At 39.3% G+C, this 256,961-nt stretch overlaps 6 protein-coding genes and 2 long non-coding RNA genes across 14 annotated transcripts; 5 read left to right on the top strand and 3 right to left on the bottom strand.

Moving 5' to 3' along the window:
* Positions 1–22,797: 22,797 nt before the first annotated feature.
* On the bottom strand, positions 22,798–34,246 carry LOC138899659 (uncharacterized). Its single transcript, XM_070186338.1, has 4 exons — positions 34,046–34,246; positions 33,803–33,973; positions 33,431–33,715; positions 22,798–23,001 (listed from the first exon to the last, which is right to left on the bottom strand). The coding sequence occupies exons 1-4, from the start codon at positions 34,244–34,246 to the stop codon at positions 22,798–22,800; spliced, it is 861 nt and encodes a 286-aa protein (XP_070042439.1).
* Positions 34,247–49,285: 15,039 nt separating this feature from the next.
* On the top strand, positions 49,286–53,851 carry LOC104115436 (SKP1-like protein 1A). The gene is made up of 2 exons (XM_009626066.4): positions 49,286–49,821; positions 53,493–53,851. Exons 1-2 carry the CDS (start codon positions 49,534–49,536, stop codon positions 53,664–53,666), a joined length of 462 nt encoding a protein of 153 aa, XP_009624361.1. The 5' UTR covers positions 49,286–49,533; the 3' UTR covers positions 53,667–53,851.
* A 2,224-nt stretch (positions 53,852–56,075) lies between these two features.
* Positions 56,076–63,296, top strand: LOC104103487 (uncharacterized). Of its 3 annotated transcripts, XR_011411450.1 has the most exons (15): positions 56,076–56,481; positions 57,817–57,954; positions 58,188–58,269; positions 58,976–59,052; positions 59,344–59,444; positions 60,109–60,217; positions 60,562–60,678; positions 60,764–60,849; positions 60,989–61,055; positions 61,511–61,589; positions 61,856–61,947; positions 62,068–62,211; positions 62,328–62,393; positions 62,834–62,905; positions 62,997–63,296. XR_011411450.1 is itself a non-coding variant. In XM_070187229.1 (14 exons), the coding sequence occupies exons 1-13, from the start codon at positions 56,350–56,352 to the stop codon at positions 62,361–62,363; spliced, it is 1,260 nt and encodes a 419-aa protein (XP_070043330.1). In that variant the 5' UTR covers positions 56,076–56,349; the 3' UTR covers positions 62,364–62,393; positions 62,834–63,296. The 3 variants fall into 3 exon arrangements, 2 of the variants coding, with proteins under 2 accessions (XP_070043330.1, XP_070043331.1); XM_070187229.1 differs by having other exon boundaries at positions 62,834–63,296; XM_070187230.1 differs by lacking the exon at positions 56,076–56,481 and adding an exon at positions 56,509–57,734 and having other exon boundaries at positions 62,834–63,296.
* Positions 63,297–71,555: 8,259 nt separating this feature from the next.
* On the top strand, positions 71,556–253,063 carry LOC138900465 (uncharacterized). Its single transcript, XR_011411451.1, has 2 exons — positions 71,556–71,844; positions 252,983–253,063. It is a non-coding gene; the product is annotated as an uncharacterized lncRNA (long non-coding RNA).
* LOC104095955 (aquaporin PIP2-7-like) lies at positions 78,463–80,918 on the top strand. The gene is made up of 4 exons (XM_009602206.4): positions 78,463–78,934; positions 79,592–79,887; positions 80,064–80,204; positions 80,599–80,918. Exons 1-4 carry the CDS (start codon positions 78,478–78,480, stop codon positions 80,716–80,718), a joined length of 1,014 nt encoding a protein of 337 aa, XP_009600501.2. The 5' UTR covers positions 78,463–78,477; the 3' UTR covers positions 80,719–80,918.
* On the bottom strand, positions 83,012–89,763 carry LOC104095954 (uncharacterized). 3 transcript variants are annotated; one of them, XR_004506984.2, is made up of 8 exons: positions 89,616–89,763; positions 88,783–88,935; positions 87,128–87,330; positions 86,733–86,973; positions 84,241–84,377; positions 83,918–84,146; positions 83,359–83,466; positions 83,012–83,210 (listed from the first exon to the last, which is right to left on the bottom strand). XR_004506984.2 is itself a non-coding variant. In XM_009602205.4 (7 exons), exons 2-6 carry the CDS (start codon positions 88,904–88,906, stop codon positions 83,919–83,921), a joined length of 933 nt encoding a protein of 310 aa, XP_009600500.1. In that variant the 5' UTR covers positions 88,907–88,935; positions 89,616–89,763; the 3' UTR covers positions 83,012–83,466; position 83,918. The 3 variants fall into 3 exon arrangements, 2 of the variants coding, with proteins under 2 accessions (XP_009600500.1, XP_070043332.1); XM_009602205.4 differs by having other exon boundaries at positions 83,012–83,466; XM_070187231.1 differs by lacking the exons at positions 83,012–83,210; positions 83,359–83,466 and having other exon boundaries at positions 83,686–84,146.
* Positions 112,717–120,857, bottom strand: LOC104101374 (uncharacterized). Of its 2 annotated transcripts, XR_011411635.1 has the most exons (4): positions 120,791–120,857; positions 120,661–120,696; positions 117,679–117,757; positions 112,717–113,017 (listed from the first exon to the last, which is right to left on the bottom strand). It is a non-coding gene; the product is annotated as an uncharacterized lncRNA (long non-coding RNA). The 2 variants fall into 2 exon arrangements; XR_687460.3 differs by lacking the exons at positions 117,679–117,757; positions 120,661–120,696; positions 120,791–120,857 and adding an exon at positions 114,007–117,672.
* On the top strand, positions 237,133–241,651 carry LOC104091826 (probable protein phosphatase 2C 46). Of its 2 annotated transcripts, none has more exons than XM_009597254.4 (5): positions 237,133–237,348; positions 237,897–238,350; positions 238,889–239,256; positions 240,440–240,676; positions 241,028–241,651. In XM_009597254.4, the coding sequence occupies exons 2-5, from the start codon at positions 238,026–238,028 to the stop codon at positions 241,283–241,285; spliced, it is 1,188 nt and encodes a 395-aa protein (XP_009595549.1). In that variant the 5' UTR covers positions 237,133–237,348; positions 237,897–238,025; the 3' UTR covers positions 241,286–241,651. The 2 variants fall into 2 exon arrangements, with proteins under 2 accessions (XP_009595549.1, XP_009595550.1); XM_009597255.4 differs by lacking the exon at positions 237,133–237,348 and adding an exon at positions 237,367–237,743.
* Positions 253,064–256,961: the final 3,898 nt, after the last annotated feature.

Raw genomic sequence — 256,961 nt, 5'->3', positions numbered from 1 at the left:
CGATGTACATAATCGGTATCAGTCAAAGATCAGGGTCGAGGACGATCAATTGGGGATCCCTTCCGGTTCCGTTTATCCAAACAGGCCCGTCGACAGAACTCAAAGGGATATCGACAGAGAACCCCGGTCGAACAGAGATCAGTATCAACCATTCAACGCAGATCGTAGAAATAATAGCCCAAAACGCAATCCCATCCAAAATGATCGAAGGAACGATCGAAGACAGAGCTCTCGAGGGCTCATGAGCAAAAGTGGCTTCGATAAACATGTCGATCCCACAGAAGCACCACGATTATCAGAATACAACTTCAGCATCGATGCATCAGGTATTGTGTTAGCCATTGGGAGAATCAAAGATACTAGATGGCCCAGACCCCTACAAACCGATTCATCCCAAAGAAACCCCAATCAAATATGCAAATACTATGGTACACATGGTCATAGAACCGAAGACTGAAGACAACTAAGGGAGGAGGTGGCCCGTCTATTCAACGAGGGTCACCTTCGAGAATTCTTGAGCGACCGAGCTAAAAACCATTTTAGAGACAGGGATGCAAACAGGAAAAACGAGTAGGAAGAACCACAACACGTGATTCACATGATCGTTGATGGGGTCGATATTCCACAAGGGCCCATGTTCAAATGCACTAAAGTATCAATCACCAGAGAAAAACGAACTCGAGACTATGTGCCAGAAGGCATTTTATCATTCAATGATGAGGAAGTAGAAGGGATCTCACAACCCCACAATGATATTTTGGTAATCTCTATCATTATGAATAAAATTCAGGTTAAACATGTTTTAATTGATCTAGGAAGCTCGGCCAATATTATTTGATCGAGGGTCGTAGAGCAGCTCGGCCTACAAGATCAGATCGTACCCGCAACTCGAATTCTCAATAGCTTCAACATGGCGAGTGAAACAACAAAAGGTTAAATCATCCTACCAATAAATGTAGCCGGAACTATTCAAGAGACAAAGTTCCATGTCATCGAGGGCGATATGAGATACAACGCACTGCTCGGAAGACCCTGGATTCACAACATGAGGGCAGTCCCCTCAACCCTTCACCAAATACTGAAGTTCCCAACACCGGATGGGGTAAAAACGGTGTATGGGGAACAACATGCTTCCAAAGATATATTCGCGGTCGACGAAATAATACCGGTATCAGCGCTTTTATCAACAACGGGATCGGAGTCCAAAGGAAAACAGGAAGCTAAATAGCAACCACAGCCACCAGCCTCGACTCAGTCGGAGAAGCAGGTAACGAACAAGGATGATGACTACTGAACCCCTCGATCCTTCATAATCCCCGAGGATTCCGACGCCACCAAATCGATAGTCGAAGAGCTGGAGCAAGTCATACTGATCGAGCATCTATCCGATCGAAAGGTATACCTGGGTACGGGGTTAACCCCCGAGCTTAGGGAAAAACTCATTAAATTTCTTATCAATAATATGGATTGTTTTGCTTGGTCCTACCTAGATATGACAGGGATCCCACCAGAGATCACTACACATCGACTGAGCTTGGACCCGAAGTTCTGCCCGGTAAAACAAAAGAGAAGGCCCCAGTCCGAGGTAAAACATGCATTCATCAAGGACGAGGTAGCCAAACTTCTCAAAATAGGATCCATTCGGGAAGTAAAATTTCTCGAATGGTTAGCAAACGTAGTCGTAATCCCTAAAAAGGGAAATAAATTTAGAATGTGCGTAGACTATAAAGATTTAAACAAAGCATGTCCTAAAAACTTTTTTCCTCTGCCGAATATCGACCGCATGATCGATGTCACGGCCGGCCACGAGATCCTTAGTTTTCTCGATGCCTACTTCGGGTACAATCAAATACAAATGAACCCGGAGGATCAGGAAAAGACTTCGTTCATCACTAAGTACGACACCTATTATTATAATGTAATGCCGTTTGGACTAAAAAATGCTGGTGCCACTTATCAACGCTTAGTAAATCGAATGTTCGAAGAACAAATAGGTAAATCAATGGAGGTTTATAGTGACGATATGCTAGTTAAGTCCCTGCGAGCAGAGGACCATTTGGCACATTTGCAGGAGACCTTCGATATACTAAGGAAATACTACGTGAAACTCAACCCGAAGAAATGTGCTTTCAGGGTCGGCTCGGGCAAGTTCCTCGGCTTTATGGTATCAAATCGGGGTATCGAGTACAATAAACAAAACGGATTCACACACGTGATTCGTTTCAAAGATAATTTCATATTTTAATAATTAAAAGCGGATAGATAAAACATGGAAACTAATAAATCACAGTTTATCCAAAATTAATTCGAGCCAAATATAGTCAATAAAGTGACCGAGCTAGAACCGTGGGACTCAGGAAATACCTTACACCTTCTTCCCGGCCAACATAATTCCTTACCCGGACTTTATTTTCATACACCAATAATAATAGAGTCAAACCATCCTTTGACTAGGGATTCAAATAAAAGGTGATTTGGAACACCCAAAAAATAATTCTAAGCGGCGACTCTGTAAATAAAATAATCCTACTCAAATTTGTCACTTTAATTGAAAAAACTCTTTAACCCATAATAATCCATAATACATAACTTTTTGTGGGGTATAAAAGGGGTGTGACAGCTCTGGCGACTCTGCTGGGGACAACCAGAATTCGAGCTTGTACATGTTGACTTTTATTTGTTTTTATTAATTTTGTATATACTGTGATTTTTTTTTTGGGCCTAATATTCTACTTGTTTGTTTTTTATCGCTTTGATATTGTTGAACTGTATACTATAAATTATCTTTTCACGCACCCCCTCTGAGTTTTCTTGAAATTAAAATGGTGCATTTGCTTGATATAGCCCGCTTTCTTTGAGATAGCCGGGGTGCTTGCCACCCGGTGAAGGATTTTTAGTCACACATATTTTAGGCGGGGAGCACGATCAGTTAAGCTGGAAAGCAATGCTATCGGTACGCTGACCCTCCTCGGCTCGAGTTGTCCGCTCGAGTAACCCAGTCTAGGTACCTTCTCTATCAGGATTTAAACCTATAAGAACAAACATCATGTCGGATATCCCTGGTAAGTTTGCTTTATTTGCATCACATGCATTTGACTTAGCAGGGGTCGACGCAGGGGCCGAGTTTTGTTTTAGGACAAATACCTTGTTGAGATCATTATATCATGTTATGTGCTACTTGTTGCGTTATTTGGGAGACTTGCGTGTTGAGCGACTTTGGCATAAATCAGTTGAATGAACAAAAACAAATGATGTGGTCTAGTGCATATAGTTTTTAAAGATTAATTTTTATAAAAAAATTCAAAAAAAAGAAGAGAAAAATAGTTGTTTTGACCGAACTACGCGGGGCTGATTCTCACCGGATGTGAGATACGTAGGCAAACCTCATCGGTTCCGGCCCTAATTTACAAAAATCCAAAAATATTTTCATTTAATTCCTTCTTTAGAAGTCTTTCCTTAGAAAATCCCAAATAAAAAAAAATTAAAACAAAAAATATTTTCTTTCATTTTATATGTCTTTCATTCGAAAAAGAAAATCAAATAAAAATCTAAAAATATATTTTCTTTTCTTAACACATGTTGAATAGTCACGTCACCGACCCATCCCATTAGTTTTTTAGCATAATCATGATATGGGCGTAGTTCAGGTTTCTTGACCTCGTAACTACCTAAAAGCTGGCTGATCACCAACTGAGAGTCACCAGAGACTTGCAATTGCAACCGCTTCATTTCGACAGCTATTTCAAGCCCAAGTATTAGTGCTTGATACTCATCAACGTTGTTAGAGCAGAGTTGCGTCAACGTAAAAGAGTAGGGCAGAACTTCACCTTGAGAAGTGAAAAATACTACACCGGCACCAGCTCCTCCGCGATTTACAGCACCATCAAAGTACATCTTCCGTGGAGGTTGAACTTCAATGACCATTGCGTCCTCATCAGGTAGTTCGTCAGTTAGCTCCTAATCATCAGGTATAAGGTGATCTGCCAAGAAGTCCGCTAATGTTTGTCCTTTTATAGCCTTTTGAGGGATGTACACAATTTCAAATTGTTGAAACTGGAGGTACCACCTTGCTAGTTGATTACTAAGGACAGGTTTTGACATCACAAACTTGATGGGATTTGCTCTAGAAACCAAACGAACGACATGAGCTTGAAAGTAGTGCTTCAACTTTTGGATTGAGAAGACTAGCGCGAAACATAACTTTTCAATTGGGGAATAATTCAGCTCATTTGGTGTCATCATCCTGCTCAAGTAGTAAAGGGAGTTTTCTTTCCTTTCACTATTTTCTTGGGCCAACAGCGCTCCAACGGACCTTTCTTGTGCTGAAATATACAATATCAGCGGCTTTCTAAGTATAGGGGCTGCCAAAACTGGAGGCTTTATCAAGTAAGTTTTGATACTTTCAAAGTCATTGCTACAAGCTTGGTCCCACTTGAAAGGAACGCCTTTCTTCATGAGGAGACTGAATAGTTGTCACCTCTAAGCTAGGTTCGAGATGAATCTCCTAAGGTATGCTAGCTTTCCTTGCAGACTTTTTAATTCACGAATATCCCGAGGCTCAGGCATTTTCAAAATTGCATCTACTTTGGCTTGATCAATTTCGATCCCTCGATGCTGGACAATGAAACCAAGGAACTTTCCATAAGTAACTCTAAAGGCACATTTCAATGGATTCATCCTAAGTTGGTACCTCCGGAGCAACTCAAACACCATTCTCAAGTCCTTCAAGTGGTCGCTCTTCTTTCTTGATTTTACCACCAAGTCGTCAACATATCATTCGATATTCTTGTGGAGAAGGTCATCAAAGATATTCTGCATAGCTCTTTGGTAAGTAGCACATGCGTTCTTCAAGCCAAAAGGCATTACCTTGTAGCAATAAATACCCTTTGGGGTACGGAATGCAGTAAGCTCTTCATCTTTTGGTGCCATGCAAATTTGGTTATAGCCCGATGAACCGTCCATGAAAGACATTGCCTCATAACCAGTAGTAGCATCGATCATCAGCTATGGAATAGGAAGTGGAAATCCATCTTTCGGACACGCATTGTTGAGATCCCTGAAGTCAACGCACACTCGAATCTGGCCATTTTTCTTCCTTACAGGGACAATACTTGAAACCCATGTTGGGTATTTAACTTCACGAATAAAACGAGCTTCGATGAGTTTGTTAACTTCACTTTCAATCAAGGGAACCAAGTCCGTCCTAAAGTGCTTTTGAGCTTGCTTAACAAGACGAGCGTCATTCTTGACTACAAGGTGATGGACTGCTACTTTAGGGTCCAAGCCAGGCATCTCTCTGTAACTCCAAGCAAAGACATCTTTAAACTCCTTGAGTAACTCCATATAAGTGCTTTCTTCATCGGCTGTTAGTAAAGCACTTAGATAAGTGGGCCTCGGTTCTTCTTCAGTGCTGAGGTTTACTTCTTTCAAAGCGTCCATTGTTGTAAAGTTTTTACCCCTTCTTCAAGTTCAGGCGGAGCATCCTTTACATCTTCTCTTCTTGAGGGTCCCCATCGTTGAAGGATATATGGTAACACGGTGAAACATCCTCCATTGAAGATGGAACACCATTCTCGCCTTGTACGATAATATGATACGAAGAACCCACACTTTCTTCATCTTCATCACGTTCTTTAGTGAAGACCACAGTGTATGGATTCACCTTCAGTACCTCATCACACAAAACCATGACTTTTGTTTATCGCTTCATTCTAGAAGGAACCAGACTTTGGAAATCCTTAGAGATCTTCTGAATTTTGGACGAAGCGGGTGTTCTTGTATTTCGATAATTTCTATGGAACTTAATCCCTTTATTTGATGGACCCAATCTCTCAAATACGGAAGTTCTCACAGTTGATTTTTCAAGTCGATCAAAGACAGAAGGCCTGTTAGAAGCGGCAGATTCGTCTTTTACAGTGATATAATTGCTGCTCGCCCTTCTTATGGAGATGCGCACTGGTGACGGTTACTTGTATCCCAAACCTTCACCTGGTTGCCTCATCGCAGTTTCTGATGGGAGCTTCCCTAACTTTGACGGCTCATTGGGATTGTATCCAACTTTTGCAAATAGGCTATAAGCGATAGGATCAGAACCTTCATCTGTTTGCTTTTTAGGGAGTGCCACATTCTACAAACGATTTTGGGCCACAAACCCTGCAAGTGGCTTTGAGGACAACTTTGCTGCCTCAATTCGTTTTACCGGAAGAGTTAACTCCTTTAGCATGTTAGTTTGGAGATTAGATGATTCACCTTTACCTTTCTTCCTTTTAGGGACATATTGAAGCACATGTGTGATGATCCAGACGGTCGTTTTGAGAGTAATAGCCCTGATCCCCTATTTACTGCTTCTCTCATATCTATTTCTGATATTGTGACTTTCTGGGAGGTTTCGTTTTGGTTTTTGGAGTGTTTTGGGGCACTTAATCCCTAAATGGAGGTTTAAGCCTTAGGATTTGGACCGTAGTCGGAACTGTATGAAGACGACTCCGAAATGGAATTCTGTCGATTTCGTTAGCTCCATTAGGTGATTTTGGACTTAGGAGCATGTCCAAATTGTGTTTTGGAGGTCCGTAGCTTATTTAGGCTTGAAATGGCGAACGTCGAATTTTTGGAGATTTTGATCGGTAGTAGACTTTTTGATATCGGCGTCGGATTCTGATTCTGGAAGTTGAAGTAGGTCCGTAATATTGAATATGACTTGTGTGAAAAATTTGGAGTCAATCGGATGTGGTTTGGTTGGTTTCGGCATCGGTTTTCGAATTTAGAAGTTTCAAGTTCTTTAAGTTTGAATCGAAGGATAATTTGTGATTTTAGTGTTGTTTGATGTGGTTTGAGGGCTTGACTAAGTTTGTATGGTATTTTAGGATTGGTTGGTATGTTTGGTTGAGGTCCCGGGGGCCTCGGGTGAGTTTCCAGTGGTTAACGGACTTAGAATGGAAGTTGAGAAATTTCTGAAGTTTGGACTTTTGCTGGTATGATTGCACCTGCGAGGGTATTAGCCGCTGGTGCGAGGCCGCATGTGCGAAAGGTTGAGCGCAAGTACGGAAGGGGTGGAGATCAGCAGAGGTCGCAGGTGCGATGGTTTCTCCGCACCTGCGATAGCGCAGATGCAGGCCAGTAGTCGTAGAAGTGGAGGCAACCTAAGTTTATTCGTTTTCGTAGGTGCGCCCATATTTTTGCACTAGCGGGCGCGCAGGTGCGAGCCCAGGCTCCGCAGGTGCGGAAATGCCTGGGCAGTGTTTAAAACCGAAGGGCTTCGTGATTTTTGTCATTTTTTTGACTTTGCAAATTCGGTTTAGGGCGATTTTTGAGAGCATTTTCGAGGCATTTCTTGAGCTAAGTCCCTTGTGCTTATTTTTGATCAATAATCTTGCTTCCCTATTTGTTTTTCCACCTAGTTAGTGTGTATTTAAGGTGGAATTTGGGAGTTTGAGGCTAGGGATTTGAAAAGTTTGATTTGTGGATTTGAAGGACCATTTGGTGTCGGATTTTAGTAAATTTGATATGGTTAGACTCGTGAGTGAATGGGCTTTCAATTTTTGTGACTTTTACCTGATTTCGAGACGTGAGCCCGGGTCGACTTTTTAGGATGAATTTCGGAATTTTTGTTAAAGTATTTCATTAATTAGATGAGTCTATTATGGTTGTATTTATGATATGTAATTGCTTTTGGATAGATTTGGGTCATTCAGAGCCGGATATTCGTGGGAAAGGCATTGTGACCGATTGATTGAGCTTGGTTCGAGATAAGTGGCTTGCCTAACTTTGTGTGGGGGAAATTCCCTTAAAATTTGGAACTATTGTGATATGTGAGCGCCGTGTACGTGAGGTGATGAGTACGTACACGGGCTAGTGTGGAAAAAAACTCGATTTTCTTACTTAGCAGCAACCTGTTTTCCTTTTATTTTGAGTTATACCATTTTAATGAGTATTAATCTATTTTCATTCTTAATTGAGTTATTCCAGTATATATAGCTATCCTGTTTAGTCTAATACAGCATATCTACATGTCTTAACTGCTTATGTGAACTCTGTGCAGCATGCTTAGTGAATTTTCTGCTTCTTCCTTGACTAGTACTTAGTCTAAATTATAAGATTTTGTGATGTAGTTATATTTCTATTGTTTGCGCTGCATATATACGTTGGGACTATGGAATGGTATTCCGAGAGATCCCCCTGTACTGCATATTTACTTTGGGACTACGGAACGATATTTCGGGAGATCCCCCTGTACTGCATATTTACTTTGGGACTACGAAATGGTATTCCGGGAGATCCCTCTGTCTTGCATATTTACTTTGGGACTACGGAATGGTATTCCGGGAGATCCCCCTGCACAATTACGTTTAGGACTATGAGACGGTATCTCGGGAGATCCCCTGTTGTATTTCTGTGTGTTGAGCTATTACCTTCTATAAACTCTTTCTTGTTAAATTTCAATCTTTATTTTACTGCGATATTTCATTTTTGCCTTTCTTTATTATCATATTCCAGTAGGGCCCGGACCTGACCTCGTCACTACTCTACCGAGGTTAGGCTTGGTACTTACTGGGTACCAATTGTGGTGTACTCATGCTACTCTTCTGCACATGTTTTGTGTGCAGATCCTGGTACTTCTTATCAGCCCCGCTACTAGATGGGAGTGCTTGCTATTGTACGGAGACTTCAAGGTATATCTGCCGCGTCCGCAGACCTCGGAGTTCCCCTCTATTCCCTCTTATGTCATTTACCTTCCTTACTTCTGTTATTAGACTCTGGTGTATAGAGATACTAGTTTTCTTCTATAGTTTGTGACTTTTGATGTTCCGAGATTTGGGATTACTATGTATTTTGAACAGTTAGTTGTTTAATTCATGTTTTCATTTCATTATTCTGCAAATGTTAGGCTTACTTATCCATAGATACTAGGTGTCATCACGATGTCATACGGAGAGGAAATTGGGTCGTGACAAGTTGGTATCAGAGCTCTAGGTTCATAGGTGTCGTAAGTCACAAGCCGGTTTATTAGAGTCTCGCGGATTGGTACAGAGACATATGTACTTATCTTCGGGAGGCTATGGAACTATTAGAAAATTTTCACTACTTTGATTCCTTGTCGTGCGAAAATTGTTGACTTCAAAAATTCTAAACTTTTGTATTCTATTCTCTCACAGATGGTGAAGACACATACAAGCGGATCTGATGACCAGGCACTCGCGCCCCCTGCTAGAGTCGCGAGAGGCCGGGGTCAGGGTAGAGGCCGAAGACGTCCACATGGTGCAGCCAGAGCACCTGCACGTGCTGCTACAGAGGAGCCCCCAGTAGCTCCAGCTGGAGGGCAGACACCTGAGGTACCTGTTCCTACAGCAGCCCTGCAGGAGACTCTAGCCCAGTTTCTGAGCATGTTCAGCACCTTAACTCAGGCTGGTTTGATTCCACTTGCTCCTACCACATCTCAGGATGGGGGAGGAGCACAGACTCCCGTTGCCGGTACTCCAGAGCAGCGGGTTCAGGTCGACCAGGTTCCAGAGATTGTACCAATGCAGCCGGTAGCTCCAGCTCAGCCCGAGGTTAGGGCAACAGTTTCTGAGGTGGAGCAGCTCAAACTTGAGAGGTACAAGAAGTACCACCCATCTACCTTCAACGGATTGGCTACAGATGATGCGCAGGGTTTTCTGGAGGAGTGTCTTCGTATTCTCTGTACTATGGGCGTAGCGAAGACGAGCGGGGTTTCTTTTACTATATTCCAGCTTAAAGGAGCAACCTATCAGTGGTGGCGTGCTTATGAGTTGAGTAGTCCGGCTGAGGCAGCTTCACTTACATGGACTCAGTTCTCGGACATGTTTTTGTGAGAGTATGTCCCTCATAGCCTCAGGGACTCATGGCGCGCGGAGTTTGAGCAGTTGTGCCAGGGTGCTATGACTGTGTCAGAGTATGCAGTTTGCTTCAGTGATTTGGCCCGACATGCACCGGCCTTGTTTGCCACAGTTCGAGAGAGAGTTCGACGGTTTATTAAGGGACTCAACCCCAGCATCCAGATTAGTATGGCCAGGGAGTTGGAGATGGATATTTCTTATCAGCAGGTTGTGAGTATCACCAAAAGATTGGAGGGCATGCTTGCCCGGGATAGAGAGGAGAGGGAGGCCAAGAGGTCTCGAGAGACTGGTTCTTATTCTGGTGCTCGTGCCCCAGCAGCTCGCCATGGTAGGGGTTATGTGAGTCGCACCGTCCATTCAACTCTTCCAGCTGCCAGTGCTATTCCGGTCCCTTCTAGGCCCCAGGAGCCTTATTATGCACCGCCAGTATCTAGTGTGCCTCCTGCATGGGGTGTTCCTAGCGGCCAGTCCAGCAGATCTGGCCAGAGCCAGTCACAGCAGCCACGCCCTCCCAGAGCTTGTTTTGAGTGTGGAGACACTCGCCATATGGTGAGGGATTGCCCCAGATTTAGGAGGGGTGCACCTCCACATACTTTTCAGCCACAGCGTGCCCCACCGGGTCCTTAGGCCATGATTACAGCACCAGCTACCACCCCACCTGCTCAGCCAGCTCGAGGTCGAGGTCGGGGAGGTAGAAGTCGCCCTAGAGAGGGAGGCTAGGCCAGATATTATACCATTCCTGCTCGTACAGAGGCAGTTGCTTCTGATTCTGTCATTATAGGTATTGTTCCAGTCTGTCATAGAGATGCATCAGTATTATTTGACCCAGACTCTACATATTCTTATGTGTCCTCTTATTTTGCCCCGTATTTGGGCGTATCGCGGGATTCTTTGAGTTCCCCTGTTTATGTGTCTACTCCTGTGGGAGATTCTCTTGTTGTGGACCACGTGTATCAGTCGTTTTTGATTGCTCTTAGTGGTTTTGAGACCAGAGTCGACTTATTATTGCTCAGCATGGTAGATTTTGATGTTATCTTGGGCATGGACTGGTTGTCGCCCCATTATGCTATTCTTGATTGTCACGCCAAAACCGTGACACTGGCTATTCCAGGATTACCACGGTTAGAGTGGAGAGGTACCTTAGAGTATACTCCCAGCAGAGTTATTTCATTTCTTAAAGCTCGGCGAATGGTTGCGAAGGGGTGTGACACGTATCTAGCTTATGTGAGAGATGTCAGTATTGATACCCCTATAGTTGAGCCAGTTCCAGTAGCGAGGGACTTTCCAGATGTGTTTCCAACTGATCTTCCGGGCATGCCTCCCGGCAGAGATATTGATTTTGGCATTGATTTGTTGCCGGGCAATCAGCCTATCTCTATTCCTCCATATCGTATGGCTCCTCCTGAATTGAAGGAGTTGAAGGAGCAGTTACAGGAATTGATTGATAAGGGCTTCATTTAGCCCAGTGTGTCACCTTGGGCTGCTCCTGTCTTATTTGTGAAGAAGAATGATAGTTCTATGTGAATGTGTATTGATTATCGCCAGTTGAACAAAGTCACAGTGAAGAACATGTATCCATTACCTCGTATTAATGACTTATTTGATCAGTTACAGGGTGCCAGAGTGTTTTTCAAGATTTATTTACGTTTCGGCTATCATTAGTTGAAGATTCGGGAGCCAGATATCCCGAAGACTGCCTTCCAGACTCGGTATGGTCACTACGAGTTCCTTGTGATGTCTTTTGGGCTGACCAATGCCCCGACAGCTTTTATGCACTTGATGCACAGTGTGTTCCGGCCTTATCTTCACTCATTCATCATTGTGTTTATTGACGACATTCTGGTATACTCCTGGAGTCGGGAGGATCATGAGCAGCACTTGAGGACTATGCTTCAGACCTTAAGAGAAAAGTAGTTATATGCAAAATTTTCAAAGTGTGAGTTTTGGCTAGACTCAGTGGCATTCTTGGGTCATATAGTATCGAGTGAGGGGGTCCAGGTGGATCCGAAAAAGATTGAAGCAGTGCAGAGTTGGCCCAGACCGTCCTCAGCTACGGAGATCCGGAGTTTTCTTGGTTCGGTGGGATAATACCGTCTATTTGTAGAGGGTTTCTCATCTATTTTAGCACCTATGACCAAGCTGACCCAGAAGGGTGCTCCGTTCAGGTGGACAGAGGAATGTGAGGAGAGCTTTCAGAAGCTCAAGACAGCTTTGACTACAGCCCCAGTATTGGTATTGCCTACAGGTTCGGGGTCTTATACTGTATATTGTGATGCCTCGCGGATTGGTCTCGGCGCGGTATTGATGCAGGACGGTAGGGTGATTGCCTACGCGTCCAGACAACTGAAGGTGCATGAAAAGAACTATCATGTCCACGACCTTGAGTTAGCAACTATTGTTCATGCCTTGAAGATTTGGCGACATTATTTGTACGGTGTTCCATGTGAGATTTACACCGATCACCGAAGTTTGCAGTATCTGTTCAAGCAGAAGGATCTTAATTTGAGTCAGAGGAGGTGGTTGGAGCTTCTTAAGGATTATGATATTACCATTTTGTACCACCCTGGGAAGGCCAATGTGGTAGCCGATGCTTTGAGTCGCCGGGCAGAGAGTTTGGGGAGCTTAGCATATCTACCAGCAGTAGAGAAGCCCATGGCATTAGATGTTCAGGCCTTAGCCAGCCAGTTTGTGAGATTGGATATTTCTGAGCCGAGTCGAGTATTGGCTTGTGTGGTCTCTCGGTCTTCCCTTTATGATCGTATCAGGGAGCGTCAGTATGATGACCCCCATCTGCTTGTCCTTAAGGACACGGTCTAGCACGGTGATGCTAAGGAGGTCACTATTGGAGATGATGGTGCATTGAGGATGCAGGGTAGGCTATGCGTGCCTAATGTAGATAGTTTGCCTGAGTTGATTCTCCAGGAGGCTTACAGTTCACGGTACTCTATTAATCCGGGTGCTGCAAAGATGTATCAGAACTTGAAACAACATTTCTGGTGGAGGAGGATGAAGAAGGACATAGTAGAGTATGTAGCCCGATGTCTAAATTGCCAGCAGGTGAGGTATGAGCATCAGCGGCCAGGTGGGTTGTTTTAGAAGTTGGAGATTTCGGAATGTAAATGGGAGTGGATCACTATGGATTTTGTTGTTGGACTCCCACGGACTCAATGGAGGTTTGATGCAGTTTGGGTGATTATGGATAGGCTAACCAAGTCGGCTCATTTTATTCCTGTGATGACTACCTATTCTTCCGAGCAACTAGCTCGAATCTACATCTGTGAGATCGTCAGGCTTCATGGCGTACCAATATCTATCATCTCTGACTAGGGTACGCAGTTTACATCACTGTTTTGGAGAGCTGTACAACATGAGTTGGGTACTCGGGTTGAGTTGAGCATAATATTTCACCCTCAGACGGACGGACAGTCCGAGCGCACTATTCAGATACTGGAGGATATGCTCTGCGCTTGTGTGATAGATTTTGGGGGTGCTTGGGACTAGTTCTTGCCACTTGCGGAGTTTGCTTACAACAATAGTTATCAGTCCAGCATTCAGATGGAAACCATATGAGGCTATGTATGATAGGCGGTGTCGGTCCCCGGTGGGTTGGAGAGCGGGTCTTGCTCCGGATTTCGCCTATGAAGGGCGTTATGAGATTCGGAAAGAAGGGTAAGCTGAGCCCAAGGTTCATTGGTCCTTTTGAGGTGTTGCAGCATGTTGGGGAGGTTGCTTATGAGCTTGTCTTACCTCCCAGTCTAGCAGGAGTTCATTCGGTATTTCATGTTTCGATGCTCCAGAAGTATCACGGTGATCCGGCTCACGTATTGGATTTCAACTCAGTCCAATTGGACAAGGATCTATCTTATGTTGAAGAGCTAGTGACTATTTTAGACAGGCAGGTCAGAAAGCTAAGGTCAAAGAACATTGCTTCTGTGAAGGTTCAGTGGAGGGGACAGTCGGTCGAGAAGGAAACTTGGGAGACCAAGTAGGATATGCGTAGCCGTTATCCTCATCTTTTCACCACTTCAGGTATGTCTCTTTGCTCGTTTAAGGACGAACAACTGTTTTAAGAGGGGGAGGATGTAACGACCCGACCTGTCATTTTGAGACTAATAGCCCCGATCCCCTATTTACTGCTTCTCCCATATCTATTTCTGATATTGTGACTTGCCAGGAGGTTTCGTTTTGGTGTTTGGAGTGTTTTGGGACACTTAGTCCCTAAATGGAGGTTTAAGCCTTAGGATTTGGACCGTAGTCGGAACTGTGTGAAGACGACTCTGGAATGGAATTCGGTCAGTTCCGTTAGCTCCGTAGCTTATTTAGGCTTGAAATGGCGAACGTCGAATTTTTGGAGATTTTGACCGGTAGTAGACTTTTTGATATCGGGTCGGATTCTGATTCCGGAAGTTGGAGTAGGTCCGTAATGTTGAATATGACTTGTGTGTAGAATTTGGGGTCAATCGGATGTGGTTTGGTTAGTTTCGGCATCTATTGTCGAATTTAAAAGTTTCAAGTTCTTTAAGTTTGAATCGGAGGATGATTTGTGATTTTAGCGTTGTTTGATGTGGTTTGAGGGCTTGAGTAAGTTCGTATGGTGTTTTAGGATTGGTTGGTATGTTTGGTTGAGGTCCCGGGGGCCTCGGGTGAGTTTCGGGTGGTTAACGGACTTGGAATGGAAGTTGAGAAATTTCTGAAGTTTGGTCTTTTGCTGGTATGATCGCACCTGCTAGGGTATTAGTCGCAGGTTGAGCACAGGTGCGAAAGGGGTGGAGATCAGCAGAGGTCGCAGGTGCGATGGTTTCTCCGCACCTGCGATAGCGCAGATGCGGGCCAGTGGTCATAGAAGTGGAGGCAACCAAAGTTTATTCGTTTTCGTAGGTGCGCCCACATTTTTGCACCAGCGGGCGCGCAAGTGCGAGCCCAGGCTCCGCAGGTGCGGAAATGCCTGGGCAGTGTTTAAAACCGAAGGGCTTCGTAATTTTTGTCATTTTTTTGACTTTGCAAACTCGGTTTAGGGCGATTTTTGAGAGCATTTTCGAGGCATTTCTTGAGCTAAGTCCCTTGTGCTTATTTTTGATCAATAATCTTGCTTCCCCATTTGTTTTTCCACCTAGTTAGTGTGTATTTAAGGTGGAATTTGGGAGTTTTAGGCTAGGGATTTGAAAAGTTTGATTTGTGGATTTGAAGGACCATTTGGTGTCGAATTTTAGTAAATTTGATATGGTTAGACTCGTGAGTGAATGGGCTTTTGGATTTTGTGACTTTTACCCGATTTCGAGACGTGGGCCCAGGTCGACTTTTTAGGACGAATTTCGAAATTTTTGTTAAAGTATTGATTTCATTAATTAGATGAGTCTATTATGATTGTATTTATGATATGTAATTGCTTTTGGATAGATTTGGGCCATTCAGAGCCGAATATTCGTGGGAAAGGCATTGTGACCGATTGATAGAGCTTGGTTCGAGGTAAGTGGCTTGTCTAGCTTTGTGTGTGGGAAATCCCCTTTAAGATTTGGAACTATTGTGATATGTGAGCGTCGTGTACGTGAGGTGACGAGTACGTACACGGGCTAATTGTGGAAAAAAACCTGATTTTCTTACTGACAGCAACCTATTTTCCTTTTATTTTGAGTTATACCATTTTAATGAGTATTAATCTATTTTCATTCATAATTGAGTTATTCCAATATGTGTAGCTATCCTGTTTAGTCTAATACAGCATGTCTACGTGTCTTAACTGCTTATGTGAACTCTGTGCAGCATGCTTAGTGAATTTCCTGCTTCTTCCTTAACTGGTACTTAGTCTAAATCATAAGATTTTGTGATGTAGTTATATTTCTTTTGTTTGCGCTGCATATTTATGTTGGGACTACGGAATGGTATTCCGAGAGATCCCCGTGTACTGCATATTTTCTTTGGGACTATGGAACGGTATTCCGGGAGATCCCCATGTACTGCATATTTACTTTGGGACTACGAAACGGTATTCCGGGAGATACCCATGTCTTGCATATTTACTTTGGGACTACGGAATGGTATTCCGGGAGATCCCCCTGCACAATTACGTTTGGGACTCTGAGACGGTATCTCGGGAGATCCCCTGTTGTATTTCTGTGTGTTGAGCTATTACCTTCTATAAACTCTTTCTTATTAAATTTCAGTCTTTATTTTACTGCGATATTTCATTTTTGCCTTGCTTTATTATCATATTCCAGTAGGGGCCGGACCTGACCTCGTCACTACTCTACCGAGGTTAGGCTTGGCACTTACTGGGTACCGATTGTGGTGTACTCATGCTACTCTTCTACACATGTTTTGTGTGCAGATCCAGGTACTTCTTATCAGCCCCGCTACTAGATGGGAGTGCTTGCTGCTGTACGGAGACTTCAAGGTATATCTATGACATCCGCAGACCTCGAAGTCCCCCTCTATTCCCTCCTATGTCATTTACCTTCCTTACTTCTATTATTAGATTTTGGTGTATACACATACTAGTTTCTTTCTGTAGCTTGTGACTTTCGATGTTCCGGGTTTTGGGATTACTGTGTATTTTGAAAAGTTAGTTGTTTAATTCATGTTTTCATTTCATTATTCTGCAAATGTTAGGCTTACCTAGTCATAGAGACTAGGTGCCGTCACGACGTCATACGGAGGGGAAATTGGGTCGTGACAACATGACTTACTTTCTTGCCATAAGACGCAATATCCCCTCTACCAGTAATCACCTTAGCTCAGCTTTGGCTTTACCAGTAGTCACCTCAGCTCTTTTAGTTTTGGGCTCGTCATTCTTGCTTTTCATGCCATCATCAGCTTTTAGCTCCTTCACAATGCGGTTCTTTAAGTAGAACTTTGCATCGGTGAAGTGTGACTAAGCCTCAGTGAATGGCTCATCATCAGCAACTATCTTCTTCTCGACTTCACCCTCGTAGTATTTCAAATATTGATGGTAGGTAGATAAAATCACTTTATTCTCATGTATCCAAGGCCTTCTAAGCAAGACGTTGTATGAAGTCTTTGCATCGATCACATGCAGCCATGCACTTGATTGCATATCTTCAATGGTGATTCCCAACCTGATCGCACCTATGGCTCTTTTCCCCCCTTGGTTGAATCCTTGGATCATCACACGACTTTTCGAGAGTTCGTTCATGGGAATACCAAGTTCTTTCACAATGCGAATTGGCAAGATGTTCACTGAGGATCCTCCATCAACCAAAATTCGATTTACCCTTTCATCACGCACATAGCTAACCATATACAACGAGCGATTATGAAAAGTGTCATCTAGTATAAGGTCGTCATTTGTGAACGTAACGTTTTCCTCGCATGCGTTATCTTCTTGAGGGATAGACTCTATGACCTTTTCTAGAGATGGTGCCAACGGTAGGTCATCACTATTTTCTTCCCCTTTATCAGCATTGCAATAAAAGGCCTCAATACCATCACGGTAAATCTTCATGCGAAACCAACATGGCAAATAATCCTCCAAGGTCATTGGATGTCGTGGCTTTTGAGGGTGGTATACCTCAATTTTTGCTTTCCCCAAACGCCTAACTGGATTTTGTTTTCTTGGTCTTTTTACCATCATTTTTCTTATTGGTTGTTCTATTGATTCTTTTCGTGGGCTCCTTCTGTGGCGCCTACGACGAGTCACCAACGTCCAACCTTCATCATTGATCGTGTTCAACATTGTTGTTCTTGAATAATTCTTCATCTTTACTTTCTTTAAAACTACATAATTCATCTGGACCGAATGAGCCAAATATGATAGAGACTTGGTTTGCGCTTGCTTTCTCATCTTCAAGCACGATATTCTTTTCACGAGCCAAGTCCATAACTTTGTCCTTGAAAACAAATCACCTCTCCAAAGGGTGGCTCACAAGTCGATGATATTTGCAGGAATTTGGGTCATCAGTTTTCCCAGCTTCATTTGGCCGCTTCATCTCCGGAAGCTCAATGAGATTTAACTCGAGGAGTTCTTCAAAAATTGCTGGCACATCAGAATCCAGAAATGGGTACTCCTTCTCTTGCATTTCTTTTAGAGTCAACTTCCCACTTGGTTTATCTTGAAAAAAGTGGATTTCGTACTCTGCTTCTTGATCACCTTCGTTGTGAACTTCACAGGTGATGTGTTGACATTCATAGCTTCTTTATTTTCAGACCTGGGTACAAACTTGCTCCATTTCCTTACTTCTTGCTTGTCATTCCCTTTGCGAGGCTCATAGATAGGCATCCTTTCGTTTCCAGCGGAGGCCATACTTAACTCCATGCCGTGGGCACGAGTCGCGAGTTCTTCAAATGTGCTGGGCTTAATACCTTGCAAGATGTAGCGGAGTCCCCAATGCATGCCTTGGATGCACATCTCTATGCCAGAAGCTTCACTAAGCCTCTTTTTGAAATTGTGTCTTTCTGTGCGTAAATAAAATAATGAGCTATTCAAAGTTATTTTTGAAGCACATTTTCATTCCCTGTAGTGAATGAAGAAATACCACAACTCACCTCTGGAAGAGCTAGAATAACAGATGATATAAATATTATTTTTGTGACATAAAGATCATTGTCGCACGTACCTGTTATACGTAAAACATCGTGGATAATTTTATTAAGTATCATTCTAAGGCAAAATCATTCTTGTAGAATGCTTTCTACTACAACCACATTAATATATTATGGTTAGTTATTGAGTTCCCCGAAGGAAATAACAACTCGTGTATCTTTCCTTAAAAGATGCAATGACTATGTGGTTGTCATATTGATACAAAATATTCAGATGTTAATGATATTTCCCCTTGAATGAGATATTTGTCACAAAGTTAGTGGTAGAAATATTAAAATTCTTAATTTTCGTCATTTATAAATTTAGAATTAGTTTTATATTATTTATTTGATTATGATTTTCTCTCATGATACCATAAGTGTATGAGCAATATTTGATAGTACAAAATGTATCAACAACTCCTGAAGAGCTAATTGTTTGTCTAGAAGACACATGACACCAGTGGTGTCTGATAAATATTAGATTGCGGATAATAAAGGAAGGCTCTCGAAGAGCTTATATACAAATATGTTATTCATATTATATGATTATGGTCAAAACATATGTTGTAGTAAACCTAAAGTTTACTAATACAAATGGCTATCATATTGAGACTACAAATCATTGAAAGATTAAAAATCTTCATGTTTCCACAATCATATGGGGTAAATATGTGTGTGAGAAGTTACCCGCCTTATTCTTCAAAGTTGTACTATATCATGTATCACAGTAAACCAGAAGTTTACTAATGCAAAAGCAGTCACAGTAAATCAGAAGTTTTACTGAGGCAAAAGTAGCTACAGTAAATCAAAAATTCACTGATACAAAAGTAGCCACAGTAAATCAGAAGTTTACTAATGCAAACGTTTATGGCATAGTAAACCAGAAGTTTACTTAGAGATAGCACATGACATGATAAACTTGAAGTTTTCATTTGCCATTTTTAAATAAGCTATTTGAGAATTCAGATAAGCATATACTAAAGAACTAGAAGATTCTTCAAGAATTCTCTTGTGTTGCTTGTTCTCATAATAATTTGATTATACCAGCTAAAGTTGGGACTAAAATTCCTGAATTCTGAAATATATAAAAGGTGAATATGGGCTCATTCACCTATCATGTGAACCACTTATAGATGCATATATAAGATGGTTACATGTATGTTTATTGTCAACCTGCAGTTTGGCATTTGAAATTGTCTTTCTCAATTAAGAGTATAATTTTCAGATTATGAAATCAAGATAGTTCATCTTGATGATGCTGGTTTATATCTAAGCTAGTTTAGCATTGAATACCTCTTATTAATGGCTAAGCTATTGCTTATGAGAACAAAGCCCCATGTGTTGGTCTAAGATTTTCTAAATTGCATACAGCAGCACTTGTATGCATCAGACCAACAAAATATGATAAGTCCTCCCCTCACAATTGGTTTAGGATCAAAAACTAAATATTTTTATTATCTAATAACTTTTGATGTGTGGTATATGATTAGTTTCTCTACCGCAATGCACAAAGATATGTTTCCCAAAGAAGATTGGGGATATGAGTTAGTTTTTCTAACATTTGGGGGATGGAATAAAATAGCTGAAAAATATGCTATATGAATCGAATTATCATTAATATGATCCTCGCTTAGAAGATAATTCAAGTCAAATGCCAGAAGCATTTGTTGATCCAAAATTAAATATTATATTTCAGCTGCAAATGCTCCTATTAAAATTAAAGTCCCTGGAGGATAGAGTTTACTGTACGCATGAAGCGTGGTAGACCAATCGGTTCCAAAGGTAAAAATCCTTGAAAAGAATAGGAGCAAATGATCAAAATGATCATAATAAGGAGGAAATAAGCTCTGGAAGAGCCCACGACATAACATTTCATGAAACTCCAGAAAAAGTTCAGGTACTTGAAAATAAAGAAAGTGATGAGATCTCAACAAGTTATGTCGCTTGCGAACCGATATGAAATGATCGTCGACGATATATCTGATACAATATAGTGCACAATATTGTAAAAGATTGTGAGGATCAGACCAGCAGTCTAGACACTTGAAGATGTCATGCCATTTAGATACAAGTCATAACCTATATGACTCATTTGATTAAATCCATATGAAGATCCCTGAAGGATTTAAAATGCCTGAAGCATATAGTTCAAAGTCTCGAGAAATGTATTCAATCAGATTATAAAGATCTTTGTATGGTTTAAAGCAATCTGGGTGTATGTGGTATAATCGCCTTAGTAAATATTTACTGAAAGAGGGTTACATAAATGATGTTATTTATCCATGTATTTTTATTTAAAAAAAATGGCATCAGAATTTGTTATACTTGCTGTTTATGTTAATGACATAAATCTTGTTGGAACTCTAGAAGAGCTCCAAAAGGCAATTGAATATCTTAAGAAAGAATTTGAGAAGAAAGATCTTGGAAAGACAAAACTTTGTCCTGGTCTGCAAATTGAACATTTAGCAGACGAGATCTTTTATCTATCAATCTGCCTATACAGAAAGGGTCTTAAAACGCTTTTACATGGACAAAGCGCACCCATTGAGTACACCAATAATTGTTCGATCACTTGAAGTGAATAAGGACCCGTTCCGACCTCCAGAAGAGGATGAGGAACTCCTTGGTCCTAAAACACCCTATCTTAGTGCAATTGGTACACTTATGTATCTTGCTAATGCTACAAGGCCTGACATAGCATTTTCTGTTAATTTACTAACAAGATATAGCTCTTCTCCTACACTGAGACATTGGAATGGGATTAAACATATATTGGGATATTTAAAGGGAACTCTTGATATAGGTTTGTTTTATGCTAAAAAAGGTAGTGCAGATCTTGTTGGTTATGCAGATGCAGGTTATTTATATGATCCCCATAAAGCTAGATCTCAAATCGGGTACGTTTTTACATGTGGAGGTACTATCATATCATCGCGCTCCACAAAGCAATCTATTGTTGCTACTTCTTCAAATCATGCTGAGATAATAGCTATTCATGAAGCAAGTAGGGAATGCGTATGGTTGAGATCAGTGATTCATTTCATTCGAGAAAATGTGGTTTGGAATGTGATAAAAGATCCATAATTTTATATGAAGACAATGCTGCATGCATAGCCCAATGAAAGGGAGGATTTATAAAAGGAGATAGAACGAAGCACATTTCACCAAAAAAGGAGACTCAAATATTTGAAACAAAGTTTTTATCAGGGGGAATGAAATACGCACTGTACTCTTTTTTCCTTACTAAGATTTTTTTCCCATGGGGTTTTTTTTATAAAGTTTTTAATGAGGCAGCTAGCAATGCGTATTACTAAATATGTGTACTCTTTTTCCTTCACTAGAATTTTTTCCCACAGGGTTTTTTCCTATTAAGGTTTTAATGAGGCATATTATCTTTTAATGAACATCCAAGGGGGAGTGTTATGAAAATAATTATATTGTGGATGTTCATTTATTACTCCGCTATAGATAATCTTCCTGAAGAAGATTATTCATTTAGTACTCTGTTGAAGTTTATCTACAAGCAACTGATGCAGGCAGGTTGCAAGCAGCTCAATGAAATAATTTGCAACAGCTTCTTATTAAACAGGCAGGTTGCAAGCAGTTCATGCAGACAACTTACAAGCAGCTAAAGAAAAGCCTTGCAGCTGCTTCCTGAAAATAAATAGAGGAGTTTCAGTTCATTATATACATAACTTTAAAAGTTGAATAAAAATCAATCTCCCTCTATACTTGTCTTCAGTTTATTTCTTTTTATAGTCTTTATTTTATAACACGTTAAGTTAAGACTTGCATTCCTCTAATAATTGATAAAGGCGATAACTGGTTCACTCTTTCGTTGACGAGTATTTGTAAGTTCTATCATACTCATAGTACGTCTCGTGCTATAAAAGCGATTGAGGAACTCTTGCACTAGTTGATCCCAACTATCAATAGATCCAGCCTCGAGGTCTGTGTACCAGTCAAAAGTATTTCCTTTTAGTGAGCGGACAAACTGCTTGACGAGGTAATCTTTATAAGTCTCAACATTGTTGCACGTCTCAACGAAGTGCGCCACATATTGCTTTGGATTACCTTTACCATCAAATTGTTGAAACTTTGGAGGTTGATAGCCAGCAGGCATCTTCAACATATCGACCCTGGCAGTGTATGGCTTTGCATATGTAAGGGAGGACTTGGCAGCAACTTCATACTTGTTCTTAATGGTTCCTTCAATGAACTCCTTCAGTTGATCAATTGGAATCAGCCCTTCAGATAAGACAGGGATAGCCTTAGCGGATGTTACTTGTCTTGGGGGCGAATCACTCTCTCGAACTTCTGGGAGCTTGCCAGGTGCGTGGGTGGATTCTTCTTCCATCAAGATTCCCACCCTATCTGTTAGCTTGTCGATTCTAGCGTCTTGATTTTACATGCACTTGGTCAAGCCAGCGATTGCTTCCGTCAAGTTTTCCAACTGGTCCTCCACAGATGAATTGTTTGTCACCATGGCTTGCATGATTGTCGTGGAAGATGGAGAGTAGCATGGATTGTCACACATATCGATCCTCGATTGGCTCACGCTATGTGGTGTAAGTGGAGAGGATCCATCACTTGAAGCATCATCATTTTCCTTCACAACAAAGTGCTTGGATCTGGAGAGGTCAAGCAGAGCAAGAGTTTTCTGGATCTTTCCAGCAACATCGCTTCCTCCTTTGGGTGCGTTTGTGGAAGATCTTGCTCCTTTTGAGGATGAAGATCCGAAAACAGTGGTTGATGCGGACGACACTTGGGGTGCTTGTTGTCCTAACGAGCTTGCTTTGCTCCTCGTAACTGGTCCAAAGCTTCCAAAAGTAACATCGAGGATGCTTTCCACATCAGCATAGAACCTGGAATTAGCAGCTTTGGTGGAAGTTGAACTGGAGTTGATTTTCTTTGAAGCCATTTCAATGTTCTTGAACTTTGGTAATTGAAAAGTTGAGATGAGAGGTAGAGATTGTCCTACTGGGCGTGCCAGAATTTGTAGACAATAAATTTGTATCGAGAAAATAAATTCATACCGAAAAATATTACAACAATCGTAGTATTTGATTTCAAATAATTCGAGTGTACAATCTCTATGAATTCTCTGATTCTTCTTTTCAATAGTAAATAAATTCAAGGGCTTTTGAGGTTGAGCTTGAACCTATATTTGTTGTCACGAATGATGATCTTGAATTCAACTAGTACCAACTTTGATTTGAACTCGTACTCCTTGAATCTTGATTTGTTCTTCGTTCTTGAGCTTAAACTTGATTTGTTCTTCGTTCTTGAGCTTGAACTTGATTGCTTGAAGTTTGAAACTTATGGAGGAATTTGCAGCGTTTGATCCACGAGCTCTTTCTTGCTTCTTGTTATAACTTTTGGTGTCTTTTCTGGGTTATGAAGACCCCTATTTATAGTTGTGGGTGGGAAGAGTTATGATAAGAACAAACTCTTTCCGACCAATCAAATTGAAGTGTGACAAGGCCGCATTTGATTTGCCAGAACATGTCACTTGCACACGTGCCGCGGTTTCATTGGTCTTTTAATGTGACTTGGCATGCCTTGTCATTTTGACACGTAGCATGATCTTATTGACTCTTTCGTTTGACTTGGTGTGCCACGTCATTTGACACGTGGTACCAAACTGGGCCTTTAGGAACATGACACATTGGACTTAATGAAGTGGGCTCATCACTTCAGCCCAATTAAATGGGCTAACCCAATGGATTAAGAATTATTTGTTTAATCCATATATATTGGATTATATAATTAATTGAAGGGGAAAAAATATATTTAGCCAATATTTAAGAAATTTTTACAGAGTCCTAGCACTAATAAGTAATTAACAAATATGGCACTTAATTAACTACATTTCTAACACAACCCGATAATGCTGAAACAATCATTCCCACAACTTTCTCTCCAATTAATGCATTACCTGCTCTCATTAACTGCTTTTAACTCTAATTATTTTACTTATAATATATTCTTTAATAATACATTGTGTTGTATAATTATTGAATACATGATGAATAGTAATGTTATACATATATATATATATATATATATATATATATATATATATATATATATATATATATATATATATATATATATATATATATCTTTTCCTATTTTCGTTGGAAACTAATTCATTCCATAACGGATTTTATACTTTCCATATATGGATCTTTTTACTAGAAAAAAGAGTACTAGTACCTTTTTATATAACATAAACTCTAGCGAAAGTATACATCTTTATATTTTGAAAAAATAAAATACATATGTTTCATGAAAAATATAATGTATATTTGAGGTATACATATATATTATAAACAATATAATTTTATATAATTATTATGCCAGGGAGTACTTTCTTATTAAAAAGAACAAAGGTATATTATTACATTAGTATTTCTTGAAATATCATTATACTAGTTATATATAATGTTATACCTTAATACCATTATTATACATTGTATTTCTCTAAAAAAAATATTTTATGAGATATATATAATATTATAACTCAATAAAATTATACCATGTATATTAATACATTAGTATACAAAGAAAGCTGCTATATACACCTTATATTCAGTGAATTATTTTCTTCTTCTATTCCTTATCGATTTCAGAGGATGTAGCGATGGAATCAACAATCTTAATGAGTTTCACCTTATTCTTTGCTATGTAATTTGCAGTTTACGATAAGAAGGGAAGAGGAAAGAGTTTTGGGTAAGATTTTGCCTTACATGATGAGAGAAAGAACAAAAAGAGTGAGATTTTGGGTTCGGGGTGATGGAGAGATTAGTGGAGAAATAATCACTATAATTTTGAAAAATTGGTGGAATATGGGAGACTTTTAATCTCTAATACATCATCCCTTGAATTATGGGTCAGTTTTAAAAAATAAAGACTAATGGTAATGTATCAATTTTGAGATATGTTATATATGTAAATGAATGTGCTACATATTAAATAAAACAAAAGTAATATTGTTTATGTAAATATTTGCTTACTAATGGCTCTACAACGTAAAAATCTCTTAATAGAATTATATTAGCCCATAATATTGGTTGGGACCAATATATCTTGAATTTAAAATATAGTCCAAATTATTTTATCGATTTAGATTCGATAAAATTTAAATGCTTACACTTACTTCTATGAATGTTGGTTGAATGCAAATAGAAGTAACAACCTTCATGTATATAGTCGAAATAGATTTCGGTCTTCCTATGTTCGATCGAGTTCAAATGGTAGGAAATCGGAGTGGGATTTTGGGAGTGAGCTCCGAAGACAGTACTAACGAGCCTCGAGTCCAAAGGCTGCTCGAGGAGTCGGCTCGATAACCTTATCGAGCCCGTGACCAAATCGATCCGCAAGGCATTGCTTCGAGGTCGGAAATGCGCGACGCCCATCCCGAAGGTCGAACTCGAGCCAAGACCGAAGGGCTCGACCCAGTAACAAGTTCGAGCCAGTATCGAGCTCACAGACAAGAGTCGTTGCAACCGCACCAAGAGAGAGAATCTTGGCGGAAATCGAGGAAGAGACAAATCATCATGGGTCCTCCTCCACTATATGCTTTATTTTATTATTTTTTATTATAAATAAAGTAATGACCCTCTACTATAAAAGGGGGATCCTTGTAAGCTATGGACATACTGAATATACTGGAATAAAAGATATCTCCTTGTGCTTGTTTTACTTTATTTTATTCATTCTTTCTGTTCATTATTCCCATTTTCATAGTCAAGAATATTCGTATTGTTATCTCTCTATACGATTTGTATCAAAAGGTATGATGTATCCTTAGAACCATACATAAATTTAACGTTATTCGATTTTTCGGGTAAACAGTTTGGCGCCCACTGTGAGGCTAAGGATAACAGTGATTGTTTGACATAAATTTACAGTACACACCAGTTTACAACTTCAAATCAGCAATGGCTTTACGTATCGACCACGAAGCCGGCCTTCAAGATGAAACCAACAACTTGGGATCTGGGGGCGGAAGGCCATTTGACGATGGCACTGAGGCTCGAATCGAAGTACCCGAAATTCGAGCCGAAGTACCATTAGATGTCAATTCATGAATAGCTCTGGAGGCGAATCAGCGTTCCGAACCGGAAAAAAGCATTCAGGGCGGTACTCGATTCATAGCCCGAGATACCCATAACGCGGGGAAAATCGGAGCCAGCTTACGTATGATCTTCGAGATGCTACAAGCCCAACAAGTAGCGATAGCCCAGTTACAGAGCCAAACTCATATACAAAGCAGGCCGGATCCCAATCCGCTTTGAGAAATTACCCCCAGAACGGAGCCCGCCATAGTGAAAAAAACATTCAGGGCGGTACTCGATCCGTAGCCCGAGATACCCATAAATCGGGGAAAATTGGAGCCAGCTTACGTATGATCTTCGAGATGCTACAAGCCCAACAAGTAGCGATAACCCAGTTACAGAGCCAAACTCATATACAAAGCAGGTCAGATCCCAATCCGCTTCGAGAAATTACCCCCAGAACGGAGCCCGCCATAGTGAAATCAAATGAGTAAGAATCGGGGACCACTCCCGAAATTACTAAATTGCTCGAGGAACTCACAAAACGAGTCGAAGCAAACGACAAGAGAGTGGAAACATACAATGCCAGGGTCGTTCAAATCTCAGGGGCTCCACCAATGATAAAAGGGCTTGATTCGAAAAAATTCATACAAAAGCCTTTTCCCTCAAGTGCGGCCCTAAAACCAATCCCCAAAATATTCCGTATGCCTGAAATTCCCAAATATAACGGTACGACCGATCCTAACGAACACGTAACCTCTTACACATGTGCCATCAAAGGTAACGATTTGGAGGACGATGAGATCGAATCCGTATTGTTGAAAAAGTTCGGGGAGACCCTCTCGAAGGGAGCAATGATCTGGTATCACAATTTACCGCCAAATTCCATCTATTCTTTTGCCATGTTAGCAGATTCGTTCGTAAAGGCACATGTTGGTTCCATAAAGGTTGCAACAAGGAAATCGGACCTCTTCAAAGTAAAGCAAAGGAGTAATGAAATGCTGAGGGAATTCGTATCCCGATTTCAAATGGAACGCATGGAATTACCACCGGCCACAGATGATTGGGCTGTACAAGCTTTCACCCAATGGTTGAACGAGCTAAGTTCGACTGCATCACGTTGGCTGAAGCAAAATTTGATCGAGTATCCAGCAATAACTTGGGCAGATATACACAACCGCTATCAATCAAAAATTAGGGTCGAAGATGACCAGTTGGGAGCTCCGTATGGACCCGTGCATCAGAAAAGGACAGCTGCTAAAAACCAAAGGGAGATCGACAAAGAACAAAGGTTGAACAGAGACCGATATCAACCGTACGTCGCAGATCGGATGAACAACGGTTCAACACGCAATACAGTTCGGAACAATCAAAAGATTGATCGAGGGCAAAATTCTCGTGGACTTATGAGCAAGAGCGGCTTTGATAAATATACTGATCCTATAGAAGCACCTCGGTTATCAGAGTATAACTTCAGCGTTGGTGCATCTGCCATCGTGTCGGCTATCGGATGCATCAAAGACACCAAGTGGCCTTGACCCATGCAGATCGATCCTGCCCAAAGGAATCCCAATCAAATGTGCGAATATCATGGCACCCATGGTCACAGAACAGAAAATTGCAGGCAACTAAGAGAGGAAGTAGCCCGCTTATTTAACAAAGGGCACCTTCGAGAATTTTTGAGTGATAGGGCGAAGAACCTTTTTAAAAACAGGGATTTCGGCAAACAAAACGAGCAAGAAGAACCGCAGCACGTAATTCACATGATCATCGGCGGCGGCGATACCCCTCAGGGACCAATGCTTAAACGCACTAAAACATCGATTGTGAGGGAAAAGCGATCTCGGACTCAAGATTACGCACCCATAGGGACTTTGTCCTTCGATTATGAAGATGCATAAGGAGTCATCCAACCTCATAATGATGCACTAGTAATATCAGTACTCATGAATAAATTAAATTAAGCGTGTGTTAATCGATCCAGGTAGCTCGGCCAACATCATCAGATTGAAGGTCGTAGAACAGCTCGACCTGTAGGACCAGATCGTACCCGCAACTCTAGTTCTAAACGGATTCAATATGGCATGTGAAACCACCAAAGGCGAGATAATCCTACCAATAAACGTGGCCGGAACCATCCAGGAAATAAAGTTTTACGTGATCGAAGGCGACATGAGGTACAACGCCCTTTTCGGAAGGCCATGGATCCACAACATGAGAGTTGTACTTTCGACCCTACACCAGGTCCTCAAATTCCCAACATCGAGAGGTGTCAAAACAGTGTACAGGGAACAACCGGCCGCAAAATAAATGTTCGCCGTCGAGGAAGCGAAATCAATATCCTCGCCTTCGCCGATAAAGGGATCGGTCTTAGAAGGAGAACGGGACACCAAATAGCAATCATAGATGTTGGCTTCGACCCAGCCAAATAACCAGAAGATCGAAGAAGATGATGGTCAAAGGGTCCCTCGATCTTTCATGATTCCCGATGACTCCGACGCCACCAAATCAACAATTGAAGAACTAGAGCAAATCATACTAATCGAGCACTGGCCCGAACGAAAGGTATACTTGGGAACGGGGTAAAGCCCCGAACTCAGGAAGAAACTTGTTCAATTTCTTATCGATAACATTGATCATTTTGCCTGGTCCCACTTAGATATAACAGGGATCCCATTGGACATAACGATGCATCGGCTAAGCTTGGACCCTAGGTTCAGACCGGTGAAGCAGAAGAGAAGACCCCAGTCCGAGAAAAAGCACACATTCATAAAAACCGAGGTAACCAAACTTCTCAAAATAGGGTCCATTGGGGAGGTGAAATATCCCAAATGGTTAGCCAACATAGTTGTAGTGCCTAAAAAAGGGAACAAACTTAGAATGTGTGTGGACTATAAGGATTTGAACAAAGCATGCCCCAAAAATTCCTTTTCGCTTCCCAACATCGATCGCATGATCGATGCCATGGCCGGCCACGAGATCCTCACTTTTCTCGATGCCTATTCCGGGTATAATCAAATCCAAATGAACCGGGAGGACCAGGAAAAGACTTCATTTGTCACCAAATATGGAACATATTGTTATAATGTGATGCCCTTCGGGCTAAAAATGCAGGGGCTACTTACCAACGCCTAGTAAATAAAATGTTCGAAGAATAAATAGGTAAATTAATGGAAGTTTATATTGGCGACATGCTAGTTAAGTCCCTGCGCGCAGAGGACCATTTGACCCATTTGCAGGAAACGTTCGAGATTTTGAAAAAATACAACATGAAGCTCAACCCCAAAAAATGTGCTTTCGGGGTCGGTTCGGACAAGTTCCTCGGCTTCATGGTGTCAAACTGGGTAATAGAGATTAACCCCGATAAAATCAAGGCCATCGAAGACATCACCATCGTGGACAGCGTGAAAGCTGTACAAAGACTAGCGGGACGGATTGCAGCCTTAGGCCGATTCATTTTGAGATCATCAGATCGAAGTCACAAATTTTTCTCTCTACTCAAAAAGAAGAACAATTTCGCTTGGACCCTGGAATGCATACAAGCATTGGAGGAACTAAAACTATATCTATCGAGCCCACCACTACTTCACACTCCAAAAACGGACGAAAAACTTTGCTTGTACTTGGCAGTATCGGAAATCGCCGTAAGCAGTGTCCTAGTTCGAGAAGAGCAAGGTACGCAATTTCCCGTTTATTATATAAGTCGGACCTTAAGAGAAGCAGAAACTAGATATCCGCACTTAGAAAAATTGGCACTTGCACTGATAAGCGCCTCTAGAAAGTTAAGACGGTACTTTCAATGTCACCCCATATGCGTATTAACCACTTACCCGCTTCGTAATATTTTGCACAAGCCCGAACTATCAGGCCGATTGGCCAAATGGGCCGTCGAACTCAGTAGGTATGATATCGAATATCAACCCCGTACGGCCATCTAGTCTCAAATTTTAGCAGACTTCGTGGCCGATTTCACGCCAACCCTCGTACCCTAAGTCGAAAAAGAACTCCTGTTGAAATCGGGTACATCATCGGGAGTATGGATCCTTTTTACGGACGGGGCTTCGAACGTGAAGGGGTCCAGGCTGGGCATAGTTTTGAAACCACCCACGGGTAACACTATTAGGCAATCTATTAAAACTACCAGGTTAACTAACAATGAGGCCGAGTATGAAGCCATGATTGCAGATCTCGAGCTAGCTAAAAACTTGGGAGCAGAAGTCATTGAAGCCAAATGTGATTCTTTGCTGGTGGTGAGTCAAGTGAACAAAACATTAGAAGTTCGAGAAGGTAGAATGCAAAGGTATTTAGACAGACTACTTGTCACTTTGCACTATTTCAAACAATGGACTTTACGGCATGTTCCATGAGAACAAAACAATGAAGCCGATACACTTGCAAATTTGGGATCGTCGGTCGAGGAAGATGACTTGAGCTCAAGGACTGTCGTCCAACTCTTGAGATCGGTAATCGAAGGAGGTCACACCGAGATAAATTCTACAAGCTTAACCTGGGATTGGAGAAATAATTATATTGAATACTTAAAGAGCGGAAAGCTCCCATCGGACCCTAAAGACTCTAGGGCCCTACAACCTAAAGCTGCTCAATTCACGTTGGCTTCAGATGGAACGCTATATCGAAGGACATTCGATGGACCGCTGGGAGTATGCTTGGGTCCGGGAGGTACCGATTACATCCTACGGGAAGTGCACGAGGGCACTTATGGGAATCACTCTGGTGCCGATACATTAGTTCGAAAAATAATTAGAGCAGGGTATTATTGGACCGATATGGGCAAAAACGCGAAGGAATTTGTTCGTAAATGTGACAAATGTCAAAGGTTTGCGCCAATGATCCATCAACCCGGAGAGCAACTTCACTCAGTCCTATCCCCATGGCCGTTGATGAAATGGGGAATGGATATCGTCGGCCCTCTGCCATCGACCCCAGGTAAAGCCAATTTCATTTTATTTATGACTGACTATTTTTCTAAATGGGTTGAAGCACAGGCGTTCGAGAAAATAAGAGAGAAAGAAGTTATAGACTTTATTTTGGATCATATCGTATGCCGATTCGGGATACCCGCCGAAATAGTATGTGACAATGGGAAATAATTCGTTGGCAGCAAAGTAACAAAATTCCTCGAAGATCACAAAATAAGAAGGATACTATCAATACCATACCACCCCAGTAGGAACGGACAGGACGAATAAACGAACAAAACTATCATTCAAAACCTAAAGAAGAGGTTGAACGATGCTAAAGGAAAATAGAGAGAAATCCTGCCCGAAGTCCTTTGGGCGTATCGGACAACGTCAAAATCCAGTACGGGGGCGACCCCATTCTCCTTAGTATATGGGTCTGAAGCATTGATACTAGCCGAAGTCGGTGAACCTAGTACCAGATTTCGATTCACGATGGAAGAATCAAATAACGAGGCTATAAATACCAGCCTCGAATTATCGAACGAAAGACGAGAAGCTGCTCTCGTCCGATTGGCCGCCCAAAAGCATCGAATCGAAAGATATTATAATCGAAGAACCAAGCTCCGCCATTTCAAACCCGGAGACTTAGTGTTAAGAAAAGTCATCATCAATACCCGAAATCCAAACGAAGGAAAACTAGGACCAAATTGGGAAGGACCATATCAGGTTCTCAAGAACGTCGGAAAGGGATCGTACATGCTCGGCATTATAAACGGCAAACAGCTATCAAACAGTTGGAATGTGTCACATCTAAAATGATACTACCGCTAAGGTACGACCCTTCCATATTCATTTACATTTCAAAACTGACCCCTGCAGAAGTCCGAACAAGAGCTAAGATGGACCCTTCGCTTGAAAGCACGCGTTGCACTCTTTTTCCCTTAGACCAGTTTTATCCTATATGGGTTTTTCGGCAAAGTTTTTAATGAGGCAACCAATGATCGTACTGCACTTACAACAAGTATCCGAGGCCTCTGTACAATCGACCTCGAATACTGGGGGGCATTAGCCCTCAAATATATCAAGTTCTGATATAAGAAAGTTATTTCGCAACAACGGGGTTCCAGTAGGAAAAGTTATAAGAGCCAAAATGGTCAAAACGAACCATGCTCATGTAGTTGGCCCGAACCCAGACGCAAAACATGAACACATGTATATCCAAGAAAAATTCCTCTATTTTTGAGATTTATTATGCAATCAAAATTAAGATGAACTCGACCATTACGCCTATGGGCTACTTTTATTTCGAGTTCGAGCAAGCACTCACTTAACCTTTATGCCCACGGGCTACATTACTTCAAGTTTGAATCATTCACTCGATGACTAAACCTACGGGCTACTTTTATTTCGAGTTCGAGCAAGCACTCACTCGACCATTACGCCCACGGGCTACATTACTTCGAGTTCGAATCATTCACTCAATGACTAAAGCCTACGGGCTACTTTTATTTCGAGTTCAAGCGAGCACTCACTCGACTATTATGCCTACGGGTTATATTTCTTCGAGTTCGAATTATTGACTCAACTAGTAAGCCTAAGGGCTACGTCACTTCGAGTCTGAAAAAACAATCAATCATAGAGACTACGAAGTCCAAATTTGATTAAATTGTTAAGATCCTTGTGAAAACATTTGTAAGGCATGTATAAAGTCTTCATAAGTCGGCCAAGTTGTCTATATACAAAAATTTCTACATGATTGATTAAAAACGTAAAAAATTAAGAACTAAGCTTCCTGATCATCCTCAAGGGCTGCTTCTCTGTCAGGCTCTTCCCCGTCCTCGGATCCGCTCTTGCTACCGTCATCATCATCATAATCGCCATCAGAAGCCAAGGCTTCAGCTTCAGCTTCGAGCTCTTTAGCCTTTTTTATTTCTTTAGTAAGGTCGAAACCTCGAGCGTGTATCTCCTCGAGGGTCTCCCTCCGAGACCTACATTTAGCAAGTTCGGCAACCCAATGTGCTCGAGTGTCGGCAGTATCCGCTGCCTCTCGTGCCTCCATCTGAGTAGCCTCAGCATCAGCCCGATATATGGCAATGGACTTATCCACCAAGATTTTCGACGACTCAACCTCCGCCTTGGCCTCAGCAAACCGAGCTTCAAGCTCATCGATCCTCTTAGCTTGAGCCGAACCCTTTTGCTTGGCATTTTGAAGCTGAACATCGGCCGACAATAAGTTGGTCAAAATGGTCTCTTTTTTCGCAGTGAGGCGGTCGATAGTCTCCTTCCTCCGATTACATTCAGCTTTGATTTGATCAACTTCTTCCCGAAGTGACCCGATCTTTTCAACCTTTTGTTGCAGCTGAGACAAAGAAGGGTTAACTTCCACAGTTGAGTCAAACCCATACTTTAACAGAACGAGGCCCACCTGCTTATCGAGTTCGGCCTCTTCTTTACGAGCCTTAGCCAAATTCTCTTGGAGGCCCTTTATAGCTTTGTCCTTTTGGCTGCAAAGAAGCCGCAGGGCATCTCTCTCCCTCGAGACCTTCTGAAGCTCGACCTCACACTGGCTAAGGTCGACTCGAAACCTACTAATGGCCTGCAAAGTAGGGAAAGAACACAGGTCAAGTTCGGAAAAGAACAAAGAAACCAAGTATAGTAAAATCATTACCTGAGTAATGAAACGTTGGGCCTCTTCTAGTAGAAGAGAAGCGTCACCAATATCGAAAGCATCATTGACTCCAGTAAAGCAATTCCGAAAGGGATCCCCTACATTAGAGCCTTCGCCCATATCGGGGGTCTTCAATTCTCGAGCTTCCTTTAATGCCTCCTCAGAAAAGGTTAGAAGGGAAGGCAAATGACCTACTGTCATAGCCCCAAGCGAATCACTCGGGGCACTCCGATCAAGACTCTGGATCCCGGGGCCAACCCCGACCGGTACAGCCGCCATCGACTCAAGAGCTTTGGTGACCTTGATAGCACTCGCAGATCGGATCACAAAGCCGAGGCACTGCCTTCTTCTTCTTCTTCTTCTCTCAGTCGTTAGACCGAGTCAATCAAAAGAGCAATTGCCTTCCTCCTCAACCTTTGAGTTTTGGGTTTGGGGTCCTCTGACCGAGAGGCAGCTTTTCACTTCTTATGTTTCCCCGATTTCGGGACTGGGGACTTGGTTCCTTCTTCACCGCTCGAAGGCCTCAAAGCGGCATCCTTGGTTACACCTACATGAAAGGAAATCGGTAACTAATGGAGCACAAAGAACACTTTGAAGGAAACGAGAAGTAAAACCTTACCATGATTCTTGGCCTCCCATCTATCTTTTGCCAAATCACGCCAAGCGCGTTCGGCATAAGAGGAAGTCGAGGCTAACTTCTGAACCCAATCCTCGAGGTCGAGCACCGCTTGTGGCATCCAAGGGGCAGATGTATATCGGAGAAAGACATCATAAAAAATCGGGAAAAGATACAAAAAGCAACATCTTATGAGAACCACTTACGGTCGAAATTCCATTCCTCGGGGAATGACATCTTCTCTTTCGGAATAAGGTCACGGGTCCTCACTCGAATATAACAACCTATCCAACCCCGATCCTTGTCTTCATCGATGCTCGATATCAAAGCCTTCGATGCCCGACGATGAAGTCTGATTAGTCCTCGAAAGATTTGAGGCCGATACAATCGTATAAGGTGATTCATGAAAAAAACCAGCCACCCGGCTTTAATAGAGAAGAAGCGAAGTAGGATTACTATACGCCATAGAGAGGGATGAATTTGACCGAGGGTGACCTGATATCTTTTACAAAAATCAATGATCACCGGGTCGACGGGACCCAATGTGAAGGGATAAGTGTAAACACTTAAAAAACTCTCCACATGGGTGATGACGCTCTCTTCGGGGGATGGAATTTGCAACACAACCTCGGAACCCCAGTTGCAGTCTTTCCTAACTACCTCGAGATGACCCTCTGTTATAGAGCACATGTACATCGACACGTGCTCGCATCGACCCAGAACACAAGAAGGATTCTCAACCTTAAAATCGATCTTCAGAGTACATGGGCCAGGAACATAGTCATTGGTGGACGGCTCCACCGGTGCTTTGTCGCCGGACGACCGTGAAGAAGAAGCTTTCTCCTTCTGAGGTACAGTTTTTGAAGTTTTGGCCATTGATATGAGAGGAAGAAAGGCAAAGAAAAGTGAAAAATTGAAGACACCAAAACTCTGGTGTAGATGGCTCTGCAAGCGACGAGATAGAGAGAAAATATAAGAAAATTTGGAAGAGTGAATGCGAAAAAGTGGTAAATGTTAGATGGAAGGGTTATTTATAGGCTCGCATCATGACGGTCTAATATCAGAGGTGGCCGACCGCCATCTGACAAGCATTAAATACCTTGAAAGACTAAATCGATGGGACATCTATCACATACGTCATAATCGATCCATGATAAAACGTCAGCTTATAACCTGATCGAACCTTCGAAAATCATATCGATTCTCACCGCATCCTTCGTGAGAAACGAGGGGACTATCTGTATATGGTCGAAATAGATTTCGGTCTTCCTATGTTCGATCGAGTTCAAATGGTAGAAAATCGGAGTGAGATTTTGGGAGTGAGCTCCGAAGACAGTACTAACGAGCCTCGAGTCTGAAGGCTGCTCGAGGAGTCGGATCGATAACCTTATCGAGCCCGTGACCAAATCGATCCGCAAGGCATTGCTTCGAGGTCGGAAATACGCGACGCCCATCCCGAAGGTCGAACTCGAGCCAAGACCGAAGGGCTCGCCCCAGTAACGAGTTCGAGCCAGTATCGAGCTCACAGACAAGAGTCGTCGCAACCACACCAAGAGAGAGAATCTTGGCCGGAATCGAGGAAGAGACAAATCATCTTGGGTCCTCCGCTATATGCTTTATTTTATTATTTTTTGTTATAAATAAAGTAATGACCCTCTACTATAAAAGGGGATCCTTGTAAGCTATGGATATACTGAATACACTGGAATAAAAGATATTTCCTTATGCTTGTTTTACTTCATTTTATTCATTCTTTCTGTTCATTATTTCCATTTTCATAGTCAAGAATATTCGTATTGTTATCTCTCTATACAATTTGTATCAAAGGGTATCACGTATCCTTAGAACCATACATAAATTTAACGTATCCGATTTTTCGGGTAAACACTTCCTCAAACAACTTGCTCTTTATATATTTATTTCAATTTAAATTTATTTTTGTTGCGTGTTTACTTCTTATTTATTAAGAGATGCCTCTTTATTTAGACGGGATTCTATATATTACTTCTTCCCATTCTGCTTTAGATGGCATTTATTCAAAGTAAAATAAATTTTCTTTAGTTGTAATTTTACTAGATGTTTTTAATGGGTATAAAAGCTTTTTTATATATATAAATTTTATTTCTTTGTTTTTCTAACAATGTAAATATTATTTCAAACGTTTTGGAATTATATCTCACTGTCATTTTCAAGATCAAAACAACTTAACAAATAAGGACATACAAACATACAGTGGATCCTAAGATGGCCAAATAGAAGAATTAATTATTATGAGAAGTTTTAATTTTCTGAATGCATCACAATTCACAAAGGGTAATAAGAGTTGAACTTGCTTCATTTTTATCTCTTTATTTTGAACAGAGATAAAATAAAGTAGGCTTTAAACTCGACCCAACCCAACAGTGTTTGGCATACGTCCATTTCCCCATGAAGGAGAACGTTTAAGAAGAATTAACCCAAATAACCGTCCATCCAACCATTTAAATTAAAAATGCGCGATGGTGGTATAATATATACATAATTTATATATTATATATGTATAGTTATGTATAATCAATGTATACTGCTAGAAAAAGTAAATAATAAATATGATTGGCTATTTGTGTAAAGATCCCAACATTGAAGAGGTAACATATTGAAGCCCAATAGATGCAAAACAACTTAGTATTATCACTAAATTGAATGTTATATTAAGAAGCTTGTAATCTCTTACGTGTAAAAATTACGATTTATTGAGAAATTTGACATAAAACTAAAATTGTTTTGTAAAGAGCTACAAAATCAATTGATCAAGTGAGACATAGATCACCTGTATTAAAATGAAGAAATAATCTCTTATCACTTACAATTTGAATGGGAAAAAATGATCTTTACAACTCTCTTGGTGATAAATGCAATTGAGTCATTAGACTGTTGATCTATGTTGGAGATGAGAGTTTGCCAAACTTTACATATAACGAAACATTTTCCTATAGTTATACGGTGAACTTATTGAATTATATTTTATATATTTCATGTAATAATAGCAATTTTCCTCACTAAGGGGTTTTACCAAGATTCACAAACTGATTAATGAAGCAGCGCAAGGTCCAATTTGAAGTTATAGTATTATTGTGTGTTTACCCGAAAAATCGGATATAGTTGAATTTATAACTAGTTTTAAGGATATGTAATATAGCCTGACATAAATCGTACGATTTTTTGGCTATAGAAATGAGATATAAATTATTGAACTAGAGGAGTGAGTGTGTCAAGTAAAAAAGCTTAAGAAATTTATTCTTCAATAAATAGAAGTAGTCTATTCTTGCAATGTCCCCTTTGCTTACAAGGATTCTCCCCTCTTTATAGTAGGGGAATGTTACTTTATTTATAATAATAAAAAATACATAGTGGAGAACCCATGGTGAATTGTCTCTTCCTCAATTGCTGCCAAGATTCTCTCCCCTAGTGCAGTTGCAACGGCTCATGTCTGCGAGCTCGATACTGGCTCGAGCTCGATATTGGATCGAGCCCTCAGCCTTGAGTTCGAGTTCGACATTCGGAGTGAGTGTCAATCGGTTGGTGCATCTCCGACAACCTTCTTCTTGCCTTGCGGTTCGATTTGGTCATGGGCTCGATAATGATATCGAGTCGATTCCTCGATCGGTCTTGGAGCTCGAGGCTTGTATGTACTATCCTCGGAACTCGTCTCGAGCTCTCACTTCGATTGCTTACCATTCGAGCTCGAACAAACGTACGGAGGCCGAAATCTATTTTGACCGTATACAGATAGTCCCCTCATTTCTCAGGAAGAATGTGGTGAGAAGCGATATGATTTCCGACGGCTCGATCAGATTATAAGCTGACATTTTCACTGGGCTCGATCGTGACGTATGTGATAGTTGTCCCGTAGATTTAGTTTTTTAAGGTATTTAATGCACGTCAGACGGTGGTCGGCCATCGCTGATACTGAACCGCCACGGTATAAGCCTATAAATAGCCCTTCCATTTATCATTTACCACTTTTACATCTTCAATCTCCCAAATTTTCTTACTCTTTTTGCCTCTGTTTCGCTGCTTGTATAGCCACCTTCATCAGCGTTTGGCACCATTAACCTTTCATCTTCCTTCGCTTTCTTTCTCTTACATCAATGGCAAAAACTTCACAAACCGTACCTCAGAAGGAGAAAGCTTCCTCTTCACGGCCGTCCGGCGACAAGGCGCCGGTGGAGCCGTCTCCCCATGAGTACGTTCCTGGCCCGTGTACTCTGATGATCGATTTTAAGGTTGAAAATCCTTCGTTTGTTCCGAGTCGATGTGAGCATGTGTCGATGTACACGTGCTCGATAACAGAGGGCCATCTCGAGGCTGTGAGGAAAGACTACAACTGGGGTTCCGAGGTTGTGTTGCAAATTCCCTCTCCCGAAGAGAGCGGCATCACTCACGTAGAGGGGTTTTTAAGTATTTATACTTACCCCTTCACGTTGGGTCCCGTCAACCTAGTGATCATTGATTTTTGCAAAAGATATCGGGTCACCCTCGGTCAAATTCATCCTTCTCTATGGCATATAGTAACCTTACTTCGCTTCTTCTCCGATAAAGCCGGGGGACTGGATTTTACCCTAAACCACCTCATACGATTGTATCGGCCTCAAATCTTTCGAGGACTAATCAGGCTTCATCGTCGGGCATCGAAAGCTTTGATGTCGAGCATCGACGAAGACAAGGATCAGGGTTGGATGGGCCGTTATATTTGGGTGAGGACCCATAATCTCATTCCGGAAGAGAAGATGTCGCTCTCCAAGGAATGGAATTTCGACCGTAAGTGGTTTTCATAAGGCGTTGGTTTTCGTATCTTTCTCCGATTCTATCTGATATCTTTCTCCGATATACAGCTGCCCCTTGGATGCCACAAGTGGTACCCGACCTCGAGGATTGGGTTCGAAAGTTAGCCTCGATTTTCTCTTATGCCGAACACGCTTGGCGTGATTTGACAAAAAATAGATGGGAGGCCAAGAATCACGGTAAGGGTCACTTCTCGTGTTCTTCGAAATGTTTTTATACTCCATTCGTTACCAGTTTTCTTTCATGCAGGTGTAACCAAAGATGCCGTTTTGAGGCCTTCGAGTGGTGAAGAAGGAACCAAGTCCCCGGTCCCGGAACCGGGGAAAGATAAGAAGCGAAAAGCCGTCTCTCGGCCAGAGGACCCCAAGCCCAAAACTCGAAGGGTGAGGAGGAAGGCAAACGCTCTTTCGATGGACTCGGTCCAACGACTGAGAGAAGAAGAAGAAGATGATGATGATGATACCTCGGCTTTGGTGATCCGATCTGTGAAACCTATCGAGGTCGCCAGACCTTCTGAGCCGATGACAGCTATACCGGTCGGGGTCGGTTCCGGTACCCCGAGTCTCGATCAGAGCGTCCCGAGCTATTCGCTTGGGACTATGACAGTGGTTAATTTGCCTTCTCTTCTGACCTTTTCTGGGGAGGCGTTAAAGGAAGCTCGAGAATTAAAGACCCCCGATATGGGCGGAGGCTCAAGTGTAGGGGACCATTTTCTGGATTTCTTTACTGGAGTCGATGATGCCTCCGACATCAGTGACGCTTCTCTTCTCCTAGAAGAGGCCCAACCTTTTATTTCTCGGGTAATGATTTTACTGTGCTTGGTTTCTTCGTTCTTTTCTAAACTTGACTTGTGTTTTTTCCCTATTGTTCAGGCCATTAGCAGGTTTCGAGTCGACCTCAACCAGTGTGAGGCCGAGCTTCAGAAGGTCTCAGGGGAGAGAGATGCTCTGCGGCTTCTTTGCAACCAAAAGGACGAGGCTATAAAGGACCTCCAAGCAGATTTGGCTAAGGATCGTGAAGAAGAGGCCGAACTAGATAAGCAGGTGAGCATCGTTCTATTAGAGTATGGGTTTGACCCAATTGTGGATGCTAACCCTTCGTTGTCTCAGCTGCAGCAAAAGGTTGAAAAGATCGGGTTGCTTCGGGAAGAAGTCGATCAAATCAAGGCCGAATATAACCGGTGGAAGGAGACTATCGACCGCCTGGCTGCAGAAAAAGAAACCATCTTGGCCAAATTATTATCGGCCAAAGTTCAGCTTCGAAGCGTCAAGCAAAAGGGTTCGGCTCAGGCCAAAAAGATCGAGGAGCTTAAAACACGGCTTGCTGAGGCCAAGGCAGAGGTTGAGTCATCGAAAGTCATGGCAGACAAGTCCATTGTCGTGTATCAGGCTGATGCTAAGGCTGCTCAAAATGGAGGCAAGAAAGGCAGCGGATACTGCCGACACTCGAGCACATTGGGTTGCCGAACTTGCTAAGTGTCGGTCTCGGAGGGAGACCCTCGAGGAGATACATACTCGAGGTTTCGACCTTGCCGAAGAGATAAAAAGGGCTAAAGAGCTCGAAGCTGAAGCTGAAGCCTTGGCTTCTGATGACGATGATGACGATGATGATGAAGGTAGCAAGAGAGGGTCCAAAGACAGGGGGAGCCCAGTGGAGAAGAGACCTCTCTCGATAATAACCCAGAAGCTTAGCCCTTAGTTTCTTCTATGTTGCATTCATTTATGTAAACCATCCTTGTATATCTATACAAATATCTTTTTCTTTTACTGTCTTGCTTCGTGAAGATTTCATCCATGCCTTGCAGATGTTTTATGAGTATTTAGGTGATTTCATCGAATTCGGCCTTCGTAGCCTTTATGGTCGAGTGAGTGTTCGCTCGAGCTCAAAATAAAAGTAGCACACAGGCTTAGTGGTCGAGTGGGCGCTTGCCCGAACTCGAAAAATAAAAGTAGCCCACAGGTTTAGTAGTCGAGTGAACGTTTGAACTCGAAGCAAGATAGCCTTTAGGCTTTGATAAGTGAGTAAGTGATTGTTTCGAACTCGAACTCAAAGTATATTAGCCCGTAGACTTTTACGATCGAGTGAGTGATTACTCGGACTCGAAGTAAGATAGCCCTTAGGCTTTTAATAATTGAGCGAGTGATTGTTTCGAACTCGAACTCAGAATATCTTAGCCCGTAGGCTTTTTATGACCGAGTGAGTGATTGTTTCGAACTCGAACTCAGATAGCCTTTAGGCTTTAATTTGAGTGAGTGATTGTTTCGAACTCGAACTCAGAATATCTTAGCCCGTAGGCTTTTTGAGTGAGTGATTATTTCGAACTCGAACTCAGATAGCCTTTAGGCTTTAATTTGAGTGAGTGATTGTTTCGAACTCGAACTCGGAATATCTTATCCTGTAGGCTTTTTATGACCGAGTAAGTGATTGTTTCGAACTCAAACTCAGATAGCCTTTAGGCTTTAATTTGAATGAGTGATTGTTTCGAACTCGAACTCAGAATATCTTAGCCCATAGGCTTTTGATGATCGCTATAAAAATCCCTTTGATAGTGGTTGGCCTTTAAGCCTGTTTGAATCATGAAGCAGGAAAATCTTTTCAAAGTATGAGATATCTGAAAAAGTAGTTCTCCTTTATAAGTCATTACACATGTGTTTGTATCTTGTGCCAGAGTCCGAGCGAAACTACGTGGACATGGTTCGTTTTGACCATTTGGCCCTTACACTTTTCCTGATCGAGACCTTGTTTGTCATGAGTTTGATATGGTGCAACTTTCTTGTCCCGAACTTGATTTATTCGCTTGGTAGACCCCCAGTATCCGAGATTGATTATGAAGGAGCTTCAAATACTGTTGATTTGTCCCCGAGTAACACATAGTTGTTACCTCGTTAAAAACCTTGTCGGAAAAACCCATTTGGGATAAAAGCCGAACTTGAGGGAAAAAGAGTACAACGCGTGCTTTGAAACCAGAGGTCTTAATTTTTTTGTCTAATTCCTGTAATGCGTTAGTGTCGAGTGTACGTATGTAGACGATAGAGGAAAAAATCATACCTTAACAGTAATATCGTTTGAGAAGCGATATGTTCCAATTGTTTGGTAACGGTTTTCCATCCATTGTTGCAAGTTTATAAGACCCTTTCCCGACTATATCGAGGACTTGATAGGGTCCTTCCCAATTTGGGCCGAGCTTCCCTTCATTAGGATCTCGAGTGTTAACGGTGACATTCCTTAGGACCAAGTCCCTGGCCTTGAAATGGCGGAGGTTGGTTCTTCTGTTGTAGTACCTTTCGATTCGTTGTTTTTGTGCAGCCATTCGAACCAGTGCTGCCTCTCGTTTTTTATCTAATAATTCGAGGCTAGTATTCATTGCCTTGTAGTTCGATTCTTCCGATGTATATCAGAACCTTGCGCTTGGTTCCCCGACTTTGATCGGAATTAGAGCTTCAGATCCATATACTAGGGAAAATGGGGTTGCTCCTGTACTGGATTTAGATGTTGTCCGATATGCCCAAAGGACTTCGGGAAAAATTTCTCTCCACTTTCCTTTAGCTTCGTTCAATCTTTTCTTTATGTTTTGGATGATAATCTTGTTCGTTGATTCGGCCTGTCCGTTCCCGCTAGGATGATATGGTGTAGACAGTATTCTTTTTATTTTATGGTCTTCGAGGAATTTCGTCACTCTACTGCCGATAAACTATCTACCATTTTCGCATGTTATTTCTGTTGGTATCCCAAATCGACACACGATGTGGTCCCAGATAAAATCTATAACCTCTTTTTCTCTCACCTTTACGAACGCACGTGCTTCAACCCATTTAGAGAAATAGTCAGTCATAAACAGAATGAATTTAGCTTTACCTGGGGCCGATGGTAGGGGGCCGACGATATCCATTCCCCATTTCATGAATGGCCATGGAGAAATGACCGAATGAAGCTGCTCTCCGGGTTGGTGGATCATCAGTGCAAACCTTTGACATTTATCACATTTTCGAATGAACTCCTTAGTGTCCTTCTCCATCCTATCCCAGTAGTACCCTGCTCTGATGATTTTGCGAATTAATGGTTTGGCGCCGGAGTGGTTTCCACAAGTGCCTTCATGAACCTCTCGTAAAACATAATCGGTGTCTCCTGGTCCCAAACATACCACCAGTGGTCCGTCGAACGTCCTTCTGTATAATGTTCCATCTTCAACCAGCGTGAATCGAGCAGTCTTGGTTCGTAAAACCCTTGATTCTTTAGGATTCGATGGGAGTTTTTCGTTCTTTAAATATTCAATATACTTATTCCTCCAATCCAAGGTTAAGCTCGTGGAATATATTTCGGCATGTCCATACTCGATTATAGATTTCGAGAGTTGAACGACAGTCCCCGAGTCGATCTTATCTTCCTCGACCGACGATCCCAAATTTGCGAGTGCATCAGCCTCACAGTTTTGTTTTCGAGGCACATATTGTAGGGTCCATTCTTTGAAACGGTGTAGAGTTACCTGTAATTTTTCCAAATACCTTTGCATCCTATCTTCTCGAACCTCAAAAGTTTTGTTTACTTGGTTCAGTCACATTTGGCTTTAATGACTTCTGCTCCCAGGCTTTTAGCTAGCTCGAGACCTGCAATCATAGCCTCATACTCGGCCTCATTGTTAGTTAATCTAGTGGTTTTGATGGATTGTCTAATAATGCCACCTATGGGAGGTTTCAGGACGATGCCAAGCCCGGACCCCTTCACATTTGAAGCACCATCTATGTAGAGGGTCCAAACCTCCGACGACGTACCCGATTTTAACAAGAGTTCTTTTTCAGCTTCGGGTACGAGGGTTGGCATGAAATCGGCAACGAAGTTCGCTAAAATTTGGGATTTAGTGGTCGTACGGGGCTGATATTCGATATCATACCCACTGAGTTCGACGGCCCATTTGTCCAATCGACCCGATAGTTCGGGCTTGTGCAAAATATTATGAAGTGGGTAAGTGGTCAAAACGCATATGTGGTGACATTGAAAGTACGGTCTTAACTTTCTAGAGGCACTTATTAGTGCAAGTGCTAATTTCTCTAAGTGAGGGTTTCTAGCCTCTGCTTCCCCTAAGGTTCGACTTACATAATAAACAGGAAACTGTGTACCTTGCTCTTCTCGAATTAGGATGCCACTTAGCGCGATTTTCGATACCGTCAAGTATAAGTACAACTTCTCATCTGTCCTCGAAGCGTGAAGTAGTGGCGGGCTCGATAGGTACCACTTCAATTGTTCTAGTGCCTGTTGGCATTCCGGGGTCCAGGCGAAATCGTTCTTCCTTTTGAGTAGGGAGAAGAATTTGTGGCTTCGATCTGATGACCTCGAAATGAATCGGCCTAAGGTAGCTATCCGCCTGCTCAGCCTTTGCACTACTTTCACGCTATCCACAACGGTGATGTCTTCGATGGCCTTAATTTTGTCGGGGTTGATCTCGATTCTCCGATTCGATACCATAAAACCAAGGAACTTGCCCGATCCAACCCCGAAAGCACATTTCTCGGGGTTGAGCTTCATGTTATATTTCCTTAAGATCTTGAACGTTTCCTGCAAATGAGTCAAATGGTCCTCTGCATGCAGGGACTTAACTAGCATGTCATCAATGTAAACTTCCATTGACTTACCTATTTGTTCTTCGAACATTTTATTCACTAGGCGTTGGTAAGTAGCTCCTGCGTTTTTAGCCCGAATGGCATTATATTATAGCAATAGGTTCCGTACTTGGTGATAAATGAAGTTTTTTCCCGGTCCTCTAGGTTCATTCTAATTTGATTGTACCCGGAGTAGGCGTCGAGAAAAGTAAGGATCTCGTGGCCGGCTGTGGCATCGATCATGCGATCGATGCTAGGTAGTGGAAAAGAATCTTTGGGGCATGCTTTGTTTAGATCTTTATAATCTATGCACATTCTAAGTTTGTTCCCCTTTTTAGAGACTATAACTACGTTGGCTAACCACTCGGGATATTTTACCTCCTGAATTGATCCTATTTTGAGAAGTTTAGTTATCTCATCCTTTACAAATGCGTATTTTACCTCGGACTGTGGTCTTCTTTTTTACTTTACCGGTTTGAACCTAGGGTCCAAGCTCAGCTGGTGTGTCGTTATCGACGGTGGGATCCCTGCCATGTCTAAATGGGACCAAGCAAAATAGTCTATGTTATCAATAAGAAATCAAATGAGTTTTTCCCTGAGTTCGGAGGTCAATCCCGTTCCCAAGTATACCTTTTTATCGGACAGATATTCGGTTAATATGACCTGCTCCAGTTCTTCGATCGTAGATTTGGTAGCGTCGGAGTCGTCGAGGATGATGAAAGCTTGAGCTGTCAGAAACTCTTTCTTGTCATCCTCTATTTCCTGCTCCACTGGTTCGGTCGAGATTGGTGGCTGTGATTGCTATTTGGTTTCTTATCTATCTTTAGTGCTCGATCTTTTTGAGACCGATAGCGTTGGCATCGGTGTTACCTCATCAACCGCAAACATTTACTTCGTAGCATGTTGTTCCCCGTATACTGTTTTCACACCGTACGACGTAGGAAATTTCATTACTTGGTGGAGGGTCGAAGGCACTGCCTTCATATTGTGGATCAAAGGTCTTCCGAGTAGGGCATTGTATCTCATATCCCCTTCGATTACGTGGAATTTGGTATTTTGGATGGTTCCAACTACATTCACTGGTAGAGTAATCTCCCCTTTAGTCATTTCACTAGCCATATTGAAGACGTTCAAGACCCGAGCTGCGGGCACGACTTGATTCTGCAAACCGAGCTGCTCCACTACCAAAGATCGGATGATATTCATAGAGCTACTTGGATCCACTAAAACACGCTTAACTTGAGCTTTATTTAATAGGATAGAAATTACCAGAGCGTCGTTGTGAGGTTGAGAGATGCCCTTGGCTTCTTCAATTCCGAATGATAAAGTGTCGTTGGGTACATAACCTCGAGTTTATTTTTCCCCTGTGGCCGGTATCTTGCCGTACTTGAGCACGGGTCTCTACGGAGTATCGACCCCAACGATGAACATATGGATGATATGCAGAGGTTCCTCTTGTTTATCCTTTTTGCTGGCATCCCTTTCTCTGAAGTGATTCCTGGCTCGGTCGCTGAGGAACTCTCGAAGGTGGCCCTCATCAAATAGGAGGGCTACCTCTTCTCTTAATTGTCTGCAATCCTCGGTCCTGTGGCCATGCGTGCCATGATACTTGCACATCAAATTCGGGTTTCTTTGGGAAGGGTCAATTTACATGGGTCTGGGCCACCTAGTATCTTTGATTCTTCCGATCGCCGATACAATGCTCGATGCGTCGATGCTGAAATTGTACTTCGATAGTCGGGGTGCCTCTATGGGATCACCATATTTATCGAATCCACTCTTGCTCATAAGCCCCCGAGAATTTTGTCCTTGATTGTTCCGAGCGAAGTTGCGCGGCGAGCCATTGTTCATTTGATTTGTGGCATACGGTTGATATCGGTCTCTGTTCGATCTTTGTTCTCTGTCGATATCCCTCTGGTTTTTGATAGCTGCCCTGTTCTGGTGCATGGATCTGGAAGGCAACTGGTCGTCTTTGACCCTGATTTTTGACTGATATCGGTTGTGCACATCTGCCCAAGTCATTACTGGATACTCGATTAAATTTTGCTTCAGCCGACGTGATGCTATTGAACTTTGCTCATTCAACCCTAGGGTGAAAGCTTGGACGGCCCAGTCGTCTGTGACCGGTGGCAATTCCATGCGTTCTATTTGAAATCGGGACACGAACCCCCTCAGCATTCCATTACCGTTTTGCTTTATTTTGAAGAGGTCTGATTTCCTTGTTGCAACCTTTATGGCACCAGCATGCGCCTTTACAAAGGGTCCGCTAACATGGCAAAAGAATCAATGGAATTTAGGGGCAAATTATGATACCAAATCATCGCTCCCTTCGAGAGGGTCTCTCCGAATTTTTTCAATAACACGGATTCGATCTCATTGTATTTCAGATCGTTACCCTTGATGGCACACGTGTAAGAGGTGACGTGTTCGTTGGGATCGGTCGTACCGTTGTATTTGGGAATTTCGGGCATACAAAATTTTTTGGGGATTGGTTTTGGGGCTGCACTCGAGGGAAAAGACTTTTGGATGAATTTCTTCGAATCCAACCCTTTTATCATTGGTGGAGCTCCCGGGATCTGATCGACCCTGGAATTATATGTTTCTATTTTTTAATCGTTGGCTTTGACTCGTTTTGTGAGTTCCTCGAGCAATTTGGTAATTTTGGGAGTAGTCCCCGATTCTTACTCATTTGACTTCACTATGGCTGGCTCCGTTCTGTGGGTGATTTCCCGAAGCGGATCGGGCTCCGGCCTGCTTTGTACTTGAGTTTGGCTCTACAACTGAGCTATCGCTATTTGCTGGGCTTGTAACATCTCGAAGATCATCCGTAAGCTGACTCCGATCTCCTCCACATTATGGGCGTCTCGAGCTAAGGATCGAGTACCGCCCTGAATACTTTTTTCCGGTTCGGAACGTTGGTTCGCCTCAAGAGCCACTTGTGAATTGACGTCTAGTGGTACTTCGACTCGAGCTTTAGTGACATCGTTAAGTGGCCTTCCGGCCCTGGGTATCAAGTTGTTGGTTTCATCCTGAAGGCCGGCTTCATGGTCGATAGGTAAAGCCATGAATTGAGGGTTTGCCATTGCTGATTCAGAGTTGTAAACTGGTGCGTATTGCGGATTTGTATCAAACAACCACTGTTATCCTTAGACCCATGGTGGGTACCAAATTGTTTACCCGAAAAATCAGATACTGTTGAATTTATAAGTAGTTCTAAGGATATGTGATATAGCCTGACATAAATCGTACGTAGAAGTGGAAATGTTTGGATTCTTGGCTGTAAAAATGAGATATAAATTATTGAACTAGAAGAGTGAGTGTGTTGAGTAAAAAAACTTAAGAGATTTATTATTCAATAAATAGAAGTAGTCTGTTCTTATAATGTCCCCTCTGCTTACAAGGATTCCCCCTCTTTATAGTAGGGGGATGTTACTTTATTTATAATAATAATAAATACATAGTGGAGAACCCATGATAAATTGTCGCTTCCTCGATTCCTACCAAGATTCTCTCCTCTAGTGCGGTTTCAACGGCTTCTTCTTGCCTTGCGATTCGATTTGGTCATGGGCTCGATAATGATATCGAGCTGATTCCTCGATCGCTCTTGGAGCTCGAGGCTTGTATGTACTATCCTCGGAACTCGTCTCAAGCTCTCACTTCGATCGCTTACCATTCGAGCTCGAACAAACGTACGGAAGGCCAAAATCTATTTCGACCGTATACATTGTGCAAGTTCATAGTTGATTCTATTGCAACTTTTTGGTTACAAATTATTGAATTTGTGAGTTCAATAATCTAGTGATTTTATGTGATACAAAAATAACAATATACCCATTATATTTTCACAAATGGGGTTTGAGAAGAGTAGTATATATGCAGACCTTACCTTACATGGTGAAGATAGAGAAACTGTTTTTGGTATACCCTTGCCTCAATAAAAGCAAAATCACAGCAGTTATGACAATAATTTTATGTGATATTTAAGCAAAATTGAGTGATATTTTATTACAAAAATTAGTCTAGTAACTTTTTGTGATGCTTAAATAATTTTGAATTTTTTTTATTAAAATAATTTAGTAATTCCAGTACATTTTTGAGTCAGCAGGTTTGAAATATGTGGAATTTATTACATGTATATACATATATTAATTTGTTTTTTTGCATACCCTTTTTTTTTAAAAAGTGGTTTGCAAGTTGACCCTCATCACTTGGCAAATGGGATTGGGAATGGAGTAACATTTTAATCCCCCGAAAAAGGCTTCCCAAATCCCAATTTTATAATTTTCCCATTTCTCAATTATTCACGGATCTTAGCCTGACCCGTAAACCTTATATAAAAGGTGCCCCTATCATTAGCTGTAGCATTCTCTTTCTCTCGGCTCTATTCGCTTCGTCCGAGTGTTGTTAGGGATTGTAAATTCGTTTTCCAATTCACAATTCCTCTTTACTGAAAAATGAAGATGATCGTATTGAAGAGTTCCGACGGCGAAACCTTCGAGGTAGAAGAGTCAGTTGCCGTAGAGTCGCAGACAATCAAGCATATGATCGAAGACGACTGCGCCGACACCAGCATCCCTTTACCTAACGTGACGAGCAAGATCTTAGCTAAGGTGATTGAGTACTGCAAGCGCCACGTGGACGCCGCCTCTAAGACGGAAGATAAGTCCGTCGAGGACGATCTCAAGGCTTTCGATGCTGACTTTGTCAAAGTTGACCAGAGTACCCTCTTCGATCTCATCCTGGTCTGTATCTCTTTATTTTGATACTGCTGTTTATACTAATTTTTGAATTTCGTGAAGATTATTATGTGTATCTTACTTAATTCATCTAGGGTTCTGAGTAAGACCGTTAAATCCGTTGAATAGGTACTTATAAGTCATTTTAAATATGTATGAAGAAAGAGTTTTAAGTTATATGCACTGATGGTCACTTATTAGGTAATTACATGTAAATCTCTTGATAAACATTTATTAGTAATCTGATAAAATTGGTAACTAGCAGCTAAACTGCTATCAATAGTTTAATGTTCACTGATAGTGTAAAAAATCTTTATCACGGTCTTTAAAGAGGTTATCTGGAGATGTTTGGAGGCAAAAGGTATGCCGGTTTCCTGGTTTTGCGCTCAGCCCTTTCTTGTTTGCCCCGGCGATGGACGCACTAACACACCATATTCAAGGGGAGGTGCCATGGTGTATGTTATTTGCCGACGACATAGTTGTGATTGATGAGATGCGAGCCGGTGTTAACGAGAGGCTGGGGGTTTGGAGACAAACCCCTGTCTAAGGGTTTCAAGCTATAAGACGGCATACCTGGAGTGCAAGTTAGCGTTGAGCCGAGGGAAGCGGGCGTATATGTGAGGCATGAATCACAGGTCATCCCAAGTAGAGTTAGTTTCAAGTACTTTGGGTCGGTTATCCCGTGGGGAGGGGAGATCGACGAGGATGTCACACTCCGTATTGGGGTGCGGTAGATGAAGTGGAGGTAAGTATCCGGAGTCCTGTGTGAAAGAGAGTGCCACCGATACTCAAAGATAGGTTTTATAGAGCGGTGGTTAGACCGGCCATGATGTATGGGGTTGAGTGTTGGCCTTTTAAGAGCTCACGTATCGAGAAGATGAAAGTAGCAGAAATGAGGATGTTGAGGTGGATGTGCAGGCACACTAGGATGAATAAGATTAGGAATGATGATATTCGGGAGAAGGTGAGCGTGGCTCTCATTGATGACAAGATGTGGGAAGCGAGGCTCATATGGTTTGGGCACGTACATAGGAGAAGCCCAGATGTTCCGGTAAGGAGGTGTGAGCGACTGGCTTTGGAAGGCACGAGAAGAAGTAGATGGCGGCCTAAAAAGTATTGAGGATAGGTAATCGGTCAGGACATGGCGAGGCTTCAGATTTTCGAGGACATGACAGCGAGGCTTAGATAGTTCAGGCACGTACAGAGGAGAAGCCCAGATGCTCCGGTAAGAAGGTGTGAGCAGCTGGTTTTGGAAGGCACGAGTAGAGATATAGGACGTCATAAGAAGTATTGGGGAGAGGTGATCAGGAAGGACATGGCGAGGCTTCAGATTTCCGAGGACATGGCCCTTGATAGAAAGCTGTGGAGGTCGAGTATTAGGGTTGTAGGTTAGTAGGTAGTTGAGTCTTTTTCTACTTTGTACCTTTCGTTTTTTATAGTACCGGGTCTATTTAATGGATATCGCTTTTGCGTTTCATTTATTTTCTGATTTTTATGATGCTGTTATTATTCCTATGGTATCTGTTGGTGGTACTGATATTGTCTCTTTTCATCTTCTTGAGCCGAGGTTGTTTCCTCTACTCCCTCGGGGTAGGGGTAAGGTCTGCGTACACACCAACCTTCCCAAACCCCACCAGTAGGATTTTACTGGGTCGTCGTTGTTGTTGTCGTCAGTATATATAACTTAAATCCATGAAAAGTTTGTAGGGAAAGAGAACTATGTGGCTCCTCTAGTAATAGTTCCTTATAAATGAAAATTGTTGGAGTGTTATTTGGCTTGATTGTTTCCTTACTTTTTTGTTTGGGCCTTGTGGATTGGTAGTTGTGTAAACTATCAGTATTAGATTTGTGTCATCAGCTTTGCAATTTTTGATATTTTTGTTTATGTGTGGATTTATAGAAGTTTGTTAATGCACATTCATTATTTGCATAAATATTGGCACGAGATGATTTAAATGGAGTAACGTGGTCACTGAGGATTCATATAGCCGATTTCAAGCTGTTTGGGGCAGAGGCATATTTGTTGTTGTTGATGCACCTTCTACTTTTGGCTTCCATTGCCTGTGTTCTTGGCATTTATTTGCTGCAGGCTTAGCTTCTACTCTAGTCTGCACCTGTATAAGCTTCATGGGTAATATATATTGTATAAATATAATCAATCAACTATGCTTCAATCCCAAACTAGGCAAGGTCGTCTACATCATTCCGCCTTGGCATTTATTTGCTGCCTCAATTTTCATAGGGTGAGCTTCTACTCTAGTCTGCACCTGTATAAGCTTCATGGGTAATATGTATTGTATAAATATAATCAATCAGCTATGCTTCAATCCCAAACTAGGCAAGGTCATCTACATCATTCCGCCTTATTCAAGTCCATGACATTTCAATACGTAGTCACTCTGTTGCGGTATGCAACTAACTGCAGTTGGTTTTTAGGTGTTATTTGATGCGTTTGAACTAATGAAATAAATTTTGACCGCTTCTTTTGATAGTCTCTTATTTCTGGTAGTCTTCTTCTCCCTTTTTTCATGTTTGCTTAGTTAAAACTTAAAAGTGTATTATTATAGTGAATAATTTCCATGGCTCATTCTAAAACAATGGGTAAGAAGATATGCTTGTAAGTGTAAAGAAGATATGTTTGAGCCTTAGAGCCGGTTTGGTACTGATTATGAGGTGACGCGTACACCAGGCCCATATTGGGCTGAGTGTTACCATTTTGTGGCGACGCATGCACTTGGCCTCATTATTGGGCTAAGTGATTATAATAGGCGCTTGGGCAGGATCTGCTCTGCCGAAGGCTGTCATGCCAGCAATGGGCGCATGCATAGTGTTTTATATATGTGCTTGATGGCAGTAATGCCAGGCACCCGTATAGTGCTAAGTGTAAATACTATCGATGGATCCATTGTGATAGTGTTGATTTACGTGTATACTTGACATGTAGGCATAGAGATATACTGTCCTCATGCTAACTGGCAATTGACCTGCTTTATCCGTGTTGGGTTTTAAGCTGTTATACTTGAAAGCATGTCTAAATTCCTGAAATGAGAACGAGCTGTACTTGACATTATTGATTTACTGTTTCTACGGTTTATCCAGTATTTTCTGAACTGTTATCGGTTATTGGTACTGGCATTTGACTGTTCTGAGCTCGTATTTGTATAAATTAACTACCCAATATTCTTTTATTTAATATTCAGATTAAGAAATTTGGATGCTTAAGACTATAAGGATAAACTTGAAGCTAGATCCACTCGCGCGGACATGTCAGTGTCTACTAGTCTGTAATACCTGTAGAACTTGTAGTCATACTTAGTTTGTTACCTTTCAGGAAACAAGTGTTAGTTTGGACATTCCTGTAGCACGGTTTGTTTACATGTTTGATATCCCTCTCTGTTCCACTCCCTGAGTTCTTGCTTGCCTTTTGAATCCTGTTGACTGTTGAGTGGCTGACAATTTCTTTTATGTGTTTCCTTTTATATTGGTCTTACATTTCCTTTTAATTATTGCTATTATATTTGCTAGTTGATGAGTTACAAGGAGCATCCCATCTAATATCTAGTTCTCTCAACTTACCTGTATAGAGATTTGGGTATTACCTTTTTTTTGTTGAGTGCTTTTAGAGGTTAAGTTTACATTGCAGTTGCAGTAAATTGTTTGTTCTTATCTTTTTACAGGCTGCCAACTATTTGAACATAAAGAGCTTGCTTGATCTGACATGCCAGACAGTTGCAGACATGATCAAAGGGAAGACCCCGGAGGAGATCCGTAAGACATTCAACATTAAGAATGACTTCACTCCTGACGAAGAGGAAGAAGTCAGGAGAGAGAATGCCTGGGCCTTCGAGTGAATTCGAGTCTGTTAAGCGGCGTCAATATTCTGCTGATAGATTTGCAATATCTTAGTAGATGTTATAAACAATCTTTTATATTAGTAAATATGTGACTGTTGTTTCTCGGATCTTTGACTTTGTCAGTTGAAGGGAGACAGTTGAACCTCTTTTGCCTTTTATGCCATGGTTTCTTGTGTCCTAAATTGAAATTGAAGATAAAATCATGTTGGTAATTGATCTCCATTGTCCTTGAAGCCTAATGTGTCAGACAGACTCAGTTTGTGAGTTTGAGTGTGACTAAGAGATGGAGAAGTCCATTTTGGTGGCGATATGGTGATGGTTTTTGGCAAACATGTCCATAAGGAGAACAGACGAGGCTTGTCATGGATAGGAGTCACATACAATAAGTTTGAGCCTTATGTATTATTTGCGAGAATTTCTTTTCTCCGGCTGCACATTTTTACTTGGGTGTAGCGGGATTATTTGTTAGACTGTCTTCTCCGTTCCTATTATGTGACGGTTTCCATGATCGTTATGGATTCTGCTAGCAACATTACCCGGCTGTGGCAGGAGATTGGCTAGGTCTTATATTACTGTAGCCTTATTCAGTGACTATCTTCATGCCATTATGTCTCCATTTTCCTTCTACTTCAGCGGCCGTGATTGTTTAAGAATCAAGTAGCTTGATCACCACTATAGCTACTTAATGTATATGTGATGCATTCTTTCTTAAAAAGCTCAAAGCAACTCTCTTAAACAGGTCATAGATTTGATGAACCTATTCAAGTTCCCATGTTTTGTTTATCCTATTTCATCAGATCTGAAATGTAGGAGTATATGCTTTTTGATGAACATTCAAGTTCCCATGTGTTGTTTATCTTATTTCATCACATCTGAAATGTGATATGCTTCTAAAGGATGAAACTGATATAGACAGTTCCAAGTATCTTTTTCTTTTCCAATTTGGCCATCATCTGCTATAACTTGTGAGTTACAACTCTATTGTACATCAGTTGAGGCATCACTTTTTGCAGTGTTAATGTTTTTTGCTGGTTTCATTATCATATAGCGGTGCCACCGTATCTCGTTCTAAGGGGAATGCAAACATTCTACAAAGTAAAAGAGATTGAATAGGAAAAAGAAAATACCTTGCCAATCCTACTTTATATGACACTTCCCTTTTTAGCTTGTCCAAAAAAAGGAATAGTAACATATTTTTCTCTTGAAAATTACTTAATATTAGCATCTATATTTCATCCTTAATGACATGATCTGTTGGATATCAACTTGGTGGAAAAGTTAATATTTTAACAAGGAGAGAAAATAAAAAGACATTTAAAAAAAAAATATTTTGATATTTTGTATATATTTGATTTACCTGTCCATACATAATAGTATTATTGATGTGTCACAAACTAAAGAAAGAAAATGGAAAGGAAGAAGAAAAAATGACGCAAACCATGATAACCTTTCGGAAAAGAAATCCGTCCTTGTCCAGTGTAATGTACAAGAGTCAATTTGTTGGACTAGGAATTGTCTTTCAAAGCTATCAAATAAAATAAAATAAGTACAAATTATAATAGCATCTTTTTCTTTTTGTTCCTTTTGTGGAGACTTTTGTTTCAACAAACTAATAATAGGAGTAGAAGAAAGAACAAACCCAACTCATTAACTGGATTAGAATTTGTAACAATGACTGTCTGGTGAATGTTTTGCTTAAAAAGAAAGGTTAATCAATTTGTTTGGTTAGACTCGGGGAGTATACCGAAGTATAAAGTAATGGAAAGTTATTAAGGAGATTTTATAACCAATTACTCTCTGGCGTGTTGTCTAAACAGAATATTTAAGAAAGAAAGACTTTTCAAATGTATTATTTATTGTAAGTCGTAGATATTTATTTAATTATAAATTTATTTCATTAATGTTAAAATAAAAAATTTAAAATTAAATCATTTTCAGGAAGATGAGACAAGTTAGTACTCTCTCCGTCCCATTTGAACTATCGCTTAGCTCAAACAATTTATTCCAAAATAACTGTTACTTTAGGATTTCAAGATTAAATTTATTAATTATTTTCAACTATACCTTATTATTAAGGAGTTGTAGCTCTTTTCTTTCGTTATAAAGTAAGAGTAAGGTTTGCGTACACTTTACTCTCTCAGACTTTATTTGTGTGATTTCACTGGTTTGTTGGTGTTATTGTAGCAACTCTTTTTAATACTGCCCAATTTTTAAAAGTATTTAATAAGAATAGCTTAGTAAAGTATACCTTTGTATTTTTAAGTGGACGTGAAAAGAGTTAAAACGGGAGTATGAATTATTCGATGAAATTGAGGGAGAGAAATGAGTGAAAATGGACATTAAATGAAAAATGATTGGTCAAAATTAGAATATAAAGTGATGATTTTCACCAATGACAAGTCCCCACCCTCAAGTTCAAACGCATCAAACAAGCATAAACCATATGTCCCTTCTCTCTCTCTCTCTCTCTCTCTTCGTTTCTTCAACCAAACTCCAATCTGTTGTCAGTTGAGTTCGATCAAATCCATTATCCTTAATTTAAATTTTATACTATAGTATTATTTATACATACAACTCACAGCCTTAAAATCCTGAACCGTACCTTTGCGTCTCTAACACTAACAAAAGAGGTGCAGTTTCATATATACTTGGGGAAGTGGAGTGAGTTGGCAGCTAAAAAATGGCAGAAAATCAGCCATTATTACGAAGCGACGATAACGAAGTGGTGCGTGAAAGTGAAGGAACTGAAAGGAAAAGTACAGCTTCTGCTCGTGTTGTTTCTCTCGATGTTTTTAGAGGCCTTTGCGTTTTTGTAAGGACTTCTTTTTCTTTTCTTTTTTTACGTTTCTGGAACAGAGTTTGTTTAATTATGAGAGAACCTATTTAGATTAGGCCTAGAATAACCTTCAAATGTTTTTTTTTTACTTTACGAAGAGAGATAATCAATAAGCACTTGAACCAAATTCAAACTTGTCTTATAGTAGGAAGCTATGATATTGTAATTTATGCACTTTGAATTTGTGATAAAGCTGTCAACTCAAAATTCATTTTCCTTTCTAAAAAAACCCTTTTGGATATATTGATCTTGCGAATTTCATATGCATGTTATGATTTAGGCAGATTGAAAGATTTTCCTTCTTTTAACTTCTCGGGAATATCGGGGCCTGACGTTAGTTTAGTTCGTACCTTTGCTTTGTGTCTTTTTCCGCTTTATACGTTCTTATTGGCTGTCGAGAAAACTACTGAAAAAAAGAGACGTGAATTTTTAGTTTTGTTTTCCCTTGGCACTTCATTTTATCCCAAGTTGTTTAAGATTGAAAGAGTTAGCAACTACTAAATATGTTGAAGAGTGTGCTTAGTTTTCTTTCGGATACGAAGGCATGTGGGTATGCAGCTCTAGGAATGCTGTGGGGGGGTTATCATGTAGCACACAATTCCACTCGCTCAGTTCTCGATATTGAGCACGCGTAAGCAGTGAATTAGTGGAGTTTCGTTCTACATTGATTAAGTTAGCAGCCAGTGGGAGTAGAATACCATCGCATCAATGTACTTTCATGAGAGTCGAAGACAATACACTGCCAACAAGATGGAAAGTCCCCTGTTAAACTGCAAGTACTAATGTGCACTCATATTGGCCAAAGTTGAAGAGAAGAAAATGGTAGAGATATTTAGCATGGTGCTCATGAAAGCCATCACTTTATTAACGGAACATTTTGATTCCCTTTTCTATCTCATCCTCCCCTGGCTGTAGTTCACAAAAGGGTCAACTCAAGTATCTTATTTCGAAACAATCTCTCAAGTCGAACCTCGATACCACATTCTTAAAAAAGATATGGCCATCTCCCGAAATTCCCTAACCAATTCGTGCTTATAATGACACCACTTACTTGCAGGCATCCCTAAATGTGAATGGTATTCCAAGTGGTTTATGAAGATCTTGAACTACTCAACCCCGTACTTTAAGGTTTTGGATTGAATGTGTAGTGTCTTTAGCATTTTAACTAACCATACTCCACATCAGTGAGATCTTGTTGCACACGTTTAACGGATTTTCTATTTACAAGAGTAAGTTCTTCTCTTTTCCTTTTTCCTAGTAGAAATTTCTCCACTTCTCAACTTTTGACTTTAATTTGTTTGCTGCACTCAGCTTATGATGCTTGTGGATTATGCTGGTTCTGTTTTCCCAAGCATTGCTCATTCCCCGTGGAATGGTGTCCGCTTGGCAGACTTTGTAATGCCTTTCTTCCTCTTTGTTGTTGGAGTTTCCCTGGCAATTGTAAATAAGGTATCTATACTTTGATCTTCAGATAAAATCGTGGACATAAACCTTATCATTATTAAAATTATAGGCTTATGAATTATGACACATTGTTCCCGGAATTGCATGGGTGATATCCTATCCCCTGTGCTGGCAATATCCAGTTAACTAAATCATCTGAATAAGATCATATTATGCCTGTCATCAGGTGATTGTTTACCTTGGCACAGGCTGAACTTTTTCCTCTTTCGAAACTGCAGATAGTTGTAGACAGAACAAGGACAACCTTGAAAGTTGTGATTAGGACATTGAAACTATTTCTCCTTGGTGTTTTCCTGCAAGGTAATTTTGCTCACTGGAATTTGTAAAATGAATATTATAATTCACTACGAGTACAAGCCTGTATATGTCTTTCAAAATGGATCTTCCACTCTTCTTATATTATGGCAAATGAGTGCGTTCTAAATTTGTGGCACAACTAGATAAAATACTACTCCTGGTTCTAACAAGCAAAACGAAGCTCAATGATGACACGTTTTTTCTTCTTGAGAAATTGCCCCTTTAAAAGCCTTCCACGATGGACGTCAAACATCAAGTGAAAGAGAGATGCTTAATCGACAAGAATGTACATAATTAAAACATGTGACAACACACAGATACACATAATGTTACTGGGGCATAATTAGGCATCAGCTTGATGTTTTACATTCAAGTTAAGCCTGATGAGTAGACAATGTTCAGAGTGAAGATACTGTAGTTAAATTCCTGAGAGATAAAGCATCACCGGAAGAAAGTCAAAATTGAAGATTGTAGCCTTGTAGGTTACCAAGTAACATAACAGAAAACATTTTCTAATATATGCTTTTTCGCTAGAATTCAAATTGTTGGATTCTTTTTTACTTTACGCCTGGAGGGCTTTCCTGTTTTGCTCTTGATGACCTTTTCTATTGTCTTCTGATTTCGTTCGAAGCATGTCGTTTTCTTGTATGACATATCTATACTTGAATGCTGTTGGAGAATTACTAATTCCACGTTTGCTTCGTTTCAGGGGGTTACTTGCATGGGATAACTGGTTTGACCTATGGTGTAGATATCGAAAAAATGCGATGGATGGGAATCTTGCAGGTACAACTGATACTATGTTTACGACTATTCTGCCACTGTAGTATCAGATGAATAGAATAGCTACAAGAGAAGTACCGTTTCAGTTTCACTAGCATTGCCAGTCATGCTGATTCTCCGAGAGAAACGTCCTAACCTGGTTTCCCTGATCTTTATTAAGAGATCGTCATGTTTAGAAGCATTTCTAATCACTAGATGGTCAATAAATAGGCGCAGAATAAAGAACTTATGCATGTAACCCGTTCATATCAATTTCTGGTTCAGAATATTATACATTTCTTTTCATTTATCCAGAGGATAGCTGTTGGATATATTGTAGCAGCTTTGTGCGAGATATGGTTTCCATGTCAATGGATGAAAAGAGTCACCATTCTCAGCAATTATATTTGGCAATGGTAAGATGACTAAATCCCTGATTTTCAGGTGCATGTTTAGTCTGTAAAACTAATGTGGATAACTTTTTTGATTGTGCAATTGTTAGGAGTAATACATATATCTTCTGTTTCATCATCGTGAAGGTATTGCTTTGAAAACTGAAAAAATAGACCAAATATCTTAACAAATTGATTTTATATTCCTTTTGATAAATGGCATACATTTAGATAAACCAAGAGCTTTAACTATTCATATTGTGCTGAGAACAAAATCTTAGTAACAAGCAGATGACCACAACTTAATGGAACCATAAATACATCATATTATCATTACTAGGAACTTCATTTAACCATTATGAAAGAACCAACTTCTCATAAGTAGGGGATTGATCTCTTCTAAATTTGATAAACATCTGTGCTCGTTGCTGGTGGAAGTCAAACCCATGACATATTGGTACGAGGTCTCAACCTAACTATCTGGACCAGGCTCATTGGCTATTAACCAGTAGATTGAGCAGGCAAAACAGAAGAATTTTGTAAGTTTTAATTGGAAAACTAATATGAGTCCAACTGCAATGATATTGGCATATTCTTGTTAAAGATGTTCATATTTTGTAGTATTGTTGATTGTCCTATATGGTTATCTTTGTTTATAGTTTTATATAACATTTTACTTCATTTGTAGGGGTATCGTGTTCCTATTGTCTGCTATACATAGTGGGTTGTTATATGGTTTGTATGTACCTGATTGGCAATTCAGTGTGCCGCGGTCAACTGGCAGCAGCATTTATGAGGTTAGCAGCTGTTTGCTTTTCTTTTCCCCTTAATCTGAACTAGATTCTGGAAACAATTCCAGGGGCTCCAAGCAAAAACATTAAGAATTCAATAGGGTGTGATCAGTCGTTACTGCTTTGAGTGATAATAGTAATATTTCTCTACCTTTTATTCAGCATGTAAAGGACTTGCTCATAATCGAAAACTCTTTTCATCAGTTGTTATCCTATAGAAGCTTTAAAAATGACTATTACCAGTCATCACTGCTTTGTGTGTGATCAGTACTCTTCCCAATTGAGTTAGAGCACTTTTTCTATCAGTAATATATGTAATATAAGATGTTAACTTTTGGCGCCACTTTCAGGTAAAATGTTCTGTTAGAGGTGATTTTGGACCGGCATGTAATTCTGCTGGAATGATTGATCGCTATATTCTTGGAATGGATCACCTCTATGCAAAACCTGTATATAGAAATATGAAGGTAACTTTGTACTGGACTGCAAAGCTGGAACTCTTATATCCAGACCTCACAGTTAATCCCTCGTGACTAGTATTATTGTTCATAGGAATGCTATGGATCCAACAATACTAGAGCTTCCTCGACTATGCCTTCTTGGTGTCATGCCCCTTTTGATCCTGAAGGCATTTTGAGGTAACAAATCCATCATTATTCTTCACCCTTGGATTCTCTCATGAATTGTACTACTTATTTAGTAATATCATGTTCTTCATTTCATGAATTATCTACTTTGTTGCTTAACACCTTTTACCGTTGGTAATCTTTTTTGCAGTTCACTAACAGCTGCTGCTGCATGCATCATTGGACTCCAATACGGTCACATACTTGTTAAATTTCAGGTAAGCCATGTGGTAATGCTAGCTGACTGATTTACCTCTGTTAGGTGCTCTATTTTTTTGTCCCAAGCTTTGGAAATGTTAGGAAAGGTTATTTCAGGAGAAGTCGTGGAAATGCTTTAAGCTCTCAAGAAATGATTTTACTTTGTGTTGGTTCCGATTAGATGGCTTTATCAGTGAAATATATTGATCTACGTAAGTGCTGGTTTCCTAAAAGAGTTTTCTGGAAAGAAGTACTACAAGAGTTGTGTTAGATGATTATGCTTTTAGAATCTTATTGGTCCTGTGGTAATTGGTTATCACTAGTAAATTAGCTATATAGGAGAATATCATGATTTCAGAATGAAGGGAAATCTGTCACTACTGTTCGGTGGTGTATATTTAGCTACAGAGAATGATCCAGAGTACCTTAATGCCAGATATGTCACTGATAGATGTAATTTATATGACTGTTTCAGGATCATAAAGAACGGCTATGCAGTTGGTCCGTCCTCTCACTTGCACTTCTTGTAGTTGGTTTGTTCCTTGCTTTCATAGGTATGTCTTTCTTACTTTTAGATACTAATGCATAATCACCTGGACTATCATAGACAAACCAGAAACCTTTGGTTTCCAATTTACGATATATACTCTCTGTCTTTAACTTTACCATATTTTAGATCTCCCTTCCCTAAGAATATAAGATTAGTTCATGCTCTAGTTGTGCTGATTCCCTTAATCAATGTAGGAAATTATCAATTCGATTCAAGAAAAATATGATTCTAGTCACTATGAAATGTGAGATTAATTTCTTTTCCTTTCAGGCGTGCCATTAAACAAATCGTTATACACGATAAGTTATTTGCTGGTAACCTCAGCTGCTGCTGGAATCACATTCTGTTTGCTATATATGCTGGTAAGTTTTGAAAATAAAACCCTCTCTCCGGTATCTCTTTGGCTTAATATAATCATCACCTATTGCTATCATTCTGATTTAAAATTCATTTAACAGTCGTGTGAATCTTATGAACTTTAGGTGGACATTTATGGTTGGAGGCGCTTGATGTTTATTCTTGAGTGGATGGGAAAGCATTCTCTTAGTATCTTTATTCTCATAACATCAAATATAGCTGTGATTCTAATTCAAGGATTTTATTGGCGAGATCCACGTAATAACATTGTAAGTGTTGATTTAGTTCACCAATTTTCAAGGAGAAAAAGATCTATGCCCCTATTTTATTGATTTTTGTCTAGAAGAATAACGCAAGCCTGCTTTTGCTGAATTTTCTTGAATAGGTTCGTTGGCTTGTGACACAATTTGTACAGAAATGATATCCCGGCTTCATGAGTTCCCTCACACAAGTAAGGATATATTCCTTCTTATTAAGTTGGATCCACAGAAAGCATCAAGTGATTTATAAAACGGATAATAGACAATGCACGAAATATCTATTAGTTTCTATTATCTATCCAGTGCCTCGGCGTAGATACTAAAATAGAGTTACTATTCCAAAACAAAAACAAACAACCTGCTTCAAGATTGTCTCCACATCCGGATTGTTTATTACTAGTAATATCTACCAAAGAATGGCAAGCCACTCTTTGTTGACACAACTTAAATGTAGAGGTATATAATCTTACCTGCAAACTCACATAAATTCATGGGAAAATACATAAGTTGCTCTCTAAAGTTGTCCGGAGAAGTCATTTACACCTTAAATTTACGGATTACCTATTCTTGTTTAAAGTGAAGTTAGATCAATGATGGTTGCTGACACACAGTGGTGTCTCTGTATTAACAGGTTCCTTTCTCTGCACAATACATGTCAAAAAGTTCAAGAGCACACCAGTATTTGTGAAGTGATCAGATTCAGGTATCTGCATTATTGCTTGTACTAGTGACTCATTATTCAATGCTAGCAGTCATGGTTATTCAGGTGCTTCAACCTGGTCTCCATTTTCCAGTACTTGTACCTGTGACTTTTGTGTAGAAAGGATATTGATTGAGACTTCTCTAAGATACCCTGCTGCTGAGGTGATGAAGCAGTGCAGCAGCAAGCATCTATAACTGTACACAGTCACAGTGACAGAAATATTTTCTCCTGTAGTGATAAATGATGACAGATTTGTCCATTAGATAAGCAAATACTTCTTTGTCAGGAGCAGTTTCCTTGAAAACAATACTTGGCTTAAGCTTCTGACAGAAATGATGTAAGTAAAAGAAGCTAACTTATATCTATAATATAATACTGCTATTCTTATTAATGTTGATCAATGAAGACGCTGGTATTTGAGCCCCTGCTTTAAGACAAAAATTGATCATTCTTTGAATATGAAATAGAACTCTTTTCCTTGATAGCCTTCAGTTGTTGGTTATTGAAAGAGCACTCTCTAGAATATCCTATTTTTTCCACATTGAAAGAGCACTCTCTACGTTTCATATACGATTTATAACAAACCCCGACATGTCTGAAATTGAGGCTTAATAGTTTTTTTTTTTTTTTGGTAAGAGGGGAAACTCGCAGCCGCTTCAACCTCTGATGAGCACTTTGTGCGCATTGGGGAAACCTCCCCCTGGGTAATAGCCTGCAAACCACACAAGGGATGTAAACCGCACTAGGCAAATCATGTACGACATGCTCAACCCAGAAGGTATTGGGGGGGGGGGGGGGGGGGGGAATCGATCCTAGGTCATATGTATAGATGACCGCCCTCCAAACCAACTGGGCAACCCGAAGAATTTATTTAATAGTTATTGTTATTATATGTGTATGACCCACTTTTGATGCAATAAGTGAAGTTTGGTGCTTCTTGAGCAAGACTCTCTATTTCCACAAGGATATGGTGGTAAGGTCTGTATTCATACCACCCTCCCAAGATCCTACTATATGGGATTATACTGAATACTTCCTCCATTTTAATTTATGTGAATTCATTTGACCGGGCACGGAGTTTAAGAAAAGAGAGAACACTTTTGAACTTGTGGTGTAAAATGAGCCACATATATTTTGTGTGGCTATAAATCATTGTATAAAGGTAAATTGTTTCCAAATAAGGAAAGGGGTCATTCTTTTTGGCACAGACTAAAAAGGAAATAGGTTCACATAAATTGAAACAAAGGGAGTATGTTATTGTTATTGTTGAGTGCAGGGTGGGGCTGTCAAGTCCAGTGTCGGGCCAAGGGTAAGGCTGCTAAAGCAGCTGCTTTGGGCCTCATAATTTTTGGGGCCCCAAATTTTTCTAATAGGTTATATATTAATTTATTTTTAGAAGAATATTTAGTGCTTTAAATGAGAAAGTACAAATTTTCATAGTAGAAAAGTACGATTAAATTGTTGATCATTGAGAAAAAATATCTTTTTGGGAATCACTCTCTAGACCATAAATTGAGAAAGGATTCGATTATTAACTCATAACTCAAAAAAGGTTAAAACTTTAATGCCCTCCCACAACTTGTATATCTCAAGAGAAATTAAATGGATTAGATAAAATTATTAATAATTTTGCATATGAAAAACTAGAAATACAGAATTTAAATGAAATTATATATGATTTTTTTCTTTTATATAAAAAAAAGAGTATCTTGTTGAATTTTTGCTTTAGGCCTCTATATTTATTGAGCCGCCCCCGGTCAACTCTTGTGTTTTATTGAGGGAAAAAAGATTTGTTTGTTTTCATGTTCCTTTCCATTATTCCGTATACATTACACAGCGGGGCAAGTGGGCAGAAAGCCAGAAACATGCACCATCGCTTTTCAAGAATCAGAATGCCAGATATTCAGATACTCCAGATGGATAAGACAATGTCATACACTACATAATAGCTCCAAAAAGAAATTAAAAAACGAAACAAGTGACTCCAATTTCCTTATAAGGAAAATTGTTGATGCCGTTAACTAATTATATACAAAGCGGCTACCAGCCTTCCCTTACTTTGTTCAATCTCCCCCATTCTCCTACTATTACCACACGAAAAATTGAAAATTGTCTTGAATTGTTGTTTTATGGCCTTAAAACACCAAATAAGAGAAATGGTTATGGCAAAACAATGACTATTGTTCATTAGGTCGTTTCTGAAGAGACAACAAAATTTAGAAGATTTGGAGTTGTTGCCCTAATTCATGAAGATGACGTGGACATTAACACACGAATAATTAGAATCATCTTGAATTCTTGTTTTATAATCCTAAAACACCAAAAAACAAGGAACGATCATAGCGAAACAATGACTATTGTTCATTAGGTCGTTTCTGATAGACTAATAAAATTTTAGGCGATTCGAGGTTGGTCGCCCGAATTCATGAAGATAGCGTGGACATTATCACGCGAAAAATGGAAATCGTTTTGAATTCCTGTTTTATGACCCTAAAACACTAAAAATTGAGGAACGGTCATGGGAAAACAATGACTATTGTGCATAAGGTCATTTCTGATGGGCCCGCAAAATTTTTGGTGATTCGGGGTCGTTCACCCGAATTCATGAAGATGACATGGACATTAGCACATGAAAAATTAAAAATCGTCGTGAATTCTTATTTTGTGGCCTTAAAACGCCAAAAAATGAGGAACGGGCATAGCGAAGCAATGACTATTATTCATTAGGTCGTGATGAACCCACTGAATTTTAGGCGATTCGGGGCCAGTCGTCCGAATTCATTATGATGGTGTGGACACTAGCACACGTATAATTGGACATCGTCTTGAATTCCTGTTTTATGACCCTAAAGCGCCAAAATAAAGCGACCGTGCTAGAACTACGAGACTCGGGGAATGCCTTACACCTTCTCCCCGGTCAACAAAATTCCTTACCCGGGCTTTATTTTCGTACACCAATAATAATGGAGTCAAACCTTCCTTTGACTAGGTATTCAAATAAAAGGTGACTTGGAACACCCAAAAAATCAATTCTAAGTGGCGACTCTGTAAATAAAATAATCCCTACTCAAATTTGTCACTTTAATTGGAAAAACTCTTTAACACATAATAATCCATAATACATATCTTTTTGGGGGGGTATAAAAGGGGTGTGACAGCTCTGGCGACTCTGCTGGGGACAACCAGAATTCAAGCTTGTACATGTTGACGTTTATTTGGCTTTATTAATTTTGTATATACTGTGATTTTCTTTTTGGACCTAATGTGCTACTTGTTTGCTTTTTGTCGCTTTGATATTGTTGAACTGTACATTATAAATTGACTTTTCACGCACCCCCTCTGAGTTTTCTTGAAATTAAAATTGGGCATTTGCTTGACATAACCTGCTTTCTTTGAGATAGCCGAAATGCTTGCCATCCGGTGAAGGATTTTTTAGCCACACATATTTTAGGCGGGGAGCACTATCAGCTAAGCCGGAAAGCAATGCTACCGGTACGCTGACTCTCTTCGGCTCGAGTTGTCCGCTCGATTAAGCCAGTCTAGATACCTTCTCCATAAGGATTTAAACCTATAAGAACAAACATCATGTCGGATATCCCTAGTAGGTTTGCTTTATTTGCATCACGTGCATTTGACTTAGCAGGGGTCGGCGCATGGGCCGAGTTCTGTTTTAGGACAGGTGCCTTGTTGAGATCATTATGTCATGTTATGTGTTACTTGTTGCATTATTTGGGAGGCTTGCACGTTGAGCGACTTTAGCATAAATCAATTGAATGAACAAAAACAAATGATGTGGTCTAGTACATATGGTTTTTAAAGATTAATTTTTATTAAAAAATTAAAAAAAAAAGAAGAGAAAAATAGTTGTTTTGGCCGAACTACGCGGGGCTAATTCTCACCGGATGTGAGATACGTAGGCAAACCTCATCGGTTCCGGCCCCAATTTTTAAAAATTCAAAAATATTTTCATTTAATTCCTTCTTTAGATGTCTTTCCTTAGAAAATCCCAAATAAAAAAAAAATTAAAACCAAAAATATTTTCTTTCTTTTTAGAAGTCTTTCATTTGAAAAAGAAAATCAAATCAAAATCCAAAAATATATTTTTTTTCCTTCTTTAGAAGTCTTTTTTCGGATAAAATAAAATAAAAATCAAAATTCAAAAAAAAATATTTTCTTTCTTCTTTAGAAGTCTTTCTTTTAAAAATTCTAAAAAAAAAAAACATAAAAAGAAATATATTAAAAAAATTAAAATCCGAAAATATTTTCTTTACTCTTAAATAAATGTTTCTTTCAAAAATTTTCCTCCAAAAAGATAAAAATAAAAAACTCAAAACTCAAAAATATGTTGCTTTTTAGAAGTTTTCGTGGTTTGTTTAGTGTATGAGTAAAAAACATTAAGGAAAAAGGGTTAGTTTGTTTACTTTATTCTTGATCTTTCCTGAACTACGTAATGATCTGATTCATGCAGCGTCATGATACGTAGGCAATCTCCATCGGATTCGATCATAGCCATAAACAAATTGAGTGAAAAAATAAACCGAAAAAAAATTGAGTGAAAAAGAAAGAAAAGAGTGACAAAAAATAATAGAGAAAAACAAAGAGCGAAAAACAACAAAAAGAGAAAGAAAAAGAAAAAGAAATCAAGATATGAAAAAAAAATTCAAAAAAAAAAAGAAAAAGAAAAAGAAAAAAAGCCTCCTCAGATGGAATCAGTTCACCCATGTTGGTGAATCATATTCGAGCTTGTTTCAAAAGCTAATCAGGCTAGGTCTACTGCAGCCATTAGCCCCGAACCGGCCAAACCCTGAGTTCTTCTCGCACTGGGCTAATGCTAGATGTGAATACCACTCTGGAGCAGTGGGACATGATACGGAAGACTATTGGACTCTTAAGAGAGTAGTGGAAGACCTCATCGAGGCAAGGCAATAATGCTTAGGGATGAAGAGGCCCCTAATATGATGAATAATCCTCTGGCTACTCACTCCAATAGGCTAGTAGTCAGAATGATATGTGAAGATGAGGAATTTGATCCGACACTGAAGGCCATTGCAGCCATTGCCGAGACAGAAGAGAAGCCAAAAAATGGTCGCCAAGCCTGAAAGTCCCCCATCAGACGGGAGTTTCGTTAGCAAGTCTTGCTATCCTTTCTATGTTCGGATTATCTCAGGGTGTGATCCGGATGTTTTACTTTATTGTCTTACTTTCCAATGTAAACCCTTCTATCTTTAAAATTCAAAAGAAAACAAATAAAAAAATTAAAAATCAAATAAAATTAATATTTCGTTGTCTAAGAATGTCTCTTTTCTTAATTTTGTCACTTTTCTTATTCTTTTTTCAGTTCTCTTAATGCAGATTTTAATGACATGACATGCTTGCGGACTTCATGCCCAGATCCTAAAATGTTGTTAGACTTTGAAATAATGATTCAAGAGTCAGAATGCAATGAAGATATGTTTAAGAAAATAAAACAAAGAATCGGAACATCTAAAGGAAAATTGGCTCCAGATTGGAAAGATCCATCCATGGTAACCAGAGTACTGCCAAAAGAGAGCGGTGAAACATCGAAGGAAATGTCCCTGAAATAACTGTCAACGCAAGTACAGTCAAAAGGTACTATGCTTGATCCTCTATATAACATTAATGTTCTCCGGTTGGGATGAATAAGGCTTTCTTTCTCACTATCTAAATATTCAACCCTTTGCAAACCCTTTCAGTCAGATCCCTTTTTTTATTACCCTCTTTGGAACCTAAAAGTTATTATTGAAAAAAAATAAAATAAAAATGGAAAAAAAAAAGAGAAGAAGAAAAGACAAAACTAAAATGAAATGTAAAAAAGAGAGGAAAAAGAAAGAGTAAACAAAACAAAATAGAAGAAAAAGCAAAAGAAAAAGAATATAAAAAAATAAAGTTCCCTGAACTACGTTCGACTTGATTCCGAAAGGATACATATGCAACCTCTCTCTGGGGTTCAGCCACACCAAAATAAAAATCCACATTTCCAAAAAAAAAAATGAAACTGGGGCATATGTTACAATGGTTCGACAATGGTTTCGCCTTAAAGGTTTCAAAGTTGTAATTCATTCCAAATATTTTTTACCCAAATCCTTTTCAAGTCCTTCCGATCAATCAACGAGAATGTTCAAGAATTGGAGGATAGAGTTACTTGGATCTAATACAATCAAATGAGAGAAATAAAATAAGAGAGTCTTATTGATGAAAACCCTCACGGGTATCGTAGGGCGATGTCGAGCAGAGAAAATAAAAATAAGAGAGTCTTGTTAGTGAAAACCCGCAAAGGGCACTATAAGGCGATGGTGAGAAGAGAAATGAGAGAGGTCAGCTGTTGAAAACCCGCAAAGGGCATTAATGATCGAAAAGAGGATTTTCACAGCCATTGGCATCAACACAGTTCTGGGCAAGATTTCTCGGTTTCGATGCAAAAGTTATGATGAATTTCTGAAAGTCGGACGGTTTACACAGATCAGGCATCCAGTCCAAAAGGCATGTCATGTTCATTGAAGTTTGCATATACTCCAGATAAGTCCTTCTTTCCTTTCCTCGAAAGGGATACCTCTTGTCTAAATTCATTGTCCATTTGTTTGTTGTTCATTGAATCTCTTTTGGTCTAACTCTGTTCCAAAACTAAGGCGAGGAAGGGATGGCAAGACTAATTTACAGGGCTTTTGTTTGATACAAGCTAATATTCAAGAGGCACCCAACCTCAGCAAGGGCATCAAGTCAAACCCGACTAGCCATGGTAGCTCATGCTTTGAAATAAAAACTCTCGAAATGAGGAAATCAAATTGACAGTGCCTGCAAGGGCAAAATGAAGTTGAAAAGGTTAAGTCTCACGCGACCCAACCGTTATGTAAAAGTTTGAAAAGTCAAAGGCTCTCCTGGTCCATAAATGCAAGTGGTATTCACGAAACATCTAGTGATAGGTTGAAATTATCATCAAAAGAAGATGGGCACAAAGCCAAGCTGCCAAAGATATCAAGGCCACACACCGACCACCACTTTTAAAACTCACAAATTTTCTTTGTTTTGAAGCAGGAACAAAGCAGCGCAGAATGGCGATTCTCAAAGGACGAATATCACCAAAGGTAGGTCCCTCAAAATCTCCATTTTATTTTATTATTCAACATGCGTCACTACTGTCTATACCTGTCATTTTCATAGCTTAACCCAGGTAGAATCATTTCGCCTAGGGAGATCCAGCTCATAGTTCCGGGTAGAAGTACTCTTCGCTCAGGTTGTTTTACGTAGCTTAACCCATGTAGAATCTTTTTGCCTAGGGGGATCCAGCTCATAGTTCCGGGTAGAAGTACTCTTAGCTCAGGTTGTTTTACGTAGCTTAACCCAGGTAAAACCTTTTTGCCTAGGGGGATCCAGCTCATAGTTCCGGGTAGAAGTACTCTTCGCTCAGGTTGTTTTACGTAGCTTAACCCAGGTAGAACCTTTTCGCCTAGGGGATCCAGCTCATAGTTTCGGGTAGAAGTACTCTTCGCTCAGGTTGTTTTACGTAGCTTAACCCAGGTAGAACCTTTTCGCCTAGGGGGATCCAACTCATAGTTCCGGGTATAAGCACTCTTCGCTCAGGATATTTTACATAGCTTAACCCAGGTAGAATCTTTTCGCCTAGGGGGATCCACCTTATAATTCCGGGTAGAAGTACTCTTCGCTCAGGTTGTTTTACGTAGCTTAACCCAGATAGAATATTTTTGCTTAGGGGGATCCACCTCAAAGTTCCGGGTAGAAGTACTCTTCGCTCAGGTTGTTTTACGTAGCTTAACCCAGGTAGAATCTTTTTGCCTGGGGGGATCCGGTTCATAGTAGAAATACTCTTCGCCTAGGCTGATTTTCGTAGCTTAACCCAGGTAGAACCTTTTCACCTAGCGGGATCCAGCTCATAGTTCCGGGTAGAAGTACTCTTCACTCAGGTTGTTTTACGTAGCTTAACCCAAGTAGAACATTTTTGCCTAGGGGGATCCAGCTCATAGTTCCGGGTAGAAGTAGTCTTCGCTCAGGTTGTTTTACGTAGCTTAACCCAGGTAGAAACTTTTCGCTTGGAGGGATCCGGCTCATAATCCGGGTACAAGTACTTTTCGCCCAGGCTCGCTTTTCGCAGTTTAACCCAGGTAGAACCTTTTCGCCCAAGGGATTTATTTTCATTTCAGTAATATAGGGCACCAACCCTTGGTTACATTTCTTTTCCGTAATACAGGGTGTCATCCCCTGGTTACATTTCCTTTCAGTAATATAGGACGCCATCCCATGACTACATTCTTTTCAGTAACACAAAATACCAATCCCTGATTACATTCTTTTTCCGTAATACAGGGTATCAACCCATGGTTATATTTCCTTACCAATATCAGGGTACACCGATCCCTAGTCGCTTTTCCAATATAGGGTCTCCACTCCCTAGTTTCTTTCATTTTTAGATATAGGGTCTCCATTCCCTAGTCTCTATTTTTTTTCGGGGTACACCGTTCTCGACTTTTTATTGCTTTCAATAAAAAAGTAGTTTAGAATTTTGTTACAATAACTCACGAAATTTTTCTAGTGCAAACTGGGGTAGAAAAATTCTGTTCGTTTATTTGTTTTGGTATTTGAGTAGATTTTACCTAGAGGAACAGGGTTCGAGATGACCAAAAGAAGAAGCATCAATTCATAATAAAAGTAAAGAAAAAAATAGGTAAATCCAAAATGCAAAAGCAGTTGAAAAGATGTGAAATACTCAAGACATGACTAAAGCCACGAGCATTGAAGTCTTGTTTTGATTAGAAGAAGTTATAAAACAATGAACTAGCACCTACAGCTAGCGATCATCAAGGTTTAGATCAGAGTCTACATGAAGAACCAGTCAAGACTCAAGATCAAGTTTCAGAAGACTCATAGATAGGAATCTTGTAACTCATAGCTGATAGGCTTGTTTAGTTTTTTTTTTAATAATAGCAGGATCGCGGATCGGTGCCTCGACGGAACCTCACTCGATTCCTCAACTCATCATTCCACCATTCTCCTTGAAGTACACGTGACATGATTCCCCTATAACCCGGGATATGTAGGTTGTCCAAAATCAGGACTCGGTTACATCCTATCTTTTATTTCTTTTCATTTTGAATAATGGTTTGGTCAAAAATTAGTCACATGACTCACCTAGTCTTTGCCTGAAAACTCTTCATATTTCCAAGCAAAGAGGGGCAGTTGTGATCACCTAAGTTCTGACTATATTTGAATTTTTACCACCTTCTACTATGTTAATATTTTTAGAAATTTAATATATATATATATATATATATATATATATATATATATATATTAGCTTTGTTATATTTTTTATATATAGGTTAAGAATTAAAATAATTTAAAAGGTCAAATTATTACTATTAGTATTATTTTTATTTTTTATCTTTATTTTAAAATAAAATAAATTAAAAAAACCGAAAAAATAAAATATTTTTTTTTAATTTTTGGATGGGAATAAAATAATAGGAAACTTAAAAGTATGGAATAAAAAATTAAAAGTAAAAGTAGGTGAAAATTATTTTTAAAAAAAGGTAAAAGAAAGTGAAAAATAAAAAAAATAAATGTAAAAGAATGTGAAAATTTTAAAAAATAAAAAGTAAAAGAAAGATAAAATTAAAAAAATAAAAGTAAAGGTAGTTGAAATTTTGTTTTTTTTTTAAAATTTAAAAATAAGTGGAAATTAAAAAAAAGTAAAATAAGTGGAAAATTTAAAAAAAGAAAAGAAAAGTAAAATAAGTGCGAAATAAAAAAAAGTAAAAAAAGTGGAAATTTAAATATAATAAAAGTTAAAAATGGGAAATTAAAAAATAAACGTAAAGGAAAGTGGGGAATTATGTTTTTTTTAAAAAGAAGAAAAATGGGAAGTGAGAATTCTTTTTAATTAAAAAATAATAATAAAATAAAAAAATTTAAAAAATATATGAATAACTCCGAAATTATTTCTATAAATAGAAGAGAAATGTGAGGAGAAAAGGGAGGGAAAAAGGAGAGAGGAGGGAATTGAGAGAAAATATTTTACTTCTTCTACGTTAAGGAAATTTCTACTTGTGTCATTCTTTATTCGTCTTTCTTTCAAAAAATTCAGCAATTCATTGCCCAAAAACCAACATAAATTACTTCAAAATATCCCTTTCACACGCCAAACAATGGAGTCAATAGTCGAGGTCGAGAATTCCGTTGGAGCTCCGTTCACTAGCTTTGATGTTCTTCTTCGGTTATGCTTGTTCGACGTTCGTCTGAGTTATTGTACTTGTTATTGAAGACTCATTTAATTAGAAATTTTGCATTAAAGGTTTATTCTTTCCTATGTTCTTTTTATCTTATTTCATGTGATTTTATTTATTTGCCTTTAAATTTTATAAATAATAATGTAAATTGGTCCTTAAAAGTTATATGCTTAATTATGTTTCTGCAAATATGGTATTCAAACTTGCTTTAAAGTTGAGAAGATTTGGACCCTAATAAGTTTGGGATTCAATTGTTGGGTTATAGGGTATTGGTATATGATGGTTTATTTATTCAAATATCTAAAATCATACACTTCTTCCACAAGTAATTCTATAATTCATGACCTCACAATAATCTCAAAATTTAGGAAGAATAATGAATATAGTTAGAATGCTTTAGGCGCACTTTTAATTAGTTTATCGCGATTATGTATACGTTCGCATGACATAATTGTGATTTTCAAAATTAAAATCGAAGTATGTTTTCGCGCAACTTTGGTCAAAACAATCTTAATATAGTAAAATGTTATTAATTGTGTACACGTACGTGTGACATGATTTTGGCACAATAAACAAAACGGATTCAAACACGTGATTCGTTTCAAAGATAATTTCATATTTTAATAATTAAAAGCTGATAGATAAAGCATGGAAACCAATAAATCAGAGTTTATCCAAAATTAATTCGAGCCAAATGTAGTCAATAAAGCGACCGTGCTAGAACTACGGGACTCGGAGAATGCCTTACACCTTCTCCCCGGTCAACAGAATTCCTTACCCGGACTTTATTTTCGTATACCAATAATAATAGAGTCAAACCTTCCTTTGACTAGGGATTCAAATAAAAGATGACTTGGAACATCCAAAAAATCAATTATTAGTGGCGACTCTGTAAATAAAATAATCCCTACTCAAATTTGTCACTTTAATTAGAAAAACTCTTTAACATATAATAATCTATAATATATATCTTTTTGTGATATAAAAGGGATGTGATAATAAATAGCTAATTGATTAATATTAGTAATATTTTATGAATTGATACTTATAAATGGACATAACTGATATTTTCCCTCATTAAATTTAACTAGATGCAATAAGACGTGAACTTGAATTCATAGGACATAGAAATGGACATAGAAAGAATGTTAGTTAGAAGTATCTACTAGTGTGGTATATAGTGTTGGATAAAGTTGGAATTAGAACAAAGGGGATATCTAGTCTTGGTTCAAATTCTTATAGATTCAATAAAATAAGTATTTTTCATCTGCTTAATATTAAAATATAGAATTATTTGATTTTCAAAAAATGTTAATATTAATAATTACGGGTTGAACCAACGGTAAAATTGTCTATGTGTGACTTATAACTCAATATTTAAGTCGTAAAAACAATCACTAATACTTGTATTAAAGTAGACCGTCTTTTCTCGAATCCTGTGTGAACACGAAATACTCCGGGAAGCTACCAATATTAATGATCAAGATACGAAAACAAGCTGATGGGAACATCAAATGAACCAAATAACGTCGTGTCGTTTTCTTTTTAAGGCGAATGGTGGGGTGGGGCAGCGGCCACAAACTGCTTGCATTGAATATCTCTAATACCAGAAATAAAAAAAGAAACAAACTTTCCAAATTTCCACTCTGTTTTGTTCTCCAACGGTTAAAAGGAACCCTCTCAAAACGTCTAGCAAGTAGTAGCAGCAGCTTTCTTCAACGTCATTGTACACGTGTCAGTCTCTCACTGGTTTTTTCCAGTCCTTAAGCCAGCTCTAAGATCCATATAACAAATTTTGTATGGCTCCACAACATTCAATTTTAAGATAAGGGCAAAACAAAAGCAAACATGTTCTTCTTCCTATTTTCATTGTATTCGTAGCGAAATTCGACCAACTTATTCATGCTGCATAAGATTTAGTAACAAAGAAAAGCTCCGTAACAAGATTTTATCAATCTTCACAACTCGAACCCAAAATATGCAGTTAAATCAATCTGTCTCTCAAGGAAGTTCAACAGACTACTCTATCGCCCGGAATATATCACACTGTAAATAGGGACAAAAATAATTTTTTTGTTGTTGAATAACCTCAACATAAGAAAAGCTTATAGCGTAATAGTTGAGGGTTTTTTAGGTCATAGATTCAAATCATAGGTGTGATACTTTATCTACGCATTCTATTATGAATCTGTGACTCCGAAAAATTGTTAATTTTAGCATGAAGTATTATGCTTAATTAAGCTTCCAAATAATCATTAATAAGAAGCAAATTATCTACGAAATCAAATTTAAGAGACATAAAATGTTTGGCAAAAGGGATAAAAGGTTGGTGTGACAAAAGATAAGGAAATGAAGATTTGTGGGGTTGGCGAACACTAAAAGCCAGTTGTGTTTCACATGCTTCTTTTTGATAATGGACCTGTTTTTAATTATCTTTTAAAAAAGAAGGACCAATACCTAATTTATTTTTTATAAGGAAAGGACAAAAAGAAAAAGAAAAGTTCAGAATTTGCAGCATCCAAAGAATGTCTAACGGTACTTGGCTTAACCCTAACAAACAGAACATATAACTAAACTGACCCTAAAATTATAAACAAAATACAGTTTCGAGCCACACAAGAAATTGTTTGTTTTCATTTTACGATAAAGCTTCTTTTTCTTTTCTTTTTTGACCTCAAGTTGACTGACTGAATTTGTCATTGCTTAGTTAATTGTGCATTCAAGAAATCAATATTATTATATTATAAAAACTACAAATACAGCTCTTCCAATATGACGAGTTTTTTCAATTATAATAATGATGATTGATCAAAACACAGCAAACCACAAAAGAATAAATTAATAAATGTTTTCTTTTTTGGGTTACTACAATCAAATAATATTCCTTATGCTACAGAATTGAATTCTAGATAAGGACAGAAGATTTGCTATGTCCATACCACGTTTGTACAACTTAATAAAAATAAAAAGAAGTACTCGAACGATGAACAAAATAACGTTTCTCAACTGAAAAAGAAAAAAAGACAAAATAAGTAAAGGGATGCGCAAAATTTAAATTCCTTTGAAAAAAAAAAATTGATCATAAGGATGATAAAAGATCATTCCACTATCATGTAGTTTTTGGATCATTCCACTATCTTTTATTTTTATATTCTTTACTATTTTTTTGTTAATACGTTTTTTTTCGATATTTCTATCTTAACTTTTTTTTTTACTCTTGCATTTTTAAACCTGTTTTGAAAACGTTTTTCTTGAGTCGAGTGTTTATCGGAAACAACCATCTACTTCACAGCAAAATAAGGATAGACGGTGTATATTCTGTCCTCTCTAGATCTCACTTGTAGAAACACATTGAGTATATTATTGTCGTTGTTGTTATGGCCATCGGCCTCAAAGAAACCTATCCTTGGATAATATACTAAATTCGGTGGTATAATAATACAGTTTTAACTTTATATTTTGTAACATGAATATGAAAACTTACCAACCAGTAAAGTTTAAATGTTTTACAATAATGCTAATATTTAAAGAGACATTCTTGATTTTGGAGGAAGCCATTTTCGGTAGCAACGTGTAGTTTCGGACTAAAAATCATGAAATAAATCCTTACAAGTACTCAATTTATCACACTTAAGTTTTAAGCATGAAATCTTCGGTTCCAAAATTTGTAAATTACTTCAAGAACTCTATACCTTCTTTCGCTTTAAAAAGAAAATTTAGCAGTGGATTTTAAGTTTCAAATGAATTTGAGAGTTTAGCAACTCTTTGTTGTCATTTTTTAAATTAATACTCCATCTTGAGTAAATATCTATCAATTTTATTTCCAGATTTTAAACTAAGTATCGAGAAAAAGCCAAAAAGGTAAAATTTATTTATTTTATCAGTATTATTATTAGTAATTCCAGTAATCTTATTCTTCAGTTTTATTATTACTGTTGTCTCTTTTATTTTGGTTCTCTTTACTATTTTTGCCGGCAATATAGGAGTATTTTTCTTCTTCCGTATTTTCATCATAACTTTTTTACTTTTGTATTTTTCAAACCTGTTTAAAAAAAATTCCGATGGTCTATCCAAAAAAGGCCGCTCTACCTCATATAAGGTAGGTGTTGAGTCCCACGTCGACAATAAAGGGGATGAGTGGTCTCCTTATATGGACTTGAGCAATCTTCACCTCTTGAGCTATCGTTTTTGAGGTTGAGTTAGACACAAAATCCATTTATCATGGTATTAGAGCAGGACACAACCCGATTTTCCGATGTTGGGCCCCTATAATTATCCATGCTCCAGATGTCCAGTTTTGGGCGTGAGAGGGGGTGTCAAGTCCCACATCGACAATGAAGAGGATTAGGTGATCTCCTTATATGGACTTGAGCAATTCTCACATCTTAAGCTTGTTTTTGAGGTTGAGTTATGTTCAAAGTTCATTTATCAGTAACAGTAAAATTTGCATAAACCCTATTCTCCCGAGGCGTCACATATTAAATCTCACTGAATATGTTATTTTATTGTTGTGCTTTAAGTGGACAAAAAATATGCGACCGTTAGAGAGAGAAGGGAAGGAGGGTTAGCCATAGCCGATAGGGCTGGCTTTTTCGGCTGCCAGGCTGAAACGGGCAAGAAAACAAAAGTCCCTACAAAAACAACTCAATACAGACCAACAGATAATTAGCCCTCACATGGCCTCGCTGTCTCTCTTGTCCCACCCATCCCCCACTAATCCCACTCCCTAACGCAGTTTATTGGTCCAAACATACATCAATTTCAATCCTTAAAAACATTTCTCTTGTTGTAACGGTGATGTCGGAAACAGTAGGCGCACCTCCGACTAATATTATTGGATATATGCTATCTTTTATTAATACATGTATCACAATCGTTAAGAATATTTTAAAACTTATCTTGTATATATTTCATCGACCTAAAGATAGCGAGTAAAGAATACTCAATTGAACAACAATTGGAAATCACTAGACTAGGATTTAAATTTAAGCCGATATAAAATAGAACGAGACATTATTCCATCTGGCTAAGCCGGTAGATTTATTTGATATTTGTACTAATGGAAGCATAAAGAGTACTATGTGAAATAGTTGAGGTAAGTACATACTAGTGCAGCTAGACTAATTTGATTCAAAATTAAAATAAACATCAAAGGTGTATTATTAGATAATGTAAAGATCTCTGTTAAAGAAAACTCAAATGCACAACAATAATTAGAAACCACTATAATTTAAACTAATAACATCAGGATTTACATTAATGATATCTTCTTGACAGGAATATTTCGTTGTTCCTTCACTTGTATTTCCTAAAATGCCCTTTCCCTTATCCTCGTTCATTCCCCCACCCATAAAAGCTAACACAAACCCATCACCTTCTTCTCAGACAAAAGCAGAAAACCAAAAACTTAAAAACTCTGCTCTCTTTCACTGCAAACTTCTAAGCAGAAGTACCTTTACTTTCATCAAAGAAAACATGTCAAAGGACGTAATTGAGGAAGGACAAACTCATCAACATGGAAAAGACTATGTTGACCCTCCACCAGCTCCTCTTCTTGACATGGCTGAACTTACCAAATGGTCTTTTTACAGAGCTGTTATTGCTGAGTTCATTGCCACTCTTCTATTCCTTTACGTCACCGTCGCCACTGTCATTGGCCATAAGAAGCTGAACGCCGCTGACCATTGTGATGGTGTTGGAATTCTTGGTATCGCATGGGCTTTTGGTGGCATGATTTTCGTTCTTGTCTACTGCACTGCTGGTATTTCTGGTAAGCACAAATAACCTAACTTTTTCGAGGCGAATACCGAATTTAGACTCACTAATAAGATTTTTACTATATGCATACATGGTACGGGGCCAACTTTAAACGTGCTAGAAATGACTAGATCCTCCTATACAAAGGGAGATGTAACATATGCGAAGCCAATAATTTAAGTGTGTTCAAACTTGAAAAATATATCCCGACTTCAGTATATATATATTATATATCTCTAAAACTTATTTATATTTTATTTTTTTATGCAGTGTAATTTTTCTCGACGAAGCGGGTCAATTGATTCCTTTTAAGACATGCAGTTTCGCCCCTGATCCTAACTGTTCAACTAAATTTAGTATTTAGGCACTAAATTAACGATAATTTTAAAATTACATGCGTAAGTGCTAAACATCTTAAAGATTGAAGGCAACAAACACCCATTTAAGCAGGGCGGAGCTAGAAGCTGCATAAATGCCGGTTCGATTGAATCAGTAACTTTTGCTCAAACGATATATTTGTGTTAAGAAATTCATTAAATATATATAAATATTAAATTTAGAACTCAGTTAGTAGCTCTTAAATTTGCCGTTTTAAAATTTAGAAGTCATAAAGTTAAAATCTTGGCTCCGAGAAACAGCTAACGGATGTGTATTTGCTTTTTTGTTGCAGGTGGTCATATTAACCCAGCGGTGACATTTGGTTTGTTGTTGGCAAGGAAAGTGTCATTGATAAGAGCTGTTGCATACATAATAGCACAGTCACTTGGTGCTATTTGCGGTGTTGGTTTCGTTAAGGCTTTTATGAAACATTACTATAACTTAGAAGGTGGAGGTGCTAACTTTGTGCAACCTGGTTACAACAAGGGTACAGCTTTGGGTGCTGAGATTATTGGAACTTTTGTTCTTGTTTACACTGTTTTCTCTGCTACTGACCCCAAGAGAAGTGCACGTGACTCTCACGTCCCTGTAAGTTCCTCTAACAACTAGACAAATCTTGAATTTTAAGTATAAAATCTTGAAAATACTTTGTTTGTGTGTATTAAGTCTGAATTTATTGTCACAAATGAATAGTGGTGCAGTAATGGAGTTGTGGTTTTGAGTTTTCAATACTAATATAAAGTATTTTATATTTGGAAATGAAGGTTTTGGCTCCTCTGCCAATTGGATTTGCTGTATTCATGGTTCATTTGGCAACTATCCCAATTACTGGAACTGGTATCAACCCTGCTAGGAGCTTTGGAGCTGCTGTCATTTACAACAAAGAGAAAATATGGGATGACCAAGTAAGTGTATTTATTATTTTAGAAAGTATTTAACTTATGAGATTTTTATACCATCAGCGTAATTTAACATATAATAGTACATCACCGACCATTTATTTCATGTAAACCTTTTAAAGGGGTCTCTGTAAATATTTTTTGTATCGTCAACACATACACCTTGGGACCCATTTGGCCATAATTTTTCTTACTTTTTTTTTAAAACTCATCTTCAAAATATTGTTTTGTTATAAATTTGACTAAATTCTTGAAAATATTTTTGAATATGAGTTTCAAGTTTGAAAAGTGGTTTTATTACTTTTTCTAGTAAAATTTCATTTCTCCTCACAAAAGCTACTATATTTTTTTAAATGCATGTCCAAACATAATTTCATATTACTTTTGGAATATATTGCAGTGGATTTTCTGGGTTGGACCATTTGTGGGAGCTTTGATAGCAGCAATATACTATCAGTTTGTATTGAGAGCAGGAGCTGTTAAAGCTTTGGGATCTTTCCGCAGCAACCCAACCAATTGAGCAAAGTTACCCACAACCAGAGAAGAAGAAAATTGCCTTCACAAGTTCAAAATTTTTCTTGTCTAATTGTTTGATTCTGTGTATGAGGAATGTACGAACCATTCTCTTTTTGTTCGTTTGGTACAGTTTAATCTTTAATGTTAGCATTGGATGTGTATTTATTTGGTATGACTAGTGTTGGTGGTGTTTTCCTCTTTTCATTTCCTCGATAAAGATAATAATTTTAGTTTAAAATTTGAGATTGTATTTATAATATATTTAATTATAGGTGTTAGCTAATTTCGGAATAAGCCCTACCAAACATATCCCTAATGATTTCACGTTGTTCAGCACTCAAAACCATGATCTGAGTGTGTGGGAACTGTTAGCTAGCCACAACAACAAACGCAAGCAGTATAATCCCATAAATGGAGTCAGATTAGGTCGGCTTGATTTATCCGAATCATTGCGCTCCCTAATTAACACCATACTATTGAATATATGACGTAGTATTCTTTTAGATACGCTCATATAACTAAAAACAAGGATTTATTTAACGTATATCCGAGTAAGTTTTTTCTCCGACTAGATGGAGGAAGTCTTCTAATCAAAGAAGGGATTGGTGGGATATGGAAAAATGAAAGGCAGAACTTTGTACTATACTAATATTGTACTAACCCAAGTTTAAAGAAGCATAAATAATTATTAAGCAAATCATTTAGGAGCAGATTCTTTTTTATAAAGTATGATTTGTATCACTAATTTTTGTCGAACAATTCTCTTGTCACTTCTATTGTAATAATGGAGAATCTTTCCCCCAAAATTGTATTTAGCTAAGCTTTTGTGGAAATTCAATTTGGGCATCGAGCCACTTGATAGAATCATTTTTTTTGTCATATAAAGGGATGCATTCAATTGTGCTCGTCCTTTATTGATCTTTGAGACTATTTTGCCACATTCCATGGTGCCACGTGTCTCTTCAAAGAAACAAAGATACCCTTCTATGCTGTGGGGCCCGTTTTCTCTCTCTCTCTCTCTCTCTAGTCACTCTCTCTCTTATCTGGGTCTGGAAAGATCTGACAAAAGATAGCAGGCTGGCATGACAAGTGCCTGGCCTCTTTTTGACTTGAATACAAACAATAGGACTAAGTGAGGGAAAAAACAGCAACGGTAACGAAAAGGTTAAGAAAATTAAAGATAAGAGAGATGGGAATTTCGAGAACTGTAATTTCTTTCCTGTAGCCTCACATGGAAGGTGCAAAAGCAAAAGAACTGTAGCTCCTCTTACCTATCCGAGACGTATTCTAACAATCAGTTTTGTTAGGCCAACCAACTGCTTATTCGCATTATTTTGAATTTTCAACTAGAATTGGCGGAAACCAGACAAGTTCGTTTTGCACTTCCAATAATTAGGTCAAGACTTAGAGTAATACAGTGAACAATTACTGCTAATCCAAACTTAGATAAAGTAAATTTATCGCAAGGCAAAGCCATGGTTATCTTGTCAGTTTTACAACAACACATACCAGTGTCGTTAATTGCAGTTTCTGCCTGGTAACGCCATGCAAGAAAGCAGAAATGTAACTGTTATATGCCTAGTGGTGTGGTACAATGACCCGCTGATCATGGTTAGTTTGAGGTGGCAAACGGGCGGGTTGGGTCATATTGGGACGGGTAATGATAATGAAAAAACGAATAAATTATTCGACCCGATCCATATTTAATACGAATAAAAAACGGGTTAATCGACGAATAATATAGTTACCATATTATCCACAACTTCATGAATATGATCACTTTTGAGAGAATTCAGTCTTCCAAACTTGAGGAACCCCCAATTTGAAATTTTACAAATGTAAAAGTTAAAACCCATTAGTTATCTATTGGTTATCCATTAGTTATCAATTTTCTAAATGAATAATATGATTCTTATCCACATTTGATCCGTTTTTAAAAAAATTATTATCCAACTCATTTTTAATGAATAATATGGATGGTTAATTATTTTTTTTAATCATTTTGCCACACCTAGTTTCAGCCGCACTCCAGCTGTTAACATTAATGGCTTTTGGTAATTCAAAAATCTTTGCTCCACCTGCGCATTACTCAAGTCTATGCCTACAAGAACTATAAAGACACCTTAGTTACGTTCCATCTGTTTCAATTTAGATAATGTAGTTTAACTCGATACGGAATTTAAGAAGAAAAAAAAAACTTTTGAAACTTGTGGTCTTAAAAGTTTAAGGGGGTAAAAGCTTTGTGGGGCCATAACATTTGTATGGTTATAAAAGCTTCTCATTAAGAATAAAATGGGTAAAATGAAGAGTTTAAAGTTGAATTATTTCCAATTGTAGAAATGTGTCATTCTTTTTTGAACGGACTAATAAGGAAAGCGTGTCATCTAAATTGAAACAGTATCTCACTACTTAAATCATCACAATCATAGGTGAGACTTATTCACCATCAATAAAGGATTTCGCAAAATGCCTTGGAAAACTAGTGAAACCAGCATCCTACAAGGCAATAGCTTCAGTTAAAGCAAAACCCAAAATAGCATAACCAAATAATTGTTCTGCTCACGAATAATCGAGTCTAGCAAACAAGAACTGACATCGGGAAACCCTTTGTACACAAACTCACCAATTGCGGGAGAAAACTTACTGTAAAATGCAGCCAAACCATAATAATCACTCTACGCCACTCGGTCACTCCTTTCTCCAAGCAAATCTAAGCACCTGATGCTGCACCTAAATGGACTTGACCAATGCACTGCATATACAATAATAAGTTCCTCTACCTTTTCATTTGGATGCATAAATTGCTGAGAAATGCAAATTCTTCATTACAAGTGTCCGTCTATGCAAAGATAAAATACTTCTTGACTATTTGTTAAAGGATTAATAATAATCCTATACCAGTCAGAGAAAAAAAGCTCATACCTTTAATAGATCGTATCCCTATTCTACCCTTTCATTTAGGAGGAGGGGATTTTAGATATTCACAGTTATCTGGTTTATATTAAAAAAGTTCCTTGCAAATAACTGGATTTACAATATGAACCATAATCAACCACCACGAAGCATTTGCATCAGGTTGAGAGATAGTAATTGACATTAACTGAAATCATCATACAGGAAAGCAACAGCATCAACAAGCATCCCCACCACAAGACTGCACTCTAGAATACAGAAAAGTACACGTTGACATGACATGTTAATACCTTAATCAGGCAAAGCAGTTCCTCTCTCAAGGTTATTCTTGATCTCCAAGGTGTATTTTCCAAAGGCACGCTCAATCTTCTTATTGAAGTGCTCGTTACGATCATTAATAGAGTCGATGTCTTTCTCTTCATGGAACTTTCTCCTCCGACTAAATGACTGGCGCTTCTCATCCCTGTCCTTGAGCTCCTTCACCATCCTCTCTATCTTGTCCTCTGACAATTTTGGTGCCTGTACGGTTGAAAGATATTAGTGTAGGGAACCTCTTTGCTAAAGTCTGAAATAAATAAAAAACAAAACTAGGGATCATGGCTGAAGCACCTACCTTCCCATATTGGAGACTTGAAGCTTCTCGATAAAATTCGGGGTCAGCTTCCTTCATTTTACTGTACTCATCTAGATCAACCGCAACATTCTTTGTCCGCTTCTTGTATGCATTGTATAGCGTTTTCTGATTAAAAACTGAAAAATGAAAATAACACAGAGAGGGAAGGAAATTAGCTCAGCTTCACCATATAAAACTGCATCACAATCCATAAATTCCAAAGTGCCAGAAAAATATAAGGTAAAATGAAGGTCAGCTATATTCCAAGATAAGGGATTGAACTTTAAGAAAATATATGTTTACCATGCATCATCACAGGCCCGAAGATATATCACATATTTACTACTGCTCAAGCTTTGTAGCTCTACAGCATCATAGACCGGAATCCATCTTCTACCTAAATTCAAGCTAGATAATACAAGGCTAGCAAATACATGCGAAAATTTTGCCAGAATATACAATCATAGCCACACATAATGATTAATTTCTCCTAAAATAGCTCTAGTTCCAGTTATATATATCAACATAAAAAAAAATTAAAAACGATAGAATATTAGAATTTATCAACTGAAGGAATCCAACTAATTCCTAGTTTTTCCCCAGTCGCAACACCACAAGCCACAACTGTACAAATGTAAACCTTGTCCAATTAGACACATCAAATTTTAGACCACCAGATAGGAGTGAACTTGAGGTGAGATTAGATGGAAATGATGTACCTAAATATAGACTATTTAGATATCTAGGCTCAATGTTCCAGGAGAATGGAATGATAAATGAAGATGTTATGCATAGCATTAAAGTAGGATGGTTGAAATGGAGCAGTGCCACAGGAGTGTTATGTGATAGGAGTGTTATGTGATAGGAAGATACCTACAAAAGTGAAAGGCAAGTAGGCAAGTTCTATAGACTGAATTTTAGGCGAGCAATGTTGTATGGGAGTGAGTGTTGGGCCTCTAAAGCCCAATATATCCACAAGATGAGTGTCGCATAGATGCGAATGTTAAGATAGATGTAGAGTTAAACAAGATAGATAAGATAAGAAATGATCACATCCGTCAGAAGACACACATAGAGGATAAATGAGAGAATGTCGCTTGAGATGGTTTGGCCAGGTGTTACGTAGACTTCCATATGCACCGGTTTCGGTATGTGAGAACATGATGATTGAAGGTGTGAAAAGAGGAAGAGGTAGACATAAAATCACCTGGAAAGAAGTTATCTCAAAAGATAAAAAATATAAGATAAAAAATATCTTGAAATTCAAGCAGATATAGCAAAAGATAGAAACCAATAGAAGTTAAAAATCCATATAGGTGATACCAACTAGAAGACTAGTGCTTGCTACAACACCCTCAGTATATTAGAGATATAACCACTAGAATATATTAGAAAACCCCTAGTGTCAGATAATGCTCAAGTACAACATATAGATTATGGACCCAAACGATATTAAGGAATCATACCGACAACCCCAACTCTTGGGATTGAGGAGTAGTTATTGTTGTTGGTGTAAGATCTAAATGCACGCCGGTTTATTAAGCAAAAACTTTTACAAATAAATGCACCGCAATTGTTGTCATACTCCTAAAGTAAAAGTGTAAAGCAGGACACACACACTTCCTCCAAAGATAGTGCTGAAACATGAAAACAAAGGTAATCTCACCAAATTGTAGATGATTTGTCTCTTATGTGAAAATATATTCTAAAACACTCTCAGCTCTTTTGAAATCACATTCCAATTGTTACCATTCCTATGAAATCCATCATAGAGCTGGATAATACTTCTGTTACACAGTGAACACATCAATTAGCTCTCTCATGTCAATATTTCCTTCTCTATGTCATACTATCAAGTCTATACAAACTCTAAAGTAGATGAAGCATACTGAGAACACGAAGTCACAAGGTAATCTTGTCTCATACCAAAAACACAGGCATACAGCTTAAATTGTGCATGCTAAAAGCCCTATATACTGCCATTTGTTTGAAGAGTTGATACCAATGAATGACCAAGAATTTACTTCCTCCTCGACCATTTTAAAGTGAAGAATCACATGTGAATCTCACTGAGCAGCTAAGGCTTAGGGTATTGAACCATTTAAAGCTTGATAACTAAGCAGACAATGATTCTTTTGGGCAAAATAAAGTGAGTTTATCTCAGACACACATTTTATGCTACATAGGTGTGAGCTTCAATAACCATGTAAAGTTTTTCTTTCTTTTATTTTTTATTTATTTAATTTATTTATTCTTTTTTTTTGTGGGGAAGGGGAGCCTTGGCGTAACGGGTAAAGTTGCTGCCAGGTGACCTGGAGGTCACGGGTTCAAGCCGTGGAAACAGCTCTTGTAGAAATGCAGGGTAAGGTTGCGTACAATAGACCCTTGTGGTCCGGCCCTTCCCCGAACCCCGCGCATAGCGGGAGCTTAGTGCATCGGGCTGCCCTTTAGGGAGGGCTACAAATAGAGCAGTGATGAAAAATCATTCATACCATCCCAACCAGCTGGCGCTGGCTCCTTTTCCCACTTCTTATACTTTGACTCCGCCGACTCTTGTGTATCTAGCATGTATGCCTTACTCATATCTAATCCATTGGCATCTAACAACTTCCCAATTTTCTTCTTCCTTTCCTCGATCCATTTTTGCTTGGACATTCCCCTAGACTCTGGTGGAGCTTCTGTTTTTTTCTTCTCTGCTACCATTGCACTTTGATTAGCTTTTCTTGCCTCATTCTGCATAAAATTCCACAAGCTAGAATATAAATAATCTGATCAGGATACCATAAAGAACAAAAAAAAACAAGGAAAAAAAACACTAAATAGACAAGCTAACTGAATGCGGGCATTGCTTTCTAAAGAAACAGAAAGGAAGGATATTTGCAATTACCATTTTTAACCTTAATTCGAATAACTTTTTCTTCCTCCCAGTGAGATCTGCGGAGTCTTCTCCCATATTACCCCGCCCATCATCTTGATCATCTGCATCATTGTGCCTCTCGACATCATCCCTTTCATCAGGTGCAACTTCGCCCCTATCAGAACTCAGAACCGAGTGGGGCCGAACATTAACAGTATTAGCTTGCAATACACCTGATAGCACATTAAAAAGGTCAGACAAGGCAAGATACATATAACAAATTTGCCATTCCAAGGAGCAAACATTAGGCTTTAGCTCTCGTTAGAAATAAAAGTGCTAGCAAACTGAGATGCTTGAGAAAAGACTTATGTGAGCTTAACTAATTAAACCTAACACATTAGAATCTCCAACAGTTCATGCTTGAAATGCTGTCTTTGCTTCAAGTATAGTTTTCTTCGTGCAACCAATAAAGAAAGACTTTTAAAAGATGATAATAGAGGTATAGGCTTTTAAAAGGAGCCCCTATTGGGCTCCTTGTGGGCGGAGGAGAGGTTTAGGAAGGGTAGAGCTTATCATATTAGGGGGAAACTCAGAGCCCTGATTGTCAATCCATGTCAATCCCTAAAAGCTCAAAGAAAACCAAGAAATCTTAGCATTAGTTCAGATTGGTGTCCTCAGCAACCTCACACCATTTGAATTCACATTTCAGCTAAGCATTGGCCACATATAAGTACAACCAAAAATGAAGTGTGTGGCTTAACCTCTTGCTGACATGATAAAGTTCACTTCAGCATATATAGATCCCCATTTCTCAACTCAATGCTGTTAATACGACAGAACTGATCACACATTTACAAGGAGTTCCTACGCAGCATTCACAAAAACTTACTCTTCCCCGTTCCATGAACTACTACTGACACTATTATTTACTTTTCCCCAATACGGCAGGACATGTTTAGACAAGATCTATAGCCATTGTACTGCAACCATGTAAAGCATTTGCTCAACAAGATTCAAACTTGAAAACAACACTTCAAGCTTCACCCTTCCATCTAGGGATGTCAATTTTCCAGCAATGCAACCATGACAACCCATATTTTCCAGCACCTCACTACCTTAAGCACCAATTACCAACTCTTTTGACCTCAGTAATGCAGGAGACAGCACAGCTATATATGTCTCTCAACCAGCTAACACCCTACGCTCTCACTTTGCCATCTTTTACCGGCAAAGATTGCTTGGTCACTCTCTATCCAGTATTACTTTTTCTTTGATTGGTGCTCTACTACAACTCCCTCCTCATTACAACTTTCTGAAGAAATACTTGAATCAAATCAATATACCACAGCTATCTACAAGGAAAAAAACCTAGTAATACCAAGGAGCCTTTTGTGAACCTAATCTCTAGTCCCGTAAAAACCATGAACACAAAATTCCAGGTGAAAAAACAACCATCAGTAGCTTCAGCGACAGGGTATCTAAACTTGTGCAAGCAGTATAGAATCAGCAACGGAATAAAGACATAAAACAATGCGCAAAACATATTCTTTTTAATTTTTTTTTTTTTTGGCTCTTTGGGTAAGTGCAGACAGCCATAACTAAATGGTTTAACTTTTTGTGAGTTGACTCATAAGCGCCAAAAATACAAAGAAATCCAGGGTTGTAAATTAAAAACCAGCTCTAACCTGTTTCAGCTTTGCTCATTTGCTTCTTTGCTGCAGCTATTATATTGAAGCAATAATCGCTGCATTCATGATAAGGGTTGGATGCATTTCGACAATCGGGGTGAACTCTTCCTTCTTCAGTCATGTTCTAGTTTCCCTTATCACATCAATTTCCTGCATCGTCAATACAAATATACAGTTTTAACCAAAATAAATTTTCAAACCGGGCAAACATGGAAAATATCACAATTCATAAAGTAAAGTCTAGATGTAACTTCAATCCATCTCAAGTTTGTAAAGAGGTAAAACTTAAAACTATTTTCCCAGTTACAAGTAACATTAAACCTCTCCTAGTTACTACACCAATAAGCTAGTGCTTTTCTTTTTTTTTAACCAATTGATGCCCAATGCTTGAATTAATATGGTTTAAAAATAAAAAGTGAATTAGAAATTTTTTGTTATGATGGTGGTGCCCTGACCAGCTTGGGCGCAACTATTCCACCGGGTATATGCTACCTCCCACCAGCATCGATGCCAGGGAACTCTGCCCACCAATACTTCTATAAGAACATTGTTAAAGGTGTGAAGGAACTGAATAAGCTATATTTTATAATTTTACCGTTCTAATCAATGATTATATTTAATAACAGAAATAGTCAGAAAATTGACTAGTGAATGCAAAAGCAGATTCGCAATATCATATGTTTGTAGCTATTATCACATGGAAAACAAATAAAAGTGTAGATTAATTGTATAAATCACAAATAACTATGACAAATCGGAAACCGAAACCTTCTTTTTATGCACTGGGAGATAGATAAAAAGAGATGCAGCTTAACATAATTCACATGTACCTTATAACTCGAATTCGGTGGAGAAAGAGATGGAGGAGGAGCAAATTCGCAGCTTGAGATTGATGTAGTGGGTGTGAACTTGACCGAGAAAGAAATTTGAGATGAACCTGGATTTGGGGAACAATATAACCCTTATTTGGATTTGATTCGCAATTTCGCATGTCCCAATCAATGGGCTGGGAGGGGTTCGGCCCAATTATTGCATCCGGACGGGCCCCTTCTATTTTGGGATCTTTACAACAATAGCCGACCAGATTCACTATTTATTTTCTAGTCTGTACATATAGATTATACACTAATTTTTATTTTATATATATATATATATATATGATATACATTCATCGATTATTTTTAGTTTAAGCGATTGAAATGTGGCTAATATACATGTTCAAGCAACGGTTAAACTTTAAATGTCGATTCAAAAGGTGGGTAGCCCATCCAATTTTTACTGAAAGATAAAGAAGAATTAACCCAAATAGCCGCCCACACAACCACTTAAGCTAGAAATAGCCGATGGAAGTATAATATATGTATAATTGTGTATAATCTAATTATATGGCTAGAAAAAGTAAATAATGAATATGACCAGCTATTTGTGTAAATATCCCAAAGATAAAGAGCTACCCAATATTTAGTGAAAATAACATGGGTTAGCTAGTTTTTGGACTGATAATTATCACACCCTCCTTTTTACCCCAAAAAGATATGTGTTATGGATTTGTTGTGGGTCAAAGAGTTTTCCAATTAAAGTGACAATTTGAAATAGGGATTATTTTATTGTTTCAGAGCCACCACTTGGATTTAATTTTTTCGATGTTCCAAGTCACCTTTTATTTGAATCCCTAGTCAAAGGAATGTTTGACTCTATTATTATTGGTCTGTGATAACAAAGTCCAGGTAAGGAATTTTGTTGACCGGGGAGAAGGTGTAAGGCATTCACCGAGTCCCGTGATTCTAGCACGATCGCTTTATTGACTACATTTGGCTTATATTTTTTTTGGATAAAAATGTATTTTATTGATTTTCGTGTCTTACCTGTGTACTTTTTTATTGATGCGATTATTAGAACTATTGAAGAATGACTTGGAGAATATTATATTATCATGACCACGCTACGCAAACGAATGCGTGATCGAAAATAAAATTAATTAACTTATCATAATCGCGCCTCGCAAGCAAATCCGAAATCATGACAATCAATTATTTATAATATTATTGAGAAATTACTACATTTGTGTTTGAGAAAATTAGTTTAGGAATTTATTAAATGCCACTATCGCGTTACGCAAGCGAATTCACGATTATAGTGAAAGGCTAATTTAATTGAGAATTAATTAAGCTATTGAAATTATTAAATTAATTTATTAAGTGTTAAACATCATGCTACGCAAGCGAGTCCGTGAATAAAAAAGTTAAAGCGCGCCTACTAATTACCTAATGTTTAAATTAATTACTTATAAGGAAACGAGTTAATTATGTTGGAAAATATTATTATTATTTTCTAGTCTTATTGTTGGAAAAAATTATGCAAATAAGATATTGGACCAACTCTATCTATCTTAAAGAAATGGGCCAACTTCTTATTAAAGAAAAAATGGGCTAGCTTATAGATTTTAGAGCTATTGAACTGCTGAAATTTATTATAAGAAAATGGGCCAGCTAATTAATTTTTAAGAAGAAAAGGAATGGGTCAACAAGCTTAGTTAGGATCGGGCCTGCTGATATTACTCTTATTTGACCCATTATTTAATTTATTAATTTGGTGGTTAAAGGCCCACTTATCATTACCAAACCTTAAACCACATTCTCTTTCATTAAAATAATGATCCTTGCAACACATTCATGTCTTCTAGAATGGCTTAATTTAAACCCAAAAATTAACACAACTTGTTAGGGAAAAAACTGTAGAAAGAACACTAAATATTCAAGCTCAATTTCATAGCGAACAATTAAACCAATAGATACTACGATGGACTACACGAGAAGCTAGTTATTATTCCCATAGCCTGAGGTAACCAAACTCTTTTCATTGCTAAATCACCTTCTACTTCATCGGTAACTCTTTTTTGGCATACATCTTCAAGGCTAATATCTAACTAAACATGTGAATCTAAACATGCACGGAAGAAGAATAAAACAGCATGTTGAAGCTTTGCACTAAACTAAACAACGCTAATCTCATAAACCAAACGAAATTAATACTAACACATAAAACTCTCTTCTTTCTCTCTTAAAGATCAAGCTTAATATCTGGCTAATTCAATTCACACAAAGCGGCCCTGCCGCCTCACCCCAATATATGCGGGTGGAAATGCATCAATGATACCAATACATACACAAAGCGGCCATGCCGCCTCACCCAAATATATACATGTGGGTGGTGGTGCAACAACAATACCAAATTCATACACAAAGCGGCCCTGCCGCCTCACCCCAATATATGCGGGTGGAGGGATAACCCCAATCACATTCTCTACACAATTTGGCATAATAGTTTTCCACATTAATCACGATTTGGAATTATAACACGTAGATACACAATCCATCGTTTGGAACACATCCTCCATTAATAATACAATATCATGAGAGCATTTGAAACACAAATTAAACATATATCTTTGTCACAAAACTTATCCGGAATACTCAACTTGTAATAAATATCTTGGAACTTACAAGGATATTGGGGTTCCAATTCTTAAAGAAGAGTTTATCCAACATACCTTAATTGAAGCTTCCTTAAGCTCTAAAATGTTCCAGAAAAGGATTGGACCTAAAACACAATATGAACATCATTAAGGCAAATCCTGAAATGTAAAGGAGTAAAGTAACATATTATCTCCTTTAATACATCAGAATAAAACCTACACCCATTTGAAGCAAACAACAACCTAAACATCATTTAAACATGTCATTAACTAAAAGAAAAAGTTCAACTAACTCTTATATATGCTTGATACTTAAAAGAATACAGATCACATACGACCATAATACTTTCAAGGTGCCGAATATACTAAAAGGGTTCGAATCACTTCATTTTCATTCACTCTTGATCCAGAAAGTAATACAACAGTTAAAGAAATTACCTGGGCAGCAGAAAAGAAAATATCAGTGGAGAGCGAACTGAATTTTAGTTAGGGGTGTTCAAAACCGAACCGAAATCGAAAACCGAACCGAAACTGAAGCTTAATGGCTTATTGGTATCGGGTTAACGGTTTAACGGACGGGGAACGTATTGAAATTTTTTTATTAACGGCTTATCGGTTTGGGGGCGGATTATTCAATTTTCTTAACGGATAATCCGTTAACCTGTTAAGAATATATATATATATATATATATATATATATATATATAAAATTTATTTTTATCCATATATATATATATTAAATATCAAAAACCCTTCCACTTCTTCCAATACTCTGTCTCTAAGTTCTAACGCCTAATTCCTAAATAATCAGAATCCTTACGTACTATGCATCAGAGGATCCCAGGCTTGGCTTAGCTTAGCTTATTCTCCCACCCAACAACAAGATTGTTTAAGCTGATGTCTATGGATCACCTCTGCTTTTATTTTTTTAAACTAATGTCAGTTGTCTATGTTTAATAGAAGAACAGCAGTGTTGTGCCACAACTTTTTTCACTCTACAACACATGACACACTACATCATTCTTATGTAGGCGTTAACAGACATGTATGTCTGGACTCAATGTGTAATTTTCTATTCTGAATTTGTATGCTAGGCGGTCAACAAACAATTAATGCATGCAATATAGATTGAATTAGGCCGATAAACCGCCCGATAAGAGCTAAACCGATACCAATCCGCCCGATATCTTATCGGGTGGCTAGCGGATTAATACATTTAAAAGTCGATAACCGTTAAGCCAAACCGTTAAGAGTAATTAACCGCCCAATCCACCCGATAAGCAGCCCTAATTTTAGCAAACAAAGTCAGCAAAAACATCCACGTAACAACAGCCAGTCAGTGTTAAAAACAGCCCAGAAAATCTAGCAGAGACTCTTGAAACTAGTAACTAGTAAACTCAGAATTTAGCTAAACGATCGCTCTATTTTCTCAATAGTTTTACACTCTAAAAGTCACTCACAAAGCTCACAATTTTCAGTTGCTAAATGATGCTTCAGCTGTTGAATTTTTCTCTCAAAGTTATGTGTTTTACTTAGAGTGAAAGATCTGTCCAAGTGTGTGAGAAAATGAACTCTTAAGTAGGAAACAAAAGCACCTTTTGGACAGCTTTTAGTTTACCAAAAGTCTGTCCAAAAGGACTAACTTTTGCTACAAAAATACTTGCCCAAAAGACTCACTTATGTGTGCTAAAAGTCTGTCCAAGGGCTGTCCAAAAGGGAAAGGACAGTCCAAACCAACTAAAGTGGCAAAAACATGGAGGAAAATATACTTTCATCCACTCAAGTACTAAAAATTAAGCTACTTTGTACCCTAAATCATGATCAACTTAGCTAAATTCAGCTTTAAGCTAATTAATACCAAACCTAGTTTGCTTCAAGCCAAAATAAATAACTAGAACTTAGTTAAAATACCACAAACACATAACTAAAACTTAACATTAAACTATTAATCAATCAAAGACTTAAAGATTAAGCAAATACATGTATTGACTAGTGAAGGCTTAATAGAACTCAATAGTTTAAACTAAATCAAAATCAGAAAACATAATTCAAACTTAACGACTTAGAGTAAAACACAAACATATTACTAGTGAGACAAACTAATGTAATCAACAAAGATGAGAATCAAACGATCGCTAGCAAAATATACACTACAAAGAACTATGATAGAAAAGTGGTGAAACAAAAATCAGAAACATAGAAGAAAGGTTTCGAGTTCGAGTTTATACCAAATTTTGAGACATTCGACGTCGAATCGAGCAACGAGATGATGCCGAGGATACAAAGTGGTGGTTGTCCGACCCCGAGGTGCATGTTTCTTTTTGGAAGACGCTAAACCAATAGATTCCGGCATCTTGTCAAAAAGAAACAAGTGTCTTTAGCTCGAAAATAATTAAGACGGAGAAGCTGTGGTAGTGGCAGAGGGGTGGGCAACGGTGGACGCTGGAATTCCGATCGCCGGAGTTTGGAATTCGGAATTAAAACTAATACAAAGAGATAGAACCAAGCAAGACTTACACATATATGCAAGTTTTATGTGAAAAGGGAGCGTGGAACCTCATCAATTTGGGGACAAAAGAGGCTAGGGTTTTTCGAATTTGGGTAGATTTGTGGATTTTGGGAGGGATTTTTAGGATTTAGAGGTTGTAATCGGAAAGAGGAGGTTGAGATTGAGGGGGGTGAATGTTTGGGGGTGATTGGACGTGCGTCGCCATCGTGGGGATGGCGGAGGAGTCTGGGGGACGCGAGAGAGTGAAGAGGGAAGGAGATAAGAAGAATTATGGAGGAAATGGGGTAAAATTACAACCTCTCTAAGTCTTAAATACCTAGTTGGGAGATTGATTGTGGACCATTGGATCAAGAGAGATCAAACGGTTGAGAGTCAATATCTGGGCTACCAGATGAAACGACGCAGTTTCACTATGAAACTACGTCGTTTAAAGACTCCAACGGGATGGCCTTATTTTGAACCGGGTCCAGGTGCTTTTGGGCTTCGATTTTGGGGCCAATTTCGGTCCAACTCTGCTAAAAACAAAACTTAGCCCACATTTCTATTCTCTTTTAATTACCTATAAACAACTAAAAAATCCTACACTTACACACATAATAAACATAGAAAAGAAGTGCAAAATTAGGCATTTACAACTGCCCCTCTTTGCTCGAGAACATGGAGAGTTTTTGTGCAAAGATAGTGAATGCCATTGCTAATTTGCTAATATAACACTCCAATTGAAGCATTCTTTTTTTGAAAAAAGGTGACCGAACCTTGCTTCCGAGGTTTCCTAAATATCCTTGGCTATAAAGGAATCAGGTTAGTGTAGTTTTGAAAAAATTTTGGTAGCTGGGACTACCAGATACTGAAGTTAAGACTGATATTGTTGTTGTTGTTGTTACTGTTATTGGTACTTGCTGCTTACATCAAAAGAAAAAGAGTGCTTACATTAAAATAAAAAGAGAAGAGAACTACATATATCTACAAACTAAGATTATAAAATTCCTAGCAATGTGTCTTCTGGAGTCAAATCTTGATTCTTGACTTGCTCGCTTGTTTTGACCTTAGAGTGGATCTTGATGCTCTTTGAAAAAAGGAATATGACTCAATATCAGTTGCTTGCTTTCCTGATCCGAAATTGAGAAGATAAATCTTGAGACGCCGAGTTGCTGACACATTATCGAAACTAACTCCAACTATCTTATGATCAACAATTTTCTTTCTTCTGATGAGAACTGAAAATTGCAAGCTTTAATCGCCATAATATGTGCTTTACGGCAGGGTCCTGCAAAGCCATCAAAGATGAATAAAACGAACAAAATATTTCTGCTCCAGTTTGGCACTAGAAAAATTTTGTGAGTTATTAGAGAAAGCTACAAACTATCCAATTTGTTGAAAGGAAGACAGAGACAGTAGTTTAAACTAGCTATATGAGGATATGCAACCAGGGGGTAGAACCCCGTGTTACTAAAAGAAAATGGAATTAGGGGATGGTATCCTATATTACTAAAAGGAAACGTAACCAAGGACTGGTACCCTGTATTACTGAAAGAACGTAACCAGGGGATGTAACTATGGGTTGGCACCTTGTATCACTGAGAAATGTATGTAACCAGGGGTTGGCATCCAGTATTACTAAGAGGAATATAACTAGGGTTTGGCACCCTGTATCACTAAGAGGAATGTAACCGGGGGTTGGCACCCTGTATCACTGAGAAATGAGAAATGTATATAACCAGGGGTTGGCGCCCTGTATCACTTAGAAGGAATGTAACCAGGGGCTAGTACCCTGTATTACTGAAAGGAAATGTGACCAGGGATTGGCACCATATATCACTAGGAATGAATGTAACCAGGGGTTGGTACCCTGTATTACTAAAAGAAAATATAACCAGGGGTTGACACCCTATATTACTGAGAAAGAATGTAACTAAGGGTTGGTACTCTATATTACTGAAAAGGAATGCAACCAAGGATTGGCACCCTATATCACTAGGAAGGAATGTAACCAGGGTTTGGTACCATGTATTACTGAAAGAGAAATGTAATTATGGCTTGATACCTTTGTACTCGGGGATAAAATGTAACCAGGAGATGGTGCCATGTATTACCAATAGGAAACATAAAAGGAATGTAACTAGGGGTTGATGCCCTGTATCAGAAAGAGAGAATGTAACCAAGGGTTGGTACCTTGTATTACTGCGAGAAAATGTAACCAGGGTTTGGTACCCTGTATTACTGAAAGGAAATGTAACAAAGGGTTGACGCCCTATATTACTGATAAAGTGTTGAATCCCTCTAGGCGAAAAGGTTCTACCTGAGTTAAGCTACGAAAACAGCCTGAGCAAAGAGTATTTCTACCTCGAAATATGAGTTGGATCCCCCTAGGTGAAAAATTTCTACTTGAGTTAAGAGGTAAAGACAACCTCAACGAAAAGTACTTCTACTCGGAAATATGAGTTGGATCCCCCTAGGCGAAACGGTTCTACCCGAGTTAAGCTAAGAAAACAGCCTGAGCGAAGAGTACTTCTACCTGGAAATATGAGTTGGACCCCCTAGGCGAAAAGGTTCTACCTGAGTTAAGCTACATAAAACAGCCTGAACAAAGAGTAATTCTACCCGGAAATATGAGTTGGATCCCCCTAGGCAAAACGGTTCTACCTGAGTGAAGCTACGTAATTAGCCCGAGTGAAGAGTACTTCTACCCGGAAATATGAGCTGGATCCACCTAGGCGAAACAGTTCTACCCGAGTTAAGCTACGTAAAACAGCCTGAGCGAAGAGTACTTCTACCCGAAAATATGAGCTGGATCCCCCTAGGCGGAGCGGTTCAACCCGAGTTAAGCTACGTAAACAGCTTGAGCGAAGGGTACTTCTACCCGGAAATATGAGCTGGATCCCCCTAGGCGAAACGATTCTACCTGAGTTAAGCTACGTAAATAGCCTGAGCGAAGGGTACTTCTACCCGGAAATATGAGCTGGATCCCCCTAGGCAAAACAGTTCTACCTGAGTTAAGCTACGTAAAACAGCCTGAACAAAGAGTATCTCTACTCGAAAATATGAGCTGGATTCCCCTAGGCGAAAAGGTTATACCTGAGTTAAGCTACGTAAAACAGCCTGAACGAAGAGTACTTTTACCCTTAATATGAGCTGGATCCCCTAGAAGAAAAGGTTCTACCTGAGTTAAGCTACAAAAATAGCCCGAGCGAAGAGTATTTCTACCCGGAAATATGAGCTGGATCCCCCTAGGCGAAACGGTTCTACCTGAGTTAAGATACATAAAACAGCCTGAGCGAAGAGTACTTCTACCCGGAAATATGAGCTGAATCCCCCTAGGCGAAAAGGTTCTACCTGAGTTAAGCTACGTAAACAGCCTGAGCGAAGAGTACTTCTATCCGGAATATGAGCTGGATCCCCCTAGGAAAAAAGGTTCTACCTGAGTTAAGCTACATAAACAACATGAGCGAAGAGTACTTCTACCCGGAAATATGAACTGGATCCCCCTAGGCAAAAAGAAACTACCTGAGTTAAACTACATAAACAGCTTGAGCGAAGAGTACTTCTACCCGGAATATGAGTTGGATCCCCTTAGGCGAAAAGGTTCTGTCTGAGTTAAGCTACGAAAATGGGAGGTATGAACATTAGTGATGAATGCTGAAAATAAAAGAAAATGGAGATTTTGAGGAACTTATCTTTGGTGACATTCGTCCTTTGAGAATCGCCATTTTACACCACTTTGCTCCTGCTTCAAACAAGGAAATATAGTGAGTTTTCAAAGTGGTGATCGGTTTGTGGCCTTGATCCCCCGAGTAGTTTGAATTCATGGCCACTGCTGTCGAAGAACCGATTCTGTTAGTGTGGTACCGAGATGCTCAGATACTCTATATTGTTTAATGGAGACCTTGGATTTCCGATGTTGCCCCAAATTGTTCAGCATCAGCTGTTCCAAACAGATCTTTACCCATTCTGTATCTTCAATCTCCGATTCCACAATGATCCGGAGAGAAGGAATTTTGACTTCAACCGGTATTACAGCTTACGTTCCATATATTAGTAAATAAGGAGTTGCACCAACAGATATGCGAGCAGTCGTGCGGTATCCCAAAAGAGCAAAAGCCAACTTTTTATGCCATTGTGTGGACCCTTGGATCATCTTCCTGAGAATCTTCTTGATGTTCTTGTTTGCCGCTTCAACGACTCTGTTGGCTTTTGGTCGGTAATGCGTAGAATGGTGATGCATAATTTTAAACTGCTCGCATACCTCCTTCATCAGATGACTATTTAGATTAGCTGCATTGTTAGTGATAATTGTCTTTGGGATACCAAAACGACATATGATATTGGAATGAACAAAGTCTACTACTGCTTTCTTGGTGACTTCTTTGAAAGTAACTGCCTCCACCTATTTGGTGAAGTAATCAATGGAAACCAAAATGAATCTATGCCCATTTGAAGCCTTTGGCTCGATTGGCCCAATAACATCCATTCCCCAAGCAACGAAAGGCCAAGGAGAGGATATGGGATGCAACTCCGATGGAGGCGAGTGAATCAGGTAGCCATGAATCTGGCATTGGTGACACTTGCAAACAAAATTGAAGCAATCTTGCTCCATAGTAAGCCAATAATACCCTGCACGTAGAATCTTCTTCGCCAAAATGTATCCATTCATGTGAGGCCCACATACCCCCGAATGCACTTCACTCATGATCCGCTCAGCTTATGTGGAATCTATGCATCTCAATAGATTCAGGTCTGGGGTCCTTTTGTTCAAAATTTGCCCATTTAGGAAGAAACCAACATCGAGCTGCCTTATAGTTCTTTTTTGATCTCCCTTTGCATGCTTTGGGTATTCCTTTGTTTCAGGAATCGTTTTATGTCATTATACCATGGTTCACCATCTAGTTATGTCTCAATTGTATTACAGTAACCGTGTTAATTAAAAACTTGGATTTCTAGTGGATCAATATGGGTTTTGCCTGGATAAAGGAGCATCGAGGCTAAAGTATCCAAGGCATCGTCTAGCTCGTTGAGAAACCTGATAATGTACCTGAACTCGATGGATTTGAATCTTTTTCTCAGATCATACACACATTGTCTGTATGGAATAAGCTTGATGTCTCGAGTCTCCCATTCGCCTTGGGCTTACTAGATAAGCAAGTTGAAATCTCCTATAACCCATAGTTCATGCACATCCAGATCGAGGGCCATTTTCAGATCCATGATACAAGCCTCATATTATCCGTATTATTGGTACAGAAGAAACGAAGTCGGGCCATTGCAGGGTAATGCTGTCCAATAGGTGAGATGAGGATTGCCCCGATCCCAACTCCTTTGATATTGACAGCCCCATCAAAATATATTTTCCATACATGGCTATCGTCCTGAACTACTTTCTCTATTGAGTTGACCTCTTTATCTGGGAAGTATGTGCTTAGTGGATTGTAATCATCATCAACTGGATTCTCTGCCAATGCTTGTGCTTTCATTGCGGTACGAGTTACATAGACGATGTCGAACTCTATGAGCAGGATTTGCCATTTTGCAAGCCTATCAATGGGCATTGGCTTTTGGAATATGTACGTCAAAGGATCTATTCTAGATACGAGGTAAGTAGTTTAGGCCAAAAAATAATGCCTCAGCTTCTGAGCGACCCCAGTCAAGGCACAACATGTCCTTTCTGAAAGGGTGTACTTAACCACATAATTGGTGAACTTCTTACTTAAATAATAGATTGTATGTTCCTTTTTGCATGTCGCATCATGTTGCCCCAAAACGCATCTAAATAAGTTATTTATCACCGATAGATATAAAAACAAAGGCCTACCAGGTTCAGGTGGGACCAGGTAACATCCTTTTTCAGCAACTTAAAGATGGGCTCGCATGTGGTTGTGAGCTGAGCAATGAACCTACTGATGTAGTTCAACCTACCGAGCAAACTCATGACTTCAGTTTTATTCTTCGGGGGTGGCAGATCTCGAATGGACTTTATCTTAGATGGATCCAATTCGATGCCTCTCCGGCTGACTATAAAACTGAGAAGTTTCCCATATGGAACCCCAAATGCATACTTGGCTAGATTGAGCTTAAGGTCATACATTCGAAGACGTTCGAAGAACTTTTTCAAATCGCGCACGTGATCATCCTATGTCTTTGATTTTATGATGACATCATCGACATATACTTCGATCTCTTTGTGCATCATGTCGTGGAAAATGATAGTCATGGCCCTCATGTAAGTTGCCCATGCATTCTTCAAACCGAATGGCATGACCTTGTAACAATAAGTACCCCATGGAGTGGTAAAAGCAATCTTTTCTGCATCATTCTTATCCATTAGAATCTGGTGGTACTCAGCATAGCAATCCACGAACAATTGTATCTCATGATTTGCGCAATTATCTAAAAGAATGTGGATGTTTGGTAAAGGAAAATTATCCTTTGGACTTACTTTGTTCAGGTCCCTGTAGTCAACACAGACTCTAGTTTTCCATCCTTCTTTGGCACAAGAAAAACATTTGCCACCCAGGTGGTGTATTAGACAGCTCTGACCACATTGGCGCTCAGTTGGTTCATTATTTCCTCTTTGATTTTGTCACTCATATCCATTTTAAATTTTCGTTGCTTTTATTGTACTGGTGGAAAATCAGGATATGTGAGAAACTTATAAGTCATTAGGTCAGCACTTAAACCTGGCATATCATCATAAGACCAAACAAACACATCTCTGTGTTCAAATAAAAGTTGAATTAAGGCATATCTGGTTTTTGTTCAGTGTGAATGCTTATCTTTGTTTGTCTAACTTCTTCATGACTTCTGACATTAATTGGCTCAATTTCATTGAGGTTGGGCTTAGGCTTGTTTTTAAATTGTTCCAACTCTCTTTTTATTTCCTCAACAACTTCATCTTCATTATATTCAACCTCTTGATGCATTATTTCAAAATTAGACAGCTTCGCATGAATTCTGCATGCATGTCATGTTATTAAAGCTGGTATTAACAAAATTGAAATGGAAACAAAATGACAGAAATTAGGAAAAGAAAAAGATACAAACTTAATACAAAACTGAACTGCATTTCATTGAATTTTAAAGGATAGAAGTGTTAACATCACAACAAAACAATCATACTGAGATGTTTGAATTACAACCCTGAAAGTAACCCAAAATACAAAAAAGAAGCTACAAAAGCAAACTACCAAGACTCTTTCCTTGTGGGGAGAGGAGTTGCTTCCCAGTTGTTGAGCATGGTGTCTGAGCCAATTAGTTGCATATCGGAACGACTAGTGCCTTCACCAACTTGGATCATATTCACTTCAGAAAACATCTGGCTGTGGCCATAGAACATTTCATCGATGTTTTCATGTGCTGAGGAATTTTTACCCTCTTGGAGTCGTGGCTTGACAAAAGTGTAGAAAATGTGAGGGATGGGTTGCTGCAAGACCTACCCATGCTTTTTGCGGTGCTTGGCTTTGTCTTCATCTGCTTGTGTTGGCCTGAAGCCTAAGCCAAAAGTACCTTTGTTGCTAAAGGGAGAGATGGTTTTCGAAATTCCTTGCAATAATGCCCCCAGGCCTTTTCCTGGCTCATAACCCCGTCTCAGCATAAGTGCAGCCATTATTATAGATGTGGCAGAAAGACGATGATGCAGAATAAGCTTTTATTACTCAACATGGTCCATAACAACCACTTCGAAAGCCTGATAGACAATGGACTCGCACCCGTCCTTGGCCTCAATACACGGGATTAACGGGTCTTTATAAATGGATGACTCGTATTCTCTATGAACAATAATTTCTTACCTGTCATATTCGAACTTGAGCATCTGATGCAAGGTGGATGGCACAACTCGAGCCGTATGGATCCATGGCCTTCCAAGAAGAAAGTTATAAGAAGTTTCCATGTACACTACTTGGAAGATAATTTCAAAATCAACCGGCTCAATTGTCATGGTGAGGCTGATCTCCCCAATGGTGTCTCTCACTGATCCATCAAAAGACCGGATACAGACATTGCTTGTTCAGATTCTATCTGTATTGATCTTCATGCTTTGCAAGGTGGAGAGAGGGCATACATTTACGCTCGAGCCTCCATCAACCATGACTCGCTTTGCGTAATGCCCCTCACATTTGACAGTTAAGTGTAAATCCCTATTGTGCCCGGCTCCCTCCTCAGGGAGTTCATCATTGGTAAAGGAGATTTTATTCACCTCAAAACAATTGTTGGTCATCTTCTCTAACTGATTCACTGTGGTGTTCTCTGAGACATGTACCTCATTCAGGATCTTGATTAGTACACGGACATGCTCTTCTGAATGTATGAGCAGAGATAGCAGAGAGATTTTAGCATAAGTCTTTCTTAACTGATCAATGATTGAGTAATCCTGAACTTTCATCTTTTTCAAAAACTCTCCCGCCTTTTTTTCAGTGACTGGTTTCTTTATTGGCATTTGGCCTTATTTGATTTTCTTGGCCTTCCTCAACTCTTCTGGAGAGTAATACCTCCCCGATTGAGTCAAGCCCCCAGTCTCCCCCACTTATTCTATGATTTCCTTGCCTTTGTAGGTTACTACAGTTTTGTTGTAGTTCCAAGGAATGGTTTTCGTGTTTGTCACACATGGTTGCACGGCGTGTTTGATTATGATCAGCTATGTTATACCTTTTGTACCACCTTGATTCTGCCTCATAACGGGGTGGCCTCCCAGGACATACAACTTTGGGCTTGGAACACTAGAACCGACTCCCAACCTCGAAATTTTGTTAACAAATAAAGTTTCCTTCTCTGAGCTCTAGACGCCTTTCACAATCAACGGCACATCTTGGCTTGGACTTACTTCCAGTCTTGTTCTTTCTTGAATCATTCCCATCGTCATTTCTGCTCGGCCAACAGGCTTGTATTCTTGATCTCGACCAATCATTCTCACAAAATAAACATCATTGTGTGCTGGCAATGGGTTGTTTGTCACATTAGGAGGGTCCTCGCCATTTGTCACCACAATCAACTTTTCAGATATGAGTCTTTCTATGGCTCTTTTCAAAGTCCAACAGTCGTCAGTGCTATGTCCCAAGCACCTGATTGATATTCACATCTAGTATTTTCTTGAAATCCATGTGAATAGGGATGCATATGGTAGGGAGCGATGGGTCCAATCACGTCCATCTGCTTCAACTTTTGGAACAGAATAGAGTATGATTCAGCCAGTGGAGTGAAATTTTCTACCGGCCTCTGCTCTCGACCATAATCCTGCCTGGGACGAGCATTGTAGGGTGCCCAAAATATTTGTTACTGAGGTCAAAGGATCCTTAGATCTGGCGCCCGTACTTGTTTATTGGGCGGACGAGCATAAGACTGGGCATTAAACACTATATACTGTGGTGGGCCCACATAGTATTGAGGAGTTGGCGGGGGATAATAATGTTGAGGGTAGCTGAATTGCCCCTGTTGAACTTGCATATAAGGGTGCGATGCCCCTCTTTGAACTTCCATGGATCCCGAAGTCATCATGGACCCTTCATCTCTCTTCTTTTTATTTGCCAAACTTCCCGACCCATTTTGGATTGCTTGGGTGCTAGCTTTGAAAGCAACCCGACTTACAATTCTGCCAGTCTTGAGGCCATTTTCGACCATCTCCCCTATTTTGATTGCTTATGCAAAATGTCTACCCATCGCGGACATCATGTTCTGAAAGTAATTAGGCTCTTGAGCCTCCAAAAAAATGGTGAACAACTCGTGGTTATCCATGGGTGGCTTAACTCTAGCCGCTTGCTCCCTCCACTTGATGGCATACTCCCTAAAGCTTTCAGTCGGCTTTTTCTTCATATTGGACAGAAAATTATGATCTGGTGCAATATCAATATTGTACTAGAATTATTTGATGAAGGCATAGGCCATGTCGTCCCAGACATGCTAGTGAGAGATATCTTGGTCAATGAACCATTCAGAGGCTACCCTCACAAGACTTTCCCCAAAATAAGCCATCATCAATTTTTTTTTGTAACTAAATTTTTGTATTAATCACTAAGTAAATATTTACATGATCCATAACAAGGCTACACACAACCTGTTATCTCAAACAAAAAACCAGAACTAACACATAGCTAATCTAGAATTTAAGTCTATGAACAACATTCTAAATTCCAGGGAAAGCTCTAACACTACAAACTATTGCAATCTCCCTTGCTATGCTCTCCCAGCTTTTTCTTTGTTTCTCAAAAACTCTAAGATTCATTTCTATCTATATGCCATGTACAAATTCAAAATATAAAAGTTTAAAAATTTGTGCAGCTTGTGACTTGCCTTTAACTCTAGCAATGATATTGTGAGTATACTGATCCCATCCAACAACAGTCTGATCTTTCCTCTATGCCCACATAATCAACTTGGACCATACTCTTTGTGCAAATTCACATTCTCTGAATAAATGATCAACTATTTCATCACATGTCTGACACAATACACACTCTTCTTTTCTACCCGCACCCATCAGTTGGTTGCAGTACCTTTTCAAGTGGGTGATAGGGTCACCGTGTCTATCATACTTTTCAAATTTTGGGGTCTTGAACCTTGGTGGAAGTGGATGTGAGGTAACATGCATAGATCACTGAACAAAATACTTTTGTGACTACCTAGTCCTTGTATGTTCTTTATGTTTTGTTCAAGACTTTTCATATTCCTGGCCATCTCATCTGGCTCACCCGTCTTGGCAGACTTTTCATTTCCCACTGGTGACTCGTGCTGAGGAGTCTGATTGTATGGAGCCGAGACCTTGAAAGCCATATTTGGAGAGTAGTATTGGCCATCGTAAGCATTAGATGGTGGCTCATTATTTGACCTCATCATAGGAGGTGGTGACAGGACTATATATACTGGCGTGCCAGACACGACAAAAGGGGTGTTCTTGACCGGTGAGGCTGGAAGTCGCACATTAAAGGTACCAGGGGCGGCATGGAAGCTGTAGTTTGGCACATACCCTGTGGTAGAATATGATCGCTCATTACATGGAGCGATGGTTGAGTAGCAAGAGGTATGTTGGAAGTTCCTTCTGAGGGACCCTGAGGCGGAGGCTGACCGGAGACCCAAGCCTGATACACATCAGACAGTTGTTGTTTCAATCTTCTTACTTCCTTCGACTCTTGCTCAACTGGCTGACCCTAGGGGTCGTCACTGACCAGCTCGATTTCATCTAGGGCTGCTTAACGGGCGGATCAGGCGGTTATTTACTCTTAACAGTTTGGCTTATCGGTTATCGGTTTTTAAATGTATTAATTCGCTAGTCACCCAATAAGATATCGGGCGCATTGGTATCGGTTTAGCTATTATCGGGCGGTTATCGGTTTAGTTTCAGTTGATTGAAATGGTGACATTCTTCAGTGCCTTATAATGATGACAAACATTATAAATGCCTTTTTGTAACAGATGAATTGTATTTTCAACTATGATGCTTAGCTTATGGTAATGGTTGATATTAGCAGTATTAACCTGAGAGTTGTCACTGCTGGTTGTGGTTGAAGCTATTGTTGCTCTGTAAATTTTGTTGTAACTGGCTTGTGTCCTTTCTGCTGCTACTCTTTCGGATTTTGCTAAGAAAAGTTGACATGAAACTAGTTAGAAGTTGCAGTGTCTCCTGGCTTTGCTTTGGCTATATAGAAAACTTTTTAAAGTTAAGGTTTTGTAACAAAATATGAATGATTCTAGAAGATGGTAATCTTTCTGGAAAAAAAAAAATATATATATATATATTGTCCAGAGCAGTAATATATATATATATATATATATATATATATATATATATATATATATATATATATATATATATATACTCTTAACGGGTTAACGGATTATCCGTTAAGAAAATTGAATAATCTGCCCCCAAACCGATAAGCCGTTAATAAAAAAAAATCAATCTGTTCCCTGTCCGTTAAACCGTTAACCCGATACCAATAAGACATTAAGCTTCAGTTTCGGTTCGGTTTTCGATTTCGGTTCGATTTTGAACACCCCTAATTTCATCATTATTAGCCATTGCTACCTTTCCCTTAGATCTGGTAAAGTAATGATGTGTTGCCAGTTTCACCACAAACCAACCACCTTAAGCTTACTATATAAGAGACAACAAACGTGTTAGGGTTAAGCATTTTACAGATATGAATCACATGTAATGTGCCATGCTCCTAACATTATCACCATTTCTACCGTGCCTTTGGAAGGCTTCATGTTTTATTTCGGCTTATAAGGTTGCTGCTTATTGACGCTCCTATTTCCTTCTCCTTTTTTCCTTGTTTTTCCTTTCACTCGCCTCATTTTGATCCCTCATTTTAGAGTCATTGAAAAATATTTGATCAAACCTTTTGGGGGTTGTCTATGTATCATGTCGCCGCATGAATCAGATCATTACGTAGTTAAGGAACATGACCAATTTTTTTATTACTTATGTTTACAAAAACAAAAATCTTTTTTGTTCATTTTCGAATTTTTCTAAAACAAAACCTTTTTAATTAATTTTCAATTTTGTATACAAGACCCAAAAACAAAAATTACATAAAGACGAACATCTAAACAAGACCAGACTCGAACAATGGTTTGGACTTTTTAAGATAAAAATCAAAACAACAAGACTCAACACACCAAAAGACTCTTAAAGGCTCAATGGCAACAAATGAACAATCAAAATGGACTGCCAAGTGAAAGAAAACTCTGATCTTTGCGGGAGAATCCAACGGCATCACTGTAGTCAAGGAACTTATTCCTACGGTTAACCCCAACATCGCGGTATATCCTCTCTAAGTCTGTAAATATGTGACGGGTGACGTTCGATAATACTTCTGCAAACCACTCAGGCGTCATTCCCTAGAAACTCCTGCATGCTCGAGAGGTATATGTGGCTACCTCGAGGATCTTTCCCTTAATGTGTTCCTGAGCCAAATGCAACTCTTGATTTCACTAACCACGAGTCTCAGCTAGATCCAGCGCATCATGCTCGCGCTCCAAGGCCATATCTCTCTAGCGCCGAATTTCTAGTGACTCCCCCTCCAATCGATTGATCATACTTTGGTAGTGATATCTTTCTATTTCAAACTCCATGATCTGACGCTCTTTGCTTGACTCAACTCCCCCTATATGATTCCTCATACCTTGGATTAATGGAGCAAAACCTCTGCGCTCATGATCACAAACCACCTTGAACTGGGCTTCTTTTTCTTCTTATTGTTGAGCGGTAGTGATCACTTTTTTCCGTCTAATTTGAGCTTTGAGTGCTCGCCTCTCTTGTGCCCAGTGAACCTTTTCCCGCTCGAAATCAGCATATTGTATATCCATGGCGGTCTCCAGAATGGCTTTATCTTCTTGTAAAATGTCAATACTGGATTGGTACTCTTGTGCCACTTCCCTTCCAATTTCTCTAACTCTGGCATCGATCTCCTCCTCCCAATCAAATGCATTCTGTATAGATCTTTCTGGCCTTTGCTCCGGGATAGCTTGGTTGTGAAACAATTCAATGTATGCGAGGCTTACCTCTCCATGTTCACGATCAACTACCATCTCGTCCAAGTTGGAAAATCGACCACTGAACCAAACCTTTTGTTCATATGACTCCTTTGGAAGTTCCTCTCCCTTGAATTCCCACACGAATGGTCGCATATCCTCAATCGGGGGCCTCTTTTGCTCTCTCCCTAGCTGGTGCATGACACGTAGGGGTGCGTAGGGTTGGAAACCTCTGAAACCCATGAGTATAAAGAACGGGCGATACGTCGACATTTGCATGACCCTAGCAGAAGGTAACCAATAATAGTTCCAAGTGATTCTATCAGCACTCAATGAACCAAGTAATGTCCGCCAGGCCCTCACCCCCTTTGGAATATTACAACTTGCGGCCCTGTCTGGGTGACATCCAATGTAATTCAGCCAATTGTCATTGAATTTTACTACTATTGGATGATGATAAAGGTGCTCTATGAACCACATCTACAGCAGAATGTTGCATATCTCGAAGTAATCTTTACCCTCTTGGCAGTGGGTCAAAGCTCAAAAAATATCTCCCAGAATCATGGTAAGAATTGTATGATCCTCGCTACTTTGCAAAAATGAGACTACCGCAGCCAATCGAATTCTGATGCGCCTACCACGCACTGGAAAGACCATGATCCCCAGAAATGATATCATGAATGCGAAGATTCTCAACTCCCTCCAGGTATCATAACTCAATTGGTTGACGAATTATGTGCCCGAGCAGTTCTCAAACCCTTTCTCGTCCCCAAATCTGTCATAGAGATATTCCAACGGAACCAACCTTCGTTCAAGCAAACCATTGGAATTCGACGGAGGCATAACTTCTTCAAAAAGTTGTTCACACCAACTTTTCTCGGAGCCGCAGGATTTTTCCCATGAAGGTCTCTCCCCAATCCGGTAAACCCACCTAATTCTTACAATGTAGGCATCATTTCACAATCTTTGAACCTGAAGAAATTGTTCACGGGGTCCCAAAACCCCACTAGGGCCTCGATTAAATCTCTTTTAGGCTTAATTCACATGATATTTGTGAGGAACTTGAGGTGTTTAAATACTTGATTCCGTTCCCATGTAGCAAAACTAGCCCACCAATTACAGAGACTACTCGGGGTCTTATCTATGATCAAGAACATAAGAGGTGTCTCATCCCTTACCCTTTTCTGACCGCTTCTTTGTGGAGAATTCATGGTGAACCTAAGAATAAGATAAAAAAGGGGTCATGACTTACCTAAACTATATGCAAATTCTGATTATTTTTTTTGTTTTTAAATGCCAATTTAGGACTCGATCTATTTTTCATTATTATTTATTTGAAATTAGCAGACACAAAAGGTGAAATGATAAAAGTAGGAAAATGGCTATTATTACGAAAATGACCATTTGATACTTCCAGCTTAAAGGATGTCTCGGCAAAAATGGCCAAACACAGGGACAAAATGATAAAAAGTAGACAAAATAAATAAAAAAGGCTACTTTTATGAAAACGGCCCTTCGATACTCCTGAGAGAGGTTCAAAGGATGTCTCGGCAAATATGACCAGACAAAATTAGATAAAATGGCCATTTTAATAAAAATAGCCCTTGAGTACTTGCGTGGAAGGTTTAAGGTTGTCTCGAAAAAACGGTCAGACAAAATCAGATAAGATGACTAATTTGTGAAAACAGCCTTTCGATACTTTCATAGAAGGTTTAAAGCTGTCTCGACAAAAATGATCGGACATGAGGGCAAAATGGTAAAAGTTGAACAAAGATGGACAAAGTAGCTATCTTACAAAAAATGACCCTTCAGCACTTCCGAGTTCCGAGGAAGATTTTAAGGATGTCTTGGCAAAACGGCCGGATACGAGGGAAAAACAGTAAAAGGTGACCAAAAATAGTTAATTTTATTTTTATTTTTTCCAAAATTTTTATGCATATGCATAATTTTTATGCTTTTTATTTTTTTGAAATTGTGGGCCGAACCCGATTGAGATTGCCTACGTATTTCACCGGGTAGTGAGAATCAAACCCCTGTAGTTATAAAAACCGACTATTTTCTCTTTTGATTTTTATGAAAATTAATCCTTAAAATCATAACACTAGACCACATCGTCCCCTTATGTTTTTTTAAAAAATTTTTAACGGACATTTGTACAAAAATCGTAGAATTTCTCTCTTGTTCATTTAACCGATTTATCCTAAAGCTGGTCAACATGAAAGCCTCCCGATTAATGTAATAGATAATATGTAACATGAACATATTGGTCTCAACAAGGTACCTATCCTAAAACAGAACCCGACTCCTGTGCCGAGCGTTGCTAAGTCAAATGCACATGATGCAAAATAAAGCGAATCTACTAGGGATATCCGGCATGAGATTTGTTCTTCTAGGTTTAAATCCTGGTGGAGAAGGAATCTAGACTGGCTTACTCGAGCGGACAACTCGAGCCAAGGAGAGTCAGCGTACCGGTAGCATTGCTTTCCGGCTTAGCTAGTGATGCTCCCCGCCTAAAATGCGTGTGACTAAAATCCTTCACCGGGTGACAAACACCTCAACTATCTCAAAGAAAGCAGGCTATGTCAAGCAAATGACCAATTTAATTTCAAGAAGACTCAGAGGGGTGCGTGAGAAGATAATTTATATGTACAGTTCAACAATATCAAAGCGGTAAAAAGCGAAAAAGTAGCACATTAGGCACAAATAAATCACAATATATACAAAATTAATAAAACCAAATAAAAGTCAACATGTACAAGCTTTAATTCTGGTTGAGTTCCCCAGCAGAGTCGTCAGAGCTGTCACCCCCCCTTTTTTACCCCAAAAAGATATGTGTTATGGATTTGTTGTGGGTCAAAGAGTTTTTTCAATTAAAGTGACAATTTGAAATAGAGATTATTTTGTTGTTCAAAGTCGCCACTTGGAATTGATTTTTTTGGTATTCCAAGTCACCTTTTATTTGAATCCCTAGTCAAAGGAAGGCTTGACTCTATTATTATTGGTCTGCGATAACAAAGTCCATGTAAGGAATTCTGTTGACCGGGGAGAAGGTGTCAGGCATTCTCCGAGTCCCGTGGTTCTAGCACGGTCTCTTTATTGACTACATTTGACTTATATTATTTTTGGATAAAAATGTATTTTATTGATTTTCATGCATTACCCATGTCCTTTTTATTGCTTTGATTATTAGAAATATTGAAGAATGACTTGGAGAATATTACGTTGTCATGACCACGCTACGCAAGTGAATGCATGATCGAAAATAAAATTAATTAACTTATTATAATTGCTCCTCGCAAGAGAATCCGAAATCATGACAATCAATTATTTGTAATATTTTTGAGAAATTACTACATTTGTGTTTGAGAAAATTAGTTTAGGAATTTATTAAATACCACTATCGCACTACGCAAGCGAATCCGCGATTATAGCGAAAGATTAATTAAATTAAAAATTAATTAAGCTATTAAAATTATTGAATTAATTTATTAAGTGTTAAATATCACGCTACACAAGCGAGTCCGTGAATAAAAAAGTTAAAGCACGCCTGCTAATTGCCTAGCGTTTAAATTAATTAATTAGAAGGAAATGAGTTAATTAATTAGTAACAAAAGTCTGATTATTATTATTATTATTATTATTATTATTATTATTATTATTATTATTATTATTTTCTAGCCTTATTGTTGGAAAAAATTATGCAAATAAGATGTTGGACCACCTCTATCTATCTTAAAGAAATGGGCCAACTTCTCGTTAAAGGAAAAATAGACCAACTTATGGATTTTAGAGCTATTGGACTGCTGAAATTTATTATAAGAAAATGGGCCAGCTAATTAATTTTTAAGAAGAAAAGGAATGGGTCAACTAGCTTAGTTAGCATCGGGCCTACTGATATTACTCTTATTTGACCCATTTTTCAATTTGTTAGCTTGGTGGTTAAAGGCCCACTTATCATTACCAAACCTTAAATCACATTCTCTTTCATTAAAAAAATAATCCTTGCAACATATTCATGTCTTCTAGAATGGCTTAATTTAAACCCAAAAATTAACACAACTTGTTGGGAAAACAAACGGTAGAAAGAGCACTAAATATTCAAGCTCAATTTCATAGCGAACAATTAAACCAACAGATACTACAATGGACTAATCGAGAAGGTAGTTATTATTTCCATAGCCTAAGGTAACCAAACTCTTTTCATTGCTAAATCACCTTCTACTTCATCAGTATCTCTTTTTTGGCATACATCTTTAAGGCTAATATCTAACTAAATATGTGAATTTAAACATGCACGGAAGAAGAATAAAATATCAGGTTGAAGCTTTGCACTAAACTAAACAGCTCTAATCTCATAAACCAAACGAAATTAATACTAACACATAAAACTCTCTTCTTTCTCTCTTAAAGATCAAGCTTAATATCTGGCTAATAACTCATCAAGAATGCTTAAACCATAAACTAAAAAGATTGGACATAAAACCCAATATGAACATCATCAAGGCAAGTCTTAAAATATAAAGGAGTAAAGTAACATAATATCATCTTTAATACATCAGAATAAAACCTACACCCATTTGAAACAAACAACAACCTAACCAGTATTTAAACATGTCATTAACTAAAAGAAAAAGTTCAATACCAACTCTTATATATGCTTGATACTTAAAATAAAACAGATCATACACGAACATAATACTTTCAAGGTGCTGAATATACTAAAATGGTTCGAATCACTTTATTTCCATTCACTCTTGATCCAAAAGTAGTACAACAGTTGAAGAAATTACCTGGGCAGCAGAAAAGAAAATATCAGTGGAGAGCGAATTGAATTTTAGCAAACAAAGCCAGCAAAAATAACTACGTAATAGCAGCCAGTCAGTGTTAAAAACAGCCCAGAAAATCCAGCAGAGAATTATGAAACTAGTAACTAGTAAACTCAGAACTTAGCCAAACGATCACTCTATTTTCTCAATGGTTTTACACTCTAAAAGTTACTCACAAAGCTCACAATTTTCAGTTGCTAAAGGATGCTTCCGCTGCTGAATTGTTCTCTCAAAGTTATGTGTTTTACTTATAGTGAAAGATTTGTCCAAGTGTGTGAGAAAATGAACTCTTAAGTAGGAAACTAAAGCACCTATTGGACAACTTTTAGTTTACAAAATGTCTGTCCAAAAGGACTAACTTTTGCTACCAAAATACCTGCCCAAAAGACTCACTTAAGTGTGCTAAAAGTCTGTCCAAGGGCTATCCAAAAGGGAAAGGACAGTCCAAACCAACTAAAGTGGCAAAAATATGGAGGAAAATGTACTTTCAGCTGCTCTAATACTAAAAAGTAAGCTACTTTGTATCCTAAATCATGATCAACTTAGCTAACTTCAGCTTTAAGCCAATTAATACCAAACCTTGTTTGCTTCAAGCCAAAACAAATAACTAGAACTTAGTTAAAATACCACAAACATGTAACTAAAACTTAACATTGAACTATTAATCAATCAAAGAGAACGGGAACTTAAAGATTAAGCAAATACATGCATTGACTAGTGAAGGCTTAATAGAACTCAATAGTTTATACTAAAGCAAAATCAGAAAACATAATTCAAACTTAACGACTTAAAAGAAAACACAAAAATGTTACTAGTGAGACAAACTAATGTAATCAACAAAGATGAGAATCAAACGATCGCTAGCAAAATATACACTACAAAGAAATATGATAGAACAATGCTGAAATAAAAATCAGAAACATGGAAGAAAGGTTTCGAGTTCGAGTTTATACCAAAATTCCGAACATTCAACGTCGAATCGAGCAACGAGACAATGCCAAGTGGTTGTTGTCTGACCCTGAGGCGCATGTTTTTTTTTGACAGACGCTAAACTAATAAATTCTGACGTCTTGCCAAAAGGAAACAAGTGCCTTTGGGTTGAAAAAAACTAAGACGGAGTTTGGACTTGAAACTAACACAAAGAGATAGAACCAAGCAAGACATACATGTATATGCAAGTTTTATGTGAAAAGGGGGGTATGTAACCTCATCAATTTAGGGACAAAAGAGGCTAGGATTTTTCGAATTTGGGTAGATTTGTGGATTTTGGGAGGGATTTTTAGGATTTGGAGGTTGGAATCAAAAAGAGGAGGTTGAGATTGAGGGGTTGGGAGGGGGGGGGTGAAAGTTTGGGGTGATTGGACGTGCACCGCCGTCGTGGGGGTGGCAGAGGAGTCTGATGAGGGACGTGAGAGAGGGAAGGGGGAAGGAGGGTAGAAGAATTATGGGGGAAATGGGATAAAATTTCAGCCTCTCTAAGTCTTAAATACCTAGTTGGGAGATTGATTTTGGACCATTGGATCAAGAGAGATCAAACGGCTGAGACTTAATCTCTGGACTACTAGACCAGGTCCAGGTGCTTTTGGGCTCCGATTTTGGGGCTAATTTCGGTCCAACTCTGCTAACAACACAACTTAGCCCACATTTCTATTCTCTTTTAATTAACTATAAATAACTAAAAAAATCCTACACTTACACACATAATAAACATAAAAAAGAAAGAAAATGAAAGTGCAAAATTAAGCATTTATAGTAATCAAAAAATAGCCACTATTTTAGATGAAACACGGAAAGTTCCAGCATAATATGCTGGATTATGGAGCTCGTGCGTTTAAACTTCTAGTATATTATATTGGAACACCAGCACATTATGAAATTCTAGCACATTATGCCGGAATCTCATATGTAAAAAATTCGAACTACAGTATATTATACTGGAATTTTTCCGGATTTTTGAGGGTGTTTTTGTTCAGATTTATTTTTACATGAAAAAGTGATTAAATTTTAATTAATTTTGAAAATGTGGCTATTTTCCAATTACCAGTTGTAAATCATGCGAGTTTTTAATCCCCCCCTCCCCTCCCCCCCCCCAATATTTAGGATGTAGATGGGCCTAGATGATAGAGTGGACAACATTTCTAGTTCGTAAGTCAGAGGACAAACAATGATAAATTATTGCTTTCTTATAGGGGGGATTTGTATCTATACCAGTTTTTGGGTCACATTTTAATCTATGCCCGCTTTGTAAAAAAAATTGCAAGCATATCCACTTTTCTTGTAACTTCAGGCATACGGGCCTTAAGTAGCAAAAACTTATGTCTGAAGTTTGAACTTCAGAATGTTTTGCCTGAAGTGTAGCCTTATCAAAGCAAAACTTCAGATATTTTTGCCTGAAGTTTGGCCTAACTTGCAAAGGCAATCACGCAAACTTTAGTTCATAGTGCAAACTTCAGACAAATTAGTCTGAAGTTCTTCAATTTGTAGTGCAAACTTCAGGAACTTCAGTTCATAGTGCAAGGGCAAACATCAGTTTCCCCTCACTTCATAGTGCAAATTTCAGACAAATTAGTCTGAAGTTCTTCAATTTGTAGTGCAAACTTCAGGACAAATTAACTTTTTAGTGTAAGTAAGAGCTGGTTTGGCATCACATCGGGCTTTACCTCATGGGAAATTCTTCATGTTCTTTATACTGGATTTGGAACTTCTGTATATTTAGTATGAGATAAACACATAACAAGATGAACTAGAGAGTATCTGTTGCGCTCTCGATGCATTTAGATTTGTATCTCGAGCTTGCAAAATAAAGGATTGTAAAATTTGCAGAAGCCCACGTTTTACCTTCTGTTGACAGGGTTTCTGATTTCAAATAGAGAACAATAACAATACTCTATTTTGTTATTTTATGACAGTATTTGATCAAATATAGGTTAAGTTGTTAATTTAACTTCACGTTTTATTAGTGAATATATTAAAGTAGTGGTTGAAAAGTTAATTTGATAGACAAGAAGAGGAGGAAGAAAGGAGCCCATAGGCCAGGAGGAAGAAGAGGAGGCGAGGTATAGGTTAAATTGGGTATAAGTTGTTAAAATTAGGGTATAAGTTAAGTAATTTTAAAAATATGGGTATAGGTTAAATGGGGGCGACCAAATAGGGCGCCCATGTAATTTTTACCTTATATGGTTACTAGTTGCTTCCAGCCCGTGCTCTGCACGGGCCCAACACTGTAACGACAAACTCCAAAATATTAACCATTGTAGTTCATTTTCTTCCAGCTTGTCCAGAGTATGCACCCAGGTAGCTAGCGTTCCAATTAAATGGCCCTCTGTGGATGTCTCTTCCTCATCTTACTGCTCAGCCAGCTGCTAGTAGCACCTTTTAGATCAGATAGTTTAATTTGAGTCTAGCTATGATTTTTATAAAAGAGTATTAGGCAACGTACTGTCAAGGTAATAAAACTTTTCCGATCATTTTACTTGAGAGATTAATGCAAGTCCATCTTCGACCGTCTCAAATCATTTTCCTTTTGAACTCTCAAATTACTTGCCACTACAAATGCATTAGGATAAGAAGAGTTGGAAGATACGGGAGTAACAACTAAAAAAGTGAAGCACTGAGCTATAAAAGAGTGCGCATGTGTACGTGCGTATGTCACAAGTAACATCTAAGTTTCTTGCGGTCCTTTTTGCCTTAGAATGATCTGTTCAACCCTCGCCATTGAAGCTATCCTGATCTAGACCTTCCCTTGTAACATAAACATATAATGGAGAAATTTAATATGCCATCTTCTCATACAGTTAGCATAGAAATATCAAGCACCATATATATACCATCTTAGCTTTCTCCACTTCTCCGTAATTCCTACCTTACTGGAAAGACAATCTCTTTGTTGGAGTTATTCATCCAGCTACATAGTATTTATTATGTGAGCCTATAAAAGACTAATAGCAATCTAGAAATACACACTTTTTATGTTAAAATCAATCATCTAGATCTCTTTTTACTTAAAAATCATCTAATACATTGAGATATTTTCTTCAGATGAAAACATATTGCTCAGTGCTATATTCTAGTGTAAAATTTCTTAAACATTGACCATGTAAAACCCACGCATTCAAAGAAAGCTTTATATCAAATAGAGGAAAAATGTGATCAAGGAAAATATACAGTTTCAAAAACATTAGAAGATAGGGAGAAGGAACTGAACTGGCAATATCTATGGACTATATATGAAATCTTAGATCCACGCAACTCAGTGACACATGAGAACATGCATGTATAGAACGGGATAGCAAAATAGAAAGGAAAACAAAAAGAAATATTCATAAGTACGCAAGAAGAAGATACAAACAGGACAAACGAAAGTAGGACCAGAGTCACGCCCAATTTCAGCCAATAGAAAGTTAAATACAACATCTTTATGAGGTTGTCATCTTGGAGCCAGTTCCTTATGAATGAAATACCAATGTGTCTGAAACTCGTAGGTACCATCCATTTATTTTTACATAAACTACTATGAGTATTGAAATAGAAATTATCTAAAATCATGAAAATCGATATGAATAATTGAAATAACCCAAAAAAAAGATCTTAATAGTTTTTCATCAAGTAAATAATTCATCCATTACCTCTCAATATGAGTCGCTCACAAATCTTCTATGAAGTAGCTTCTTTGTAACCTTCACCCGTTTCCTTTTGCATATGTGCCTAGGGGTGTATATGGACTACTTCGGTTTTTTTATTAAAATAAACAAAACCAACTATATCGATTTGGATTGGTTCGATTTTATCTGATTTTTCAGATTTTTTTATTGTGAGCACCTAATTTTTGATCGTGCTTGAATTTTCGCTCACTCATCTCACCAATACCACACTTTGTCTTCACTCCACTTTTCCTTATCCCCCACTCACAAACCCCATACCCCATTTTCAGCTATTAAAATACACACATAACACACCAAGAAAAGGGGGATCTGGAAAAAAAATGAAAAATAAGGAAGCAACTCTTTCTTCTTCAATCACACAAAATCTAAGCCTAAAACTACCATGAAAGCTGGCCAAAACCAGCAGTGAAACTTCCTCCATCATTAACACCCTAAGACAATCCCGAACATCCCCTGTTTCCACCACTAAAACTCGGTGAAAATCAGCTCTAAAACAGCTGCGTTGCTGCTGCCGAACAGCCACCAAACAGTCTCAAAATAGCTCCAAAACGCAGTCGTAAAGCCATCCCGAAATCACCAAAAAATCAGCAGTGAACCTCTGCTCCCTTCCGCCCAGTTATACCACCAAACTCCATTAAAACCACCCCCTAAACTCCAAAAAAGATCAGCGAAAACAACATAAAAAAAAGCTGCTCCATATTCACCAAAATCCAGCCAACAAAGCAGCAAAAAGCTAGCTGCAATCAGTCCCAAAAAAGACCCGAAACAACAACTGAAAGGTGCTGCAAATTCCAGCACGAAACAACACCAAGATACCACCCAAAATCAGCCAAAACACAGCTGAAACGCACCTCCAAAAGCTATTGCGTCATGCCGCTAAAATCAGCCCTCAAAACACTCTAGCCACCTGCAAAAACCCGCCAAGATAACCTGAAAAATTCAGCCTCAAAGCCGCCAAAAATAGCCCCGTAACAACATCGTTTTCTTGGGGTCGAGGTCATTTCGAGGTCGTCGTTGAGGCCTTGGCAGTCGACGTTGAGTCTTACCATGTTCAATCAGTTAGAAGTTTTTGTTGCCCTTGTACAAGTTTTGAAAAATATTTTTCAACAATAAAAGTTCTCTCTTCACTTTGGTAATTATATCTTTTCTTATAAAGTTTATATTGTTTGAATTTGATGGTCAAATCTTTGCTGGATAGCATGATTGGTTTTGAGTTTGGAATGATTATTTTATGTGTTTAAATTGATGAGTGTGAGCATGATTATCTAGTAGGTTAAGAATATTTGTTTATGTTGCAACGTTGGGCCATGTGCTATTGAGATATTTAGTTGATAGAACTTTGGGCCTATGGTAACTTAATAGATAGTGGGCTGCCTTTAATTTGGAATAGATGGGGGCTTAAAATCAGATTTGTTTAGAACAATAATGAGCTCAAATAAGTTGATCCATGCTGGCCCTTTTCCTAAACCGATTTGTCCAATTTTTGTAAGTATATATGATGTCCTTAACTACTATGTGGATTAAATATCGTTGAAATTCTACATATCTTTCCACAATATTATATCCATAAAACAAGAGCCTCACAATCAATATTAAAGTAGCTTAGGAAAATATTCATGAATAAACATCGCTAGTATGCTTTTTTAGGCGCGATTAACAATAAATTATCGTGACTATGGGTACGGTTCCCGTGACATAGTCATGATACGTAACCGCAATTTCAAGTGCACGTATACGTGACTTGACCCCAACTTTAAAATAGTAATAAAATAAACATGTTTTAAATCACGGATACGTTTCACGTGACGTGATTTGCAATGTGTACAAAAGCAACAAGTGCGCGACATCGTGACTTGTTCATATAAATTCCATAAATACTAAAAATGGCTAAAAATAAAAGCGGTATAGAAGCAGTAACGCATAAAAAGGTTTTTAAACATGTAATAAATCAAATAATATAAGCCAAATGTAGTCAATAAAGCGACCGTGCTAGAATCACGGGACTCGGGGAATGCCTTACACTTTCTCCCCGGTCAACAGAATTCCTTACCCGGACTTTGTTTTCGTAGACCAATAATAATAGAGTCAAACCTTCCTTTGACTAGGGATTCAAATAAAAGGTGACTTGGAACATCCAAAAACTCAATTCCAAGTGGCGACTCTGTAAATAAAATAATCCATACTCAAGTTTGTCACTTTAATTAGAAAAACTCTTTAACCCACAATGATCCATAAAACACACATATCTTTTTGTGGGGGTAGAAAAGAGGTGTGACATTTATTATATGAATATTATTTCAATCTTACTTTGTTAAATTCTTTATAAGTAAGTATATGTTTGGTAAAAATTAAAAAAATTGACAAATATATGATCTATTAAAATATTCTTATGAAAGAATTTTTTTAGTAACACATAATAGTTATTTTTTAATCGTCTGACAATAATTTTACGTTGATGTACACTTTCAAGATTAACCGAATTTAATAATTAGATATAAAAGTAAATATGAACTTATATAATGATATGTTCTATTTCACTTTAAATTATCGAAATACCATTTCAAATTCGAAAAAGATATAAGAATTTAATAGATCTTGATATATAAATATGGAAGAATAAAGAGATTGACGCATTTCACTAACATTTGATAAGAAAGTGATCATATAACCCATTATTTAAAGTTAAATAAATATGGAGCACTTTATATTTAACTAAATATTACATCCATAAGAGAATCACAAATATTTCTAGACATTATTTAAAGAAAATTTTATAAGAAGTCTTAAAAGTATGTATAAAAATTATATATTTATATGTCGGTTTGGTTCGAGTTTTTTTACTCTATACCAAACCAAATCAAATCAAATCGAATTTTTTAATCGGTTTGGTTTGACTTTTTAGTTTGGTGCGGTTTTCCGGTTTGGTTTATACACCCAATAATGTGCCTTTCAGTTGTTTGGTCAAATTGAATTCTTAAATCCCTAATTTCAAATCTTAGTTAAAATCTCAAAATTTTCATTAAATAAAAGAAGTAACTTACATGCAATACTTCAGAATGCGTAACATCAGACTAACCAGTAATACATATAGAAAGAGAACTGTGAAACGGACCTCCTAGTTTCCCAAGTACCAAAAAGAAAAAAACAGCAAAAGGAATAATATGGAAAAGCCAAAGAAGAAGAAGAGAGCATGAAAGACAAGGAAATCATCAAAAAATCAAGAGTAAATGTTGAAGTGAAAGAGTAGGAAAAGTAAAAGTGGACATGCAATATTTACTATAAAAGATTGTGACTTTTCGTTGTACTTTTATATAGTTTATAAATATATAAGTATGTAAATTTTATAATTCAAGTTGAAGAATCAATATTCAAATTGAGAGTGACAATTACATTGTCTCATCATTAGTACTCTGACACATTGTTCTATTTAAAACAGATAAGTGAATTAGCAATTATTTGTCCACTCACTTATCAGATAAAACCAATGTAGGTTGCAACTGGGTGCGTCTGGCATGGTTAATATTTATTTGTATGCCGTCCCTACCGTTTTCGATTTTTTAATTCGCAATTCAATGTTTAATTAGTGTAGGCTCAAATGAGAATAGATAATAGATTACTTCCATGAGTTACACCAAATCAATAGAGTCGTAATCACCTGTCTAATCAGTAATTAACTTATAAACGATCAGTAATCCTTTTATGCGGTTTATACAGAAGAGAAAAATCTAGATGTTTTGTTAGTTTAATGACAATTTCCTTTGATTCTTGTGTCTTTGTCCAAGACTTATCAAACACAATTTTTATTTTTTATTTTTCATACTCGTTCATTCAGCGCCAAATGCATGTATCTATCCGTTTTGTTAACTATCTTGATGAATATTTTCTTCTATTTAAAAGATTTATTTAACATTTGGACAACATTTAAAGTTGAACTTGGAAAAAAAGTGTATAACTTGATTAGTTTCATCAAATCATCGTTCATCTAAGGTTTAGTTGTGTTAAGGTTTGATTATGTTGAGTATGTGACTTTGTCAATATGATCTTACAAAGTCGTGTGTTATTTTTTTTTTTAGCAAATATACCACTAGGCATGTGGCTAATATATAAATAATAATCCAAAAACGAATACAAAGTTTACAATTTGTCCAGACTCAAAGGTGAAAACTACTGATCTAAAGCTAAGAAAGCTATAAATGCAAACTATTACACATGTAAAACTAGACAATTCCCAACATAAGGTGGTGTGTATCCACAAGCCAAGTGCAAAACCTCAATGTAGCACCTCTAATGCTCTCACCAGGCGCCAAGTTTTGCGTTCCAAAGGACAAGGAAAGTGTGAATCTCCAAGCAACACCATAACATCCAAGCAACATGCATAAGTCATGTAGATGAACCTCAATATTCCGAGCAGTAAACTTCTCATTCCTTTCAAGTACCATGTAATTGCAATGAAGATGAGTTTGCATTTTAATTTCCTGGACTTCAAAATGTAGCATGAAAAAAGCTGTGTTCCAGTATCATCGAGCAGCTTCAACTGCATATCAAACCAACTCCAGGCATTGCCATGACACCTCCAGAATGGGCATGTAGTCATGCCAATACCACTGAAAAGTGCCATAACATCACCTAGAGTACCAATGGTAGACAAGTATGCAGTGATCTTGTTGGATCCCAGTTTCTGTGTACATTGTAACCCTTCTGTACACATTATTATATACTGTTTAGGAGTGACCTGTAATCTTAGCATGACTCCAGTCTTACAGTGGATCAATGCATTCCAATACCTCAGCCTAGTCACATTAGCACATAGAGATCTTATATGACAAGAACTCAACTGCCTGCTTATCTGAATTGTTCCATATCTCACTAAGTCACCACCAGAATGAGCATTATAACATGCTAATACCACTGGAAGATGCCCTAGTAATACACAGAAACATATACTAAATACACATGAAGCAGCAACTGACATTTTATTAACATACCTAGCCATCAATCATGTGCTTTTCTTTTGGCTATCCTAACCCTTAGATTAGGAATTTGATATTTGTCCATGTTGATCAGTCTCCTCCCTGCACTAGGCAGTTCAGAGAAGTTATGAAACTGAATAGTACCTGTAAAAGAAAAAACAAAGTTAGCTAAAAATTCTGCCACTGTGTTGCCCTCTCCGAACATATGTTGAAAGATCACATTGAAGTGATCTCTTATCTCCTTGATCTTCTGTACTTCTGCCCCTATACACCAAGGTGGATCCCATTTTCCTTCTATCACCCTCTTCATAACCAAAGAATCAGTCTCCAAAATGAGTGGATGGCGATCTTATTCAACACCATACTCCAGTCCTTCCAATATTGCCTTTGCTTCAGCTACAACATTGGTAGTTACCCCTATGTCCACTACTCTTGCATAAATCAAATCTCCTGCATTATATCTCACATAAAATCCAAGTGAACTAGGTCCAGGATTCCCTTTTGAAGCACCATCAATGTTACATTTGTACCATCCTCCATAAGGCACCTGCCAAGTGACTTGTTTAGTGATCAGAATAGGTCTATATCCTTCAAAGAACTGGATCATATCAGGCCACAACACAGGTATATTAGGTAACCATGGATACCTAACTCTTGCCAAGAAGTGAAGTGTCTTATTCACTTCATGAATGACTCTATTAGTAGACATTGTTCCCCCATTCCTACCAGCATTTCTCTTCTTCCATAATTCCCATCTGATAATAATTGGAGTTGCCTGAAATAAAGGCTTCAATTTTGGACAACACTTAGCATTCCACCAAGATCTTATAACTTGTTTCACCTGCACCAATGTGATGGTAATCCCTACAACCCCCAAGAATGCCCTCCAAACCTTGTCAGTAGTAGGGCTAGTTAAGAAGATATGATCAAATGTCTCCTCCTGTGGCTGTTAACAACACCAATATCTTAAAACATGGATATATCCATGCCTTCTCCATAGATCATCTGTAGATATCTTATGCCTCCATAATCTCCACATGAAGAATGAGATTTTGAAAGGCAAACTTTTGATCCACATATGTTTAAATTCTAGATTAGGGTTTGCCCTATGTCTAAGGATCTGCCAGGCACTACTAACAGTAAACTTGCCTGAAGGGGTTGGCATCCAATATGGTTTGTCCCAGTATTCCTCACTGCCTTCATAGTGGACATTTTGTTTAATGTGCTCAACAATATCCTCAGGTAAGCTTTGTTCCAGTAGTTTCTCATTCCATGCTCCTTCTTGCCTTAATTATGATACCTCTTGCATTTCTTCATTCAGTGGAATATCTGGAGGCAATACATGATAAAGTGCACCTAACCCAGTCCAGTTTTCATGCCATATATTTGTTGTTCCACTCTTCATCTCCCAGAGAATCTCATGTTCTACTTCTTCCCTAATATTCAACATTTGTCTCCACACATGAGAACCTTCTCTAAATTGCACAATAGTAGGTAACTCCTTTTTGCAGTACTTGTTCCACATGAAGTTAGAACACAAAGTTTTAGTAGTCCTAAAACTCCACCAAAGTTTAGCAAAAAGTGCCCTTGATACATCATGTAATGATCTAAAACCTAGTCCTCCCTCCTCTTTAGGAAGACATAAGTTTTTCCAAAAAGACCAATGCTTACTCCTTCCCTCCTCTTTGGTGCTTCAAAAGAACCTTTCAAAGATCTTATGTAAGTGCTCCAGTATGTTGTCAGGGGGATCAAGAACTTATAAGAGATGCACTAGCATGCTTTGCAGTACATTACTAATAAGTGTTTCCTTTCCTCCAAAAGATAACATCTTTCCTTTTCAAGAGTGCAACTTAGCCTTCACTTTCTTTACAAGATCATCATATTAATCCTTCATTCTTCTAGTGTAGAATATAGGACACCTTAAGTATATGAAAGGGAAGTTTCCTCTAGCAAAGCATGTAATATCTCCCACTGCTTGGAATAACACATGTGCTACATTGGCATGCATATAATATGAGCTCTTAGCTTTGTTGATCAACTGGCCTGATACCTGCTCATATCCACCAAGGACTGCCATGATCTTGTTCAAGGAAGGATGATGAGATGAGGCAAAAATAATGGTATCATCAGCATATGCCAAGTGGTTCAAAGGATCAGACCACTTAGGCATACCAAATCCAACAAATGATTTGTCTTCAAAGACATAGATAGCACCTCAGCTGACAAAATGAATATGGCAGGAGAGAGTAAATCTCCTTGCTTCACTCCCCTTGTTGACTTGAAAAAACCTGAGGACTGTCCATTCACCAAGACTGAATACTAGTTGTTAGACATCAAATTCCACACCATATTGATAAAATATTCTGCAAATCCATTCTCCTTAGAACATATAACAAATACTTCCATGAAACTCTGTCATATGCATTTGCCATATCAAGCTTAATGATAACATTGGCAGGCTTGCCTCTCAATATTATATCAGTGAAAATTTCCTGAGTAAGGAGGATATTCTCAAATATGCTCCTCCCTTTCACAAATACAGACTGATTGGGTGATATTAGGGAAGGCAAGAACTTCTCCAATCTATCATGTATAACTCTAGACATCACTTTATTGATAAAATTGCTCAAACTTATTGGTCTTATGTCTGAGAAGGTCTGGACTCTTGGTTTCTTTGGCGGCAATACCAAATTGGTATGAGTGATAGACTTAGGAAATGCAGCACCACCAAAGAAATGAAGTACCGTATTATGTATGTCATAACCAATTACATCCCAACATTCTTGATAAAATAATTCAGTAAATCCATCAGGACCACTGGCACTATCTCCACTTAGCTCAAACACTGCAATCTTAACCTCTTCTAGGGTTGGAAATCTACACAACTCCAAATTCTGCTCCAAGGTCACCATATCAGGTACATTCTCTAGCATAGAAAAATCTGTAAGATCCCCTTCCTTAGTGAACTATCTTTGATAGAATTTAACTGCAACATTGACCATTTGTTCTTGCTCTTCTAACCAGTTGCCATCCCCATTCTGGATTCTTTTCAATTGCAGCTTCTTTCTTTTGCCATTGACATGATTGTGAAAGAAACTAGTGTTCATATCACCCTCAATAAACCATGTCATCCCATATTTTTGCTTCTAGTACTGCTCCTCTGTACTCAAGTATTTCTTCAGTTCTGCCTGAGCTTTTTGAAGAACTATTCTATTTTTAATTGTTGGCTCCTCCTCAAACAACATCTCCTTGACCTTCACAATGTCTTTTAGAATTGCCAACTGCTTGAAAATGTCTCCAAAGGTGTCCTTGCTCCATTTAGATAAAGTTGCCCTCACCTTCTTCAGTTTATGCTTGAACATTAGAAAAGGATCTCCAATGAAGTCAGCATCCCAATTTTGCCTCACCACTTCCTTAAATGTAGCATGTTTTGTACAGAAATTCAAAAATCTGAAAGGCTTGACAAAGCTTGTAGTTTGCTCTCCACAAGTTATAAGCAATGGTGCATGATCTGATCCTGTCCTAATCAAATGTTCCACTTCAATCGTAGACCGCATATTTTGAAATGGCAAGTTCACAAATATCCTGTCCAATCTCTTAAAAATACATTCAACATTAGATCTCACATTACACCATATAAATATACTTCCTTTATATCCTTGATCAAACAAGCCACATGAGTTTACACAAAATGCAAAATCCTCATATTCAGGAGGATGTACTGGTAGGCCCCCTATCTTCTCATCTTCATGCAAAACCATATTAAAATCTCCTCTTACTAGCCAAGGTAACTCCATGTCACTTGCCAAATAATACAAGTTATCCCACAATTCCAATCTCTCCAAGGATGAACACTTTGCATACATAAAAGTCATCATGATATGTTGCCCAATATCATGATGAAACACCTTAACAGTCACCTGTTGAGCAGTTTCCATTACCAATTCCCACTCTACCACAACATCAAAGAACAACCATCTCTTCCCATTTAAAAATTGTGCTCCCTTTGCATATTGATCACCCTAGAAAAAGCCTGTTGTGTATTCACAGACCTAATATTCCAAATCAATGTCTTGATCATCATTTAGTATGTGAGGCTGCCCTCCTAGGCATGATTCTTAAGGGTTGAAGAGGTTCTTTATGTTGAGTTTGCTTCTTTGTCTTCTTACCCACTTTATCACTAATTCTAGGAGATAAATCAGTCTCCCTTGCCACTTGTTTGAAATTTCCAGCAGTTGATTCATCATCTCCTTCTTCTTTCAGTTTTTGTTGCTCTATCAAAGCTATCTCCACAGGTTCCACATTGTGAGTAACTAGGTCATGTATTGTCTGCAAAGGTGACTTCAATGGAACATTGAGCTGCAACTGCATGATATGATCAGTGGTTGATGCACAAGCCATTGGTATTACCTCAATAGCTCCAGTTGTCTTTGGTATAATAGCATGCTCCTCAGATACCTTAGTGTTCTACTCCAAATTGCCTACAATTTCCTACATCATCCTGAATTGGAGTTCATAGACATTGCCCAAATTAGGGTTCACTGTAGTCATTTTCCCAGAAGTTACTATTCCATTAAGATCAGTGGTCCTGCCCTGAGCTGTTTGTTGATTTGCCCTCACTGTATCATCTAAGACATTAAAATTGCCAACCTTTTCTTTCCCCCAAATCTCCACCGGATCACCACTAGAATTGTTAAAATTCTAAAAAGTTCCCTTAGGGTTTGCTGTCCCATTGAAGTTCTTCTTCCCAACTGGTTTTTCAGTTGATCCACCATTGATTATAGGTTCTTCTTGTGTTCCTGTATTACTTCTAATTAGTTTCAAAGTTTGTTGAGCATTGGTCTTCTCTAAATCATCAACCCTAATTTCCTGCGAGCTAGGGTTTACTGTAGACCTAATGTCTACAATGTCTGCTTGTTCAAGCTGTGAGTTGCCCCTCTTATCATCATATCATGTGCTTGTATTTTCCTCAGATTTATCTTCAAACTCCTGTACTTCATCACTCCATAATTGTCTATCACCTCTAGTAGCTCCAGTTGACTTAGGTGATTCCACAAAGGTCTCGGAAGGTACCTCCTGGAATGAGTAGTTTAGGGTAACATTAAGTACTTCATTAGGTGTACCAAAACTCCTTTGAACCCAGTCAACCGTCCTATCCTTTGTATATGTATCATTAATCCAGTATCACTAGGATTGGGGCTCATATTTCCACCCGGATTCTCTTTACCAGGTTTAATACTTTCCTCCACCCTAATCCTTATATTACTAAGATTAGGAACACTTTCCTTAGCCATTACAGTAATCCCAGTACCCTTATGATTGGAGTTGGGATTTTCAACATTTCCCACCTGCTGCTTCTCCTGACCATTCCTAGCATTATTACCAAGTTGCTTCTCCTGCCCTTTCTTGGTAACATTCTCTAGTTGTTCTTTCTATTTTTCTTTGCCTTTTCCATCTACTTTGCCATCAATGATCCTTAAAGTTGATTTATCAATATCCTCTACCTCCAAAGCATCAAATTTGTTTTTTGTTGATACTGCCTCATCTTTATTCTTCCCCTCCCCATTGTCAACTGCCTTCTCTTTTTTATTGTCAATTATATGACCCCTATTATCACGTTGATAATTATTCTTTCTTGCTTGCATCCACTCATGCTTGGCATTATTTGCGATTGGTTTACACAAAACTTTACCTCTTGAGAGTACTTTAGTTGAAGCAACTGTAGTACCAACTACTTCCCTTCCAGTATCTTGATCCTCAACCTTGTCATCGTACCTCTTATGCAATTCTGGATGAATTACCCAGCATTCAACTTCGTTGTGCCCTTGCATTTTACGTGTCTTACAATATTTTGGCCAGTAGTCATACTTGATCTTGATCCATTTATATTCCTCCAGCCCAGTCTCATCTTCTTCTTCCACTATCTTAATTCTTGTAAGGAATTTTGCAAGTAAATTTACTTCAACCTTAACTTTTGCACATCTAGGTCTTGTGCCATTTTGTGTAGCCAAATCAACATGGAGTGGATTACCTACTGCTTTTTCCAAAGAAAATATGATTCCTTACCAAAAACATTAGGTGGCAGCTCTGGGAAACTAATCCATGCAATAGCTTTGGGGGTCTCTTCATGAGGTTTTCACCATGGATTCCACTTAGTACATCGCATCTGCCACATTTCACCTTGTGCCTTCAAATAAAAAGCTGGCTTCTAGAGTAGATGAACATAGTACTCCATTAATGATAACCTAATTAGCACATGATTATCTTCAATGATCCCTATAGAACATGCACATTTCAACTTACATTGAATTGGTATGACCTTGCGTAATTCGTTGATCATTGGCTTGCCATAGGAAAATTTTTCCAACACTGCCAGTTGTAAACCTTGTTTAACTATTGATTTCTTCACTTCTGCCTTTTTCCAACGTATTATAGGCTCTCCATGTAAATACTCTACTGGTTTTATGGGACCGACGGCTAGTGTTTGCATGAGCGTATTTAATGATTTTGGTTGTAACATATTTGCATAGTTTTGGACTTGATTTGTGGGTGTAATAGATGTAGTAGGTTATGGGGGAAGTGTAGATGGCTGACCAGCCCCATCAGGTGGTTGGCCAGTGACCGGCGACACTATGAAAGAGCTCACGAAGCTTTTCTCCTAATCTTCACAAAATCGCCATAGCTCTTGGACGCGCGGATGGGGATTTTGGGTTTAGTCGTGTGTTATTTATTTATTTGTTTTCGGTTTTTTTTTTGTGTGTGTGTGGAAGAAACTAGAATTAAGGTGCCGACGTCCATGCGCAAGAAACACATCAATACTTCAAAATATAAATTATATATTTATAGTGTTAGGTACATCTTTTTATGGCCAAAAGGTTGAGTAGCTATACTAATTACTCAAACAGTGGGCATTAAAAAACTAATAATGCAGAATATTGTTATCCCTTAAATCTTGATTAGTTTACTCATGCAACAACAACAACCTACCCAGTGAAATTCTACAAATGAGATTTGAGGAAGATATAGTATACGTAGACCTTACTCCTACCTAGGAATCCTATTTTATGGATTAGTTTACTCGTACGTGTATCGAAATTTAGAAAGTTAAATATTTTACTTGGAGAGTAAGAGATAAACATGTTTAGAGTGAAGTATATGTGTATACGAGTAAAATCGAGCCCGCTGCATTGATCTCGTCCAAGTTCACACCTTAATTCAAGGTTATGAAACAGTCGATTACAATAGTAATACCCAACAAGGAGCCAAGGTCGAATTTCACATGGAGCTATACGTGGGATTTAGGAGTATAAATTGCAGTGTATGAGTATGAACTATCTCAAATTACACTTCCACAAATTGATGCTTGTTCTATGTCTATTCCAATTTAAGATTGCAAGATTAAGTAATGAAACTAAGAATTTGTTTTTATTGTTTTTCAAATGATAAAAGACCTAGGGCTATGACCTTCACCTAGGTGATTGCCTAACGGGTTATAAACTTTAAAGCTTGTTTTATTGTTCGGGGTGTATTATAGCCATCAACACTTGAGTACCCACTCAATACCTCTCGGTCAGAGAGTGACTTTGCCCAATTTGGCTTTCTCAAGTCCAAATGGGTGTAGAACAAAGCGGTTGATAACAAGCTCAAGTCGGGTTTTACTATCTCTAGATTCAACCCTTTAATTGGGACTATTAATGTCTTGATTCACCCCAATTTCTTGTTAGCCAAGTTTTCCTAGACTAAGTCTCTCTTTCTCAAGTAGAGACCAAGTCAAATAGGCATGAAGTAATGTTTGCAACCATTAATTCTACAATTAAAAGCAAGAACAAGGCTAAATAATAAATATCCAACCATAAACAAGCCATAATTCAAACACCTATTAAGTTTACACTCTAGGGTTAGGTCACAACCCTAGTGAAAATCTAGTTACTCATGCTTAAGATAGAAGAAATAGAAGAAGAAATGATAATTAAACCCATATTGATAATTAGAATAAAGAAATCTATGTTCAAAAAGCTCAAAATGGAAAAAACTACTAAAGAGAGTAAAGAAAAATGACTATTGCATCTGGTGATGTCAAAACTTGACCTAAAAAAGTAAAACTCTTCTATTTATACAAAACTAGAATTTTCGAACAAAAATGCCCTTTCGGAGGTTCTGCGGCCGCACAATTCCATGTGCGGTCCACACTCTTTCTTTAACCTGACAGGATTGGAATCTTGCGGCCGCATAATTCTGAACTGCGGCCGCATCTCTCTCTTTCTACGGTCCGCACATTTTTGAGTGCGGCCGCACATGTCTTTTTTGCAGACCACACAAATGCAACTGCGGCCGCGCAATAATTATGCGGTCCACACTTCTGTTGATAGGTTCTATGAACTTTTGCTCTTGCCTATCTTCTGCGACCACACTTCTCACAGATCTCTGATAAGTTTGTCTGCACAATCTGCGGCCACAAATGATATTCTGCGGTTCGTACTTTAAACTTCTGTGTCTGTTTTTGTCCTTGAATTCAGATCACTCCTTCTTGAGTAGGATTTCATCTTGGAGGCTCATTTTTCAATATTCCTGCAATTAAGCATATTTTATTAGTCTTTGGGAACACAATTAAATGCTTTTTGGACTAAAACGAAAGCTAAAAGGCGCTAATAAGTAGTCAAAATCCCCACTTATCAACTCCCCCAAATTTAAGCTTTTGCTTGTCCTCAAGCAAATAAAGTAATTCCCACCTCCTCAAGTTAAGAGCTATTTTAAGTAATCAAAGATGCATCAATCACACATCAATTGGGACCAACAATTACCCACAACACTTATGAATTATCAACAAGGCGATGAGTTGAGCTTTTAAGTGCAAATAGTTCTAATGTGACACTTGAGCATCAAGAGTTGAATTTATTCATCAAGGAAGCTTGCTCTTTCATGTAGGTCATTGTGGATGCCAAACTCCTCCTCCTCTACTCTCAATTAGCATAACTCACTAAAGAATGTAGCACTCAATTCAAAAATTTGTGAAAGGTTCGCTCATCTCTCTCAAAGGAATGTCACAAATATGACTCTAAGTACCATATGTTTGCCCCTCATGTAAATCACCACTAATGTAAGCTCGCACGGCTTGAAATCACGTAGGGCTTTTTCGGAATGCAATGAAGGCTTTTGGACTAAGGTTGGATATGCTATGATAGAACATGTTCATCTTTCCTTAAGCACTCCATTTTCTCTTATCGGCTCATGCTTTGCCAACTTTTTGAGGCATTTTCTTTTCCATAGAGGGATTGGAGAGACTTAACTTCACTCCTTCTTGGTTATGATATTCATTTTTTTCCTTCTTTGTTTTCTCCATGCCTTGCATCTTTACTATTCTTTGAAATCCCTTCAACTCTTCAACTTATTCACTTTCTTTTTGCATTTTTCTTTTTGTTCTTCTTACTTTTTCTTGCCTTTTCTTCTCTTCATTTCTTTTCTCTTTTTATGCCTTGATACCTTTTTCAAACTCCTTATCTCTCCCCCAAACTTACGTTTCCAGCCAATTATTTCACAAGAGTGTTAAGGAAAGCTCGGGTGCCAAGAGAGGGTCATGACAGAACTGGTAAAGGCTTGTAACATGGTGATCAAATGAGAAGGTTTTTAGGCTCAAATGGGTTGACTAGGGATAGCAATATTGGTGGGCCATGAAAAATTTCAAGCGGGGCAAGGAGAGCCTACAATCACTTCTCAAGCCAAGAAAAACTTAAAATTTCACCTAGAAATACATTCGGGGCAAGTTCGAGACCATTTGCACGGGTATTTGGACTTGCAACAAAAACATCTCACCTCTCACGCAACTGGATTGTTAAAAAGGATAGAGTCGAGGGCCTACAACGACTATAATGAAGATTTGAAAATCACTATGGCTCGACTAAACCACTCGATGATTGCCTAAGTCAACACAAGAGTCACAAGGTCACTAACTAGAGCTATTTATTTCCAAAACAAACTTGTTTCTAACCATAAGTATGTAGTTAAGTGTGTTGGTACCAAATGAAGCATATTTGAATCTTCGAGTTTGCCTCAATTAGGTTTTTTTATTCCTTATTACTACTATTCTTACCTAAACACCAAAAACGGACTCAATCTCTTAAGAAGGTTGTCACGCCATCCATCGTTGGGAAGAGTCACCCGGTTCACACAAAAACTACTTTTGGAAAGAACTGTGGAATTAAGAAAACCAAAGGCTTATTGTCCACTCAAACATAAAAAGAAGCTACTAGATTAAAAAGAAGCTATTAGATTAAAAAGAAGCTACTGAATTAAACATTGACTAATAAGAAAATAAAATAAAGATGCTACAAAGCAAGCTACTGCAAGCATAATGAATGTACATAATGAGGGAGGAAAAGAGAAAATATATACATCAATAGAGAGAGAAAGAGGAGAATCTATACATGATAAAAAAAAAAAGGAAAATGTTATCAGTTATTACAAACCAGCGTCACCGCCCCTCAGTCTCCTCTAACTGGATCTCATCATCCTCGACTCTGGGAGTAACTGGGTGGGTGAACATCTGTCGCACCACCTTAGTAGTGTCGACAGCCATGTCTGGCTCCTCAGACTGGCCAACTTGTGCCATTGGAACATATGGTGCTGCTGGATCTGCTGATGCTGGTGGGTCTGACCCTATGAGCAAATAAAATGGAAGCTCACCAGCTACTGCTATCTTGGTCACCTCTCTCCTCAACCTGTCAACTGATTTCTTGGATGCCTGGGATTTCCTCATTTTCTTTACCTGCTTCCCCAACTCCTAAATCACTGATCTATGTGCTACCAAAGTGTTCATGATGGTGGTTTGGTTTTCCAAGATCTTCTTCAATGTGTCCTCCATTGTTGGAGGAATCAGGGGTACCGAGGTGGATGATTGTGCTGCAACAGCATTGGATAAGCCAGATAGCTTTGCAAGAGCTATCTACATCCAGTTGTTGAGGCTCGCCAGTGTTTGGGAGACTCGCAGAGCAGATAGTGGATGAGTGGGCATAGGCACCGGCCTTAAAGTCAAGGTAGGGGGAACTGATGCTGAACGCTCTAAAGAAGGAGGTGGAGGCATGACAGCTGCACTGGTAGAAGGCACTGCTAAAGTAGAAGGCATGTCGGCTGACTCTGCAGTTACCATCGAAGGCTCATCAGATTGGCCTACGGTAGTAGTCGGCTGACCCTTTTTCTTTGGGTTTCCACCACCCGTCAAAGAATACCATGAGAAGGGCTTCTTCGCCTGCGCCTTGGTGTCAAAATCCCTCAGCTCTACCCTCGCATCCGTAAGGTACTCAGTGATAGTGTTGGGATACGGGTAGGAGGTGTCACCTTGCCTGGCGACCAAAGACACGTTAGCCGACATCACGACACCCACATTGATTGGGTACCTGGCCATGATATAGGCGACTAGCACTGCCCGCGGGATTGTGAGATTTGTTTCATTTCGGCACGGGTTTATTCTGTTACACACAAACGTATGCTATCCCTTTGCCTCAAAATTTAGGGTGTTCCGCTGAATAGGAACCCCTGCTGTGATCCATGGTGGTGGTGGTCCAAGAGCTGCCAGAATCTCAGCTAGCCATGGGCGAGCTACATCGCCCATAGCTAGCTTTTCCAAGTATTGCACCGGTTCAACATCCTCCAACCCTAAATATGTGTTCAAGGTGCTCTGGTCAAACCTCACTTTCAGATTTCTCACTTTCGTCACTTTGGTCCCCTTCTTTATGTGCGCCACATTGGCGTAAAATTCCCGGACCATGTACTCCTTGGCATCTACCACACTTTGAGTGAACCATGTCCACCCCTTCTGCTCCCGAAATTGTCTCAACACCGCTGGGTTGTATTTACCAAGATCTTTCAACAAGAACTGATGCTCAAGAGTGAGCGATCTCGACGGCCACCACTCTCAGAAACCATTGAATGCAGTTAGACTGAGGAACCTATCTTCCCAAATTTCTTTCTTCTTCGACCTCTCAAGGCTGACAACTCTGGTATCACCCCCTTGACCATCATCCGGGATCTCATCCACATCCACTGTAGTAGCTGGTGCATCGGGGTCATGTGTAGATGAAGGCTCTAAAGCCTGATTATTACCTTCCGACCCCTCAGAAGTGCTCTCAGAAGAGGTAGGCTCGTTTCTCAATTGGTATCTGTCTTGAAGCGGCTGCGGCTGTGATTGCACGTCAGGCCACTCTTGCACTGAGTTTCCCTCCGATGCTTCCCTAGACGGGGCATATGAACTTGATTCGGATGGCTCGGGATGTCTTCGTTGGTCTACTGTGGCTTTCTTACTGATTACTCTTTGGTGGGCGAGGGGTAAATTGCTTTTTCCTCTGCTTCTGGAAGGTTCACCCCTCCCCTTTGATGTATCACCACGACTACAAGATCTAACTATTTTCTGCAACAAATAGCAGCAGAAGTCAGTTCTAATTAAATTGTAGATAAACAGAAAGTCACAGAACAAAACATGTTGCAGGGTGGGGAAATGCGGTCCGCACAATTACTTATGCAGCTGCAGGTTGGGTTGTGCGGACCGCACAATTTGAAAGTATGGTTGTAGAGATGAAACTGCGGTTCACACAATTTTTAGTGAGACCGCACATCTGAAGTGCGGACCGCACATCTAAAGTGCGGACCACACATTTTTGAGTGCGGCCGCACAGTGAATACCTTAAAAATGGCAACTCTCTAAAGACAGAGAATGCCCCGATCTATGGCTGCATATACTTTTCTGCGTCCGCGATTGAATTTTTGCGGACCACACAATTTCAAGTGCAGTCTGCACTTTTTTCTAACCAAATGCCCTAAGCACGTAATTCTGTAGACCGCATAATTCCTTGTGCGGCCGCACATTTCAAAATTAAATCGGGCACAGTCCTATAGGGTTTCAATCTTTTACACAAATTGGGCAAGATAGTAGCAATTAAACATGATAAACCAAATACCAATTCCCCAAATAGCAACTAGGAGTTTACCTAACACAAATTACACCCCTCATAGATATGAAATTGACAAATGGTCTAAAATAACTAATAAATTATAAACTAACTAACAAAATTGAAGAATTTTAGAAATGATTTGAACATACCAATGATGAAGTGGTGTTAAGGAATGATCAAAGATGCTCAATTAAGTGACATATAATTGACTCAGTAGTGTGCAAGATTTTAGCCTTTGTTTTAATTTCTCAGAGAGTGTAAAGTCTCAACAGTAGCCTTAGGGCTACTATTTATACTATACGGGATTGGCTAAGGGTTCAAGAGACGAGTGCGGCCGCAGAATTCCTTCTGCGGTCCGCACTCTGTTACATGTAGTTCAATTTCCCTCCGTTGATCTACGGTCCGCAGAATTATGTGTGCGACCGCAAGTTTTGGTGTGGACCGCATATTTTCTTGTGCGGCCGCACTTTGACCATTTCTCTAACAGACAAACTTCAGAGAGTTTGCAATTTTCCATCTTAGTTTGTGCGGTCCGCACAAGAATTGTGCAACCGCAGTTGATTTCTGCTATAGCATTCATAATTGTGCGGTCCGCACAATACATGCACGATCCGCACTTTTTCCATACTTAGCTAATTTTTCTGAGCACAGTTCCTACAACATACTTCAAAATCAGTTAGCACAAAATAAGACCTATCTAAAGAAAAAGAAATATGGGTTGCCTCCCAAGAAGCACCTGATTTAACATCGCGGTACGACGCATATGACCATCATTTGAAATAAATTACCGCCACGACGTGGCCATCACCAACTTTTCTTAGATAATGCTTTACCCGGTGACCATTGACTCTAAATACCTCATCATTTTTATTCTTCAAGTCCAAAGCACCAAAGGGTGTCACACTCACAACCTCAAATGTGCCACTCCATTTAGACTTTAACTTTCCGGGAAACATTCGTAACTCCGAATTGAACAACATCACAAGATCACCCTCTTTAAACTCTTTGTTCCAAATGCACTTGTCATGAAGATATTTCATCTTCTCTTTGTATAAGGACGAACTTGTGTATGCATGATACCGAAACTCATCCAACTCGTTCAAATGTGCCACCCTTAAGTTGGCGGCGACATCCCACTTAAGATTCAACTTCTTTAAAGCCCACATGGCTTTGTGCTCAAGTTCCACCGGAAGATGACAGGCTTTTCCGAACACCAACCGGTATGGAGACATTCCGATAGGTGTTTTGTAAGTTGTCCTATAAGACCATAAAGAATCATCAAGTTTCTTGGACCAATATATCCGGTTAGTATTCACAGTTTTGAACACAATACTCTTTATATCCCGGTTGGAGACTTCCACTTGACCGCTTGCTTGTGGATGATAGTGAATTGTGACTTTATGAGTGACACCATACTTGGTGAGTAAGGTGTTGAAAGCTTTGTTCCAAAAATGCGATCCCCTATCACTTATGATAGCCCTGGGAGTACCAAATCTTGTGAAAATATTTTTCTTCAAAAAAGCCACCACACTTCTCGCTTCATTGTTGGGTAGAGAAATGGCCTCAACCCATTTGGACACATAATCAACCGTGACCAAGATGTAGGTATTTCCACAAGAACTCACAAAAGGCCCCTTGAAGTCAATACCCCATACATTAAAAATATCAATCTCCAAAATAGTGGTGAGGGGCATTTCATTTTTCTTTGAGATTCCACCGGCCCTTTGACATTCATCACAACGCTTGACTAGATCACTTGCAACCTTGTAAAGGGTGGGCCAATAGAAACTGCAATTCAGCACTTTGACCGTCGTTCTTGCTCCACCATAGTGACTACCATATGATGAAGAATGACAAGCCCTAAGAATTTCAACTTGTTCCTCCTTCGGTACACATCATCTAATTACTCTATTTGTACAAATCCGGAAAAGATACGGTTCATCCCAATAATAGTCTTGACAATCCCGTTTGAGCTTCTTCCTTTGGTTTGAAGAGAACTCATCCGAGGTGATCCCACTTTCAAGATAATTTGCTAGATCCACGAACCATGGTACCTCTTTCCTTGAAATGGCTAAGAGTTTCTCATCGGGGAATGAGTCATTGATTTTAAGGCCATCGTGCGGCCTCCCCTCCTCCTCCAAACGAGACAAGTGGTCCGCCACTTGGTTTTCACTTCCTTTTCGGTCTTAGATGTCTATGTCAAACTCTTGCAACAAAATCACCCATCTCATCAACCGGGCTTTGGAATATTTCTTTCTCATAAGGTAAGGAAGTGCTGCATGATCCGTGTGGACAATCACTTTTGCACCCATCAAGTACGGGCGAAACTTCTCAATAGCAAACACAATGGCAAGAAGCTCTTTTTTGGTCACCGTGTAATTGACTTGGGCATCATTCACGGTCTTACTAGCCTAGTAGACCGGATGAAAGATCTTGTTTATACGTTGCCCCAAAACTTCTCCAACCACCACATCACTAGAACGCCCGCCCGACCAACCTACCAAGCATTTGGTCAAGAAAGGGTAGTGGGAAATGGTCTTTCCTTGTGACTTTGTTTAGCTTTCGATAGTTCATACACACTCTCCACCTAGTCACCTTTCTTGTTGGAATCAACTCGTTCTTATCATTGGTGACCATAGTTATACCCCCCTTCTTCGAAACACATTGCACCAGAGAAGTCCACGAACTGTCAGAAATGGGGTAGACAACCCCGACATCTAACCACTTTATGATCTCCTTTTTAACCACGTCTTGCATGGCTTCATTGAGTCTCATTTGATGTTAAATGGAGGGTTTGGTATCCTCCTCCAAGTTAATTTTGTGCATGCAAAATGCGGGTCTTATTCCCCGAATATCCACCAAAGTCCACCCAATAGCTTTCTTCCTCTTGTGGAGCACCGCCAATGTAGAGTCAATCTGCACGTTAGTCAAATAAGAGGAAAGAATAACCGGTAAAGTAGAGGAAGGGCCAGGGAATTCATACCTGAGATGTGGAGGCAATGGCTTCAACTCCAAGATAGGAGGATCTTCAATTGAAGGCTTTGTTGGATGAGTTTTCCTATTTTCGAGATTCAAGGAATGTTTTCGAGGTGCATAATTGTATTACCCCATCCCTTGCAAAGAATTGACACTTTCCATGAAGCCATCCATTTCATCATCATCAAAATTTAGCAAAACGGCTTCCAACATGTCACCCATATTAATCGTGACACTTGTATCATCAATAATCACATCGGTCACCAAGTCCACGAATGAACACACTTCATTGCTATTCGGTTGTCTCATAGATTTGCACACGTGGAACATCACATTTTCATCACCCACCCGAAAAGTGAGTTCACCGGCTTCCACATCAACAAGAGTTTTCCCCGTAGCAAGGAAAGGTCTACCAAGAATAATAGGCACCTCATAATCAACCTCACAGTCAAGAATAACAAAATCAGCCGGAAGAATGAATTTATCAACACGAACTAATATATCTTCAATCACTCCCAATGGTTTCTTCATGGTATGATCGGCCATTTGTAATCTCATAGATGTGGGTCTTGGTTGCCCAATTCCTAATGTCTTGAAAACTAAATAGGGCATCAAATTGATACTTTCCCCAAGATCACAAAGAGCTTTTGCAAACTCGGAACTCCCAATGGTACAAGGAATCGTGAAAGCGCCGGGATCCTCCAACTTGGGAGCCATTGAATGCACCATTGCACTCACTTGATGAGTCATTTTTATAGTTTCAAAATTCATCGATGGCTTCTTTGTCTCTAAGTCCTTCATAATCTTGTGAATCAATTCAAAAAGTTCATTGACATGATCAATAGCCTATCTACCAATGGTGGAGGAGGAGGCCTAGGCATTGGTGCCTTAGCCTTTTGCACTACAGGTTCCGGTATGTCAACGATGTGATCCCTAGACGGGTTCACTTCCTCTTGAGCTTCCTCCTAATTATCATCAATATCAATCCACACTTCCTCATTTTATTTCACCATATTTTCCAGGATCTAATCTTCTTGAACCACTTGCTCATCATCTACAAGCTTCCGTTGATTCGAGGTGGGTGCATCCCCACCTTTTCCACTCCTTTTAGTAACGGCCATGGCATGTCCCGTGTTGTTTCCACCCTTTGGGTTCACCACTGTGTCACTTGGTAGTGCCCCCTTATGATGAGTGTTTAGGGCTTGAGAGATTTACCGCATTTGGACTTCCAAATTTGGGATAGATGTATTGTGAGAGGTAAGTTGGGCATCGGAGTCGGCATTTTTCTCCATCATTTGCTTAAACATGTTCTCAATTCATCTCATTTCATTGTTTGAAGAACTAGGACCTTGAGAAGGATAAGGAGGTGGGTTGCTCGATTGTTGATACATCGGGGGCCTTTGAAACTACGACCGCCGATTGCCTTGATTATTGTTCCATCCCCCTTGGTTGTTGCCTTCCCAATTTCCTTGGTTATTACCACCACTCCAATTTCCTTGAGTATTGTTACTATTCCAATTCCCTTGATTGTTGCCACCATTCCAATTACCTTGGTTGTTAGAATTCCAATTCCCTTGATTACCTTGAGGTCGCCATTGTTGTTGATTCGAGCCTTGAGAGTTGTTTCTTTGCCCTTGAAAGTTGTTCACATATTGCACTTCCTCCTCTTGTTCATTGTAAGATTCATCTTGATCAAATCCACTATCTTCTTGCACATAATTCTCCACTCGGTTTTGCACTTGTGGACATTTGGCCTTCTTTTGTTCACCATCATACTAACTCCCTCCATGGCATTGACTTGCCTCGGGTTTTGCATTTGTTGAAGTTGAGCTTTTGCTAATTGATTCATTGTGGTGGTCAACTCGGCAATGGCTTGCCCATGGTTATGCAACTCTTTATGTAGGTGAATCACGTTCGGATCACCTTAAGGAACATTTTCTCTACTTTGCCATGCCGAAGAAGTATCCCCCCTTTCATCTAAAACCTCACAAGCTTCCGCATACGACGTTATCATAAAATTTCCACTGGCAAGTTGATTAACCACGCACTAATTGGTAGATATTGATCCCCCTATAGAAAGTTTGTTAAATCATAGCCTTCGTCGTGTCATTATTTGGGAACTCTTTGACCATAGCTCGGTACCTCTCCCGTATTTCATGCAACGGCTCATTGGGCTCTTGTTTGAAATCTAGAATCTCGTCTATAAAAGTAGCCATATGCTCGGGGGAAAAGAACTTGGAAATAAATTTCTCCACCAATTCATCCCATGTATGGATGGAGTGATTTGGCAATCTTTCTAACCAATCCAAGGTTTTTCCCCGTAAAGAGAAAGGAAATAGCCTCAACCTTAAAGCATCCTCAAAGACGTTTGTCTGTTTACTCCCCCAACAAGTGTCCATAAACCCCTTCAAGTGTTTGTATGCATTTTGACTCGGAGCCCCGGTGAAGAATCCCTGTTGCTTTAACAATGTGAGCATTACATTCGTGATTTGAAAGTTGCCCGCCCTAATGCGAGGCTGGACAATGGCACTTGCATACCCTTTATTCGGCAACACCCGGTGTAGAGCCGCTCTTGGTGGAGGTGGAACTGGGACGTTGTCTTGAGGTGCCCGACCTCTTCTATTTGCTTGAGGATCAAAAGGAACCTCTTCAACTTGGTCATCTTCAACGTCCACATCCCCCAATGGCATGTTTCTGTGTTGATCGTTGTTGTTTTCCATTATGGTACCTAAAATTGATTCACACAAATCAGTAACAAGGAAGGAAAAAAAGACAATTCACACACAAAACTAAATATATAGCTAAATCCATTTTTTATGCTCCCCAGCAACGACGCCAAAAATTAATCTCGTCCAAGTTCACACCTCAATTCAAGGTTATGAAACGATCAATTGCAATAGTAATACCCAACAAGAAGTCGGGGTCGAATTCCACTAGGAGCTATACGTGAGATTTAGGAGTATAAATTGCAGTGCATGAGTATGAACTATCTCAAATTACACTTCCACAAATTTATGCTTGTTCTTTGTCTATTCCAATTTAAGATTGCAAGATTAAGTAATGAAACTAAGAAATTGTTTTTGTTGTTTTTCAAATGATAACAAGACCTAGGGATATGATCTTCACCTAGGTGTTTGCCTAACGAGTTGTAAACTTTAAAGCTTGTTTTATTGGTCGGGGTGTATTATAGCCATCAACACTTGAGTACCCACTCAATACCTCTCGGTCAGAGAGTGACTTTGCCCAATTTGGCTTTCTCAAGTCCAAATGGGTGTAGAACAAAGAGGTTGATAACAAGCTCAAGTCGGATTTTACTATCTCTAGATTCAACCTTTTAATTGGGACTATCAATGTCTTGATTCACCCCAATTCCTTGTTAGCCACATTTTTCTAGACTAAGTCTCTCTTTCTCAAGTAGAGACCAAGTCAAATAGGCATGAAGTAATGTTTGCAACCATTAATTCTATAATTAAAAGCAAGAACAAGGAAAAATAATAAATACCCAACCATAAACAAGCCATAATTCAAACACCTATTAAGTTTACACTCTAGGGTTGGGTCACAACCCTAGCAAAAATCTAGCTACTCATGCTTAAGATAGAAGAAATAGAAGAAGAAATGATAATTAAACCCATATTGATAATTAGAATAAAGAAATCTATGTTCAAAAAGCTCAAAATGGCAAAAACTACTAAAGAGAGTAAACAAAAACAACTACTGTATCTGTTGATGTCAAAACTTGACCTAAAAAAATGAAACTCTTATATTTATACAGATCTGGAATTTTCGGACAAAAATACCCTTACAGAGTTTCTGCGGCCGTACAATTTCATGTACGGTCCGCACTCTTGCTTCAACCTGACATGATTGGAATCTTGCGGTCGCACAATTCTGAACCGCGACCGCATCTCTCTCTTTCTACGGTCTGCACATTTCTGAGTGCGACCGCACATGGCTTTTTTGCGGACCACACAAATGCAACTGCGACCGCGTAGCTAATCTTCTGTGGCCGTACAATAATTATGCGATCCACACTTCCGTTGATAGGTTCTCTGATATTTTTCTCTTGCCTAGCTTCTACGGCCGCACATTTCATGTGCGGACCGCACTTCCCACAGATCTCTGGTAAGTTCTTCTGCACAATCTGCGACCGCATATGATATTCTGCGGTCCGCACTTTAAGCTTCTGTGTCTGTTTTTGTCCTTGAATTTAGATCACTCCTTCTTGAGTAGGATTTCATCTTGGAGGCTCATTTTATAATATTCCTGCAATTAAGCATATTTCATCAGTTTTTTGGAACACAATTAACCAATTTTGGACTAAAACGAAAGCTAAAAGGCGCTAATAAGTAGTCAAAATCCCCACTTATCATGCATGACTCGACTTTCCGGTGATCCAAACGGAGCAGGAACGTGACTGTAATATATCAGGGTCGGAGCGAAAAGCCCCTCGTATCAGGGCTCGGGCGAACACCTGCCCTCAGGGATATCAGGGCCATATCCTCGAGGTCCGATTTGAGAATTGCGATTTCGGAGAGCATTACAAAGCAGTTGCGCACGACTAACAAAGGGTTGTGATGTCCATGCCTAATCGGATATCACAGCATGAATCTCTATTCGTATCGGCGAAAAATCAGTGATCGGTGAAACAAAATATTTTTATTATTTATGGAGGACATTGTAACACGTATATCAAGGTAGTATATTCTTATTCTCTATGTTATTCAAAGTTCTTACTTTTGTTTATCAGCTACTCATTAGTGTGAGCTCGGAATCAAGACAGGCATTTTGTTAAGCCGTTACTGAGGCTGGGATCACTCTGCTTAATGGTTTGACAAATTATTACGTCTTTTATCTGTTTAATCTAACACTATTTATTATTTGTATTGAATTAATCCATGTATCCTTAGAACCACATATAAATTCAATTATTATCCATTTTTTAGGGTAAACAGTTTGGCGCCCACCGTAGGGATAAGGATAATAGTGGCAATTTGATACAAATTTTCATAAACGCACTCTATTTTACACTTGTTCTTTGAGTTTTTAATTTCAGGTCAAATTAAAAATGTCAAACTCCCAATCTGCTCATTTGAGCGTTGATGCTGAGTCCGACCACCATGGCGAGAACAACAATGTGGTACCCAACAATGAGGTACCCCCTGCTGAGCCCAACGGAGTTCTAATCACGGACCCGATCAATGCTAATTCTCATGTGGGTATCAAAGCAAATTTGCCTACCGACCCCGAAAATAGCATTTGTGGGGAGCGCGATCATTAGCCTGGAGTACACACGACGACGATGGTGATGGGATCAACTTGCGGGTGATCTTTGAAATATTGCAGGCTCAGCAGGCATCAATAGCCCAGTTGCAGAACCAAAGCAGCACCCCCATCAGAGTTGAGCCCGAACCATCCCGGGAAAACACTCACAGAAATGAACCGGCCATAGACCGGGTGAAGCTGAACACGGGACCAACCCCGAAATAATAAAGATGCTTGAGGAACTGACAAAACGGGTGGAATCGGGAGAAAAGAAGATCGAAGCCAACGACAAAAAAAGGAGACCTATAACTCTATGGTTGATCAAATCCTAGGAGCACCCTCGATATTGAAAGGCTTGGATTCCAAGAAGTTCATCCAAAAGCCTTTCCCTCCGAGCACAGCTCCGAAACCGATCCCAAAAAGGTTTCGTATGCCCGAAATTCCAAATTATAACGGGACCACGGACCCAAATTAACACATGACCTCCTATACATGTGCCATTTGGAAGATGATGAAATTGAGTCGGTTCTACTGAAAAAGTTCGGGGAAACCCTGTCTAAAGGAGAAATGATATGGTATCACAACCTGCCCCCTAATTCCATTGATTCATTTGTTATGCTTGCAGATGCCTTCGTAAAAGCTCATGTCGGGGCCATCAAAGTCGAGACCATAACATCAGACCTCTTTAAAGTCAAGCAAAGAGATAACAAAATGCTCAGGGAGTTCGTGTCGAGGTTTCAAAATGAAAGGATGGATCTACCCTCGGTTGTAGATGATTGGGATGTACAAGCATTCACTCAAGGACTCAACCCCTAAAGCTCTTTGGCTTCACAGCAACTGAAACGAAATTTGATAGAATACCCGACGGTAACTTGGGCTGACGTCCATAACAGATACTAATCGAAAATCAGAGTGGAGGATGATCAGCTTGGAGCCTCCTCTAGGTCAGTGTATCCCATCAGAGCTAATGACAGATATAAAAGAGTCGCCGATCATGAACCAAGATCGAACCAAGATCGATATCAACCATATAACAGAGATCGTAGGGGTAATGGGTCCGGACGCAACCATAAGAGGAGTGAAAAAAGGAATAATCGAGGCCATAATAGTCGGGGACTCATGAATAAGAACGGTTTCGACAGGGCACTCAGGATCCGAGAGGCACCGAGATTATCAGAATACAACTTCAGTGTCGATGCTGCCAGCATCGTGTCCGCCATCGGACGCATCAAAGATACCAAATGGCCTCGACACTTTGTAGTCCGATCCTGCCCAGAGTGAGCCTAACCTAATGTGTAAGTATCATGGCACTCACGGCTACAAAACCGAAGACTGCCGATGACTGAGAGAAGAAGTTGCCCGATTATTCAATAATGGACACCTCAGAGAATTTTTGAGTGATCGAGCCAAAAATAACTTCAGGAATAGGGACTCCAACAAGCAGACCGAACAAGAGGAACCTTAGCACGTCATCAACATGATCATTGGTGGAGTTGACATTCCCCAAAGGTCGATGCTAAAGTGCACTAAGGTGTCCATTACAAGGGAAAAACGGACTCGAGATTATATACCGGAAGGAACTGTATCTTTCAATGACAAGGAAGCTGAGGGCATCGTTTAACCACATAATGATGTATTGGTAATATCTGTACTCATAAATAAATCTTGAGTTAAGCGTGTGTTAATTGATCCAGGTAGGTCGGCCAATATCATCAGATTGAGGGTCGTGGAACAGCTGGGTTTACAAGACCAAATAGTGCCTGCAATCCGAGTTTTAAACAGATTCAACTTGGCGTGTGAAACTACTAAAAGGGAGATAACCCTGCCGGTGAACACCACCGGAACCATTCAGGAAACGAAGTTCTACATCATCGAGGGGGATATAAGATACAATGCTCTGTTCGGAAGGCCATGGATTCACAACATGAGGGCAATACCGTCGACATTACACCAGACGTTGAAGTTTCCCACACCGGGAGAAATCAAAACAGTTTACGAAGAACAGCCGGCCGTAAAAGAAATGTTCACGATCGATGAAGTAATCCTGGTATCCGCCCTCTCGACATTAAAGAACCCAGAGACGGTTAGGAAAGAAGAAACCAAATAGCAATCATCGACACCGGCTCCGATCAAACTAGGGAAGCAAGAGACAGGCGAGGATGATGATTACGAATTCCCTAGGTCGTTCATCGCCCCTGACGATTTTGATGCCACCAAGTCAACGGTTGAGGAGCTGGAACAAGTCATATTGATCAAACACTTGCCCGATCGGAAGATATACCTAGGCACACGGGTTAACTCCCGAGCTCAGGAAAAAACTCATTGAATTCCTTATAGCTAACATAGATTGTATCGCTTGGTCCCATCTTGATATAACAGGGATCCCACCAGAAAAAAACTACTCACAAGCTGAGATTGGATCCGAAGTTCCACCCGGTCAAACAGAAGAGGAGGCCTCAGCCCGAAGTCAAGTACGCATTCATCAAAGATGAGGTATCAAAACGCCTTAAAATAGGTTCCATTCGGGAAGTTAAGTACCCAGAGTGGTTAGCTAATGTAGTGCTACTGCCTAAAAAGGGAAATAAATTAAGAATATGTGTAGATTATAAAGACTTGAACAAGGCATGCCCTACGGACTTTTTTCCTTTTCCCAACATCGATCGCATGATCGATGCGACAGCCGGCCACAAGATACTTAGCTTTCTCGATGCCTATTCCAGGTACAACCAGATCCGGATGGACCCGGGCAATCAAGAAAAAACTTCCTTCATCACTAAATACGATACCTATTGTTATAATGTAATACCGTTTGGACTAAAAAATGCCAGTGCCACTTACCAACGACTAGTAAACCGGATGTTCGAAGAGCAAATAGGAAAATCAATGGAGGTTTACATTGACGACATGTTAGTTAAGTCCCTGCGAGCAGAGGACCATTTGGAACATTTGCAGGAAACCTTCAACATACTGAAAAAATATAATATGAAGCTGAACCCGGAGAAATGCGCATTCAGGGACGGGTCTGGAAAGTTCCTTGGATTCATGATGTTCAACCAGGGAATCGAGATCAATATCAACAAAATCAAAGATATAGAAGACTTCACCGTGGTGGACAATGTCAAGGCCATTCAAAGGCTAACCAAGCTTTGGAAGAACTCAAACGGTACCTTCTCAATATAGAAGACATCAGTTCTTCTCATTATTGAAGAAGAAGAATAACTTTTCATGAACCTCGGAGTGCCAGCAAGCTTTGTAAGAACTCAAACGGTACCTTCCGAGTCCACCTTTGCTGCATACTCCAAAGGCAGACGAGGAGTTGTACCTGTACTTAGCGGTATTCGAGATAGCGGTAAGTGTAGTCTTAGTCCGAAAGGAGGAAGGTACATAATTTTGTATATATTATGTTAGCAGGACTTTAGGCGAGGCCGAAACAAGGTATCCTCACCTAAAGAAATTGGCGCTCGCTTTTCTAAGCGCCTCCAGGAAGTTAAAGCCATATTTTCAATACCATCCCATATGTGTCGTAACTATTTATCCACTGAGGAACATAATACAAAAACCCGATCTCTCGGTACGATTGGCCAAATGGTCCATGGAAATTAGTGGGTACGATATCGAATATCGACCCCGAACTGACATCAAATCTCAAATTTTGGCAGACTTTGTGGTCGACTTTACATCGACCTTAATACCCGAAGTGGAAAAAGAATTGTTGTTAACCTCGGGGATCACCTCGAGAATTTGGACCCTCTTTACGGACGGTGCCTCGAACGCAAAAGGGTCCGACTTGGCATCGTGTTGAAGCCGCCTATGGGTAACTTAGTTACGCAATCCATTAGAAATGTTAAATTGACGAACAATGAGGCCGAGTATGAGGCCATGATTGCAGGTCTCGAATTGGCTAAAGGTTTGGGGGCCGAAGTGATTGAAGCTAAATGTGATTCCCTCATTGTGGTAAATCAAGTCAATGGGACATTCGACGTTAAATAGGAACGAATGCAAAGATACTTGGACAAACTATAGGTAACATTACATCGGTTCAAGGAATGGACCCTACAACACGTGCCCCAAGATCAAAATAGTGAAGCATATTCATCGGTTGATGAAGACGAATTCAGCTGAGGAACGGTCGTCCAACTCATGAAATCAGTAGTGGAAGAAGGCCATGCCGAGATAAACTCAACAAGTTTAACTTGGGACTGGAGAAACAAGTATATAGACTACTTGAAGACTAGGAAATTACCCTCAGATCCCTAAGAATCGAAAGCTCTACGCACGAAGGCAGCCAGGTTTAGCTTGTCTGAAGATACTCTATTCAGGAGAACGTTCGATGGCCCACTCGCCATATGCCTGGGACCGGGAGACACCAAATATGTTTTGAGGGAAGTTCACAAAGGCACATGCGGAAACCATTTGGGGGCAGAATCGTTGGTTCATAAGATAATCAGAGCTGGCTATTACTGGATTGACATGGAGAAAGATGGGAAGGACTTTGTGCGAGAATGAGACGGCTGTCAAAGGTACGCACCAATGATCCATCAACCTAAGGAGTTGCTACATTTGGTCTTGTCACCTTGTCCGTTCATAAATTAGGGAATGGACATCGTCGGTCCCCTACCATGGGCATCCGGTAAGGATCAGTTTATACTATTTATGACTGACTATTTCTCTTAATGGATTGAAGCTCAAGCATTTGAGAAGGTCCGGGAAAATGAAGTCACCGACTTCATTTAGGACCACATAATATGCCAGTTTGGTATACTGGCTGAGACAGTATGTGATAACGAGAGGCAGTTCATTGGCAACAAGGTAAGCCAAGTTTTCGAGGACCATAATATAAAAAAATCTTGTCAACACCCTATCATCTTAGTGGGAACGGACAGGCGGAGTCAATGAACAAAACAATCCTCCAAAACCTTAAGAAGAGGTTAACCGATGCTAAAGGAAATTGGAGGGAAATTCTGCCCAAAGTCTTGTGGGCATACCGTACGACCTCAAAATCTAGTTTGGGGCCACTCCATTGTCACTGGTCTACGGTGCCGAAGTATTAATACCGGTTGATGTGGATGAACCGAGCCTCATGTTACAATATGCAACCGAGGAATCAAACGGTGAGGCCATGAGCACGAGCCTAGAACTACTGGATGAGAGGCGCGAGGCCGCCCTAGTCCGGCTGATCGCCCAAAAAAAGCGGATAGAAAGATATTACAACCGAAGAGCCAAACTCCGACACTTCAATATCAGGGACTTGGTGTAGAGAAGGGTAACACAGAACAGTCGGAACCTGAATGAAGGGAAGCTAGGACCAAATTGTGAAGGTCCATATCGGTTAATCGGGATTACCGGTAAAGGTTTGTATAAACTCGAAGCAGGAAACGGCGCACAATTACCAAACAATTGGAATGTCACCACTTAAAACGATACTACTGCTAAGGTATAACCTCATTCATTTTCGTTTATTTTACTACGAATTGGGCTAACACTTGCAGGCAACAACCAAAGGAGAATGTAGCTGTTAGATCTGAAAGCACGGGTTGCACTCTTTTTCCCTTGAACCGGTTTTGTCCCAAATGAGTTTTCCGGCAAGGTTTTTAATAAGGCAACAATAAACTGTGCTAACTGAGAATCGAAGACCGGTTTTAAATCGGAGTCAATGGTCGCATCGACAATATCCGAGTCCACTCAAAGATCAACCTCGAATATTGGGGGTCATTCACCTTCGGGTCATTATTTTTAGCAAGGAAGGAAACTTTGTGTTCAAATAGTCTAAGCTCGGTGATTAGGATTTATTGTAAGGGACAAACGGTCAAATAAACCGTGCCCACGTAGGTCACCCCGGCCACAATACGAGGTTTTACACAATCGTGTACGATACACACAGAAATGAAAGAAAGTTTATACCTTGCTAACAAATATTTTTGCTTCTTAAAATTATCGAGCCTAAGGGCTACTCCTGCCCGGGAACTATCAAGCTCAAGGGCCACCCTTATCCAATCCCAACGAGGCTACCCCCACTCGGGGACTGCCGTACTTGATAACTTCGGGTGGCTCGGATTATCAAAACCCGGAGGCACAAAGCCTATTAGGCAGTGCCCAAACCAAAAAGGTTACGACTGCCCTAAAAGAGGTTCGGAGACGTCCGAAGCTCGTAATTAAAACATAAGGCCTTCAAAAAAAATTCAAATATGTTCAAAGGTTACCCTCGGCAAAAACATAGTCTAAAAATATTTAAACAAGCATGTTAAGGAATGCTCCCGGTCACTCCAAACTTCAGTAAGTTCGAGAAATGAAAACGGAATATCTTTACAAAGGCCAATGAAACGATCTCAATAAAATAAATGCTTGCAATTTTAAAAAGATGATGAAGACAACAAACTTGAAAATTGCTGAAAGAAAAAAGAAAAGCTTTATATATTCCAGAATATCTTTACAAAGGCCGATAAAAACGACCTCAACAAAAAAAATGTAAAGATACAAAAACAAAAATAAAAAATCCCAAGGCATCTCTGCCTGGTCTTCACCGGAACCCAACTCATCACCAAAACCGTCGGGGGCTTCGGATTCTTCAGAGCCCTCGGAGCCTTCTTCGCCTTGGGGTTCGGCTAGCCTCTTGGCCTCAACCTCAAGTTTTTTGGCCTCTTCGATCTCGGTAGAAAGGTTGAAGCCTCGGGCATGTATCTCCTCAAGGGTCTTCCTTTGGGAAAGCCGCCTCACATACTCAGCGGTAGTCTTTAGGCGGGCCTCGGCTACTTCAACATCGACCTTGTACTGGGCCACTATCTGGTCAGCATCAACCGAGGTTGCTTCCAACTTGGACCTTATTATTTCGAGCTCCTTGCCAAGGGCATCCTGTTCAGCAATGATCAAGCCCAGTTGAGCTTGAAGGTCCTCATTTTGTCAAGCCCGTGCATCAGCCTTCTCCTTCGCCATTCAGAGTTAAACCTTTATAAATGCCAGCTGTGCCTGGGCGGTTTCCTTATTCGAAGCCAGCCGGTCCATTTTGCTCTTCCAAACATCGGTCATGGCTTGGACCTCATTCATTTCAGCTCGGAGTTGGTCGATTTGGTCAATCTTATGTTGAACCTGTGAGGTTTGGTCGTTAGTCGCCATGGCTAAGTCTTCATTTCTAACCTCAAAAACCTTTACCTTTTTGACCAGATTGGCATATTCCTGCCTCATGTTCGAAGCCTCCCTATGGGCCTCATCCAGCTCAGCCTGAAGGCCCTTGATGGCCCCTTCGTGTTGCTCGCTGAGAAGCTTGTACATATCTCTTTTCTCGGCAAGCTCCTTGACCTCAACCTCGAGCTGGTAAAGCTCAGTTCGGTACCGAAGAAAGCTTTCGTGATGGAGTATCGAGGCCTGCAAAAGGGCAAAAGAAAGAAGACATGAGAAATATCAAGAACTAAGTCAAAATTCGAAAGAGCGTAATGATGCCTTACCCGATTCAGTGCCTACTGTGCCTCGTTGAACAGGCACGACACGTCCACCTCATTCATTTTTTCTAGGTCTTCTTCGGTCACCAGGCATCAGAGGTAGCTTGCTACTCCCACGGGAGCAGAAAGAACTCGGGCATCCTCTGGGATAGTGATTATTATCGACCTCTTATGGCCGGGATCCGCACTCGGGGCGGGGAACTGGTTGATTAACTTTGGGCTCGAGTTTAGCCCACCCACTTCTGAAGACGAATCCTTTCTCGGCACTTCCAGTCACCCAGCCTAGAAAAGTCTTCCAAGACGGACATGTTCACGCCATTGAAAAAGGAACAAAGGGGATTGTCCATTCCATGAGAACCTTCGTTAGATTTCTCCTTCCTCGCTTGGGCCTCCTCGAGAATAGACTCGGTGTAAGAGGGCGTCCCCGAGATCTCAATTACATTGGGCACTTCCTTTGGTGTAGAGCCGACATCCTGGGAAGTTTAACCCTAGGGATCCACGTTGGTTTTTTGAGTTGGAGGGGGATCGATCTCGCGAGTCTCCCCCCGGATGCATCCCAATCCCTGGGATAGGTCATCCCGTGAGTTACGAAGACAGATTCATCCTCCGGATCGTCCCTAAGCCGGAGGAAAGAGTCGGAGGCTGGTACCCGGGAACTGGAGCCCCTCCCGGGCTTGCGGAGCACCCGCTTCTTCGGTTTCTTTGCCTTGGAACTCGGGGAGACCGAGGGTTATCTTCCTCTTCTTCTTTCCCTCTGTGGCAGCAATAGAGGGATCAACGGGCAGGGGCACATCTTCGTTCCCTTCGAAGGCCTGAGTTCGGTGGTCTTAGAAAAATCTACAATGATAAGAAGGTGGGGGGGTTAGTATAATATAAGGTGGAGACGTAATGTTGGCTATTCGGAAAGAGACCTTACCATGAGAATGGACTTCCCATCAGCCCGTTGAGAGTCCACGCCACATGCGCTCGAAGTAGGATATCTGAGTACAGATGCCCTCGATCCACTCCTTTAACTGGGGGACCATATTTGGAACCCGGGAAATAACTGCACAACCATAAATAAGGATGAGAAGATCGAAATAAAAGAAGAAGAAATTTGATGTTGAAAGAAGGAGTTGCACTTACGAGACGCATTCCATTTCTGAGGGGATCAAATCCTCGGTCTTCACTTGGATGAAGCATCCCTGCCAGGCCGGTCTTGGTCTTCATTGATCCTGGAGAAGGGGGCCTTGCTGGCCCGACATGTAAGCTTTATCAGCCCCCCTCAAAACATCCCGGGACTGTATAATCAAAGCAAGTGGTCGATCGTGAATCGACGAGATTCGGTCTTGTTCACAAAGTAACGGAGGAGAGTCACGATACTCCACAATGATGGATGGATTTGACTGAGGCACACCTCGTACCTCTTGCAAAACTCCAGGATGATCGGGTCCACCAGGCCCAACGTGAAGTGATTAGTGTAAACACTTAAGTACCCCTCCATATGGGTAGTACTTGCCTTCCCAATTGCAATCCTTACGAACTATGGGAAGAACGTCCTCGGTCACGAAACATATATATCTCGAGACTCCTTCGCCCCGGTCCTGTTTGTGCGAAGGCTTCTCGACCTTGAAGTTGTCTGCAATTGAGCATCCCCCGGGGGACGGTTCGTTAGCAGCCGCAGTAGGGGGAGACATTTCGAGGGTCACCACCTAGGGGCTGACTGCTTCAGTACCAGCGGCCGATTGAGAAGATGAAGAGGCAACTTGTTGAGGAACGATTTTCGATGTTTTTGTCATTGTCATCTAGGAGAGTGTTTGAAAATTTGAGAAGTAAACACGAAGTTTTGGAAAAACGGGTTTTGAAGATGAAGAACAGAGTATGAAGATTTGAAGAAAATTTGGTAGAAATCTGGGGATTGCTATGAGGATTGAAGAACAGGGATGAAGATATGAAGATGTGAAGAAGGTTTTGAGTATCGTTGGAAGGCTCGAAGATAGTGGTTTGATCATAAAGTAGAAAAAGGACAAAGGAATGAGGCTTTTATAAGGAAACAGCCGATGCTTCGCATTCAGAGACAACCAGCCGGTGAGCGACATATGTCCGAAGTTAGAACAACGCAATTTATGGGACGTTTTGGCTCCCCGTCGTGACGTACAAGGGAAGGAACCAGAGTCATCTGTCGTTTCTCATTGTTTCAGCAATCTAACTCTCTGAGAAAAGGGACTATCTGTATACGAGTAAAATCGAGCCCGCTGCATGACTTGACTTCCCGGTGAGCCAAATGGATTAGGAACGCGACCGTAATATATCGGGGTCAGAGTGAAGAGCCTCTCATATCAGGGCTCGGACAAACACCTGCCCTCGAGGATATCAGGGCCATATCCTCGAGGTCCGATTTGAGGATTGAGATTTCGGAGAGCATTACCAAGCAGCTGTATACGACTAACAAAGGGCCGTGATGTCCATGCCTAACCGGATATCACAGCGTGAATCTCGGCTCGTATCAACAGAAAATTAGTGATCGGCGAAACAAAAGATTTTACCTTATTTAGAATTGTACTTAGGGTAAAACTCCCCTACTATATAAAGGGGAAAGCTTATTATTCATGGAGGACATTGTAATACGCATATCAATGCAATATATTCTTATTCTCTCTGTTATTCAAAGTTCTTACTTTTGTTCATCAGCTACTCATTAATGTGAGCTCGGAATCAAGACAGGCACTTCGTTACGCCGTTACTGAGTCCGGGATCACTCTACTTATTGATTTGACAATTTATTACATCTTTTATCTGTTTAATCTAACACCATTTATTGTTTGTATTGAATTAATTTACGTATCCTTAAAACCACATATAAATTCAATTGTTATCCATTTTTGCGGGTAAACAATATGAAAGACCAATTTTAAAACAACAGCTCCTGAAACAAATGCAAAATTTAAGTCTATATGGTATTTATGTGATCCTGTCCACTAACAAGTGACACCCTACTTACCTTAACTAAAACTTGACTACTTTAGTTTATTGTTCAGATTGTAGATTTATCTTCGCTTGATAAAAAGTGAGGGATTTATAATTTATAATATATAGTGTTCTACTAATAAGTCCTACTGTTAGGATATACTATAAACCATGCGTATTGTTATAGTATTCTTTATGGAATAATTTTTTATTTATTTATTCAATTCAATAAAGTTTTATTTTGAATACATCATGTATTTGTCTGTATGTCCGTTGCTTATATAGTAGATGATTTAGTGTATACAGTTTAGCTTATACACGGAAGATTAGATCATCGGTTCTTATAAGTCATAAAGTTTATGTTCACAATCTAATGATGTAATTGAACAAATCATCGGAATGGTTGTAGCACAAGATTAAATATAATTTATCTTGATTATGAGAATGGTTTAATTTCGACTTCTTGTGCTAGTACATTTTGTATGTACTGAACGGATCAAGAAGAGATAAGTATTTTATAATGACTTAATGAAATAATTTCTCTAGTCCATTCAATGTACTTATACTTTTAATCTTGATATAGTTATTATTAGTTGTGTGTGTCATTTATTATTTTGATTTCTTAAAAGGCGAGATTCTTTCATGGGTCAATAAGCTTGGTAAATTGGACAATAATGATATACATTGGCGAAGTAATAATTAGTTGATAGAATCCATGTCTCGGCTTTTGAGATTGATGATACTCCTTTATGAAAGCTTATAATTTTTCATGTTTAAACCCGGCCGGTGGATTTTGTATCCGACACATGAAATAAGTTAAGCGAAAGTCTAAAGGAAGAAATCAATAAATTAAATTGTCAGTAATTTAATTTGATTTATTAGTATCTGAATCTTAACATGGAGAGTTAAATAAGGTTTTATGGAAGAATTTCGAAATTGAACTAAGGAGTGCAATTACTAATTTTTAGTGGAATAATTCGTAATTTATTATGGTAGAAATTTCGAAATTAATTCCATAATACGGAGCCTTGTTAATTAAATTATGTGGTCCCTACTGTGTCTAAATAATAAGAAAGAAAGGAAACCTTTTCTTAGTAGAAAATAAAAACCTAACAGGTTTTGGAAAAGGGTTTTAACCTTAAAAACTTGGTTATATATACTCCATATAGGGCTGGCCGTTTTTGCACTAGTTTTTGCATATTTTTCCTTGGAACTTCGCCCACCCAAAATTCTCTCTTTGCAGATATTAATTGGATAATACAGTAAAAGACTGTGGAACGTTTTGCTGAGGTCGCGGTCTTGATACTCTGGAACTGGAGACTGAGATTAATTTGCTTTGTTCACGCTTCAAGAGGTAACTCGAATAATCATCGTATGTGCTAATTGTTTTAATTTATACGTGAATATGATACTGAATTGCTTTCGCTGCGATATATAATCCAACAATTGGTATCAGAGCCTACTCACGTCTAATTAAATAATTAGGATGAACATAAAAAGAAGCATCATGTTAATATGCAAGTTTTTGAATTACATGCAAAGATTGTTTTTCTGTAAAACTGTACTGTTTTGAGCATGAATATTTATTCCGAGAATTTTGATTATTCTGAAAATCATGTAATATATGCTTATTGTTGATGATATTTGACTAGAATAATCTGAAAATTTCATTAATCCGAGGGAAACGCAAAAAGCTACTATTTGGCCGAATTGGCCAGAAAATCGGAGGTCAATATGTTGACGGACTCCGATTGACCTGAAATTTGGCAAGTCCATGTGAAACGGCCCAGTGATCAATACACATCAGCTTTGCTCATGACGTAAGTCATTTTTCGGGCTTTCGGGGTCGTTTAGATGGTGTTTTGGGCATTTTTCTAATTTTCCTAGAATATTTTTCGAATTTGTATTTTGTTGTTTTAATCCAGTGATGGTAGGGATCATTTCCTATGGACTCCAGGGTTAAATTCTGGTGATATAATAATTTTACACGTTGACATATGTCTTCTTCCATATCAGATAAACTCATTATAGATAATCACTAGGTTATATTAGTTGTTAATTACTTGTATTTACTCTCCATCTGAGTATACATGTTGATTCAATGACACTAGTATATTGAATGTTGATATTCACTTGCCTTAAATTAATAGTTTACTCTTCATCTGAGTGTGGCCTGTTTAAATTCATGGAGTGAATAATCTGCCATTACATATGTATATTGCAAGAATAGCTCTTTTTCCATCGAAACTTGTTATTCAAGGTGCATGGATTATACATGTGTAGTGTGTTTTGAATTTTATTATTCAATAATACATGACTGATTTTGATCTATTTATTTAACTCTCTCAGATTAACTATGACTGCTTTCAATCCCCCTACTTCTATTCTTACTTAAAATAAACTTAAGGGTACGAATTATGTTGATAGGAAACGAAACTTAGATATTGTCCTAATTGCTAAAGAGTACAAATTTGTGCTCGATGAGGTGTGTCCAGAAAACCCTGGAGATGATGCTACGGATGATGAACAGAAAGCTTACCAAAAATGGGTTAAGGCTGATGAGATGGCGCAGTGTTACATTCTGACATCTATGTCGAATGTTCTGCAATATCAGCATCAGTCTATGGAGCCTGCTTATGACATTCTGGAAAATCTCAAAGAGATGTTTGGAGATCAGAACCGTGCGGCTAAGCAGACTGCCATGAAAGCTCTTCTGAATACCAAAATAGTTGAAGGTTCATCTGTTAGGGACTATGTTATGAAGATGATGAGTCTTCTGAATGAACTGGAGGTTCTTGGAGCTAACATTGATAAGGATACGCAGGTTGAAATGATCCTGCAGACTCTACATGACAATTTTTAGCAGTTTCGCCTGAATTATAATATGAACAAAACAGATTTGTCACTTGTGAAATTACTGAATGGACTGCAGTCATCAGAGACTATTATCAAGAAACAAGCTCCTCCTGTGGCATTAAATTTTGAGGTAGGTTCTTCTTCTAAGCTGAGAGGCAGACAGAAGAAGAAAAAGGCTCAAAAACCCTCTGTTGGTGGTGCAACTGTTGGTGTGAAATAGGCTAAGGGAAAATGATATTACTGCAAGAAGCCTGGGCATCATAAGAAGCAATGTCCGGCTTATCTGGCCAAGCTAAATAATAAACCAGATGATTTACATCTACTTGTCGTTGAAACTCTTTTAGTTGTTGTTTCTACCATGTCATGGTGTGTAGATTCGGGAGACACTAATCATGTCTGCACTTATTTGCAGGGGTTTCGGGTAATGCGACGGCTAAGTAGAGAAGAAATCAATATTTATCAAGCAGATGGTTTGGTAGCCCTAACTTTAGCATTAGGAAATATTAGTATTTCGTTTGGTAGTGATAGAATATTAGCTTTAAAGGACACATTATATGCACCTTCCATTAGAAGAAATTTAATTTCGGTTTCTAGCGCTATGAGAGATGGTTATAACATTAATTTTCATGGTATTGATAAATGTGTTATTAGTCATAATAAACGTTATATCTCTTCGTCTACATTGATTAATGGTCTTTTTATTGTTTATTCTATTCCTAAACTGTTACAACCTAAAGAACTAAATTATATTGATTCACCAAATAAGAGAAAACGTTCTTCTAAATTGAGTGAAATATATTTATGGCACTTGCATTTGGGTCATATAAATCTAAACAAAATTTCAAGATTGGTTAAGGATGGACCTTTAAGTTCATTAAAAGTGGAGGCACTACCAACTTGTGAATCTTGTTTAGAAGAAAAAATGACAAAACTAAATTTTCCCTCAAAAGGAAATTAAGCTAGTGAAAAATTAGAGTTAATTCATTCTGATTTATGTGGTCCAATGAATGTCCAAGCAAGAGGTAGTTTTGAGTATTTTGTGACTTTCACAAATGATTACTCAAAGTATGGATATATTTATTTGTTTCGTCGAAAGTCTGAATGTTTTGAAAAGTTCAAAGAATTTAAGACAGAGACTGAAAAGCAACATAATAAATATATCAAGTCACTGCGATCTGATCGTGGTGGGGAATACGTCTCTGCGGAATTTATTAGTTACTTATCAGAATATGGAATTACCTCTCAATTATGTGCACCTGGAACACCACAACGAAATGGTGTAGCTGAAAGAAGAAATAGGACTCTTATGTACATGGTTAGATCAATGATGAGTTATTCTAGTTTGCCTTCATCCTTTTGGGGACATGCCTTAAAAACAACAAATTACGTTATGAATTTAGTTCCTTCAAAGTCAGTACGACCCCTACAGAATTGTTGATTGGGCGCAAGCCTAGTCTGTGGCATATTCGAGTTTGGGGTTGTCCGGCACATGTGCTAAAAGGGAAAATAGATAAATTGGAGGCGAGAACGGATGTATGTGTGTTTGTGGGTTATCCAAAATGGACGAAAGGTGGTTTATTCTATTGTCCAAAAAAAAAAGAAGATAATTGTTAGCACAAATGCCAAGTTTCTTGAAGAGGACTATTTGATGAACCATGTTCCTAGAAGTAAACTTGTTTTACAAGAACTTAGCAAAGGAATGGAAACTCAGTCATCTGAAAAACAAAACGACAAGATGCAAACCCAGGAAGTCAATTTTAAGATACCATTGCATTTTAGTAGTGGGAGAAATGTCAATAGACTTGATGTCCCGCAAGAAAAAGTGCCCGAAATCATACTACCACAAAGTAGTTGGAGTTATGTTGAGCAAAATGCACAATAGGATGAAGTCGTTGATATCCCTGTGGATAGCATGGAGACTCATATTCCTGATAATGATGTAGTTCAACCACAAGATCATAATGGTATAGTTGCAACTGATGTAGTGTGTAGTCGTAGTGGGAAAGAAATAAGACACTGGTTCGTTATACGCTCTTGGGAGAATCATATGATAGGATCCTTGAGGAGCCAACTTTCGAACCTATCAATTACGACCAAGCACTACATGATAAAGATGTTGATAAGTGGGTTGCTTATATGAAATCAGAGATGGGGTCTATGTACTCTAATCAAGTCTGGGATCTTGTAAAACTACCTGATGGGGTTAAACCCAGTGGATGCAAGTGGATCTATAAGAAAAAGAGAGGCGTAGATGGAAAAGTGCAAACTTTTAAAGCAAGGCTTGTAGTGAAAGGGTTTACTCAAAAAGAAGGGATCAATTATGAGGAAACTTTCTCACTGGTAGCCATGCTTAAGTCTATTAGGATTCTCTTATCCATTTCTGCTCATTATGATTATGAGATTTGAAAAATGGATGTCAAGACAACTTCCTTAAAGGACGTCTTGATGGGTGCATCTATATGATGCAACCAGATGGTTTCGTAGAAAGTGGCAAGGAACATATGTTGTGTAAGCTTAAAAGGTCAATTTATGGACTGAAACATGCATCTAGGACATGGAACACTTGTTTTGACAAGGCGATTAAAACTTTTGGTTTTGATCAATGTCTTAACGAGTCTTGTGTATACAAGAAGTGGGATGAGGACAAATAATCTTATATGTAGATGACATATTGCTCATAGGAAATGATGTGGGCATGTTGGGTTCAGTTAAGCAGTGGTTGTCCACGCACTTCGATATGAATGATTTGGGAGAAACGACTCATATCCTTGTGATCAAGCTCTTGCGAGATCACAAGAAATGGATATTAGGGTTATCCCAGGCTCTTTATATTGATACAATACTCTCCAGGTTTAGCATGCATGATTCCAAGAAAGGATTTCTCCTTTTCAGGCATTGAATTTCTCTATCTAAAGATCAGTCGCCTAAAACTGATGAAGAGATAAAAAAGATGAAGGCGGTTCCCTATGCATCTGTTGTGGGGAGTCTGATGTATGCCATGTTATGTACTAGACCTGATATCTGCTTTGTCGTTGGCATTGTTAGCAGATTTCAGTCTAATCCTAGGAGAGAGCATTAGACAACGGTTAAGCATATAATCAAGTACCTGAAAATGACTAGGGATTATATGCTAGTCTACCATTTGGATGCCCTTGTGCCTATTCAGTAAATTGATTCGGATTTCCAGTCAGATAGAGATTCTAGAAAGTCTACCTCAGAAAATGTGTTTACTCTAGGAGGTGGAGCCATAAGTTGGAGGAGCATCAAGCAAACTTGTGTTGCTGATTCCACCATGGAAGCCGAATATGTGGCAGCCTCTGAGGCAGCCAAAGAGGTGGTTTGGCTCGGGAACTTCCTAAGAGAGTTGGGTGTGGTTCCCTCGATTCAAGCACCAATAACACTTTATTATGATAATAGTGGTGTGGTTGCAAATTCGAAGGAGCCACAAAGCCATAAAAGAGCAAAGCACATTGAGCGTAAATATCATTTAATTCGTGAGATAGTGCAAAGAGGGGATGTAGTAATCACCAAGATTGCGTCGGAAAACAACTTGGCAGACCCGTTTACTAAAGGCTTGCCACAGAAGACTTTTGATAGGCATGTAGACGGAATGAGTGTCAGAATTGTAAACGCATGCTTATAAGTCTAAGTGGGAGATTGTTAGGATATACTATAAACCATGCATATTGTTATAGTATTCTTTATGGAATAATTATTTATTTTTTTATTCAATTAAATAAAGTTTTATTTTGAATACATCATGTGTTTGTATGTATGTTCGTTGCTTATATAGTAGATGATTTAGTGTATATAGTTTAGCTTATACACGAAAGATTAGATTATCGATTCTTGTAAGTCATAAAGTTTATGTTCACAATCTAATAATCGAATTGGACAAACCATCAGAATGGTTATAACATAAAATTAAATATAATTTATCTTGATTATGGGAATGGTTTAATTCCGACTTCTTGTGCTAGTACAATTTGTATGTACTGAACGGATCAAGTAGAGATAAGTATTTTATACTAACTTAATGAAATAATTTCTCTAGTCCATTCAATGTACTTATCCTTTTAATCTTGATATAGTTATTATTAGTTGTGTGTGTTATTTATTGTTTTGATTTATTAAAAGGCGAGATTCTTTCGTGGGTCAATAAGCGTGGTAAATTAGACAATAATGATATACATTGGCGAAGTAATAATTAGTTAATAGAATCCATGTCTCGACTTTTGAGATTGATGATACTCCTTTATGAAAGCTTATAAGTTTTTATGTGTAAACCCGACCAGTGGATTTTGTATCCGACACAAGAAATAAGTTAAGCGAAATTCTAAAGGAAGTAATCAATAAATTAAATTATCAGTAATTTAATTTAATTGATTAGTATCTGAATCTTAACATGGGGAGTTAAATAAGGTTTTATGGAAGAATTTCGAAATTGAACTAAGAAGTGCAATTACGAATTTTTAGTGGAATAATTCGTAATTTATTATGGTAGAAATTAATTTTGAATTTCAAAATTAATTCCATAATATTGTTAACTAAATTATGTGGTCCCTACTGTGCCTAAATAATATGAAATAAAGGAAATATTTTCTTAGTGGAAGAAAAAAACCTAACAGGTTTTGGAAAAAGGGTTTTAACCTAAAAAAACGTGGCTATATATACTCCATATAGGTCTGGCCGTTTTTGCACTGGTTTTTGCACGTTTTTCCTTGGAATTTTGTCCACCCGAAATTTTCTCTTTCTGGATATTATTTGGGTAATACAGTAGAAGATTGTGGAACATTTTGCTGAGGTCGCGGTCTTGCTACTCTGAAACTGGAGACCGAGATTAATCTGATTTGTTCACAATTCAAGAGGTAACTCGAATAATCTCCGTATGTACTAATTATTTTAATTTACAAGTGAATATGATACCGAATTGCTCCCGCTGCGATATATAATCCAACACCTACAAATGTCATTACAGCAAAAACCAAATACACATTACATAGAAACCGACTCATGTCATAAATATTATTTTCTCGGGTCCATACGACCTTTTATTTTGATCATAAATAAGTATCATTTTAAATAATTAAGAAGGAATTAATTTTATTTTTTAAATTTTTCCTTATTTAAGTGTCCGTTTACCAAACACCAATATGTCAAATTAACAAATCAAGAATAATTTTATCAAGATACCTATTTTTTCCTCTAGGTATTAGTGTTTTTTAAGGGGTGTATTAAAGTCGAAAATATCATTTATTATGGACCGAAAGGAGTAGTAATACATGCAACTAGCTTTTATTTGCTTTCAAAATCAACTCCAAGATCAACGGAAGCGGATTTTTGTTTTTTAAAACCAAAAAAGAAAGACAAGAAAGATATTATATTCTTGTTGCTAAAATTGACTTTTTGGGAATGTATCCGAAATAATTTAGGGATGTATCCAGCATATAACAAGTTTTATAATAGTGTCCAAATTCAAAGGAATGAGAGCACTCGCGTATTTAAAGTTTGATTTCGTCTTTTAATTACCATTTATTGAAGTAGTAGTTTTAGTAGGATAACCACGTTAGAAGGAGCCTTAAAGCAACGGTCAAGATATCTTCATGTGACCTATAGGTTATTGGTTCGAGTCGAGAAATCAGTCACTAATGCTTATATTAGGGTAGTCTGCCTACATCATACTATTTGGGATGCGATCTGTTCCCGGACCTAATGTGAACGCCAATTACTTTGTGCACCGGCTTGTGTTCAGTTAAATTACCAATCTACAATGTGCATCATCGCATGCATCATTAGCTATGATATTCAATGTGAAAATGGCTCAAACTGTATCTATCAGCGAGTCATAATCCTTAACGGATTATGAGCTTTGACAAAACAATGTCCCTTTTGTTCCTAATTATTGGTCAAAACTGATGTAACATTAAGAATTCGCCCCCAAATAGAACTATGTTTTATAAATTTTTATTCAGTATATTATATTAATAATGGCATGTTTGACCTAACTGGAGGGAGTTCTGAACGCTTACTGAGGGAGGTATGAACTGGATTGTTTTTTCTCCTTATAAGTTACATTTTCAAGTAATAAATATTTTATATATATATATATAAATGCTTAGAAAAAAATTGTTTCTCGTTTACAGTGGCGTAGCCATATAGGGTGGTCGGTTGAATACTCTTCATCGAAAAATTATATATACTATGTATATAAAAAATTATAGTGCGTACATAAATCAAAAATTACTTTTTGTACATTTTTGTTAAATCTTGAAAATCTTTAGCGAAATTTCTGGCTTTGCCACTAGTCTATTATACCTAATTTTAAAGAAAATAAAGAAAATAAGGTATTTTTTTAATTAGTTAATATTTAGAAACAAAAATTCAGGAGCGAAAAGCTAAGGCAGCGACGAGATAAACTGGTTTTTATTGCAGACATGCATGACTAAGAAAATTCTAAAAGCAGAAAGATAATATTTCAATTTTAAATTGAATGTTTGTATTTCTATCATCTCAAATTCACGTTCCTTTTTCTAAGTTAGTCTCATATCACTTCGTAAATACAACAACGTTAGCATAGATCTAAGACCACTTTTTGGTACCGTATTATATATAGAGTTAACTATCTAGGTGTTTGCTCTCATTTTATATCTTTGTCAAAGCACTGTGGCAACCACTTAATGAGTAATTAATTATTACTAATTATTATATGATATGATCCACATTTAATTTTTTGGAGTTATAATAAAGAAGAAAAGAGGGGCAATCTCAGACAAATTGATAAAAATACATGCATGATATTGTTGGTATTCACTATTCGCTGCCTAATTCATTTCCTTCTTTCATACCAAGCCTTTAGGACATGACTGATGAGTACAACGTGGTTAACATACATACAATTTTTTAGGTTAATTCGCTGTATCTATGCAGTGATCACTCTAAGCGAACCTTATATTATAGTATACGTACTCACATTCAGTCTCGATTTGTTTTGGTCAAGCTGTTTGTGTGAAATCAAGAAAATAAAAACCGATATTGCATTATATAATACACACATAATATAAACAACGGCCTATTCTTCTAGATCTACAGCGTCTGCATCATCAGCCATGATATTCTGGGGAAAAAAAGAGCTTCAATGTGAAATTAAGTGGCTCAGACTGTATATATTAGGGAGTTGAATTAATCTTTAACCATCTAACAGATTTTGAAATCTTTGACGAAAAATGGTTTGGCTTTTCCAAGTCATTGGTCAAAACTGATGTAACACAAAAGTTCGTCCCCAGACAAGAACTATGTTTCATAATTTTTTTTATGTAGTACTATAGCATTACGACTATTATTTCTTTTATGTGGTTATCTCTGCTATTTTGCTATTAATATTTTTCTTTTCTTTTCCGGCATTTTCATCCTTAGCTTTTCACTCTTGTATTTTTCAAGCATGTTTTGAGAACGATTTTCTTGAGCCAGGGTCTATTGGAAAGAACTTCTCTACCTCATACAAGGTAGGGATAAGATCTGTGTACACCTTATCCTTCCCAGACCCCACTTGTGAAATCACACGGAATATGTTGTTGTTATAGCATTAGCAACATATTTTTATTATCATTTTTGGCATATATATGTGTGCGTATTTTTATTTTTAATTATTATGGTTTATATTTAACAGCCATGGATTGATCGATCTCCTCCTCTGCTTCTGGTAGTTGAGATCAGATTAGAGAAAAGCCTAATTGAAATGACAGATCATTTTATTTGTTTCCTTTTTCATGATAATTAATCATTTTCAATACTAGTTGCCAGTAAAGGAAGGCCCCATTAATTAATTTCACCACACATGACTGCCTCTTATTGCAATGGGAATGGGACACCCTTCCCTACTCCGAAAAGACACAATTTGATTTTATATTAATTGAAAAACTAAGAAAATTCTATCCACAAAAAGTGCACGGATATTAATATATGAATTTTAAATTGAATGTCCTATATTTCTTTCATTCATGTTTCTTGTAGGCTTGTCACCACCCGAAATTTCCACCTTCGGGACCGTGATGACACCTAACATTTCACCTGCTAGGCAAGCCAACATTTGAATAATATTAGTCATTTAAAAATAATTTTAAATTAATTAATAACAAAGAAACAAATGCGGGAATAAAGTCTGAAACAAAGTGAATAATCCATAATAATAGCGATGTCTAAATACCATCTCAGAACTAGTGTCACAAGTGCACGAGCTACTAGAATAATACAAATAAATGTCTAAATAAAAATGAAGTTGTCTAAAAGAAATACACAACTGCTATAAAGTGGAAGAGAACTTCAGAACTGCGAACGCCATGCAGTTATACCTCAAGTCTCCTGCGAATAGCTGAATTCGAGCAAATCTACTATACAACACTGGACCAACACATGTATCTGTACAAGAAGTGCAGAGTATAGTATGAGTACAACCGATCCCATATACCCAATAAGTGCCGAGCCTAACCTCGACGAAGTAGTGACGAGGCTAAGGCAGGTTACTTACATTAACCTGTACGCAATAATAATAGTAACAACAATAATAGAAATAAAATAAGTAACTCATTTCAACAGTTGAAGCCAACTCGGCAGTCATAACCAATTATTATTTCAATCAGTTTCTGTTGCGGCGTGCAACCCGATCCCACAATATATTCATATTCAATTCCGTTGCGGCGTGCAACCCGATCCCACAATATATTTATTTTTATTTCTATTGCGGCGTGCAACCCGATCCTCAATATATCCTTTCAATCAATTCTATTGCGGTGTACAACCCGCTCCTCCAATATATTCATTTCAATCAATTCTGTTGCGGTGTGCAACCCGCTCCTCCAATAATATAATTTACCAATTCTTATAAAAGAAATTACTCCAATAAATGCAACAATTAATATGAAATTATAAGACAACAAGCATATAATAATTATGATTTATTTAGAAACAAGTGATGACAAGTAATAATTAATTGTAGAAATTAAGGAGGAAATAGGCAATTTAATAATTAGTATGCTAAATGTCAAGTAGCAATTAAGTCACATAAATCAAATAAGCATGTAGCAATTATAGCATGGATTCAAGGCATAATATTGAGAAAGGAATATGAGAGAAATAATTAATATAATAATTAATTCATGATTTAAAATAATTTATAATTTTTAAATAATTATGCAAATATTTAATTTGACGACGTATAGACACTCGTCACCTCTTCTATACGTCGTTCACATGAATTTCACATAACAAATAATTCAAGGGTTCTATTCCCTCAAGTCAAGGTTAACCACGACACTTACCTCACTTCACAACCAATTTTAAGATTCCAATACACCTTTGCCTCGCGAATTCGTGTCCAGAAGTTTCAAATGTAGTCACAAACAATTCAATATACTCAACACGAATCGTAGAAATTAATTCCATATAAATTTACTAATTTTTCGGATTAAAATCCGAAACTCATTTTAAAAAAATTGACATTGGGACCCACGTCTCGAATCCCAGAAATACTCACGAAATCCGAACACCCGTTCTGATAGGAGTTCAACCATACAAAAATTATCGAATTCCAACATCGGATTGACCTTCAAATCTTCATTTTATATTTTTGGAAGATTTTATAAAAATCTAATTTTTCTTCCATAAATTCACGGATTCATGATGTAAATGGGTATGGAATCATGAAATATAATTAACATAGGATAAGGAACACTTACCCCAAAGTTTTCCCGTGAAAATCGCCTTACCCGAGCTCAAAATCGTGAATAATGAAAAATGGGGCGAAATCCCATTTCCATAACTTAAGTTCTGCTGTCCAGGGATTTCTTCTTCGCGAATGCGACAATACCCTCGCGTTCGCGAAGCACAAAATTATGCTGCCCGAATTTCCTCCTTCGCGAACGCGAGCCTGGTCTCGCGAACGTGAAGACCAATTTCACCCAGGCCGACTTTTTCCTTCGCGAACGCGAAGCTTTGCCCTCGACCCTTCGCGAACGCGTGCCCCAGGTCGCGAACGCGAAGCTTTGCCCCTCGACCCTTCGCAACGTGTGCCTCCGATCGCGAATGCGAAGCACAAAATGGGCCAGTCCAATTTTCCTCTTCGTGAACGCGAGACACCCCCTGCGAATGCGATGAAGGAAACCAGATACATGCATCAAAAAATTCCAGCAGTTGTTTAAGTCCAAATTTTGATCCGTTAACCATCCAAAACTCATCCGAGGCCCCTGGGACCTCAATCAAATACACCAACAAGTTTTAAAACATCATACAAATTTAGTCGAAACCTAAAATCACATCAAACAACGCTAAAACCACAAATCATACCCTAATTCAAGCTTAAGGAACTTAAGAATTTTTAACTTCTACATTCGATGCCGAAACCTATCAAATCAAGTCCGATTGACCTTAAATTTTGCACACAAGTCATAAATGATATAACAGACCTATAAAAATTTTCAGAACTGGATTCCTATCCCGATATCAATAAAAGTCAATTTGTGGTCAACCTTTGAAATCTTTAAGCCTTTAAGCTTCTAGTTTTCGTCAACTGGCGATAATTCAAACTAGAGACCTCCAAATTATATTCCGGGCATACGCCCAAATCTCAAATCACGATACGGACCTACCGGAACTGTCAAAACACTGATCTGGGTCTGTTTGCTTAAAATATTGACCGAAGTCAACTTAAGTGAGTTTTAAAACTCTATTTCATATTTTTATTAATTTTTCACATAAAAACTTTTCGGAAAATATACGGACTGCGCACGCAAGTCGAGAAAAGATGAATGGTACCATTTGAGGTTTAAGAATACAGAAATAATTATTAAATTTAAATATGACCTATCGGGTAATCACATTCTCCACCTCTAAAACAAACGTTCATCCTCAAACGGAATTAGAAAATTACCTCAGCTGGTAAAAAGGTGTGAATATCTATTTTGCATATCCGACTCAGACTCTCAGGTAGATTCTTCTACCGGCTGACCTCTCTATTGCACCCGAACTGAAGGATAATTCTTAAACCTCAACTGTCGGACCTACCGGGCTAGAATAGTTACCGGCTCCTATTCATAAGTCAAATCTTTGTCTAATTGTACTGAGCTAAAATCTAATACATGGGACGGATCACCATGATATTTCCGGAGTATAGACACATGGAACACCAGATGAACTCTTGATAAACTAGGTGATAGTGCAAGCCTGTAGGCTACTTCACCCACCCTTTCAAGAATTTCAAAGGGTCCGATATACCAAGGGCTCAACTTGCCCTTCTTTCCGAATCTCATTACACATTTCATAGGTGAAACCTAGAGCAATACTCTTTCTCCTACCATGAATGCAATGTGATGAACTTTACGGTCGGCATAACTCTTTTTCCTAGACTGGGTTGTGCGAAGTCGATCCTGAATAATCTTGTCCTTATCCAAGGCATCCTGTACCAAATCGGCACCCAATAACCGAGCCTCTCCGGGTTCAAACCAGCCAACTGGTGAACGACATCGCCTCACATATAATGCTTCATATGGAGCCATCTGAATGCTCGACTGGTAGCTGTTATTATAGGCAAACTCCGCAAGTGGAAAGAACTGATCCCAAGAACCTCCAAAGTCTATAACACAAGCGCAAGGAATATCTTCCAATATCTGAATAGTGCGCTCTGACTGTCCGTCTGTCTGTGGATGAAATATTATACTCAACTCAACCCGCGTGCCTAACTCACGTTGTACAACCCTCCAGAAGTGCGAGGTGAACTGCGTACCTCGATCAGAAATGATAGACACGGGTACACCGTGAAGGCGGACAATCTCGCGAATGTAAATCTCCACTAACCGCTCTGAAGAATAGGTAACAACTACTGGAATGAAATGTGCTGACTTGGTCAACCTATCCCCAATGACCCATACTGCATCAAACTTCCTCTGAGTCAGCGGGAGTCCAACAACAAAATCCATAGTGATACGCTCCCACTTCCACTCAGGAATTTCTAACTTCTGAAGCAAACCACGAGGTCTCTGATGCTTGTACTTAACTTACTGACAATTCAAACACCGAGCTACATATGCAACTATATCCTTTTTCATTCTTCTCCACCAATAACGTTGCCGCAAATCTTGATACATTTTGGAGGCACCTGAATGAATAGAATACCGGGAATTGTGGGCCTCTTCAAGAATTAATTCACGAAGCCCATCCACATTAGGAACACATATACGACCATGCATTCGTAGAACTCCATCATCGCCCACAACAACTTGCTTGGCACCACTGTTCCACACCGTGTCCTTAAGGACAAGCAAATGAGGATCATCATATTGTCGCTCTCTGATTCGTTCATACAAGAAAGACCGAGCGACTGTGCAATCTAGAATGCGACTGGACTCTGAAACATCTAACCTCACGAACTGATTGGCCAAAGTCTGAACATCTGCAGCTAACGGCCTTTCACCAACAGGAATATACGCAAGGCAGCCCATACTCACAACCTTTCTACTCAAAGCATCGGCCACCACATTGGCCTTTCCGGGGTGATACAAAATGGTGATATCATAGTCTTTCAACAGCTCCAACCATCTTCTCTGCCTCAAATTGAGATCTTTTTGTTTGAATAGATACCGTTGACTATGATGATCAGTGAATACCTCACACGAGACACCGTAAAGGTAATGTCTCCAAGTCTTCAACGCATGAACAATGGCTACCAATTCTAAGTCATGAACAGGGTAATTTTTCTCATGAACTTTCAACTGACGCGACGTACATGCAATCACTCTACTATCTTGCATTAATACTACACCAAGCCCAATGTGAGATGCATCACAATACACCGTATAAGATCCTGAATCTGTGGGTAATACCAACACTGGCACCGTAGTCAAAGCAGTCTTGAGCTTCTGAAAGCTCAACTCACATTCGTCTGACCATCTGAATGGGGCACCCTTCTGGGTCAATTTGGTTAATGGATATGCTATAGATAAAAATCCCTCCATAAACCGGCGATAATAACCTGCCAGACCCAGAAAACTCCGGATCTCTGTAGATGAAGTAGGTCTAGGACAATTCTGAACTGCCTCAATTTTCTTAGGATCCACTTTTATGCCTTCTGCCAATACAACATGCCCCAAAAGGCAACTGAGTCTAACCAAAATTCGCATTTTGAAAATTTGGCATATAAATGATTATTTTTCAATGTTTGAAGCACAGTCCAAAGATGTTACTCATGCTCCTCTCGACTACTGGAGTAAATCAAGATGTCATCAATGAATACAACCACAAAGAAATCCAAATAGGGCTTGAACACCCGGTTCATCAAATCCATAAATGCTGCTGGAGCATTTGTCAGCCCAAATAACATCACTAAAAATTCGTAATGCCCATACCGAGTCTGAAAAAGTTGTCTTAGGGACATCAGATGCCCTAATATTCAAATGATGATAGCCAGACCTCAAGTCAATCTTCGAAAATACCTTGGCACCTTGAAGATGATCAAATAAGTCATCAATTCTTGGCAATGGATACTTGTTCTTGATAGTAGCCTTGTTTAACTGCTAATAATCTATACACATACGCTAGGTCTAATGAATCCCTGATCAAGCAAGTCTTGTAACTGCTCCTTCAATTCCTTTAGCTCCGGCGGGGCCATACAGTATGGTAGAATAGAAATGGGCTGGGTTCCCAGAGCCAAATCAATATAGAAATCAATATCCCTGTCGGGTGGCATCCCCGGCAAATCTGCAGGAAATACATTTGGAAACTCATGGACAACTGGGTCTGAATCCATAGAAGTAACATCCGCACTGGGATCGCGACTATAAGCCAAATAAGCTAGACACCCTTTCTCGACCATACGCCGAGCTTTCATGTAAGAGATAACCTTGATGGTGGAATGGCCAAGAGTCCTTTTCCACTCTATTCGAGGTAACCCTAATATGGCTAAGGTCACCGTCTTGGCATGACAGTCCAATACAGTATGATAAGGTGACACCCAATCCTTTTCAATATAACATCAAAATCTACCATATCAAGAAGTAGAAGATCTACGTTAGTCTCAAGACTCCCAATAGTAACTACAGATGAACGGTAGACATGATCTACCACAACAGAATCTCCCACCGGCGTGGACACACATACAAGAGCACTCAGAGAATCACGAGGCACAACCAAGTATGGAGCAAAATAGGAAGACACATAGGAATAAGTAGATCCCGGATAAAATAGAACTTAAGCATCTCTATGGAAAACTGGAACAATACCTGTGATCACGACATCGGATGACTCGGCCTTAGGTCTAGCTGGAAAAATATAAAATTGGGGCTGGGGCCCACCACTCAGAGCTACATCTCTGGGATGGCCTCTAATTGGTTGGCCTCCACCTCTAACAACCTGACCTCCACTTCTAGCTTTCTGACCCCTGCCCTTAGCTGGCTGGGTAGGCGGTGGAGCAACCGGTGCCGGTATGATGGCACGAGAATTTTGCTGAGATCTGTTGCTCAATAACCTAGGGCAATGCCTCATGATGTGGCCAATATTCCCACACTTATAACAGCCATCCTGCTGTCGTGACTGCTGAAGCTGACCCGAACGGGTCGGATAGCCACCATAGTGACTTTGAAGTGGTGGTGCACTAATAGGAGCTGGATGTGCACCAAAAGTCGGCTGCCCAGAGTAAGGCATAATAGGACCATGACTCCCTGAAACACTGTGAGATGCCTGAAGTGCTGAATAAAATGGCCTGAGAGGATGACCCCTACCATAAGTACCCCTGCCTCTAAATGAGGCGCCTCTGAAATTACCGAAATGATGGGGCCTCTTATCTGACACTGGCCCTCTCTCCTGTGAAAGAACCATCTCGATCCGCCTGGCGACATTAGCAGCCGTCTGAAAAGAAATCTCACTCCCGGTCTCCTTGGCCATCTGTAGTTTGATAGGTTGAACGAGTCCATCAATGAACCTCCTCGCTCTCTCTCTCTCTCTCTCTCTCTCTCTCTCTCTCTCTCTCTCTCTCTCTCTCTCTCTCAGTAGGAAGCAGAAGAAGAGCATGACGGGCTAGATCCACAAAATGGGTCTCATACTGAGTGACCGACATACTGCCCTGCTGGAGACGCTCGAACTGCTTGCGGTAATTCTCCCTCAGTGTGATAGGAAGTAACTTCTCCAGAAATAGCTGCGAGAACTGCTCCCAAGTAAGTGCAGGCTAACCAACTGGTTGAACTACCCCAACTGGATGGGCTACTCGAGCCTGATATTATGGAGCTGTCTACCCCGGAGCGGTAGTAGTGGGAGTTTGTGCTCCTCCCCCAGCCTGTGAGACGGCTGGTGCCACTGGAAATGTACCATTTTGGGCCATTCCCTCCATAAGGCTCACCAAATGGACTAGAGCGTCCTGAAGCACTGGAGTAGCTATGAATCCTTCCGGGACCTAACTGGTCCAACAGGTACAGTCTGAGCTGGAACCTCCGCTCCCAAATCCACCTGAGGTTTTACAACAGGTGTTGCTGCTCGAGCTCTAGATTGAGCTCTACCTCTACCTTTGCCTCGGCCTCTAGCACGACCTCGGCCTCGACCTCTACCCCTGATCATAGTTACCACCGGGGGCTCTGGTTCCTACCCGCCGGTAGATGTATTACACGTTCTCACCATCTGCGAGAGAATAAGAGTAGAATATTTCAATCATCGACGATAGAATAAAATCGCACAACAGAATAAGAAAGAAGTGATATTGTTCCTAAACTTCATAGTCTCTGGGAGATATGTACAGACATCTCCGTACCGATCCTTCAGACTCTACTAATCTTGCTCGTGACTCGTGAGACCTAAGTAACTTAGTGCTCTGATACCAACTTGTCACGACCTGAAATTCCCACCTTCGGGACTGTGATGGTGCCTAACATTTCACTTTCTAGGCAAGCCAACGTTAGAATAATATTAGCAATTTTTAAACAATTTTAAATAAATTAATAACAAAGAAATAAATGCGTAAATAAAGTCTGAAATAAAGTGAATAATCCATAATAATAGCGATGTCTAAATACCATCCCAGAACTAGTGTGACAAGTGCACGAGCTACTAGAATAATATAAATAAAGATCTAAATGAAAATGAAGCTGTCTGAAAGAAATACACAGCTACTATAAAGTGGATGGGGACTTCAGAACTGCGAACGCCATGCAGTTATACCTCATGTCTCCTACGAATAGCTGAATCCAAGCAAATCTACTATACGCCACTGGACCAACTCTTATATCTGCACAAGAAGTGCAAAGTGTAGTATGAGTACAACCGACCCCATGTACCCAGTAAGTGCCGAGCCTAACTTCGACGAAGTAGTGACGAGGCTAAGGCAGGTCACTTACATTAACCTGTACGCAATAAAAATAGTAACAACAATAATAGAAATAAAACAGGTAACTCATTTCAACAGTTGAAGCCAACTCGACAGTCATAATCAATTATTATTTCAATCAATTTCCATTGCGGCGTGCAACCCGATCCCACAATATGTTCATATTCAATTCCGTTACGGCGTGCAACCCGATCCCACAATATATTCATTTTCATTTCTGTTGCGGCGTGCAACTTGATCCTCAATATATCCTTTCAATCTATTATGTTTCGACGTGCAACCGGCTCCTCCAATATATTCATTTCAATCAATTCTGTTGCGGTGTGCAACCTGCTCCTCCAATAATATAATTTATCAATTCTTATAAAAGAAATTACTCCAATAAATGCAACAATTAATATGAAATTATAAGAAAACTAGCATATAATAAATATGATTTATTTAGAAACAATTGATGACAAGTAACAATTAATTATGAAAATTAAGGAGGAAAAAGGCAATTTAATAATTAGTATTCTAAATGTCAAGTAGAAATTAAGTCACATAAATCAAATAGGCATACAACAATTCTAGCATGGATTCAAGGCATAATATTGAGAAAGGAATATGAGAGAAATAATTAAAATAATAATTAATTCATAATTTAAAATAATTTATGATTTTTAAATAATTATGCAAACAATTAATTTGACGACGTGTAGACACTCGTCACCTTGCCTATACGTCATTCACATGAATTTCACATAACAAATAATTCAAGGGTTCTATTTCCTCAAGTCAAGGTTAACCACGATACTTACCTCGCTTCATAACCAATTTCAAGATTCCAATACACCTTTGCCTCGCGAATTCGTGTCCAAAAGTTTCAAATATAGTCACAAACAATTCAATATACTCAACACGAATCGTAGGAATTAATTCCATATTAATTTACTAATTTTTTGGATTAAAATCCGAAATTCATTTTAAAAATCGACAATGGCACCCACGTCTAGAATCCCAAAAAAACTCACGAAATTCAAACACCCATTCCGATACGAGTTCAACCATAGAAAAATTATCGAATTCCGACATTGGATTGACCTTCAAATCTTCATTTTATATTTTTGGAAGAGTTTATAAAAATCTGATTTTTCTTCCATAAATTCACGGATTCATGATGTAAATGAGTATGGAATCATGAAATATAATCAATATAGGATAAGGAACACTTACCGCAATATTTTCTCATGAAAATCGCCAAAAAATCGCCTTACCTGAGCTCAAAATCGTGAATAATGAAAAATGGGGCGAAATCCCATTTCTAGAACTTAAGTTCTGCTGTCCAGGGATTTCTTCTTCGCGAACGCTACAGCACCCTCACGTTCGCGAAGCACAAAATTGTGCTGCCCGGATTTCCTCCTTCGCGAACGCGAGCCTGGTCTCGCGAACGCGAAGACCAATTTCCCCCAGGCCGGCTTTCCCCTTCACGAACGCGAGGCCTCGATCGCGAACGCGAAGCTTTGCCCTTGAACCTTCGCGAACGCGTGCCCCCGGTTGCGAACGCGAAGCACAAAACGGGCCAGTCCAAGTTTTCTCTTCACGAATGCGAGACACCCCTCACGAACGCGATGAGGGAAACTAGATACAGGTATCAGAAAATTCCAGCAGCTGTTTAAGTCCAAATTTCGATCCGTTAACCATCCGAAACTCACCCGAGGCCCCCGGGACCTCAACCAAATACACCAACAAGTCCTAAAATATCATACGAACTTAGTCGAAATCTCAAATCACATCAAATAACACTAAAACAACAAATCATACCCCAATTCAAGTTTACAGAACTTAAGAATTTTTAACTTCTACATTCGATGCCGAAACCTATTAAATCAAGTTCGATTGACCTCAAATTTTGCACACAATTCATAAATGACATAAGGACCTATGAAAATTTTCAAAACTGAATTCCGACCCCGATATCAATAAAAGTCAATTTGTGGTCAAACTTTGAAATCTGTAAGCCTTTAAGCTTCTAGTTTTCGTCAACTGTCGATAATTCAAGCTAGGGACCTGCAAATTAAATTCCGGACATACGTCCAAGTCCTAAATCACGATACGGACCTACCAGAACTATCAAAATACTGATCAGGTCTGTTTGCTCAAAGTATTGACCGAAGTCAATTTAAGTGAGTTTTAAAGCTCTATTTCATATTTTTATCAATTTTTCACATTAAAACTTTCCGAAAAATTTACGGACTGCGCAAGCATGTCGAGGAAAGCTGAATGGTGCCATTTGAGCTTTAAGAATACATAAATAATTATTAAATTTAAAGATGACCTATCGAGTCATCACAATGCTATTAACAACCAGTTTATGTTCATTAAATTAAAAAACATAGCACAAAAATAATTAGTTTAAACCTTCAAACTAACGGAAGGCTATTAACAGTTAATTCATTTATAAATATTGATTCTGTTAAATTTTTAGCTTCTGTTGGTTTGTAGGATAAAAATCACACGTTCACATTAATTGAAGGTTAAATATGCTCAGACAAATTACACAAGGATCAAAATTGCAATATAGCTATAATTCAGGGCGTGCTAGCATAGCAATGTAGAGGCGGACGCATATGATGAGTTGATCAAAGGTCACCGGCACTAGGATATCCTGGCAAAAAATTTATATATACTTGCAAAAGTCTTCAGAAAATAGTCAGATATTAGCATAAGCCCCCGACCAATCTTTATGAACAATGATATGTCTATATTGAATATCATGGTGATCCACGACCGCCGAATGTTGGGTCCGCCTCTAGCAACGCATCAATGTAGAGAGTTGTTTTGCTAAAGACTTGTACCCACAATATAATCTTGAGAAAATTATCCTCTATAGCCCCTCAAAATTTTAATAGCTCATGTTTTTACCCATTGACACAAAATGGCCCTCCGGTCTAAACATATTACATCTAATAGCCCAAAATATCTATTTTGTATATTTTTATATAGTGACAGTTTATTTTGTATATTTGTTGTATAATGACAGTCTATTTTATGTAGTGACAATCTCATTTGTATATTTGTTTTGTATAGTAACAGTCTATTTAGTATATATTTTATATAGTGATAGTCTATTTTGTATATATTTTGTATAGTGACAGCCTATTGTATATAAATTGTATAGTGACAGTCTATTTAGTATATTTTTATATAGTGGCAGTCTATTTTGTATATATTTTATATAGTGACAGTCTATTTAGTATATTTTTTGTATAATGACAGTCTATTTTTGTATATATTTTATATAGTGACAGTCTATTGTATATAAATTGTATATTGACAGTCTATTTTGTATAGTAACATGCTATAGGTAGTTTTCTCTAATTTAGTACTATCCACGTTTTCCGAACCCATGTTCTTCGATTTCTCTCGTCTCCTGCAAAACGACATCTATTACCTGATCAAAGCCTCCCCCATGACAGAATCTACAGGCAATGAATCCCCAACCTCTACTGCTGGTAATGATTTCCCTTTTCCTATTATCTTCCTTATTTCTTTCGTATTCTCTAATTACTGCAAACGAAAAGGGGTCTCCTGAGAAAAATAAATATTGTAAATTAATATTAATGGTGCCCAGGCTCCAGCTTCGACCTCACCACAAATCATGAAATCAAAATCAAAACCTAGTTAATCTAACCCACTGTGCTCGATCTCGTTGGCTTTAGATCTGGACGGAAACTCAAACACCGGCGACCATCCACTAAATTCGGCGACTCCTTCTTCTCATTTTATTTATTGTTTTTGGGACTTTTGATATTATAAAAATCTAGATCTAAAAGATGGTTTGCTTGCTATTTGAATTCCGGCGACCGTGAATTTTTCGGCCACTGCTGCGACCGGTGAAGTTTTTTGGCTAAACCATTTTGGGCCAAAAATTATTTCTCCAATGAACCTGTATTTGTGCTTATGGGTCAGATGTATAATTCGGTGGCTAGCCATTATAATTGATTTTGGGCTATAAAATGCATACTGCAATTTGTGGCTAGCGGCTGATATTAGTTTCTAGAGGATGGCCATAAATGAAGTTTGCTCTATAATCTTCCCTCTCTATCTATTGCATCCACTTGCCTACCTAACCAGAAATATAACATGAAAGAACAAAACTGGATTACTTCAATAAGCACTCATAACATTAGACTGTCCTTTTTTGTTATTGTGGTCCCTTGTTTTTGTTTTTCATCCGGTGTCTGATACTCATATTGATATAATTAAATTTGGATACACATCGAAAATTCCACTTAAGGGGTAAATGCTTCTGAGCAAAATCATATTTTCCATTATTTAGTAATGGTATTACTGCTCTCTTCATTTAAAAGAGAATGACGGATTCGAAATATATTACTCAAAAATATTCTAATTTTCGATTTCAATTCAAATAATGATTTTTAAAATAAAAGTTACATTATTAGAAATCAGATATAAAAAGTATTACAATAATATTAGTTTTTTATGATAAAAATATTTAAAATATTTATAAAAAGATCGCGGTAAAAGAGAAAATTATTATACTCTTCAAATAGCAACAATGTCATATAAATCAAAACCAAGAAAATATTATGTTTTAAATGAGATATCCTATTTGCTTGTGTTAACCACACTCTGACTCAAGCTCAGTCAAACAAAGGCAAACAGCTGGCTCACTAACGTTTAGTGAAGAGATCCGACCCAATTTGTACACATTTTTACTTTGTATTTTTCCTTTTCTATAATTGTAAATATAAAGAGACAACAAATAAAAAATTAATTAGTTTTTGGTCAATATATTTTTGACCAGCTCATTTTCTCTCTTGCATGTATCTCTCTTCTCTCAATATTAAGATTTTCTCTTTCATTTATTCCAAGTTATCATGGTATCAAAGCGGGAATCTAGATTCCTCTCAACATGAGCTTTCTTCTGGTGGTACCCTTGTCAGAAGTTTCTATCGTTTTGGTTTCGACTGATGAAGGCGGTGGTCGAAACAGTGTTCCTTCATTTTCCACCGGAGAAATTTGGGGCTTTTCAACATCGATCCTTGATTGAGGTATATCTCTTCTAAAACTTTGATTTTCACGGACGTTTCATCACATTTGTGAAGAACAATCATGTCCAGGGTTTGCGATTAGACGAGACCTTAATTCTTCGAGTTTTTAGAAGAAGGCTGGTATATTCTCTCATATTTGCATGTGTTGAATCTCTATTGTCTGCATCTCTATTTTGTCTCTAATGTTCTCAGCCAAATTTATCTTCGTTGTTGCATATTTTTTCTGATTGGGTGTGAAAATGGGTAGTATAATGAACAATGATGATGTGTCCCCGACTTCTGATGGTTTCTTTCCCTTTTCACTGGATCCATCTCACCCTCTCTATATGCATCCGTCTGATAACCATGATAGCCAATTGGTGTCTGTACCATTCAATGGGTCTGGTTTTATACTTTGGAGAAGTAGTATGGTCACGTCTCTTTCTGCAAAGAATAAGTTAGGACTAGTAGATTGTACAATCTCCCAGCCTACATCAGATTCCCCTTACTATGCGTATTGGGAAAGATGTAATGATATGGTCAAGGCCTGGAAAACAAACTCAGTATCTATAGGGATTGCTTCCAGTGTGATGTGTTTTAAGAATGCCAAGGAGGTCTAGAAATACATCAATGATTGGTTTGTACAGTCAAACAGGTCTAAGTACATTCAACTTCAAAGGGAAATCCATTCCACTACTCAGGGGTCTTCTGATATAGTATCTTACTTTAGAAAGATGAGAAGCCTCTGGGATGAGCTGCATTTCTCCTATGTAGGACATGTATGCTCTTTTAGTGCCTTGCCTAAATTCATATAAGATCAACAATTATTTTAATTTTTAAATGGTTTAAATGACTCGTATTCGACTGTAAAGAGTAGTATTATGATGATGAATCCCCTTCCACCTATGAGCAAGGCATATTCCCTTCTTCAACATGATGAAAGTCAAAGGGAAGCTCATTCCTCTGCCACAATTATTTTTGGAGATACAACTTCCTTCTTGGTTTCTCCTAGTCCATCCAATGGGACATGAATTTCAGTCAGAACGTGAACTTTGAATCTAGGAGGCCTAACACAACTGTTTCTTGCAAATATTGTAAGAAACCTGGACACACTATGGACAAATGCTACAGGCTCTATGGATTTCCTCCAGACTTCAAGTTCACAAAGAACAAGAAGTTTGCTTCATGTGTCCAGGCTGAACCTCCTCTCAATTCTTCTACACCTACTTATACAGCACCAACTACAGTGTTTTCTGAGTCATCAGCTCATGGTTTCACCAAAGAGCAGTACCAACATCTTTTGACCTTGTTTCAGTAGGCTCACCTATCTTCTGGGTCTGCCCATGATGCTTTAAATGTGGACAACACTACTTTTGCACATTTTGCAGGTTTATTTAGTAGTTATGATGTAGGTTCTGTGAACTCTCATGTATGTGCTTCATCACAGATAGCTATAAATCCTTGGATATTAGATACATGTGCCACTAATCATATGACTCCACACAAACACCTACTCTTTAATGTACAACCTTTAACTAAACCATTTATTATCACCTTGCCTAATGGATATAAATCCAAAGTTATTTCTACTGGCTCTTTACATCTCAGGCATGACATAGTCCTGCTTCATGTCCTTGTTCTATCTTTTCATTTCAATCCGATTTCTGTGCATCAACTCATTTGTCAATTAGATTGTTCAGCTTTATTTACCAAATTACTCGATTCTTTACAAGGCCCTTCTCTGAAGAGGCCACTGGAAATTAGTAAGCTGCTGGAAGGCTATACTACCTATATCCAGATGCAGATCTTTTTTCTACTACATCCACTTCCATGTATGTTTCTAATTCATGTACTATTTTACTTGTTTTTGTTCCTTGTGTTAAAGCTAATCATGTAGTGGATCATGTTATTGATGTTGCTCCTTGTAATCACTCATCTACTTCTAATAAAGTGGATTTGTTTTGGCATCAAAGACTAAGGCATATGCCTTTTCACAAAATGAAGTCTATTATATATTTGTCTGACAAACTCTCACCTAAACAAACTTTCTTCTGTCCTATCTGTCCAATGGCTAGACAATAAAGAATGCCTTTTTCTGAAAGTCTTATACATTCCACTGCCCCATTTTAACTAGTTCATATTAATATTTAGGGTCCAAATAACACTAAAACTTACCATGGATTCAGATATTTCTTGACTATAGTAGATGATTATATAAGAGCTACCTGGACTCATCTTCTTTCCTGTAAAAGCATTGCACTTTCTATTATTAAAGCTTTCACAGTCACGGTCAAGGTGCATTTTAAGTCCTCTATCCAAACTTTTAGGTTAGATTATGCTCTTAAACTTGGGGACATCTCTGAGGGAATTCTGTTTTTCAATAGTGAAGGGATTCTACACCAAACTACCATTCCATATACTCCCCAATAGAATGGAGTACTGGAAAGAAAATACAAACATCTCCTTAAGTTGTCCAGATCTCTCCTTTTTCAGTCTAATCTTCCTCTTAAATATTGGGGTTATTGTGTCCTAACTGCCACATATCTCATCAATAAAATGCCTTCTTCTGCCATTAAGAACCTTTCACCCTATGAAAAATTGCATGGGATCCCTCCATCATATGAACACCTTAAGTCTTTTGGGTGTTTATGTTTTGCCACTTCTCCCAAAGTAGGCAGGGATAAGTTTCAGTCTAGGGCCATACCTTCTATTTTTCTAGGCTACCCATGTGGCAAAAAGGGTTATAAGATCCTTAACACTTCCAATCACTCCATCTTCTTTTCTAGGGATATAGTTTTCCATGAATATGTGTTTCCCTATAAATCTGAATCTTCTCCTGTTTTATCTACTCCAACTATTCCTGACCCTATAGATATCCTGTCCACTCCTATATCTTTTACTCATAGCAGTGTCCCTTCCCCTTCTGCCAATCCTTCTTTCAGTCCAGTTCCAAGTCCTCCAACTTGTAACGACCTGGCCGGTCATTTCTAGAGTTGTGGCCTCGTTCCCTAATTTACTGCTACATTTGTGCTTTATAGCTATTATATAATTTATCGGGTTAGTTGGTCCGAGTTCGGAGTGATTCAGAGTGAATTGAGACACTTAGTCTCTTTATTGAAATCTTAAGCTGAAAAAGTCAACCGGATATTGACTTATGTGTAAACGACCTCGGATTGGAATTTTGATGATTCTGTTAGCTCCATTGGGTGATTTTGGACTTAGAAGCGTGTCCGAATTATGATTTAGAGGTCGGGAATAGAATTAGACTTGAAATGGCAGAAGTTAGAATTTTGGAAAGTTTGACTGGTAGTGGACTTTTTGATATCGGGGTCGAATTTCAATTTCGGAAGTTGCAGTAGATTCATGCGGTCATTTGTGACTTTTGTGCAAAATTTGAGGCCAATCGGATGTGATTTGATAGGTTTCGGCGTCGTTTGTAGAATTTAGAAATTTCGAAGTTCATTAGGCTTCAATCCGTGTGTAATTCATATTTTTGATGATATTTGAGGTGGTTTGAAGATTCGACTAAGTTTGTAATGGGATATAGGACTTGTTGGTATATTTGGTTGAGGTCCCAGGGGCCTCGGGTTGATTTCAGGTGATTAACGGGTCAAGATTTGAAGTTGTAAGGCTGCTGAAGTTTGGACTCAGCTGGTGTAATCGCACATGTGGAAGTCTCATCGCAGGTGCATTCCCGTAGAAGAGGCCAAGGGAGTGAAGTAGTAGAAGGTCGTAGGTGCGATGGTGTTCCCCCATCTGCGTGACCGTAGATGCAGCAGAAAGGCCGCAGAAGCAGATTTGTCCTTGAAGCTTGACTCCGCAGAAGCGAGTGCGCTGGTACGGAAAAATGGGCGCGCAGGTGCGGAGTTTGGCACAGAAGAGGGCTATGGGAGCGCGCCTGCGAGACCGTAGAAGCGGCCAAGTTGCCGCAGGTGCGGAAAGCCTGGGCAGAGTCTATAAATGCGAGACTTCACGATTTTGGCTTCATTTCATCATTTTGAGCTCGGATTTTAGAGGTTTTTGAGAGGATTTTCAAGGGGATTCTTGAGGTAAGTTCCTTTTGTTCATTTTTCTTCAATAATTATGTTTTCTCACTGATTTCCCACCTAGATGGTGTGTTTTTGAGGTGTAAATTGGGGGTTTGAGGCTAGGGGTTTGGAAAGTTGGTTTTGAGGATTTAAATGACCAATTGGTGTCGGATTTTGATGAATTTGGTATGGTTAGACTCATGAGTGAATAGGCTTTCGGATTTTAAGACTTTATTCAAATTTTGAGACGTGGTCCTGGGGGCCAGGTTTGGGCCGATTTCAGATTTTGGCTATAATTTCATATTTTTCTTGTGGAATTGAATCATTTGACCTATATTGATTGTATTGTACTGCTTGTGGCTAGATTCGGGACGTTTGGAGACCGATTTAAGGGACAAAGGCATTTTGGAGTAGAGTTTAGCCCGGATTGAGGTAAGTAACACTTTCAAACTTGGTTCTGAGGGTTCGAAACCCCGAACTATGTGTTAAGTGATTGGTATTGAGGTGCCGCACATGCCAAGTGACGGTCGTGCGGGCGTGCACCGTGAGAATTATTACCTGGTCGATTCCATAACACTTTCTAGTGGTTCTATCTTGTTGATATCCGTATTTTCATCATGTGATAAAGTAATTAAGCTGTCACTCATGCTAGATATCATGTTTAGGCTTTATGTCGATACTATTGGGACCCATAGTGTTTGTTTCTTACTGTTGTCTTACTGATTTCATTGATATTTCATACTCAGTCATATTCATTTATTCCATATCATATCTCAGTCTCTGTTGTTAATTATGAATACATCATATCATTGTTTTCGGGCTAGTATCATGACATTGTGAGCCTGTGAGAGAGAAACTAGAGAGATTGATGACTGAGTGAGGTCGAGGGCCTGATTATGAGTGACATTTATGGGATCGGGCTGCACGCCGCAACGGTTATACTGATTTATAATAGCGCTTAGGCTGAAGGAGCCCCTCCGGAGTCTGCACACACCCCCAGTAAGCGCGATTGATATTATTGAGGGATGGATCTTCCCTGGACATGGATCTTGTCCGAAGCACTTTATACCTGGAGATGGATCTTCTCCATGGGATGGATTTGCCCTACTCGGTACTGGGTGACTGATGGTCAGTGATATATATATTCCGGGATGGATTTTGACGATACCGCTTCACGGTAAGTCCTACTGAGGTAGATTTTGACCCATATAGTTAGTCCCTCCACTTATTGATGTTGACCCTGGGCGACCTTGATGAGTGGACTCTGCCAGTTAGGGTTAGGTTTTATGTGAGCAGGTCAAGTAGTAGTGCTTCGGACGGGAAGGAAACGTGGCCTTCCGTGATCCACAACCTAGGGTCACGTCGTTTCAGAGTGATGTCATGTCAGCATACGTCATTATTACGCATTTTCCCAATACCCTGTATCGTTTCCCACGCCTCTGCCATTTCAATTCTTGAGCTGGGCAACTGTGGTTTACTTCCTCGATATTGATGCCCTAACTCTTATAAATGGGGATACTTAATCCTTCGATTCACTCTTTGCCTTCTAAGAATCGGATTTTCATATCTTCTTCTTCCTCAATTAGAATCTCTGCTTTCTTGACCTTACTTCATACTCCTGCCTTCACTGATTTTGTTGCTTCCTGCTACTTGATTCTTTTGCATTTACATCCCCTCTATTCATAAACTGAAATGGTTAATGTGTCTTCCAGTTCTGGGGGGGGGGGGGGACCTGACCCTATTCTTTTGGCAATGTACATGCCTTCCCGTGAAGGTGGGGCTGCCATTGGTGCAGAAGATGAAAGCTTTCCTACGGTGGAGGAAATAATTCCCCGTAGTGAGAAGGCTAGAACTGACTTTTCAAAGCTTCCCGAGGATGACCCTGAGGCCGTAGAGTCTGAGATGGACATGGTGGCCCTTGCTAATTTCAGGCGAAGTTCAAAATTCTAGTCCACATCGATCTGGTCCCTGCTGGACGCGATGTGGTGCAGATTCATCGCCCTAGATATTGCACGTTCTACGCATATCCATTCTACGTGGGCTACTCTTTTCCTATTCTCCCATTGGCAGAGGAATTTTGCCGCTACTACGGCGTCTGCCCGACTCAGTTTTCTTCTTATATCTACAAGCTCATCCTCATGTTGACGAAGTACACGGAATTGGCTGGCCACGGGATCTCTCTTCGGCACCCGATGCACCTTTTCGCGCTGAGTTTCCATAAAGTTACGATGTTGCACCTTCATCACCGTGGAGGCAAAAGCTTGGTAGTAAAGATGGACGATAAAGCAAATCATTGATTCTGGTTTAATTACTTCTACGTCAAGACCGAGGACGTGGTGGCAAAAACAAATGGATTTCCTGAGGCATGGAACTATGCCCGTAAGTATTTTCACTAAGTGCTCATTTTGCTCGTTCTCATCGTAGTCTAACCGTTCAGTCTTTTTCTACAGCTGAGATCGAGTCCCCTCCTTTGGTCACAGATATTCACGAATGGATTAGCCAGATCTTGCCCCACACAGTGGGAATTCATGGGTGGCCGGCCTTTTTCCAGAAGTTTGGGCCCAAACTTTCAGCGACCGGTGAGTTTGTCCGTCCATATAGTGACTTTTTACGTATGATGTCCTGACCTTGTGGTCGCGTGTTCTTCAAAACTTTTAGAGTCGCATTTCTAATCACTTTTGCAGGCCGAGGGTCTTCGAAGAGGAAGAAAGCTCCTACTCCGGCATTCCGTTAGAGGAAGGCCATTTCTGTTCCTACTGTTGTGGTGAGACCTGCTCGGTCGTTGACTACTATGACGGGTGTTTCCACTTCCCCCTGCATCTAGTTGACGAGGACGATGAGGAAGGATTATCGTCGACTGATGATAATTTGCTTCCCTGCAATAGGTGATCCATCGGTATCGGCGAGGGAAGTGTCCGCATGGGAAGTTCGGTGAAGGATCGCTTTGTCATCAATGAAACAGCGACCATAGATCTCGGAGTTGGTACCGAGCTGCTGTCCACGATCCGGTCACCGTCGGGGGTCGAGGGATGTACGTTGCTCCTTGAGGCCGGAATGGGTATTGAAGGGTCATCGACGCGAGTCCCTGATGCCTTACAATGGGGTGAGACATCGACCTCGTTACCGACCGAGGATCCTTCCTCTCAGGTTGATACCAAGGGCAAACGTGTTGCCGAAGAGGATTATGATATGGGCTCCGATATGGACGCTGGGGAGGTTAGGATGATGGGGAAGGACTCACCTAGTTTGAGGTGAGGTTGGAAGGGAGCATGTGGACTATTGTGATCCCTCTGGACCGGGATCTATTAGTTGACACGGAGGACGTGGTCCCTTCTCTTGGTCCACTTTGTTCCGATGTGGAGGGTAAGACCCTCGAAAATCTGAAAGATTCCACTTTGTCGAAGAGCATAGCCAGCCTTGCTCTTAGGGTATGTTTGGTATTCCGTTTCCATATTCATTTTTTTATGTTGATTCTGACTTTGTTCTTACCCGCTCTGGCTTTCTTTTCAGACTGTGATCTTGGAGATTGAAAGTTCCCACCGAGAGGAGAGGCGTAAGGCTATCTTCCAAAAGATAGAGCGGAAATATCGCGAATATCGTGATAAGCACCGTGAGCTTTGTCGGCGACTTGGTGGTAGTAGCAACTTCTGGGCCCTTCGAAACGAGCTAAAGGAGAAGGATGATGAATTGGTGAAGGTCATCGGAAAATGTAGTAAGCTCGAGGGGGCGTTGAAGGACAAAGAGGAGGAGCTCGAGGTGAGTAGGGTAGTTGAGGCCCAATGGGCCGACCTTCAGGCCCAAGTGGTCTCGCTGCGTGCCGAGCTGGAGGAGTGTCAACTTCGAGCGGACATTTTGAGTTACGAGGTCGCCGAGAAGGTAGTGGATCTGGAGAAGGCGGAGTCGACCCAGTTATCAATTGCGCGTAAAGCGGCAGCTTTAGAGGATACAATCCGTGTTATCCATTTTGAACGGGATTGCGCCATGGAGACAGCTAGGCTCATAGAGGAGTGGCTTGATGAGCGAATTGTGGAGTTAGAAAAAGAGGCTGCGGACCTTAATGATTGAGTTGTTTCCCTCGAGGCCGAGAAGGCACAGTTATTGGCGCAGCTGTCCTCATCCTGTACTACTTTTCCTAACGTTACTTGGGATCTGTATGAGGAATGGATTCACACCGAGGCCCAGATGGATATATTCAGGGATCTGATGAGGATGGGGGTTGTTTCGGAAGCCGACTTAGAGAATGACGTGCTAAGGCACGTGAAGCTCAATTTGCTCGCGGCTATGACCCCGCTACACCACAAGATGGTGATGCTGAGGAAGACAAGGAAGGGATTTAGCAGGATGCCTAGTACGAGGATGAGTATCCCGGCGCCGACAGCGATGGTGGAGAGATGGGTGGAGATAGTGCTGCTAAGTTAGGTAGCGCGTAGTTGCTTTTTCTTTCTTTTGCTTGTAATTCTTGTACATACTTTTGTTGGCATCTGCTTTAGCCTTTGTAAGGGATATATTTGAAGTAAGAAATGTCGTTTTTGCTGTTTCGTATCTAATTCTTTTCTTTTTGTTCGGGCTTGCACGCTTCTTTATTTTGTTTTGTCGTTTAATCATAAAATTTTGGTTTTGGTCATGGCGAGGGATCTGTAGGTGTTAATTCAAACGAGGTCGAATGTAACCTGTATTGACTTGGTTCGAGCGAGGTCGAATGTGAGTTGATTCGAACGAGGTCGAATGTGAGTTACTTTGAGCGAGGTCAAATGTGAGTTAATTCGAACGAGGTCGAATGTGAGTTAATTCGAACGAGGTCGAATGCGAGTTAGTTCGAACTAGGCCGGGGGTCGAGTAGATATTGAGGCGATGTTGTTTTGGCGAAGACATAGGCGAACTTCACACATATGTTTTGCTCATATACTTGGAGAAAATTACATACTTTTCGGGCTGGCATTCCAGTCCCAGTCTATCTAGTCCCTTCATTGGGTGGCCTGGAGACGTGTTGAGAGGTTGGGCAATGAACTAACCGTCCGGTGTCTCTTTCCGTTCGCATTTCGACTTGGAAGTGTCCCCCTTGTCGCCTCGCTAAAAACCTCCTCGAGAAAACCCAATTGGGGCAAAACTCAAGTGAGGGAAAAATAGTGCTATTTGGAGGACGTTTTTTCTTAAAAGTTGAAGTACTTGAGGTGGTCGACGTTCCAGTTGTTTGGCAGTAGTTTGTCTTCCGTTGTTTCTAGTTGAAATGACCCTTTATTTGCTCCCGCCATGATTTTGTATGGGCCATCCCAATTCGTCCCTAGTTTGCCTTCCTGCGGTTCTTTACTTGCTTGTGTTTTGGCCTTGAGCACGTAGTCCCCGACTTCGAGTGGTCTGATCTTGGCCTTTTGTTATAATAGCATTCTGCCTACTGTTTTTAGGTGACCATCCTTATGTAGGCCATATCTCTCCATTCTTCGGTTTTGTCGAGCTCTTGCCTTCTGCTTTCATCGTTCCTTAGCCCGCTCTGATGGGAATATCGCAAACTGGGCTCTCCGACTTCGACCGGTATAACCGCATCAGTCCCATAGACTAAAGAGTAGGGTGTCTCTCCTGTTCTCATCTTTCGCATTGTGCGTTAGGTCTAAAGCACTTCTGGTAATAGCTCCGGCCATAATCCCTTGGCGTCCTCAAGCTTTTTCTTCATGATGTTCAGTATTGATTTATTGGAGGATTTTGCTTGCCCGTTGCCTGCGGGGTGGTATGGTGTCGAGAGTATTCTTTTGATATGCCACTTCTCAAAATATTCAGCGACCTTTTTTCCAGTAAATTGGGGTCTGTTGTTCGCGTATTTGGGCGAATGCTCCTGCTTCTACCCATTTAGAGAAATAGTCAGTTAAAACCAAAAGAAATTGTACGTTACCTTGCCCCGCAGGGAGGGGGCCGATGATGTACATTCCCCATTTGACGAAAGGCCAAGGGGAGGTGACCGAGTGGAGATGCTCGCCCGCTTGATGGATCATTGGGGCATATTTTTGGCATTGTTCGCATTTTTTTACGAAGTCTGCGGCCTCTTTTTTCATGGTAGGCCAGTTATAACCTGCCCTTATGAGACATCTGACCAGAGCTGCATTTCTTGAGTGAGCTCCGCAATGGCCTTCATGGACTTCTTCTAGGACACACCGCGTCTGATTCGGGCCTAAGCATTTCGCTAGGGGGCCACTATACATCCTTTTGTATAGGTCGTTGTGAATGATGTTGTACCTGGTCGCTTGTATCTGGAGCTTGTTGGCTTCCTTTTTATCATTTGGGAGTATGCCGTCTTGCAAGTATGTAACAATACGGTTGCGCCAGTCCCAGGTTAGATTTATAGTCCTTATCTCAATTTGATTTATCGATAAGTGGAGGAGGGTGACTACGTTTCCTTCTCCGGTTATGCTTTTAGTTGTTTCCGCTAATTTGGCGAGACCCTCTACTTCGATGTTTTGTGCTTGAGGGATTTGGTCGAGCTGACACTCGTCGAACTCGGATAGTAGTTTACAGATCTTGGCCTGGTACTTTTGTAACCTTTGCTCCTTGATCTAGAAAGTCCCTATGACTTGGTTGACGACGTGTTGAGAGTCGCTGCGTAGGATGACCCGCCTCGCCCCGTACTTGAGTGCTAGCCTTAACCCTGCAAACACGGCCTCATACTCGGCCTCGTTGTTAGTTATGTCCGGGCACCTTATGGACTAGCAAACCACTTCGCCCGTCGGGACTTCGAGCACAAGTCCTAGTCCGGCCCCTGACGCATTGGAAGCACCGTTGGTGTACAAAATCCATAGATCTTGTGTTCGCGGAAAAGCATGGGCGGCTTCTTTTTCGACCTCGGGCATTATTTTTGCGCTGAAATCGGCGACGAAGTCGGCAAGGACTTGTGATTTTATCGCCGTCCATGGTTGATATATGATATCATGCTCGCTCAGTTCTATGGCCCACTTGTCTAACCTGCCCGATAGCTCAGGCTTATGCAAAATACTCCGCATGGGGAAAGTTGTGACTATCGAGATGGGGTGGCACTGAAAGTAGGGTCTAAGCTTTCGTGAAGCTACAACCAAGGCCAGGGCTAATTTTTCGAGGTGGGGATACCTCGTCTCGGCGTTGATTAAGGTCCTGCTAATGTAATAGATGGGGGATTGTGTACCTTTATCTTCTCGGACCAGGAGTGCACTCACCGCTACTTCAGATACGGCGAGGTAGACGAGAAGGCATTCCCCCGGTTTCGCTTTGGAAAGCAACGACGGTGACGACAGATAAGCCTTTAATTCCTTAAGGGCTTGAATGCACTCGAAAATCCATTGGAGGTCATTGTCTTTCCTGAGTATGCCGAAAAACTTATGGCATCTGTCGGATGATCGTGAGATGAATCTCGACAGGGCGGCGATGCGGCCGGTCAGCCTCTGATTTTGTTTTTGCTGGTTAGGTGCTCTGGTATTCCTTCTATGGATTTGATTTGGTCGAGGTTGACCTCAATGCCCCTTTGCAATACTAGGAAGCCTAAGAATTTTCCTGAGGTCACGCTGAATGCATACTTTTCGGGATTCAACTTCATTTTGTACCGCCTGAGTATATCGAAAGCTTCTTTCAGGTGGTTGATGTGATCTTCATTCCTTTTGGACTTGACTAACATATCGTCTATGTAGACTTCCATGGTCTTGCCGAGTTGGTCTTTGAACATTTTGGTCACCAATATTTGGTATGTCACCCCCGTGTTTTTCAGTCCGAAGGGCATCACCTTGTAGTAGTACGTTCCTTGGTGGGTGATGAAGGTGGTCTTCTCGTGGTCCTGCTCTTCCATGAGGATCTGATTGTAGCCCGAGTAGGCATCCAAGAAGCTCAGCAGTTCATGCCCGGTCGTTGCGTCAATGAGCTGGTCAATATGAGCTAGCGCGAATGAATCATTGGGGCATGCTTTGTGTAAATCCGTAAAGTCTACGCACATCCGCCACTTTTCGTTCTTCTTTTTCACCATGACCACATTGGCAACCCATTGGGGGTATTTTGATTCCCTGATGGAGCCGTTTTCTAATAATTTTTTGACCTCCTCGCGGACTGCATCGTTTATTGCGGAATTGAACTTTCTCCTAACCTGCCTTACCGGGGGTAGAATGGGTCGACGTTCAACTTGTGTGTGGCGACCTCCTTCGGGATACCTGGCATGTTTCCATGGGAAAAAGCAAACAAGTCCATGTTGGCAGTTAATAATTGATGGAATTTACCTGGTTCTTGGAGCTTGCAGCCGACGTAGGCTTTCTTACTGTGGTCGTTATCATCAAATTGGACGGGGTCGAGGTCTTCTACGGTTGATCCCGTGGAGTCTATTATTTCGGGATCTCTGACGACGACTGCTTTTTCATCACAGCTCGACCTCGACCCTGTTAATTGCTATGCATCCTCTGCTTAGCCCTTCATTTGTTGGGTGTATGTACAATCCAAGGTGATGCGATAGCATTCTTGAGATGTGTGTTGTTTTCCTCGTATGCTGAATACTCCTCATGGGGTTGGAAATTTGATAATTTGGTACAAGCTGGAGGGGATAACCCTTATGGCGTGTATCCAAGGTCGAACTATTATGGCGTTGTACGCCGTATCCTGGTCCATGATGTGGAATGTGGTTTCCAGAGTGAGACCGCCGGCCAGGATGGGGAGTGTGATTTCCCCGGACGTTCGTTCAACTACATTGTTAAAACCTATTAGCGTGATGCAACGGGGCACTATCTTATCCTTGAGTTTCATTTGTGCAAGTACTCGAGGATGGACAATGCACGCGTCGCTCCCATCGTCCACCATAATGCGTCTTATATCTATATCTAATATTCGTAATGTAATAACAAGGGCATCATAGTGAGGGAAAACCAAACCGTGGGTATCTGACTTATCGAAGATGATACTTTCTTCGAGTTCGTCATACCGTTCATGAGTGATTGACTATTTGAGCTTGTGGGTTGTGGTGAACTTTACACTGTTAATCGAAATATCGTCGCCGCCCCCGATCATCATTTGAATGGTGCGAGTCGGTGAGGGTGGTTTCGGCGGTCCCTGGTGTTGTTCATGTCCTCGGGCAAAGTTAGTCCTCCCTCGGTCACTCAACAATTCTTTGAGGTGTCCTTGATGAAGCATGTTCACGACCTCCTGCCTTAGGGCGATACAGTCCTCGGTTTTGTGACCTCGCTCTTGGTGGAACTCGTAGAGGGCGTTTGATTTTCTAGTGCTTGGGTCTGACCTCATCTTTTGTGGCCACTTTACTTTTGGTCCGAGTTTCTCTAATGCGTAGACTATTTCTGAGGGTGACACACAAAAATTATGAGTGGATAGTAAATGGGGCATACCTCTCTCGTGCCAGTGAGTCCCTGTCCTTGGCCTAGATGGGCCCTCTTCTTGGCAGGAGAGGGCATGATGGCACTTCTGACATATGGCTAATGCCTTTCTCGGTTGGATCGTGGAGCTGCGAGATCTCTCATGGCATAATTTCTTCGATCCTTCCTGGTTTCGGCTTATATCGAGGTCAATCGATGGGTTGGCCCATTCAAGTCGTCTTCATCGGCACGGACCTCGACACATTAGGCGTTGCGTATTTCATCACAAGTGGTTGGAGGATATTGTGAGTGATACCTGTTACTGGAGGGGGAGGGCCATGCTGCATGGTCGTTGCTGGTGCAATGCAAGTCCTTGTATTTTCTCTGACTGCCTCATGAGTGGGCTTGTCGAGGATGCCGGTCAGCGTATTTGTCAGCCAAGACTCGAGTAGCTTCTTCACCGCTGGTGGCGCCGCTTCCGCTGAGGATGTGGAAGCTCCTTTACTATGGGATGTTGTGATACTGCCGCGAGGGAGGGGCGACCCACTTCGCCGGGGAGAGGTTTTAGGTGTTATGTCTTCGCCTTCTGTTTCGGAGACCTCGTTGATGGTGTTTAAGAGGTTGGTAGTGAGATTGGCCACTGCCTTCATTCTTTCTTCTCTATTACCTGCCATGTCAGATCCGTGTGTACAAGGAAGCAGGAGCTCTTTTTTTATTGACTGTGCCACTTGTAGTTCTAGAAGAAACTAAAAACTTAACTAGATAATCCCCATAGACGACGCCAAATTATTTGACCAAATTAAACTAATTAATTTAGTATGACGAAGGGTTAAACCTAGTTAATGATAATAACTTCACATCTATAATCGATAAACATAAATAGCGCAAGAACAATGTTGAGAGAAGATTAAATGTGATGTACATTCAATGTACATAGGTCATTAATGATGGGGAATATCAAGCAATAAATAATCAATAAATGGCATTAAAGTAAATAAGGAGAATGATTCACCAATATTGAATGAGGTGGATGATCCAACCTTCTGACAATGATGAATGATAGACAAATATTAGAATGTTGGGATCCTTCTTGGATCTAACGGAAAAAGTATGGAATAGTAGACAATCGAATCTCTTTAGAAAGGTAGTGATTATCTTTTATCTAGAGAGAAAGACTATTTTTCAAAGAATGTTCTTCTTAGAGAATATTACATACCTCTCCCATATCTCTTTTTCTATTTATATGGGACATTCCCCAGTCAACCATAAAATTACAGATACCAAGAATATTCAATAGAATATTCTCTCAAATATTCTATTACAAAAATTAGCCGTTAGCACTGCCCTTGATACTCGACCTCGGCCGTTATTGACTACTCGGCTAAGAGCCCCGTTATCTACTAATCGACCTCGACCATATCGCTTTCTACGATACCGCTTCACGCTAAGTCCTACTGAGGTAGATTTTAACCCATACAGTTAGTCCCTCCGCTTATTGATGTCGACCCTGGGCGTCCTTGATGAGCGGACTCTGTCAGCTAGGGTCAGGTTTTATGCGAGCAGGTCGAGTAGTAGCGCTTCGGACGGGAAGGAAACGTGGCCTTCCGTGAGCCACAACCTAGGGTCACGTCGTTTCAGAATGACGTCATATCATCATACGTCATTATGATCATTTAAGGTTAATTACACCGTTGATCATTCAACTTGTAGTGTAACTGCAGTAAAATCTTCAAACTTATTTATCTAACCGTAAAATCACTAAAGTTTCAATTTATATCAAGCAATATCATTCTTCCCATTTTCTGGCAGGCTAACTTCATCAGAAATTACAACAATTTCATAAAGGAAATTATTATTTTAAAGCAAAAGAGAGTTCCATAACCAAATAAATTATCCATACCCAACACCCGACCAATGAGAGTTTGAAAAAGAAAAGAAAAATCAACCCAAAGTTCCCAACCCACGGTAAAAAGCTACAAATATACCTAATATATAAATGAAGAGAAATAAAAGGGAATGGTGATAAAAATGGAAGGAGCTGTTCAAATTGTTTTATTCAATTATTCGTACTTGAATAATGAATAGTTCCAAAATGTCCAACATCTTTAATTACTGCTCGACTAGAAATACGTTGCACACTATGATTATATTTCTTGTCATTGCACTATGCAATCTTTACTTTGATCCAAAATTTTCGAGTTATATCCTGAAGAAGAAAGAGACACAGCATCCGAGGAAAATGATAAGAACATATGGCGATGTGTAAAAATTGTTGATTCTCATTGGCTAATTCATTTCCTTTTTTCTCGTACCAAATCCTTTCATTTCAAACAAGGGAAAGATTCGGTGACCCATGAAAATGACGCAGTAAAACATACAAGAAAGCAAGTTAATCCTAAGGGGTCATTTGGCAAGAGTGTATAAGTATAGTACTGAATATAGTGTATTAGTAATGCTGAGATTAGTTATATTGAGATTAGTTATACTGAATTATATTTTTAATCCACTGTTTGATTTGGTGTATTAAAAATTTTGAAAGAACAGTTCTATCTTTATACATACTTATCCATGTATTAAAATTAAGGTATTGCTAATGACATTGTTTCTATGAGCATATTTGGATGAGCTTATTTTATGTGACTTTTAAGCATAAGTCATAAGTTAAGAATTCTAGCTTTTGGGTTTGTTTTTGTCATTTTATCTTAAAAATAAATGCTTAAAAGTACTTTTTTACTTTATTCAAACACTATAAAATAATTTAAAAATTATTTTATTTTAAAAGCAATTAAAATGAACCAATCCAAAGGGGGTTTATGTTTAAGAATAGTTCTAAATAAGATGATAAACTAATAGACAGCAGAAAGTCCTAAAAGTCTTCAAACCAATTACTTGGATAATTATATTTAGGACAGTGGAAATCACCTTCACAAAAGGGAACTAGGTGCTAGGGAGACAAAACAATGTGTCAAAATTAAAGCTAATTAAGCACTGCAAATAATAAACGAATTAAGATTCGGTTTGACCTCAAACTGGTCCAATTTATGCGCCTTCAAACTTGGATAGATGTCGACTTCATTTAGTACAATTAAATTCAAGTTGGAGCAATTGGATGGACCACACAGCACTGAAATAGAAAAAGTGGCTTTCTTAAATTCAAAAGAGCAAACAACCAAATTCTTCATTTGGTTTATAAACTTCATTTTTTATATAACCAAATATAAATGCAGATCCATGTGGGTGGGTTTTGATCCAAGCATACACTAGATGCACTTGCATTTCTATTGCTAGTGGGCTATAGAAATGACTTAATTATGAGACACTGCAGCAGTAAGAGGGGACTGTGGGGTTTTCATGAGTAAATGGACGCAGTGGTTAAACCTTGCTACATACATGACAAGTTATTATCAAAAAGGAAAACGACTAATCATAAGTCTCATATACAGCAATAATGGAGCTCCTTGTGGCCATTTAAGCCCGGGGATGAGTCAAGTTGAACGTAAATTACACCGGGGCGAAACTACATCTACTTAAAGGTGGTAAATTGACTATCTTTCATCGAAACATTACACTGTATATATAGGTAAAATATTAGGTTTTAGAGGTATATAATATATACTGAACACCCTTTATCGGGAATGTTTTTACTTCTTTCAAGTTTGAACACCCTTTGGAGAAATTTTCTGGCTTTGTTACTGAATTACCCCTTGTATGAGTTAAAATTTGTCTTTAGAATATTTAAGCCAAGATAATACTAAGAGAAGAGTTCCCAAGTCGTCGTTTGTCGTGGCCTAAGAAGCAACAAAGTTTGTGGTCGAAGAGTCAACAAGAGCCGTAGTCAATAAAGCCGTAGTCGAGGTGTCAACAAGGGACGAGGTCGAGGTCGAGTACGTTGGACAGAGCTGTAACGGCTAGTTTTCATGATAGGATATTAACTGCACTTGTACTATTAGGGTTTCTTAGGAACATGTTCTATATAGATAGAAAAAGAGACAATGATAGGGGCATGTGATATTCACTTGTAAAAAATACACTTTGACTAAAAAATTCGTCTCTCTCTTACTAAGATACAAACACTACATTTTCATTGAGATTCTTGTCCATACTTTTTCATCAGATCCGAGAATAACTCGAATATTCAAGGATTTGTCTATCATTCATTATTGCTAGGAGGAGCATCCACCTATTCCATTCTTTATTGGGTGAATCATTTATCCTATTTACTTAAATGTCATTTATTACTCTTCATTATAAGTGAATGCTATATTATTGCTCCTGATTTTTAGAACATTTATTACATATTATTGCCATTGTCCGACCAGATCCACACGACATTTACTGTTTTTTTAACAAACCTATATAAGTATATTATTGTTAGCTAAGATCAACCCGTGTTCACATAGATTTAATTATTTGAACCAAGATCTATATTTTTTTATCAAACAATTTGGTGCCATCTGTGAGAATTTCTTAGTTAAACTTTAGTTTCCTCTAGATCTACAACTAGCACAGGTCACTAACGTCAAAAAAAAAAAACAAGACCTCTTTTCTTTGTGTATACAAAACCGTACATGGCAGGTAACCGAGAAGAAAGGACGAGGATAAAAAGTGACCTCCCAACCAACCTCATGAATGTTATCAACGAAAGCTGTGAAAAGGCAGGTGAGGATACGATTCCCAGCGCGTCTCTAAGACGAGATGGGTCACCGCCCCGCACTGCAGTATAACAAAATCCCGTGGTAAAGGAGCCTCCACGTCTGCAGAGGAAAGGACACCCCCAGTTGTGAAAAAACTCCTCGAGGCGTGGATAACTGACATGCTAACAAGCGTCCTCAACAAACCCGCTCCAGGCACGAGTGCAGAAACTGCAAGGACTTGCACAATATAACAAACAAACAAGCAGTGCAACCAACCCCTCCCTCCAACGACGGCAGTGGCGTAAGCATAATATTTTACAAGCGGTGTCAATGTTTGAAGAAATGAACAATAATTTCATAAGCGGCGTAGGCATAATATTTTACAAGTGAGTGCAGAAACCACAAGGACTTGCACGATACAACAAACAAACGAGCAGTGCAACCAACCCCTCCCTCCAACGACAAGCAGTGGCATAGGCATAATATTTTATAAGCAGTGTCATTTCTATATTTATACCCAATAATTTTATTTTTCTATATGTATATTTAGTAAAATTCTGGACCAAGCGGTGTCACGTGACACCGCTTGGGAAAGGGTATGTCCGCCCCTTACGACACGTATAACTCACAATGTCATTGATAGTGCAAGTGACAATGCCCTAGTCGCCATTCTAAAAAGGATGGAAGAAATATAAAATGAAAACAAGGCGCTCCGAGACCAAATGAAAGAATACCAAGAACGAGTTAATAAGATACCGGGCGCTCCTAAGCTGCTGCCGAAAAGGGACGCCGGTCGGTTCGTCGAGCAGCCGTACAGTAATGATGCAGCCCTGCATGCCATACAAAGACCTTTAAAATGCCGGCCTACCTCAAGATATATGATGACATGAGCGATCCTGAAGATCACGTGACTCATTATGTCACCGTCGTGAAAGGCAATGACCTCGCCAAACAACAATTGTCCTCCATTTTGCTGAAAAAGTTTGGCGAAACCCTCACGGGAGGAGCATTGACGTGGTATTCACAGTTACCAGCCCGATCCATAGAAACCTTTGAAGAAATGGCCGACAAATTTGTAACCTCCCATGCCGGAGCCAAGAAGGCCGAGGCGAGAGTAAACGACATATTCGCCGTTAGGCAATCCTTGGGAGAGGGGCTAAGGGATTTCCTCACCCGGTTCAATAGAGTAAGGATGACTCTACCAAACATATCCGAAGAGATGGTGGTCGCAGCCTTTCAGAACGGGCTGAGTAGAGATGGTTCGAGAGTAACCAGAAACTGTTAAGTCGGCTGATGAAGTATCCCCCAACCACTTGGGACGAAATCCACAATGCTTATTGTGCCAAGGTACGTGCAGATGAGGATGACCTTAACGGGCCACTCACCGACTAACCTCAGTACAAGCTGAATCTAGAAAAGACTGAAGAGACAGAGACAGAAGGGATAATCCAATTCCGCGACCTAACAGGGAACGACATCAAATGTATATCAGGACGGCCGCTGCACCTTCCCCCTTCCAAGAAAAAGGCCCATCCAGGCCAAGGACGGGAACTCATCGAAACGAAAAAGGTATGCCTCCCTTATTACCTACTCACAATTTTTGTGTGTCATCTACAGAGATAGTCTAAGCCCTGGAGAAGCTCGGACCGAAAGTGAAATAGCCGCCAAAGATGAGATCGGACCCAAACACTAGGAAGTCTGATTCCCTCTTTGAGTTCCACCAGGAACGAGGACACAAAACTGAAGATTGCATCGCCCTCAGACAAGAGGTCATAAACATGTTGCGACAAGGGCACCTCAAAGAGCTGCTAAGCAATAGGAGAATAACCAATTTTGCCAGAGGACGCGAATACCAAGGACCGCCAAAGCCGCCCTTACCAGCTTGTACCATCAACATGATTATCGGCTGCGGCGATGTCGCCTCTATCAAAAGCGTGAAGTTCACCACTACCCACAAACTCAATCAATCTATCACCCGTGAATAGTATGATGAACTCGACGAAAGTATCATCTTCGACAAGTCGGATGCCGACGGTTTGACTTTTCCTCATAATGATGCCCTCGTTATTACTTTACAAATTTTAGATACATATGTTAAATGCAGATAAGATAGTGGCGCGCTGTATTAAGCTAACTGGTTTTAACAATGTAGTTAAACGGATATCCGAGGAAATTACACTCCCTATTTTGGTCGGCGGCGTAACTCTGGATACAATGTTCCGCATCATGGACCAGGCCACTGTGTACAACGCTATAGTAGGACGACCATGGATACATCCCATGAAAGCAGTCCCCTCCGACTTATACCAAGTAATTAAATTCCCAACCCCATAGGGGATGTTTAGCATATCGGAGAACATCGCACATCATAGGAATGCTACCGTATTGCCTTGGACAGTACGACCACCCAATAGATAAAAGACAAAGAAAAAGAGGCATAGCAATCAACAGGGTCGAGGTTAGAGCAAGAGGACACAAAGGACGTCATGAAGGACCCTGGCATGGTCGAAGCCGTTGGGTCGACCATAGAAGACCTCGACCTCGTTCAATTGGATCTCAATGACCACAACAAGAAGGCATATATCGGCTGCAAGATTCAGGGACCAGGTAAATTTAGTCAATTCTTAACAGCTAACAAATATTTGTTTGATTTCAACAATGCAGATATGCCGGGCATCCCAAAGGAAATCACCGCGAGGGATCGAGGTCAACCCAGACCAAATCAAAGCCATTGAAGAGATACCGAAACTCTTGACCAACCAAAAACAAGTACAAAGGTTGACCGATCACATCGCCGCCCTATCAAGGTTCATCTCGCGGTCGTCTGATAGGTGCCATAAATTCTTTGGCGTACTCAAGAAAGGCAACGACCTCGAATCGACTTCCGAGGTTGTCCAGGCTCTGCGAGAAGTAAAGGCATACCTATCATCTCTGCCCTTGCTTTCAAAACCCGAGCCGGGGGAGCGTCTCCTTGTATATCTGGTCGTATCCGAGGTAGTTGTAAGCGTAGTCTTAATTCGAAAAAATAAAGGTACGCAATCTCCCATCTATTACATTAGCAAAACACTCGTCGACGCTGATACGAGGTACACACACGTCAAAAATTTAGCTCTGGACTTAGTCGTAGCTTCACGGAAGCTTAGACCATATTTCTAATGTTATCTCATCTCGGTCGACACAACCTTCCCCCTCAGAAGCATTTTACATAAACTCAAACTTTCAGGAAGGCTGGCCAAATGGGCCATCGAGCTGAGTGAGCACGATATCACGTATCAGCCATGAACGGCGATAAAGTCACAAGTGCTCGCTGAGTATGAGGTGCCCGGATATGAATAACAATGAGGCCGAGTATGAGGTCGTAATTGATGGTTTAAGACTAGCACCCAAATATGGAGCAAAATGGTTGAAACTGTGTTGCAATTCCCAGTTCGTAGTCAACCAAGTCATAGGGACTTTCCAAATCAAGGAACAAAGATTGCAAAAATACCAGACCGAAATCTGCAAGCTACTGCCTGAGTTTTATGAATGTCAGCTTGACCAAATCCCACGAGAGTAGAATGTCGAGGTAGATGGCCTCGACAAACTAGCCGCAACCACCAAAAGCATCACAACCGGAGATAAAAACGTGGTCCATCTCCTCAACTCATCATTAGACCAAGTCGAGGTAAGAACCATAAACTTAACTTGGGACTGGCGCAATCGTATTGTCACATACTTGCAGGACAGAACACTCCCCGGCGACAAAAAAAGGCCAAGAAACTAAGAATGCAAGCGGCAAGGTACAGTATCCTTCTCAGCGATCTATACAAGAGAACCTACGGCGGCCCTCTGGCGAAGTGCTTGGGCCCGAACCAAACTCAGTACGTCATTAAAGAAGTCCATGAAGGCCATTACGGAGCTCACTTCGGAAACCGGGCACTTGTCAAATGCCTCATACGGGCAAGATATTAATAGCCCACCATGAAAAAGGACGTCGTAGACTTCGTAAGGAGATGTGAGCAATGCCAAAACTATGCCCCAATGATTCACCAAGCAGGTGAACATCTCCACTAAGTCACGTCCCCTTGGTCGTTTATCAAATGGGGAATGGACATCGTGGGGCCCCTACCAGTAGGCCGAGGTAATGTACGATTTCTTTTGGTTTTAACTGACTATTTCTCTAAGTGGGTAGAAGCAGGAGCATTCGCCCAAATACGGGAACATGAAGTAATCACCTTTATATGGAGAAACATCATATGTCGATTCGGCCTTTCCAAAGAAATTAGTTGTGACAACGAACCCCAGTTAACAGGAAAGAAAACCGTTGAATTCTTTGAGAAATGGCATATCAAGAGTATACTCTCGACCCCATATCAACCCGCTGGTAACGGACAAGCAGAGTCCACCAACCAGTCAATATTAAATATCATGAAGAAGAAGCTCGAGGATGCCAAGGGACTGTGGCTGAAAATATTACCAGAAGTATTGTGGGTCTACCGAACAACTCCAAAAACAAGCACAAGAGAGACGCCCTACTCTTTGGTCTACGGGACCGAGGCAGTAATATCAGTCGATGTCGGAGAACCCAGCCTAAGGTACTCCCATGAGAGTAGTATGAGTAACGACGAGAGCAGAAGGCAGGAATAAGAATGGTCTCCCAAAAACAACAAGCAAAATGCTATTATAACAAGAAAGAAAAGTTTAGGCCGCTCAAAGTCGGGGACTATGTACTGAAAGCTAAAACTCAAGCTAGCAAAGATACCAGGGAAGGCAAGCTAGGAACAAATTGGGATGGTCTATATAAAATCACAGCCGAAGCAAATAAGGGTTCGTTCCAATTAGAGGCAATGAAAGGAAAGCTACTACCAAACAATTAGAATATCAGCCACCTCAAGTACTTTAACTTCTGAGAAAAAAATGTCCCCCAAGTCGTACTCTTTTTACCCTCACTTGAGTTTTGTCCTGTTTGGGTTTTCTCAAGGAGGTTTTCAAATCAAAGTACGCGAAGGTAGGGTCGTGGTTACTATTTTATTGCTCGACCTCTCAATACTCTCCAGATCGGCCAATGAAGGGACTAGATAGATCGGGACTGGGACTGGAACGCCAGCCAACACCCAAAAAATCTATAAATTTCTCCAAGTATGTATCTAAAACAACAATGTCAAGGCATTAAACTTTACTCTTATCAGTGCATCTTTCTTGCATTTAGGTTATGTTCGACCCTGCTCGAACAAACACTTACTGGCCCTCGGTCGTAACTTAATGAAAGGTTATGTCAACCCTTCTCGAAAAAATACCTACCGGCCCTCGGCCACAACTTAATGAAAGGTTATGTTCGACTCTGCTCGAGCAAACATCTACTGGCCCTCGCCCTCAATTTAATGAAAGGTTATGTTCGACCCTGCTTGAGCAAACACCTACCGGCCCCCGGCCATGATTTAATGAAAGGTATTATTCGACCCTGCTCGAACAAATACCTACCGGCCCTCGGCCGTAGCTTAATGAAATTTATGTTCGACCCTGCTCGAACAACCACCTACCGGCCCTCGGCCTAAATTTAATAAAAGATTATATTCGACCTCGCTCGAACAAATTTCTATTGTCCCTTGGCCATACTCCAACAAAACAAATACACAAGTATAGAAAATAAACCGCAGGAAGAGAAGAAGATGCAAGGAAACACTCAAACATTTCATATACTTAAAAATTTGTTTAAAATAGGCTCGTGAAGACTCCATCATAAACATACACAAACAAAATAAAAAGAGAACTATTGGCCACCACCATCATGGCCTTCAACATCCCCGCCGACTTGGTCCTAAATAGCATTGCCTCCTTGGCCATCAGTACCCTCGCCATCACCACCTCCGTCCTCATGATATGCAGCATCATACCAGGCATTCTCCTCAAGCCGGTCCACACCCTCGTCCCCCTCATCATCACCGGCCTCAGGCGTGGCAGGATTATATCCATAAATGACTCGAGCCTCACGAGCCTTAACACGAACATCTTTGAGGGCGACCGCAGAAACGGATCCCACCTTATGCAAATCTTGAAACACACCCAAATGAGCCTTGGCATGAATCCATTCCTTATATAAGTCCCGAGGAATGTTGGGAAAATCTGAAGTACGAGAAGAAGATGGATGTGCAAGCAGTTGGGCCTTCTCAGCTTCCAAAGCGGCCACCCGATCATAGAGAATGGAGTTATCCTTATCCAGCTCTCCGATACTCTCCTCTAGTCGATCTTCTTTAACTTTTACCATGGACTGGTCAATCTTCCGCTTGGCCCGGAGGGTCCTATTCGCCAACTCTAGTATCTCCGATTTCCTCCGAGCCTCCAAATGGAAAGATTCCGCCTTCTCAAGCTCACTCTGCTTCTCATCAACTTCACCATTAAGGACCTCCAGCTGAAGCCGACATTTTTCCAATTGCCCACGTAGCTCGACCACTTGTACTTGAAGGTCACCGCACTAGGCCTATACGCCCCTGCTGACCTCAAGCTCCTCTTCCATACTCCTCAACATCGCCTCAAGGACGCTACACTTCTCGATGACTTTACCCATCTCATCGTCCTTCTCCTTCAACTCATCACGAAGAGCCTGCATATTGTCGCCCTCACAAAATCGCCTGCGAAACTCTCGGTACTTGCTGCGATACTCGAAGTACTTATTTTTCAACCTCACAAATATTTCTCTATGCTTCTCCCCCCTCTGGGCGCTCTTAATCTCCAAAATCACCGTCTGCAATCACAAAAAGAAAAAGAAATAAGTCAAAAATGAAAATGCCCCAAAAAACAAAGACAAAAAAGAGGAGAAGGACAAAACACCAAACACTCACCCTAAGAGCAAGACCGGCAATGCTCCTCGACAAAGTAACATCATCCAATTCTTTGAGGGTCTTACCCTCTATTTTGGAACAAAGAGGGCCGAGGGTTGGGACTACGTTCTATGTGTTATTCTAAGTCACGATCCATAGGGATCGTAATGGTCCTCAGAGACCCCTCCAACCTTATCTTAGGTCGGGTAAACCGTTCCTCTATCATCTTCAGATCGTCCGCATAAACGTCCGTACATGACTCATCGCCTTTCTCAGCAACGCCTTTACCTCTTTCGTTGGTCAGCAAGGAATAATTATCACCTGCCATTAAGTGAACGTTCCGGGCGATCCCGTCACCAACATCTACAAATCTCCTCTTATGAGGCATCAAATTTCCCATGCCAGGCACAAGCTCGTCGTCTTCATCTATAAGATGGTATAATGGAGAGGCTGAGATTTTCGCGGCCAAAACCCCACGGTCGAGGAAAGAGCAGGTCCGAACACTGCAATAAGAGGGACTGGGGCACGAGCATAAACAACCACAGTCGATGAAGGGACCGGGGCACTAACAGAAGGGGCCGCAGTCGAGGATGGGGCAGAATCCAAGGACGCAACAACTATTCTTTTTCGTAACGAGGGATAGGAGCTCTCGACCTCCTCGAAGATCCCCAGGCAGAAGCTAGGAAAAACACAGGGAAATGGGAAGATCAACAAAGGTAAACAAAAAGGAAAAGAACTAAGACTCTGATAATAAAAGGGACTTACCAGTCTGATAAGTGGGGATTTTGACTACTTATTAACGCCTTTTAGCTTTCGTTTGAGTCCAAAAGCGTTTAGTTGTCTTCCCAAAAACTGATGAAATATGCTTAATTGCAGGAATATTGGAAGATAAACTCCCGAGATGAAATCCAACTCAAGAAGGATTAATCTGAACTCAAGGACAAAAAAAGGCACGAAAGCTCAATTGTGCAAACAACAGAATATCATCTGCGGCCGCAGGTTATGAAGGAATTTCCATCAGAGATTGGTGCAGAGTGCGGTCTGCACATGAATTGTGCGGCCGCAAAAGCTGATCCAAAAGCAAAGTTCAGAGAAGATGCAGTTCAAGTCTCCCAGAAGTGCGGACCGCACAATAATTGTGCGGCCGCAGAAGAAGAACTATGCGGCTGCAGATACAATTGTGAGGAACGCAGAAGAGCAAGGTGCGGCCGCAGTTATAATTCTGCGGACCGCAGAAAGAGTGCATTGCGGCCGCAATTCAAAATTATGTGGCCGCAAACTTCCAATCCTGTCAAGTTAAAGAAAAATGCGGACCGCACATGGAATTGTGCGGCCGCAGAACCTCCGAGAGGGCATTTTTGTCCGATTTTCCAGCCCTGTATAAATAGACAAGTTTCACATTTTTAGGTCAACTTTTGACATCAACTGCTACAATAGATACTTCCTTTTACTCTTTTAAGTAGTTTTTCATATTTTGAGCTATTTGAATATAAATTTTATCATTTTAATTAGCAATATGAGTTTAATTATCATCTCTTCTTCTATTTCTTCCATTTCAAGCATGAGTAGCTAGATTTCCACTAGGGTTGGTTTTTATGGTTGGGTGTTTATTATTTAGCCTTGTTCTTGCTTTTATTATTGGAATTAATAGTTGCAAATATTAGTTCATGCCTATTTGACTTGGTCTCTACTTGAGAAAGAGAGACTTAGTTTAGGAAAAGTTAGTTAACAAGAAATTGGGTCAATCAAGAGATTGATAAGCCCAATTAAAAGGTTGAACCTAGAGATAGTAACAACCCGACTTGAGCTTTTATTAACCGTTTTGTTCAATACCCATTTGGACTTGAGAAACCAAATTGGACAAAATCACTCTCTGACCGAAAAGTATTGAGTGGGTAATTTAGTGTTGATAGCTATAATACACCCTAGCCAATAAAATAAATTTTAAAGTTTATATCCCATTAGGCAAACACATAGGTGAAGGTCATAGCCCTAGGTTTATTACAACATTTGAAAAACAACAAAAACAATCTCCTAGTTTTATTTCTTAACTTGCAACCGTAGTTCAAATTAGATTTCAAAACAACCAAATTTTGCGGAAGAGTAAATTTAGATATTCAAATTCACACGCTACGATATATACTACTAACTCCCATCTATAACTCCCTGCGGAATTCGATCCCGACTCATGTTGGGTACTTTTATTGCATCGACCGTTTTCATAACCTTGAATTGAGGTGTGAAATTAGACGAGATCAATTTTTGGCGCCGTAACCGGGGAGCTAAAAAATGGTGTTAGCTATATATTTAAGTATGTTTTTGGGATATCTTCTTTTTCTTCCATGTTACTAACGTGTTGAGAAATTGTACATGCAATCATGGCCAACAATGAGCTCGAAAACTTACCTTTGGGGGATGTGGACGTTGAGAATGATCAAATAGATGAGGTCCCTCTTGAACCTCAAGCCAATAGACGAAGCTGATGGCCTTATGACTATGTGCCCGTTCCACCCCCACCTCCACCACGAGCGGCTCCACACCGGGTGTTGCCCAATGAAGGGTATGCAAGTGCTATAGTCCCTCCCCGTATTAGGGCAGGCAACTTTGAAATAACCAATGTGATTCTCACTTTGCTCGAGCAACGAGGGTTCTCCACCTGTGCATCGTGTCAAAATGCATATAAACACTTGAAGGGGTTCGTAGATACGTGTTGGGGGAGCAAACAAACTAATGTCTTCGGGGATCCTTTGAGGCTAAGGCTTTTTCCGTTCTCTCTATGGGGGAAAGCTATAGATTGGTTGGAACGTTTGCCAAATTATTCCATTCATACGTGGGATGAATTAGCGGAGAAATTTATTTCTAAGTACTTCTCTCCCGGGCACATGGCTATTCTTCGGGATGAAATTCTAGCATTCAAGCAAGAGCCCAATGAACCACTACACGAAATATGGGAAAGGTATAGAATAATAGTGAAAGAGTGCCCAACAACAATATGACGGAGAACATGATTCAATAAACTTTCTATCGGGGGATCAATACAACCAACCAATGTGTAGTGAATCAACTTACCAGTGGAAACTTCATGACTACACCTTATGCGGAGGCATGCGATATCTTGGATGAGATGGCGGATACTTCATCGGCGTGGCAATCTCGGGCTAATGTTCCACAAAGTGATCCCAATGTGATTCACCTTCACAAAGAGTTGCATGATCATGGACAAGCCATAGTCGAGTTGACTACTACAATGAACCAATTGGCAAAGGCTCAACTTTAATAAGTGCAAAACCTGAGGCAAGTCAATGCAATAGAGTGAGTAGGTATGATAGTGAACAAGCGAAGAACAAGAAGTACACAAGTGCAAGAAAGAGTGGACAATTTTATGCAAGATAATAGTGGATTTGATCAAGATGAATCTTACAATGACCAAGAAGAGGAGGTCCAATATGTGAATAACTTTCAAGGGCAAAGAAACAACTACCAAGGCCTTGGCCAATAACAATGGAGACCTCAAAATAATCAAGGCAATTGGAATTCTCACAACTAAGGTAATTGGAGTGGTGGAAACAATCAAAGCAATTGGAATAACAACAATAGTCAAGGCAATTGGAGTGGAAGAAATAATCAAGGAAATTGGCATAACAACAATAACCAAGGTAACGGGAGAGGCAACAATCAAGCGGGTGGAATAACAATCAAGGAAATCGGGGGTCGGGTTTTCAAAGGCCCCCGATGTATCAACAACCGATCAACCTACCTCCTTATCCTTCCCATGGTCCTAGTTCTTCCAATAATGAAATACGCCGTATTGAGAACATGTTCAAGCAAATGATGGAGAGGAACGCCGATTTTGATGCTCAACTTGCTTCATACAACACCTCGATCCGTAACTTGGAAGTACAAATGGGACAAATCTCTCAAGCTTTAAATTCTCATCCTAAGGGAGCACTACCAAGTGATACGGTGGTGAACCCGAAGGGTGAGAACAATACGGGGCATGCCATGGCCGTTACTACAAGAAGTGGAAGAGGTGGGAATGCACCCACCTCAAGTCAAAGGCAACTTGTGGATGATGATCAAGTGGTAGAAGAAGAGGAGATCCCGACCAATTTAGTGCAAGCAAATGATGAAGTACGGATTGATATTTATGACACGGTGGAAGAGACATAAGAGGAAGTGAACCCGTCTAGGGAGCATGTGATTGACATACCGGAACCGATAGTGCAAAAGGCTATGGCACCATTGCCTAAGACACCTCCTCCATATCCTCAAAGGCTCACCAAGTAAAATGGCAAGAATCAATTCAAAAAGTTCATTGATATGATGAAGAGTCTCTCGATAAATGTGCTATTAGTTGAAGCCTTGGATCAACTGTCTAGATACGCAAATTGTATGAAGGATTTGGTGACAAAGAAGCAGTTGATGAGTTTTGAAACTATCAAAGTCACTCACTAAGTGAGTGAAATTGTGTATTCGATGGCTCCTAAGTTGGAAGATCCCGGTTCTTTCACAATCCCTTGCACCATTAGAAGTGCCGAGTTTGCCAAATCTCTTTGTGATCTTAGGACGAGTATCAATTTGATGCCCTATTTAGTTTTTAAAACCTTGGGAATTAGGCAACCTAGACTCATATCTATGAGATTACAAATGATTGATCGTACAATGAAGAGACCGTTGGGGGTGATTGAAGATGTATCGGTTCGTGTCGATAAGTTCATTATCCCAGAAAATTTTATTATTCTTGATTGTGAAGTGGACTATGAGGTACCGATTATTCTTGGAAGACATTTCCTTGCTACGGGGAAGGCTCTTGTTGATGTGGAAGCCAGAGGACTCACTTTCCGGGTGGGTGATGAAAAGGTGGTGTTCCACGTGTGCAAATCTATGAGGCAACCAAATAGCAATGACGTGTGTTCATTCGTGGACTTGGTGACCGATGTGATTATTGATGATACAAGTGTCAGGATTAATGTGGGTGATATGTTGGAGGTCGTCTTGCTCAATTTTGATGATGACGAGATGGATGGCTTCATGGAATGTTTTAATTCTTTGCAAGGAATGGAGTCGTACAACTATGCACCCCGGAAACTTTTCTTGGATCTTGAGAATAGGAAAACTCCTCCTACAAAGACTTCAATTGAAGAGCCTCCGATCTTGGAGTTGAATACATTGCCTTCACATCTTAGGTATGAATTCCTTGGCCCTTGTTCTACTTTACCGGTTATTCTTTCCTCTTGCCTGACTAACGTGCAGGTTGACTCTACATTGACGGTGCTCCACAAGAGAAAGAAAGCTATTGGGTGGACTTTGGAGGATATTTGGGGAATAAGCCCTGCATTTTGCATGCACAAGATTAACTTAGAGGAAGATGCCATACCCTCCATTGAACATCAAAGGAGACTCAATAAAGCCATGCAAGACATGGTCAAAAAGGAGATTTTCAAATGGTTGGATCTCGGGATAGTCTACCCTATTTCCGACAGTTCGTGGACTTCTCCAGTGCAATATGTCCTGAAAAAGGGGGAATAACAGTGGTCACCAATGACAAGAACAAGTTGATTCCCACAAGAACGATGACCGGGTGGAGAGTGTGCATGGTCTATCGGAAGCTAAACAAAGTCACAAGGAAAGACCATTTTCCACTCCCCTTCCTTGACCAAATGCTTGATAGGTTGGCCGGCCGTACTTTCTATTGCTTTCTATATGGATATTGGCTACAACCAAATCCTTATAGCCCCGGAAGATCAAGAGAAAACAACTTTCACTTGTCCCTATGGCACTTTCGCTTTCAAGCGGATGCCATTTGGTTTATGCAATGCACCAACGACTTTTCAATGGGGTATGATGGCGGTCTTTATGGATATGGTAGAAGACTACCTTGAAGTCTTCATGGATGATTTCTTGGTAGTCGGGGATTCCTTTGATGATTGCTTGGCAAATTTGGATAAAGTATTGGCAAGGTGTAAAGAAATGAACTTGGTGCTAAATTAAGAGAAATGACATTTCATGGTCGAGGAAGGCATTATCCTTGACCACAAGATTTAAAAGAATGGAATAGAGGTCTACAAGTCAAAGATAGAGGTGATTTCTAAACTTCCACCTCCAACCTCAGTGAAAGGCATGAGAAGTTTCTTGGGTCACGCGGGGTTCAACCGGCGTTTCATAAAAGATTTTTCTAAAGTGGTAAACCCATTGTGCAAGCTATTAGAGAAAGATTCTAAATTTTACTTCAATGATGATTGCATGAGAGCCTTTGAATTGTTAAAGTTCAAGTTGATAACTACTCTCATTATCACCGCTCCTAATTGGAGTATTCCTTTTGAGCTCATGTACGATGCTAGTGATGTAGCGGTTGGAGCAGTTTTGGGGCAACATATCAACAAGATTTTTCATCCGGTCTACTATGCTAGTAAGACCATAAATGATGCCTAAGTCAATTACACTGTTACAGAGAAAGAGCTCATTGCCATTGTATTTGCAATTGAGAATGTTTGCCCATACTTGATGGGTACAAAGGTTATTGTTCATACGGATCATGCGGTACTTCGCTATCTTATGAGCAAGAAAGATTCAAAAGCTAGGTTGATGAGATGGGTGCTATTTTTGCAAGAGTTTGATATTGACATCCAAGATCGAAAAGGGAGTGAAAATCAAGTGGCAGACCACTTATCTCGTTTGGAGGAGGAGGGGAGGCCGCATGATGGCCTTGAAATCAATGACTCCTTCCCCGACGAGCAACTCTTGGCCATTTCAATGAAGGAGGTGCCATGGTTTGCGGATCTAGCAAACTTCCTTGTGTGTAGAATCATCCCGGATGGGCTCTCTTCAAATCAAAGAAAAAACTCAAACAGGATTGTCAAGATTATTATTGGTACGAGCCATACCTTTTCCGGATTTGCACGGTTGGGGTAATTAGAAGATGTGTATCGGACAAAGAGCAAAATGTTATTCTTGAGGCTTGCTATTCTTCGCCTTATGGTGGTCACCATGGCGAAGCAAGAACGGCAGTCAAAGTGCTAAGTTGTGGTTTCTATTGGCCCAATATCTACAAAGATGCAAGTGATATAGTGAAAAGATGTGATGAATGCCAATGGTACAGTGGAATCTCTAAGAAGAATGAAATGCCTCTCACTACCATTTTGGAAATTGATATTTTTGATGTGTGGGGTATTGACTTCATGGGTCCTTTTGTGAGTTCTTGTGGAAATACCTACATCTTGTTTGCGGTTTATTATGTGTTTAAATGGGTGGAGGCTGTTGCTCTACCCAACAATGAAGCGAGAAGTGTGATGGCGCTCTTGAAGAAGAATATTTTCACAAGATTTGGTACTCCACGGGTTATCATAAGCGATGGGGGTCGCATTTTTGCAACAAGGCTTTTAACACTTTGCTTAGCAAGTATGGTTTCACTCATAAAGTTAAGACTCCCTATCATCCACAAGCTAGCAGTCAAGTGGAAGTCTCCAACTGGGAGATAAAGAGTATCTTGTTCAAAACAGTGAATGTTAACCAGACGGATTGGTCAAAGAAGCTTGATGATGCACTATGGGCTTATCGGACTACTTTCAAAACTCCTATCGGGATGTCTCCATACCGGTTGGTGTTTGGAAAAGCTTCTCATCTTCTGGTGGAACTTGAGCACAAAGCCATGTGGGCTTTAAAGAAGTTGAATCTTGATTGGGATGCAGCCGCTAATTTGCGGGTTGCATATTTGAATGAATTGGATAAGTTCCGGTACCATGCTTATGCAAGTTCGTCCTTGTACAAAGAGAAGATGAAGTACATTCATGATAAATACATCTAAAACAAGGAGTTCAAGGTGGGTGATCTTGTTTTGTTGTTCAACTCACGATTGAAGATGTTTCCCGGAAAGCTGAAATCTAAATGGAGTGGTCCCTTTGACATTGTGGGTGTGACACTTTTTGGTACATTGGACTTGAAGAAAAATTATGATGAGGTATTCCAAGTCAATGGTCACTGGGTGAAGCATTATTTGGGACAAGTTGATAATGGCCACGTGGTGGTAGTTGTTCATTTGAAGTGATGGTAATCCGCGTCATGCCGCGACGTTAAATCAGGCGCTTCTTGGGAAGCAACTCATGTTTTCTTTTCCTTTTTCTTTTCTTCTTTTGTAGATAGGTGTTATTTATGTGCTAACTGAATTTGAAGTGTGTTGCAGGAATGAGTGTGATTTACATGAACTGTGCTCAGAAAATTGGCTAAGTGTGAAAAAAGTGCGAACCGCACAATTATGATTGCTACAGCATAAGGGAACTGCGGCCGCACAATTACAGTACGGACTGCACAAATTGGAAATGGAGAATGAAATCTCTCTGAAGTTTGGTCTGTCAGAGAAATGGCCAAAATACGGCCGCACTTCAAAATCTGCAGTCCCATAAAAAATCTGCGGCCGCACCACAAATTCTGCGAACCGCAGATCATCAAGGGCATTTGAGTCCCCAAGTAATAGATTATGCGGTCCGCACTCTTCACCGTTGTCCCTTAGTCAGCCCGTCTGTATAAATAGTAACCTTAGGTTTACTGTACATTTTTTCCCTTCTCTGAGCACTCTAAACTCTAAAACTTTGAAATCATCTGTTCAATCATCTGCCACACTCAATGCACATTTGTGATCACTCATCTGCATTACTTCATATCTGGTATGCTTCAATTACTCATAGAATTTTTCAATTTTTAGTTTAATTTACAACTTGTTAGGTAGTTTTAGGCCATTTGTCAATAGATTTCAATTTTACTACCATGTGGGGTTTACACTGTGTTGGGTTAACTGATAATTGCTCTATAGGGAATGGATAATTTATTTTTCATGCTTAAGTTTTCATACCATGTCGAATTTGTACAAAATTTTGTAAACCCTAGGAGTCTGATCGATTTTGGTTTGAAATCTGCAGCCGCACAAGAAATTGTGCGGTCCGTAGAAGTTAAGACTAGGGTACTGTAAGTAAGGCTGAATCTGCGGCTGCACTTGAAATTGTATGGTCCATAGAAATCCCATCGCAGTCGTAGAAAAGTGAGTGCGGCCGCAGAACAGCGTAATCTCTGTCATCAGAGAGTTGACACTTTTGGGATATCTAATATGCGGCCGCAATGATAAAAGTGTGGATCGCACTTCAAATCTGCGGTCGCACTCAAAATTGTGCGGACCGCAGTTCTAGCTTTGCGGCTGCAAGTTCAAATTGTGCGGTCTGCACATCTTAGCCTGCGGCCGCACTTGTAATTGTGCGGACCGTACTTCCCCACCCTGCCAACATGTTCTAAACTGTGTGTTTATTGTCTGTTTGCAATTGAACTACAACTGATTGCTATTGTTGCTTGTTACAGAAAATAGTTAGATCTCGAGGCCGTGGGGATACTTCATAGAGGAGGGGTGAACCTTCCAGAGGTCGAGGCAAAAGCCCTTTACCCCTCGCCCTCCAAAAGATAATCACCAAGAAAGCTACAGCCGGTAGAGGAAGAATCTAGTTCATATGTCCCATCTCGGGAAGCATCGGAGGGGGATTCAGTGCAAGAGCTGCCTGCTGTCCAATCACAGCCACAGGGAAGGTATCAACTCCGGGACGAGCCTTTCTCCTCACATAGCACATCTGAGGGTTCGGAGAGTGCCAGTCAGGCTTCAGAGCCCTCTTCTACACTTGTTGCTAAGGCACCTTCAACTACTGTTGATGATATTCCGGATGATGGCCGAGGGGGTGATACTACAGTTGCCGACTTTGAGAGGTCGAAGAAGAAAGAGATCTGGGAGGACTATTTCGTCAGTCTAGCTGCCTTTACCAGTTTTTGTAGGTGGTGGCCGGTGAGATCACTCACTCTTGAGCGACAGTTCCAATTTAAAGATCTTGACAAGTATAATCCAGCAGTATTGAGACAGTTCCGAGAGCGGAAGGGGTGGATGTGGTTCACCCAGAGTGTAGTTGACGCCAAGGAGTATCTGGTCTGAGAGTTCTACGCCAACGTGGCGCATATAAAGAAAGGGACCAAAGTGACAAAAGTGAGAAATTTGAAGGTGATATTTGACCAATACACACTGAACACCTATTTGGGGTTTGAGTATGTTGAGTCGACACAGTACTTGGAGAAGCTGGCGATGGGTGATACAGCTTGCCCATGGCTAGTTGAGATTCTTGAAGCCCCGGGGCTACCACCACCATGGATCACTGCAGGGGTTCCTATTCAGCGGAACACCCTAAACTTCGAGGCGAAGGGATGGCAGACCTTCGTATGCAGTAGACTAGACCCGTGCCAGAATGAAACCAACCTACCTATTCCACGGGTAGTTCTAGTCGCCTCTATTATGGCCGGGTACCCGATCAATGTGGGTACCCTGATGTCGGCCAACATGTCAGTGGTCACTAGACAAGCTGATACCTCCTACCCATATCCCAACACCATCACTGAGTACCTTACGGATGCACGGGTAGAGCCCAGAGATTTTGACATGAAGGTTAGGGCTAAGAAGCCCTTCTCATGGTATTCTATGATGGATGCACACAACTCGAAGAGAAAGGGTCAGCCGACTACCACTATAGGCCAGTCTGACGAGCCATCGGTGGTAGCTGCAGAGACAGCTGATATGCCATCCACTTCAACAGAGCCTTTAGCCAGTGTAATTGCTATGCCTCCACCTTCAGCCTTAGTGCCTTCCATTTCGGCTTTAAAGCCGGTGTCTATGCCCTCTGCTCTACTCTCTGCACTGCGAGTCTCCCAAACACTGGCGAGCCTCAATAACTAGATGCAAACAGCTACTACAAAGCTGTCTGACATATCCGATCAAGTAGCAGCACAACCATCTATTTCGGCACTCCAGATTCCCCCTACAGTTGAAGAAATCTTGAAGAAGCTTCTAGAAAACTAGAAGACAATAATGGCCACTCTAGTACAACATGGGTCAGTGATAGAAGAGCTGGGAAAGGAAGTGAATAAGATGCGGAAGTCCCAGGCCTCCAAGAAGTCAGTGGACAAGCTCCGGCGACAGGTTACCCAAGATTGCAGCAACCGGAGACATTCTATTTGATATACTGATAGACCCAGATCCTACAACACCAGCTGGCCAGTCTGAGGAGCTAGACATCGCTGCTGACACTGCTAAGGCAGTACGTCAGATGTTCACCAGCCCAGCCACTCCCGGATTTAAGGATGAAGAGATCCAATTAGATGAGGCTGAGGTCGGTGCCACTGCTGGGGACACTGAGATGGCCACAGATCCATATGGAGTTTTCTTCACTTTCACCCTTCCTTTATTCTTATCTTGTTAAGCATTGGGGACAATGCTTATTTTTATTCGGGGGGGGGGGAGGGAGTTTCTTTGACTCATTTTGATGATTATGTATTTTGATAACTATGAGACATTTGGCCTGTAATTAACTTATTAATATTTTCTTTTCTTTCTCATTATGTATATATTCTCTCTTATCTCTCATTATGTATATATTCATTACGCCTTCAATAGTCTTTCTTTTGTTTTATAGCTTCTTTATCTTTATGTTGTTTTCTTTTTGAATTAGTAGCTTCTTGTTGATTTAATAGTTTCTGTCTATGTTTTAGTGGATAATAAGCCTTTGGTTTTCTTAATGTCACGGTTCTTTCCAAATGTAGTTTTTGTGTGAACAGGGTAACTCTTCTCAATGATGGATGGCGTGACAACCTTCTTAAGGGATTAAGTCCGTTTTTGGTGTTTAGGTAATAATAGTAGTAGTAATGAATAAAAAGATCTAATTGAGTCATACTCGAAGAGTCAACCATGCTTCACTTGGTACCAACACACTTAACTACGTGCTTATGGTTAAAAACAAGTTTTTTTTGAAAGAAATAGCTCTAGTTAGTGACCTTGTGACTCTTGTGTTGATTTAGACAATCATCGAGTGGTTTAATCAAACCATAGTGATTTTCAATCTTGAATATGGTCGTTGTGGGCCCTCGACTCTATCCTATTTAACAATCCAGCTGCGTGAGAGGTGAGATATTATTATTGCAAGTCCAAGTACCCATGCTAATGGTCTAGAACTTGCCCCGAATGTGTTTCTAGGCAAAATTTTAAGTTTTGCTTGGCTTGAGAAGTGATTGTAGGCTTTCCTTGACCCGCTTGAAGTTTTCCATTGCCCATCAATGTTGTTATACCTAGTCAACCCATTTGAGACTAAAACCTTTCTCATTTGATAACCATATTACAAGCCTTTACCCGTTTTTTTGTGACCCTCTCTTGGCACCCGAGTTTTCCTTAACACTATTGTGAAACAATTGGCTAAAAACATAAGTTTGGGGGAGAGATGATGAACTTGAAAGAGGAATCAAGGCACAAAGAGAGAAAAGAAATGATGAGAAGGAAATGAAAGAAAAAGAAAGAACAAAAAGAAAAATGCAAAAAGAAAGTGAATAAGTGAAAAAGTTGAAGGGATTCAAAGAAAAGTAATGATACAAAGCATGGAGAAATCAAAGAGGGAGAGATTGAATATCATGATCAAGAAAGAGTGATGTCAAATCTGTCTAGTTCCCCTAAGGATAAGAAAATGCCTCAAAGAGTTGGCAAGCATGAGCCGAGAAAAGAAAATGGACTGCTTAAGGAAAGATGAACCCGTTCTATCATAGCATATCCAACCTTAGTTCAAAAGCCTTCATTGCATTCTGAAAAATCCCTACATGATTTCAAGCCGAGTGAGCTTACATTAGTGGTGATTTACATGAGGAGCAAGCCTATGGTACTTAAAGCCGCACTTGCGGCATTCTTTTGAGAGAGATGAGTGAACCTTTCACAAATCTTTGGATTGAGTGCTAAATTCTTAAGTGAGATAGGCAAACGGAGAGTAGATGAGGAGGAGTTTGGGATCCACAATGAACTACATAAAAAACGAGCTCCCTTGATGAATAAAGTCAATTCTTGATGCTCAAGTGTTACATTAGAACTATTTGTGCTTAAAAGTTTAACTTGTTGCCTTGTTGATAATTCATAAGTGGTGTGGGTAATTCTTGGTCCCAATTGATGTGTGAATGACTCACTTTGATTTGCTGGAATGGTTCTTAACTTGTGGAAGTAGGAACCACTTTATTTGCTTGAGGACAAGCAAAAGCTTAAGTTTGAGGGAGTTGATAAGTGGGAATTTTGACTACTTATTAGCGCATTTTAGCTTTCATTTTAGTCCAAAAGCGTTTAATTGTCTTCCCGAAAACTGATGAAATGTGCTTAATTGCAGGAATATTGGAAGATGAACTCCCGAGATGAAATCCAACTCAAGAAGGAGTAATCTGAACTCAAGGACAAAAAAGGCACAGAAGCTCAATTGTGTGGACCGCAGAATATCATTTGCGGCCGCAAGTTATGAAGGAATTTCCATCAGAGACTAGTGCAAAGTGTAGCCGAAAAAGCTGAGCCAGAAGCAAAGTTCAGAGAAGATGCATTCCAAGTATCCCAGAAGTGCGGACCGCACAGCAATTGTGTAGCCGCAGATACAATTGTGCGAACCACAGAAGAGCAAGGTGTGGCCGCAGTTACAATTCTGCAGACTCAGAAAGAGTGCATTGCGGTCGCGTTTCAGAATTATGCAGCCGCAGACTTCCAATCCTGTCAAGCTGAAGAAAAGTGCGGACCGCACATGAAATTGTGCGACCGCAGAACCTCCAAAAGGACATTTTTATCCAAAATTTCCAGCCCTGTATAAATAGATAAGTTTCACACTTTTAGGTCAACTTTTGACATCAGTTGCTACAGTAGACGCTTCCTTTTACTCTTTTTAGTAGTTTTTCATATTTTGAGCTATTTGAATATAGATTTTATCATTTTAATTAGCAATATGAGTTTAATTTTCATTTCTTCTATTTTTTCCATTTCAAGCATGAGTAGCTAGATTTTCACTAGTGTGTAAACTTAATGGGTATTTAAATTTAATGTTTGTAAGGTTGAGTGTTTATTATTTAGCCTTGTTCTTGCTTTTATTTGTGGAATTAATGGTTGCAAACATTAGTTCATGCCTATTTGACTTGGTCTCTATTTGAGAAAGAGAGACTTAGTCTAGGAAAAATTGGCTAACAAGAAATTGGGTCAATCGAGAGATTTATAAGCCCAATTAAAGGGTTGAACCTAGAGATAGTAACAACCCGACTTGAGCTTTTATCAACCGTTTTATTCAATACCCATTTGGACTTGAGAAACCAAATTGGACAAAATCACTCTCTAACTGAAAGGTATTGAGTGGGTAATTGAGTGTTGATAGCTATAATACACCCTGACTAATAAAATAAATTTTAAAGTTTATATCCCATTAGGCAAAAACATAGGTGAAGGTCATAGCCCTAGGCTTTTTACAATATTTGAAAAACAACAAAAACAATCTCCTAGTTTCATTTCTCAAATTGCAATCGTAGTTCAAATTAGATTTCAAAACAACTAAATATTGCTGAAGAGTAAATTTAGATATTCAAATTCAAATGCTATAATATATACTACTAACTCCCATTTATAGCTCCCTGCGGAATTCGACCCCGACTCTTATTGGGTACTATTATTGCATCATTTCATAACCTTCAATTGAGGTGTGAAATTGGATGAGATCACAGCCGAAGGGAGAGCAGGGCCAAACTTCTTGAAGAAGACCGGCCACTCACGGATCCCCACGATGAGAGGGAGAAGCCGACCAACCCAGTCAGAAATGCCTTCGACCAAAGGAGGAGGCGAGTTTTTAGCTGCACGAGTAAAGGACCAGAGGTCAAAGCCCACAAACCAAGCAAGGGAGAAAAGTCTGATACCTACAAACAAGGAAACTAGGTACTTACGAGTACAATTCCAAACCTCAGGAAAACCGTCGACGTTGGCCACCACGTCCTCGGTTCTGACGTAGAAGAAGTTGAACCAAAATTGGCGGTTAGATTTGTCATCCATCTTCACCACCAAGTACTTGCCTCCTCGGTGGAGAAGATTCAACATTCTCCCCCTATAAAAGTTAGGGGCGAACAGGTGTATTAAATGCCGAAGTGTGAGTTCGACCTCGGCCAGCTCGAAAAATTTGGTGAGCATCATAATGAGTTTGTAAATGTACGGCGCGAGCTGAGCTGGGAAAATACCATAATAACGATAAAATTCCTCCACCAGCGGAAGGAGAGGGAGAGTATAGCCGACTTGGAAGGGGTAGGCGCAGTACCCAGGACGGTGGACCTGCACCGTATCCCACCCAGCCGGATTAATTCGAGGTGATTAGGAATGCCGAACTTAGACCTGAGCTCTCCCAATTCCTTCTCTGTCATCACTGACCGAAAGGCTCCAGGGTCAGCATCAGGCAATTTGGAGAAATAAGACCTAGTATCAGGGTTGCGAGGAACTATCTCCTCCACCAAAGGGAAGCTTCCATCCTCGACGGCGGCAAGAGCATTCTCCTCGTGAGGGGGAAGCACCATCGCTAAAGGGATCGCTTCACTTCCCTCACTAGATTCAGAAGGTATGTTAGACATATTTTAATAGAATAAAGAGAAGTATCAAACAATGAGGAATTGAGAACGATGGGAAACGCTGGAACAGAGAGGAGAGGTACAAAGCCAGAAAAGAGAAAGAAAGGGATATGGGGTTTCGAAACTAAAAACTTGAAACTTCAAAATCACACCCTAACATATCTATTTATAAGAACCTCGACACCAGAACCGAAATTGATTCATCACTACCTGGCACCGGAACCGAAGCGACAGGTTCGATCAAGGGTCGCACGCGAAACGAAGCACTGCATCGGGAATAAGCGTCATAATGACGCATGACGTCATCCTAATTGGTGGACAGCATAACTCCAACAAACCAACCGGGAAAATCGAAGCGTTTGAAATAAGCGGCCGACGTAGGGATGCGTTGCCAGTTTGTTGTAACCACCACGACCTGCACAACTCGCTCGATTGTTTCGACCACGACGAATAAAATTCGCTCATCGAACCTGCCTGAAGCCGACCTCAATAAGCGAAGGGACTAACTGTATAGATCAAAATCTGTTTTTAGAATATTTAAGCCAAGATAATACTAAGGGAAGAGTTCTCAAGTCATCGTTTGTCAAGATGGCCCGAGAAGCAGCAAAGTGTATGGTCGAAGAGTCAACAAGAGTCGTAGTCAATAAGGGTCGTAGTCAAGGTGTCAACAAGGGACGAGGTCGAGGTCGAGTACGTTTGGCAGAGCTGTAACGACTAGTTTTCAAGATAGGATATTAAAGAGAATATTCTATTGGATATTCTCTACACTTGTACTATTAGGGTTTCTTAGGAACATGTCCCATATAGATAGAAAAAGAGACAATGATAGGGGGATGTGATATTCACTTATAAAGAATACACTTTAACTAAAAGATTTGTCTTTCTATTGCTAAGATACAAATACCACCTTTTCACTGAGATTCTTGTCCATAATTTTTTATCAGATCCGAGAATAACTCGAATATTCAAGGATTTGTCTATCATTCATCATTGTCAGGAGGAACATCTATATATTTCATCCTTTATTGGGTGAATCATTCCTCCTATTTACTTAAATGTCATTTATTATTGTTCATTATTAGTGAATGCTATATTATATGCTCTTGATTTTTAGAACATTTGTTTCATATTATTGCCACTGTCCGACCAGATTCACACGACATTTAGTGTTTTTTTTAACAAACTTATCTAAGGATATTATTGTTAGCTAAGATCAACCTTTGTTCACGTAGATTTAATTATTTGAACTAATATCTATATTTTTTCGTCAAACACACCCAATACTATAAAAAAACTATTACTAGTATATGAGTATCATTTTTGCCTTGGGTTGGCACTTTGTCTAGAATTAATCTTACAGACGAACTCGTCTACTCGAAAACATGTTCGAGCTTCCTGTTTCATATGCATTTATTATTAGTTTACAAAGATGTTTTTGTTATAAAATAAAAAGTGTAAAGTAAATAAATCGAAGACAAGTATAGAGAGAGATTGATATTTTTATTCAATTTCAAACTGATGTATATAATGAACTGAAAACTCCTCTATTTATAGAAGAAAGAAAGAAGCTACAAGGCTTTTCTTAAGCTGCTTGTAAGTTGTATGCTTGAGCTGCTTGCAACCTGCCTGTTTAATAAGAAGCTGCTGCAAATCGTTTTATTAAGTTGCTTGCAACCTGCCTGCATCGGCTGCTTGTAGATAAACTTCAATAGAGTACCAAACGAATAATCTTTTTCAGGAAGATTATCTATAGCGGAGTAATAAATGGATATCCAGATTATAATTATTTTCATAACAGTTTTGCATTTGCACAAGGATAAGTTTTTTTTTTATACCAAAATATAAGAATAAGATGTTGATCACTCGAGACCTAAACAAAAACGAATTGTATGCATGTGTTCAAAGTAAAGTCGTAATGGTCCTCTTTCTGAAATAACTTGTACAAAATGCTAATGTAATAATACTGGATATTTATTGCTTAAGGAGATGACTAAACCATAATTTTCCTTGGGATAGCCCAGCCCTTAACTCAACTTTAATCCCTCAATTAAACCTTTATTTGACAAACTATTGACTTTGTTTGTAAGGAGTTTAAGTTTTATAGGCTGATAGTGTATAATTTTTTCTTTTGTTTGCATTTTAGGAGTTATTTGAAAATTAACTAGAGGTACTGAAAAGATATTACTCTCTTCACTATGCTGCAATTTTAACTAATACTCACATATATAATGGAGTGCTCTGGTTCCTACGAAGTAAGAAACTGAAGATTGAAGAAAAGCAGAAATTAAAGTGGTTCAAATTTAATCAATTTGGCTAAAAAAGAGTTGGAAAAAGTAACACCAATCAAATTGCAATATGCATAATTTAGAGTCAAACACAAAATTATATTCATATTAAAACACAACTCTAAATTTTAAATATCATTTTAACTTAAAAAAATTTTTCCACTATTTTAGAATTTTACAGTTCTTATGTCCAAATGCCCGCTAAGTCTGCTTATTGATTGACAAGCCAATTAGATGGAAAGCGCACCTCTAATTTGTTGCAAACAAAAAAAGCTTCCCAGCCCTATGCTGTTTAGGCCATGAATCAAAATCTCTTATTTTACCTCTTACAGCAAAGGTTTACACCCTATTTATTATAATCAATATTCTTTTAAAATATTATTTTCTATAACTATCATTTATTTTTTATATCAAAATAGGTATTTATGGTATACACTACCATTAAGGCATTAAATACGTTATGTACCATTTTTCTCTCTCAATCTTTCGGTTATTCTCCAAAATATTTCTTCTTTCTCTCTCCACAATCTCTCTCTCTCACAATCACAACAAGATTGTATTCGTAATTTTTGAAGCACGATTCTCTCTCACTTTCAATGTTTTTGCTCCAAAAACTCGTGGTAAGTGTTAAAGTTTTTGGGTTTTTGGTCAGTTCAAGCTTCTTCTTTTTTTAAAAAAGTCTTCACCATTGTTTGGTTTTCAACAGAAAACTTCAAATTCCCTCTTCAATGGCTGATTCAACAACTTTGAAACAAGAGGCCCACTGCGGCTTTCTTCTACACCGGATATTGCAATGGATTTCTCTATACGAATACTACAATATTTTTTACGCCGGAGAAGATTCGAGGGCCAGGGTCTTTATTCATCTCCATTTTTTGTTTTAATATAATGTATACAATATTTTACTTGTCCGAAAAACGCCATCTCTGACGAACTTTCTTCTCTTCTTTGCTATTTAGTCGCATACAATGATACAAATACATTGTATTCTGTACAAATTCACTTAAATAAATTGTATTTTTGCATAAATATATTTTTTTGCTTGTATTTATATATTTTGAAGGTTTGTATTTTTTTAATACAGCTGAATGCATATGTATTCATGCATGAATACAAGATATAAATATTAAAATACACTGAATACAAACATTAAAATAGAATAAAATATAAACAGTGAATACATTTAATTTTAAAATATAGTGAAATACAGTAAAATAATAAATACAAATAAAAATATAGTGAATACAACCAATGGAATATACTGAATATAACAGTAATAACATGTATTAGGAATAACTAAAATATTGTTAATACAAATATATTTGAATACACTGTATATAAAATAGCGAATACAGTAAATACAAATATTGAATCTAATGAATGCAACAGTAAAAAATAAATTAAAACACACTAAATACAAAAGTTATATAGAACTGAAAAATCATTCTAATTAATTGGGTTGATAATGAGGCATGTTATAATTGATTTTGTTGAGTTATATTAGGAGTGTATCACGCTAATTAATATTATTTCCATTATTAGACAGTTGGACATACCTATTTTTAAGTTGATTGTCGTTACTATATTCATGAATACATGGCGCGAATACATGTGAATACATGCGCGTACAACTGGACTGCCCTGATTTTAGGCTATTTTTGCTGTTGTATTCATGAATACAGTATCGTGAATACATGTGAATACATGCATGTATAACTGGACTGCCCTGATTTTAGACGCTTTTTCCTAATGTATTCATGAATAGATGAGGCGAATACATGTGAATACATGAGCGTACATCTGGACTACCCTGATTTTTAGGCGCTTTTTGTTGCTGTATTCTTGAATACAACATTGTAAATACATTGAATACACTACCGTAACAACTTAATAATAGTTATAGGAAGTAATTATGTATATGATAGCTATAGAAAATTAATAGTCACTAAACAATAGTTATTTTTGAAAATTCATCTATATTGAAAGTCAATTAAAAGTGTGAGACATTTTAGGAAATAGTGTGATCACTTGACTCAAACAAACAATAATATTTCATTATGTTAAAAGTGTATTTTCACTGACTTAGCCCAATACACACCTCCTCTCAAAAATTACAGTCTCCCTTCCAGAAATGATCGATTTCAACGAGGATGAAAATATATAAATTTGACATGATAAGAGTGATTAATTAAGGTTCTTTCGAAATAAATATACCTTCAAAGAAATTATATAATATAAAATACAAAATTTCTATAACTAAAAGTATTTTAAAAAATTATAATCACAAAATAATATTTTGACTCCTCAAGTGATAATATTGTCATATTAAATGGGATTGAACATTGAAGAAGTACTATACACCATCCAATATCCTCCAACCTTTGTGAAGAAAAACCAACTGCTCCATAAAAGGAAATATATAAGGATTTAAGCTAATATACTTTCCTTGTATAGTTATTTAGATGCACAATTAAAATCAGGGAATCTACAGAAATGTCCCAAATAAGTGATAACTTATCAACATCTAGCCATTAATTATAGACTTACCAAAACAAGCCAAACACAAACACAAATAAATAAGTATTCTTTCTCTCCAAGAATCACACGCAAAGAATATACATTTGATACATGTATCCCACACACATGTAGACATGAATATACATGTGATACATATTTAATACAAATATGACACAAATGATATGTAGTGTAATACACATATTATTTTTTTTATGTTCATCTTCTACCTCAAAATTCTACCAAATTATCCCAAAACTGAGATTTAAACTTTTTAAGATGTATCCAATCTATTTCAACAACACACTCAAAAGAAAGTAAAAATTTGATATTTTTTTGGTACAAATAGCTAATTAACTAATATTGATAATATTTTATGAATTGACTAATTTTTGTACTAACTTACTTATGGATTGACATAACTAGTAATTTCCCTAAAAATTATCCTTACATAGTTATATACGGTCAAAATAGATTTCGGCTTTCCTACGTTCGATCGAGATCGAGTGGTAAGAAACCGGAGTAGGATTTTGGGAGTAAGCTCCGAAGACGGTACAAACGAGCCTCGAGTCCGAAGGCTGCCAGAGTCGGCTCGATAATCTTATCGAGACCGTGACCAAATCGATCTGCAAGGCATTGCTTCGAGGTCGGAAATGCGCCACGCCCATCCCGAAGGTCGAACTCAAGCCAAGACCGAAGGTCCGACCCAGTGACGAGTTCGAACCAGTATCGAGTTCGAGGCAGTATCAAGCTCAGGGACAAGAGCCGTTACAACCGCACCAAGAGACCGCACCAAGGGAGAGAATCTAGAGACAAATCATCATGGGTCCTCCACTATATGCTTTATTTTATTATTTTGTTATAAATAATGTAATGACCCTCTATTATAAAAGAGGGGATCCTTGTAAGCTATGGACATATTAAATAGATTGGAACAAAAGATCTTTTCTTATATACAAAGATATCTCCTTGTGCTTGTCTTACTTCATCTTATTCATTCATTCTGTTCATCATTCCCATTCTCATAGTCAAAATATTTGTATTGTTATTTTTGTATCAAAGGAATTTACGTATCCTTAGAACCATACGTAAATTTAACGTTATCCGATTTTTCGAGTAAACAGTTTGGCGTCCACCGTGGGGCTAAGGATAATGGTGATCGTTTGATATAAATCTACAGTACATACCAGCTTACAACTTCCAATCAGCAATAGCTTTACCTATCGACCACGAAGCCGGCCTTCAAGATGAAACCAGCAACTTGACACCTGGGGCCGGAAGGCCACTTAACGATGGCACTGAGGCTCGAATCGAAGTGTCCGAAATTCGAGCCGAAGTACCATTGGATGTCAACTCACAAATAGCTCTAGAGGCGAATCAGCGTTCCGAACCGGAAAGAAGCATTCAGGGCGGTACTCGATCCGTAGCCCGAGACACCCATAACGCGGGGAAAATTGGGGCCAGCTTACGTATGATCTTTGAGATGCTACAAGCCCAACAAGTAGTGATAGCTCAGTTACAGAGCCAAACTCGCATACAAAGCAGGCCGGATTCCAATCCGCTTCGAGAAATCACTCCCAGAACGGGGCCCGCCATAGTGAAATCAAACGAGCAAGAATCGGGAACCACTCCCGAAATTACTAAATTGCTCGAGGAACTCACAAAATGAGTCGAAGTCAACGACAAGAGAGTGGAAACATACAATGCCAGGGTCGATCAAATCCCGGGGGCTCCACTAATGATAAAAGGGCTTGATTCAAAAAAAATTCATACAAAAGCCTTTTCCCTCGAGTGCAGCCCAAAAACAATCCCCAAAAAATTCCGTATGCCCGAAATTCCTAAATATAACGGTATGACCGATCCTAACGAACATGTTACCTCTTACACATGTGCCATCAAAGGTAACGATTTGGAGGATGATGAGATCGAATCCGTGTTGTTAAAAAAGCTTGGGAAGACCCTCTCGAAGGGAGCAATGATCTGGTATCATAATTTACCACCAAATTTCATCGATTCCTTTGCCATGTTAGCAGATTCATTCGTAAAGGCACATGCTGGTGCCATAAAGGTTGCAATAAGGAAATCAGACCTCTTCAAAGTAAAGCAAAGAGGTTATGAAATGCTGAGGGAATTCGTATCCCGATTTCAAATGGAACGCATGGAATTTCCACCGGTCACAAACGATTGGGCCATACAAGCTTTCACCCAAGGGTTGAACGAGCTAAGTTCAACAACATCACGTCGGCTGAAACAAAATTTGATCGAGTATCCAGTAATAACTTGGGCAGATATACACAATCGATACCAATCAAAAATCAGGGTCGAGGATGATCAGTTGGGAGCTCAGTATGGACCCGTGCATCAGAACAGGACAGCTACTAAAAACCAAAGGGAGATCGACAGAGAACAAAGGTCGAATAGAGACCGATATCAACCATACGTCGCAGATCGGGTAAACAATGGTTCAGCACGCAATACAGTTCGGAACAATCGAAGGATTAATCGAGGGCAAAATTCCGGGGGACTTATGAGCAAGAGCGGCTTTGATAAATATGCCGATCCTATAGAAGCACCTCGATTATCAGAATATAACTTCAGCGTTGGTGCATCCGCCATCGTGTCGGCTATCGGACGCATCAAACACACTAAATGACCTCGACCCATGTAGACCGATCCTTCCCAAAGGAATCCCAATCAAATGTGCGAATATCATGGCACCCATGGCCACAGAACGGAAGATTGCAGGCAACTAAGAGAGGAAGTAGCCCACTTATTTAACAAAGGGCACCTTCGGGAATTTCTGAGTGATAGGGCGAAGAACCATTTTAAAAATAGGGATTTCGGCAAGCAAAACAAGCAAGAAGAACCGCATCATGTCATTCACACGATCATCGGCGGCGTTGATACCCCTCAGGGGCCAGTGCTTAAACGCACTAAAACATCGATTGTTAGGGAAAAGAGATCTCAGACTCAAGATTACGCACCCATGGGGACTTTGTCCTTCGATGATGAAGATGCAGAAGGAGTCATCCAACCTCATAACGATGCACTGGTAATATCCGTACTCATGAATAAAACTAAAATTAAGCGTGTGTTAATCGATCCAGGTAGCTCGGCCAACATCATCAGATTGAAGGTCGTAGAACAGCTCGACCTACAGGACCAGATCGTACCCGCAACTCTGGTTCTAAACGGATTTAATATGGCATGTGAAACCACCAAAGGCGAGATAATCCTACCAATAAACGTGGACGGAACCATCCAGGAAACAAAGTTTCATGTGATCGAAGGCGATATGAGAGCTGTACCTTCGACCCTACACCAGGCCCTCAAATTCCTGACATCGAGAGGTGTCAAAGCGGTGTACGGAGAACAACCGGCCGTAAAGGAAATGTTCGCCATCGAGGAAGCAAAATCAATGTCCTCGCCTTCATCGATAAAGGGATCGGGCTCAAAAGGAGAACGGGACACCAAATAGCAATCACAGACATCGGCTTCGACCCAGCCAGATAACCAGAAGATCGAAGAAGAGGATGATCAAAAGGTCCCTCGATCTTTCATGATTCCCGATGACTCCGACGCCACCCAATCAACAATAGAGGAACTAGAGCAAGTCACACTAATTGAGAACTGGCCCGAGCGAAAGGTATACTTGGGAACGGGGTTAAGCCCCGAACTCAGGAAGAAACTTGTTCAATTTCTTATTGATAACATCGATTGTTTTTGCCCGGTCCCATTTAGATATAACAGGGATCCCACTGGACGTAACGACGCATCGGCTAAGCTTGGACCCTAGGTTTAGACCGGTTAAGCAAAAGAGAAGGGCCCAGTCTGAGGGAAAGCACGCATTCATAAAGGACGAGGTAACCAAGCTTCTCAAGATAGGGTCCATTCGGGAGGTGAAATATCCCGAATGGTTAGCCAACATAGTTGTAGTGCCTAAAAAAGGGAATAAACTTAGAATATGTGTAGACTATAAGGATTTGAACAAAGCATGCCCCAAAGATTCCTTTCCGCTGCCCAACATCGATCGCACAATCGATGCCACGGCCGGCCATGAGATCCTCACTTTTCTCGATGCCTATTCCGGGTATAATCAAATCCAGATAAACCCGGAGGACCAGGAAAAGACTTCATTTGTCAACAAATATAGAACGTATTGCTATAATGTGATGCTCTTTGGGCTAAAAAATGCAGGGGTTACTTATCAACGCCTAGTAAATAAAATGTTCGAAGAACAAATAGAAAAATCAATGGAAGTTTATATTGATGACATGCTAGTTAAATCTCTGCGCACAGAGGACCATTTGACCCATTTGCAGGAAACGTTCGAAATCTTGAGGAAATACAACATGAAACTCAACCCCGAAAAATGTGCTTTCGGGGTCGGTTCGGGCATGTTCCTCGGCTTCATGTGTCAAATCAGGGAATCGATATTAACCCCGATAAAATTAAGGCCATCGAAGACATCGTCGTTGTGGACAGCGTGAAAGCCGTACAAAGGCTAACGGGTCGGATTGCAGCCTTAAGCCGGTTCATTTCGAGATCATCTGATCGAAATCACAAATTTTTCTCTCTACTCAAAAAGAAGAATAATTTTGCTTGGACCCCGGAGTGTCAACAAGCATTAGAGGAACTAAAACGATATCTATCAAGCCTACCACTACTTCACACTCCAAAAACAGACGAAAATCTTTGCTTATATTTGGCAGTATCAAAAATCGCCGTAAGCGGTGTCCTAGTTCGAGAAGAGCAAGGTACGCAATTCCCCGTTTATTATATGAGTCGAACCTTAGGAGAAGCGAAAACTAGATATCCGCACCTAGAAAAATTGGCACTTGCACTGATAAGCGCCTCTAGAAAGTTAAGGCCGTACTTTCAATGTCATCCCATATGCGTATTAACCACTTACCCGCTTCGTAATATCTTGCACAAACCTGAGCTATCAGGCCGATTGGCCAAATAGGCCGTCGAACTCAGTGGGTACGATATCGAATATCAACCTCGTACGGCCATCAAGTCTCAAATTTTATCAGACTTCGTGGCTGATTTCACGCCAGCCCTCGTACCTGAAGTCGAAAAAGAACTCCTGTTGAAATCGGGTACATCATCGGGGGCATGGACCCTTTTAAAGGACGGAGCTTCGAATGTAAAGGGGTCCGGGCTAGACATGGTTTTGAAATCACCCACGGGTAACGCTATTAGGCAATCTATTAAAACTACCAGGTTGACCAACAACGAGGCCGAGTATGAAGCCATGATTGCAGGTCTCGAGCTAGCTAAAAGCTTGGGAGCAGAAGTCATTGAAGCTAATTGTGACTCTTTACTGGTGGTGAGTCAGGTAAACAAAACCTTCGAAGTTTGAGAAGGTAGAATGCAAAAGTATTTAGATAAACTGCTTGTCACTTTGCACCGTTTCAAACAATGGATTCTGCGGCATGTTCCACGAGAACAAAATAATGAAGTCGATGTACTTGTGAATTTGGGATCGTCGGTCGAGATAGATGACTTGAGCTCAGGGACTGTCGTTCAACTTTCGAGATCGGTAATCGAAGAAGGTCACGCCGAGATAAATTCTACAAGCTTAACCTGGGATTGGAGAAATAAGTATATTGAATACTTAAAGAGCGGAAAGCTCCCACTGGACCCTAAAGATTCTAGGGCCCTACGGACTAAAGCTGCTCGATTCACGTTGGCTCCGGATGGAACGCTATATCGAAGGACATTCGATGGACCGTTGGCAGTGTGCTTGGGTCCGGGAGATACCGATTATATCCTACGGGAAGTGCACGAGGGCACCTGTGGGAATCACTCCCGTGCCGATGCATTAGTTCGAAAAATAATCAGAGCAGGGTATTATTGGATCGATATGGGCAAAGATGCGAAGGAATTTGTTAGTAAATGTGACAAATGTCAAAGGTTTGCGCCAATGATCCATAAACCCAGAGAGAAACTTCACTCAGTCCTATCCCCATGACCGTTCATGAAATGGGGAATGGATATCGTCGGCCTTCTGCCATCGATCCCAGGTAAAGCCAAATTTATTTTATTTATGACTGACTATTTTTCTAAATGGGTTGAAGCGTAGGCGTTCGAGAAAATAAGAGAGAAAGAAGTTATAGACTTTATTTGGGATCATATCGTATGCCGATTCGGGATACCCGCCGAAATAGTATATGACAATGGGAAACAATTCTTTGGTAGCAAAGTAACAAAATGCTTTGAAGATCACAAAATAAGAAGGATACTATCAACGCCATACCACCCCAGTGGGAACGGACAGGTCGAATCAACGAACAAAACTATCATTCAAAACCTAAAGAAGAGGTTGAATGACGCTAAAGGAAAATGGAGAGAAATCCTGCCCGAAGTCCTTTGGGCATATCGGACGACATCAAAATCCAGTACGGGGGCGACCCCATTCTCCTTAGTATATAGGTCCGAAGCATTGATACCAGTCGAAGTTGGTGAACCCAGTACCAGATTTCGATTCACGATGGAAGAATCAAATAACGAAGCTATGAATACCAGCCTCGAATTATCGGACGAAAGACGAGAAGCTGCTCTCGTCCAATTGGCCGCCCAAAAGTAGCGAATCGAAAGATATTATAATCGAAGAACCAAGCTCCGCCATTTCAAGCCCGGGGACTTAGTGTTAAGAAAAGTCACCATCAATACCCGAAATCCGAACGAAGAAAAACTAGGACCAAATTGGGAAGGACCATATCAGGTGCTCGAGAACGTAGGAAAGGGATCGTACAGGCTCGGCATTATAAACGGCAAACTGCTATCAAGCAGCTGGAATGTATCATATCTAAAACGGTACTACTGCTAAGGTACGACCTTTCCATATTCATTTACATTTCAAAACTGACCTCTGCAGAAGTCCGAACAAGATCTAAGATGGATATTTCGCTTGAAAGCACGCGTTGCACTCTTTTTCCCTTAGACCGATTTTATCCCAAATGGGTTTTTCGGCAAGGTTTTTAATGAGGCAACCATTGATCGTGCTGTACTTACAACAATATCCGAGGCCTTTTTACAATCGACCTCAAATACTGAGGGGGCATTAGGCCCTCAAATAGATCGAGTTCAGATGCAAGAGAGTTATTTCACAACAACAGGGTTCCAATAGGAAAAATTATAAGAGCCAAATGGTTGAAACGAACCATGCTCATGTAGATTGGCCCGAACCCAGGCGCGAAACATGAACACATGTGTAATGACTTGCAAAGAAAGTTCTCTTCTTTACCGACATCTTATATCCAAGGAAAATTTCTCTATTTGAAAATTTATTATGCAAACAGAATTAAGTTAAATTCGACTATTAAGCCTACGGGCTACATTACTTCGAGTTCGAATCATTTCACTCGACTATTAAGCCTACGGGCTACATTATTTCGAGTTTGAATCATTTCACTCGACTATTAAGCCTACGGGCTACATTACTTCGAGTTCGAATCATTTCACTTGACTATTAAGCATACGAGCTGCATTATTTCGAGTTCGAATCATTTCACTCGACTATTAAACCTACGGGCTACATTGTTTCGAGTTCGAATCATTTCACTTGACTATTAAGCCTACGGGCTACATTATTTCGAGTTCGAATCATTTCACTCGACTATTAAGCCTACGGGCTACATTATTTCGAGTTCGAATCATTTCACTCGACTATTAAGCCTACATGCTACATTATTTCGAGTTCGAATCATTTTACTCGACTATTAAGCCTATGGAATACATTACTTTGAGTTCGAATCATTTCACTCGACTATTAAGCCTACGGGCTACATTATTTCGAGTTTGAATCATTTCACTCGACTATTAAGCCTACGGGCTATATTACTTCGAGTTCGAATCATTTCACTCGACTATTAAACTAAGCCTACATGCTACTTTTATTTCGAGTTCGAGCAAGCACTCACTCAACTATCATGCCTACGGGCTATATTTCTTCGAGTTCAGATCATCCACTCGACGACTAAGCCTACGGGCTACTTTTATTTCGAGTTCGAACTCGACCAATTAAGCATACGGGCTACATTACTTCGAGTTTGAATCATTTTCAATAAGCCTACGGGCTACATTACTTCGAGTTCGAATCATTTTCAATAAGTCTACGGGCTACTTTCATTTCAAGTTCGAGCAGGCACTCACTCAACCATCACGCCTACGGGCTATATTTCTTCGAGTTCGAATCGTTGACTCAGCTAGTAAGCCTAAAAGCCACATCATAGAGACTACGAAGTCCAAATTTGATTAAAGTTATTTAGATCCTTGTGAAAATATTCATAAAGGCGTGAATAAAAGTCTTCAAGAAACAGAAGCAAGTCGGCAGAATTATCAATATAAAAAATTATCTACATGGTCGATTACAACGAAAAAACTAAGGACTAAATTTCCTGATCGTCGGGAGCGGTCTCTTCTTTATCAGACTCCCCCCCGTTCTCGGATCCGCTCTTGCCCCTATCACATCATCATCATCATCATCATCATCATCATCATCATCATCGCCATCTGAAACCAAAGCTTCAGCATCGGCTTCGAGCTCTTTGGCCCTTTTTATTTCTTTAGCGAGGTCGAAACCACCAGCATGGATCTCCTCGAGGGTTTCCCTTCGGGATCGGCACTTTGCTAGTTCGGCAACCCGATGTGCTCGAATATCGGCGGATTCAGCTGCCTCTCTTACTTGGACCTGGGCAGCTTCAGCATCGGCCCGATAGATGGCCATGAGTGCATCTGCATCGGCCTTTGCCTTTTCGGTATCAGTTTTGACCTTGGCAAGTACAGAGGCCAACCGAGCCTCAAGCTCCTCTATCCTTCCTGCCTGAACCGAGCCTTTTTCCTTTATTTTCTGAAGTTGGGCTTCGGCCGATGATAACTGGGCTCGAGCAGTTTCTTTTTCTGCAGCAAAATGATCCATACCTTCCTTCCACTGCAAAGACTCCATTTTTATTACGTCAACCTCCTCACGAAGTTTCCCGATCATCTCAATTTTTTGCTGCAGCTGTGAGACCGAAAAGTTAGCCACCATTCCAGTATCAAACCCATAGGTTTTCAAAAGTATCATTACCTGCTCAGACAAATCGGTCTTATCTCGGTAAGCCTTGGCCAACTCATCTCGGAGGTCTTTTATTTCCTCGTCCCTCTGCCCTAAGAGAAGTCTTAGGGAATTCCTCTCATCAGTAACCCGTTGAAGGTCGACTTCATATCGACGCAACTCATTTTTGGACCGAGAACATGCTTCTCAATGAACTGCTGCTGCCTACAAAGAAACAAGAAACGAAGTTAACGAAAAGTAAAACATAAAGGTAGTACCAACAAAATAGTTTTAAAAGCTTACATGATTCAAAGCCTGCCGCACCCCGTGAAAAAGGTCCGATTCATCACCAGTACCACCAACGTCCTCGATACCGGTAAACAGGTCACGAAAGGGATCCTCTCCATCGTGAGGCCTGTCTAGATCGAGGGACCCCAGAGCTTGGGCTTCCCGAATCACCTTAGCAAAAAAAGCGGGAAAAGTAGGCGAATCTTCGATTGCTTCTGCCCCAAATGAATCACCTAGAGCATTCTCTTCGGTTCGAAGGGATTCGAGGGCCCCTTCGGTCATATCCCCTGCTCGTTGGCTCCGATGAACTATGTCTTCGATCTCCGATAATTCGGAGACTCTACCCAAATCTTTCTCCAGCATACCCTTAGGACGAGGTGGAGCCTCGTGGAGCATCATCGGTCCAGCTGTCAATGGGGCATCAATGGTTTTCTTCGTTCGGGCCGCCAGCGCTGACCCATCATTTTCTTCTTCTTCTTCTTCTTCTTCTTCTTCATCTTCATCCCTTAGGCGCATAACTGATTCCGAGCTCAAAGGAATGGCATCCTTGTTCGGCTTGCGAGCCATCCTCTTCTTCGGTTTTGGGTCTTCGGAAACAGGGGCTCTTTTCCTTTTGTTTCCCTTCGCCGGTATTTGGACAGGGGCCAAGATTTCTTCCTTATTGGACAAAGGCCTCAAAACTGCATCCTTACCCAATCCTGCATTTGGAAATTTTAATAAGATATTTGAAAACCAACTCGTTCGAAGAACACGAAAAATGGGCTTACCATAATTTTTGGCCTCCCACCGACCCTTTGACAAATTACGCCATGAACGCTCGGCGTATGTGGAGGTCGAAACAAGAGCTCGTACCCAGTTCTTGAGATCGGGAACTGCTCCGGCATCCAAGGAATCGCTACATCATAAAAAGAGGAGTGTCGATGAGAGAAGAAATGAAAAAACAAAGTAGAAGTAACATCAAGATTACACTTACGTTTCATATTCCACTCCTCGGGAAAAAGGCATATTTTCAGTCGGAATCAGGTTCGAAGTCCTTACTCGAATGAACCTGCTCATCCAGCCCCGGTCCCTGTCCTCGTCAATACTCGAGAACAGAGCCTTAGAAGCCCGACGTTGAAGTTTTATTAACCCTCCTCGAAAAAGTCGAGGACAGTATAATCGGATAAGATGGTCGAGGGTGAACGACATCCCCTCGATTTTGCTCACGAAATATCGGATCAAGATAACGATCCACCAAAAAGATTGGTGGACTTGGCCTAGGGTAATTTGGTATTGACGACAGAAATCAATGATAACGGAATCGAGGGGACCCAACGTGAAAGGGTAAGAATACACATTCAAAAATCCTCTCACGTGCGAAGTGATATCTTCGTCAGAAGAAGGAATCATTATTTCTTTTTTATCCCAATTGCAATCCTTCTTTAGCTGTTGGAGGTGCTTCTCGGTTATCGAATATATATACCTCGATACCGGTTCACATCGACCCGGGACCAATGAGCCTTTGTCGACTTTGAAATCAGAAGAAAGGACGCACCCCCCAGGAACACACTCCTCATGCCGTGGTTCTACCGGCGTATCATCGGCGGCACACTGTGAAGATAAAGCTTTCTCTTTCTGAGGGATGGCTTGTGACATTTTCGCCACTTTTGAATTAAGAAGTAAGGAATAGAGAAAAGTGGCAAAAATTTGGTAGAATTAAAAGGGGGCTTCTGCAGAAAGAAATCACAGAATTACTGGTAAGTTGGAGAGTACAAAAAGGGATTTGGGAAATTTGGAAGGTAGAAGATGTAAAAGTAGTAAAGGATAAAAGAAGAGGTTATTTATACGCTCGCATCATGACGGTTCGATATCAGAGGTGGCCGACCACCGTCTGACATGCATTAAAAACCTTGAAAGACTAAATCGATGTGACAACTATCACATATGTCATAATCGATCCCTGTTAAAACGTCAGCTTGTTACCCGATCGTACCGTCGAAAATCATATCGATTCTCACCACATCCTTCATGAGAATCGAGGGGACTATCTGTATACGGTCAAAATAGATTTCGGCTTTCCTACGTTCGATCGAGATCGAGTGGTAAGAAATCGGAGTAGGATTTTGGGAGTAAGCTCCGAAGACGGTACAAACGAGCCTCGAGTCCGAAGGCTGCCAGAGTCGGCTCGATAATCTTATCGAGCCCGTGACCAAATCGATTTGCAAGGCATTGCTTTGAGGTCGGAAATGTGCCACGCCCATCCCGAAGGTCAAACTCAAGCCAAGACCGAAGGTCCGACCCAGTGACGAGTTCGAGCTAGTATCGAGTTCGAGCCAGTATCGAGCTCACGGACATGAGCTGTTACAACCGCACCAAGAGAGATAATCTTAGCGGGAATCGAGGAAGAGACAAATCATCATGGGTCCTCCACTATATGCTTTATTTTATTATTTTGTTATAAATAATGTAATGACCCTCTATTATAAAAGAGGGGATCCTTGTAAGCTATGAACATATTGAATAGATTGGAACAAAAGATCTTTTCTTATATACAAAGATATCTCCTTGTGCTTGTCTTACTTCATCCTATTCATTCTTTCTATTCATCATTCCCATTCTCATAGTCAAAATACTTGTATTGTTATCTTTGTATCAAAGGAATTTACGTATCCTTAGAACCATCTATTACGTATCCTTATAAATTTAACGTTATCCGATTTTTCGGATAAACAATAGTTTCCCTCGCAAATTTCATCATATTTTATGACCGTATGTCCGATGTTTAAGGGTGTACCTTTTCTCTCCGTCATAGTTTAAGATTGTAAACGGAAAATAGTCCTATTACATGTCCTCAATTGGTAAGTCAAAAAGTCTTTTTATCTAAATACTGCTAATTGTTTTCCCATCATTTGCATTTTGTGTTATGTCATCAAAACACGCACAAAAATAACAAAACATCTATGTTTCAACTTTCAACTACTCATAATTGTTCTTACGCATTTTAAATGGTTAAATAAACAAAAAAACTAGAAATATTCAACAACTTTACCATTTAATAGAAGTATTGTGACAAAAACTTCCCCATTTCATGCCACACTGAGTAATCACATCCTCTATTCTCATCTTATACTAAACGTAAAGTATTAAAACTAATATTCATTAAAAGTCAACTACGTATTTTTTAATTTAATCTGAAATCCAGATTAGTTAGGAAAAAATCAGAAATAGTCTGATTTAAAATTGGTAATTAAAAAATAACCACAATTTCAAAATAATCAAAATTCCAGCATAATATGCTGAGGTTCAAATTTTTTACATATGAGATTCCAGCATAATGTGCTGGAATTTCATAATATGATGGAGTTCCAACATAATATGCTGAAAATTTATACACATGAGCTCCATAATAAATTTGTAAGTGCCGGCTATTTTTTGATTACAAATCCGAAATTGGCTACCCCATACTATTTTCACAAAAAAAATGAAATCGGTGTGTTTGATATGACTTTTTTAATTCACTAAGATTTTATTGAGAAATAAATCTTAAGATTTAAGTCGGTAAGTTTAGAATATTATTACACATCCAGTATTTGAAGGCAAAAGAATAATGAACAAACGAAACAAACTTAAAATAAATACTTGTACACATTCAAGAGAGAAACATCCACCACCAAAGTTGTGGTGAAATAGGTAAGAATTTGGATCTTTCTACCTTTAACTAAAGACGACTTTGAGTTGTGGGATGGAACTCTTTTGATTGAGGACGCTTCTCTCATCAAGTGTAAATAATTGGGTTTTATCTTTAATTTTTGTACATAAGTAATACATTTTTTATTTATATATATTGTTTGAGTAAAAATTACTCCACCATATCCATAATTAAACTTTAAGCTCTATTTCTGCTTTTAATAAGTTTTATGTGACGAAAATTTAAATTAATTAAAATTTCAATACAATTACTGAGTACGGAGTGACAAACAAAAGAGAGAGAGAGTCACTCCACCTCCACCACCAAAAGAAAAAAGAAAACACATGATAGAGTACTTTATATGGATAAATAAATGTTGTTTTAATATTCTGATAACCAGCCAAGGTTTTGCCTGATATGAGGATATTTCTTGGAAATTCCAAGTAATATTATATCCAGGAAAAACTCATTGACTCTTGTGAAGTGTCTTTTGCTACTTTCTTCTCTCTAGATTTTCTCTCTCTATCCTCAAAACTAGGGGGGGGGGTGTGGTGGAGCCCAAAGCTGGTCCTCTGCTTTGCTGGCTTCAAGCTCTTTCTCCATTGTTGGTTTATATTAGGCTTTTGTCTTCTGAGAAACAAATAAGTAGCTAACACTCTAAATTGATCACTCCTTTTCACTTTCTCTCTTTCTATGTATTTTCTTCCCTCACTTCATCATGATCTTCATCCTTTGAGAAAAAAACAAACAATAAAAGATTAATCAAAACCCCAATTTAGTTTTACTTTGATTTGATGGATCCACAGATCTAACTCTCTTTCACTTTCAGATCTTATTCTATTTTCCACTGTAAAGGTCAGTTCTTTTTTTCCCCTCCTTTTTTCAAGAACTTATTTTCCCATATATTTCTCTAATGTCAATTTTCTTTATCTTTGTAAAAGTTTTACCTTCTGGATGCAAACTAGCTGACCATACAGTTCTTTGTTGAAAAAGTGAAGCTGACCCTTTTTTTATTCATGTTGAATTTTCCCCTTTTTTTGCACTTTCTTGGTTGTGTGTTTGCTTTTTAAGTAGAAGTAGAATTGAATTTTCATATTTGATACCTTGTACCTTTATTTGATAGTATTCTCAGCTAGGTATCAAAGTAAAGGTTGCTTCTTGACGTGCATTTGCTTTTAAGATTGTGTTGTTCTTGGGCCGAGTTTCTATCAGAAACATACTCTCTTCTTTCATAAGTTAGGGCCTTAGAGGTAAGGTCTGCTTACACATTACACTCTCCAAACCGCACATGTGTTATTTCAGTGGTTTTGTTGTTGTTGTTGTTGTTGTTGTTGTATTGTGTTTTTCTTGCCAATTATATTCTTTTCTTCAGCTTACTTTTGTTGATGATTATATTGTTATAGACTTGTAGAAAACATATTACTGCTCTGAGGAGGAACATATGCAAAGTTGAGGATTTACTAGAACCCAAGGTTTAACAAGTGTTGTGTTAGATTTGGAGAGATTGGATGGTGGTTTAGAGGAGATGAGGTATGTTATCTGGGTTAATGAACTTGTTAAGGGCTTGTTTTCAGCCAAGGGCAAATCGACACGTTCATACAACTGGCTCAGATGCCGGCAGTGGACGTCAAGATGGGCTGCTATGGTATAAGGATACAGGGCAACATTTTAATGGAGACTTCTCTATGGCTGTAGTTCAAGCTAATAATCTATTGGAAGATCAGAGCCAAGTTGAATCCGGGTGCCTCGGCTTGCATGATTCTGGGCCGTATGGTACCTTTGTTGGAATTTACGATGGGCACGGTGGCCCTGAGACTTCAAGATTCATCAATGATCACCTCTTTCAGCATCTCAAGAGTAAGTTCTTATGAATCAATTCCTTTGATCATTTCGGTTTCAGGGGGTATAATAAGCACTCCCTCCGTCCCAATTTATGTGGCAGTGTTTCACTTGACACGGAGTTTAAGAAAGAAAGGAAGACTTTTGAAACTTGTGTTCTGAAAAAAGCCGTAAGCCATAGATATTTGTGTGGTTATAAATATCTCAAGATATGACATTCTTTTTGGACAGACTAAAAAGGAAAATATGACACATAAATTGGGACGAAGGGAATACTATTTTGATGGTTCATGATGAGGGGAGTTAAATCTAATTTCCTTCTTACTAATAAAACTTGTCTTAGAAGTTAGATGTATTTTGATTTTTGAGGAATCTAAGTGTTAGCAATGTATTAGCTTTTATGGACCATAGTCAAGTAATAAAAAGTCGTGATTATATGTACCTTAGCAGTAAAGTAGCTCTTTTTTGGTGAAGTTAATATGTAGACTTCCATGGACTATATTTGTATGATTTTTAGGGTTCTAGGTTGTCATTCAACCGCTTTGTTCAAATGCAGGGTTTACATCTGAGCAGCAATCTATGTCTGTGGAGGTGATCCGGAAGGCATTTCAAGCAACGGAAGATGGTTTCCTCTCTGTTGTGACAAAGCAATGGCCTGTGAAACCACAGATTGCTGCTGTTGGATCTTGCTGCCTTGTTGGAGTTATCTGCAGCGGCACATTATATATTGCCAACCTTGGCGATTCTCGAGCAGTCTTGGGGAGACTTGTCAAGGCAACTGGAGAGATTCTTTCTGTTCAGCTGTCCGCAGAACACAATGCGAGTATTGAATCCGTAAGGCAGGAGATGCAGTCTTTGCATCCAGATGACTCACAAATTGTAGTTTTAAAGCACAACGTCTGGCGTGTGAAGGGCATTATACAGGTAACATCTCCTTTGCATCCCTAAGCAGTTTCTGTGTATGTTTTCCCAGCTCAACGTATTATTGGTACTTTTCTGACAGTGTTCTTTCAACTGCAAAACAAATTTTGTTTCCTATTAAACTTTAATTCAAGTTTGTGATGGTTACATAATTCTATATACTCCTTTGTGGTTGTTGTGGGGATTCTTCACTACTTCGCTGGAATTCTTTAGAAGAGAAGTTTACTATAGTACTAGCCTTCGTATTGCCTACTGTATTGATGAAATAGTATTCAAAAGTTGCTACTTTAAGTCATTTTCAAAATTTTAGCAGTATTTAGCCCTATTATGCCCCCGATAACCGAAGCGCTAGTACAAAAGGGGGATCGTCAAGTTCCATGTCTTTTGTTTCTCATGTAGAGTATCTGATCCAATGTTTTGTTGCGACTCCTTCCATTTAAGAGGTGCATATGATGATAACTCTTTTCCAGTGTTTGAAATGGTCCTCCGGTTTTGTTACTCTTCTTAGCTTTTGGTAAATACTACTATAAATTATGTATCCTCTGAATTTCAAAAAATGCACCCACTTGTCAGGAGCGTGATCTACTGCCCTTGATTTGAACTGTGGTAGTCTTTCTATCCAAATCATAGATTTAAATGTCTAGTGAACGGCAAAGCTCTATTTTTTGAATGTCAGCATAATATTCGGATGGTCAAAATGCAAACCTTCGATTTCTTAAAGAGGTGATGTGTTGTATAACACTTTCTTAAACATTCTCAGTGTCCCTTAGAATAAGTACTTCATTGTTTTTTGGGAAGGGGAGCCTTGGCGTAACTGATAAAGTTGCTGCCATGTGACCAGGAGGTCACATGTTCAAGCCGTGGAAATAGTCTCTTGCTGAAATGCAGGGTAAGGCTGCGTACAATAGACCCTCGTGGTACGCCCCTTCCCGAACCCCGCGCATTGCGGGAGCTTAGTGCACCGGGCTGCCATTTTTTCATTGTTTTTTGGGGCACCGCTAAATTAATTTAGTTCTCTTAAGGCATTCCATATGCTATGATTGCGCATGTTTATAAGCAGTTTGGAAACATAGATATATTGCCATTAATGAAAGATAATACTTTCGTCTGTGAGTTCATTTATGATGGCTTTTTTGCATGGCTCATAATCTGCTTTTCTAGATTATCTTTATACTTTATCTTGCAGATTTCAAGATCCATTGGTGATGTGTACTTAAAGAAAGCTGAATTCAACAGGGAACCTTTGTATGCTAAGTTTCGTCTCCGTGAACCGATTAGAAGGCCCATATTAAGCGCAGATCCTGCTATTTTGGTGCACCCTTTGCAGCCTCAAGATCAGTTTATTATATTTGCCTCGGATGGTCTCTGGGAACACCTAAGTAACCAAGAAGCTGTTGACATCGTACAGAATCACCCACGCAATGTAAGATATCCCTTCGAACATTCTCGTGGCATTTTCTTAGCTATTCGTCGATTTTACCTACAGGCGAGAAGGTATTTTCATGAAAAATTCAGGATTTTCTGAAATCAGTGGAAGCTATTAGTTCTATTAGAGCGCCCCCCCCCCAAAATAAGAAAGACAACAAATTTCCTTTATTTAAATCTGCAGCCATTGCGTCATAATTAGAAGACTAATATCGCCGCCTCAGAAGTGGTCGCACATAAAATTTTGAATTTGTTTACTCAACATAGATTCGATGCAGAGCAATATATGTCGACCACAAAAGAAAAACATCGGAACTAAACTTAAACGTCTGTTTTTTCGACTTTGCAGGGGATTGCTAAAAGGTTAGTGAAAACTGCATTGCAAGAAGCAGCAAAGAAAAGGGAGATGAGGTACTCAGACTTGAAGAAAATTGATCGTGGAGTCCGTCGACATTTTCATGATGACATTTCAGTTGTAGTTGTATTCCTTGACTCAGATCTCGTGAGCAGGGCTAGTAACTCCGCGAAGGCTCCTAACGTGTCAGTGAAAGGTGGCGGCATAACTCTGCCTCGAAACACACTCGCTCCTTTCACCACTCCAACTTAAGTTGGTCCTACTCGACGAAGCTCTTCCTCTTCCAAATGATGTTGTAACTTTTTCTTGTGAATACCAGGTAACTTCTGGGAACATAACAGCAGGCCTACAATTTTTTTTTTATTTTTATTTTTAATGTACACCTTAGTTTAACTGAGATTAATACAGATTTAGTTCCTATGCACAAGGGACTTGGAAAAAAGTGATTTACACAATTATCACTCGAGTTATCACGTGTAGTAATTCCTTAGGCTTATATTACTTCCTGAAATTTATCCCTCTTTTTGCTTTATTTTATTTGGATTTTGTAAATTATGTGACCTGGCCGCTGTAAATGTATTTATGCCTTTAATTAGTCTTTAACGGTCTATTTCTGAATGCTGTTGGAATGATGGGTTGGTTTTAGATTTGGATTTAACTTATATACACCGACTGCCTAAAAAATATTTACACTATTAGTATATTTCAGCCTTTTATAATATTTACACTATTAGTATATTTCAGCCTGTTATAGCAGCAGGTAACGTGTTATTTTTCGATTACTAATTTCACTGCTCATAGATGATTACGTGTAGTTATCTTTTACGCGACCTAATTCTTTTACTCTGAGAATGTATAGACGATAAACTCGGCTGCCCTTTGGTTTTGTGGTGAACTGTTCGATATTCTTAATTTTTAATAGAGAAAAGGTTCAAATATATCCTTGTACTATTGGAAATAGTTTATATTTATCCTCAGTTATACTTTCTGTCTAAATTTACCTATAACGTCAAGTAATCAAAAATACCCCTATTTCTAACAGAGATTCACCATGGCAAATTAACTCTCTATTAGAAATAGGGGTATTTTTTATTACTTTGCTGACGGTTGGGTTAAGTTTAGACTGAAAGTATAACGGACGGTAAATGTAAACTATTTTCAATAGTACAGGGGTAAATTTAGACCTTTTCGCATTTTAATATTCATTAGCAATAGTCGAAATAAGCTGTATAGAGAGTTCTATATACAGGTTGGCTATGTTGATTACTACATTCACCTACTAGTATCAAACTAGTTAATTACATGGGTCCCAATAGAATATAATAATTTATCAAAAAAGAAATACATTTTGAGGGTGTGAAAAACAAGAGAATTTGCTGAGAACGAACTCCATTTTTTGGTTTAAAACGGAAAGGGAAAACCTGCAATTATTATTAATCTATATATTATTTTCAACTTTGCTTGCAATCTACAGAAACGCGGACACAAAAACGTTACACTTGTAATTAGTTGTTACTACTCCTTTTCCAACTCCAATTTGGATTGAAAAGCGTAAATCCTTTTTCAAGTTGGATTTGGCCGTGGTACCATCTATATAAACCCACAATACCAACGTTAATTTCCATCACAAATTTGCTACCTGCAATTCATTTTCTAACCTTTTCTCTCGTATTATTCTACCTTTCTTAAGAAATGGAAAAATCTGCCGATAATATTAAAATAGTTGATTCGGCCGAAAATTCTTGGTGCAATCTGGCGTTGGGCATACTGATTGGACTACTATTTATAGCATTGGGTGTCGTACTAGCTTTGTATTTATACTTCCCTAGGACTACTAAAGAAGTCCAAGACCCTAGGACTATTAAAGAAGTCCAAAACCCTAAGTTTCGTATTACATATGTCTCCCCTTCACTCTTTTCTATGTTAAGTACCCCGCCACCTTCATCCTTGGACAATCCTGAGAGTTGGAAACTTACTTTCTTAGTCAAGAACCCTAACAATGATTATACTTTCTTCTATGATGACTTTGATGCCAAGATTACCTACAATGATACAATTCTTTGGAAAAGTAATGTTTCTCCTAAGTTTTATCAAGATGAGAAAGGTCAAAACTTCGTTGATGCAGCTTTTGGAGCTTTGCCTAAAAGTTATGAAAATTGGATTGTCGACACCATTATAAATAATCTTGCTGATGGCCATTTCACAAAATTTACAATAAATTTATATGGAAAAGTTCAAATAAGCCATCATGAGGAACAACATCCCTTACACTGTGGAAAACTACAAGTCACTTGTGAAGGTTTGGAAGTTGAATTCGAGCGAGGTAGCAATGTTGGAATGCTAGCATTGACTTCAGATGCATGTGAGGTAGTTTTGCAGAAATTAAGTTGTTGACTAAAGAAAATATTGGGCCTATGAAGATATAGGCCATAGAGTGATAGAACTAGTGTTTTAGATTATTTTTCTGTTTATTTTTAATTAAAGATAATTTTCGTCTATTTGTGTAGCGAAATTCATGAAAATATGAATATTTTCTTTTGTTCCGATTCTTACTGCATCTTTTGCTAATACCATTTGCAAAATTCTGACTACACAAAGCTATTCACACTCACACATTTATGTAACTCAACATGCGTTGCCCCATTTTAACAAATCTTAGTCATATTTGTTATCCAATACTTGAGATCACATATTTCCAATTTAAATGCATAATAGTACACAAAAAGGATGCAAAACCATGAATATGATGTCCCCACGGGTAACAATATTCTCATCTTTTAACTTTCTTTTTGGCCTTTCTTCAAATCTTAACATCCTTAATATGTAAAATACGAAACAAAAATTAGGGTTATAAGACAATATTCACACCTATATCCAAATGAACCTATGTTTAAGCAAATTTTTCGTATAGAACAACAAATTTCAAGTTAAAAAGCTGCAACTTTGTTTGTTTTCGGATGCTGTAACAAGAAATTACTACTTTATATTATGTCCACTAATTAATAGTGTAAAGATTTTTTATACTATTCGTGCAAACAAGTTAAAATATTTTATTATTTTATTTTCTAGATTATCCTATTAGATTTGATATGAAAAGTTACTTGTTATTATATGTTAACGTACCTAAAACAACAACAACGCCTCAATCCCAAATAAGTTGGGATAAATTATCACTAACCATATATTACTCCATTAAAATTTATCTCAAGCTAATATTTATAAAATAAAAATAACAACTATAAAAATAAAAAGCAGTAGAAGTTTTTTATATTTTACACTGAAGTATGAATCTTTTTTCTGTTTCAACCATAGGATTATAATTTTATGTGTAATATTTTTATCTATCATTCCATTCTCTTGGAACACCAAGTCTAAGGACGTTTTTTCTATTTTTGTAGCGAAATTTATGAAAATACATATATTTTCTTTTATTCCAATTCTTATCTGCTTCTTTTGCTACGGTATGCAAATTTCTTACTACGCTCACATATTTATGAAACTCACATACATTCACTCACTTAATAAATCTGAGCAGCGCGAGCACCTAATTTTTGATTATATTTAAAATTTTCACCATTTTTATTTTTTTAGTATTTAAATAGTTTTAAATTTAATTTTGATATTTTAACTTTTATATTATTTTTATTAGTAGGCTTTATTAGAGAATATGTAATATTTTTAACAAAGTTTATTACGTAGAGGGCGGAAGAATTTATTTGAATCACAGACCAAATCTAATAAAATTAGTTCCTACCTTCCCTACGATATATCTTTGTCCCATCAGCCACCTACTATACTATTCACGTGTCACATCTCACCCCCTTTCACTATTTCCTTGTCACATCACCCACCTACTACACTATTCATGTGTCACTATTCCTTGTCCCATCGTTCATTTTCAACACTCCTTTTTTTTTTTTTTAATATATGTACAAAAAAAAAATGGATGATCTCTTTCCCCAGCCAAAAACGCACCAAACCTGCATTAACACCCGCCTCCAAATCAGCCTTAAACTACCCTTAAATTCCAGTCCCAAACCCAGCTAAAGACAACCCTCAAACTGTCACCCAAACACCATGTAGGGTATCATCTTTAGCCACTTGTTTGACGCCAAAAAATCAGTCAAAATTCAGCACCATTTTAGCTACAAAAACCAACTGAAACTATCCCCAAAATATAGCAAACAATAGTAGCAACGAATCTCACCCTGAATTCCAGCAAAAAGCAGCCCGAAATTACAGCAAAAGCTGCCCAAAAATGCAGCAAAATAGCTGCAAAACCTACCTCCATTAACGCCAATTTTCAGTTTCAAAACTGCCGCAAAAACGCAACGATTATCCCTCCAAAAACCATCTCGCAAATATCACAAAACCAGCAGGAAAAAGCCACTCTTGGTCGCTAAAATCTGAGTAAAAACAGTCCGAAAAAAGTCCCCGACGAGGTCTTGGTTCCAGGTTCCGGCGTACGGTTAGTTACGAGTTGACGATGAAGGTCTCGTTTTTTTATGGATATCTTCACTTTGAACGAGATTATGTACGAGTAGGAGATTTTTTCTTATCAATATATTTGAAAACTGTTGCATATTCAAGGTCCATTTCCATGCTCTTATTAGTATTTCCATTAAAGTTTCATGTTTTGAATTATCGGTGTGATTATGTGGTGTGTTTAACTATTGAATCAATGTGAAAGTTTGAGTGGTTTATTGCTCTCTGCTTCATCAATGACAAATGCTACTGTGTTTTGAATCAATCTTTTACTAAGTGCATATCTTGTTTAATAGTTACTCTTGTCAAGTGGGGTTCCTATGCCTTTATGTTGGGCGTGAGTATTAATCATGAATTGAAAAAGTTAAATGAGCTATTGTTTGATTTGGTAGAGATCACGTTGCAGTTTAGCAAGCTTTCACTTTATTCCATTAATTTTCTTAAGTATAGATAAAATAGAATGAATAAGTAGGATTTATTTTCTTGTCACATTATCAGACTTATACCTGGCATAATTAATACCTCTAGTAATCTTTAATAATCAATCTTACATTTTTCGTAATTCTACCCCGTAACCATTGAGGCTCACAATAATCCCAAACTTAGCAAATAATTAAACAACTTTGAATAACATAATGTGCTTTAGGTGTGGCCAATAATAAATTATCGTGATTATGGGTACGGTTTTCGTGGCATAATCATGGTACGTAATTCCAAATTCGAGTGCACGCTTGTGTAACTTGACCTTAAATGCAAAGTCATAATAAAATTATAATGTTACTTACAATATAATTTTGTCCTTCTATAATAATCAAGCAATGAAAGCGGACATAGGTAAAACATGAAAACCAATAAAATAGAGTTTATCTAAAAATAATATAAGCCAAATGTAGTCAATAAAGAGACCGTGCTAGAACCACGGGACTCGGGGAATGCCTTACACCTTTTTTCCGTTCAACAGAATTTCTTATCCGGACTTTATTTTCGCAGACCAATAATAATAGAGTCAAACCTTTCTTTGACTAGGGATTCAAATAAAAGGTGACTTGGAACACCTAAAAAATCAATTCCAAGTGGCGACTCTGTAAATAAAATAATCCCTACTCAAGTTTGTCACTTTAATTGAAAAAACCCTTTAACCCACATAAATCCATAAAACATATATTCTTATTGGGGTTAGAAAAGGGGTGTGACAGCTCTGGCGACTCTGCTGGGGAAATCCCAAGAATTCGAGCTTGTACATTGACTTTATTTGGCTTTATTAATTTTTGTATATATTATGATTTATTTGGGCCTAATGTGTTACTTGTCCACTTTTTATCATTTTTTGATATTGTTGAATTGTACATATAAATTATATCCTCTCTCGCACCCTTCTGAGTCTTCTTATAGTTAGTCATGTGTGTTTGCCTATCAGCATCACAAAATTTCTGTCTTGAGATAAAGCCAGTTAGCCTACCAGCTTCTGGTGAAGGATTTAGTCACACATGCTTAGGCGGGAGATCCGTTAGCTAGCCAGTATTGTTCTAGTACTGGTGACGCTTGACGCTCCTCGGCTCGGGTTGCCCGCCCGGGTAAGCCAGGTCGAGATACCATCTTCTTTAGGATTTGAAAAATTAGAAGAACAAGCCACAAGCAATGAATATCCCTAGTAGGCTACGCTTTATTTGCATCATGTGCATTTGACTTAGCAGCGCTCGACACATGGGCCGAGTTCTGTTTTAGGACAGGTACCTTATTGAGACCATTATGTCATGTTATGTGCTACTTGTTGCATTATTTGGGTGGCTTGCATGTCGACCGACTTTAGCATAAATCAGTTGAACGAACAAAACAAAATGATGTGGTCTAGTGCATATGGTTTTTAAAGATTAATTGTCATAAAAAAAAATTAGTCAATTTTTACCGAACTACGCGGGTTTGATTCTCACCGGATGTGAGATACGTAGGCAAACCTCATCGGTTCCGGCCCCCACTTTCTAAAAAATCCAAAAACAATATTTATTTTTAATTGTTTCTCAAAATCCAAAAATATTTTCATTCTTTTTCAGAAGTTTTTCTTTCGAATATTGAAAAGTAAATTCAAGATTCAAAAATAATTTCTTTTTCTTTAGAAGTCTTTCTTTCATAAATTCAAAATAAAAGTCCAAAAATCCAAAAATATTTTCTTCCGTCTTTAGAAGTCTTTTTTCGAAAAAAAAATCAAAATTCAAAAAAAAAAATATTTTTCTTCTTTAGAAGTGTTTCTTTTCAAATATTCTCAAAAAAAAAAAAAATTAAAATTCAAAAATATTTTCTTTCTTCTTTATAAGTCTTTTTTTCGGAAATTAAAAAAATTCAAAATCTAAAAAATGAGTTGGTTTATTTAGTTTATTCCTGATCTTCCCGAACTACGCAAGATCAGATTCATGTTCCCACATGATACCTAGGCAACCCACATCAGGTTCGATCGAATGGTTTAAAAAAAACCAAAAAAAAGAGAGAAAAAAGAAAAAAAGAAAAAGAAAAAAAGAGACTATTCATTTTAACATGCTTGATGTTTTGAAATAAAATATGGTTAAAGGTGGTCGATTGGTTTGCAATGGCGAGTCCAGGATCCCAAAGAAATAAAAGCACTTTCTCAACCGAAGGAAAGGGAACCATTATTGTTGATCCAACTAAGGTCACGAAAAGGCAAGTAGACAAGTTGGTGTTAAAAATTGAGGCAAATATTGGCTAACTTCTACCAGATTTGAGCAACAAGACATGTTCTACTTAGTTGATCTGTGATGATAGGGAGACATGAGAATTCGTCCAGGTCCTTTGGCAAATTAGTTACTGTGAAAGTTCTCATGCCGTAAGTCCTAAAATCCGATAGCCAATATGGGGAGCGGTTTAATCAAAATTCAAAATTTGAGTGTTGAATCCAAAGCAATCTAAATGGTTAAATGTTGTAGTAATGCTGATGTGCGAATGTGTGGCTAAAATGTTGCTTAGTAACTGAAAAGTCACTCGTCTTTTAGCCATGGTAGCTTATTTTGTTTTCTTTTCTTCTTCTTTTTATCTTATCGGACCCTGCTATCCTTTATTCAATAAAAAGCAGTCAGTCATTTTGTGTCCATTTTGTGCTTAGTTTTTTTCACGCTAATTCTAGTGACATGATACGCATGCAGAATTTTTGGGCAGATCTTAGAAAACTGATTTAGTCTTGAATTTGATAAGTTGAGAAAGAGGCACTTTTGAAGATGAATAGAGACATGAAACATTTGGAAAATAAGCATGAGCCAAGTTTACATGAAACCAAATCATTCATGCTCATGGAAGTTAAGGATCTCTACCTTTTGAATCATTGAGAAGATCGGGCTTAAGGATGATCGGACGATTTGAAGTCTGTTTAGCACTAAGAGATAGAAAGTGTTTTTCAAAAGAAGGTGTATTCCAGACAAGTTGAAATGGATCAGTTTAGTGGCAAAATATATCTTCTACATCAAGACAAAATCCAAGAAAAAGTCACCCAAATAGGCAAGGGTCATTCACTGCGAGGAAAATATTGGTCATTCACTGTGAGGAAAGTATTGCTCATACAGCTTTACACTGAAAAAGACCCATAAAGCAACATATCCATCAATTTCGTGATCACGAAAGGATACTATGATTGATATTCTCGAGGCTATGAGGCCCTTTTTCTGCTACCCAAACACTTTATACCCTTTGTTACCCCTTTTGAACATGTGTTATTTTCTTTGACCACCCTCTTTTGGAATCAAGTTTAGAAAAGTCATGCCCCAAGAGTACAAACTGGGACAACTCTTAGAAAGTTCAAGTGAAAAAAAAGAAGAAGAAAAGAACAGTCAAAGGTCCATGCCCTCAAAAAATAGAAGGTGGGGCAACTTGTTTTGAAAAAAAAAAACAAGACCAAGGAAAAAAAAGATGAAAAAATATATAGTTAGGTCAGATGTTTGAACTACGTTTGTCCTGATTCCTTAAAAAAAAGATAAGTAGGCAGCCTTACACGGTTCGATCCAATCAAATAAGAATTCAAAAAAAAAAATCAGTATCTAAAATTGGGGCATGAGTTTGTTTTAGTTTTTTTAAAGAGTCGATTCCAATAGTTGTAAGTGTACAACCCATCATATTGAGTCTACTTGGAGCCTTCATGCCATCCTTTCTTTTCAACCTTATCCAAAAACCTTCCTAATAAGACCTCTCGATAAGCCTTCAAGACTGTCAAGACAAGCATGCAATGAGCAATGGTTGTCATGCAATATAGGACATTGTCAAGTTGCTCACACCAGAAAGCAAAAGAAAAGGAAAAATAAAGAAGAAAAAATGAGAGAGTCTTACTAGTGAAAACCCTCATGGAAACTGTAAGACAACGGTAAATAGAGATAAAGAAATGAGAGAGATTTGTTGGTTAAAACCCCTCAGGGCACCACTAGTCGAAAGTGAGTCATGAGTCTGATGCAAATAATCGGCACAAAGAAGCTTGGTTTCTAAGCCCGAAGGAATGGTAAAAGGGAAAATTTGATCAGTTTAATAGATCATGTCGTTAAGTCCAAAATGCATGTCATAATCATTAAGGCTAGTTACCACGAAAAAAAAAAGAAAAAAAAAACTCTTCCTTCTTTCCTTCCCGACAGGGGCATTTCTTGTTAATATTGTTTCTTTGCATCATTGTGTCCCTTCACTCTAAGTCAGTCCTTGTCAAAACAAGCAAGAAAAGATTTCAAAATCTGCTACCAGCTTTTCAGTTGCACAAAGTAAATTTGGCCAGCACACTCAGGTGTAAAAGACCCTTGTCAGCCTACTTAGCTAAAGCAAGCAAAGATAACCTCGAGGTTAATCAGGGATTCTCTATAGTACCGAATAAGGACTATGAAGTGTGCACATCGTACAAAAGGCACTTACTAGTTGTATTCTCTCTGACAGACAAATTGCTCTAAAAGCAAAAGCCATTCAAGATATCAGAAATGGTTATCCAAGAAAAGAAATCTCTTTTTTGAGATAAGGCTGATTGAACCACAAAACACAAATGGCATTGGGAGCAAAATAATCAGGATTCATACAAAAAGTAAAGGTCCCTTGAAAGCAACAACAAAGTCTCCCAGCAGTGCAACCAACTACCAATACAGTCAGTCTTCCAAAGGATGGATGATCACAAAGCCAAGCTGCCCAAAACTCAAGGTCACAAACCGACCACCACTTTCAAAATCGACAGATTTTTCTTTGTTTGAAACAGGAACAAAGCAGTGCAAAGAAAGTGGTTCAAAAAAAAAAGAAAAAAAAAAAGAGAAAATGAAAAGAAGAGAAGAGCCGACAAAGGGAAGTTTCTCAAATCTTTGCCTTTATCTGTTTTGTTAGTGTGAATAAACTTTTGCCATTGCTCTTCATATTTTTCGTCCTAGGGTAATATATCCTAATCTGATGGATTTTTCTCCCAATAAAAAATCTTAGTCTGATGAATTTTTCTCCTAAGATAACAAAAAAAAAGACCTAGTCTGATGAACTTTCTCCTAGGATCGAAGTCTTAGTCTAATGAATTTTTCTCCTAAGATAAAAAAATCTAGTCTGATGAATTTTCTCTTAGGATAAAAATCTTAGTCTGATGAATCTTTCTCCTAAGATAAGAAATCCTAGTCTGATGAATTTTCTCCTACGATAGAAATCTTAGTATGATGAATCTTTCTCCTAAAAAAAAAAAAAAAAAAAAATAGTCTGATGAATTTTCTCTTAGGATAATAAATCTTAGTCTGATGAATCTTTCTCCTAAGATAAAACGCCCTAGTCTGATGAACTTTCTCCTAGGATTGAAGTCTTAGTGTGATGAATCTTTCTCCTAAGGTAACAAAAAAAAAACCCTAGTGTGATGAACTTTCTTCTAGGATCGAAGTCTTAGTCTGATAATTTTTCTCCTAAGATAAGAGAACCTAGTCTGGTGAATCTTTCTCATCGGATAAAAGTCTTAGTCTGATGAATTTTTCCCCTAAAATAAGAAAACCTAGTCTAATGAATCTTTCTCCTAGGATAAAAATCTTAATCTGAGGAATCTTTCTCCTAAGATAATACCTAGTATGATGAATTTTCTCCTAGGATATGAAAAAAAAGAAAAAAAAAAGAAGTCTTAGTCTGATGAACTTTCTCCTAGAATCAAAGTTTTAGTGTGATGAATCTTTTTCTTAAGATAACAAAAAAAAAATCTAGTCTGATGAACTTTCTCCTAAGATAAAAACCTAGTCTAATAAATTTTCTCCTAGGATAATTAAAAATAAGAAGAAGTCTGGATTAAAAAAAAAAGAGGTCATTTGTTCTTGCCCTTAGAAAATAAGCGTTGGGGTAATTTGTTTAAAAGAATGATTTTCTCACAAAAAAAATAATAATAATGAATGGTTTTTCTCAAAAAAAAAATCCTTCTTGGTTCGTTAAAAAAAACACACACCAAAAAAAATCTTTCTTAGTTCGTTTTAGCATAGGGTATATAATTACTTAGTCTCGTTTTTCAACATAGAGTCTCCACTCCCTAGTTGATTTTATTTTAGACATATGGTCTCCACTCCCTAGTTGATTTTATTTTAGACATATGGTCTCCACTCCCTAGTAGAAGTTTTTTAAGACATATGGTCTCCACTCCCTAGTAGAAGTTTTTAGACATATGGTCTCCACTCCCTAGTCGTTTTTCCAACATAGGGTCTCCACTCCCTAGTTGATTTTATTTTAGATATAGGGTCTCTACTCCCTAGTCATTTTTCCAACACAGAGTCTACATTCCCTAGTTGCTTTTCCAACATAGGGTCTCCACTCCCTAGTTGATTTTTTTTAGACATAGGGTCTCCACTCCTTAGTTTCTTTTCCAACATAAGGTCTCCACTCCCTAGTTGATTTCACTTTAGACATAGGGTCTCCACTCCCTATCCTCCTTGCCACTATATGGTACACCACTCCTTAACTGATTTTTCCAACTGAAGGTACACCAATCCTTAGTTGAGACATCTTTTGGACAATAAAGTAACGTCATCCAAAAAAACAAAACACAAAAACAAGAAAATAAATCATCATGATCTTTTCAGGGTATACCATTCCCGACCTTTTATTGCTTTCAATAAAGTAATAGTTTAGAATTTTGTTATAATAAATCATAAAATATTTCTAGCGAAAACTGGGGCAGAAAAATTTCGTTCGTTTGTTTGTTTTGATGTCTAAACAGGTTTTCCCTCGAGGCATAGGGTTCGAGGTGACCAAAAAAAAAAGTCTCAATCCAAAATAAAGAAAAGAAAAGAAGTGAACCCAAAGTGTGTAAGTGGAAGCCATAAACTCTGCATGTCCCGTCTTGATCCGAAGAAGCCGAAGAAGAATGAATTAGCACTTGCAGCTAGCAAGCATCGAGGTTCAGATCAGAGTCTACATGAAGAACCAGCCAAGACTCAAGATCAAGCTTCAAAAGACTCATAGATAGGAATCTCGTAACTCATAGCTGATAGGCTTGTTTAGTTTCTTTTTATTTTGATTTTGATGTAATAACAAGACCACGGACCGGAGCCTCGACGGAACCTCACTCGACTCTCGAACTCATCACTCAATACTTTAACCCACTTGAACTACACGCGACTTGATTCCCTTATAACTCGGGATATGTAGGTTGTCCAAAACCAGGACTCGGTTGCACTCTTGCACTCTCTTATCTTTTCTTTGTTTCTTCCTTTTTGAATAGTGGTATTGTCACGACCCCAAATTTCCTCCATAGGAGGTCGTGATGGTACCTAGTCTCTAAGACTAGGTAAGCCTATCAATGCGGAATAATCATAAATATCTGAAAATAAACAAACTAAAATTCAAATGATTACAACTCCTAAAACCCGGTAGAAATAAGTCACAATCTTCTAAGAATCTGCTCTCAATGTCTCTATATGTCAAGGTCTAAATAAAATATAAGGAAGCAACACAAAATGATAGAAGGGGACTCCAGAGTCTGCGGACGCTGGCAGATATACCTCAAAGTCTCCGTGCGCAAGTAATTCACTGATGTCTAGGCTGGTAAAATGTACCTGGATCTGCACAAAAAGATATGCAGAAGTGTAGTATGAGTACACCACAGCGGTACCCAGTAAGTGCCAAGCCTAACCTCGGTAGGGTAGTGACGAGATCAGGTGAGGCCCTAGTGGAATATAATAATGGCATGGTAAAATATTTATCAATATAGTAAAATAAAATGACATTGAAAATGAATCAAATAGTATGTCACATTTAATGACACCAAATAATTGCAAATAATATCTCGTGGAATCAAAACAGAATTTCCTTCAACTTTATGAAAATCACAACAATTAATCGAAAGCAACTATGGCCATAAATCAATATCAACAAGGGCACTACCGAGGTACCGCCTCGTAGTTACAAATTATAAATAATTTCACAATATCTCATTTCCTTATACCACTGCGGGAGCCTTCACAATTTATTTAAAGAAAGTATTTTTTTCACGAAATAGCATCCCGCGTTTTAGCCACCCTTATCACACCGCATGACTTCTAGTAGTCACCCCTACTAGCCACGCGTATCAAGCCACCTTTATCTCACCACATGTATTTCAACACCCAGACCTTATCCAAAAAAAAAAAAAATCTTACGAAAATATTCAAGAATAAATAATTCAGGAAAATAATATTTCAAATTTTTAATACGTTGCTTTAATATCAAATTTAAAAATGTCAAATACTTCATATTAATAATATTTAATTTAAAGAAAATCAACCTTCAAATAATGCACATTATAAAAGAAATCAAGTTTCAATTAAACAGGTAAAACAATTAGCAGGAAAAAGGTAAACAAATCTAAAATATATATATCACAAATCAATGATGAAGAATATAACAAGATAAAATAATTTAATAACTGCGCAATAATGATCTACACAATTTAAAAATATAATCTTTCACATTTAGCACGTGTACACACTCGTCACCTCGTGTACATGACTTTCAACACATTTCAATAATCACATTAATATCAATTCTAGGGAAAATATCTCCCACACAAGGTTAGACAAGTCACTTACCTCGACTTGCTCCAATTTAATCAAGTATTATGCTTTTTCCTCGATTTTTCCGACTTCGATTGACTCGTATCTAGTCATAATTGATTCGATACAGTCAACAAAAATTATAGTAATCAATTTCATAAGAAAATATTATATTTTCCCATAAAATTCGAAATTAGCTCAAAAATGGCCCGTAGGGCCCATGTCTCGAAATCCGATAAAAGTTCCGAAATATGAACGTCCATTCAACCACGAGTCTAACCATACCAAAATGAATAAATTCCGATAACGATTCGACCCTCAAATCCTCAAATCTATCCAAGAGGATTTTCAAATTTTTCCAACTTAAATCACCAATTAAATGTTAAAAACAGTGATGGATTCGGGTAATCTAACCAAGATTGAGTTAAGAATACTTATCCCAATATTTTTCCTTAAAGATATATGAAAAATCGCCTCTGCTCAAGCTCCAAGTTTTTAAAAATGGCGAATGGGATGAAACCCCCCTGTTTTTTATAACTTACGGATCTGTCCAGGCTGACCTCGATCGTGGAGTCCGATCCCGGACCTCGATCATGAGAGTCCGATCCTGGACCTCGATCATGGGAGTCCGATCATGGGGAGTCCGATCATAGCCCTCGACCATGGGGCTCGATCACAGCCGTCGATCCTGGCTATCGATCATGGCTTCGATCCTTATGGCCTTCGATCACTGGCCTTGGTCATAACCCTCGATCCTGGGCCTTCGATCAGTGGCCTTCGATCATGGATCTCGAGCCTGCCTTCGATCCTCGGATCGATTTCTGGGGGCTCGATTGCACAGCGGAAGAGAATTTGCAGCAGCTTTTGCAGCAGCTGTTTATGTCCCATTTTTGATCCGTTAACCATCCGAACTCACCCGAGGCCCTCCGGACCTCAACCCAATACAACAACAAGTCCTAAAATATCATACGAACTTATTTGAAACCTCAAATCACATCAAACAACGCTAAAATCACGAATCACACATAGATTCGAGCCTAGTGAATTTTGAAACTTTCAATTTCTACAAACAACACCGGAACCTATCAAATCAAGTCCGATTGACCTCAAATTTTTCACGCAAGTCATAAATGACATAACGGAGCTATGTAAATTTTCAGAATCAAATTTTGACCCCGATATCAAAAAGTCAACCCTTCGGTCAAACTTCCTAAAAATTCAACTTTCGGCATTTCAAGGCTAATTCCACTACGGACTTCCAAATAAAATTCCGATCACGCTCCTAAGTCCAAAATTACCATACGGAGCTGTTGGAATCATCAAAATTCTATTCCGGGGTCATTTGCACATAATTCGACATCCGGTCACTATTTGAACTTAAACTTTAAATTTTTCGTCAAAATTCCATATCTCGAGCTAGAGACTTCGGAATTTGATTCTGGGCATATGCCCAAGTTCAAAATCACGATACGGACCTACTGGAACTGTCAAAACACTGATCCGAGTCTGTTCGCTCAAAATGTTGCCCAAAGTCAACTCGGTTGAGTTTTAAAGCTCTAATTCACATTTTAATCCATTTTTCACATAAAGACTTTCCGAAAAATTACACAGACTGCGCACGCAAAGTCGAGGAATGATAAATAGTGATTTTCGAGGTCTTAGAACACATAATTAATTATTAAATTTAAAGATAACATTTTGGGTCATCACATTCTCCACCTCTAAAATAAACGTTCGTCCTCGAACGGAGTTAGAAAAAGTACCTGAGCTGGTGAATAAGTGTGGATAACAGCTGCGTATATCATGCTCGGCCTCCCAAGTTGCCTCCTCGACCGGATGACCCCTCCACTGAACCTTCACGGAAGCAATGTTCTTTGACCTCAGCTTTTGAACCTGCCTATCTAAAATAGCCATTGGTTCCTCAACATAAGATAGATCCTTGTCCAACTGAACCGAACTGAAGTCTAACACATGAGACGGATCGACGTGATATTTTCGAAGCATAGAAACATGGAATACCGGATGAACCACAGAAAGACTAGGTGGTAGTGCAAGTCTGTAAGCCACCTCTCCAACTCTCTCAAGAATCTCAAAAGGCCCAATATACCTAGGGCTCAACTTGCCCTTCTTCCCGAACCTCATCACACCCTTCATAGGCAAAACCCGGAGCAATACCCGCTCACCAACCATGAATGCAACATCACGAACCTTCCGATCCGCATAACTCTTCTGTCTAGATTGGGCTGTACGAAGTTGATCCTGAATCATCTTAACCTTTTCCAGGGCATCCTGAACCAAGTTTGTACCCAATAGTCTAGCCTCGCCCGGTTCGAACCAACCCACTAGAGACCGGCACCGCCTACCATACAAGGCCTCATACGGAGCCATCTGAATGCTTGACTGGTAATTGTTGTTGTAAGCAAACTCCGCAAGCGGTAAGAACTGATCCC

This window comes from Nicotiana tomentosiformis, chromosome 10 (assembly GCF_000390325.3).
Source record: "Nicotiana tomentosiformis chromosome 10, ASM39032v3, whole genome shotgun sequence".
Classification (NCBI taxonomy): domain Eukaryota; kingdom Viridiplantae; phylum Streptophyta; class Magnoliopsida; order Solanales; family Solanaceae; genus Nicotiana; species Nicotiana tomentosiformis.
This window is presented reverse-complemented; position numbering and strand designations above follow the sequence as displayed.

Bases quoted from the DNA above. Each gene is read 5' to 3' on its own strand.
- LOC138899659 (XM_070186338.1), bottom strand. From the start codon at position 34,246: ATGACAGTAGGTCATTTGCCTTCCCTTCTAACCTTTTCTGAGGAGGCA. The intron at 33,974-34,045 runs GTAATGATTTTA...CCTACTTTGCAG, and splicing joins CCCAACGTTTCATTACTCAG to GCCATTAGTAGGTTTCGAGT. The intron at 33,716-33,802 runs GTGGGCCTCGTT...AAGGTTGAAAAG, and splicing joins AGGCCGAACTCGATAAGCAG to ATCGGGTCACTTCGGGAAGA.
- LOC104115436 (XM_009626066.4), top strand. From the start codon at position 49,534: ATGAAGATGATCGTATTGAAGAGTTCCGACGGCGAAACCTTCGAGGTA. The intron at 49,822-53,492 runs GTCTGTATCTCT...ATCTTTTTACAG, and splicing joins CCCTCTTCGATCTCATCCTG to GCTGCCAACTATTTGAACAT.
- LOC104103487 (XM_070187229.1), top strand. From the start codon at position 56,350: ATGGCAGAAAATCAGCCATTATTACGAAGCGACGATAACGAAGTGGTG. The intron at 60,679-60,763 runs GTAACTTTGTAC...TATTGTTCATAG, and splicing joins CTGTATATAGAAATATGAAG to GAATGCTATGGATCCAACAA. The intron at 61,590-61,855 runs GTATGTCTTTCT...TTTTCCTTTCAG, and splicing joins TTTGTTCCTTGCTTTCATAG to GCGTGCCATTAAACAAATCG.
- LOC104095955 (XM_009602206.4), top strand. From the start codon at position 78,478: ATGCCCTTTCCCTTATCCTCGTTCATTCCCCCACCCATAAAAGCTAAC. The intron at 79,888-80,063 runs GTAAGTTCCTCT...TTGGAAATGAAG, and splicing joins CACGTGACTCTCACGTCCCT to GTTTTGGCTCCTCTGCCAAT. The intron at 80,205-80,598 runs GTAAGTGTATTT...AATATATTGCAG, and splicing joins AGAAAATATGGGATGACCAA to TGGATTTTCTGGGTTGGACC.
- LOC104095954 (XM_009602205.4), bottom strand. From the start codon at position 88,906: ATGACTGAAGAAGGAAGAGTTCACCCCGATTGTCGAAATGCATCCAAC. The intron at 84,378-86,732 runs GTATGAATGATT...TTCATTTTTCAG, and splicing joins AGCGCCAGCTGGTTGGGATG to TTTTTAATCAGAAAACGCTA. The intron at 84,147-84,240 runs GTAGGTGCTTCA...TCAACCGTACAG, and splicing joins CAAGTCTCCAATATGGGAAG to GCACCAAAATTGTCAGAGGA.
- LOC104091826 (XM_009597254.4), top strand. From the start codon at position 238,026: ATGTTATCTGGGTTAATGAACTTGTTAAGGGCTTGTTTTCAGCCAAGG. The intron at 238,351-238,888 runs GTAAGTTCTTAT...GTTCAAATGCAG, and splicing joins CCTCTTTCAGCATCTCAAGA to GGTTTACATCTGAGCAGCAA. The intron at 240,677-241,027 runs GTAAGATATCCC...TCGACTTTGCAG, and splicing joins TACAGAATCACCCACGCAAT to GGGATTGCTAAAAGGTTAGT.